The sequence below is a fragment of the Onychomys torridus genome, chromosome 3 (assembly GCF_903995425.1).
Source record: "Onychomys torridus chromosome 3, mOncTor1.1, whole genome shotgun sequence".
Lineage (NCBI taxonomy): Eukaryota > Metazoa > Chordata > Mammalia > Rodentia > Cricetidae > Onychomys > Onychomys torridus.
In genome coordinates, this window is record NC_050445.1 from 23,535,454 (window position 1) to 23,823,811 (window position 288,358).

At 42.9% G+C, this 288,358-nt stretch overlaps 3 protein-coding genes across 9 annotated transcripts; 1 reads left to right on the top strand and 2 right to left on the bottom strand.

Moving 5' to 3' along the window:
• Positions 1–14,804: 14,804 nt before the first annotated feature.
• Positions 14,805–26,626, bottom strand: LOC118579539. Its single transcript, XM_036180857.1, has 5 exons — positions 26,358–26,626; positions 25,715–26,239; positions 24,819–24,839; positions 18,651–18,769; positions 14,805–14,893 (listed from the first exon to the last, which is right to left on the bottom strand). The coding sequence occupies exons 1-5, from the start codon at positions 26,624–26,626 to the stop codon at positions 14,865–14,867; spliced, it is 963 nt and encodes a 320-aa protein (XP_036036750.1). The 3' UTR covers positions 14,805–14,864.
• Positions 26,627–26,700: 74 nt separating this feature from the next.
• Ezh2 (enhancer of zeste 2 polycomb repressive complex 2 subunit) lies at positions 26,701–91,908 on the top strand. Of its 5 annotated transcripts, none has more exons than XM_036182756.1 (20): positions 26,701–26,842; positions 47,645–47,768; positions 49,003–49,131; positions 65,838–65,954; positions 70,485–70,605; positions 71,377–71,517; positions 72,911–73,013; positions 73,589–73,752; positions 77,839–77,930; positions 79,374–79,614; positions 80,651–80,820; positions 81,207–81,301; positions 82,336–82,376; positions 82,798–82,923; positions 83,810–83,988; positions 88,473–88,568; positions 89,220–89,301; positions 89,941–90,021; positions 90,184–90,268; positions 91,588–91,908. In XM_036182756.1, the coding sequence occupies exons 2-20, from the start codon at positions 47,652–47,654 to the stop codon at positions 91,646–91,648; spliced, it is 2,241 nt and encodes a 746-aa protein (XP_036038649.1). In that variant the 5' UTR covers positions 26,701–26,842; positions 47,645–47,651; the 3' UTR covers positions 91,649–91,908. The 5 variants fall into 5 exon arrangements, with proteins under 5 accessions (XP_036038649.1, XP_036038650.1, XP_036038651.1 ...); XM_036182757.1 differs by having other exon boundaries at positions 26,703–26,842; positions 49,003–49,104; positions 91,588–91,906; XM_036182758.1 differs by lacking the exon at positions 65,838–65,954 and having other exon boundaries at positions 26,703–26,842; positions 91,588–91,906.
• Positions 91,909–97,732: 5,824 nt separating this feature from the next.
• Positions 97,733–166,644, bottom strand: Cul1 (cullin 1). 3 transcript variants are annotated; one of them, XM_036180736.1, is made up of 22 exons: positions 166,391–166,644; positions 138,341–138,640; positions 126,260–126,434; positions 124,151–124,318; positions 120,197–120,247; positions 119,582–119,672; positions 118,784–118,947; positions 113,900–114,062; positions 113,184–113,314; positions 111,852–111,959; positions 111,667–111,773; positions 108,809–108,857; positions 108,093–108,224; positions 106,801–106,918; positions 105,792–105,868; positions 105,229–105,360; positions 104,020–104,112; positions 100,692–100,739; positions 100,530–100,612; positions 100,015–100,120; positions 99,189–99,302; positions 97,733–98,302 (listed from the first exon to the last, which is right to left on the bottom strand). In XM_036180736.1, exons 2-22 carry the CDS (start codon positions 138,478–138,480, stop codon positions 98,222–98,224), a joined length of 2,331 nt encoding a protein of 776 aa, XP_036036629.1. In that variant the 5' UTR covers positions 138,481–138,640; positions 166,391–166,644; the 3' UTR covers positions 97,733–98,221. The 3 variants fall into 3 exon arrangements, with proteins under 3 accessions (XP_036036629.1, XP_036036628.1, XP_036036627.1); XM_036180735.1 differs by lacking the exon at positions 166,391–166,644 and adding an exon at positions 166,243–166,348; XM_036180734.1 differs by lacking the exon at positions 166,391–166,644 and adding an exon at positions 165,916–166,084.
• Between the last annotated feature and the right edge of the window lie 121,714 nt (positions 166,645–288,358).

The following is a 288,358-nucleotide window of genomic DNA, read 5'->3' on the forward strand; positions in this document are numbered from 1 at the left end:
AGATAAAAACTGTAAGAAAAAAAAATTCCCACAGATGGGGCCAAGTGCTATGAAAAACCTTTTATCAAGGATGTGGGAACAGAGAATGAAGTTGCTGCTTCTTTCTGCCTGGGAACAAAGACATGGTCCTTAGTCTCCTGTGGGCTCCTGGTACTGATCAGGTAGCAGACACATACATTGCCAGCTTTTGTCTTTCTCTACACCTTCATTCATATTATCTGGTTGCTACTGTGTCAGACTGTATGGTCTTAACCAGGAGTGTTGAGCTCTGCTAAGTTTCCTCACAATACACTATGAAAATACCTTTTTGCCCTGTGAGTGCCTTGTGCCATTACCTAACCTGTATCTTATACAATGTGCCTTTCATTTCTAGAAGTAATTCATTCACATAAATGTCCCTATGATCATTAAAGCTTCATACTAGTTGTATTTGGAGGAAGAATCTAGCGTACAAATCCAGTTTCAAACAAAACCCTAACACTTCTCTGTGACAACATATGAGATTTCTTCCACTGTCCAAAGAAAATTATGTATGAACACTTCCCCTCCCCCTCTCTTTTTTACCCGAGACAGGGTTTCTCTGTGTAGCTTTGCACCTTTCCTGGGACTCACTTGATAGCCCAGGCTGGCCTCGAACTCACAGAGATCCGCCTGGCTCTGCCTCCCAAGTGCTGGCTCTGCCTCCCAAGTGCTGGCATTAATGGCATGCGCCACCACCGCCTTGCCTACACTGTCTCTCTCTGAGCACTTCTCTCCACCTCCACATTAGTTGTACTTTTTTTTCCCCTTGTTAAATCTGGCTACAAGCTAGGAATGCATGCCTGTAATCCCAGCTACCTGGGAAGGCTAAAACAGGAGAATGACAAGTTCAAGACCAGCCTGGTTGACTGAAGTGAGTTCTTATCTCAAAATATGAAATAAGAGGGGGGTGGGAGTGGATCTCAGTCAGTGGTAGTTTACTTGCCTAGTATGTTCAAGCCTTGGGTTTAAGATCCATGGGGGGGGGGGCATGACTCTGTTTCTAGAGTTGGATTCTTTGCAAATGAGCCCTGTGACTCAGATTAGCTTGACTCTGTATTTTAGGGGACTTAAAAAATAAGACATTAATAAAAGCTAGTCAAAACAGGATCTTTAAAGTCACGCAACTGAAAGTACAAAAGGCACAATTTAGCCTTTGATGGTTGGATGAGACTTTCTAGTCACTGGCTTCATCATCCATAAGCATCAAAGTGAAGGACACGGTGGTGAAGTGATTTTTGCAGGCGACATTTCTGGGTCTCAGAAATGCATTAAGCTTAATGGAATGTAGCATTCTCTTTAATTCAGAATGGGAAAATATAAAGCATAGCTTTTGCATGAGAATCAGTTTAATTCTCTGAAAGAAGCCCTGGGAAAAAGTATTCTAAATGCATTGCATCATTTTATAGATGAATGGGATAGAGTGAAACTGGTGTGTGACAGGGCAGGCCCCTTAACCACCCAGGCTCAGCTACCTTAGCCACAAAAAGATCGACGAGGGGGTGTGGACCTGTGAGTCCTTTCCCACCCCAAACACACTGTAGGAGTCTAATAAGTGTTTTAAATGAGTAAAGGCTCTGCCCAGAAAGACTGGTTTGTTAGAAATTCCACAGATGATCAGCTACTGCTCTTCATAGACAATAGGTTTAGATAAAAATTCTGAGCGTATTGTAAAACATGGGAAGTGAACTTCCGCCCTCCGGGGTTCTCCCATTGTGCTGTAAGCCTGTATTTAAGACCTCCTCCCTCCTTCAATAAAAGGCGTTCAGAATTCAAAAGAAAGGGAAAGAAAGAAATTGAAGACAAAGATGTTCTAAAACAGGAAGTGGTGATGGTGTCATGGGCCTATGAGGATGCTGGACTAAAGTCTATCAAATTGTGCAAACAGGAAAATTGTATACTATGTGAATTATCTGTCAGTAAAGATCTTATTAAAAAAATTCTGAATTTAAAAAAACAAACAAAGGGGTTAGGGATTTAGCTCAGTGGTAGAGAGCTTGCAGGCCCTGGGTTCAATCCTCAGCTCCACCAAAAAAACAAACAAAAAAACAAGAAAACAAAACAAAAAAAAAAAAACAAACCCAGAGGTTAATTAACAAAACACCTTAAAAAAACAAAACAAGACAAAACAAAACAAAACCTCCATATTAAAACCAAGCCAAACTTCTTCTTCTTTTTTTTTTTTTTTTTTGGTTTTTCGAGACAAGGTTTCCCTGTGTAGCTTTGGCACCTTTCCTGGAACTCCCTCTGTAAACCAGGCTGGCCTCGAACTCACAGAGATCCGCATACCTCTGCCTCTCAAGTGCTGGGGTTAAAAGCGTGCGCCACCACTGCCCAGCCCAATCCCCAATTTTTATTACTACACAGACTTTTCTTTTTCCGAAACGAAGAGTTATTCATAGCAGGGTGTGGTTGGCATCCCACACTTATTCCAGTGTTCCGGAGGCCAACACAGGAGGATTGCTGAAGGTTTGAGGACATTCTGAGCAACACAGTGAGTGACAGTTCAAGGAGGATTACGTAGTTAGAACCTGTCTCAAAACAAACACCCCCCCCCCAACTAAACAACAGTAACCAACAAAACAGCAACCACTCATTACTACCCCGTTTTATGGATGGAACTGTCTTCTCTAGATGGCATGTTTGAGGTCCTAACGTCCAGTGTCTGTGAATGTGATAGTGTTTTTAAGGGAATAATGATTAGGTTGGACACTAATATGACTGGTGTCCTCATTAAAAAGAGGAATAAAAACAGAGAGAAGAATGCCACCTGAAGACAGATTGAAGTAAGTTATCACAAGCCAAGGACCAGTTGAGGTGACCAGTCACTGAAAGGGCAGGAAAGGTATCCCCCTTAGAGGCTTCAGGGAGATCATGGGCCTCACATGACTTTGGCTTAGACTTCTATACTCCAGAACTGTGAGAGAATAAACTTTTGTGTCAATCCACATAGTACTTTTCTTTGCTGTTCTTGGTTTATTTGTTTGTTTTTTGCTTTCGTTTTTGAGACAGGGTCTCAAAATCATGTAGGCCTGAATGACCTGGAATATGCTGTGTAGACCAGGCTGATGCTGAACTAGCTGCAATCTTTCCTGCCTCTGCCTCTTGTGTGCTGGCGTTATAGGCATACACTACAATTCTTAGCCAAAATGTGGTTCTTTATTACAGCAAAATTAAACCACTACTCATGTTCCTGTGGTTGACTGGGCTTCACTGGGTCAGTTTCACTCAGAATATCTCAGGTGATGGGTGGGGCTGATTTGTCTCAAGTCTGGACTTCACGTTGAAGACATTGCCCTATGGCTGCCATTCAGTGCTAGTTGGCTGGGATAGCATCTGGAGGTGCAGACTAGAACATGGCCTCTCCATTAGAGTGCATTTTTCTTTCTTTTGTTTTTTGTTTTTTATTTTTTTCAAGACAGGGTTTCTCTGTGTAGTTTTGGTGCCTGTCCTAGATCTCACTCTGTAGCCCAGATTGGCTTTGAACTCACAGAAATCGGTCTGCCTCCCGAGTGCTGGGATTAAAGGCCACCACTGCCCAGCTAGAGTGCATTTTTCAAAGCTTAAAAATGCTGGAAGATCCTAGACATGGTGGTGCACACCTTTAATCTTAGTACTTCAGAGGCAGAGGCAGGTAGATCTCTGGGTGTTCAAGGCCAGCCTGGTCTACATAATGAGTTCAGGACAATCAGGGCTACACAGTGAGACCCATGTCTCAACAAATGCTGGAAGAATGAGTATTGACCATTATCAAGAGGCAGGGAGGAGAGATTGCAGAGCCGGAAGCCCTAGGTGGAAACTACACCACACAGCTACATTATTAGCTCTGTTGTATTCTATTCAGTTAAGTCTACAGGGAGGTCTTAATGCAGAAAAGGATGTGGTTTGGGATTATGACTGGAGTACACATTCTAGCACTGTGGTTCTCAACCTGTGGGTCACAATCCCTTTGGGGAGTCAAATGACCCTTTCACAGGGGTCACCTAAGACCATCAGAAAACACAGATGTTTACATTAAGATTCATAAGAGTAACAAAATTACAGTTATGAGGTTGTAACACAAATAATTGTATGGTTGGGGGTCACCACCACATGAGGAACTGTATTAAAGCGTCACAGCATTAGGAAGGTTGAGAACCACTGATCTAGTACAATGATTCCCTATGGATCTACTAGAAGCAATGTAGCTCACTTAAAACCCAAATATTAGCACCTTAGGGACACAGAGATATTCTTCCCTCTGATAGTAACAAGGTTAAGTTATAGAAAACATTATTCTTTAGAATAGTTAGTGATATGTTGGGAGCTAGGAAAGCTACTGAAGCCCCCCAAAGTTTCTAATTTTTAAATTAAAATTGAATTTTATTTTATTTGTGTGTGTGTGTGTGTGTGTCTGTCTGTCTGTCTGTGTCTGTATGATGGGGAAGGTGCCATGGTGAGAATGTGGAGCTCACAGAAGAACTTCCTGGAGTTGCTTCTTCTACCTGTATGTACATTTCAGCGATCCCATTCAGATCACCAGGCTTTCACGGCAAGTACCTTTAGCTACTGTGCCATCTCACTGCCCCCCCCCCCCCAATTTTTTTTCCGAAACAGGGTTTCTCTGTGAAGCCTTTCCTGGATCTCGCTCTGTAGACAAGGCTGGCCTCGAACTCACAAAGATCCACTTGGCTCTGCCTTCTGAGTGCTGGGATTAAAGGTGTGTGCCACCACTGCCTGGCTGGCCCCAAAATTTCTAGACCACAGGGCAGCTCTTCATTGGTCTGGGGTTGTAAGATGAACTGCTAAACGGTCTTATTAATAAAAACCCAGAGCCAGATATTGGGGTGAAACCTGAGAGATCAGAGGAATGGGACAAGCCACAGCCAACCTCACTTTACTGACTCCTCAGCCTCCAAAGAGACCTACTTCCTGTGCAACCACGCCTGTATGCCTTTCTGTCCCTGCCATCTCACATCCTCTCTCTGCCCAGCTACATCACTTCCTCTCTCTGCCCAGTTATGTCACTTCCTGTCTGTCTGTACAGACCTCCAGTCCTCCATGGTTAGTGTTGGATAAAGGCGTGTGCCACCACACCTGGCTCTGTTCCCAGTGTGGCCTTGAACTCACAGAGATCTGGATGGATCTCTGCCTCCTAAATGCTAGGATTAAAGTGTATACTACCATTGCCTGACTTGTATGTTTACTATAGTGATTGGCTTTTTCCTCTGATCCTCAGATAAGCTTTATTGGGGTACACAGATAAAATATCACCACATGGGTTATAACTCAGGAGACTGAGGGAGACATTGCCTCTCTTCTTGGTTTGGAGCCATTTATTTCAAATGCTGCACTGTGTCTGATGATGCCCAGGTGTTGGTAGGTTTCCTAGTGAGGCTCTCTGAGACCTTCTCCTATATTTTTTTAAAAGATTTATTTATCATGTATACAGAAGAGGGCGTGAGATCTCATTACAGATGGTTGTGAGCCATTATGTGGGTGCTGGGAATTGAACTCAGGTCCTCTGGAAGAGCGGTCGGTGCTCTTAACCTCTGAGCCATCTCTCCAGCCCTCTCTCCTATATTTTGACACTTTGCCAGAGGACATATAGGTGATACCTCTGGATCCATGGGGATTTTGTCATAGCGGCAGTGCTGCTGTTGCTGATGGTGGGTGGGCTGCCCTCTTAAAGTCTTGCCCCCCGAAGCTTTCCAAGCATATGCACCAAGCTATCAATAACACTTGCTAGCACTAATCTCATGGATGCGATGCACTAGGAAACAATCACAAGGGCAGGCATGTGGGAGACTGGCTGTGCAGCTTCCTGGAAGAGGGCTTCTTAACTGTTCATCTTTGGGAGCCTTTGGACCTTCACTGTGTCTCTTGCGGTCTTCTTTTTAGATCTTCTGAGTGCTCTGCAGCCCCTCATCTTGGGTGAGCAGAGTTTGTGGACTGATAAAAAGGTGAAGGTGAAAGACAACTCACGAAGGAGCACTGAATCCCAGATGTGGCAGCAGTGTCGCCACGTGGATCAGAGGGCGAGCAGATGCTAGCCCGGAAGAAGATCGACCTAGAGACCTCTGAAACTGTAAGCAAGCCCCGAGCGAAGTGTTTTCTTGCATAAGAGCTGCCTTGGTTGTGGCATCTCTCCAGAGCAATAGGACAGTGACTGGGACACTGCTCTTCCAGAGTTCAGTTCCCAGCACCAGCTCACAACCGACTAACTCCAGATCCAAGGTATTCAAAACACTCTTCTGGCTCCTACAGGCACTTGTGCACATTAGTGCACATACACAAAGAGATGCACATGTATACATAAATACAAATAAAATAAATAAAAAGTGAGTAAAATCGGTTTTTAATGAAGTAAGAATACTCAAGGGATGGAGAGATTTCAGCACTTAAGGGCAGTGGTGGCGCACGCCTTTAATCTCAGCACTCGGGAGGCAGAGGCAGACGGATCTCTGTGAGTTCGAGGCCAGCCTGGTTTACGGAGTGAGTTCCAGAACAGGCTCCAAAGCTACACAGAGAAACCCCATCTCAAAAACCACACTCCTAAAAATGCACTTGTTCAGCATCTAGAGTTCTCAGCATGTAGAGTTCTCAGCACCCACATGGTGGCCCACAACTGCCTGCCTGCAACCCTGTTCCAGGGACCTTCAACCCTTGGGTAGCTTCCTTAGCAGCAGGCAAGCATATGGTATACATATACACATGCAGGCACTCTCGAGAACACATAAAAATTTAGAAAAATTGTTTTTAGATTTTATGTATATGGGTGTTTTGCCTGCATGTGTGTGTGTGTGTGTGTGTGTGTGTGTGTGTGTGTGTGTGTGTGTGTACTACATGAAGCCCAGTGCCTATGGAGACCAGAAGAGGGCACTGGATTCCTTGGGACTTAAGTTAAAGACTGGGAGCCACCCTGTGGTTCTGGGAATTGAACTCTGGGCCCCCTGGAAGAGCAAGGAGGGTCCTTAATTGCTAAACTATTTCTCTAGGTCCCAATAAATGAGTGAGTGAGAGGGAGAGAGAGACAGAGAGACAGACAGAGGCAGAGAGAGAGAGACAGAGACAGAGAGAGACAGAGAGATCTTCTTAAAACTATGGGAAGAAAACACAATCATAGTTGCCTCTTTTTTGTTGTTGTTGTTTTGTTTTTTTGAGACAAGGTTTCTCTGTAGCTTTGGAGCCTGTCCTGGACTAGCTTTGTAGACCAGGCTGGCCTCGAACTCACAGAGATCCACCTGCCTCTGCCTCCCGAGTGCTGGGATTACAGGCGTGCACCACCACCTCCTGGCATTGCCTCTATTTTTTAAAAAGTGAAATTGGGGCTGAAGAAATGACTCAGTGGTTAAGAGCACTGTGCCATAGTCTATGCCCAACATTCACATGGCAGCTCACAACCATCTGTAATTCCAGTTCCAGGGGATTAGATGAGTTCTTCTGGCCTCCCTGGGTACCAGGCATCAAAGTGGTGCACAGACATGCGCACAGGCAAAATGTTCCAACATGAAATAACATAGAAATGGAAAGGGTGAGTCCAGATCTAGGTGTGGTGACATGCATTATGCCAGTGACTGGAAGACAAGGACAGGAGGATTGCTCTGAGTTCTCCACCAGTCTGGATGCATGATTACACAGCAAGTACCAGGCTGCCTGGGGCTATTCAGCAAGACCCTTCCTTAAAATAAAATAAAAATAAAAGCGAAGTCAGTTCGGCAACATGAATTTTGTCGCATGAGCAATAGTATTCTATTAGTTATGTCAATTTTAAATTCCTGGTGTTGGTAGTTGTATTGTTCAACTGTAAGGGAAAAGTATGAGGCAGTCGAATTTATCCCAGACTGGCCTTAAACTTGCTGTGTAGCACAGGTTGGTCTTGAACTCCTAATCCTCCTGCTTCTATCTTCTGAATGCTGAATGTGTCATCATGCCCATCTGGGAATAGTCTTTTTTAAAGGAAAAACCATACTGAGTTATTTAAAGGGCAAGAAGTTTATAAACATTTGTTAGCAAATGTTTACTTTCACTGTTCCTAGAGAAAATGTTCATCTATCTATCTATCTATCTCCTATCTATTTATCTATCTGTTTATATGTCTATCTATTGTAAACAGGGAGAGACAGAGAAAGAAGAACAATGAAGTCGCTAGTGTGGTTAAATATTAATACTGGGGAGTCTGAGAATTCTTTTTTTTTTTTTTTTTGAGCTGAAGATCGAACCCAGGGCCTTGTGCTTGCTAGGCAAATGCTGTACCTCTGAGCTAAGTCCCCAACCCGAGAATTCTTATTACTAGTTTGTTCATTTTTTTCTCAGTCAACATTTTCCCAAAACACAAACAAAAACAAAACAGAAAGTTTAATACATGGTATATAAGACTTGGAGCAATGGGGAGGGTTGGAAGGGTAGAGGAGTATCTGAATGTGTATATTGACGTGGGTAAGGAGCAATAAAAACTCAATTGTATTAATTCCAAAGAAATTGTTAATCATGTACTCTAATTCTGTAGTTGCCTCAACTTCTCAGATGTTTTGAGAAGCGATCTCTTTGCTAGTTCAAAGACATGTAATTAACTAAATCAGAACAGAAAATGAAAATACTGTTTTTTTGTTATAGCAATTGTAAAATATATGTAAATCTGAGCTCAGAAGGAATTAATTTGACTAATGTAGATGCAAAATCAAAACTAATAATATTATAATCCTCTTAAGGACCTGCATTTGTTCCAAATGCTCTTATCACGTGTTTGTGGGACGTAGGACACAATATTATCATTAAGATACTTGGTAGGGGGGGATAGTAAGTCAGATGAAGGAAAGACACTGGCTGTATTATGATTGTCTTATTTAGAGAAAATTTATGAGGAAAGACATCCATGCCAATTGTAGGGCTTGGACTGCAGATCTGGGCACCAGACCCCCAGAGCAACTATCTCAGATGAATGCAAAGATATGGACAGAGTATGTGTTCCTGATTTGTATCAGGGAACTAGAGGCTTATAGATGATCCCCTGCCTCAAAGGAGACAGAGCACCCCTAATTAGTTAACATCTTATTAACGTCTGGCACCATCTGCTGAGTGGACCTCATCAGGAAAACAGACAGGGCAGGTTGTTTATGTAACACATATTAATTAAATGTGTTCTATGCATAGGGCACACATAGTGCAACATCACAGAACTGCAATGGAGAATAAAATAAATGGTCTATTGTACCAGGCCACTCACAGGCACTCCTGTGAGGCAGTTTCTCCACCTTTAAGAGGGGAGCCTCCTCTCCTCATATAGTAAACATGAGGTTTAAGGAACTGATAGACATGAAGGAAGCATATCTCAGGTATTCCATAGTTGTTGAGTCCCCCACTCCCACCTCTGCCTCTCCTGCAGGGGCTTCTCCTGTTCCCCCCACCTTTGATTACTTTAAATCTTGCCCACTGTTATTTGTCAGGATAGTTAAACGGACCCCAACCTTTGATGTTTTGCTGTTATCTTAATACAGGGGACTTAGGAACATCTGAACTTGTTCTTTACACTGGTACTAAAGCCACTCACCACAGGACAAATGTTTATTTGGTTAGGAAATCCACTATGTAGCTCTGGGTGTCCTGGAACTCACTATGTAGACCAGGCATTGGCATTGAGCTGACAGAGATCCACCTGCCTTTGCTTCTGAGTGCCGGGATTAAAGGCGTGAGCCACCATATACTGCCCATATGGTTTTAATATGTAAAAGATGATTGGGCTGCACCAGGGCTTTCAATTTGTAGATTTTACCATTGTTGTGCTACTAAACCATGTTCAGGTTTATTAATTTTATATGCATTTGAGTCTTTGAAATGGTTAATTCACATGCCTGGGAAAAATTCATGAAATGAAGTACATATTTATTACTACAGTAAAGTAACTTTTAGATTACTAGAATGTCAGGGTTCTGATCTAAATCTTTTTTTTTTTTGTTGTTGTTGTTTTTTTTTTTTTTTTTTCTGTTTTTTCGAGACAGTGTTTCTCTGTGTAGCTTTTGCACCTTTCCTGGGACTCACTTGACAGCCCAGGCTGGCCTCGAACTCACAGAGATCCGCCTGGCTCTGCCTCCCAAATTCTGGGATTAAAGGCGTGTGCAAAAGAAAAGAACTCCAAGAAAGCATGCATAGAAGAAAAAGAAATAAAGGGGGGAAAAAAAGGAAAATAGAGGTAAAGTCACTATACTTTACAGAGTTCAAGGGGAAATATCTACTGTTTTCACTGGGATCAAGGCCTTTATGCATCCTGTGAAGCCCTGGAAAGGTTGGAGACATGTCAGGTCAGGAGCAGGTCAGGAAACTATACATGAGCTGGAGGGGCAGCCAGAAGGCAGCGATCAGGTGCCAATGGGAGGCAATCGCAGGCAGCCAACAAGCTTTAGCTGACTGGGTCAGACAGGGAGGAAATCAGATCTTACAGCCTTCCACTGAAACCTTAACCCAACAGAATCCAGGCTCTGCTTACTATGGCTCCGCTGATCTGCTAACCATATTGATGTTTTCTGTGCAAGAGCTTTTCCTGAAATCATGTTGATGGGATGGCCACTGCCTAACAGAAGGCTGATTAAGGCTCTTCTGTCTTTTGAGTTAATTCCTCCATCTGCCCTAGGCTGAAACTCTATGCGAAATGTTTCATAATTGCTTCAGGATGATTCAGGTCTTCATGAAATCAGAACTAGTGCAAAGAGCTGAGACCCTGCAGAGACCAAGCAAAGACATGCTGGAGAAGAATGTGATGATTTGAACCACAAACTTAGATTTGTTTTGGTTTTGGTTTTGGTTTTGGAGACAGCATTTCTCTGTGTAACAGCTCTGGCTGTCTTGGAACTCGTTTTGTAGACCAGGCTATCCTTAAACTCACAGAGATCCACTTGCCTCTGCCTCCTGAGTGCTGGAATTAAAAATGTGTGCCACCACCTGGTTTAGTTTACTTTTTTAAACATAAGGTTGCATATAATACTGCTACATTGTTCTTTCACAATCAAAGCAGACATAGTATTTTTTCAGGTTTTTTTTAATTACATTTATTTATTAAGGGTTGGGGACACAGCCTAGTGTTAGAGCACTTGCCTAGTATGTGAGAGGCTCTCAGTTCTACCCTAACACCACAAACCAAAACAAAGCTATTACTTAAGTGTGTGTGTAAGGGTTGAGGGAGTGTCTCACCAGGCCAGATACAGTATTCCATTTAACAGATGTAACTTCCATTACCAGCAAGATCTATCTGTCAGAAAGCATAGAGTTTGAACTCGACTTCAGAATTTTGCATTTTCAAAACAGGTTATATTTCTGAAACTCATCATAAATTAACAACATTATCCCTATGTACACTATTTCGCAATAGATGCTTGCCATTGATAATGCTTTAAAACAGGAATTGGGGGCCAGTGGAAAGGCTCAGCTGGCAAAGGTGCTGGCCACAAAACCTGACACCCGAGTTCAGTCCTTAGGGCCCACACGGTGGATGGAGAAAACAGACTCCTTCATACTGACATATGCACTGTGGCATGGGCACCCCCGTCCTTCACAAATATAAGTGAATCAATAGTAATGAATAGTCGCTGGAGAGATGGGTCACTGTTAAGAGTGCTTGCTGCTCGTCTCAGGGACCTGCGCTCAGTTCCCAGAACCTACACTTGAACAGTCAAAACTGCCGTCACTTCCAGCACTGTCTTCTGACTTCCATGACTACACGCTCACACGAAGTCTTCTTTGGGGATAGGGTGCAGAGAGCTTTAGAAGAGGGCATTAGACCCCCTGGATTACTGAAGAATGTGAGCCTGGGTCCTCTAGGAAGGCAACAAGTACTTTAAACCATGGGACCATCTCTCCATCCCATGCAGTGGACTTTATTAATGGTATGTGGCTGAGTAGGGCTTCCTAAGTCCCTCTCTTTCTTATAGAAGTCTGGCCTGGAAACTGTGGGGAGATGCTCAGTGTGTTAGAGTGGAATAGGGGCAGGGAGTCCCCAGCTGCTGAGAGCCTCTCTGTTCCTCTCCTGGTCTTGCTGGGGTGGGTGGCCCAAGGTCTCTTACTTCTTAGAGACCTTAGAGTCTGTGGACTCTCTGTTGCTGTAGCCAATTTTGTTGTCAAATTTTGTAGCCAAATTTGTTGTCATACCAGGAAATTAGCTTGACAAAGTGGTCATTGAGGGCAATGGCCAGTCCCTGTATCAAAGGTATCACTTAAAGGTTAAAAGTCACAGGAGATAACCTGGTCCCCAGCATAGCAGTCCAGGGTGCCTTTTAGGGAGCCCTCTGATGCATGCTCCATTACTTCTTGATGTAATTGTATTTGATGGCTTTCTCTAGGTGGTGAGTCAGATCCAGACAGACACAGTGGAGGTAGGAGTATGGTAGGCCATGACAGTGAACGTCACATTCAGCTCTGGGGTGACCTTACAGCCAGTAGACATAGGGATGATGTTCTGGACAGCCCCATAGCCACCACACCAGTTTCCCAGAGGGGCCTTTTGGATGGTGTTGTGTTGTTTAGTAGCTTTCTCTAAGATTAAAACCTTCATGTTGGAAAGGAAGCTCGTTAAAACACAGGATGTTAGAAATGCAACAACAGGACATTCTAAACAGAGGTGCACCGGTCTATCCTGAAAGGAAGTTAAGCTCAGGGGCTGCAGTCTCTGAAACTGACCAGATGCACTAGTCCCCCAACCCCGCAAGCATATATACATTTTTAAGGACTGTTGATAGACACTTCCAGATAAGCTGAGCTGCCAGGAAGAAGCAGAAACCAACTGAGTTACCTGAAAAGCACACTCTCCAACCTGTTGAGCTACCTGCAGGCTGTGCACTGTACTCCAGGTTTGCAATCTGTCCTTCATGCAAGCTGTCTTGAGTTACTTCTGCTCCTGTAGGTGACCCCTCACCCCTATTTCTGTAAATAACCCCAAGAAAATTCATTGGTTTGCAAAGTTAGACTTTGCCAGTATTTGTACCTTGGTCTGTTATCAGTTTCCTATCTGGGGTGAACAGACATTTATTCATGTCTCCCCCAAAACAGTGCCACACAGCTTGCGCCATGGTCATGTCTCATTTGATGATACTCGAAGTTGTCATAGATGATGTTGGCCAGGGAAGCTAAGCAGTTGCTGGTACAGGAGGCATTGCTGATATTCTGGAGGGAGCTGTCATATACTTCTCATGAATCACACGCATCACAAACATGGGGGCATCAGTAGAAGGGAGAGAGATGACCCTTTGGGTTCTACCCTTCCACTAGGTCTTGGCCTTCTCCACAATAGTGAAGATACCAGTAGACTCCATGTGTACTTGACACCCACATCATCCCATCTGATGTTGTGGGATTTTTGTAAGCACTAGTGCTCGGATAGAAAGGCATCCTGGCAGGCCAGGGCCATGGAATACCACAAAGTCACTGGAAGCGCAGTGGTTTACAACTCTGCTCCAGGGAAAGGTTTCCCCAGTGCAAGTGTAACAGCTCTGCTCTGACAGGGGAGGGTTTCCCCAGAAAAATTGTTACAGCTCTGCTCGACTCCTGTCTGGCTCTGATGAAAGTTGTTACAGCTTAGCTCTGCTCTGGCAAAATGTTACACCTACACAACAACCCTCACTCAAGAGGTTATTTATTGGGAAGAAAGAGTCCAGGAGGGTGGCTGCCTCTAGCGCGAGAAGCAGCAACAGACTGAGCAGGGTACAGAGCTTATATAGGATTTTTGTGGGGGAGAGAGGGTAGGCAGAGCTTTCCAGGGGGGTTTGGGATTAGTGGGTTTTTGTGGCCTGATTCTGGTGGGATTTTGTGCTCAGGAACTTTGGGGAATTGGTGGGATTCTGCAGCCTGGCTCTGGGGCAAGCTTGGGGATTGGTGGGATTTCAAGCCCTGGTCCTGGAGTGAATGAAGTCAGGGACAGGGTGTTTTTCCTTGGCCCAGGTCTCTGGTCTATCTAGGGGCAGGGTGTTTTCCCTTGGTCCTTTTCACTCTACAATTTTAACCCTGGAATGTGAAGATAGCCTTCCTGTTGAGGATAAGTTTCTCCTTCTTAGCCTTGACTGTGTTGTGGAACTTGCCATGCTCAGAGTCATACTGGAACAAGTAGACTGTGTAGTTGATGTAAAAAATGTGGTCATTGATGACAACAGTATCCACTTTGCTAGAACTGAAGGCAGTCCTGGTGACCAGGTGCCCAATATAGCAAAATCCATTCACTTAGACCTCCACTGTCATGTCTCAGGGATGAGGCTGGCACTGCATGTATCTGTCTCTTCGATGGGAAAGGGCAGAGAACCTAAAAATAAAATTTTTAAAAAGTTTAAGGGTTGGAGATATGGCCCAGCCATAAAGAGCACTTATTGCTTTTGCAGAGGACCTAGGTCCAGAGGATACAATGCCCTCTTCAGAATTCCATGGGCACTAGGTACACATGTGGTACACATACATATGTGCTGGCAAAACACTCATGCACATAAAATAAGTAAATCTTAAAAAAATTAGATGTTAAACCCACAAAGTATATTAAACAATACCTCCCCCACCCCTGGGGAAAAAAAACCATAACTAAGTAACTAAATAAATAGAATTTGGTTTTTACATTTTTAAAAAATTTTCACTTAAAAATTATGAGAATAGTAAAAAAAATCTCCATTTTTCTTTTTCTTTCTTTTTTTTTGGTTTTTTTTTTTTTTTTTTGTGGCTTTTTTTTTTTTTTTTTTTTGAGACAGGGTTTCTCTGTGTAGCTTTGCGCCTTTCCTGGATCTTGTTTTGTAGACCGGGCTGGCTTCGAACTCACAGAGATCAGCCTGCCTCTGCCTCCTGAGTGCTGGGATTACAGGCGTGCGCCACCACCGCCCGGCAAAATCTCCATTTTTCACGTAATCTCATTTTAGATCTTGCCAATGTTCTTTAGCTGTAGAGAGAAGAAAATTAGTAATCAGCAGACACACCATATCACTAAAACTGGAAAGGCAGAATAGAGTGGGGAAGCCATGAGGTTGAGGGCTGAGCTGAGTTTCAGCAGGCCTTCTTTGGATATGGGTAGGTTACAAGGGCTTTGGGCACTCCTTGAAATAGCCTGGCGGGGTAGGGCATTGTGATGGTTGCTCTTTGTTGTCAACTTGAAAGGATTATAAGAAGTGGGGAGACACATCTCTGAGGAACTTCCGACTCTCCCTGGAATGATACTCATAAACCCTGAAGCAAAATAAGCTCTACCTGATAGGTAAAGAGAAACTGTTATGGAATATTAGTTGAAGATATGTTACATTTGTTTATACTGTGGAACATTGGTTTACTTATGTGAAGATGTGTTGCATCCTTTTGTGCTGCATTTTTTTTAACTCTGTGGACCTGTGTTACTTTGCCTGTCTAGAACACCTGATGGTCCAATAAAGAGTCGAATAGTCAAAAAAAAAAAAAAAAAAAAAAAAAAAAGCCCTAAAGCTCTACCTGGTTCTGGTATTTTGTTGCAGCAAGAGAAAAGTCAGATACAGAAGGCATCTAATACTTCCTCAGCTGCTCAAGTTCAGGCCACCTCTCAAATGATAAAAGTCACAATTTCATGTTTTCGATTTCCCTGTTCTGTAGAAAAGGTATTTAAAGTCAGCTCAGGGGATGCATATAGATATTTGGATTCCCCGGACTCATCTCTCTTTAAAAATGATCATATTTTAAGTTAGCACACAAGGTAATAGTTTGTATTATGTTGTTTTTGGATCTTCTTTTGAGCCATTATGTGGGTGCTAGGAATTGAACCTAGGTTGTCTGGAAAAGCAGCCAATGTTCTTAACCATTGAGCCATCTTGCCCACCCCATTACATTGTTTTCATACACTTGTCATGCTGTTTACTCTGGCTGGCTCCTAACTATGTAGACCACCACGCTGGCCTTGAACTCACAGAGATGCACCTGGGATTAAAGGTGTGTGCCACCACACCTAGTTTCTCATACTTTTCTTATAGAATTCTGATTTTGTTAAGGATAACAATGTCCCCCATGATATTAGGTTAATTCTGACAACTTTATTCTCTTTTGCCGAGTACTCCAATTTTCCGGCCACCCATTTAGCTAGCAGTGTCTATTCATGTGTTCTTACCAAAGTGATGCTGGATATTTGTAGGGAAGATGTTGAGGAATTTTTAATTTCTTTTCTTTTTGATTTTCCTGGAACTCACTCTGTACCCCAGACTGGCCTTGAACTCACAGAGATCCGCCTGCCTCTCAAGTGCTGGGATTAAAGGCCTGTGCCACCACCACCTGGAGACTTTTACCTTAATACCCAACAAAAAGCAGACTAACTCAGCCCCTTCCTCTTTTGTCTTAAATTCACATATGCTTAACTATAGCATCTGTCTTGCAACCATGAATTGACATGCATGGGAATGATAAACTGATATGCAAAATGAAAAGGAGTAAAGAGTAATCCAACATATCATGTCACTAAAGTGGGGAAGGCAGAATAGGATCCTGAATCTAAATGCCATAGAGGATCAGTATGAAAGTCGTCTAGTCCTCAATGGAATTATTTAGCTGGCAACAAATCTCAATATGGGCTAGCCCTGAGTTTTTTATTAATAGTGAATGTTTCATCAGTGCAAGAGGGGTGAGTCAAGTCAAATGCACAGATGTGTTTTAGTCTTTGCTTGTATTATAGTCAGTGTGGCAGTTTGAATGAGAATTGCCCCTAAAAGGTCATATATTTGAATACTTGGTCCAAAGTTGGTGGGACTGTTTGGGAAGGATTGGGAGGTGTGGCCTTATTGGAAGAGGTGTGTTTGGAGATGATGGCTTTGAGGTTTCAAACGCCTGCCATTCCCAGTGTCTCTGCCTCTTACTTGTGGCTCAAGATATGAGCTCTGAGTTCTTCCTGCCACTGAAATTGTAAGCCCAAATGTAAACATTTTCTTGTATAAGCTGCCTTGATCATGGAGTCTTATCACAGCAATAGAAAATAAGACAGCCATCACCAGGCCATTGGCCATCCTGAGTTATATGGTCAAGTGGGGCATCCTATAGTGTGAGGAAATACATTTTATTGTGGGGTGAGATTTTAAGATCACACTGCCAAGTTGACAGGAGGAGAGAGGGGAGCTGTGAAGGCAACAATGCAATGTAAGTGACAAGTACTTGGTACCAGAGGCTCGGCTTGAGATGGCAGATTCTGTTCTCATCACCTGACTAAACCAAAGATGAAAGGTACTGTCTCAGATAGAAGAGGTGGTGGTTCTCTTCTGCCATGAAAAAACTCATACTGAGCATATTTAGAGGATTCTTACAGTATCTTGGCAATGCTTTTAAAAGATCATCACTCACCTCTGTTGTGTTTGCCTTTAAAGAGGGAGTCTCGTAGTCTCTCTCTCTCTCTCTCTCTCTCTCTCTCTCTCTCTCTCTCTCAGCAGAGGTATGTACCAGTGTTTCCTTCTTTGGTTGCTCTTAATATTCATTTACTTATTTACTTACTTGCTTTAGGCAGGGTCTCACTGAACCTGAAGTTTATCCATTCCGCTTGGCTGGGTGATCAATAACCTTCTGGGATGTCGTTCTCCATCCCAGTGCTGGGGATACAGGTATCTGTGCCATGGTGCCCAGCTTTCTATGTTGGTTCTGGGGAATCCAAACCCAGGTCCTTACACTTGTGCTGCAGGGGTTTTACCTGTGGAGCCTCGTCCCCAGCATGGAGTCTGTTTGTCAGTGTTCTGACCCTTCACTGTATGTTTTAACAGTAGTGAAATGATTTGGGGCAAAGATAATGGGAATGGAAAGATAGTCAAGTCCTGGAGGAGGGATGGAATTCTGAATGAAAAGAAGGACTACATAAAAAATGTTCATGTGTCTTAGGTTTTCGTGCTGTGCTGTGCTGTGACACTAGGACCAAAGCAGCTCTTATACAAACTGGGGCACTGCTTCCAGTTTTAGAGGGTGAGAAGCACGTGAGCATGGTGCTGGAGCAGTAGCTCAGAGTTTTATATCCTGAACCGCAGGCAGCATGGAGAGAGAGAGAGAGAGAGGAGGGAGGGAGGGAGGGAGGGAGGGAGGGAGGGAGGGAGGGAGGAAGAGAGAGACAGACAGACAGACTGGGCCTGGTGTGGGTGTTTGAAACTCCCACTCCCAGTGGAACACCTCTTCCAACAAGGCCACAACTACTCCATCAAGGCCATAACTACTCCAACAAATAGTTCCACTAACTGGGGACCAAGCATTCAAGCATATGAGCCTATGGGGGCATGCTCATTCAAACCACATGTGGATGAATGTGTGGGTGTATGCACACACCAATGCCATGCATATAATCAGAAGAGAACTTGCAGAAGTTGGTTCTTTCCTATCGTGTGGTTTCTAAAGATCAAACTGGTGTAGTAAGTCTTGGGGGCAGGTGCCTTTACCCACCAAGCCATCTTGCTGGTCATGCATTTTATTTTTTATTTATAACTTTACTATTGAGCTATATTCCTATACCCCTTTTCATACTTTTTGAGACAGGGTTTCACTAAGCTGCCTAGGTTGGCTTTGAACTCACATATATACTCCGTACTGCCTTGAGCTTTCTGTCCTCTTGCCTCGGCCTCCTGACTCAGTTTCTTTTTATTTTTATACCCCACAGGGCACAAGCACTGAACAAGGGACTGGGTACAAGTGCTCAGCATGGACAGTGGTCACAAGTAACTTACATAGCTGCATTGATGTCCCTTTAACTGTAGATGTCCCTATGGTGCCAACATTTGTCCTTAGCTCTAGCATCTGAGCTTTTTTGGCTCCAACTTCTCTTAGGTGCTTTGGTAAAGAAAATCTGTTAAAAGAAGAAAGTCTGTCATTATGTAGGAGATAAAATTGCTGAAAGCAATTTCAAAAGAAGGCTTTAAAGAGAGTTTTAGCACTTAACGATGTGAGCCTTTTAAAAGTGTGCTGTTGCCAGGTGGTGGTGGTGAACACATTTAATCCCAGCACTAAGGAGGCAGAGAAAGGTGGATCTCTATGAGTTCAAGGCCAGCCTGGTCTACAGAGTGAGTTTCAGGATAGCCAGGGTGGTTACACAGAGAAAACCTGTCTCAAAAGACCAAAAAAATTTTTTTTAAAAAGTGCTGTTGATTGATTCTGGTCTGTTTGTTCATGAACAGGCATTGTCATTTTGTCATACTTCCTGGTAACTGGTATACTTAGTACTAGCTTCCATGAAGTGACTGTCATTTCAATGAAATGTCAGGTCAGGTGATAGATGTTTGATTTAGTTGGAGAACCTTAAGCCTAGAGAGAGAAAGAGGTTATTGTTAGATTAGCATAGTCGGTAGAGAAGTTTCACATTGTGAAGGAAAGCAAATTAGATTTAGCGACCAGACATCCCAGTGTGACAAGCAGTGGGTGTGTGCTCTTTGCTTCACAGTACAGTTCATAACTCGTCCCTAGGACGGCAAGTGGCCCGCACCATGCTGTAATGCTCTCTTATGTCCCTGTGCTTCTTGGAATTTCTATGCTTTGTTTTGTTTTTCATATCAGATTTGCAAATTAGAAGTTCTCTCGAAATGAAGCCAAGTAACAAGAACATGGGAAAGTGGGTTTTGTTCTGGGGTCTGAGAGCGACAGACTAGTTCTACCGGGAGAGAGGAGGCTCTTGGTGATGTTTTTCTTAATTATACCTTCTTGTATTCTGTGTTTTAGAATGAATATATCTTTTGTAATCTAAAGGGTATTATTTTAAACCAGGCAGGGTGGTACACTAGGGAGACAGAGGAAGGAGGATCAGGACTTCAGCGACATTCTCAGTTACATAGTGAGTTTGAGGTCAACCTTGGCTATAAGATCCATGTCTTATTAGGGTTTCTACTGCTGTGCTGAAAAATGGTGACCAACAGTAACTTGGGGAGGAAAGGGTTTATTTCACTCACTTCCATATAACAGTTCATCATCGAAAACAGGGCAGGAACTCAAACAGGGCAAGAACCTGGAGGCAGCAGCTGATGCAGAGACCATGGCAGGCCGAGTGCTGCTTACTGGCCTGACCTTCCTGGCTTGCTCAGTCTGCTTTTTTAGAGCACCCAAGACCATCAGCCCAGGCCCCACCCACAGTGGGCTGGGCCTTCCCACATCCATCACTAATTATGAAAATGCCCGCCAGATTTGCCTACAGATATTACAGTATATTACAAATATTACAGAAGCATTTTCTCAATTGAAGTTCCTTCCTCACAGAGGACTCTAGTTGTGTCCAACTGGCATCAAATCTAGCCACAGCAACAACGCATCTTAAACTAACAACAAAAGACCTACAAACTGGTGAGATAACTCGGGAGCTAAAAATGCTTACATGCAAACCTGACGACCAAAGTTCAATCCCTGGGACCCACGGTAGAAGGACAGAACCACCCTCACACCTGTGGCATGGGCCCACACTTACACACACACACACACACACACACACACACACACACACACACACGCATGCGCGCGGGAGGTGGTGGTGGTATTTAAAATATTAGTCTATAACAATTAATGAATTATAGTTTTAATTTTCAAAATTATGGGAATACACGAATATTGCTTTTTTGTTGTTTTTAATTTCAAGACAACATTTCTCGGTGTAGCCCTGGCTGCCCTGGAACTCACTCTGCAGACCAGGCTGGCCTGCACTCACAGAAATCCACCTGCCTCTGCTGAGTGCTGGGATTGGAGGCGTACACCACCATGGCCCAGCAAATACAGCTTTCTTGTAAAGAAGTTAGGGTAAGCCAGAAGGCACAGAGCTGAACCTCCCTTCTTGTCCCTTCCCCTTCTCTAGAGGGGACACTGTTTTGCATGCATACATTCACTTCTCTATGTGTAAGTGGGACCCCCTAACTCAGCGATGCTACAAACTGACCTTAGGATGTTACACATGCAGGGCAGATGTATTAACAGTGTTATACTCTCACTTCCTTCATACAGTTTTGTAACTTACCTTTTCCATTTCATAGCACTCCTTGGAGCTCTCTTACTAGTACATAATTTACCTGAGGTTTAATTAAGAAACTTAAAAAATTTAACCTTATTCACTTAATTGCATCCACTTTAATAATGGCATCACATTTAGTAATATAAATGTGTAATAGCTGTCATACTTCACATAACTAAAACCTGGATAATGAAGCCATTTCCTATTAACTATAAACAATCAGTTGCAAATTTATATGGCTTTCTATTTCATCTAACTCCTCTTAGAAGCTAGCATTCACATACACACTCACACGTTTGGTGTTCTTTACATACTCTAAAAGAACCCAAAAAACCAAACAAACAAAAAAAACCCCACCATCCTCCCATTGAAGTGATTGTAAAAGTTTGTACATCATAAGAAGCCTGCCACGGCCATACAGTTTGTAAGCAATATATGTTTCTGTGTGTTTACTTGGTTGGTTCTGAGCGTCTATGGGCCTGGCAGGTGAGAGAGATTTGTCCTGTGGGCCAGGCAGGAAAACTCTTAACTACAAATGGCACCCAATGTGTTGGCAAGAGTTTCCACCTAAAACCTGAGAAAAAAGATCCTAAAATGGAGCTAAAAACAGCTTCCTAGTTGTCTTTCTTAAGTTAGCGGCAGACTGCACGTTTGAGCTACTATGGCATGTTCCTGGTGTGTGTGTGTCTGACCTGCAGTGTGACGGGAATGAGGAGTCTACAAGCGGCACTTTACTCTGCTGCATGGTGGATTTAGCCTTTGCTAGTTAAAAAAACAAGTTTCTGGGCTATGCACTGCTTTGATAGAACTGCTTCTGATAGTTGATGGTACACATGGCTCCAGACCCAGAGCTGGCGGTAAACTGTACCACTGCCATGTTGGGAAGCTGAGGTGGGTGGAGCCAGCAGACACAGTGGCATTTCAGTCTTACAAAGATGGATATTACACAGAGAATCTGGTTTGTCTTGTCTTTGGGATTTTTAACTGCAGAAAAAGATTTGATTGTAAAAGCTGTTGAGTTAAACAAATATGTAAATTTTAAAGGTAACTTGACTTCAAAATTTGGACATAAGGATATGTTGCTTTGGAAAAGAGTCTCTGCTTTTGTTTCCACAGAAAGCCAGAGGCTGTGGATTTGTTCCAGATTAAGATACATCAGGTTTGATCAGCCAAGACCACCTGAAAAGTCTCCGATGACACCATGGCCCAGATGATTCAACATCCAGAATGGTTTCAAGGCAACTGGCTCAGAGGTTTACCCTCATGGACTACTCCATAATCCTAAAATTTTCTTTGTGTCCCCATAAAATACAGCGCCCCCCTCCAGCAGGTAGTAAGAGAAACTACGCCCAAATTCCCAGCTGGCTTTGGAGATGGAATTGGCTCACTCCTTCTCTAAACCCAGGCATATTGTTAAAAGAAAAGGTTAAGAGATTTTTGTGTCCCAAATCATAATAGCCCTCTGGTGTGGGACAGAAAAAAAAAACCAATATTTTTATTTAAAGCAGGTTGATTATAAATGCGATCTCTTTCAATAGAAGAAAAGGGGATATGATATAGGTATAATAGGCTGAAAGGGTAGATTAAGGAACTTACTTTTATTTATTTATTTATTTATTTATTTATTTATTTATTTATTTATTTATTTTTTTCCGAGACAGGATTTCTTTGTGTAGCTTTGCACCTTTCCTGGAACTCGCTTTGGAGACCAGGCTGGCCTCAAACTCACAGAGATTCGCCTGCCTCTGCCTCCCGAGTGCTGGGATTAAAGGCGTGCGTCACCAGCTAGGAATTTACTTCTAAAGAGCAACAACTTGTTTAAAATGTTTTACACTGGTATAGATTTTAGTTTATCGATACAAACTTAAAGTTAATTTTGTTATACTGTGTATATATTTCTACTGTTGTTTAAGGTATTATGTTGATGCAACTCATTCAGATTGTAATGGATAATTAAGAAATACAGATCAATTAGTCTTCTATGATAGTTAAACTTATAGTCATGTTAAATTTTCTAGGTATACATAGATATATTTCAGATAGACTGGTAATCTTCAAACACTTCAAAGGTCTACAGAATATGGCATTTAAAATATTTTTAAAATTTAGACTTTCTGGACAGTGAGACATGTCTGCTCCTGGCAGCACCAATTTTCTTCAGAGAGGAGGATGGGCATTAAAGACACTTCATATGGAGTTTATCTTCACCTTGGCAAAAATAGCTATTTGGACAAGAAACTGTTCTTGCCTGGACTGCTTATCAACTGGACATGCAGGACCCATAGAAAGGTGACCCCTGAACTTTGCTTGACAAAATGGTCCTTCAGGTTCCTGCTTTGCAGACGAAACTGCCAGACATTCTACAGGACACTGAAAAAAGTGACCAAGAGACTCTAGCCCTGTGGACTGAAGACAAATGCCCCAACTTTACAAAGGAACATTAGGTGACTGTCCAGGTAGCTGCCAGCTATCTCTATCTACCCTACAAGACTCCCGAAAGTTGCTTGCATCCTTCTCCTGGTTCTCAGGTAATATTATATCCTTCTGAGGTCTTTGATGTGGTTGAAGACTAGATAGTTATAATTTCCTCAGTTATAATAAAAAATAAGTTAGTTATAAAACCTTAGACTCACAAATATAAGATAGGATATGTTCTTTAATATTGTAACTGTAATTCTTGCTTGGTAATTGTTTTGTTGTCTATAATTTTACTATATGAAAGTTAAAACCTTGCTTTTTGAAAAAAAAAAGAAAAGGGGAAGTGCTGTGGGATGTTCTGTATGTTAGATGTGTTTCTCTGATTGGTTAAAATAAATAAAGTGCTGATTGGCCAGTAGCCAGGCAGGAAGGATAGGGTAGGCGGGACAAGGAAGAGGAGAAGGCAGGGAAGTGAAGGCTGAGGGGAGATGCTGGCAGCCACCGCCATGACAAGGAAAATGTGAGGTACAGGTAAGCCACAAGCCACGTGGCAAAGTATAGACTAATAGAAATGGATTAATTTAAGATAGAAGAACTAGACAACAAAACGCCTGCCACAGCCATACAGTTTGTAAGCAATATAAGTTTCTGTGTGTTTACTTGGTTGGGTCTGAGCGTCTATGGGCCTGGCGGGTGAGAAAGATTTGTCCTGACTCTGGGCCAGGCAGGAAAACTCCAACTACACATACACACAAGTTTGGTGTTCTTTACATACACTAAAAAACCCCAAAAAATCAACCAACCAAACAAACAACAACAACAAAAAAACCCCACCATCCTCCCATTGAAGTGATTGTAAAAGTTTGTACATCATACTTCTATAGTATTTTCTTTAGGAATCCTTAGAAAAGCCAAAATATTTTTTCTAACGTTCCATGCCTTCACAAACACTGCTGCAAGGCACCATATGCTCTCTAATATAATTAAGTCCAGTTATTCCTTTTTATCCGCCCATCACTATAGCCTAAACTATCTTGCTTAATTGGTTAATGTCATCATGGAATAAGGCTATGCTGATGCACTAGTATTCACTCAGCCTTTCTGTCCCACCTTGCCTCTATATTTAAGTATGAGTAAGCAAACAACATAGAAGCATTTCGCTCTGCTCGTTCTGTCAAATGACGACTTTCAGCTCCAACTCTATTTTCTATGTGGATGTACACGTCTATTTCAAGTACTTTGGTTGCCTTACTCATTCTAGGTCTAGTGCTTTTCTGGAGCTGGCTAAAATGTCCTTTTTTAAAAGTTTTGTATAAATATTTAACATTTTTTACTTCCAAACCCCTAACAATTTTCATTACAACCCTTGAATTTAGAAGCTCCATCTATATATCAATGGCCCCTAATGTAATTTCCTTGATTCCTCTGCTAAGAAATGCTATCACACCTAAAGGACAGATAAAATAGTAACACAAACTTAGGGATAAGCAGTTACCTCTTGAGTTTAAATTGTTTGCTGAAAAAAAAAAAAAAGAAGCAAGTGTAAGTTGCTGATGTAGTTGGATAGAAGCATTTTTACCATGACATGTTAATATATTGATAATTGGTATGACTGCTAGGTTTTGTCACGTTTTAGAGCACTTTGGGTAGACAGTGTTTTTATTTGCACATGATTCCATTTTCTCTCAATCTTATAGATTCTAGGTATACTTCTCAGCATTGAATTGTTTCAGTATACAGGAAGGGCTATATGCTTTGCTGGCTATTGCTGGTCAACTTGGCTATATCTGTAACTAACTAAAACCTAAGAGGCTGGGTACACCTGGGAGGGATTTTTTTTCTTGTCTTTTTTTTTTTTTCTTTTGTGTTTTTGAGACAGGGTTTCTGTGTAGCTTTGGAGCTTGTTCTGGAACTTGCTCTGTAGACCTGCCTGACTGGCCTCGAACTCAAGAGATCTGCCATTTTTTTCTTAATTCAATCATTTGACTTTTAATCTGGATCTTTTGAAGTGGAAGATATACCTACTTGTCTTCGCTCTAGCTAGTAAATCCACTCCCTCAGTGGTAGTAGAGCCACTTCTTCAGGTTTCCTGTGTATATTAAAGACCAGCCAAAGCCATCCAGGCTTGTTTGACAGCAATCGTTGGGCTAGTGGAACTACAGGCTGTTAAGCCAGTCTTATAAATCTCGTGTGTGTGTGTGTGTGTGTGTGTGTGTGTGTGTGTGTGTGTGTCAGTTCTGATCCTCTAGAGACCCATGATTAATACAGATATATAACTCAATTTCCAGTGTTACAAATTCTCATTCTGAACTCTTCATTATTCAATGTTTTTACGGGTCTGTGGGAGTTTGCCATACAGATGCATCTTATTAAAAAGTAAATTCGAAATACCTTTCACTCCGCTGCCAGAAACCCAAGGGGGAAGAGTGTATACTCAACACATTGCTAATTCCTCTGGGTCGAGATAGGTTGTCTCCCAAGATGGTTTCTAACCATTCACAAATGTTGCAATCTCCCTTACACTTCCCCGAGACAACATGGGATAAGCGATCCGAACTCGAAAAGTTGTTAATAAATAACTTGAAACCCGACAAGTGCTGAGAACCATAAACATATAAACATGGCTTGGAAGGCCTTTCAGAGAAATCTGAAATCATCCGGCTTTCTCTCGTCGCCGGGGCAGCAGGCGCCAGGTTTGCTCGCCAAAGCCGCCGAGGGGCCGACAGGAACCGTACTAACTTAGTCTGCCCGGTGCCAGCCGGGAGGAGCGCGGCCCGCCGGGCAGAAAGAACATCGCCCGTGGGGCCCGCCACGCGCCTTCCCCTCCGGAGCGCCAACCCGAGCGTGGGACCCCAGGCCCAGGACGTGCACGCCAGAAGACGGCGGTTAAAACAGTTACCACCCCCGAGTTTTGAACTATTTCAAACTCGGCCCTGGCGCCCGCTCCCTCCCCCTCCCGAGAACGGCTCGGCGCCTATTCCCGCCAAGAGCTGGCCCGCCCTCCGGCCGCCTCCCGCCACCCCGACCTCCCCGCCTCCCGCTCACAGCGGGCTTCGGTCCCGCCAAGCGCCCGGTCCCCGCCTGCCTGCCCGCCCACGGCTTTCCTGAGAGGTACCCCACGTTGGCAAAAGAACAAAGACGGCGAGCGGGGCGCTTCCACCCAGCCAGCCGTGTCCCTCGGAGCGAGCCCTGACACTCGCGCACGCGCTGCCGCTGGCGAGCCTCGCGCTCGCCGGGCCGGGGCTCGCCCGAAAGGCTCCCAGCCCCGACGGGCTCTCTGATTGGACGGGCGCCCTCTTGCATCCGCCAATCGGGGCGGCGCTTGATTGTGCAGGGGGGGGCCAAATAAAAGCGATGGCGATTGGGCTGCCGCGTTTGGCGCTCGGTCCGGTCGCGTCTGACACCCAGTGGGACATCGAAGGCAGTGGAGTCCCGGCGGCGGCGGTGGTGGCGGCGGCGGCGGCGGCGGCGCGTGGGGGCGGCGCGCGGGAGAGGCGCGGGCTGGCGCGCGGGGCGAAGGTAGCGCTGGCGATCGGCGGTCGGCAGTCCGGGAGCTGGAACGCGCCCCGGGGCGGCGGCGGCGGCGGCCGCGGGACCTCCGCGCGGGTCCCCGGCCAGTCTCCGGCATCGCCCAAGCGGGGCTCACCCGGGCGCCGCTTTTGTAGGCGCGGAGGGGGGGGGGGCGACGGGAGACCTTTCTGGGGGGGGGGGGTCGCGAGGTGCGGGTCGGTCCGCGCGGTCCCACGAGTGGGCTGTGTGGATCCCCGGAGGTGCGGGCGGGTGGGGGCCGGTGGGGGGGGCTTCTGTCCGGGAGCCTGATCCCGCCGGGCTGGGGCTGGGGGCGTTCCTGTGGCCGATCGGGGCCGGCAGCTCCGAGCCTCAAGCCTCCTTTGTGTGGCGGGGCGGCGCGAGCGCCCGGGTGGGACGGGACCTACACACAAGTTGGTGGGACCGAGCCGAGAGTCCGTACTCAGACAAAGGACAGACTGTGTCTCGGAAGGGGAGGGGAGGACGCGACACTCGGGGCTCCCGCCGCGCGGGTGGGGGCGTGGGGAGGCGCGAGCGCGAGTGGGCAGGGCTCGTCCCTGCCTGGCCCTGGCTGCGGGGCGACCGACTAGCGCCCGGCCCTGCTGCTTCGGGACTGCGTGCGCCAGGAGGGAACTCCCTTAGCCCCGTGGCTGACATTTCCCCGAGAGCCGGGAGTGTCCCACCGCCTGGGGCAGCCGGTGTCCTCGCCGGGCTTTGTGCTAAGTTGGATGGAAAAGTCGAGCTGTGCTCCGGTCTCCCGCTTGTGTTGGCGTGGAGGGCTTTCTGCCGACTTCTCACTTCATTGTACATCCTCCCCCCACCCCCCTGCACGCACCAGATCTATGCCGCAGGGCTACTTTTTGAAAACGGGAGGAATTGAGAAAGCACGGGCTTTCGGAAAACTTGGTGAAAGCCTTGTGAGTTCCACTTTCTAAAGAATCGTAATCTTAAAAAAAAACCAAACGGGCTGTTTTGGCCAACTTGTGTTCGTCTGAGAATGGCGACAGGTGCTAACGAAATCAACTGTCATTTACTCAGCGATTATTCCCCAAATCTCCAGGGGTTGCATGTGGGAGAGATGATTGAACGAGATGGTCGAAATAAAATGCTCACGAGAAATGTGGGTTTAGACTGTAGAGTTGACAGTTTCTTCTTAGTGGGTCATGTTTTCCTTGAACAATAGCTGTGGTGAGTCAGAAAAGACGTTTGTTGCCTAAGAAATTCGAATGTATTCTGGTCACAATTCAATGAAACTTCCTTTGTTTATCACATAGGAGCTGGTAGAATCTAAATTCATTTGACATAAAAGTCTGTCTTTGATATTTAAAATACTTTACAACAACACTTTCTCAGTTTCAAGAAAATCGTTATCAATTTAATTTATGAATTTATGGAGTTTAATGTCACATAAAACATTTGAAAAATATCTTAAAATACTAATGCTGTCACAGTTGAATGTAGTTTTATTTCTGGCGATTTTAAAATTTATTTTTTTTATTACCTTTCACTAATGAACATTAGCAGTGAATTCCTATTTAGAAATAAAATACAAAGCAGTATGATTCTAAGTAATTATTCATACTTTTATTGGCAAGAACATGGAAATATTTAGGTTATAATTTAATTTCCTGTTCTTGTTCTCGCAAGTTGGAAAAGGATTGGATTCTGGTCTTAAATGAAAAGAATCCTTCCTTTTCTCTTTCGAGTTGTGTTAGAGGATGAGATATTTAAAGTCCTAGAAACACTTAGGAAAATTGCATCCTAAATTCTTATTTTGATGGGACTTGAATGTATTTCTTTATTAAAAAACAAAGAAAAAAAAAAGCACAGGCTCTTCTTATTGCGTGGTTTTATCTGATGAAAACCTAGTGTGTCTGCTAACTTACAGCTTCATACAAATGGAGACAAAGAAATGCAGTGCCGAATCTCCATTGCTTCTGCTTTGTAGAGCGGAGCATCCCAGAACAGACATACCAGGTGCTGCTTTAAGTGTTGAAACTGTAAAATAATGTTTCTATTTACATTAAAATCCTACTGATAATCTCATTCATTATGGTGTGAGCTGGTTGTGTAGAATTTTGGTAGAAACTTGTGTGTTTGAATTAAAATTTCCACTTTGCCTGAACATTGATTTGTTCTGTAGTTGACATTTGCTGTCTTGTACTTGCCACAGATATTTCTTAAAAACTCATTGAGAAATTGGTTAGGATTTTTGCCTTTATGTTTTGGTAGGATTGAGAGTGTGTTTAGGCAGTCTACATAGTTATAGAAAAGAAAGCCACTTGTTGATTTCATGTAGTTAGAAGGGTTCTTTTTGATACTGATTTTTCTCTTGCATGGATACATGTAACCATTATCTTAGTGTTTGCCATTTAAAGGTTTTAGGTAGATTTCCCAAATCACAAAATTTTCCCAAACCCCAAATTCTTTCATACTTTGAGGTTGTGTGCTCAAGAAGTTTAAATTTCATTATTAGCCCTTAAATAATAAAGAAGAAAGTTGATTTGCTTTTTTAAAAACCAACAAGGAAAATTCCTCTGCTGATACAATGAAATATGGGCTAATTAGAAATGGTTTATAGATTAGCTTTGAAGTCTTTGTCAGTATAGACAGTGAAGAGTTTTTCTGTGAATCACATTGCAGTTATGGGTTGTTGAAATCGTTATAGTGGAGCATGGGTAGAAAGGAACAATACATTATTACATCAGGGGAAAGGTCCATCAGATTGTGTGCTTTATTTTGGAGAGGCCATCCCAGAGTTCCTAGCCTCCCCCCCCCCCCTTTTTTTTTTTTTTTTTTTTCCTCCATATAACAGTCCTGGCTGTCCTGGAGCTCTTTGTAGACTAGAGATCTGCCTGCCTCTGCCTCCCAAGTGCTGGGATGAAAGGCATGCACCACCACTGCCCGGCTTCCCAGGCACACTGATGTCGTTCTCTCAGGGTTTTATTCATGCTTTTATTATAACATGTATCAAATTGTTCGCTTGTTTATGCGTCACACTGTGTAAGTGCCTTAGGACAGAGGTTCTCTCCTAGTGTTGTTGTATGCCTAATACCTAGGTTAGTAGTTTCCAAAGACTAGGGATTTTAATAATCAAATGAATTAAGGAGATAGGAAAGATAGAGTGAAATAATTTGGCCTTTGAGTGTTGGGGTTATAGGCACATGCCACCATGCCTCACTTTTCTTTCTTTGAGATCAGGTCTTGATTTGTAGCTGTGGCTAACCTAGAATTTGAGGTCCTCCTGCTTCAGCCTCTTGAGTGCCGAGTTGATAAATGTGTACCACCGTGCTCTGCTTTTCTTTTTTTCTTTTTTTCTTTTTTTGAGATGGATCTTGCTGTGTTGTTCAGAATGGCCTCAAACTATTGCTTGTCAATGATCTTCCTGCCTTAGCCTCCTGAGTAGCTAAGCTTATATGTGTCACTGTGCTGTGCTTGAAGGTGGCAGGTCTTTTAATTGAAAGATATCGTTGGAATTAATACGTTCTTTACTGTGATAGTTTCAGGTAGCTTTTGAAGCTAAAACTGAAGGAAGCAGTGCCCGTGTGATTATGTCACTGATTGGATTATTCTTCCCATTCTTTTATGCTCCTATATACTGCTGGGCAGCTCTGCAACCTGCTCTTCATTCCTTCTCAGGAGTTACAGAAGTTAGAACTCATACATGTGTTTTCTTTTTAAAAATTTTGTTGGGCTGTCAAGATAGCTCATTGCCTGCAGCTGAGTCTGATGATCTGAGTTTGCTTCATCCTGGACCAACATGGTGGATAGAACTGTTTTGTTAGTTGTCCTTTGACCATCACACCATAACACACACACACACACACACACACACACACACACCCCTAAACATTTAAAAATTAATTTCTTTGCTTGTGTGAGTACATGAGTGTGTGTGTGTGTGTGTGTGTGTGTGTGTGTGTGTGTGTGTGTGTGTGTGTGTGTGCCAGAATTGAATTTCCAATCCATTGGTGCTGGAGTCACAGAGATGCCTGGCTTTTATCTGGGTGGTGATGGATCAGAATGCAGGTCCTCATGATTGTGTAGCAAGCACTCAGAACTGATGAGCCATCTCTTCAACTCAAGTAGCTAATAAATTTCTAAAATGGTTACATAGTTCCATACTATAGCAGGATATACCTCTGTGACACAAAAGTATGCCAGAAATGAAGTGAAAAGAGGAATTTCTGCATAATGAACTCAGGTACTGTGTAATGAAGTTTTGGTCAGTGATACCATGTATATGAGCATAGTACTATAAGATTATTGTTTACCATGTATATGAGTATAATACTACAAGAATATTGTTTACCATTATATGAGCAAAACACTACAAGATTGTTTAATGACATTGTAGCTATTTAGTTTATATAAGTACACTCCAAGTGTTACAAATGTATCTCTGTCATTAAGGCATTTGTGACTGTGATATTAAAGGGTTTACTATTGCCGTATTTCTTAAAAATAGTAGTGACGTGTTACTTTATTTTTAACTCATTTATCAGCAGATGACCAGACAAAATACAGTGAAAGCATACATACAGTAAGATATTCTGACATAAAAGGAATGAAATTCTGATACATGCTATAAAACCTTACATGGACTTTGAGGACCTTCTGCTAAGTGAAATAAGCCAGAAACAACTTTTTGTTTACTTTTAAGATGTATTTATTTTTATTTTATGTGCTTGAGTGTTTATTTGCATGTATATATGTGTACCATGCTTCTGCCTGGAACCCATGGAGGCTAGAAGAGGGCCTTCCTCCTGGCCCTGGAGTTAGAGATGGCTTTACGAGTTGCCATGTGGGTATTGGAAACAGACTCAGGTCCTCTGGAACAGCAGAAAGCTCTCTTAATTGCTAAGCCATCTCTTCGGCTCATATTTATTTATTTATTTATTTATTTATTTATTTATTTTTAATTCTTAAAAATATAAGCTGGGTGTGTTGGCACATGTCTTTAATCCCATCACTTGGAGGCAGAGGCAGGTGGATCTCTGAGTTAAAGGCCATCCTGGTTTACAAACTGAATTCCAGGGTAGCTAGGTCTGTTACACAGAGAAACCCTGTCTGGAAAAAACAAAAAACAAAACCAAAAAAAAAAAAAAAAAAAAAAGATTTAAAAATAAACAAGTAATTACATCATTTTCCCTTTCCTCTTTCCCCCTCTAGTTCCTCCCATGTACGCCTCCTTGCTCTTGCTCATGGTCACTTTCTTTGTCATTAGGGTGTGTGTGTGTGTGCGTGTTTGTGTGTGTATTTACATTTACCTGAACATACAACTACAGCCCGCTCAGTCCATTGAGTGTTATTTGTGTGATTTCATTTGGTTTTGGATAACCAATTAGGGTGCTCTTCCCTGGGGAAGACTTTCTCCTATCCAGCATTCTCCAGTTGCCTGTAGTAATTTAGAACTCTTCAGGGGTGGGGCCCCATAAGATTTCCTCTTCTATGTTAATATGTCTATTGGTGGTGTACTTCTTCAGGTCTCATTTAGGCAGTTGTACTGTTGAGATATCACAGGTGAAGATGCTTCCTCGTCACTTCTAGGAGACAGTCTCACAGCAGACTTCCTGGTCTTCTAGCTCTTAGAGTCTTCCTGCCCCCTCTTCTGAAGCATCCCTGTCCCCTGGGTGCAGAAGCTGTACTGTCAATGTGTCATCTGAGGCTGGGCACCATAGGATTGCTTCATTTCTGTACTTTGACGTGGTGTGGTTTTTCTGTAATATTTTCTGTCTGTTGCCAAGAGAAGCTCCTTCAGTGAATGCTGAGACCTGTGCTTATCCCACTAGGCCCTGGTGCAAGAGGTGCAGGACCTAGATGAGCTGCAAGGGTGACTGCGAGCTGCAAGGGTGACTGCATGTCTGGATGAGGCGTGAGAAGGATCTTTTTGAGACAGGATTTCACACTAGAGACCTTGCTGGCCTGAAACTTGGCTATATCAGCCAGACTGGTCTCAAACTTTGGATGATCTTCATGCTTCTTCCTCCTGAATGCTAGGATTTGTAGGCATGTACCACTATACCAGCCTTGAGACAACTTTCTATGTGTGGGTGTATTGTAATTGTGGATATTTGTAGAGCCCAGAGGTTGACATCAGATGTCTTTCTCGGTTATTTTTTCATCTTATTTTTGGATAAGATATCTTACTTGAAAGAGACAGTCTTTTTTAGGCCAGGCTGGCCTAAAACTCACAGAGATCTGCCTGCCTCTGCCTCCCAAGTGCTGGGATTAAAGGCATGGGCCACCACCGCCTGACTCAAGAGACAAGTCTTTTAAACATTACATTATATGGAGTTCACTGATTGAGCTAGACTGTCTTTTAGTGTAGGGGTCACAGTCATTTATTGCCAAATCCAAGCTTTTTTGTTTTATTTTGTTTTGTTTAGTGTGGGTGCTGGGGATCTGGACCTAGGTCCTTATGCTTGCATGGCAAGCATTTTATTGACTGAGCGACCTTTATAACCCTCTTGAATTAACTTTTTTACAAGGCTGAATATGTACTCATTAGGTAGAATGCTTGCCTAGCATGCATGGAACTGGGTTGGACCCTAGCACTACATAAAACCAGCTGTATAGTTCTTGCCTTTAATTTTAGAAAATGAGGGCAGGTGGATCATAAATTCAAGGCAATTCTCAACTTTAGCTGTGTAAGAACTCGTTTTCAAAACAGAATAGGGCTTATGGTAAGATGGCTTAATGGCTGTACAGGCTCTACAGCCATCTCAGGGACCCATGTGGCAGAAGGAGAGAATCAGCTCCCCTAAGCTGTTCTATGACCTTTACGTATGTACTGTGTGAATGCAGATGCCTATACACATAATATGTACACACACACACACACACACACACACACACACACACACACACACATCTAAAAACTGTAATTAAAGGAAAATAAAAAAACCCTCAAAAACTTTTAAAAGCCCTTTCAAAAAGGATTTATTTTTGTTATTTTTAATTATGTGTTTGTGTGGGTATGTGATGTGCACGTGAATGCAGGTGACCCCAGTAGCCAGAGATGTTGGATTCCCCTGGAACTGGAGCTCAGGCAGTTGTGAGCTGCCTGATGTTGGTGTTGGGAATTGAACTTGGGTACAGAACTTGGGTTGTTCATGCTCTTTCTTAACTGCTGAATCCCTTTAACAACTTTTATAGAAAACAAAACCCAAATGATCCCATTTATAGGAGGTAGCTAGACTAGGCCACTTCTTAGAGACTGAGGAGAGGTCATCAGTGCTGAGAAGATAGGTAAATGAGCTACTGGTTAGTGGGTAGAGTGTTTGTTCCGAACTATGGAAGGGTCAAAGCTAGTTTAACAGTATATTGAATATATTTAGTCAGCCTTCTGGATCTAGATTCAATTATCTGCTTGAAAATACTACCAGAAGTAATTTGTGTTGAATATGTCACAGCCATGTTTTCTTGCTACTTTTCTCTAAGTAACACAGTGTAACAGCTGTATACGTAGTGTTTGTATTATATTGGGTATCATAAGTAATGCAGAGATGATCAGAAGAATATGGGATAGCTAGGCTTTGTGGTATGTATGGAAAGCTGAGGTAAGAGAATCTCTTGTTCTTGATTTTAAGACCAGCCTGGGCAAAATAGTGAGACCCTATCTCAAAACAATAGCAGTGTCAGTGAAGTGACTCAGTGGGTAAAGGTGCTTGCTGTCAAGTGTGACAACCTGAGTTTGATTCCTGGAGCCCACATGATGTTTCAGGTGGTTGGGAGCTGCCAGACTTGATTGCTGGGAACTGAATTCAGGCCTTTGCAAGATCAGGATACATTCATTCTTCATCTCTGAGCCTTTCCAGCCTCCAAACATCTTCTAAATATAAACAGCAATCGCTATTTTATTTGTTTAAATTTTTTTTATTATTTTTAGTTGTGCGTGTAATTGTGTGTGGATATGTGCACATGAGTGCTGGAGGAGACCAGAGGTGAATTCTCCTGGGCTGGAGTTTTAGGCTGCTAGGAACCAGACTCAGGTCCTTCCAGTCCTCTGCAGGAATTGTTCATGCTCTGAGCCACTGAGCCATCTCTCTAGCCCCTCATCTATTTTTAAAGGTATTTTATTATTTGACAATAACACACACACACACACACACACACACACACACACACACACACACACACGGGATTTACTGGAGCATGGACAACTTAACCAGTATCTACACAACTGAAGAAACCTTTCTTTAGTAACCATTAATTTCCAATAGCTCCTCAGCTAGGGATGGAGCCTCTCATGAGCTCCATTTTCATTGTTTTGAGAGAGAGAGTCTCATGTAGCTCAGGCTAGCCACCTTTGAACTCAGATCCAAGTGCTGGGACTAGAGTTATTTGCCAACATGCCCAGCTACTTTATTTTATGTAGAAAATAATGACAAGAGCTGGAAAGAGCTAGTGAGGCTAGAGAAAGATGAACTTGGGCATTTGGACATTGGATTTTGATTTAAAGTTCTGATCTCCCTCCACTACTGTTTGCTTAGGGCAGCATAGGGAATCCAACCTGATAACTTCCTGTTTGCTGCTGCTGTCTACACCCCACAGCTACACCCCAGTCTCACGTTGTTTTATGTCAGGTCTGCAAACTAAGAACAGTAACATTTAAAAAGCTGTAAACATTGCTGCCCCTCAAGAAAAAGTATGTGAGGGAGACTGCCGTGTCCTCTGCCAACCCCAAAAGAATTACCAGTGTAGCTCTGAGGAGGAAAAATAGTTGCCCTTATTAGCACATACTGTCTTTGTAAAGTGGGGTGGGCTTATAAATGTGACTCACTAATCCTGTCCTCTTTTTCTCTGATGAACTCCAAATGAAGTGATCACCCTTATATATCTTTTATTGGTGAAATTATTAAAGTCACTCCACATAGTTAAAAGGGAGGTTTATTTTGTGGGATAACTCACAAGTGAAGGGGTAGGTTGCAGGGTCTGGGAAAGGTGTGGCGCAGTCTGGCGGTGTTCTCTGGAGAACTCTGCTCAGTCTACTGCCAGTGTCCAGGGTCCAGGAACCAAGAGAGCGCGCCCATCTGGATCCTGGGTCTTCAGCGTCCTCTCTCAGTCCCGCCTAGGCGTGACAGTTACCAAAGCCTCAGTGGGGGGTTGGAACTTCCAGATCAAAGCTGGAATGGCTACCCACTACAATCTTTTGTCTTTATTTAAAAAAAAACAAACCTGTGTATGTCATGGTGTGTGTGTGTGTGTGTGTAGCTCAGAGAATAACTTAAACCGCCAGTTTTCTCCATCCACCTTTGTGTGGGTTTTGGACTCAGGTTGCCAGGTGTATGCAGCAGGAGCCTTACTGGATGAGCCGTCTTGGCGCCCCTCCCCCCAGGTGTCTTTTGAACACTTGAAGGAGAGCTTCCTTTTTGAGGTGGTGCACATTCCAAGCTTTTAGCATTGTCACATGGCTTCCTAGAAAGGCATTCAGTTTTCAGTTAACAGCAACAATTTACTGAACTGTGATTTAGATTCCAGGCCTGGGTGTGGAAGGTATAGTTTGAGGGGTTTGGGCAAATGCATACCCCGGCACTACCACCTCATTCACAGTGCAACACTGCCGCCACCTATCTCATAACCCTCAACTGCTGATCAGATTTCTCCTGCCCAGGAATTCACATGAGTAGAATAGATAGGCTGTGCTCTTTTGTGACTGGCTGCTTTCATCCAGCATGTTTTGATGTATATAGTTATTAAAACTTAGAGCGTTCCATTATATGGATTTTCTAGTTTTTTTTTTTCCCCCTGGTTTATTGATGGATAAATGGGACTCTTTAGTTTTTGGCTATTAAGTAAAGTATCATGTGGTAAATACTGATTTCACTTCGTAAGAGACTGCCAAGCTTTCCCAGGGTGCTTGAGCCATTTATGTTGGCAGTTTCAGTTCCAGGGGAAACTGCACAGGGGCTACAGTGGCCCCAGGCCTCACTGACTTTGCTGTTGGTAGTCTTTAAATGATGGTTGTCGGGCTGGGTTAGAGATGCTTCAACAGTTGAGGGCACTGGCTGCCCCTCCCGAGGACCTGGTTCAATTCCCAGCACCCACATGGCAGCTAAGAGCAATCAGTAAGTCCAGTCCTAGGGGATCCAATACACTCTCTGGTCTCTGCAGGCATTTCACACACAAAGTGCACATACATACATGTTTAAATTTCATTCTCAAATATTTGATTGTGTTATACTGTTTTTGTTCTGTAAAATATCAGCCTGTTCTTTGCAACACCTAATTATGTCCCACCAAAATATTTAGCTTTCTGTAAGAAATGCATTGCCCGCTGGGCAGTGGTGGCACATGCCTTTAATCCTAGCACCTGGGAGGCAGAGGCAGGTGGATCTCTGTGAGTTTGAGGCCAGCCTGGTCTACAGAGCAAGATCCAGGACAGTCACCAAAACTACTCTGAGAAACCCTGTCTCAAAAAAGAAAAGAAAAGAAAAGAAAAAAAAATGTATTGCCCCTTCCTTCTTGTGTAATGGAGCTACCTCTGTAGGTGGTCACACCGTTGTTGAGCTTAATTTTGCCATGGCTGCAGGTTCAAGTAAGAAACTTGTAAAGCTAGCATTCTGGGTAATGTACAGAATAAACATTATTTATCTCCATCAGTCAGTCAGTCATTCAGCATGTCAAGTCTTCATACTTGTTTATAGGAAATACAGCTCCTATGAGGATACCCGAGGAAGCCAAGCACACACCTAATCCCAGCACTGCCTCCAGGGAGGCAGACGCTGGCAGATCTCTGAGTCTGAGGCCAGTCTGGTCTATTCTATAGAGGGAGTTCCAGGACACAAGAGAAACCCTGTCTGGAAAAAACAAACAAACAAACAAACAAAAAGATAAGGAATGGAAAGATTGCCATGAGATAATCATTTGCTTTTTTTCTGGATTATCTTACTATTTTAACATGTCAAGATGCTGTATAGCCTGTGGTTCAAAATACTTCCCATATCTCAGGGGCATTAGAAGGCTCTTCACTTCAGAGACATGTGTTGCTCCATTTTTCTCACTTGCAGGCCTCTCACTTAAAAAGTTCCTCTTTGGGTTGGGGATTTAGCTCAGTGGTAGAGCACTTGCCTAGCAAGCGGAAGGCCCTGGCTGGGGTCGGTCCTCAGCTCAAAAAAAAAAAAAAGTTCATCTTTATGGCAATACGTGGAAAGGGGCTTTGTACATGGAGGTACTAAGGAGAGATAGGACAGGTTTATATTGGCCAGAACCCTGCAAACTTGTGAGCTCTTTTCCGTAGCAGAAACTCAAATCGTTGTACATTTATTTTTTTCATTTAAAAAGTTCTTTAATCAATTGTAAAACATCGGAAGCTAACTTCTGCCCTCCGGGGTTCTCCCATTGTGCTGTAAGCCTGTATTTAAGGCCTTCTCCCTCCTTCAATAAACAGCATTCGGCATTCAAAAAAAAAGGGAAAGAAAGAAATTGAAGACAGTGAACAGGAAGTGGTGATGGTGTCATGGGCCTATGAGGATGCTGGACTAAAGTCTATCAAATTGTGCAAACAGGAAAATTGTATACTATGTGAATTATCTGTCAATAAAGATCATATGTGTATATATATATATATGTGTGTGTGTGTGTGTGTGTGTGTGTGTGTGTGTGTATATATAATAAAATAAGATTAAAAAAAAAAAAAGAAGCGTGTGGCCTCATCTTAAGGTCACAGTGCTAAATCCTGACTGGTCTGTGGCCCTAGCTAGCTAGAAGTTTTGGTACCCTGTGGTGATAGAATAAAGTTTGCTTTGGATTAACAGACCAAAAAAAAAAAAAAGTTCTTTAATCCATATCCAACATCTTTTAAAAATTGAGAAATGGTGCTTCACTGAAAAAAAATCTAGTCCCCTGGCCCAGCACCATGATGCATCCACAGCTGGCTAGAAGAGTCCCTCATCTGGGTCTGTGCTCTCCTGTGGGCCACTGGGCATCTATGCTTAAAAACCCAGAGCAGTGTGATCCCTGGGTAACACACACCCACGAGGCCCAAAGGCCCGCCGACTCCCAAATTCCCCAGGAGCAAGTATTTCCCACCATCCCACTGGGGAGACTATAAAAGGTTAATCCGTCTTTACTGAAGGCCAGCCCATACTTCCTTTGTTGGATTAGCCATGTCCACCCGCCCTGGCCAAGGCTCAGACAATCATCTCCAGCTGCTGGGCATACTCCATGATCTGTTTGGCCTTCTCAGTGGAGAGGATGATAGTGTCTTCTGGCTTCTGCCGACTGGCAAAGCTGTAGTAGTTGTTAGGGCCCAGGACCCAACCTCACTTCTTGGCATAGTGTGTCATCTTTTTGGGTGTGTTGAAAAAGAGGATCTGGACAGCTTCAGCAAAAAGGATCAAATCATTATTTAAATATTGCCCTTCTTCCTGAATGTAGAGTCTGTAAGGGGGATCCAGCAAATGGGATTTACTTGGCCATTCTCTACCACATAGTGAATTTTGCTAACTTGTTTTTTTATTATTACAAGAATTTCATTTAAGTACTCATTAGACTGTTGATTAAAGCCAGAATGTTTTAGAAATCCCAGCCAAGAAAAAAAAAAGGGGGGGGAGTGGCAAGGGATGGATGGATAAAGAACCTAACCGACAATTCTGCAAGTTTACCTAGTGGTCAAGTGTATTCATAGGGACCGAACTTATTATGCAAAGCGTTTCAAGTTATCTTCAGTGAGTTAACAAGTGTCAACAAGACTAAACGGTTTATCTGTTTTAAATTACAAAAACCCTGGGAATGAAACAAACAAACGAAAACTAAGTGAGGTCGTTGGTGTTCTTTAAGGAGTGGGAGAGCTGCCATCAATCATCACTGAGGTCCTCCTAGTGTTTGAGGTTAGAGTCTGTAGCGAAGTTCAAATGTATTTAGTTTGTAGACATGTGAGTATAACCATGTGCTTGTAAACACTAGAACTAATTCTTTGTTGAACCTGTACAGTGCCTACTGTAGATGAAATCCCTAAGTGAAGCACTACTCTTTAATGTGCTAAAAAACAGCACAGAGCAGTGCTGCGGATATAGTTTGGTGATTAAATATGTGCTTAGTATACACGGATCCTGGGTTTAATCCACAGTACCACAAACAAAACAAAAACAAAACCATGTTTATAGTTTTGGTTTTTAGAGAGAAATGTATTTTAAAACATTTACATAATTCTGCGTGCCTGTGTTGTGCCTGGCAGTATGTACTGCATCCCATTGATGCAGGAGCCTGCAGAGGTCAGAAGAAGCATATGGTTCTCTGGAACTGGAGTTACAGATGATTGTGAGCTGCCATGTGTGTGCTGGGAACTGAACTTCTGTCTTCTGCAACAGCAGTGAGCATTCTTAAACGATGAGCCATCTCTCTAGCCCTTATTTGTTTTGTTTGTCTGTCTTTTGAGATAGGGTCTTACTGTATAACCCCTGGCTGGCAGGCTTGGAACTCACTGTGTAGGCCAGGTATCCTCAGATTGACTGATTCTCCTACCTCCCTGCCTACTGAGTGCTGGGAATATAGACATGTTTACCATTTTTTAAAAAGATTATTTTTGATTAGATATATGTGCCTGTCTGTGTGAGGAATATATACATAAGTGATGGTGCTTGCAGAGACCAGAGGCATCATAGCCCCGGTGCTTACTTATGTGCCAGGCAGTTGTGAGCCATCTGACTTGCGTGTTGGGAACTGAACTTGGGCCCTTTGTAAGAACAGTAAGTACTGTTAACAGTTGAGCTGTCTGTCCAGCCCATATGTTTACTATTTTAAAGTGTATGATTCTTTAATGTTAAATGTGGAACATATCTTTAGAACTTTTATCTTTCGGGTTTCTCTGTAGCTTTGCACCTTTCCTGGAACTCTCTTTATAGACCAGGCTGGCCTTGAACTCACAGAGATCCACCTGCCTCTGTCCTGAGTGCTGGGATTAAAGGCATGCGCCACCACCGCCCCAGCTAGAACTTTTATCTTTTGTCCACAACCTTTGGAAAGTACTTTTTTACTTTTTGTTTCTGTGGATTTTTTGATTCTTAAGTTGGTATGAAAAGAATTGTGTTTTGGGCTGAATTTCAAATCATTATAACTAGGCTCAAACCGATCAAAATTAATTACCATTATAGTCAATACATTGTTGTAAGCAATTTGTTTGTTTGTTTTGAGACAGGGTCTAGCTATATAAGGCTGGCCTGAAACTCAGAGATATCCCTCTGCCTCTGCCTTCTGAATGTTGAGATTAAAGGTATGTACTACCATGCCTGGAATAGAAATAAATTTCATTCTTTCTATAGTGTATAAAACAAAACAAAAACCCCGTGCTCCACTGTATGGATTATAATGCATCAGGATTAAGTCTTGAGTTGTCAATAATGTATTGATGTCTCATTAAGGAAAGAAATAAAGGCACTTCCTCTTCGAGTTGGTTAACCAAGAGAGTGGTTATTCTACTTCATGTTGTCTTCTGTCTTCTGTCTCTTGCATAAATCTGAATCTGTACCTGCCCGAAGGGCTGTCTTGTGAATCTCTCCCTGTGTCTGTTGTATGAGCTGTGTGTCTGTCCTATCAGCTGTATAGATCTGTCCTAACGAAAAGCTTCACTCTCTATTTATTGAAATGCACAGAAAGCATCACATGGTGAAGGAATAGGATACTTTAAAGAAATCTTTAACAGAGTTTTACAAGGGATTAAGCCACTGACTCCAACTGACCCAGATAACAAACATCATTGCTTATCAACCAGTAACTGCAAGTAGTAGCTTTCAACCTTTATGGCAGAGTTTAGGAAGCTGCTTTCAACTTCTGTATTTGCCGCCCTCAGGAAATGACATACATGTATAACTCTGGGTCAGGGGCACGGAAGAGGACATAACTTAAGATTCCAGCCATGTATTAGCTTAGGTTGTAAAATTGATTGCATGGGAAATCCAAGGTAAGTAAGGCTGGGTGTTACCTTGTTCTCTTAAAGGCAGGTAAACAGTTTGAGTACACAGTAGGCTAGCAGTCTTAAGTGACCTCAAAGTGTATTATTAACTTGGGTGTGAGGTCCAGCAGACGTTCCAGCAGTCTCTTAGAACGGAAGAGATATTTTCAGAATTGCTACACTCTGTGATTTGACAAATGTTTGGAAAGTATTTCTTGCATCCTGGCTGTGGAAGTGTTTCCCTCCAAGAAGTTGTCGAGGTACTTGAAGTGGTAGTTGATGAGTGAAAGGTCAGGGAGTAAGGTGGATGAGGTAGAAGTTCATAGCTCCACTTATTCAACTTCTGAAGTTTGGGTTGTGTGATGGGCAGTCGGGTGTTGCTGTGGAGGAAAACTGGGCCCTTTCTGTTGGCCAGTGCTGACTGCAAGTGTTGCAGGTTTTGGTGTATGTTGTTGATTTGCTGAGCACACACATCCTGGACATAAAGATTTTTTTTCAGGATTCAGAAAACTGTAGTGGATTGCACCATGACCATAACCTTTTGGGGCAAGATTGGCTTTGGGCATTACTTTGGAGCTTCTTGGTCTAACCATTGAGCTGACTGTCATGGTTGTTGTGTATAATCTATTTTTTTTTTTTTTTTTTTTTTTTTGCATATCACAGTCAGATGGGGAAATAGATCAGTAAGAGAGGAGAGCAGTGTTGACTTTTCCTCAGCTCATGAGGTACCCATTTACTGAATGTTTTCTTTCACCTTTCCAGTTTGTCTCAAATGCAGATGACCTTTGGACGGTCCACACTTAGTTCTGTGGCAGCAGCATCTTGTGTGTTTGTAGGAAGTGCTTCAGTAATTGTTCTCGGTTGGCTTTATCAGCTTCCCACACCAGTCACTTCATTCCTCATCTTCCAGGCTGCATCTCCTTTGCAAAACTTGTTGGCCCTCGACTTCCGATGACACTCTTGAGCAGTTCCTAGGTGAAATATATGTTGATATTTCAAGCTGTCTTTGTTGCTTTATGACTCATTTGAACTTGAGTAAGAAAATCTCTTGAATTTACTTTTTGTGTAACATCATTTCAAGTAGCACAAAATAAATCTAAATAGTAAGTCATTGAAAAAGACTTAAAGCAAGAAATATACATTACATTAAAATGATGTATAACAGAACCACATTTATTTAACAATGCATTACAGGAACACAGGACAGATTTCAGCAAGTTAAAAACTGAAATTACCTTTGCATTAACCTAATACTTTAGATACTTTGTGTGAATGGAAATAAACTGTCTGTTTTCCTGTGGACTGGCTTGTTTTGCTTAGTATAATGTCCTTGAGGTTCATCTGTGTTCTAGGGTGTGTCACAGTTTCCTTTTTTTTAACTGAAAAAAAAAATGTGATATTCTAATCATAATTGCTCTTTTCTACCCATCTTACTCCACACCTTTCTCTCTGTGTCTTTAGAAAGCAAACAGGCAAAAAACAACATAAAAAACAAAACCAAAAACCCAAAAAACACCAAAACAAAAAACCCAGAATTTGTCTTTTTTAAGACAATTTACTATTCCATGATATATGTAAACTGTATTTTAAAATCTATTATATCATGTGCATATGGACATATGGGTAGTTTGTACCTTTTGGCTATTTTTTTTAAAAGATTTATTTATTTATTATGTATACAGTGTTCTGTCTGCACACCAGAAGAGGGCATTAGATCTCGTTTTAGATGGTTGTGAGCCACCATGTGGTTGCTGGGAATTGAACTCAGGACCTCTGGAAGAGCAGCCAGTGCTCTTAACCTCTGAGCCATCTCTCCTGCCCATTTTGGCTATTTTTAGTAGTGCTGCAAAGAATGTTGGACAAATTCTTCCCCTGCTCTGAATTTCTTCCCTCCTAACCCTTCTGCCTGGAACTCTGGATCCTCCTGCTTTTACCTCCCACATGCTGAGATTCCAGGCCTTTGGACTGTACCTGTGTATAGCAGGAATTCTTTTGTTTATATATTCATATGTGAGACTGTTGGGTCACAAAGTAATTCTCTCTTTAATTTTTGAGGAACTTTTCAGCACTATTTTCTATAATGAGTACACTATTTTATACCCCCACCTTGACACACCTCCACCTACACAAAGGTTCCAGTTATGTAGTCCAGACTGGCCTTGAACTCAATATGTAACCTAGGCTGACCTTAAATTTATGGTTACCCTCTTGTCTCAGCCTCCTAACTATTGGGATTACATATGTGCACCACTATACCTGCTAAGTATTTTGAAACGGATTTTCCCTACTTCTCCCGTGCCAGTCAGCCTTGAACTCATGATCTTTTTGCCCCCATCATCTCCAGGGTACTAGGTTTGCTGGTGTGTGTTGTCATTTCCAGTTTATTTTCTGTTGAATGGTGGTCCTCCAAATGAGTATGTAAGTTTTGTTGTTTTTAGATAGGGTCTCACTGTGTAGCTCTGGAACTGAATATATATTCAGACTGACCCGGAACTGGAGGAGATCTGCCTGCTTCTGCCTTCCAAGTGCTGGTAGAGTACCACTGTGCCGGACTTGTTTATTTTGATTAGCACTAGAGCTTTTCAACATCTCTTCACATGCTTTTGCTCTGCAATATTTAACTTGTTGAGAAAATCATCCATTTTAGTGTAAAAGTAAATCTAAACTTATGTGGGGAAATGTAGTTGGAAGCTTTCCTGTGTCCCACCTGGTCCCGCAGCTGCCCAGTCCTAAGTAAACACACAGAGGCTTATGTAGTACGAATCTTAAAGGTACTTACTAATAAAATCAAATGGGAATTGAGGGCAGGAACTCAAGTCAGGACCCAGAGGCAGGACCTGAGAAGAGACCATGGAGTGCTGCAGTGAACGGCTTGCCTCTCTCAGCTTGCCCAGCTTGCTTTCTCCCACAGTGGCCGAGCCCTCTCACCTCAAGCGTTAATCAAGAAAATGACCCACAGACTTGCCTATAGGCCATCTGCTGGAGGCAATAGTTTAAGGTTCCTTCATTGTCAGGTCCATCTCGCTGATTCCTGAACTAGTGTTTGAAACAAGTCACAATTTGTTTAACTATAGCAGTGTAGTTCAATGGTAATGTGCTTGCTTAGCATATAGCATACACGAAGAAGGCTTGCTTTAGTCTTTAGCACCATTAAAAAAGATCACAGTTAAGAGGGTGTAGTGAGGTCTTAATGGTTCATACCTGTAACCCTAACAGTGGGGGCTGAGGCAGGACTGCATTCAGTTTGAGGTTAACCTTGAGCTACATAGCAGTTATTAAAATTGATTTTGCTCTTTTCTTGGTGGTGGGCCAAGTGACACAGAGACAGTCACTGAGATTTTATAAATGAGTAAAACCCTGTTCTTGATAGTGACAAGTTTATTTACAGTGGGGGTGGTGTACAGAGGAAATTGTGATTCTAAGTGTAGATATGACAGTGGTGGAATTTGGGAATTGTGGAAGAGTCAGTTCTTCACCTTCTGATGGACAAGAAGCTGAGAGACTAGGACTGCACCTGAAAAGGAAGTGTTACTTTCAAAGGCGTGTTGCCCAGGACTCCCTCCCAGCTCTTCCTTCTCTGTTGCCAGGCAGCTGGGGACCAAGTGATCACTTACTTTTCTTTCTCGTCTCCAGTGTGGTCTAAACTATTCTCCTGCTTCAGAGATGGCTCGGTGGAGTACTAGCCTGGCCACACGGTTACTCCTTGAGTTCCTCCATCTCCACTCCTGTTTCCACATAGCTGCCAGCCTAGTCTTTTCAGAATGTGAACCCCCCACCTCTCCTTTTACGCTCCTAAGATACATTTGAAAATCATAACATCTTATACAGCTAGACAGAAATGTTCTTGTAATCTCTTGAAGACACAGTGTGGTTCTAATACTTGTATAAGAGGACCTTCTAGAAAAGGACACTGGTTTAGACTTCAGGGCCAGGCTCTAGTATGTGTTATATGTCTGAACTGGAGCTAGTTTCCACAGTCACATATGACTGGCCCAGAGTCTGCAGCTAAAGATCAAGTAGGAGCATTCCCTTTGCATTTGCTGCACTTTTCTTTCCTCTTGCTCACAAAGCCCTACGTGTGAATGAAAGTAGCACATGAGGCAAAGACACCATCACAGTATTTGGATGGAGAAGTGTGGTCTGGTGTGTGGGGGGAGAGTGATTTATTCTTATTTAACCAGGCTGGCCTGTCTCTGCCCCAGGTGTTAGGAGTGGGGCATGCACCACACCTGACCCTCACTTGTCCTTCTTATCCTGTACGTTTTCTGCTCTTAGTGCTTGTGAAATGTACTTTCACTTTCACCTTTTGCGGCTACAGTGGTCCCTTTACATCTGAGGGGACCGATGGAGTAGCCCTTTGGGTACTGAAATCCATATGTGCATTGGCGAGATGATTGACATAGTTTGTGCATATCTTCTATAAACATCAGTCATCTGTGGTATACTCACAGTAACTAATACAACACAGATGCTATGTAAATAGTTGCTGTGCTGTTTGTTTGTTTAGTCCTGTTTAGGGAAAGTGACCAGAAGTTCGTACATGTTCACCTACAGGGGCGTGTCTTAGGCCTGGCCCTGTAGTGAGAGTGAGCTGTGGGGGACAATGCTCTTAAATGTTGGAGACTGGCTGGGAATCTGTGGAGTGGCCGGGACTGGAGCAGACTTATACTTTTTTTTTTTTTTAATCGAGCGCATAGTGCTTGGTGTGTAGCAAATTCAAGTTTTGCTTTGTTTCCTATTTTCTGGAAATATTTTTTCCTTGAATGTTTTTAATCAGAGATTTGTTAAGCCCATAAATATGAAGCCTGGATGTGAGTAATGTATCAGTTATACATTGCTTCTATAACAGCTTTTAAAAAATGTATTTTATTTTGTATGTGCGGGTGTTTTGCCTACATATTATATCTGGGCACCATTTGTGTGCCTGAAACCTGAGGAGGCCTGAACATAGTGTCAAATCCCTAGAAATGGAATTAAAGGTGGGGGTGAGCTGACATGTGGGTGCTGGGAATTGGACTTGGATCCTCAGAGAGCAGCTGGTACTCTTAATAACTGAGTCATCTCTCTAGCCCCTATAATAGCTTTTTAATAACTAAAAACTTAATGTTTTTGAGTTGTTATATTGCGTACCATAATAAACTTGTCTGAGGATCAGAGGACAGAGCCAGCCACTAGATAGACTTAGAGGCCAGACAGTGGTGGCACACACCCTTAATCCTATCACTGGGAGGCTGAGATCTGTCTGGATTTCTGAGTTGAAGGCCACACTGGAACAAAGCCAGGCAGTGGTGGCACACACCTTTAATCCCAGTACTGGGAAGCACACTTGCCTTTAGGGTGGAGAAAGGTGTGTAAGGTGTGAGGAAACAGGAACTAAAGCAGTGCAGCTGAGAACCTTTCTGGTGGAAACTTAGGATTTCAGTCAGAGGATTTGTGGAGTTGGTGAGGCGATAGGTGGTGGCTGTGGCTTGCTCTGCCTCTCTGACCTTTCAGCTTTTACCCCAATATCTGGTTCTGGTTTGTTTGTTTTTTTTTTTTTTTAAAGACCATCTAAGATTCGAACAATATGTTTTACATTTTTCCCCTCTAAAAATGTGAGCCTAATGGAGTAAAAATTAGCTTGTGATATAGCATATATAATTTCCGTAATGAGATCACAATTCTATAAGCCCACTACTATTTAGAACTGTAGACTGTTTATAAATAAAAATATGCTTTAAAAGATGTCCTTAAATGAGTGACATTCAGTGACACATTTCCAGGGTTTACCGTACAGAACATACAGGCATTTCTCGAAATACCAACAGTTAAAATATTTGGTTGTATCAATTTGCTTGAGATTAAAAGATCATATTCAACTGATGAGATAAGCGATTTTAATATGAAATCGTTGCTTTTAGAGTAATCATGGGCCAGACTGGGAAGAAATCTGAGAAGGGACCGGTTTGTTGGCGGAAGCGTGTAAAATCCGAGTACATGAGACTGAGACAGCTCAAGAGGTTCCGAAGAGCTGATGAAGTAAAGGTAATTTTAATCTTTTACCAAGTTGCATGTAGAATTGAAAGTTCCCTCCATCCCCCAAGTGAAATGGTTTTACTTCGAAATGATACATTTTCGGTTAAGTTCATATTTGACAGTGAAAGCGGTGAAGACTTGAAAGCTGTGGTCCTTGATCTCTAATTGAAATTACATCATGGTTGCTTGGTATAGTGGTATGTGCCTTTAACCCCAGCACTTGGGAGGTAGCGGCAGGAGGATCAGAGTTCAAGATTGGGCTGATGAGATGCTCATCAGGTAAAGGCACTTGCTGCCAAGCCTGATGACCTGATTTTGATCCTTGGGACCTTCATGGTGAAAGGAGAGAACCAATTCACACAAATCCTCTGACCTCCATCAAAGTGCTGTGTAGTTAGAGTTTTCTTGCCTGGCCCAATCAGGACAAATCTCTCTTACCCGCCAGTCCCACAGTCGCTTAGACCCAACAAAGAAAGCACACAGAAACTTACATTGTTTAGAAACTGTATGGCCGTGGCAGGCTTCTTGTTATCTGCTTCTTCTATCTTAAATTAACCCATTTCTGGGTTAATACTTTTTACTTTGCCACATGGCTTGTGGCTTACCAGTGTCTTTACATGTTGCTTTTCATGGCGGCGGCTGGCGGTGTCTCCCTCCAGCCTTCTACTTCCCAGCATTTTCTTCTCTCTTGTCCCGCCTATACTTCCTGCCTGACCACTGGCCAATCAGAACTTTATTTACACAGAGCGATATCCACAGCAGTGTTGTGCCATGAACACATCTTGGGATGACCTTTCAGTGAATTTGAGGTCAGCATGAGCTACATGAGATCCTCAAAAATGAAAAAAGAAAAATGTGTATCATGCTCATTAATGGTAACAGAGATATTTTAGTCTAAGGATTATTTAGCCCGATTGGAAATTAGTCTTTTCAGTATACCTTTGCACTGCTTGTGTAGACTCAGGGCCCAAAACACAAAGACATTTGTTTGTTTCTAAAGTCATTGTGATTTCTGAAATACAAAGTTAAACAAAGAGAGGATGGAAATAATTTCCTGTTCCCTCTCACTTACAGTGAAGTATTAGGAGTGATGTTTTTGTGTTTATTAGAGTGTGGGAAACTAGTGTATAATAAAGTCTGTGTACACTTGACATGGTCATGGTATTGGAGGATTCACTAGATTTTAACCTACTTTAGAGATGCTACATATTCTAACATTGGTCAATTTGTTTGTTTTTAAAAGACTATGTTTAGCTCCAATCGTCAGAAAATTTTGGAAAGAACAGAAACCTTAAACCAGGAATGGAAGCAGCGAAGGATCCAGCCTGTGCACATCATGACTTCTGTGAGCTCATTGCGCGGGACTAGGGAGGTTGGTTAACACAGTGTTGTAATAACTATCCACACATTTGGTTTTTTCTCATTGGACTGTTTATTGCTTATTGGGAGGAAGTCCCTCACTTCAGGATGTCTGCCTCACTGCTGTTTGTTTCAGTGTGTATGAGTGGCAGCCGTCTGTCACACTGCTAGCAATGCCTTTGACAGTTCATTCAGAGTGTTGAAGCATATTAAACTTAGAAATAACTTTGAAATCAAATCTCTAAGATGCTCATCAGTTCAGTATTATTTAGAGCAAGGCTTTTTAACTCACAATTGTTCTCCCCTGTCTCCTTAATATAAATTAGCCACACGGTAAGAAATACTTCTTTTCATATTTATGAGCTCAGAAAGCTTTTTATTATGTGTTTTGTTTAAAGGCTAAGGCTTGTATGAAGATTAAAAAAATTCAGTGTTGAGATTGGTATTTTCCACTGCATTTTCTGAGTGAGATAGATCTTAATCACCTTCAGACTATTTCCTATTTTCAAAGAAAAGCAAAAAATCCTATGCTAAGGAAAGGGGAAATGCAATTATATTATAGTTTCAAATGAAAGTCCTACGGTAGAGTCCATAATTAAATATTTCACCAAAGCATGCTGCTAGCAAGATGAGGGGAGTGGCAGAAGTCTAAACAGAAGAGAGTCATTGTTAGGATTCAGGTGAGAGCATTTTTGTTTAGGTGCCTGTTTGATGTAGAAAGACATAGTGTAGGGTATTACATGGAAACTGAAGGAAAAACAAGTAATTTGAACAAGATTATAACATTGTAGTCTTATGAGTGTGTAAACATCTATTTGTCCTAAAATAATTATTCAATGAGAATTTTTAAAATATGCCAGTATTATAATAAATAAGCCAAAATTGCTGTCATATGAGGCTTGTGGAGGTGGGGTGACACACAGGCCTCAAAGACTTGTGTGATAGATAATACAGTAGCTACACACATGATCCTAATGGTGACTTTGATTATGTTAATGGTGTTGTGGTCTTGGTGAGAAGACATGATTTGGGAAGGCTTCTAGTTATTCATAGTTTGTTAGGTGATAACTCTTTAAAATCTGACTTGGAATTTTATAAGTACATGTTTTATACTACCTTCCCTGTTATCTCATGCAAATCAAAGAGTAGACATTGGAGGTAATAGCTTTCATCATCATTTGGAGGGTAAAGGGGTACTCTTCTATGCCTATGAACATTCTAAGACAGGGCTTTCAGGTAATCTTTTGCTAGGTTTGTTTATTTAAGATTTATTTTTGAATGGGGTATGGTAGCCCACATCTGATGCAGGCGGATATCTGTGAGTTCAAGTTTAGTCAGGGCTACATACATAGTAAGACCCACGTCTGAAAAATAATTATTTTATGTGTATGTGTTGCTTGAATTGCTAAATGGTCTTTTAATAAAAAATCCGGAGCCAGATACTGGTGTAAATGCTGAAAGATCAGAGAGACAAAGGAACAAGCCACTGCCACGTGTCACCTCACCAGCTCCCGGAATCCTCTGACTGAACCCCTCTGAGTCCAGCTGAAAAGCTTCTAGTTTCGTGTCCTCACGCCTTATATACCTTTCTCCACCCAGTCATATTACTTCCTTTCTAGTGCTGAGATTAAATGCGTGTGTGTGTGTGTGTGTGTGTGTGTGTAGGGGATTTCACCTCATACACCCATATCACATTTGCTTCCCAGTCCTCCCCTGCCCACTCTCATCCTTGTGACCTCCATCCCCCCCCCCCCCCCCCCCATATGTACTCACTGGAGCATGGTCAAATTCTCAGTGGCCTGCCCCTTAAATAGAACTGAGTCCTTCCCTTCCTGCACCCCGGCTCCTGCACCCCCGCTCCAAACCATCTGGTGTGGAGAGTGACACTTCAGCATCCTATTTCAGTTTTGTTTTTTTTTCCCAGCTGAGGATCGAACCCAGGGCGCTCTACCACTGAGCTAAATCCCCAACCCCCTATCTCAGTTTCTAAGAGTTCCCTTCCATGGCTGTTACTGTTTTTGTGGGGATGGTTGGGGTGGTGTAGTTGGAGTTTTTCTGCCTGGCCCACAGTCAGGACAAATCTCTCTTACCTGCCAGTCCCACAGTTGCTCAGACCCAACCAAAAAAGCACACAGAAACTTACATTGTTTACAAACTGTATGGCTGTGGCAGGCTTCTTGTTATCTACTATTTCTATCTGAAATTAACCCATTTCTGTTAGTTCCTGCCTGGCCACTGGCCAATCAGAACTTTATTTACACAGAGCAATATCCACAGCACTTCCCCTTTTCTTTTTTTTAAAGGAAGGTTTTAACTTTTACATAGTACAATTACATATAACAAAACAATTATCAAGCAAGAATTACAGTTACAATATTAAAGAAGATATCCTATCTATCTTATATTTATGAGTCTGAGGTTTTATATCTAACGTATCTTTTATCATAACTGAGGAAATTATAACTATCTAGTCTTCAACCACATCAAAGACCTCAGAAGGATATAATATTATCTGAGAACTGGGAGAAGGATGCAAGCAACTTTCAGGAGTCTTGCAGGGTAGACAGAGACAGCTGGCAGCCTGGACAGTCACCTAATGCTCCTTTGTAAAGTTGGGGTATTTGTCTTCAGCCCACAGGGCTAGAGTCTCTCGGTCACTTCTTTCAGTGTCCTGTAGAATGTCTGGCAGTTTCCTCTGCGAAGCAGGAACTGAAAGGACCATTTTGTCAAGCCAAGTTCAGTGGTCACCTTTCTATGGGTCCTGTATGTCCAGTTGATCGAGCAGTCCAGGCAAGAACAGTTTCTTGCCCAAATGGCTATTTTTTGCCAAGGTGAAGATAAACTCCATATGAAGTGTCTCCAATGCCCATCCTCCTCTCTGAAGTAAATCAGTGTTGCCAGGAGCAGACATGTCTCACTGTCCGGAAAGTCTAAATTTTAAAAATATTTTAAATGCCATATTCTGTAGACCTTTGAAATGTTTGAAGATTACCTGTCTATCTGAAATATATCTATGTATACCTAGAAAACTTAACATGACTATAAGTTTGACTATCATAGAAGACTTATTGATCTGTATTTCTTAACTATCCTTTACAATCTAAATGAGTTGCATAAACATAATACCTCAAACGAGAGAATATATATACAGTATAACAAAATTAACTTTAAGTTTGTATCAATAGACTAAAATCTATACTAATGTAAAACATTTTAAACAAGTTGTTGCTCTTTAGAAGTATGTTCCCTAATCTACCCTTTCATCCTATTATATCTATATCATATTCCCCTTTCTTCTCTCATTTATAATCAACCTGCTTTAAAGAAAAATATTGGTTTTTCTCTGTCCCATACCAGAGGGCTCTTCTGATTTGGGACACAAGAATCTCTTAACCTTTTCTTTTAGCAATATGTCTGGGTTTAGAGAAGGAGTGAACCAATTCCATCTCCAAAGCCAGCTTGATAATTTTGGGAAATTGGACGTAGTTTCTCTTACTACTTCCTGCTGGAGGGGGGCACTGTATCTTATGGGGATACAAAGAAAATTTTAGGATTATAGAGTAGTCCATTAGGGTGAACCTCTGAGCCAGTTGCCTTGAAACCATTTTGGATGTCAGATCATCTGGGCCATGGTGTCATCGGAGACCTTTCAGGTGGTCTTGGCTGATCAAACCTGATATATCTTAGTCTGGAACAAATCCATAGCCTCTGGCTTTCTGTGGAAACAAAAGTAGACACTCTTTTCCAAAGCAACATATCCTTATATCCAAATTTTGAAGTCAAGGTACCTTTAAAATTTACATATTTGTTTAACTCAACAGCTTTTACAATCAAATTTTTTTCTGCAGTTAAAAATCCCAAAGACAACATAAACCAGATTCTCTGTGTAATATCCATCTTTGTAAGACTGAAACACCGCTGTGGCTGCTGGCTCCGCCCACCTCAGCTTCCCAATATGGCGGTGGTACAGTTTAACGCCAGCTCTGGGTCTGGAGCCATGTGTACCATCAACTATCAGAAGCAGTTCTATCAAAGCAGCACATAACCCAGAAACTTTTTTTTTTAAACTAGCAAAGGCTAAATCTACCATGCAGCAGAGTAAAGCGCCGCTTGTAGACTCCCCATTCCTGCCATACTACAGGTCAGATGCACACGCCAGAAACCCGCCATAGTAGCTCAAACCGGCAGGCTGCCGCTAACTTGAGAGAGACAATTAGGAAGCTGTTTTTTAGCTCTGTCTTAGAATCTTTTTTCTCAGGTTTTAGGTGGAAACTCTTGCCAACACGTTGGGCGCCATTTGTAGTTGGAGTTTTTCTGCCTGGCCCACAGTCAGGACAAATCTTTCTTACCCGCCAGTCCCACAGTCGCTCAGACCCAACCAAAAAAGCACACAGAAACTTACATTGTTTACAAACTGTATGGCTGCGGCAGGCTTCTTGTTATCTACTATTTCTATCTGAAATTAACCCATTTCTGTTAGTCTATACTTTGCCACATGGCTTGTGGCTTACCAGTGTCTTTACATGTTGCTTCTCATGGCAGTGGCTTGCAGTGTCTCCCCAGCCTTCTACTTCCCAGAATTCTCTTCTCTCTTGTCCCGCCTATACTTCCTGCCTGGCCATTGGCCAATCAGAACTTTATTTACACAGAGCAATATCCACAGCAGGGTGGAGGTAGGGTTGTCACAGAAGTCTTCCATGTCCTTTCTCAGCTGTGCATCTGTAGTCATCAATATCCCTGCCAAAGTAGCTTATTTGTTCTTTAGATCACAAACAGGGCTCAAGGTTGTAGAAAGGCCATTGACTCAGACAAGGCCCTCAATGCAGCTGGGATTGTTTATGGACGTCAGCATGGTTTCAGGCCACAGCGCAGACCACGGACACCCGCCTGGTCTTTGGTGGCAACACAGCTACAGACATTAACACAGACCTGGCCACAGTAAGACCACAGATCCAGACATGGCCGTCAACAGCAGCATGGACCCAGACATCACCATGGCCTTAGGTGGCAGGCAGCACAGGCTATTCTGATCAGTATGCACCTCCCTTGCAGCAGCGTGGCCCATGAATATCAACATGGTTTTAGGCAGTAGTGCAGGCCAGGAACCTCCACTTGGCCTTTGTGGTAACATGGGCTACAGACATCAACTTAGACCTGGCTTTAGCAGGACTTCAGACCCAGACTTGGCCCTCAGTGACAGCGTCATCAGATCCGCTGGAGCTGGAGTTACAGGCTGTTGTGAGCCACCAGACACGGATCCTGAGAACTGAGCTCAGTTCCGCTGCAAGAATCATAAAGGTTTTCCATGGTTGAGCCATCTCTTTAATTCCTTTCTTCATTTAAAAAAAAATATTTCTGACTTGAAGACAGTGACAATGTGTTTTGCATTCATTTTCTTTGGTCTTCAGATAATCTTTTAGAGAAATATCCAGCATTAAGATGTCATTAAGTAATACCAAAGGATATTGCTATTATGTAGCTGTTTGTCAAAATAATTTCCAAGTTACTAGCTTTGTCTTAACAACTAGAGAAACTTGAGTCTTCATTTTCTTTGGTTGTTTTTTTCCTAGGTTTAGTAAACAAATTGGCATTACTCTTGATGTTCTTAGTGTAGTGTTCTCGTATATGTTATTTTTCCCCTCACTAAAAACTATAAAGTATTTTTCCTTCAGTGATTTTGTTGTTTGTTTTTGCGATAGGGTCTCACTGTATAGCTCTAGCTGGCCTGGAACTCACTGTTGTTGACTAGACTGGCTTCCAACATAGAGCTCCATCTGCCCCTGCTTTTTAAGTGCTGGGCATTAAAGGTGCATGCCACCAAGCATGTCCTTCATTACTTTGAATGTAAATTGTTTTTTCTACTGTGAATGCCTTGCTTAGATAATGCCTGTCTGCTTGGTAAATGACATAAGTAATTTCATAAAATAGTATGCTATGTATATTTATTTCTAGGAGAATATGTGTTTGTAAACATCTGTGTCTCATGAGAAGAGTGAGAATTTTGGTATGCAGTTAAATGTGGGGTTGTTAGCAATAGAAATAGCATCAGGTAGATATAATAGTTTTTATTTTCATGAATAATTTAAAAACTTTTGGCCTTTTAAATATATGTAGGTTTGCTCTTTCTAGTAATTGAGGTGATTAAAATTATTTGCTTATTTTTACATATAATAAAAAATAGAGTTCTATTAAAATAATAGAACATGTAAGTGCAATTTAAACTTATTTTTATTGAAGGAAAACTGGGTCTAGTTTACAGGTATTAAAGTACTTGATTGCATGGCTTATTGCCTTGCAATGTACTTTACTCAGGTGATTTTAAAGGTTAGTTATAAGCTGTTAGTATTCCTCACTCCCCTACCTAACACTGCCATTCAGCAGCATTCCATTCCTCAGATACATTCTTAAGTTTCAATGTAGTACATGTTTCTTGTAAATCTTGATTATAAGAACTCACGATTTTAAAGCTGGTGTGGTGGTACATGTCCTGAATCCCAGCAGAGGTAGGTTGCCTAGGGCCCACAGCTCAGCCAAGTGACTGGTGCAGTCTCTGCCAGCGGGCTTCACTGCTCTGCTTTTGGCTGCTTCTCTCTCCATGTTTCCAGCCTAGCTTGCTTGCACCACTGAAACTAGGCAAGGAAGGGGCATTTGAGAGATGCCTTTATTGTGCTTGATATTACAACGTCAGGGAAGACAGCACAGGAGAGTGTCTCCAAGCCAATTCACTAGCCTGCTTTTATAGCCGAAGAAAGGGTGTTTGGATCATTCTCAGGCATTTGTTTTGGATCAATCAGCCTGCCTCTTAGCACCAATCCCTGTCATGGAGGTTTTCATATTGTACCAGTAGTGTGTAGTCTGGTCTTTAGCTTTAGTTCAAGTAGTCCCTTGTTTAGATGACTTGGGGAAAGTGATTTCTCTCTGGCCGAGATGAAATTGGTTGCAGTTCAGTTCATCTGGGGTTCATCCAGGCTTGTGATGGCAAAAAGTCTGGTACTATCTCAAACAGCCCTGGCTAAGGCTGCCTTTGGGAATGAGGGTTGCCGAAATCAGCTGAGTTCCATTCGGATGAGGCCTTAGAGGCTTCCAGTTTGAGGAAATAGGATCAGCTGAAGAGGTGACGAGGTGAGGTTAGTTGTGGCTTATTCTGCTTCTCTGATCTTTCAGCGTTCACCCCAATATCTGGCTCTGGGTTTGTTTTTATTAATAAGACTTTCTAATAATTTGTGCTACAGAAGGCCATCAGCTATGATCATGCTGTTGTTATTTCAAGATGTCCTAGGTATGACCTAGATAGCTGGTACTGGCATTAAAGGTAATTCATTATTAGGTTTTCTACTCAGTCCTTTTTGTTTAAGACAGTCAAGGCAGCAAAGGATTCTTCAACAGCTCACATTTAGGGAGTCAAATTGTCTCATTCCCAGCTGTCTGTTCTTTTAGGAAACACAATTTATTGGCATTTTTTAAAAGAATGCACTTTATTTTTTTAAATTTTATTTACATATTCATCCATTTATTTTTGTGTGTGTGTATGTGTGTGCATTTGTGAAGGTCAGAGTTGGCTGTCCACAATGTAGATTCTGGGGATTGAACTTTGTCAGGCTTGATGGCAGTACTTTCAGAACTACTTTATAGGCCCACTACTAGTGATTTTCGACAGATTTTAACCAGCGCTTACCACTTGCTTAATGCGACAGGGAGAAATAGTTCCCTCTCATTTGTCTCGTTCATACTAGCTTTTTATGAAGTGTCTCTTTTCCTTTATTCTCAACACAGGATATTGCTAGTCTGATAGATACATGTTATGTTACAGTTTGCCTTAATTCAGTGAAGCCGAATGTTTGTATGTGCATCATGTGCTTGCCTGTTGCTTTAGGAATCCAGAGAGGATGTGGGATTCCCTGGAACTGGAGTTACAGAGAGTTGTGAGACACCATGTGGTTGCTGGGAATTGAAGTCAGGTCTTCTGCAAGAGCAGTCAGTGCTCTTAACCACTGAGACATCTCTTTAGGCCCCATTTTCTATTTTTATTTAAAAGTTTTTTCCCCCCATTTTACATACCAACCACAGCTCCCCCTCCCTCCCCTTGCTACCCCCCCCCCACTTCTTCCCCACCCTATCCCCCATCCACTCCTCAAAAAGGGTAAGGCCTCCCATGGGGAGTCAAAGTCTGTAGGCCCCATTTTTTAAACTAACTTTTTCCCCCCTCCCTCCCTCCCTCTCTCCCTCTCTTCTACCCTCCATGTGTGTATGTATGTGTCTTTGTTATAAGGTATTTTTAAAATTCTATTCTATGTGTATGAGTGGTTTTTTTGGTTTTTGCTTGCATGCATGTCTGTTCACCACTTGTGTGCCTGGTGCCCATGGAGGCCAGAAGAGGGTGTTGGATTCTCTGGTCTAGAGTTATGGATAGTTGTGAGCCACCATGCAAGTTCTGGGAATTAAACCTGGGTCTGCTTAAAGAGCAGCCAGTGCTCTTAACCACTGAGCCATCGTCTCCCAGCTCCTCTGTTACTTTACTAATTGGCTATTTTGGCATCTGGCCTGAGTTAGATCGAGATCTTCATACAACTCAGATTAGAAATAGTAGTTTTTTAATCTTCACATCTTTCACCTTTTTTTCCATCTTGATATCGTCTCTGGTAAATTTAGTTGTATTTTACGATTTTGATTTTTGTGTTTCTCAAGGGCTTAGAAGTCTTCAGGATTATAAATTACCCATCTTTTGGTTTTCTGTTTTTGGTTTTGTATGCTAATAGCCATCTAACCCATGAGGAGTTTTCGTGGCATATACAGTGAGTGGAGGTGGGGTGTACTCTTTTGTTTCACTCTCTAGTTGCTTCAGCACTATTTTGACTATTATTTTGTCAGTCAACAGTAGAGAACACGTATTATCTGTTGGCAAAGTCGGCAGAAGTGCCGGTCCTACAGGTCTCCGTACTGGCACCCAAGTGTAGCTCACCCCTCAGTTGTGACTGCCTTGGCTGGTCATGTTTAGCGGAGCTGCTCTGCTCTGCTCTGTTTAGTTTGGAAACAGGTTTGCTGCTACAGCTTGTAGATAGCCTGACTCACATAATGCTCTGTTCGGGTTTCAGTGTCTTTCTTTTCGGGAACAGTGATGGTTTAGTTTTTCTGTCCACAGTGCCATTATTGAAGTAGCTACTTGAGACTGCATGCACACATGCTTTGTCTCATCTGTCCTTCGCCCTCCACTCCTGCTTTCCTCTGCTTTGAGTGTCTTAATTTCCCCCTGTGGTTTTGATTTTTGTTTTGAGACAGGGTTCCATAGCCCAGGCTGACCTTGAACCCTTGAACTCCTTATTTTCCTGTCTATCAAGTGCTGGGACTATAGGCATACACCAAGCCACCTAGATTTGAGTGTTTTGTAGTTTATGTCTTAGGACTATGCTCTGTTTGTGATCCTCAGTGTTTTAACAAAACTGGTTTTACCAGAGCAGCATGTAATGAAGGATATGTTTTAACCTCATGGCCTCAGCCAAATAGACTGTCTTGGATTTTATGGTAGGATTAGGTTACGATCCTTCATTTAGGGTCAAGCTTTTGAAGAAGGGGATGAAAGAAAGAGCATTAAGGAGCCCAGTTGTACTAGTCAGGGTTCTTTAGGAACAGAACTTATATAGTAATCTTTCGTCTGTCTGTCTATATAGAGGGGGATTTATTAGACTGGCTTACAGATGTTGGCCACCTAGTCCAAAAGTGACTATCATCCACCAATGGTGAGTCCTAGAATCCAGTAATTGTTCAGTCCATGAGGTTGGGTGTCTCAGCTGCTCTTCAATATACACCAGAATCCCAAAGAAGTAGGCTCTAATGTCAATGAATGGACTTGCCAACGAGAGTGAGAGCAAGCAGGCAGAGAGCAAACTTCCTTCTTCCACTGCTTTATATAGGCTGCCAACAGAAGGTGTGTCCCAGATTAAAGGTGGAACTTCCCACCTTAAAAGATCCAGATTAGAAGTGGGTCTCCCCAGTTCAAATGATTTAATTAAGAAAGAAATCCCTCATAGGTATGCCCAGCTATTTGGGTTTTTGTTGTATAATTTCAAGTGTAGTCCAGTTGACACCAAGAATAGCCGTCACAAGGCCAACCTTGTCGATGTGACACACAATCATATTTCATTATGTCATCCTTAATTTCCAAGTGAAAGCAATAACTAGGCCATAATTACACCTGACATGATATAACTATCCCTCATACAAACACATTATAAATTTAGAATAGGTGGCAATGTCCCTTGAGGGACATTCTTTTAGCATCTCAAACTTAAAATATCATGGCCACTGATATTCTCTTAATTGATGTTACAGTAAGTACATGATATAAAGGAGGAGAGAAAACACAAGTATCTTTACAAACACATTCTAAATAAATACATCAGAACTACTTGTGCAAATTATAATCCTCGTCTCTGCATCTGGTTGTGTGGCCTTAGCTGGTATTTATAACTACCTTCCTCTACTCCCCATTCTGTATTTCCTCCACCCTCAGCAAGCACCTCAGCAGGTCTTGGCTCTTTTCCTGGAGGAGTGACCCACACCTGAATTCATCAAACCTGAAGCCATGTGTTGGGGTTTGAATGTTGGAAGATCAGAGAAGCAGAACAAGCCACAGCCACCTCACCTTGCCAGTTCCTCAGCTGATCCTGTTTCCTCAGACTGGAAGCCTCTGTGTCCTCATCCAAATGGATCACAGCTGAACTATTGCTCAAAGCCTAAAAGCTTAGCCAGGCTAAAAGCTTCTAGTTTCTGGTCTTCACACCTTATATACCTTTCTGCTTTCTGCCATCACTTCCTGGGATTAAAGGCATGAGTCACCATGCCTGGCTGTTTCCAGTGTGGCCTTGAACTCACAGAGATCCAGGCGGATTTCTGCCTCTGGAATGCTAGGATTAAAGGCGTGTGCTACCACTGCCTAGCCTCTGCCTAACCTCTATGTTTAATATTGTGGCTGTTCTGTCTCTCACCCCAGATAAGTTTATTAGGGTGCACAATATTTTGAGGAACACAATGCCACCACATCCTTGTACTTCTGTTGCTCTAGAACCACTTCTGGTACTAAAATCTATATTCGTCAGGGTTCTTTAGTGGCACAGAACTGATATGAATGAATGAATGAATGAATGAATGAATGAATGAGTCAGTCAGTCAGTCAATCTATCATCTGTCTGTTTGTCTGTCTGTCTATCTAGAAAGGGGATTAATTAGAATGGCTTACAGGCTGAGATCCAGCTAGTCCAAGAATCCAGTAGTTGTGTGATCCATGAGGCTGGATGTTTAAGCTGGTCTTCAGTGTACACTGGAATCCCAATGCTCTAATGCCAGTGAAGGACTTGAGAGCAAGCAGGTAAAGAATAAGTTTCCTTCTTCTATGTCCTTATATATAGATTGCCAGCAGAAGGTGTGGCCCAGATTAAAGGTGGATCTTCCTAGTCAAAAGATCTGGATTAAAGGTGTATTTCCACATCTCAAAGATCAGGATTAGAAGTGGGTCTTCCCACTTCAAAAGATTTAATATAAAAAAAAATCCCTCACAGGTGTGCCCGGCCATTTGGATTTTAGTTAATTCCAGATGTGGTCAAGTTGACAACCAAGAATAGCATCACTCTGATCCTCCTGAAAAGCTGCATATAATCTTATCACTCAGGAAGCAGAGACAGGAGGATTACTGTAAGTTTGAAGCCAGCCTGGTCTAGAGAATTCCATGCTGGCCAGGACTATACAAAAACTGTCTCAAAACACCCCCCCACCCCCACACACACCCTGAAATACTGGGTGTGTTCCTACAAGGAAGGAGTGTAAGAGAGACATAGGATGAAAGTAACATTCGAGATAAATAGCCTTTTGTTACTCGAGTGTCTCCAGTCTGTAAAGGCTCTTCGACATAAATGTATAACATCAAAAATGGAAGCAGTTTGCAATCTGGAATTTATTTCTTAGCTTAAATACTTGCATGATGTTAGGACCATTCTTGTTTTTATTTCTGACCCTCTTCTGTCAGAGGTACTTGTTTTTCTTAAGACTGTCTCCTCCATTTCTCCTCCTCTTTTGTCCTTAAAACTGCTTAATACATGTTGCTAACTCACTCTGGTTTTTCTTCCTTTCTGTCTCACCTAAAAGTAGTCTTGAATTTAAATTATGTATACTGCCCTTGCCAGAATGCCTAGCTAATTAAAAACTGGCATTTGCCAGATATGGTGCTGTATGGCTTTAATCCCAGCCCTCAAGGGCCAGAGGCAGGAAGATCTCTGAGTTCAAGGCTAGCCTGGTCTACAAAGCAAGCTCTAGGCCAGTTAGGGCCACAGTGAGATCTTATCTCAAACAAACTAACAAACAACAACAAACACATCACAAAAACTTGAATTTGCTCCCTTTCTTTCCTTAAGTCCTGAAGAAAAATGAAGGTAGATTCAGAAATAATCTCCAGCTTCTCTTTGGGTTGATGGAAGCTGATGTCTGCTCCTTGCTCTTCTGGGATGATGGCCTTCCTAGAGTTGATAGTAGCTCACATTCTCTTTTGGGGAGATGGCTTTCCTGTGCCTTCTTTGTTCTCACCTGGAGAAATAGAAGTGTGTTCGAAAATATTGACAGTTCCTGTGTCTTGGCATGAACTAACTAACTGAGCCATCGAGTATCCAAGAATTACACACTAGGTAGCTGGAGGTAGAGCTCCCACGTACTGTTTGAAGCTGGGCTCAACTGGCCTCAGGCTAAGGAGCACTCAGGGGTGGCATGGCTGTAGCTGTTCTTTTGGGGTGTCCTGCCTAAAACAGGGTAGTGGTGAATTTTAAAGTCAACTTTGGTAATGTCTCTACCACAGTGCTTGGCACAGATCACACAGGGTGTGTGATCTTTCTTCCCTGCAGGCCATTCACCTGCTCTCCCTCTATGATTTTTCCATAACACAGTTTTTACTTGGAACCAGCCTTCTGCCAAGAGTCTCAGTTTGGTTGTGTACTCCTACAACTACTGTTTTTGGCTTGACTTCCCTCTCCAGCCACACAGTCACCTGTTGTACAGCTGGCTGATGTAAGTCTCCGACCTCAGAAGAACTTAGCAGTTACTTGTTACTTAGCAGTAAGCTGTGTTTCTCTGAAAATGTGGCATTCTTCACAACCAGTTTTCTCTCTTTACCATTGTTGATGAATCATTTGGAACTAGAATTAGAAATTTAAATTGCTAAAGTAGGCCTCCTAGAGCACAACTGAACAGGTAAAAATGCTATGGAGACTTGCAACAGTTTTGGCCTGCTCTGAGCATATGAGTATTTAAAGTATTGATGGTGAGACACATTCAAAGAATGTGTCCTGTAAGTCAACACACAAACATTTCCTTACTTGTTTTATTTACTTGCACATGCTCTGGCATTTCAGTATCATTCATAAGGAAGAAGTATAACCATGGTTATAGCAGGTTAGTGGCTAAGGGTGGGTAGGCTCCAGAGGTGTGCAGAGCTCAGATCCGTGTTCCACACAGGTGTTCTGGGAGCTCTGGCTGAACTTTCTGTCACAGAGAATCAGCAAACGCAGTCTGTTGATTCTGTAACCTTGTTTTGAGATACTGCGCTGAGTATTATTTTGAGGTGGGAAGGGAAAACCATACCTTTTCCCTCAGGTGCTTTCCCCTTACAGAGCTTATGTTTCACCCCTTGAGGACTTTGGATGACTCAGAATTGAAGTGATGGGTCCCTGGAATGGGTACCTGACAGAGATACGGGACTGGAGGTGTGGTACTGTGTGCTATAGCCCATGCCTTTCTGTTTTCTGTGCTTCTGTGAGTTCTGTTTATGGTCAACCCAGCTTTCATTTAGTATGCCCAGAGTTTTCTGCAAAGCCATCATCCCCCATCTAGTGGTTGAAAAGAATATTTAACTGTCTAACTTTATGTGTAATCTTGGAATCACATGCTGAAACAGGTAAGTCAGAGCTGGAGAGATAACCTGTCTCTTTAAGCTTTAAAGGGAGCTTCTGTGTAGAATTAAAGCCTCAGAATTAGGTTATCACCACCAACTATAAAACAAAAGTCAATAAGAATTGTTTTATATTTAGGACCACTGGATAGTACGGGATGCTTTATCAAGTAATTCTAACCACCTCCATGCCACATTTACCTAATCAGGGTTAACCTGGGGAGCTGTGCTAGGAGGGAGTAGTGGCGTGAGAGGAGAGAGGTTGGAGAGAGGCTGCTCTGATCTTGGGGTGTCTGTTCTGCAGCAGGTACTGTAGCCTGCTGTCACGAATTTTCCCTGTGAGCTTCTAACGTAAGAACTCTAAAGAAGTTCGTGGATGTTGCAGTTAGACTTAGCTTTGTAGCCTGCCTTCTAAATTTACATTCTGACTAGGAAGATTTAGCTTCCGACCCCTGGCCTCATTTGTGGATTGTGATGCCAAAATTATATTGTAAAGTCATAACGAAAACTTTATGATCGTATGTATAAGCAGTTACTTAGCACAGTGACTGAAACATGGTATGTGCTCAATAAACATTAGTTCCTGTTGTTTTTTAATTAGTGAATGGAGGGATGAGGCTCTGTGTATGAGGCCAGTTAGCAGGACGAGCACATTAACAAGCCATTCAGACCTTATTCACTTAACTCTGAACTTTTGGCATTATTTTACTTTTGCCTTTTTGGAAAGCACATTAGTAGACATCACTGTTTAGTTCTTTGGAACTGCGCAGTCCTTCTCTTTTGCTTCTTTGGCAATGAGCACTCTGATGGTCAGAGGACCCCAGCAGCTGTGTAGAGCTGAAGGCTTGGATGGCCTGTCTGCCACTGCCCTCTCCTTATCTAGTCCTAGTCTTGCTGACTTGGAAACATACTATAGAAAACTCAGACACTGATGTATATGTGTGTGCACATGTGACTGATATGGGTTCCTTTTATTCTCTTCTATTCTTCTTATTATAGATCATCAATACACATACAGGGTATTTTTGAGATGGCCATGGAGGCTTGACATTTGAGAACAGAACTCTAAGAAAAGCTGGGCTCCTCACTAGGAAAGAAAGTAATGTGGTTATCAGAGCACAGACTTACACCATGTTTTCAGAATCAAAGTTGCAAAAATTTTAACAGTTTTAAACCAACATATTTATTGAAGTCACCGTGATAAGAAAGCATCACAATTTAACGGGCAGTTTTTTTCCTGTGTAATACAGGAGAAATAGTATGCTGTGGAGTCTGATAGAGTACCTCAGTTCTGTAACAGGATTCCAATGAGCTTACAGGTGGATAGTCTGTCTTGCCTTGGACAAACAGTTTCAGGAAGGAGAGACTGGCTACAACCATTTCCTCACTCAAGCCCCTCACTCCACACCTGTAAAGGGTCATAGTTAGCTTTGCCCCTGGCAGACCCCTAAGTTTCTTCCTCTCGAGAAGCTGTCCTTCACCATGTACACTAATAAACAGTTCTATCTTCTGGGGGCAGATCCTGTCTCTTTCTGCCTTCTGTCTCTTTATGCAGCTTCAGAAATCTACCATGAAATCAATATCACCATAGATGATAGAAATGGCATTTTAGTGGACTAGAAGGTGTAAGCAATATACAGGTGAAGTATCATGACACCGTTTTAGTGGGTCAGAGCAGTGTTAAGACAGTCAGACTTGTGCTTATGTACAGCTCTATGTATGATCTTGAGCAAAGTACTTGCTATTTCTTTACCTTAGTTTTCTCACTGCAAAGCGGGTCTTAGAATGTTGTAGTAAGAACTATGGTGAGACATTTATTGTGTTTCATGTAGTGCCTTACATACAAACACTTAGAGATTATAGAATTGATTAGAATATTTTGCAATTGAAACTCAAATCTATTACTCTCTCTTAATGCAGTATTTGATAATATACTATAAAGTATGACATTCTTAAACAAGGAAGATGAAGATAGGAAAGGTTAGACACTCATAGTGATGTCTGCCTATGATCTTAGCATCCTCAGCACCTTGTAGGCCGAGGAAGGAGGACTGTGAATTCGAGGACACAAACAAACACAAAAAAGATATAATATGCAAATCAAAAAGAAAAGGTTAATGTGTCTGGGTCTAGTTGCACATGCATTAATCCCACTATTCTGGAGGCAAAGGCAGGTGGATCTTTGTGAGTTCCAGGCCCGCTTGCCTGGTCTACAGATTGAGTTCAATAACAAGAACCTGTCCTAAAAAACAAAAAGATAACATTCTTAATCTTATGATTTAAGTGCATAGTTAGTATATATATATGGTTGAATGGTCAGAATTTAATATAAGCTCCAAACTTAACAGCAGCAGATCAGATTTCTGAGGCTAATAGGAATGGTTTTGGTTTTTCGAAACAGGGTTTCTCTGTGTAGCTTTGCGCCTTTTCTGGAACTCGCTCTGTAGCCCAGGCTGGCCTCGAACTCACAGAGATCTGCCTGGCTCTGCCTCCCAAGTGCTGGGATAAAGGCGTGCGCCACCAATGCCTGGCCAGGAATGTTGTTTTTGATTCTAACTGTTAATGGTAAGTATGAGAAAGGCTGGAGGGATTTAAAACTTGCAAAATCTGGAGAAGTTTTTTTTCACCCTTAGTGAAAAGAGGATTCTTTTTGGATTTTATGAGCCTTTCCATCTTAGGTAAAAATTCTACTCCAAATTACTTAAGAATTTAGCATCTATTCACAGTATGGTGATCATAGTTTGAGGTTGATCTTTTTATTTTTAAGAGGAAGTTTTATTTATGTTCTATTTTAGTGTTCAGTGACCAGTGACTTGGATTTTCCAGCACAAGTCATCCCATTAAAGACCCTGAATGCAGTTGCGTCGGTGCCCATAATGTATTCTTGGTCTCCCTTACAGCAGAATTTTATGGTATGTAAGTAATGTTGCTTTTGTTTGTTTGATAATGGATTTGAATAAGAAACATGATATTTTTTTTGTTATGGTGCTAAAGATAAAATATAAAGATAAAATAATTTTTAAAATTCACCAAAATGATAATCACTTGAAGTGTTTTTTTTAAAAAAATTAAGTTTAAAACCATTTAATGTTCTTTTCCTGCATTCTGCACAAGAAAAGTAGAAGTAAACACATTAATAGATGAAGTTTATAGTTCTTATTCTTTAAAAGTACAATCAGTGGCCTGTGACCTCAGCCTGACTTTTCATTTTATTAACTGAGAGCTTGTCATCAAACAGTTTTAAGGAAAAGTTAAGAGATAGTGGCATACCTTTATGTTAGTTTGAGGCTATCCTGGTCTGCATAGCAAGTTCTAGGACAGCCAGAGCTACATAATAGAGAGACTTTGTCTCAAAATAAAACAGAACAACAATGTGTGATTACGTACACTGGGAACTACTTGCAGGATTTATAAAGCACAACCAAGTTAGGTCATGTCTATCCAGAGAACACTGGTTAAACTCTGGTAATACAATGCTGATATGTAATTCTTTATGGAAATAGAATGAAGGAAGGTAGAACAAGAGAAATTGAAGAGTGTATTCTTGACTTGTATTGTTAAATAAAAATTACGCAGCTTGGGGCTAGGGAGATGGTTCTATGTATGCGCAAGATAGTCAGGCATGGTAGTATAGGCTTGAATTGTAATACCAACACTGGGGATGTGGAGACAGGCTCCTTGCTGGCCAGCCAAGCCTAATCAGTAATCTGCAGTCCAAAATCCTAAATAACTCAAGGTGGATGGCTCCTGAGAACAATACCTAAAGCTGGCTGTTGGCCTCTCTCTCTCTCTCTCTCTCTCTCTCTCTCTCTCTCTCTCTCTCTCTCTCACACACACACACACACACACACACACACACACACACACACACGTGCACGCACACACATACACACGAAAAAAACCACACACAAAATAAACCACTATAGTTTTACTTATGTGATGTATATAATAAAATGTTGAGAGAATTTCTTGAGGAAGTTAGAGAATTGCTGTATAGAATTGCTGCTAGAAGTTTCTGTCTTTCTTTTTTTAAAAATAGTAGACATTTGTAATGAGTGACTTTTCTTACACTTCTGACAGTGGCAGCTAAAGGTAAATTTCAGTTACTCTTGTGAAGCTATGTTTACATTTAAGGCTTTACTAAGAAATACTGTGTTTTAGTATCATTTTGGTATCTTAAATGAGGCTTCATGTTTTCAGATTGGAATTGTGGAAGAATCTAATGCTTAAAGTTGCCAGAGAGTAGTTTGGATCATTTTGGGGCTTTGTTGGCCACTAACCAAAGCAAATTAGATGGCTGTTATGGGTAACATGTTTTAGGGAGCAAAGTTAGATGACTACCACTGAGAAGACAGAGTAGACAAATATTTAATTTTGGCTTACTTTAAAAGAAATGGACTCGCTTAATTTAGATGAGAATTGTGCATGCAAAATGGAATGAAAGTTGAGATGAGTGTGCAGATATGCTTGGACCTGAGAGAGTGTGTGTGGATATGCTTGGACCTGAGAGAGTGTGTGTGGATATGCTTGGACCTGAGAGAGAGTGTGCAGATATACTTGGACCTGAGAGAGAGAGAGTGTGGATATACTTGGACCTGAGAGAGAGAGTGTGTGGATATGCTTGGACCTGAGAGAGAGTGTGTGTGGATATGCTTGGACCTGAGAGAGTGTGTGTGGATATGCTTGGACCTGAGAGAGAGTGTGTGTGGATATGCTTGGACCTGAGAGAGAGTGTGTGGATATGCTTGGACCTGAGAGAGAGTGTGTGGATATGCTTGGACCTGAGAGAGTGTGTGTGGATATACTTGGACCTGAGAGAGAGTGTGTGGATATACTTGGACCTGAGAGAGAGAGTGTATGGATATACTTGGACCTGAGAGAGAGTGTGTGGATATACTTGGACCTGAGAGAGAGTGTGTAGATATGCTTGGACCCGAGAGAGAGAGTGTGTGGATATGCTTGGACCTGAGAGAGAGAGTGTGTGGATATGCTTGGACCTGAGAGAGTGTGTGGATATGCTTGGACCTGAGAGAGTGTGTGGATATGCTTGGACCTGAGAGAGAGTGTGCGGATATGCTTGGACCTGAGAGAGTGTGTGTGGATATGCTTGGACCTGAGAGAGAGAGTGTGTGGATATGCTTGGACCTGAGAGAGTGTGTGGATATGCTTGGACCTGAGAGAGAGTGTGTGGATATGCTTGGACCTGAGAGAGAGAGTGTGTGGATATACTTGGACCTGAGAGAGAGTGTGTGGATATACTTGGACCTGAGAGAGAGTGTGTGGATATGCTTGGACCTGAGAGAGAGTGTGCAGATATGCTTGGACCTGAGAGAGAGTGTGTGGATATGCTTGGACCTGAGAGAGAGTGTGTGGATATGCTTGGACCTGAACAAAAACATTAAGTTCTACATTTTCCTTTTATACCTCAGACTTTGTTTTGTCTCAATTTTCATTTCCTTCTTTATCTAAACTTTTGATAAACTCAAAATTTGTTATCTGCTGATCATTTGAAAAAAAAAAATGTATCTTCTTGTTTCTTAGTTGCCTGATGGTCACCTGTGTATCTCATGGTCTTTACCAGTATGCTCTTTCCTGTTGATGGTTGTTGTAGTCTAGTCCTAGGCTTCTAACATTTTAGTACTTGAAATATTCCCTCTGTCCTCCAGTGAATCTTAGCCAGTCAGTATTTTTCAGAGTTAAATTTCTAAAACTCAAAATTTAACCAATACCTTGTTTAAGGGCTCTCACAGACTTAACGTAACTTAGTTCCTTATATCTGCTTCAGAACCATCCAGTCTTGTATGGTTGCTGTCATTTTTATCCTTCTGAAACTTCTCTTCTTTCTATGATTGTTGGTTTTTTGTCCTTTGTATTCTCAAGAATTCTGGTCTCTACACTTTCCTTTGGTCCTTCCCAGCTATCTGTTACACTTTGATGTAGACTTAACCCGTCTTGTTTACTACCATAATCATCTTTGATGTATGACTTGTTCATCAAAGTATTGAAATATTTTCTGTTGCTATAGAATATTATGATTTGACAAGCATAAATCCTTTGGCATAAACTTTAGCAGGACCATATCTGTATCTTTTTTTTTTTTTTTTTTTTTTGCTGTGATAAATCACCAAGATCTAAGGCAACTTATAGAAGGAAGAAGTTATCTGGGCTCATCCCCAGAGGGATAAGAATCTATCACGGCAGCCAGAGGTGTGGTGGCTGGAGGAAGAAGCTGAGAGATCACATCCTCAGCTGAATCACAAAACAGAGAGAGAGAGAGAGAGTTGAGGGGAGAGGGAGAAGGAAAGGGAGAGAAAGAACTAGAAGTGAAGTGAGGCTATGGAATCTTAAAAGTCTGTATCTAGTGACATGCTTCTTCAAGCAAGGCTGCACCTCCTTAACCTTCTAAAGATCACTCCCAGCTGGGGACCAAGTCTTCAAATACATGAGCCTGCGGAGGAGATTTCTCATCCAGACCACATAGTATTGCATAGAATTTTATTGTATTGAATGTCTTACTTCCTACATCATCAAATGGAGTCAATAAAATAACTTTTCTTTTTTTGATGAGTATAGTTTATTTTGATAAGTCACATTCATCAGTTAGTTCTATTACAGATGCCTCAAATTTCATTATCTGCAATAGGAATGTCTTAAACTTGCTGTCTAATGTAACCTGTTGCAGTTTTCTTTCTTAGAGGTTCTTAGGGAGGATTGCATGTGAGATTAAATACAGTTACAGGCCGGGCAGTGGTGGCGCACGCCTGTAATCTCAGCACTCGGGAGGCAGAGGCAGGCGGATCTCTGTGAGTTCGAGGCCAGCCTGGTCTACAAAATGAGTTTCAGGACAGCCTCCAAAGCTACAGAGAAACCCTGTCTCCCTCCCCCCCCAAATATATATATACACACACACAATATATATATATATATATATATATATATATATATATATATATATATATACACACACACAGTAGTTAAGAGTCTGCTCTAGATATCTGGGGAAAGACAAACGCTCATGGAAAATACTGTTCTTAGTTATCTCGTTGACTTCTGCATGGTACTGGGAATTGAGCTCAGTCTTCAGCATGCTGAACAAGTGTCTCCCATTTAATGAACTATATTTGCAGTATTTCTCACATTGAGGGCTTAGACGTGTGTGTGCGCGTGCGTGCGTGTGTGTGTGTGTGTGTGTGTGTGTGTGTGTGTGTGTGTGTGTACACATGTATCTGTATTTGTAGCATGGCAAATATATGGAGGTCAGAGGACAGCTTGTGGGGAGTTAGTTCTTTTTATCACCTGAGTCTCAGGGAGTGAAATCTGGTTGTCAGGCTTGGCAGCCAGTGTCTTTACCGTCTGAGCCATCTCTCTGGCCCACACAATGAGTTTTAAAAAAACATTTCAATAATTAGAACACATATGGTTTTCATTTCTTTAACTTTTAGGTTGAAGATGAAACTGTCTTACACAACATTCCTTATATGGGGGATGAAGTGCTAGATCAGGATGGCACTTTCATCGAAGAACTAATAAAAAATTACGATGGGAAAGTGCATGGAGACAGAGGTGAGCCATGTGTATTCTCTCTTGGGGGCTTTGCTAAAGACTCTATGCTTGGTATCTTAAGCATAGGGTTTGTAACAAAATTTTTTTGTAATAAAATGAAATTTTGTGCTTGACTCTGAAGGACTAGCCTGGGCTTACAGGCCTACATTTTTAGTGTTTCTTTAGACTTCCATTGGAGATCTTATTTCCCACTCGGTAACCATCAGTAACTGGTTATGAGCTGTAGCAGCAACAACATGTAGATTTATAGGATGGAGTGTGTGTATTTGGTAAGCGTTAAATAGTAAAATTAACTAGGTTTAAGGTTCTATTTATGGGATGTGTGCTTCAGACACCCTGCTCAAAAATGCCTTTCTTCAGGGCTGCCGTAGCTCCTGCAATGGAGTCAGCAGAATCCTGGATTCAGGTTTCTGTGTACAGGAGGCTCTCTGGATGGTTGAGAGAAGGGAGATGTGGTCGTATTACAGTGGAAAACGAGGTTTGAAGTGGCCGGTCAGTGACAGACTGGGAGAAGGCTAAAGCCACAGGTCCTTGAAGATTAGGCGAGGAGTGGGCCCTGGACCATTTGGGAGGGAGTGATTCCTGAGAAAGCAACAGGTACTAAAGATAAATGCTGTTTTCTTTGCTGGCTGTGAAATGATCTTACTGGCCTCATTTGCCTCTCGTGTTACCATGCTGTGCTGATAGGCCGTGGCTCCTCTTCCAGATTAGGAGACACATACACAAACTTTTGTCTTTACACTTTCCCCTCTGTTTCTGACTGACTTTTAGAATGTGGATTTATAAATGATGAAATTTTTGTGGAGTTGGTAAATGCTCTTGGTCAATATAACGATGATGACGATGATGATGATGGCGACGATCCTGATGAAAGAGAAGAAAAACAGAAAGATTTAGAGGACAGTCAAGATGGTATGTTTAAAACTAGTTTTTATATGGGCCTTACATTATTCTTTGAAAAAAAAAAAAAGGTGTGGAGCTAGTGATGGCTCAGTGGGTACCAGTGCTTACCATCAGGCCTGATGACTTCAGTTTGATCCCTGGGACCTACACTGAGGAAGAGAGGAACTGACTCTCCTAAGTCACTCTCTTACCCTCACATGAGTACACACTGTGGCATCTATACACCCGTACACATACATGTAAATAAATGTAAAAAACACCCCATGTATGGGTGGAATGTAATCCCCCCTTTCTTTTGTTAAATGTTATATCTTAGTAGTATGATCAAATATATTCTCTGCAGCATTTCATTCTCCACTGGAACTTCTTGGTTTTCTTTGCCCAGCAGAGGAACATAATCCTTTTTGGGCTTTGCTGATCAATTGTCATAATCATCTTTATAATAACATCATATATTATGTATATTGTACACTAACTTCATATGCACCAGCTCACCTCTCCTTCCACAGCTCTATAATGTAGGGGTTGCTGTCAGATCCATTCTAGATTGGAAATGGCTTTAAGGAGGCTGAAGGCTAAGGAACTTACTGAAAGTGCAATATTGGGAAGAAGTAGAGGCCCAGGCTCCAAGATCATGACCTAGGCCTGACTTCAGAGCTGTAGTATTATTGTTTCTGTACTTGTTAAGGGTTATTAGAAACTAGTCCATCCTGTGGCAGAGCCCATAATGCTGCTGTCCCCTCTCAACAAGCCTAGTATTAAGGCAGCATAGTGGAATTTAGGGGAGAATTGCAATTTCAAAAGGCATGTATTCTTTTTAACTTACCTTAGGGGTCAACTGGATAATTGCAAAGTTCTGCCATGCTACTGGCAGATCTGAAAATGGGTTAGTGATCATCTCTGACACAAAGCTATTAGTTGCAAATAATCAAAATCTGGGGGTTCAGTCTTCCAGTGCTCTTAAAACATCTCATATCTGAATTTCATGTTTGTCCTTCAAATGTTGCACAGGCTTTTCCATTAGAAGTAGGTGATATAGGGCTTGTTGGCACATGCCTGTAATCTCAGCACTTGAGTGAAGGCAGGGGAGTCAGAAGTTCAAGGTCATCCTCAGCTACATAGTGAGTTTTATGCCATCTTGGAGATACTAGGCAAACCTCTCCCACAAAACAAAACAAAAGCCCCAAGTCAGTCATAGTCAGAGACAGTCGAATAGAAAAGTGGGCTGGCGAGATGGCTCACTGGGTAAGAGTGCTTGCTGAGCGAATCTCGAGGACTTGTCCCAAAACAACAACAACAACAACAACAAAGCAAGAAAAAGAAAACAGCTTTCTTGAGATACTGTGAAACAGAGAGAATGAGATTGAAACTTGTTTCTCCCTTGTCACAATTCACTATTTAGATAAAGAAAGTTGCCCACCTCGGAAATTTCCTGCTGATAAAATTTTTGAAGCTATTTCCTCAATGTTTCCAGATAAGGGCACAGCAGAAGAGCTAAAAGAGAAGTAAGTAAGATTTTTATTTTTTTAAATATAAGGAAGTCTTGCATGTAATTCATCATCTGGGCTTATTCTGAATGGAGTTGTTGTATCCGATGAGCCATTCCGTAGTTTATAGCTCACATGATATTTCAAGCACGATCTCTCCCTTCCCTTTCTCTCTCTTGTCCACACCCCCATTCTTGTACTATGTGTTATAAAATGTTTATTGCATATAGAATAAGTACCCGTATGAGTATTCATGCGTATAATAGACCCATGTACAATTTACACTGATAAATTGTAGGAAACCTTTTTTGGGCACTGGTAGAGATTTTTATATTTAATTCAAACTATGTAATGACCTATTCTGTGATGTACCTGAATTGTATTAATGAGCATGATTCTTGCGTTGCCATGCACAATACATGATTGGTTCTTTGTATAAGTGAAGATTGCTGTGGGTTAGATCTTTCTATGGTGTTTTAGGTAAAGTAAACATTAAAAAAAAAATCAAAGCCACGGAAACTTTTTAGAAACTTTATTTTTTAAAAAATGATTTTTCCTTTCTGCTTTACTGACATGTTTTCTTTGTTCACCAGATATAAAGAACTCACTGAGCAGCAGCTCCCGGGCGCTCTGCCTCCTGAATGCACCCCAAACATAGACGGACCAAATGCTAAATCTGTTCAGAGGGAGCAGAGCTTGCATTCATTTCATACGCTTTTCTGTCGGCGGTGTTTTAAGTATGACTGCTTCCTACATCGTAAGTGCAATTATTGTACGTTTTCATTTTCTATCTTTGTTGTTGAAATGTGTATTGAAGCAACTTGAAAGAGTTGCCATTTATCACAACTAGAATGTACTGGTCAGTCTTGTAGAAAAGGTTGAACAATATGCTAGATCCCTGTCCTGTTATTTTTACCTTGCTTGAGGATTCCCCTGACGTCCTTTATCCACATCTAATTCCAATAATTGCTTCCCACTAACTTGGAGTATAGGTCAGTGACTCTTCACGAGGCTACTTTATAATGAAGTTATTATTGTGAAGGAACTCAGAGCTCAGAGCAATATTGCTGATATTTCTGAACAAGTTTTATTAAGTAACAGATTGGCTGAAAAGGCATTTATATAAACAAGTTCTTGCATAGTCTTAAAAATATTTATTTCTTTTTGATCCTCAGAGTAATTGCTTCATAAGTACTTGCATTTCAACACAAGCAAGGCATAAAATAGTCTTAGTATCAGTATGAAAACTTACTTTTCCCTTGACATTTCTAGGGAGTGAGGTTTCTTAGTAAAACTTCTAGGTAACTAGAATTTATTTTATGTTTTTTGAGACTGGGTCTCATACTCAGTATGTAGCTAAGGCGAACCTTGAACTGCTGATTATCCTGATCCACCTGCCTCTGCCTCCAGAGTGCTAAGATTAAAGGTATATGTCACCATGCTTGGCCAGTGGTGATACTCACAGCTATATCTTCCCACCTATTTTTAAATTTTTGTTTTATCTGTTTATACTTGTTGCTCTTTTCCACTTATAATTTGTTGTAATAACATGTGTTTTGACCTGGAAATATTCGAGTGAGTGAGTGTGTGTGTGTGTGTGAGAGAGAGAGAGAGAGAGAGAGAGAGAGAGAGAGAGAGGAGAGGAGAGAGAGATTATAGTAGTATAGTTTAATGATAGTAAATTAGAAATACTTGAAGTGGGTTTCTAGACTTCTAGCTCCATCTCCCCATCTGAAGTGATGCTTTGGTAGTTTTACTAGCTTGTAAGTTGTCTTAATTTCCTCCTATCCATTAGACAGCGAGTGAATGCCTTATTTAGACTTGTCAGTGTTATCTTCAGTAAACTTAAAGTTACATTTAAAAAATAAAATAACCGCATGTTGGAGTGGAGTCATCCACTGCCTCTGGCTCTAAGTCTGTGTTCTCTTCCTCCACTACCCCTGAGCCTTGGAGCAGGGGTGTGATAGAGATTTCCCTTTTAGGTCTGGAAGCGTGCTTCAGTCTGAGTCTGCATCTTGACCAGTTGTGGGTCTCTATGTTAATCACATGTACTGCAAATAGAAGCTTCTCTGGTGACGGTTAAGAAATGCATTAACTTATGGTTATAATCATGTTATTAGGAGTTGATTTAATATTATCTCCATTTGATAAAATAATAGTATTAGGCTCTCTTCTTCCCTAGGGTCCAAGACTAGTCTAGCCACAGATTCTTGGCCTAACTAACAATGGTGCCAGATATAGGTATCATCTTGTGAAGTGGGACTTACATCCAATCAGAAAGTGGTTGGCTACTCTCATGATGTTCATGACACTGCAGCAACAATGGCATGCCTTGCCATGCCAGTCCTAATAGCATCTTGCAGCATTCACAGCTGGGAAGATGGGTGATTACTTTCCCCCTTCATTAGTGTGCATAGCCCCTTCCTGTACTCTGCATCCTAGCCAGTAGGGATGAAGCTTCCAGGATAGTGCCAGCTTAATAACTTCATGTTCTATGACTCAAGTATGTGATCTCTTCAGCAATAAGGTCTTCTCAATAGCATTGGCAATAGCCTGTAATGTTTGGGGACCCATGGGACCTCACTGCTCAACAACTCCAAAGGAGGTAACCTGTTTCTGGCACTTGCCTTTTTATTAGTTAGCCTGTGTTGTCTAGAAGAGGCATTGTTGCCCCCATTATAGAGTAACTCTAGTTTACCTTATTTTTTTTTTGAGACAAGGTCTCACAGTCAACCTAGAGTTCACCTTTTTGTGTTTGTTGACTGCACATCAAGCCCGAGAGCCTCCTTATCTCTGCTTCCCCAGTGCTGGGCTTTCAGATACATCTGACCTTTGTAGAGGGGCTAAGGATCCACGCTCAGGTCCTCATGCCTGCATAGGATGCAGTTTACCTACTGAAGCCTTCCCCAGCCCTGAGTCAGTTCTCTTGAAATGAATTGTTTAAAGTTTGTTTAATAAAAGGTCCACAAGTAAGGTTAAATTAAAAAAAAAAAAAAGAATTTGTATCATCTGGCTTTCTCTACTTTAAGATTATAAGGCTCCCCCCTTCACGTTTTAAACTTTACTTTTTTTCTTTATTCTTTCTTTTTCTTTTTGCATTTGTTCATTTATTTTGGGGGTTGGGTGGTATGTGTGCTGTGGTGCTCCTGTGAAGGTTAGGACAGTTTAAAAAGTTATCTTCTTCCATGTGCGTTCTGAGGATTGAGTTCAGGTTGTCAGGCTTGACGGCAAGCACATTTACCCAGTACACAGAGCCATCCACCTGCCCACTTCTCCTTTGTAAAAAAGGTACACTTGTGTATCTTTCTGTGCAGAACTTATTGGGAATATGGATCCAGTTCCTTTTTCTCATCTACGAAATTATCTAACTATTTAGATCATTTGTGGAGAAGTTCAAGTCATTTGCTATATAGTATTTCTCTCATTGCTTATTATCAGTGTGTATTTATTTGTTCATTGAGCCAGCTCCCTAGTCCCTGGCTTGTTTCTCAGTTTTAGGTACCTTTAATGTGCCCATGAGCCTCTGTTAACAGCACTGGCTCAGTGATTTTGCATGTGAGCACACATGTTGGCCATGGTGTGAGCATGGAAGTCAACGTGTTGGAGTTAGTTCTCTCCTTCCACCATGTGGGTTCTAGGGATTGACCTTGGGTCATCTGACTTAGTGATAAGTGCCCTTATCTTGCTGATCCTTGTAAGTCTATTTTAAGAATAATTTATTTTGAGCTAAAACAAATCCAAAACACCAGAACATGTGGTGTTACTGTCTATAATCTCAACATTATTGAGACAGAGGCAAGATTGCTAGCCTAGGCTATATATCAAAACTTTGGTCAAAACTAAACGAAAACAATCAAAACCCAACTACCATTAAAAAGGTGTGTTTGTGGGGGGAAACTTGGGAATTGAGCTCAATGGCTGAGCCTTGCCTAACGGTGACCTGGATTGGATCCCTAATATTTGAGGGGAGAAGATAGAGAGGAGCCTTTATGGGAAAAGGTCTTTACAAACAAAACCACCAAAAAACTCCAGTCCCAAATCCCACACAGTTCTGTTAATATCACTTACTTTTAGCTAAATTAAGGTCAGTTTCATCTTGTGTAATTTTCACTGGCCCTTTACATTACATGAGAAAACAACCGGTGAACACACCCTAGAAAAGAACCCTAGCCATTGGGAGCTTCTCTCTAGAGTTTTTATTTTTTTTTTTATTTTAATTTTTTTTATAGCTGCCACTGAGCTAACTCCCCAACCCTTCTCTCTAGAGTTATAACAAGTAGAACCATTTTCAACTTCATGCTTAATAAATTGACCTTCTGCTAGAAGCCAAGAAATTATGTCAGAGCTGAGCATGGTGATATACATTTATAATTCTAGTACTGGGGAGGTGAGGCAGGAAGTGTGCCCTGAGTTTAAAGCCAGCCTGGGAAAGATACAATCCTCCTATCCCACTCCTCCCCCACAAAAACCCCTCCCTACACAGAGAAATTGTAGATGCCAGAATATTTTATAAAATTAGGAAGTCTGGTTTCTTTTTGCAATATGTTTTACCTGTTGGAGATACTAAACACTCAAGTTAAATGTTTATCGTTAACACTTTATGCCCATCAATCATACTTACAAGGGGAAAATAAGGATTATGAATCATTCCAGAGTTCACCATGTTTCTAACTTCCTTGGAGGTTGGAAGAAGAGTGGAGAATACCCTGTGATAGATGGAGAAGAAGTTGTATAAAGTAGATTAAGTACTTGAAAGGTATTAGTGGGTTTTGCAGTGGACCTGGGGAAATGAAAAAGAACACTTTGTAGAGCCGTATTCAGATACTTTGTGCTTATTCTGCAGCCTTCCATGCAACACCCAACACTTACAAGCGCAAGAACACGGAAACAGCTCTGGACAACAAGCCTTGCGGAGCACAGTGTTACCAGCACCTGGTGAGGTTTAGAGCTTTGTTTCTCTGGAGGGCTCGTGAGGACTTTGGTGGAGGTGGTGAAGCAGCTAATGCTGTCTGCACCCGTACTTACATATGGCAGGCAGTCTTCTCACCCGTGGTCCTCAATAGCTCTGTGCTGCACAGTGTAGTCTCTTAACCTCGGTGACTCTTTGTGGATCTGTGTTATTTCTGCAGCAATGTCTCTCGGTCTTGAGGATCAAGGACTCTCTACAAAGTTGATGAGAGGATGAGGCATAGAGAGCCCACTTAGACACCAGAAACCCAGTTAATTGTGTGCAGACGTCCCTAAGCCTTCGGCATGGACGTGTCCCTTCTCGGAATGTTTTAGGCCACTTGTACTTTGAGCTATATCATAGATCCCACAGATTTTCTTTTTTTAAGTGATAGAGATTAGGAGTAAGGGACTAGGAAAGTATGAGGCAGGAAAGTTGTTTTTTTACGGGTACTATCTTATTTTTTACCATTTCCCCTCTTTGAACCAAGCCACTCCTACCTAGGAACTAAGTGGGTATAGATTGCCTGTTGGATTTTGGACAGAAGATTCAATCAATGGCACCTACAGAAGGTATCCTATTTTTAAGCAATTTGGTTTTTGTAGAGTGAAGTATAAAACTGTTGGCTCCTTTCAAACTTTTCCCTTCTATTTCCACTAAAAAAAAAACAAAAAAATAAAAATAACAAAAAGGAATTCCTGAGCACTGTTTTATATTCTTTATAAGGCAGAACTTCATTGGCTCATCTAAAATGTTTCTGTGGTCTCTTACAAGCCATGCTCTTACCATTGTTTTATACTTTCTGAGATTGGATTGTGATACTTCAAAATGTAACCCTTATCTTGTTCCTAAAAGTTCTTTCATGTCTTCCTGTGGCTTTGCATCCTTCACAGGAAAAAAATATTGGATGTTTTAATAGTAAGACCGGAAGTGACTAAGTCATGCATGTATATGTTTTGTGTTCTTGTATACTTTACATAGTACCTTTAAAGAGATATGTATTATTTTAAGCTTTGAAATAGGAAGTCTGAATTGACACACTTTAGTATGTTAGAGTCTTATGATAGAGATTCTCCTTTAAGTGTACTGTATGTATAAGTAGAGAACAATACCTTTATTATGCAAAATACTCTTACATTTTAACTGTGTTTTAATTTAACATATTTTACAAATTCATCATGTAGAACTGTCTTGCCTGATTTTTGCATCATTAGAACAAAATATTGGACCTATTGTTATGTTTCTGAAATCTTGAAACTATCAAAAGCAGACAGGAAGTAGTTGGGTGTGTTGACATACAAATGACTGTGCTGATGGGTGCTGGGATGGACATATTCTTGAGCAACACTGTTGTGCAATGTCTTCTTATACTAGTCCACCAAAAGAAGGTTTAGAACTTTACCCTGATGCCTCCATTTTTCATTTTGCAGGAGGGAGCTAAGGAGTTTGCTGCTGCCCTCACTGCTGAGAGGATCAAGACACCACCCAAGCGCCCAGGGGGCCGCAGAAGAGGCCGACTTCCGAATAACAGTAGCAGACCCAGCACCCCCACCATCAGTGTGCTGGAGGCAAAGGATACGGACAGTGACAGGGAAGCCGGGACGGAAACTGGGGGCGAGAACAACGACAAAGAAGAGGAGGAGAAGAAAGATGAAACTTCCAGCTCCTCTGGTAAGACACAGCGGTGACTGGCTTGCTGTCGCTTCACGGGCTGAACTCTCTGACAGTTCAGATCATCTGATGCGTGTTGGGAACCAAACTGGGGTCCCCTCTGCTAGAGCAGTACGCTCTCCTAACCACAGAGCCTCTCCTAACCACAGAGCCGTCTCCAGGGCCCTTACCTCTCTGCCCTCCCCCTGCTGAGATCGGAGAGTTCTCTCAGCAGCACGTAGCTGAATTGCTTGTGCCCTCTCCCCACCACCCTGCCAGCCCGTCATCCTCCTCTGTCTGGGTTCCTGGAAGGTCTGATGCAATTGTTCTTGCCGTTGTACCGTTCCCTGTCCATCTTTGATGGAGCGTGATGAAACTGAGATTCTTGGTGTTAATCTTGAGGACCTCTGGGTAGTTTCAGTCAGGGAGAAAACAAGCACTACTGCTGGGTGTGTCTTTCACTGACTGACTTTTAGCTCTTTCAGCTCTGTGAACAGTGTCATAAATGGTGATAGACCCCGTTTGTGTTTACTTGCTAGTCTGTATTGAAAGAAGTAGAATTTTATGCGTCCTGTGGGGGAGGATGAATCTTTTTGATATTGTTTCTAGCTTTACTTAATTCCTAAATGCAATGTTTTTACTTAGTTCTAAAGTATAGTTAAGTGCCTTCTGTTTTTCTTTAGCATACCCTGGATTTTGCTTGTTCATATTGTTTAGTTGTGTCTGTGTGTGTGTGTGTGTATGTGTGTGTGTGTGTGTGTGTGTGTGTGTGTACTGCTATGCCACAGTGTAGGTGTGAATGGCAGAGCACAACCTCTGGGGTGGGTGCTCACCTCCATCTTATCTGAGGTAAGGTCTTGTGGTTGTTTCTCACTGCTGGAGACTCTCCCATCTCTGACTCATTTCCTTGTAGGAGCACATGTGCTGTGTGTCTGACTTGGATGTGGTTGAGAGGATTTGAACTCTGGTCCTTGCGATAAGAGCTTTTACCCACTGAGTCATGTCCCCAGCCCCTTAGTCGCCATTTCTTGACGAGTGCTAACATTTGGTTTTGTAGAAGCAAATTCTCGCTGTCAAACACCCATAAAGATGAAGCCCAATATTGAACCTCCTGAGAACGTGGAGTGGAGCGGTGCAGAAGCCTCCATGTTTCGAGTCCTCATCGGGACTTACTACGATAATTTCTGCGCCATCGCTAGGCTGATTGGGACCAAAACATGCAGACAGGTAAGCTGTGTATTCCAAGAGATTTAAACACAGGGCTAATAGGTGCTCGTTGTCCAGACTTGGAGTGTCTTGATTTCATTCTGTTGACCTTCTGAGGGGAATTTATTTCTCTCCCTCCCTTAAGAAAATTAAATCAGTAGTATTCTTTAGCTATGTTTCAGAAGTCCCTAGTTTAGAATTCAGTTTGGATGTGGTAGCTTTAACTACATAGAATTGAAACTGGGCAGACTCTTAATTTAGCTATGTTCCCAATGTGATGCGACCACAGTGATTTCTCCTGTGCCTTTCCTGTACCCTGTAGACCTGGCACTCACCAGAGAAACAAACATTTCCCCAGTATGCAAAAGTGTACAATGGCTGTTCATGTTACTCTGCCCTTCACCTAGGTGTATGAGTTCAGAGTCAAAGAGTCCAGTGTCATAGCACCTGTCCCCACTGAGGATGTGGACACTCCTCCGAGAAAGAAGAAAAGGAAGCACAGGTAAGCCTGGTGAGGAGCCGCTGCTGTGTGGGGCAGGGCTTCTCCCACAAGCAGGAGTCAGTTTTCACTTGATGATGATAAGAAAAAGCTTTAAACTGCTTTCAGAAGTAGACCTACAGAAGTCTCCTTGTCCCTGATGGTTGCTGTTACTTTTGTGTATAGTCACTTCAGGATATTTGGCATATCAAGTCATACAAATTTTGGTTACCACATCCATTGGATTTTGGTTGAGAAAAACATATTGCAGTACAGACTACATAAACAGTTCCTTTACTATTTGTTATGGAATGGTGTAAGACATGTTCCTACTGTGCTCTCTGGGCCAGTGTTTAGAAGTGTTTCTTATTCTAGGAGCCTGCATTTTCTAAGTGTGTGCCATTACATTTTGGTATTTAAAGTGAGCCTCATCTAAGTCTGTGGCCCTTACCTCTCACGAAGGCTTACCATGAATAAGTGTACAGAATGCTTTTGTAAATGTAGAGCCGGGGAAACCATGATTGGATCCCCCCATCCCAAACCTGCTGTTTTTTAAAATGAAAAGGGCAGTTGAGTAGGTAAGGAAGCAGTTAAATTATGCTTCACAAATTCAGTATAGGCCCATAGTGTACGTGTTGCATTGCTTTTATAAATCATTTAAACCTTACAGAAATTTTCCCATGGGAACATGAATTTAGGCTTTCATAGATGCTTCTGACTTTTTGGTTGAACAGTTTCTTACCATGCAGTTTAATTGGGTGGTTATGATGCCTGAAATTACAGGGAGTATCAGTGTCCATATAATTCAGACAAGACTAAATCGGTAGGTATGCACAAGGCCTCCTTAGTCTTAACCAGGCAGTGTGGACAGACACTTTGTTGCAGACTTCTGGGCGAGGCACCGCCACCTGTGTGAGCGGACAGGTGGGTAAGGCTCCCCGTGGCTTTCAGCACTGCTATGCTAATTGCACAGACAGGTCCACTTCACCAGGTCTGGGGGATTTGTGGCTGCTTGGCCTTGCACCTTCACACTGAAGTTTGTTTTTCTTTTTTTGCAGGTTGTGGGCTGCGCACTGCAGAAAGATCCAGCTGAAGAAGGGTCAGCATCCCCCATTTACCCTCACTATTAGCTAAAGCTTCTTTTGTCTTCATTTGTTTTAGAATAGGAACTGGATGGAAGTTTTGGTTATTCTGATTTAATTGACTTCTACTTAGCAGACCAGTTGAAATGAAATGTGTCTGTTGCCCTCTAGTTATTGCGTTCCGAAAGTGAAAATGAGCTGGATGGAGTGAGCTAGTGAGAAGCGGTGCAGCCACACTTTGGCAGGGGGGCTGAAATGTGAAGCCAAGTCTTTAAGCACTTGGGGGTGGGAGGTGATTTTTTCCCCCAGGAGTGTGTATTTCAGTAAAGGCAGCCAGTGAAGGATGTTCCAGAGGCAGTGGGGAAGAATGTCTTGTTAATGTGATGACCATTTCCCGTCTCCCGGATTCATTGGCTGCGTGCTGTTGTCTTTACTCAGACGGCTCCTCTAACCATGTTTACAACTATCAACCCTGTGACCATCCACGGCAGCCTTGTGACAGTTCGTGCCCTTGTGTGATAGCACAAAATTTTTGTGAAAAGTTTTGTCAATGTAGTTCAGAGTGTAAGTATTTGTTGCTTTGGTGCAATTGCATGAGAACTGAATAGGCCTGTGGTCAGCAGCTGAACATGGTGGTTTAAATGAAGCCATAAGGACTGGGAGCGCTCTGGCTTGCTTCAGGAGAGCTACTTAGTCACAAGTAGTCCTCGAGTGCTTACGTGCTCACGTCCTGTCAGCCTCTTGGGCACTTTGTGTGTGCACACACACGCCAGGCAGAGCTGTAGTAATGGATCGGATTTGTCTGTTTTTCTTTGGTCATTTGAATTACAGTCAGAGTGCAAGGACAGTGTGCCCAAGTCCTCTGTGGGCATCAGAGGGGAGAGTTAAGAGGGGCTTAGGGTCGAGGAAAGGGAAGCAGCGGAAGGGTAGCAGGTCTCTAGAATGACTTAACGAAGCTGTACATAGCGTTTGGATACCAGGGGGTGGATGAGAAATAAATACGGCTTATTACAGTGGTTCTCAGCCTTCCTAATGCTGCGACCTTTTAATACAGTCCCTCATATTGTGGTCACCCCCAACCATAATGTAAATATTCGTGGAGATGAAAGTTTGCCGAAGGGGTTTCGACCCACAGTTTGAGAACTGCTGGCTTATTGGCATGGTCAAGGGCCATGAATACCATTCATTTCAAGACCTTCCTTCCCCTGTTTAATTTATCGTAGAACTTAAAACAAGTATGAGGCAGACAGCAGGCGCCCAGCTCTCTCTCAGTCCTAGCAGCTTCTTGTGTGTGTCTGCTCGTCTCTGCAGTGGAGTAGCAAGGGAGAGGCTGTGAGGATTGGAATGTCGTTCATGTGCTCAGCGAGACATTGCTACATTCCTGTAAAGGATTGTGATAGCACGATGACTGCTAGGTATGATGGTGACGGTGATGAAATTTTCCCTGAAGGTCAAAACCGATTTCCTGGATGCCGGTGCAAAGCACAGTGCAACACCAAGCAGTGTCCATGCTACCTGGCTGTCCGAGAGTGTGACCCTGACCTCTGTCTCACGTGTGGAGCTGCTGACCACTGGGACAGTAAGAACGTGTCCTGCAAGAACTGCAGTATTCAGCGGGGCTCTAAAAAGGTAAATAAGTCATGTCTGGAAACTTGTTGTTGTTGACAGCATCTTATGTAACCTATGCTCTCCTCAAACTCACTATGTAGCTGAGAATGAACTTGAATTTCTGATCCTCCGGCCTCTGTCTTCTGAGTGCTGGACCTATGTCTGTTCTACCATGACTGATTTTATGTGATGCTGTGGATTGAACCCAGGGCTTTGTGCATGATAGATAAGTACCAACAACTAACTGAACTTTATCCCCATCCTTCGGAAGATGGAGATTTTATCTGGGAACAATAGGAATAAAAGGGTCCTTAAAGGTGCAGCTGAGAGAGGAGAGAGATGCTCAGGTGTTGTTGGATGATGCAGGTGTCATCCACTCCCCGACCCAGATTTTAAGGTGGGATCATTTGTTTGTTCCTCTTAAACACTCATTTTTGACTGGACTCTGACTTCTTTTTTCTTTTTTTCTTTTTTTGGCTTTTCAAGACAGGGTTTCTCTGTAGCTTTGCACCTTTCCTGGAACTCGCTTTGTAGACTAGGCTGGCCTCGAACTCACAGAGATCCACCTGCCTCTGCCTCCCGAGTGCTGGACTTACAGTGGACTCTGACTTCTAAGTAGCAGCTTTCAACAAGGACAGCTTACATCTTTTGGCCATCAGTTCCTGGCATTTTCTTTGATTTCATTCTCTTGGCCATAAGTTTAGTACGCTCTGCAGCTTCCTCCTTGTCTTTCTTAGTGTGTTGTTTCTTCAGAATAGTATGTTGGTGTTGTGTTGCAGGATACATGGAGGAACAAGGTGCTGGATCTTGGGTGCTTTAGTCCTCAACTTCTTACCTTTTTGTTTAAGGACTTTCCAGCAATGTGTTGGCAGGCATCACCTTCTTTAGAGAGATTGAAAAGCATTCAGATCCTACTAACTCTTTTGGGCTCCAACCACTGAGACACAGTATCTGTCAGTCCACGAGTATCCTCTCATTTTTAAACAAAATAACCAAGTTGAGATCACTCAGAGTGGCATCCACAGACAGATTTGAACTCCTCCTTTCCAGTTCTCCTTTGTAACAAGAAGGTCCGGGTCAGCAGCAGGTGCACACTGGGCTGGGGTCAGGATACCTTGTTCCATTGGAAAACATTCAGACCACAGAACCCTTCCATTCTCACTGAAAGCATCAGCAGCTACTCCATGAACTTCTCATAGAATGAACAAAGTTTGTGTTCATGGTCTGCTTCAGTTAGTGTCTGGCAGCTGCTGGTGGCTGGAGAGCAGATGCCCAGCTTCATTTTGACACAGCTGACCACCTAAAAGAGCCAATGCACCCTCATATTTCCCATAAAATAAATGCTTTACTGGGTGGTAAGATAAACCTGAAGTTCTGAGTAGTCAGTAACGCTATCAGAATCGAAATAGGAATTATCTAGTATTTTAATAGTTGATTCAAACTTTCTTGTTTTATTACCACAAAGACATTGTGTCTCCTTAATGGAAACAGATGGTGCCTTCTATCAAGAGTGTACAGGCCCATTCTTGTTGTGTTTGTGTGTTTGTTTGTGTGTTTGCTTGCTTAGGATCCTTTCTGTGCATAGTAAAAGATGGAATTTCCTCAGCAAAGTTCTGGCGGCTTCGTTCTTGATCTCTAGTGTCCTTGAACAGAGCCAGGCATGTGGTGCATGCTTGCAATCCCAGCCCTCTAGAGAGTGCGTGAGGTGGAAGCACTATGTGAGCTGTATCGTAATACTGTCTCAATGCACAATCACCCTTAAAGTCTCCAAAATGCCCGATCCAGCAGTTAGGTATTAGAAGCCTGGGACTTGCACATAGGTGATCTTAAATGAGTAGCCGGGGAGTAATTATTGAGCAAAGGAAGCCTGAATGATCTGTTACACTAGGAAGCCTCAATATCTTTCTTTAATTAGTCCTTTCCATCATATGAGCTGATATTATTAGCTGTTTAGTATGTATCAGGCACTGTTTGAATACTTACCCCATTTTACAGGTAAGGAAACCCAGATTCATAAGACTTGCTATCTGTTGAGATGCCTCAGTAGTTATAACCCCGTACTCATATGGTGGGAGTAGAGAACTGAGTTCTTAAGGTGGCCAGCACACCTGCACCATAGCTTGCCATGAATTAAACAAAGACTTATAAGTAATGGAGCAAGAAACACACTCTGGTGTCCTTTGTCCCCACTGTCACCACTCTGCCACTCCCCCTGCCATGTGTGGTGATGGCACATCTCAGGAGCCATCACATGGTTGATAGCACCCTAATATTTCCACTTTTAAAGCTATATTTATATGTATGCATGTACATATGTGCACCACATGCATGTCTGGTACCCACACAGTTCAGAAGAGGGTGTTGAATCTCTTGGAACTAGAGTTAGGTTGTGAGTTAGGGAACTGAACCCAGGTCCTTAGCAGAAATAGCTAGTGATCTTAATTGCTGGGCCAGCCGTCTTTCCAGCCCCAGATCACCCCACTCTTAGGGATCCTCTTTGAAATCCTGCCATTTGGCTTCTCTTAGCTTTTTTTTTTCTTCCTTGGGTTTTTAAACCAACACTGTTCATGGAAGATCTGATCTGTGCAGTGATTTTTCTCTTTGAGGTTTTGGATAATTTTACTTTAGGTGGCTACATATCCATTTAGGTGATCAGATCATAATGATGCTGTCTCAGTTTGGTCTGGCACATCTGTTCAGAATGATCTCTCTCTCCCTTAGTGTCCTGGCCCCAGATTTGCCATTGCAGGCTAGATCTACCCTTCCTTCAGCTTGTTGGTAGAGTGGACATGATGTTCATGCTGCCGTGTCTCCTTGGTGACATCTTTGCCTTAGAATAGAACTCTGTGGCTGTAGCTTTTACCACCTGGGTTCGCTTGGTTGTCTGCACTAATTAGTTAGCTAATTTTGTTCCTGGTCAGGAAGGTGATTGGGAAATTCACCTGACAAGGGTGGATCAGAATAGGAAAAAAGAATTTTGAATGATCCCTTAAAGGTCACAAGAAGGTTCTCAGTGAAGCATGCTAAAGAGCTGTGATGAATAGTTATCACGTCAGCCAGGCAGTGGTGGTGCACTCAGGAGGCAGAAGCAGGCGGATCTCCCAAGTTCCAGAACAGGCAGAGCAACACAGAGAAACCATGTCTTGAAAAGCAGAAAACAGTGGTCATCTTGGCCTTCTCTGTGGGATTGATGAATCATGATATTCTTCATGTTAATTTTCTCATAATGAGAAATTGCTAGAAGGAAGCTTCTATGGAGGAAAATGGCAGGGTCTCCAGAAAATAAATAAAGACCAGTAAAGAACCTGAATGTGCTGAGGACTTGAGCAGGCAACAGGATGCACTTTGGGAAATAGAGGGGAAGGTCGAGAGGAGAGTGGTTGGTGTATTCACATAAAATACGTTTCATCAACCAGCTGTGGTGGTATACCCAATTCTGGGGCAGCCACCCTTAGTGACAGCATGTCTCAAAACCAAAAACCAAAACCAAGGTTTGGAGAAATGGTGCCCATGGGTAAGGAACTTGCCTGCAGCCAGGAGGACATAAATTCATATCCCCAGCATCCATATTAAAAACCAGGCATAGCCATGCACTAGTAACCCCAGTGCTGGTGGACCTGGGGTCTAACTGAAACAGCTCCAGGTTCAGTGAGAGAAATCCTGTCTCCAAAGAAGTAAGGTGGAGAGCAAGAGATCCAATACCTGAAGGTGCTCCTGACCTGCACATGTGCCCACACAGGCAAACAAACACATGTGTACGCACATGCATACACTACACATACACACAGTAAACAGATAAATAAAAATAAAATTTTGTGTTTCTCAGTTTTGCCACAGTGACAAATAGCTGAAAAAACACTTAAAGGAGATAAAGTTTTGGGTGCTAACATTTTGGCACATGGGCACCGGCCTTTCTTGCTCTTGACCCACATGTGCATAGTGAGGCAGAGCATCGTGAGCTGGGTAGCAATTCATGGCACACAAGATGCACATTTAAAAGACATGCTCCCAGTGACCACTTCCTCCAACCAGAACTCACCTAGTCTGCACCCTCCAATAATTAGTCTATCAAGAGAGCAATCTCTTAATTAGTTCAGAGCCCTCACAATTCAGTCACCTCGAGGTGATTAGTCCACAGGCTGGGGCCCAAGCTGCTGGCACATGAACCTTCTGGATTGTGTTGGTTGAGAGTGAGTTAATAGGGGACTGGAGGGAAGTAAAAGGGCAGCGATCTCTCACACTGCCTCACTGAGTGCCCGCGACACCAGAGGCCCGGCTTGGTTTGGTTTTCCTGGAAGAGGGTATTTATACTGATTTTTATTTAGAAACATTAATAGTTTTCCAGACATACTTGGCAACTTCATCCCTATCAAATCCACTTGGGCATTGAGTATTCCCCTCAGATGGGCCTGAGGTTTGACTGGTAATCTGTTTTCACTGTGCAGCCTGCTAGTCTCAGTCAGCCTTTGCTCTGGTCTCAGTATGTGATTGTGCTTCTTCTCTAGCACTTACTGCTGGCACCGTCTGATGTGGCAGGCTGGGGAATCTTTATCAAAGATCCTGTGCAGAAAAATGAATTCATCTCAGAGTACTGTGGAGAGGTAAGGAACTCCTGTGTAATCCAGTGGTCTTGTGTATAGTAGCAGCTTACATTACTTTGGACAACTCCAAGTTAGCATGAATTAATACTAAACACCCCGTAGCCTGGACTTCTTTGTATCTGTAGATTTTGGTTTGTTTGTTTGTTTGTTTGCTTGTTTATTTATTATATATGCAACATGTATGACTGCAGGCCAGAAGAGGGAGCCAGATCTCATTACAGATGATTGTGAGCCACCATGTGGTTGCTGGGAATTGAACTCAGGTCCTCTGGAAGAGCAGTCGGTGCTCTTAACCACTGAGCCTTCTCTCCAGCCCCCTGGAATTCTTAAAAATGTCTATTTTGGGGGCTGGTGCAACAGTTCTGAAGGGTAAAGGCACCTGCTGCCAGGTTGATGACCTGAGTTCGGTCCCCAGGACCCACGCGGTGGAAGGAGAGAACTGACTCCCACAAGTGGTCTTTTGACCCGCATACACGGGGCCCTGAGTGCACAAGCGTCCTGTCTCTCCCCCTCGCCCCTAAATTATTAGATGACTGTGGTACGTTGCTAACTAGAGAAGACCCCTTGATCCCCTCAAGAGCGACCAGCATTCTGTTCATTGGCTCTTTCATGTCCTAACTCTAAAACCATTTCCCTGTGTCTTCCTTTCAGATCATCTCTCAGGACGAAGCCGACAGAAGAGGGAAAGTCTACGACAAGTACATGTGCAGCTTCCTGTTCAACTTGAACAATGGTGTGTCTGAGCCGGAAGCTCTCGGCTCCTTGGGGTGGAATTGGGATCTCATTGCAGGCTGAGGTTTTCAAGATTGGAGGTCAGCAAGATGCCGGGAAGGAGGCACCTGCCCACAGGAGCAGCTCCTGGGGTTTCTTATCACCGGGCCTAGGCTCAGGGATGTGTGAGGAACGGGGAGTAGAAAGCTGTGTGCAGGAGACTGTGAGCACCAGGCACTGCCACAGACTCTGGCTGTGGGGACGTTGTATCTCCCACTGCTTCTTGGACTTGAGCTGAGCAGTTACAGCGTCCTCTTCAGCCCGTGCCTCTGACCCGGGACGATGTTGCCCACAGGCTGTGAGGAAAGCAGGCACTGCCATGCCTGCTTTGTGAAAATGTGTCTGCTCAGTAAATATTCAGAGAAACTTTCAGAACACTTTTGTTTTGTTTTGAATGAAAATGTTCCACAGCCATATTTAGCAATCAAAGATTCATTTTAATCTAGAATAGCATTTTCTTCCAAATGTCATTTCATATTGAATGAAATTGAATGTTTTATTTGCTTTTGAAGTCAAATTCTGAAGAACTACTTCAAAACTATAATAACTTTGCTCCATGATTGAAATTAGTCACTGGACTGTTTGTTTTTTTTCTTTTTAGATTTTGTGGTGGATGCAACCCGCAAGGGCAACAAAATTCGTTTTGCTAATCATTCAGTAAATCCAAACTGCTATGCAAAAGGTAGGCTTTTAAGTTGGAATTGCTAGTTTGGTGCAAAAATTCCTTTTTTTTTAAACCAGCCAAGTGCTAACAGACTTCAGTATCTCCGGCGCACTTGCTGTGTGAACTGTCAGCCTCCCATGGCTGTGCGCATGCTCACTAGCCCCGTGTCTCTCTTTCCAGTTATGATGGTTAATGGTGACCACAGGATAGGGATCTTTGCTAAGCGAGCCATCCAGACTGGCGAAGAGCTGTTCTTTGATTACAGGTTGGTAAAATACACTTTTAGTATCTACAAGCTTTCTTTTTCTGTTCTGTGGACTGGGGGTGGGTGAAGGGCTGTTAGTAAGGTCTTTGCAGATCTGCCATCATTGGAGGGGCGTTCTTCTGACTGGCCAGTCACTGTTTGCTGTGGCCTCCAGTAGAGAGTTACATGTTCCCACAGTGTGTGTTCTTGTGTGTTAATTATACAATGCTTATTTGAAAAAAATAACAACCCCCATGCAGAAAGCTGCATTTAGCACCTTGCTGTTGATAACTGGCTGTGACCCCTGGGGCTTATTATGTCTGGAGTCCCATCTGTATCCTACAGCACCCTTTCTCGTTGGTACAGTATGTGTGTCTTTATTGGTAGCACATTGTATCTTCATTGTTTTCATTGTTAGAATTACTCTGTGGTCACAACCACAGACAGACAGTGTCATGCTCCACTGTCAGGAGGCAGGCTGGCAGTGTATTCCACCTGGCTGTGGGACAAACCTAACCAGTTACTTAAGTATGATCCGGTAAAGATTTCTAGTCAGAGAATTCTTTTTTTTTTTTTTTTTTTTAAGATTTATTTATTTTTATTTTACGTGCATTGGTGTTTTGCTTACATGTATGTCTGTATCTTCTACAGACAGTTGTGAGCTACCATGTGAGTGCTGGGAATTGAAGCTGGGTCCATTCTGAGGAGCAGCCAATGTGCTTAACCCCTAAGCCATCTCTCCAGCCCCTACTTAGAGAATTCTTGTGGCCGAATATCCATCCCACTCAGAAACTTAAGTTGTGCAAATGGGGGCCTGTGTGTGCCTAGTTCTAGTACATTGTGGTGTACGGCTGGAGAAAATTAAGTGACACCTGGGGATTGGAATAGGGTCCTCATGGGGAGGTCACAAGTGGCTTTGTCTCATGCTTGCTCTAAGTGGGTCAGGGTTAGAGGCAAAGCTGTCCAGCTTCCTTAGTGTGGGACTCTCAAGTGCCCCTCTCGGCACCTACTTTCTGAGTCAGCACAGCCAATGGGGGTTGCTCTTTGGCACTAGCCATTCTTTCCAAATGATGGTTTTGCTTTCTCAGTATTAGACCCAGACCTCACAATGTGGAGTTGCCTCAGGGCAGAGTGCTGCAGAGGCATAGAGAGGGCTGGGGGGATGCTTCTAGCACAAGTACTTCTCATCTAGTAGGTGATCAGTGACAGATGCATGCTTCCCCTTCATGCATGCAGCTCTGTAATGGGGGTGGGAGGTGTGTTTTAGTGACATAATTCTCTACATCTGCAGGCTTGGTTTTCCTAATATTAGTGATCATTTCTTGTTTGTCTTGTTTCAGATACAGCCAGGCTGATGCCCTGAAGTATGTGGGCATCGAAAGAGAAATGGAAATCCCCTGACATCACTACCTCTCCCTCCTCTCGGAAACAGCTGCCTTAGCTTCAGGAACCTGAGTACTGTGGGCGATTTAGAAAAAGAAAATGCAGTTTGAAATTCTGAATTTGCAAAGTACTGTAACAGTAATTTATAGTAATGAGTTTTAAAATCAACTTTTTATTGCCTTCTCACCAGCTGCAAAGTGTTTTGTACCAGTGGATTTTTGCAATAATGCAGTATGGTACGTTTTTCAACTTTGAATAAAGAATACTTGAACTTGTTGACTCTCTTGTCATTGAGCGGCACCAGCTGATTCTAGAAAGACTTCGTTCAGTGAGAAAACACTAACTTAGCTTTGCATTTCCAGTTGTCTGTGAATCTTTAGTAAGTAATAAACATACTGGCATGTGGTTGCCTAGGTACAGTGTTGCCATTGCCTGTTGGTCTTGAGTGAACCTCACTGACGTGGGTTCTGGGCATTCAGTGAGTAAAGTAAGTCTCGGGAGGTGGGTGGAGCACATTGCAGCCGGCTTGGACCCCAGGGAGAGCTGTTCAGCTTCCAAACCTGCTGTCCGTATGAATAGTGGCTGTGGTCGGACTAGGTTATTTCTAAGAACCTATACATCTTCAATTCTATATTTCAGACACAGTTATGGATGCTGGCAGGCAGGCAAGTATGATGATTTATCCCAGTACTTGGAGAGCTAAGGCAGGAAGGTTGTGAATTATGGATACCTAAACCCAGCCTGGGTTGCCTGGTTAAATGATCCCAGAAAAACAGAAGACACACATAAATAAGCTGAGTATAGTTTAAGTCTCCAAGGGGCTTACAGCAGCCCCTCCAAACCCCCACTGAGCTGGGGACCTGTACTTCCTTGGCAGCACTGGAACTGCTCAGCACCTCCAAGGCATGCTCACAGCATCAGTGTGGAGATGTTCACAACAGCCCCAAATCAATCCTCTGTGGTTTGTAATTTTAATACCAAGTTACATTTTCTAGAGTTAGATATGATTTGTATTTACAAAGGTATTTTAAAAACCTTCACTTTTACCTTATATACTAAAACTCACTGTTAATTTCTAAGATCATATCAATTCACAAGGCTTAGCAACTTGGATCTTTGACTGATGTAGATCAGGAGGGGTTCTAGTGACCACGACTGCTCTTCATTATCCCCTTGGTACTTGCATGAATTGCCCCAGACAAAATGGGTAGTCATGTTTAGCTGCTAAGATGGAGAACACTTTCTTTTAGACAATTTCTTAAGATAACCCAATAGCCTTCCTTGCTCAAACAGGCAAGTGGAGCACATCTGTTCAGTATAATGTGAAACTGTTCAGGACACCCCACAGAGTATGTGGCATCAATGGTATCTACTGACATAGCTCATCTGGCATGGTTCTCATCTCCAGATATCAACAGCTGGAAGGAAGCGTTCAGATGGAAGTTACTGATGTGTCAGAACCAGGTCATGTTGGTAGAGCGGTAAATTGGAGAACTTGTGTTATAGTCTAGATTGGCTTGAAACTTGCTATGGAGCTGAGAATAACTGAACTCCTGAGCCTGCCACTACTACCTCTCAAGTGCCAGGACCACTTACAGGCACTCTCTTTTGGTTTTAAAAATCATGGTTGAAAGTCTACTTTTTAAAAAACTTGTGGGTGCCTGTACCTGTGTGCCACTGTGCATGCAGAAGTCAGAGGACTGTTTACAAGAGTCAGTTTTCCCCTTTCACATTGTGGGTCCCTGAGCTCAAACAGGGTATCAGGCCTGGCAGTGAGTGCCTTTACCCACTGAAAACTCTCACTGGCTCCATTTGATAGCTAGGCTTCAATTCTAGATAGAGCCAGTGTGCTTGAAGGGCATGTGGGATATGGCACAAAGCCTGATGCATGGGTGAACCAGTCTGCAACACCTCATCCATCCAGACTGTGACCGGGAAAAGTACCATGTCATTGCTTGCCAAACTCAAGATACTTTATAGTTTGTGTTAAAAAGTAGTTATTTACCTAGAAGCACTGCTTGTTTTTCAATACTGAAATCACCTGCCTCTGACCTTTACATGTCCACTAAAAGGTCTGACTTCCGCCCAAGTATTTGACCACTGCTGTGAAGACAAGGAAATTATGTGATTACAGTTGTTGACAGGTCATCAAGACAGTCTGGATGTGAACGTTTTGAAAGAACTTAAGCATTCTGTTACTTAATTCTGACTGGAATTAATGGGGGGGGGGGGGTTGTTTCTTTTCTTTTTTCTTTTTTCTTTTTTTTGGAGACAGGGTTTCTCTGTAGCTTTGGAGGCTGTTCTGGAACTCACATTTTAGACCAGGCTGGCCTCGAACTCACAGAGATCCACCTGCCTCTGCTTCCCGAGTGCTGGGATTACAGGCATGAGCTACCACCGCCCTGCGGAAGCTTGTTTTTACACTTTGCCTTTTGTTATAAATGGTTCCAGTGAGACCATATATAGTTCTATGTGGGTAGGAATGATTAGAAACAATTCCACGCTCCCCTGGTTAGACAGACGTTATTTGGTCTGGATAGCTGCATGAACCGAAACCATTAACCATTAGTCTCAGTTACCCTGATAGCCATGTCGGTGGACTTGATTTTTTTTTTTTATTGTTTATTTATTAACATTTTTTTCCATTTTACATACCAACCCCAGTTGCCCCTCCCTCCCCTTCTCCCACCTCCTCACCTCCCTCCCACTCTGCCTCCATCCACTCGTCAGAGTGGGTAAGGCCTCCCATGGTAGTCAACAAAGTCTGACATACCAAGTTGAAGGAGAACCTAGCCCCTCCCCATTGTATCAAGGCTGAGCAAGGTATCCCACCACAGGGAATGGGCTCCAAAAAGCCAGTTCATGCACCTGGGATAAGTCCTGGTCCTGCTGCCAGGGACCCCACAGACAGATCAAGTCACATAGCTGTCACCCACATTCAGTGGGCCTAGTTCAGTCCCATGTAGGTTCCTGAGCTGTTAGTCCAGAGTCAGTGAGCTCCAACTAGCACTGGTCAGCTGTCTCTGTGGGTTTCCCCATCATGTTCTTGACCCCCTCTTTTTTTTTTTTTTAACCCCAAATCTATGTTTCTAAAAAAGTGAAGCACTGATGTTCAGTAAAGAATGGACACTGTAAGATGCTTGATGGTTCAATTTCAGGAGCCTGCTGGTTCAGTAGCCTCTGTTCTCATCTTCTCTGGAGCAGGTCTTCAAGTTCCCTCAAAGGCAGTGACCTGCTGTGCTGTGACCCCTTGCCTGGTGGTCTCAGGTAAGAGCAAGCCTTCCCTCAGCCCTGTTAGCTGGTTTCAGTTAAAAGCTCAGCTCTTTAGACCATCGGGTTCATGTGTTAGTACGGCAGAAGGGTGTGGAGGGTGCAGATCTTGGCTTTTTATTCAGCAAGCCAAAATAGTAGTTTTGCATCCTGACCACCCTCATCCTCACTCTGACTCCCCATCCCATAAAGATCTCTTCTTCGTTCATGTCTAGCCCTCCAGTTTTTGATCCACCACAATTAACCTGGGCCATCTGTGCGACTGGGTTTGGAGCCGTGGTCCTTGAGCTCAGTAGTAGGTCACACAACTGAAGAGCGATTCCCATTCCTGAGAATCTACTCAGAGCCAACAGTTCACACGTGGAGGGCGGCCCTGATGACCCTTCTGTCTCTGGCCCCCACAGCACCGGGATTATAGGTACAAGTGAGACCATATCTGCTTTGTGTGTACAGAGCTGGGGTCCTGTGGCTGCACAGGACCGAAGTAGGCACATCTCTGAGCTCCAGGCCAGCCAGGGCTACACACAGTGAGACCCTGGAGAGGGAGGAACAGCAGGGTTATAAGAATGGATAGCTGCAGGAGCGAAGCCTGTGAGCTGGAAGGAGTTTAGGTTAGGGGAGGAGGTGAGAAGGGCTGGGATGCTAGTGTGGACTCTGACATGTGCAACAGGTCCTTATGATCCTGAGGGAGCCTGGAGGCCACCATGAGCTCTGTCCCTTCCACTGGAAGGGAAATGACTCATGCTGATAGAGGGGAACTAGTTTCACAAGTTCCTGAGGAGTGCTGCCTTTTACCTAACTGCCAGAAAAACCCTCCTATAAGTCAGGCTGAGCTCATTTCTGGATATTCTGGATATTTGGACTGCCTTTTGGAGTTTGGGACCTAACAGGGTTTTTTGTTTTTGTTTTAGACAGGGTCTCATATATATATATAAAAAATCTCCTTGGCTGACCTAAAACTTGCTATGTAGACCAGACTGACCTTGGATTTAGAGATCTGCCTGCCTACTCCCTATAGCCTCAAAAGAAAGTATATGTTCTAAGCCGGCGGTGGTGGTGCACGCCTGTAATCCCAGCACTCGGGAGGCAGAGGCAGGTGGATCTCTGTGAGTTCAAGGCCAGCCTGGGCTACAGAGTGAGATCCAGGAAAGGCTCCAAAGCTACAGAGAAACCCTGTCTGGAAAAACAAAACAAAACAAAACAAAAACACACACACACACACACAAAAAAGTATCTATTATCTGTCTGTTCCTTTTCCCTTACTGTGATAAAACACCACAACCAAAAGTTGACTTAGAACAAAGAGCTTATTTGGGCTTGTGGTTGTAGAAGAGTGAGTGTCCACCAGGGTGGGAAGAACGGTGGCAGAGCAGGAAGGTAAGTGAGCGCATTCCGATCACCACTGTGCACTTCCCAGCAATCTAAAGTGAGGTTAAGCCCCGCCCTAGCCCAGCCCACAGTCCAGTTCCAGGTACTTAAAGGCACATTTCATCCTGGTCCAATCCTAGCCAAACTGCTTAACTTCACAAGGTTTCTCTGTGTAGCCCTGGCTGTCCTGGAACTCACTTAGAGGCAGACCAGGCTGGCCTCGAACTCAGAGATCCACCCACCTCTGCCTCCTGAGTGCTGGGAGTAAAGGTGTGTGCCACCACACCTGGGCTCAAGACAAATTCTTAAAATGGACCCATGGTGTTTGCAGTGTGTTTGTCTCAAGCCATAAAAAATGAACTGTTAGAAGAATAAACAAGCTGTGAGCATCATTCAGTTTGAAATTAGTAGGGGAGTTTTCAAGTCATGTCTGTGGAGCTCTGGGGCCCTTTAGGGTACAGGAAGGCAGTGAGGTGGCTGGTTCGCTTGCTTTTACCTGGTTTATATACTGAGTCTTAGGAAGACTGTTTAAAGGGAGACACACTAAAAGGCATGGAGTGATGGAGTGTGACAGAGCTTGCCTGTAATCCCCAGCACTAGGGAAGCAGAGGTAGGATCATGAGTTCGAGGCCAGCCTGGGATGCCCAATGAGACACTATTTCAAAGTGAAGGGCTAAAGACGTGGCTCAGTGGTACAGAACCTGCCTAACATAGCAAGACTGGGATTGATAGCTACAGCTGTGCCTCCCACCCCAGAACGAAACCTGGGAACTATTCTGAGCTACTTGCTTAGAATTTAGCATAGGAATGGGTCAAGGGTGGCTAAGCATTACTGCTCGAGGGCCCTGAAGACATCCTTAGCATGAGAATGAAACCGTGGTGACAGTGACAAGGCAGGACTCAGAAGGTCCCATCCTCTGCAATCACCCTTCAGCAGGAAATGGAGACTGGGGACAAAGGTCACTGCAGTGCCTTGTGCAGAGTCCCTGGAGGTCTGAGGATGCCCCTGGGCTGGACTGGACCTGAGGAGGATGAGAGCCTTGAACCCTGGCCTGCGCCCTCCTGGGGTGAATATGGCAGCCACCTTGGGAAAGGGGACAAGTGGGAAGGGCCGAGCACCCTACCTGCTGACCCAGGGAGTTACCAATACTTCAGATGCGACTGTAACCAGGGGGGCAAGTGCCACCTCCTGCCGCTAACAAACCTCAGTGCTGTGGAGGCCACAGGCCCGTGTTGGCTCCACTTCTGTACTCGTTCATCTCTTTCTAGTGGTAACACAGCCCAGTTTCTGCCCGGTCTTAGTCCCTGCAGGTCGGCAGCAGCAACCTGGATTCACGGCACGAGGAAGTCTCAGGAACAAGGGTCAGTGCCCAAAGTAACAGGGGCCTTAAAAATTAAGATCTTAATCTTCAATCCAAAGAATGCAGCTCTTTTGGATTCCAGGAAGACAATGGGAATATACACTTGCACAATCATTAAATCTTTTATTTACATATAGAAATTGGTAAAACTTAAAACGAAACCAAATGCAACTTGTACAGAAATCCTTTACTTTTCTTTATTTTCACACATTAAAAAATGAAACACACTATACAAATGGTTTTCATAGCAGATGACACATGGGTCCGTTCAGACTCGCCCTCAGTGCTGTCTCAGAAGGCAGCTGTTACCCAGGGGCCAACGTATCGATTGAAGTGCAGTAGCATGCAGCCTCCGCATGGAAGGTTCGGTTCCCCTCGGTCCATAAGTTATGGTGAATGGCATTGGCGTCTGTTGACTGACTGAGATGTGTCAGTCCTGAGCAGTCCGGCTGTAGCCTGAGATCAGCTGGTGGGAACTGTGGTCTCAGCTTTAAAAAGGGAGGTCCAAATGGCGGCAGGCTGGCTGCTATGAGCGGAGCTGCTTCCTTCTAGTCAGTGGACTATGCTGTGGTCACAGACCCTTTTAGAAGGGTTAGGCCAAGTAACTGTAGGTATCCTTCTCACCATCAACTCGTTCCAAATATTCTTTCTCGATGAGAATATCAATGCATTTCTGGACATTATTTTAGGAGGAAGGGGGAGCAAAAGGGAAAAAGAAATACAAATAACCATCAGGTCAGAGGTCTGTCACCTTCACGAGGTCACATTCCACTCAGAGCTCAGCAAGGAGCAAATTCACCTGTCCGCTTAGCTGGAACTTGTTTTCCTGAACGCAGTCCTTCAGGAAGGCCTGCTAAGGTGGCTGAGTACCCCGCCTTCCAAATCTGCCCCAGACAGGAAGGTGCAAGGGCTGCAGCATATCTAGGCCACAATCTGCTTTTCTAACGAAGCAGGACCTGAGGACATGCTAGGACTGTCTGTGTTCCTAGGTCCCTCAGATGTTGTGGGCCTCTTGACTGCTGAGGACTCACCGCCCACTTCCCCCTCTGAGGCTCTCCAACGCTGGAGGCTTACCCAAGTAGTTTTAGAAAAGGGAAGACCTGCTGAGAAACTAGGCAAATGAGGTCATTGTACCCTAGACACAGGGTAGTATGCTCATACAACACAATCCCTGCACAGCAGCAGGAAGGAACAGTGTAACCCAGGGTGGTCCCTCATAATGCCATGCAGGTTCTCACGGGCACAGAGAGCACCCACTACCCACTACTTACTTCGTAGCAAGCCAAACCAGCCAAGGCTACAGTATGGTTTACAGCTAACTGCCACAGCAATGTAGGCATAGGGGAGGACATGGGACGACTTATTCCTTCTCAGGTGTCCACTACAAAGGTTTATGACACTCATTCCTCTCTATAGAATTATTTCAAGAAGGAAGATAGGCTGACTTTCCTTTGCTGAAGTTTCTCGTTGAGTAAGCCAGTTCTGGTTCTCATCAAACAGTGATTAATCCTTTTGCTGCATCTTTCCTACCATGAGAAGGACTGCTCTAATTCCTGTACCTTGATCACTGGGACCCGAGGTTTGAACCTGGAAGACAGCTGAGTGAGGACTTCACCAAGTAACTGCTGGTGTTTCAGGACCTTCCTCATTTTCATGATTCTCACGATGGCCGCCTGTGCAATAGAGGGAAAACCATGTGCTTAGAGCTTTAACAGCTGGGCAGGAATGTTAAAGGCAGCCTGGACACAGGCCACTTCAGCTCCGCTTCCATGCATCCTACAGAGCAGAGGGTGCAGGCAATCGGCTGCCTCCATGTTTCAACCCCAACAGAACAAACATTACAATGTTTTCAGCCAAGGGGCTGGAGCATGGCTCAGGGGTTAAGAGCACTGGCTGCTCTTTCAGAAAACCTGGGTTTGGTTCCCAGCACCACCACGAAGAGCTCACAATGCTCTAACTCCAGTTCCTGGAGATCCCACCGTCCTCTGACCTCTGGGGACACTGTCATGCACATGCCCTTATACACATATAGACAAACATGCATTTAGAATAAACCTAAGTCTTTAAAAATGCTTTGCCAACTGTAAAGCAAAAAGAATGAAGGAAAGTTTGCTCACTAAGGCCACAGCAGCTCCCCATCCTGCCCAACTCTACTTGTCTCTTTCAATCCGCTGGTATTTATCTGTTCCCCAATATTCAGGCAAGAAGGTTAAGACTATTTTCTCTGGGTACACAAAACATTTCATGCTCAGACATCAACGTCCTGATTTCAGGCATTGTCTGTCATCTTTGGCCATCTCTGAGCTCTGTGTCTCCAGCAGCACCTGCCATTCAGCACAGACGAGAGCAACACTTTCTCTAAGTGTACAGTGCAGATTCAGTCACCTGAATCAGTAGTTTGCGGTCTTCCTCTATATTTTTGTGTGTCGTTTCTTGTTCCTGCTTCTGTTCAGTTTTCATTGGTACGTTGATATTAACCCTTAACTTCTTACTGTCAAGACAATAGAGGAAACAGGTCACTGAAAAGTCTATTTCCTCTCTTTCAATACTGGAGGTTTTGTTGCCCTGGCCCGGGGTAGAGGGCAGTTTACACCCATCTCTTCTGCACCATTTCTACCAGCCACTTGGGAATTGCCCCTCCACCAAAGCTATGCATGTTATTACCATAGGGCTGTGACTGAAGTGACATTTGATTCCTCACTTTTGTCAAGTGTAATAATGGTCTAAACATTCTATATGAGTCACTCAAAGACTTAGTCTCAAAATAAAGAGAAAACCAAAACAGCATCAAACAAAGCAACATGGAGGACCAGCAGCGGGTGGGCGGGCACCAAGCCCTCCAAGTCCAGTCCCCCTGGCTTGGAGATAAGACCAACAGCTGTGTATTCCATTTTCCTTACTTTTTATAACCAAGATATAACTTTATTAAGGTGTCCGGCTTCAATTCCACCTCATCAACATTTGCATTTTCATCTTCCAAGACCTATAAGAAAATGACTTGTTACTAGGCACATCCCGGGGAAAGGCTTTCTTCTAGCTTAACACAAAGTACACAGACATACCAGCAACTTTGACTTCAGTAAAATCTGTAGGACTTGTGCCAAAATGTCCTGCAACATTAGAGAGAAAAAGGGTGAGCAAGAAAGAAGACACTTCTTCCCAGCAGCTGTCCCAGACAGTCAGCCCATCCCAAAGCAGAGGACACCCAGAGAAAGTGACATGGCTTGTCCTCAGAGCTTCTTTATGGCTCAGAGCACCCAATCAAAGGCAATAACACAGTTTCTCACCAACACTGGACACCATGTGCCTGCTTCTTCAATGAAACCTACATGAAATTACTTCTTCAATATCTGAAGGTTCACAAGAAATTTCTGTGGTGCTGGGGGATCAAACCCAAGGCTTTGTGTAAGCCAGGCAAGTGTTCTACTACTCCAGAACATGCAAATGAAGCATTAAGGAGCTCCAGCAGAACCAAAGCTATACTGCATTCATGAGCATGCTGGGGCTCAGTGGCTTTAGTGAACTCAATGTGTCCTGTGACATCTCATCTGTAGGCAGCAGCTGGTCTGGTGATTCCAGCACCATCAGCTTCATGGGCACTTATTACCTTACCTGGACTCTTTTTTTTTTTTTTTTTTCCTTCTTCCAGAGCTGAGGACCGAACCCAGGGCCTTGCACTTGCTAGCAAGCGCTCTACCACTGAGCTAAATCCCCAACCCTCACCTGGACTCTAACCCAACACTAGGCAGAAGTTCTGCCCTATTCACAATGGCACCTGTGCTGGTCTGAGGCTACACAAGTCGCTTTGCCAGAGAAGTGGCAGCTAGGAGTTGAGCCTGAAGGGGGGCGGCCCAAGTCCCGTAAGGGACTTCTAATATTACAGAAGAGTAGAAACACTGGTATGGCCTTGAGGAGAAGACCATGTAGAGAGAGAGCTAGACCTGTCAGCCCTTCCAATCAGCAACAAAAATAAAAGCAGGGCTTCATCAAGATCAAAAGTGTGTGCACAGCAGTGTGGATCCTGTAGTCACCAATAAGCACATGTGCCACTCAATAAAATGAGGGCTGGGACGACAGCCTAGTTGGTGGAGTGCTTGCCTAGCATGCACAGGCCCTGGGTTCAATCCCCAGCATTACATACAAACATGTATGGTAGAGCATGCCAGTAATCTGATCCTCGTTCAAGGCCATTCTCTACCTACTTAGTGAGTTTGACTATAGGAGACCCTGTCTCAAAAGACCAAACCAAGCCAAACCAAAGCTAAAGTGATGGAGGAAATGTTCTAGATCACATATCTGCTCTGCAGCACTCATGTGGGAGCTTGCCTTGTGATGCTGCAGGGATAGATAGCTGAGTCCCCGAAGCTTACTGCCATGTAGCCTAGCTGAGTGAAAAATGTACACAGAATGTAAACAATTCTCACAACCTGACAACGAAGACAACCAGATTAAAAAAACAGGTAAAAGTTATGAACACATAATTCTCCCAAGAAACACAAATAAGCACCTGAACAAATTCTCTACTCTACTACTGATTAGAAAAATGCAAAATAAAACCATATTGGGATACTGCATGCTCATGAGGATTACTATAAAGAAAAAAGGAAAATTAACTTTGATAAGGATGAGGAGAGCCTAAAAGCTCCCTGTACAGGAAGAATAACATGCCAAACAAAATCCATGGAATAGCTTGGCTATGTCCCTCCAAAGCTGATACAAAGTAAGCATGTGACTGAGCAATTTCACATCTGTGCACAGCCCCAACACGAATACTAATATTACGAGTATTCATAATGACTAAAATATCTACCAATGGATGAACGGGCAAGGCAAAAATGGTCCCATCCATATACAGGAATTTTATTCAACTAAACAAGGAAAAAGTTAGCAGGCAAGATGGCTCACAGTGTAAAAGCACTTATGCAAACCTGACTACCTGGATTTGATCCCTAGATTCCATGACAGAAAGATAAAAACCAACTCCTAAAAGTTGTACCTTTGATCTTCACAGGCAAGCAATGACATGCACGTATGCCTCCTTCCAAATATTAAAAAACTTAAAATAAAAATGAAAAAAGTAGAGCTGAACAGATGGCTCAGTGCCACACAGACATCAGAACCCATGTTTGGCTCCCAGCACCCATGTGAAAGCGTAGCATTGTCTGCAGTGCTGTGAGCATTAAGTGAGGCCCTGAAGCTTACTGCCATGCAGCCTAGCTGAGTGAAGCAGCTCCAGATTCAATGACAGGCACTGCTGCCTCAAAGAGACAGGATGGGAAGTGCTCCACAGTGACACCTGGCTTCCAGTCTCCAACACACGTGCAGACAAGTGCATGTGTGCACACACATGCAAATGGATAAAGTACTGACACTTAACAAAACCTTGAAGACAGAATATACTAAGTGAATAAGGCAAGTACAAAAAACACATACAGCTTAGTTCCACTTCTACGCCACTTCCAGAGAAGAGTCTACAGGGGTTAATGGGTGTCAGGGACACAGGGCAAGTGGGAAGGTAGAGCTGTCACCGCTAATGGTTATGGTTCTACTCTCAAGAGATGGAAATGTTCTGGAATTGGATGGAGTGGAGGCTATATACAATTGTTTACTGACTAAACAGACACTTTATGTTCCATGGAATTTCATGCTATTTGAACTGCAGGAGAATACAACTAATCGGAAGAAAAGTACAAAAATAAGTAAAATTTAATCTCAGAAAAATCTAGTTGGGAAAAAAGATAAGAGATGGTAAAAGGAGAGAGAACCAGGTGTGGTGGACATCTGTCCTCTAGCACCAGTGATGCTGGGGAGGAGGGTGCTGAGTTTCAGGTCCTCCTTGGCTACAGATGAGACCTTGTCTTAAAGAACTGGTTACAGGAGTGAAAGGGATACACACACACACACACACACACACACACACACACACACACGCACACGCATTTTGTAAGGTCCTTACAATGCCGGCATAAAAGCTTGTAGGGATTCAGCTGGGACTGGCTGCCACAAGTGCTAGCCGCCACGTCTGCCTGAGCACCCATCTGTTTTCTCCAGTTTCCTCCCAAACTGTAAGTAGTTGAAAAGTCACTACGGTGGCACATGGGGTTTACAAGCCAGGTCTTAGTACCACCAGCACCACACTCGCGTGAAATAAGTCACACAACCTTTGCTGACACCCAAGGTCTATCCAGAGGTCCCAATGAAGAGCCCTCTGTGGATCTGGCCTGGTCTCTGGTGCCCTGTGCTCAGATTTACTGTTTGGGGAGTTTTGTTTTCTTTTTCATGCAGCAGACATCTGCTAAGTCAAAGACACTTGTCCTCCCCTCTCTCCGTAGCACCCTTTGACTAAAGCGACGGCGACTTGAGCAGAGGAGTGAGGAAGGACAGGAGTACCATCTTAATCTGCGTGCTGTCCGTCAGCTGCTGCACAGTGTAGGCATCTTCTGTGTTGTACTGAAGCAGGATTGCCATCTGGAATGTGGATGCCTTCAAGGCCCCCCAAAAAAGAGAAATGTGAAACATGGAGAAAGGTCTTCACAGGTACAACCAACTTTCACAAAACAGTCTTCAAACAGATGCAACACAGAAAAGGGAATACAAAACGTCACAAGGCCAGGGTAATGTACAATTTCCTTAATGTCACCTTCCAAACATTGAAAAGACTCAGTTTTCTTCTGAAAAGTGTCCTCTATCAAAGATAACTATATAAGCATCTCCATTTAAATACATACCAGGTGTAAGACATTAATCATGGATTTTTATGCATAGAAGAAGAAAAATGATTTTTTGGTACACACCATGTATGTCTTATGTATGTGTGTTCAAGTTGATAGAGACCTCCAGAGCAAGTATGATGGTTATAATGTTAAGTACCTCATCGGTGTAGGGGTTGAAAAGTTCAACTAGTGAGTCGTTTGAGTCAGCCATTCTAATGTTTAACAGTAAAAGAAGAGAATGTATTGTTACCAGCTCACCACCGAGACCATCTCACGTATGAAGTAAGCACTACTGGGAAAACACACCACATACAGACGCTAGCGTACAGGAAGTTAGACGGAAGGAAAACGTCTTAACAGAAAACTTGGCTCCTACAAATATAAGCTATGGCGCAGTGTCAGTTAAGCGGACCTCAGCCTTCTCGTCTCCAAGTGCAATCAGCCCCACAGCTAGTGTTATTCAGCACTCCACACTAAGGTATCTCACCAGTGTGAGGCTGCAGAGAGCTGTGACTACAAGTTGGTAAGTGAAATGTCAGCTTTGAAATCTGTCACCCAAGTGTGTCATTGTCAGGCAAGGAGCATGCCAAATACCTACCAAAGACCACTTCTGTGGCATAAGTCAAACACTCTTAACTCAAAATGGAGAAGAAAATTGAGGCTCAGAGTAAGGAGGTGACTTGCCCCTGGCAGAAGAGTATGAGTTCAGCTCACCTGAACATGGCAAACATACTTTACTCCCTACCCAGTTTTGTCAGAAGATGAACTCCATTCCACTGCATGAGCTATCTACCTGGATTCCTATAATTTGTCTTATTGTCATTTAGTCTATTACATTTACATAATAAAGTAATCCCACCCCCCAAATTTAAAAAGATGATTTTACCTGCAAAGTATATCTGTTTTTGAAGCAATTAGTGACTAGTTCCCCTTTGGACAGTTGATACAACCACGTCAGTTTTCTGCCACTGTGGCGGCTGGCGTAGAAAGCTGTGAACCGCTGATAACTGCGCTCCAACTGGATGAAAGAACAGTGCTATGTGGCATCCACGGCTCTACATTTTACAGTCAGCATTTCTAAAGATGGCTCCCCACCCCAAGTGCTGAGAACAAAACCAGTCTTTACAGAGACGCGAACTACAGATGTCAGGGGTGACTGGTGAGCACTGGCAGACACTGGACACTAGAACCAAAGTAGGTTCTACTTCAAGCCCAGGAGGTACCAGAGAGCTCACCATTCAACCAACAAAGGAGATTCTCCTCTTTATCAAGTAAATCAACACTGTGCCCAACGGCTGACAGCCTTTCGCTCTCCAACCCAGTCCCATCTCACATTCTCCAGGAACACTGCTCTGGCCACTTAGCACAGCACTGTGGTCAGCACACTAATGACCAGGACCCCCTGCCCCCCACTCCACACAGCCGCAGAGACCAGGCCCCGACTCTTACCTCTGACGGCAAGGCAAAGGTGCAAGACTGCTGGAAGGGCCACGACCCGGAACTGAGGACCTGAATGCTGAAGTCCACTGGGAGGGGACACACTGAATTACTCTCACAAATGTGAGAATTCTATTGTTTACACACACAGGCAATGGTCAAAATTAAAGAAACTACATTAAAAGTCTTGCTTAAATATAAAATTAAGATTTTAACATAAAGAGTTTCAACTTATCCAATTAAAATTAGTAAAAGTTGGAAGCCTAACATGGTGGTGCACACTTATGAGCCCAGCATCAGACACAGGAGGACCGCGAGTTCCAGGCTAGCAGGCTACACAGCCAAACGCTCTCTACCAGAAACTCAAACTAAAAGCTGAAGAACAGGAAACTGCTTTCCTCTGGGGCAACAGTTTCCTACTTTACTGTCTCATGCAGAGTTCCAGGCTGGTCTGCCTTGTTCATTTTTCTTTTTTTGGATATGAAGTTCAGCCTGCTCAGGCAGTGTGTGGTGACCAGGAATGGTTTAACAGCCCCAAATACAAGGCTGTGGAAAGCTCAGGAGCAACAACTCCTGCCATCCAGCTTGTGGAGCATTCACTACCGTGAGGACAGACAGACAGACATGTATGACCTATGAATTGGGACAATTCCATCTTCACAGACAGCTCAGATGTCGACTAGCAAAACTGTTAAGCTTAATGATGATAGATAGACGTTCTGATAGGGGAAGAGAAAGATTCTCCAACTTTCGTCAAAAACACGAGAGAAAATATTCAGAAGTGTATCCAAACAAGCCCACACATCAGCAAAGCTCAAGTCAGAACACGTGACTTGGCATCATCTGGTCCCGACCAAGGCTGCCATCATACCATCCTGGGAGTCAGGAGGAGAAGCCACTTGGGAGAAAACTTAGATTTGGAATGCTGACGCCATCTACCACCCTCACTCCATGTTCTGACACTTGTCTCATCCACAATGAAGAACCCCCACAAGTCCTTCTAGGCACACTCAATACTCACAGTCCAGGGGCTCTGAATTCGTTAGGTGCTTTTTGAACTGTTCATTCAGATCTTTGCTTACACCAATGTCTTGAAACATTCGCTGAAGTTTGGAGGTATACTCAAAACCACAAGCTTGCTGAAATGAACCCAGGCAACTGTCTCATTAATTTGTACAGAAATACAAACATATAATACAATGCATATAAGGGAATTTTAGAGAAACCAAAATATAATATATCTTTAGTTGTAGGAAACTACTACTAGTAACACTTAGGCACATCTTTGTTTTTGTTTTGGTTTTTTCGATACAGGGTTTCTCTGTGTAGCTTTGCACCTTTCCTGGAACTCACTAAGGAGACCAGGCTGGCCTCGAACTCAAAGAGATCCGCCTGCCTCTGCCTCCCGAGTGCTGCAATTAAAGGTGTGCGCCTCCAACGCCCGGCTTAACACTGAGTCATATCTTATGTCATAAATATATACTGATTAAAATTAGTATGTTATAAAAAGATCGTTAAAAATTGAACAAGAAGTTTTCAATTTGCAATAAGCATATTGCAGCATTTAAAGCAGTGTTCTACCACTGTAGTAGATTACAACCTAGGAAACGATTAGAACCAGCTGTAGTGAGGCACCTGAGAGCCAAGTATTCAGGAGTAGAGGCAACAGGACCACACATTTGAGGCTAGCCTAGGCTGTCTCAAACGCCCCTCAAACCACACCCTTCCATGTCCCTTATCCTACTACCGAACTAACTCCTTCAGAATGGGACTGAAGCTTAAACCTCCGGGCTGGAGGTATTAGGAGATGGGCCTTTGTGAGCTCGTGCATGTGGGGCTCTTATCATGGGCTTGGTACTTCTTTAAGAGGATGCTCCCTGTGAGTACTCTGCCAAGTGTGGTGGTTGTGAGCCAGGAGGAGGGCCCTCTTCAGGAACAACTAATACCGGCATCTTAGACTTCTTAGCCCCCCGAATGGAGACTTTATTTCTGTGCCTTAAGTTACCTGGTCCATGGTATTTTGTTTTGACAGCTTGAGCTAAGACAGCCACTAAATGTCCACTCAAAGCCCACAGGTTGAGTGTGTGGGAGGCAGGCGAGGATAAGGAAATGGTAAGCAGAGCCCAGCCGAGGAGGGCTCCACAGATCAGAAGGCCCCAGACGGGGTGGTAAAGGAAGGCAAGCACTCATGGGGTCATAAGTATGGCTGGGAAGCAGGGCTCACACACAAACTCCTCTGCCCGCTGACAGCAGAGACTAGTAAGCACACCACTAAAGCCTCAGGAAGCTGGTTCTCCAGGAAAAGAACAGCACCTTCAACTTGGAGATCATGCTTGCTTCGGCATCATCACTAGCGCTGTTCTGATGCACCAGTCTCTTGGCAAGCATCTTTGCATAGAACTTCTGAAACACATCTTTGTCCTCGATGTACTTGAAGACCACCATCTGGCAATGCCAGGGAGAGAGAGAGCACATTAGTGAAGTGAACTCACAGCCGACTATCTCTGGCTACTGCCAGGAGCCAAGGATTGCTTGGTTCTGGGTGGGCCTATGTACCGACCTGTACAGACAGCATAAATTCCCCCCAGAATGTGTATAAGTACTACCACCCATTCCTTAAATCCCAGTTGGTTAAACCAGACTTAGCAAGAAGCAAAGTACTAGGGCTGGAGGGATGGCTCAGTGGATTAGAGTACTTGCTGTTCTTACAGAGGACCCGAGATCCATTCCCAGCACATGGTGCCTTACAACCATCTGTAACTTCAGTTCTGGGGGACAGAACACCCTTCTGATTTCCTCAGACACCAGGCATACATGTGGTGCATATACACACACATATGCAGGCAAAATACTCATGCATATAATAAAATACATCAATTTTTGACAAATTAAACAAAACAAAAAAGGAAGCAAAGTACCAACACCAAAAGTAGTAACTCAATTTTAGGAGTAAAACTGTAAATTCAAAATCTCAGACCCTATGTAAAAGCCTTGCAGAGGGCAATGGGTGTGCCCAAGAAGCACCTTACCACTTGATTGAGGGTGTCTTCTAGCTCTGCCTCTTCCGGGTTCTTGGAACTGAAATATCAAAGAGCAGTATGTTTACAAACAGGCCAGCAATGTGTACACAGACCACCCTGGCACACTGGCAGGGCTACGTGTGCTTTCAAGTATTAAGTGATGAGTTGTCAGACCAGCTGTCGAGTAAGGGAGGTCACTTTCCTTTCCTATGGCAACTGTAGTCTCACACTGTACCCAATCATGGAAGAGAATAAAAATTGTCACAATATCTAAGATGAAAATCAACATAAAGTTTTCCTTTAAGATAGCCCATTTAAATAACAGTAAATGAGCTTCATTCTTACAATTCCTTTCTACAATCTGTCTACTTTTACTTTTAAAAATAAAAAAGCACACAGTTTCTGTTTAATGGCCTAATAATTAAAGATAATGAAAAGGTACAAGCCATGGGTGAAGTGTGCTTTTATCTGTGGTCATATCTTTAAAACAACTGATTAATTTACTCCATGGATATAATTAAGCAAAGGAGAACTAAGGGTAAGTTGGTTTTTAAAAATATTTGTAGAAGGATCCTGTGTAAAATGATCTGGTTTGTCTCAACCCTAGAGAAAGAACTACAGACAACTGAGGAATGCATAGGGCAGGAGAAATAGTCTTGCTCAAGAACAGACTACCAGTTGGTTATTTAATACCAAATGATCGGCCCTAAAATTATATACATATTCCTAACATTATACAGACTGAATAGGTTGTATCTATGTATTTAGGAACACACCACCACCACCACCAATAAAAAAAAGAAGCCATGAATTTGAAATTCGGTGGGTGGGGGTGTAACATGACAGGGGGTTTGGAGGAGGAAAAGGTAATGTTATCATAATCTCAAAAAACAGAACAACAGCCACAAAAAAACAAAACAAACAAAAAACAAAAAACAAAACAAAACAAAAACTGAATTCAAACATAAAATGAGCTGGTCACCAAACAATCTCTAAAACAATGTTATGATTTGTTTTTGTTTTGAGATAGCTCATGCTACCATCCAACTCATGGAAATCCTCTTGTCTGAGCCTGAGTGCTGGGATTATAGGTCTGCACCATCACATCCACTATGAAAAAGAGAGTTGGCTTAGACAGCCTGGTACCTCCTGCCTTGGCAGGTCAGGTTGATTCTCTCTCCTCACTGCTCAATGCCAACTAGACTCTGTTCACCAACACACACTTGTTAAAGGCACACCTGGAGTGTCTACCATTCAGTTTTAATAGCCGGAACTAACTGGTTGCAGACTATTATGGGCACACAACTGTTGCATTATTGTCCTGTCACAGACTGAAGGCCTTGTGGAGTGGCTCTGTATTTAAGTCACTTAATTACCTACAATGGCCTGAGAAGCAGCATCAAGTCCTAAGAAACACCAAGGGTAAACTCCTTTGTCCAAACCAGCAAGATGGCTGAGTGAAAGGCGCTTGTCACCAAGCCTGATGACCTGAGTTTGGTGCCAGTATTTCACATGGCAGATGGAGAGAACTGATCGGGCAAAGTTGTCCTCTGACCTCCACACACGCACCATGTAGCACTACCCCCAAAATAAATAAATAAAACCTAACACAAAAATTAAAGCCCTGATCAGAATAATAATGTGACTAGAACAGATAAATTGTGTAGCAGGGCAGCATGACGATACACAGAAAGATTTCAAGAACTCAGGTTCCCATTGGCTTTGGGAGGATGGCTTTCTGGCAAAGCTAAGAGAAACAGCTATTTAAAAGTAATTAACTTTTAAAAACAGAGAGAGCAAGTGACCTTTCCTCAATGTTTCCCCACCAGGTACCAAGCAGACAGCACAGTTCTCTAAGCACAGCGAGCTGGGTCAGGTGTGTTACTGCTGAGCCACAGTCTGCGGGGTGCTGCACGGCCTACATTTCGTACAATTATTCCTGGTCAGTCATGAAGGTGATTTCACTTAAAAAATGTGTGTATGTGTGTGTAGCTGCTTGTCTGTATGAGCATTACACGCACACAGGAGCCTACGGAGGACAAAAGAGGGCATCACATTCCCCGGAACTAGTATCATAAGTGTTTGTGAGCTGCCCAATGTGGACACTAAGAACTTAATTCAGGTCCTCTGCAGGAGCAGCAAGTGTCCTGAACAACGGAGCCAGCTCTCTGGCCCTGATATAGTGAGACTGACTGTCAGTGTTCACACTGGCGTTTGTGGGTGTTCTCTTTGCTTTAGAGAGCTTTTAAAAACATAAACATTGATCCCAGAACCAGTACAGTTTGGGGTCTGTGTCCCTTGCATAGCATGTGGTGATATAGCATGTGGGACACTGAGGCAAACCTTCAACATGTTTGGACCAAAAGAAACTGACACGGAGAGAGGCTGGGGGCCTAAGACATTCTGTACAATAATGGGAACACACCACAGAGGAGGAAGCCATCCTGACCACACCTCCTCCATCTCTGAAGACAGGTAAGAAGATAGGAAAGTGTCAGCGAATATATAAGGTGACTGAATAGGAAGAATGCACAGCACCAACACATGACCAGATGCAAAGCAAACTTTAAAGTACACAGATGGCTGAACACAGTAGTACACTCTGTAAACACACTGGAGGACTGGCGGGAGTTTGGAGGCTAGCCTGTGCTATGCAGCAGCTCTGTCAAAAGCAAAGTTTGTAGACCAACACATAAGCCAGATCATAGTATTCAGTCTTCTGCTGTTCAGAAAGCCAGTGGGAGTTAATGCAGGTTTCAACAAATGTGATGCATTATTGGCTGGTAAATGTTAGGCAAATACCGACTCCTTATATAAAAACTGAGGTTTAAATCAGAGTACGGGAAAAGACAAAACCAGGCCAGTACCTTTTCTTCAGCAAGGAGTCACAGTATCGAGCCAGCAGCTCAGGGGATTTACTGGACGACTGGGCCATTCTGGTAACCGCATTGTTGTTTATGAAGCGACCGCAAGCCTGTGTCATATAAAAGACAGTCAGAGAAAAGGTGTCCTGTTCATACACATTCAACAGGCATCACAGTGACATGCTCACCTTATCGAGTGCAGCCACGAAGCCGGCGTCATTGTTGAAGGCTGACATTACCAGGGCGTTGTATTTTTTATGAACATCCAGAACTGTCTGCACATACATCTTGGGGTCCTTAGGTGGAGGGAAAACCAGAAACAAACAGGAATTAAAGAATATATTCTTGTGCAACTATAAAACACTCTACAGGTTTAATTACATCTTCAAAGAAGTTAATACGATCAGAAACACAGGACATTGTGTTTATGTGTAAAACAAAATAATTCTCCAGATTAAAAATTAAATACCTTAAAAAAAAAAAAAAGAACTGGGAAAGATCATGAAAATCTTTTCTTTTTCAAAACGACAGCAGGTCTGAACACAGGTAGGGATGCACAATGGCAACTGTGTGGCCAAGGCCAGGGACAAGCACTGGGAACTTCGAGGTGGGCAACAGGAACTCTTCAGACAAAAAAACAGTGGAGGATTAGTCCCTGGGGAGAGCGTGCTGCATGCTAAAGGAGACAGGCAGTACTGGTGGAAGATAAAGGAGATGGATGGACGGACGGTCAGATAGACCACACAATATCAAGTGGTTTTCAGCAGTCACTGTTTGCCAGCCAAGGACCCATAACATGAGGCAGGTACCGTTTTTAGTGTCCATTTTAGATGATTAAGCTAAGTTACACTTCTTACTAAAGGGGCAGCACAGCCAGGCAAGGACTCAGGTGGATGACTCGAGTCTGACATAGTCTCTTCAGCTTTAAGAAAGGTCCAGCTGATGAACATACAGCAGAAAAGCTCTTGACTAGCCCTTTAAAACTCAGAGCTATAGGTGCACTGAAGTGAGATATTCTGGCAGTGCCTCTAAATTCCTGAAGTGTGATTTCACTGTTGATACTGGCATTTTTGATAAAATTTGTTTTAAATTAATAATGGGTAAAAACAGAACCTTATTATGCAATTATTCTCTATAAGTTGCAAGTGTGTATGTTTAAAAATATAATAAATGCAAAATTATCATGATGATATAATTTCCCTGAGATGGAAACATGGTCTTTATCTGATCTAATCTGATAATCTGGCCCCTGTCTCATGACAACTGATTCCTGTATGTTGCACAGACAGCACAATTCTAAAGAAAGCATCCAAGAGCACCTTACAAGTTAAGCATGCACACACCTTACTTCATATGAGTTTTCTTTTTTAAGCAATGCATTTTTTTTCCTTTGCCTGATTTAATTTTGGTTTGTCATTAAAGCCAATATTACTTGGGTAGATTCAGGTTTTACACTGCTTTCTGATCTTACATCATGTGACAATAATGGGCTCAACTGCTTTCAGCCAGGCACTACTTACATTTAAAGCAGCTTCTCCACACTTCTCAATTGCTGCAAGCCCCTGATTATGAATATGTGTTTCTAGGAGTTTTTTCAATTCTCCTAGGCCATCCTGAATTCTAGATACAAGATTATACATACGGCCCAAATCTGAAAAGAAAAAAGGAGCCCATTTTATGCATGGAAACCAACTGTGCATACCTATTCTGCTCATTACATACTTATATCAAGTGAAAGATACTGTGAAACAAGAAACCCTCTAGTTCTGGTGTGTTTTGTTAAAATCAATAATTGAGTTAGACTATTAGAAATTTATTTCTCCTTTACCATGAGAATCCACTAATGTAACAATAGAGAAAAAGTAATCAAATTTTGCCTTCTAAAATCCTGATAAGATACTATGTATGTCCCAAAAGGTACTAAAATATTTGAAAAACAAATAAACTTAATATAGATACCCACTTCAACCATAAGTCATGGAGGGATCCCCAAACTATTCACGTCATATATGTGTTCAATCTATGATGGTTAAAGATGGAAAATCCTAATCCCAACAGCAATGTGACTGAACCACTAAGTTCCCACTAGCACAGAGGAGCAATTAAGGGAAGAGAAAACAAAACAAAAACATCTTTTCACCTTTTCAAAGGAAGAATACTCAAAAGAAAAAAAAAAAAAACAAAAAAAATCTGCCCACCATTGCCAACAAAAGTATATGGAGCAAATTATACTCACCTTCATTCTTGTCAGCATCCAACAAATTCTGAAACTCTGTGTGGAAAATTTCCAGGTGTTTTTCAATGAGGACCTGCTCACATTTCCGTGCCAGCTCGTCTTGTGTGCTCTCATGGAGGTAAACCTGCACTCTCCGCTGCTCCTCCAGCAAACGAGCCTCAGCCTGCAGGAAATTCAATCAAACCATGCATGGTTTGATTCACTTTTAAAGAACTATTACGTGAACAATGACAAATTCGCTTCACAAATAAGCTCTGGCAAAGTATGATGAAGACAGGGAAAGGACTTCACATAAAGCCTCTGCTGTGCTCTCCTCTCCTTGAAGTGCACTAGAACATTGCTATAATTAACAGTTCAAATGTCTTCATGTCATTTTTCTTTGGGTAAATGGTATTTCATATTTTGGAGGGAATGCCCCACATCCCTGTGACCATGAGAGAAACCTACAGGTCCTTTCCAGTTAGGTGGACACTGAATTAAGAAACATTACTTTGGTCTGAAAGTGTCTGAAGTAAAGGGTCACACCAATATAATCCTAGAAAGGACCACTCAGAAATAATAATCAGCAATGAGGCAAAAAGAAAAAAGAATGAACAAACGAATAAACACAGTGGCCTTCTCTTCCAATCACTGAACATGCACTTTCCCACTCTTGGGAATCTCAATGTCTTAGATTTCTCTCCAAGGAAGAGAGGTTAACAGGCAACATAACATAACAGAAACCCACGTAAAAGACAGTATATTCTAGAATCTGTCATTGAGGAACTGATACATTATAGAGTAATTGGAGTAATGATTCATGTGATCGGAATAAAAAAAGACAAAAGCTGTATTTTACTCTCCAGAGACCTCTCAGATTTGGTATAACTGCGGATAAATCTGGAGAATTACCATTGGAACGGAAGAAACACTCAATACTGAGAGAACAACTGACTAGGCAAAGCTTGGACCATCAAATGGTAGTTATTACACTACAGGAAGCAGTCAGAGCCATAACATACACTTAGACACACTCGGCAGACAGCTAAACATGCAGAGTAAACTTGACTGCATATGCATCACACAGCCTTAACACAGAATGACCTCTATCCAACCAGTAAGTCTATCCAAAAAGCCAGAACGAGGGAAAAGTCACAAAGAAACATGAAAGGTTTGAAGTTAGAAATTTTTAATTCTTTTTGTTTTGGGGGGGGGGGGTTGAGACAGGGTTTCTCTGTGTAGTTTTGGGCTTGTCCTGGATCTCACTCTGTAGCCCAGGCTGGCCTAAAACTCAGAGATCTGCCTGCCTCTGCCTCCCGAGTGCTGGCTGGGATCAAAGGCATGTGCCACCACTGTCTGGCTAATTATTAATTAAAATTCAAAATATGCTAAGAATAACTTACAGTACACTTGATAAATATTATCCACTAAAATACACTAAATCATTAACTGCTTAAATTCAAACAAAAGAGCCATCCCAGTCCCAAAGCCCACAGCAGCACTACAGTCTGTAAGTGTCCCTGGCTTGTGGGTCTGTCACTTGTGTTTCAGTCTTTAATTTGTACTTTTGTTCCTTGGTCCACAAAGTTCTTCTAGAACAGAGATTCCAAGTTTAGGCTCTGTTCCAGGCTTTAATTCCTCCTGACACTGAGGAGCAGAAGCAGATCTACTTAAGTACCACTCTTCCTATGTTATGTTGTGCCCGGTTCTTGGAGGGACACAGGTCACCCTGGTCTAAGGCTAGGCTTTGATGTCCTTGTGGATTCTCTCTGGGGACACCGACGATGGTGGCAGTTGACAGAGCTTCCTGCAGGGCCAAGTGGCAGAAATAGGAAGCAGGTCCCTAACTGGGACTAATTTGTGGCAGCAGGCATCTCTACTATCAACCACCTCAGGAACTGACCATGGAACACCATGATCATATTCAAATACTAAGTACCCTAGAGTTCTGGAAAACGATGGGGACCAATTCCACTAGAAGCGATTCTCAGCAGAAACAAAGGGGCAGAAAACGCACAACCGAAAGGTTGGTGAGCAAACTAATGAAGTGAGTTGTTTTATGTGAAAGAATGTTTTGGCTACATGTATGCATATACACTATGTACCCACAGAGGCCAGAAGAAGTGGCTGGAATCCTCAGAACTGTGGTTACAGACGGCCGTGAGCAGCCGTGTTGGTGCTAGAAACCAACACAGGTCCTCTGCACGAGCAGCACCTACTCTTTTAATTGTTGAGCCATCTCTCCAGCCCTGCTAATATGTTTTTTAAGATTTATTTATCATGTGTACAGAAGAGGGCGCCAGATCTCATTACAGATGGCTGTGAGCCACCATGTGGTTGCTGGGAATTGAACTCAAGACCTCTGGAAGAGCCGCCAGTGCTCTTAACCTCTGAGCCACCTCTCCAGCCCTGTTATTTTTAAATAATAAAAATATTAGGAATTTAGACTATTCAAACAAGTGCATTGTTCTTTTAAATAGGACAGATCAGTCTCAATCACGAGATAGATTTTAAAGTATTAATATGGCTTGTTTAGCTATTAAAGCCATCCTTGGATGGACCAGCAATTATCAGATGTTTGCACTAAAATACTCCTGACGACAGCAAACTGAACAGAGACTCCCTGGGGACTGTGAACACCTAGCCCAAATAGGCTGTTGAAAGCAGGGTATTTCCTGACGGCTAACCTTTACTTCAGTATTATTCTCCTGAGATGTATTCTCCTTGATTGTTTTAATATAAATGTAATTTCTCTTCAAGTTATTGAAGTTGCCAACCTTTGTCTAGTGGCTCCTGACCTGCCCAGGCACACGCTGGAGACTCAGAGGTACATGTGTAAGGCCAGAGCTTTCCATCGGGTTTGCTTTGCCGCCTTTTTCTAGAGATCCTTTCAATACAGACAGCTAGTACATACATAGTTTCAAATCTCCTCACATTATTTTTAAAGTAAAGCTTGCCAAGTCCCCAATATTGCCTACTGTTATTATTCCTGTTTTACAGGAGAGGAAACTAAGGAACAGAATGGTCACGATCACACTTAAACCTTTAGAATTAGAGTGGCCCAGTTCGAGACACAAGGATAGAAGATTTCTACTCTATGAGATAAAGTATTCATGGGGCTAAATTTATACATTGTTTATGTTTTTAGAGTCTAAACTATGGATTTCTAGAACAAGACAGATCATGTTTAGTATGACTTCTAAGTGGGTCAGGACCAAATCTTCCTAGAAGCTGGGCATAGGCTGGGTTGCAAACACCCTATACAGCACACATTGTTATTCCTGAAGTGGCTAAAGTTTAAAAAAGATGTCCTTGTTTAGAGTGTGCATGAAGCACTATCTTAAAACTTGTTTTCTTTGTGCAAAAGACATCACCACAAAGCATGAAGAAGTCTACGAAAGATAGGCTGGCACCACAGTGCCACGCAACATGGAGGAAGGTTCCATTTTAAAGACATAGTTTTAAAAAAAAAAAAATCACTACTGGGCTGGCAAGAAGGCTAGGTGGGATAAGGGCTGTTGTTGCTAATCTTGATGACCTGAACTAGATCCCTGGTACCCATAGGGTAGAAGGAAAGACCCACTCTACATGTATGCTACCAAGACAGACATGCACCTGTCTACGTATGTACATGCACACGCAGGCATATATGTGTACACAAATACACACAAAATAAACGCAAGACATTGAAAACAGGTCTCTTCAGTAAGAAATCTGTTTATAAAAACTACACTGTCACACTACAAAATTAAATAATGGCCAATACCACAATTCAAAACATGTTATGTTTCAAATACTCTTAGGGAACAAGCCAGGTAGGTTTCAGTCACATACAAAATACAAAGAACTGCTACTATCCCGCATATACAACTGCACAGTCCCACTTCAGTTGGATTTGGAGTTATCAGAAATGTGTAATTGAGCTTCAATTTCAAACTCAGAAAGCCCTCTTATATCCGCGGTGTAAGTATACCATATGAAAATGCACTTAGAACATCACAAACCAGGCATGACTTTTCCTGTAAGTCAGAAGCAGGGTGGTTGGACTTCTATTTCCTTTCTTTGAACAAAGAAGAAATGACTTTGCAGTCCATTTCCTGCCCAAGAGAGGGCAAAGCAGGTTTTAGAATGGGTATGAACCAGACTCTTGGAATTTAGTACATGCAGGAGAGGGGGCACCAAACTCTACAGCCTGATGGCAAAATCCTCCTGCATGTTTCCTGTTTACTTGCCAGTGCCATGACTGCTTTTGTGTTCTAACAGCAGAGCTGAACAGTGGCGGAGGAGATCATACACAGCACAGGAAGCCTAAAGATATTTACTGCCTGGCACTACACAACAGAAAGCTCGTCACTCCTGACATCAAGAGTACCTGAATTTCCAAGACAGAGCAAAGAAAAATCCTATCAGGAGTTCATGGAAGCATCAAGTAGTAAAATACTGCATGTAGGGTATATGGCTCTACCAAGTCAGAATTTAGATCCTCCTTTCTAATTTAATCTTGAAGACTAGGCTATAGATTCTCAGGGAGTATTTAAGAGAAAAGCAGCAAAAATAAATATTTAATCAAATATCGAATCTGGGAATATCAGCTTAATACTTTCTTATTGACAAAATTTTGAAGTCCAATAGCCAGACACACTTGAGGAAGGGGATGGACAGACCGATTCAAAGCATGGAAGGCATGCAGCTTTCAAAGCACCTCCTCAGATGTGCAAAAGGAACACTCATTCATGACTGTCAATCTGTGAAGTCCCTTGGAGAGTTCCAGGAGCTGGACCTGCTGGACACGGTGTGTCAGCAGTGCCAAGCCTCACTTGGGAGGAGCACCGCACTGCCAAGAACTCACTGAGGAGCAATGACTACTTAACTTACATCTACTTTACATACTATGTTTAAGCTTACCTTTTTCATATATTCAGTAACTGGGTTCTGCTGCAAGAATTCAGTACTTTCTCTGGTATAAAATCTCTCTGTGTCAGCCAAAAATTGAGATTCAAAGGATTCTTTATACACTGTTAACGTAGGGCCCTTTGCAAATGCATCATCTTCATTCAGCCCCAATTCCACTAGAAATAAATATGAGCTACATTTCAATTACCCTATTTTTGTTATATTTCACAGATAATACTTTGGTGTAGCATTCAGTTTAAGTTGCACTTGAAAGATCAATGTAAAATGGAAAATTGTATGGTGACTGGTATTCACTAGTACTGAAATACGCTTGTTTCAATAAAAGGAAAACAAAACAATAAACTCCAAGATATATAGCAGCAATCACTCCTACCGGGGCCACATTACCCCAGTTCAGTTAGAGAAAGTTTGTATTTCCAAAAGTGACCTAAGCGCTGCATTACCAACATCCACAGAAATGCAAACCCACCGGAGCTTCAACACATCTCTTCGTCAGTGTCTCGATCTCAATTTTTCAAGCTGATAGCTGTTTAGTTATCATTTAGCTCAAAAACAATCACACTATATATAAGCATTTCCTCATGAAAGCAGCAAAGGAAATAATTCAATTTTTTCAATCAAAATTTCCTTAAAGTACAAAGATTAAAATAACTTACAACTTAAAAAATTACTAAAGGTACCTTAACATGGAATAATATTCTTGATAATATTTAAATGCTTTTAATGAATGTTGGAGAATTATCATAATTGCCATGTGATATGAAAACTGAATAAAGACAGATTATTTACCGTAAGATTGTACAACTCCACTAATCAGTCTCGTGTTGATGGTTTCGCCATTTCTTTCCTTTTCAATCAGTTTTAAAACAGCATTTGTTACCTTCAGAATAGAGAAAAATATTAGGTAGACATACTGCAGGTCACAATGTATCTGACATAGCCTTTAAACATTTAAGGCCATTAAATAATACAAGGCAGCAAACATTTTAGGGGTGGGTACGTGCATGTGCGTACATGCATGTGTGTACGTGCATGTGTGTACGTGCATGTGGAGCCCAGAGGACAGTGTCAAGTCCTGCTCCCCAGGAGTAACCCACCGTGTTTTTGAGAGTCTCTCACTGCCCTGGGGCTCATTTGGGAGGCTAGGGTGGCAGTAGCAGGGAGCCCCAGGGAACAGCTTGACCTTCCTCTCCAGTGCTGGGATCACTAGTGGGCATCACCACACCTGCCTTCTCCTGTGGGTGAGGCTCTACTCCAGGCCCTCATGCTTCCACCACAAGCATCTGACCTACTGAGCCACATCCCCAGCCCAACAAATACTCTTGAGATAGTCCAAAGGCTTGAGAAGACAAGATAAAAGTAGGAATTTTAAAAGGAAAACCACACACATTCCATAGTAGATACCTGTTTATTCAATGGCCTGAACAAACAATCTCTCCATGTCACCAATGCAAGCTGGATGAAAAAGGAGAAAAGATGTATTAAACAACTGTATTTCACTATGGTTCCCCCAAAACTGGTCAGACAATTTGAATTCTTAATTTTACCAAAATTCTTGATTACAACTTAGTAAAAAAATCTACTATCACAATGAAATCAGAGCCACCCCCTCAAGTTAATCACTTTGCACAGATGTTTACCAGCTCACATTTTAACAGTGAAGTTGAAAAAGAACATTGCACTTGCATCAGCTCAAAAACCAGTAGCAGATTCAACCTATCAATGTATTCCCTGTATCCAACAGTTTTCGATCAGATACACCTGATAAAAAGTAATTCCAGTCACTACCATAGTTTCCTAAAACCTCAAGATAAATTACAGAGAACATAAAAATCTCCCATCTTTTCTAAGAGTGTGTATTTTAAATGCAGTTTCTTGTACATAAATTAAAACCTCCCATTGTACTTATGTCTTCATGTGACTATGTGGGAGACATATATTTTTGTGTGTACATGCTCACATGTGTATCTGAGGAGGTACACACATGGATAGACTCAGGTGTTCCTGAGCCATCCAACTCCACAGCCCCTGATGTATGCATTTTAACATGAATGTATAAAAACCATGGTTCATTTTCCATTCTTAATCTTCCTATAAGTGTTATACTAAGATTAATTACTGTAAAAATGGTCTCTGAAAGAAGAAAATTAGAATTCATACATGATTTTTAAACTGTTGGGAGAGGTATTAGAAAGTTCAAACAGAATTGAAATTCACAACACTTTATGTAACACATAAACTGTCAAGAAATTAAACATAAATGCCATTATCTCCCCCAATTTAGCTAGAGATAAAATTAAGTTTGTAAGAATATGTATTTTTGAAAATATTATATATACATTTAATCTATGAAAAGTATTTTCCAAGTAGTGTCTCCAATAAAATATATACCATAAAAGCAATATTTAAGTTTTTTGTTTGTCTGTTGTCTCATCGTCCTGCCCCCATGAAGTGCTGGCTATGTGTGTAGACCAGGCTGGCCTCATAGAGATCCCCCTGCCTCTGCATCCCAGAGCTGAGATTAAAGACGCATACCACCAGGCCCAGCATTATTAGGAATTCTTGACTGTGGTATGCAAAAGCTGCTGGAAGACTGGCTTCCCTGTCTAGGAGAGAAGCAACTTTTCTCCCTGCCCCTTCAGACAGAAGTATGGCAGCAACTAAAACACGAGGCGACGGTTATCAGCTTCTAACAGAGTCCTACACTTTAAAAACCTATTTGTTCCAGCCATTTTCTAAATCACCAACCACATCTTTAGCAGACGTAATGCAGCTCTGGATGATTTACCACTTCAAAGGAATAGAGTCCAAGAGCAAGAGAAGGCCAAGAGGTAAACCAAAGAAAGTTCAGAACAGCTTAGCACAACCAGTCTTGGGGTCAGAACTTCAACACATTAACAATGAAATCCACTTAGATTCTCTGCGTGACCTGGAAGGAAGCCAACAACCTTCTCTAATTAAAAAGAGGGGAAAGGACGTAGGAAGGAATCAAAGCCTTGTAATTTGTCCTAAGTCACGGCATGACAAAGCAGGCACGTTTGCTAGAGGCTTCAGGCCTAAGACAAAACCATAGGCTGCAACTGTCCCATTGAGCTTTGTTACAAACTAGCAAATGACTGGAGCAGGCTCTTGAGGTAGCACCCTTGGGACACAGATGGGAAGACTGTTTCTAGGTGGGGGCAGTAACTCTCCTCCCCTAGAATTTATGGCTGTACACTGCATTTCCAAACAGTAGCTACACTATTTGGTGAAACAGAAAGTGAGGGTTTTGAAAGAAGATTTAGAAACTAACTAAAGTAGCTGATTCTTGTCTAACACAGTATCATTATTTAGGGCTGGCTGGCCTGTAACTCCAGAGATATCTGCCTGCCTCTGCCTCCCTAGTACTGGGATTAAAAGTATGTGCCACCATGTCTGGCTGAGTCTTGAGAAACATTATTTATCTTGGTAATTTTTATTTACACTGTTTTAAATGCTGAAAAAGCAGGAGTGACCTTCAGTAGTCTGTGATGCTGCTGTAGAACATACATGTGGAACTTTAGGTCAAGCAGTTTCCAAAACAAAATCAACCAGAACCACGTTGAGTCCGACTCTGCAATTCTGAGACAAGGGAAGCACACCAGCCATTCCTTGATGGACAGGGTTCAAAACATGTTCAATGGGATAAATGTAATTTTTGAAATATATTAACATAAAGAAAAATACAAAAACCTTGATTCAAAAAACTGAACCTAGAAAATGTGGTTAAAACCATATAACAAACCAGGTGTGGTTTAATCCCAGAATTTGGGAGGCAGAGACAGGCATCTGAGCTTGAGGCCAGTCTGGTCTATGTAGTGAAGTCCCAGGCCAGCCAAGGCTACAATGATACCTTGTTTCAAAGAACCCAACAGAAAAGCAAACAAACAGAACCTCCAACAAAAGCCTATGTAACTACACAATAAAGTGTCACTATGAAGGAAATCTGGGACACAGAAACCCAGCTCTGTAAGTGCTTAAAAGTCCTGCATCTGAGCTGTTTTCCTGGTTTTGGGGTTTTTGTTTTGTTTTTGTCTAATTAAATTTGTCAAAAGCAAAGCAACAAAATACTGCTATTATAACATAGCATCAGAATTTGACATTTTTTAAAAAGATTTATTTATTTATTATGTATACAGTGTTCTGCCTGCATGTATGTCTGTAGGCCAGAAGAGGGCACCAGATCTCATTACAGGTGGTTGTGAACCACCATGTGGTTGCTGGGAAGTGAACTCAGGACCTCTGAGCCATCTCTCCAGGCAAGAATTCGATATTTTATTAAAACTGACCCCAAAAGGTTTCCATCTTATAGACATCCATGAGCAGACTAATGTTTTCAATGAATTCCCCCCAACCATTCTAGAACAATGATTCTCCTTCACTCTGCTTACCTGGAGAAATATTTATCTGTTTGTCTATTTATTTATTGTGTGTAAGCATGCATGTAGAAACCAGAGAACAACCTCTGTCATTGTTCCTCAGGAGTCATCCACCTTGTTTTTTGAGACAAGGTCTCTTACTGGCTTGTTCTTGTCCAGAATGATAAGCTGGCTGGCCAGTGAGCTCCAGGGATCTGCCTATGCCCGCCTCCTCGGCAAGGGATTACAAGCGTCAGTAACATGTTTTGTTTTTGTTTTTGTTTTTTTACACAGGATCTGGGGGATTATCATAGGTCCTTGTGTTTACAAGGCCAATACTTTATTGACTGAGCTATCACTCCAACTCTGTGGAACTTTTTATCTTTTTATTCTTTTTTAGACAGGGTCTCACTTAGCACAAGTTGGCCAGGAACATGTTATGACTCAAATTTATGATTCTCTTGCCTCTTATTTCCCAAGTGCTGGGATTACAGGTGTGCGCAGTACAGCAAGCTGAACCCAGGACTTCATACATACTAAGCAAGCACTTTGCTACCTGAACTCCCTGCCCCTACCTGTGGCCCATCTCAACTTTACGAGGAGGTCTGAGAGTCTGCATCTCTATCATGTTTTTGGGTGATATTGATGGGGGTCAGACTCTGAGAAACCAGAGGGCCTAAAACAAAAAAACTTGAATTCAGGGTCCTCTTATCAACCAGAACTCTTAGCCCAAGAAAGTGTATGAGGGCTCAGTTAAGAGCTTTATCCTCAGATTACCTGGTTTGGGGCTAACTGCCAGCATCTAGGATTCTAGTGCTAAACTCAAGTAGTTCCAGGCAAAGCATGATAACTAGCCAATTAACTGAAGAGACTTTAAAAGTAAACACAGAACTGTTCAACTGTTAGTTACCGCTGCAATTTCCCACCTCTCTCCTTTCTTGCCACAACATATTTAAATGTTATTCTTTAAAAAAGATCTTACTGAATAGATTTCATATATTCCTTTCCGTCCTTCATCACATTCGCGGCGAACCCAATGTCTATTGAGGTAGGCACAGATTCCATTCAGCACTTTGCTGGAGAACCGGTAATCTTCCCACTGCTGAGTGTAGAACTTCAGTACACTCTCGTCCATTAAGTCCTCTCCATCCTAAAAACAAGTACACTAAGGCTTTACTATGACGTGGCTTGTCACATAATCAAGACAAGCTTATTGAAAAGCTACTGCATCACAATACATAAATACACATGGTTACAGATGGGTTCTTATAAGTGCTGTGTATGAAAATATGCTAATATAAATTCTCACAAGAAGACTAAAATGTTCTTTCATTATCAAATTAAATTGGAACTTTCACAGGTTGAATATACACATGTAGTTACAGACTGCATCCTAAGCTTTCAGAATGCAAGTATAATTTTTCTTTTTTTCATGCTTTTTTTTTTTTTTTTTAGTACTGGTGACTGAACTTAGGGTTGGTCTAGTGCTAGGCAACTGTTCTCCTTTTAATTAAAGCAGGGTCTTGATAAGTTGTCCAGGCTGCCCTTAAACTCAAGGATGCAGCCCAAGTACACTCCTAGAACCTGTGACCCTCTTGAGTTGCTGGGTTATGGGTGTCCACCATACCCAGTGGCAGTTTCTTTACCCTGTCTCCCTTTGTCCTCCTATTTTCCAAGGCTGGCCTTGAACTCACAATCTGGCTGAGGACGACCTTGAATTTCTGTTCCTCTGCCTCCACCCCCCCCCCAAAAGCTAGGATTATAGGCTAGTGCTGGAATTACAGATATGCACCTCCATATCCTGCTTAGTTTAGTTTTTAAGCAATTTCTTCTTATTAAGGAATCTACCTCCAAAGCATATCTATGTTTGACATCTTTTCAGTTGAAAAAAAAAAAATCAACCTATCCTATTAACAAATTATAATGGAAGCTAGTATACTCATTAAAAAAATATGGAAAGCTTTAGCAATTTGTAAACTTACAAAAATATTCATCTTAAATGTGGTATTTGTTGCATTTTTGTAACAAAAACATAAAAATACAGTATTTCTTCTCTAACAAAACCTCAGGAGGAAGATAGGAAGTTATCAAAATCATTTTTACTTTAAACTCACAAATTTCTATTTGGGCAAAATGAACCTCAAAGATTCTTAATGACATCTCCAATGTCCTCCCTTTCAAACACTGCACTACCATTTACAGATGCTGTGCTGAGTGTGCCAAGAGGTCCAGTGAAGGCCAGTGGCAGCCTATTCTAGCTGCAGCTCAGTGTCTTCACGTGGGAAGCCACAGCCCGGCAGACCTGGAGTTCTACATGTAACAACATTCAAGTGACCCAAGCATCTATGCAAATACCTGGCCACACCCAGACATAACCAAAGGTCTTCTTTATTTAAATGAAGTGAATTTTAAAATGTAAAGCTGACTTATTCTAGGTGGAAATGCAAATATGTTGCTGATGGGTAGCTACCGAAAAAAAGAACATACTTTGCTTACAAGGCTTTATTTGCAAAGTGCTGTGAATACAAAGGAGCAAGACACTTCATGTCTAAGAACATGAAAGTGGAACATCAATTATAACTTGTCAGGCAACTACAGTCTGTTAGAATAATATGTTTCCACTAAGCTTGTAAAATAATTAAGAAAAAACATTTTTTGCAGCATGCAGAAAATGCTATATATCCTCAACATAAACAAAAAAGATAAACTGTACACACAGAAGAGAACAGAGAGTAGAAACACCTTCATTAATTGAAGACATCATGTACAACACCAGATGAGGGAGCCCTGCCCACCCAATGGCTGAGAGTAGGACAACCTACTTCCTTTGTTACAGAACAGACTACTGAAGACCAAAGACAGAAGGCTAAGGGGAAAGATTCATCATTGCCCAATCAATGGCTTGAGCTAGCTAATGAGCTTTTAAATCACAGGCTTGTAGGTAGTCGTATCAACAGCCAACCCAAGTCTAGGCATAGTGCCAATCTAAAGCAGTGACCATGACAGAGATGACAGCCATGGCAAAATCATTGCATTTTAAGAAAAAAACAAAACAAAGCCTTTTTACATGCTTATCAGTGAGACATCTTACCTTGAGAAGATTTGTCAAGTAATTCTTCAAAAACTCTTTCAGTCGCTTGTATAACTCCAAACCGACAAACTGAGCTCCCCCAGGAGTCTGCCCCTTTTTTGACTTGGAAGGAGGGACTCCAGCTCCCCGGGCTTGGTTAGACTGATGCACACTAGTACAGTAGTTATAAACATGTCTTGGAGAAAGTTAAGGAGATTAACACATACCATAGATGCTAACAGTGACCAACATGAATGTATTTCCTTCTGTTTACATATATTTCCAATATATTGATCAAAACCTGCTGAAAAGCTAGCGTAGAAGAAGCCATTCACAGTAATGACAAAGCCCATTCATGAGATTGTTGGCAAGCCTAGAAAGCATATGGACATTCTTGAAACACTGTCAAGAAAAACCCCAGACCTCTAAAGTTGCTTGTCATGACTATTTTGTGGAAACTGTCCTGAAAACTTCCAACAGGTTGGAAAGGTTGCAAATGACAAGGAAAAAATAATAATTGCATTATTTAGTTTAAGAAAACAAAATCCAATACTAATTAAAGACAATGATGCTTGCTATGAATAACTTCCAGAAGCATACATCACAAAACTATTTATACTATACTGTGTATAAATAACCAGAAGTACATTCTAAGAAGGAAAGCAGAGGGCATGCAATAGAGCCACACCTTCATACAACCATAGAGTATCAATGTCTAAAACTGGACAACAGCAGCAGGTCCACACCACTGTGAACTAGAGGCATGGAAATGATAGAAACAGAAGTGAAAGGTTGAACCAGCTGCCTCTAGACATAAGCATCCCAGGATGTGGGGATGGGGAGGAGGAAGCCAGAACTACCTTTGTGACATCTAGTACTGTCAGACAGGGGAGCATTCAACAGGATACACAGTCACAAAACACACTATTCTGTTGTAGTTAAGAATTTACGCCAGGTGGTGGCAGCGCACACCTTTAATCCCAGCACTCAGGAGGCAGAGGATCTCTGTGAGTTCGAGGCCAACCTGGTCTACAGAGCGAGATGCAGGACAGGTACCAAAACTACACAGAGAAACCCTGTCTTGAAATACAAATAAACAAACAAACAAAAAATTACTATATAAAGATACTTTAAAAATAAGTTGATAAAAGATTATTTAATAAATGACATTAACTTCCATGCCTGACTGGACTACATAGTGGGATAACCATAGGAAAGAGAGTCTGCTGTGCAAACCTGAGTCCCATATCAGCATCCCCACAAAAAGGCCAGGAATGATGGTACTGTGCTGGGGTAGACAGGATCACCTCTGCGGCTTGCTAGATGGCCACTCTAGCCAAATAATAGAGTTTGATACATGGTCTCAAAAACCAAGGTGGACAGTGACTGGGGGAAACAATCATATCTCCAGAGACTGGAGAGTCGGGAAAAAGACAAAATGGGGAGACATATATGTATGTGCACCTATGAATGTACATGCATGTACACACAGATACCATATACATATATAAAATTTAACGATAGATATTTAATAAAATAAGTTGAACTTCAGAAAACAAACCTAACTGAGGGATTGGAAACACACCCCAGTGGTTAAGAAGAGTGCTTGTTGTTCTTCTAGAGGACCCCAAGTTCAATTCCTAGAACCCTAGTCAGGAGGTTCACAACTGCCTATAATTCCAGTTCCAGGGAATCCTGAACTTCACAGGCACCTGCAATGTGGCATACACGCACACAATCATAAATAAAAATTAAAACAAACCAAGAAACAAAAACCTGTGGGCTGAAGAGATGGTTCAGCCATTACTTGATTAAAAGCACTGGCAGCTTCCAAAAGACCCAGGTTTGATTCCTAGCACCCACACAGTGACTCAACCACATGTTAAGTCCAGTTCCATGGCACAGACACACTCTTCTGACTTGTATAGGCTCCTGCATGCCACATGGTACACATATACTCACTCAGGCTCATGCACATACATATAATAAGACAGTATCTTTTACAAAGAATGCAGATTGGGCTGGAGAGATGGCTCAGTGGTAAAGAGCACCGACTGCTCCTCCAGAGGTCCTGAGTTCAATTCCCAGCAACCACATGGTGGCTCACAACTACTTGTAATGAGATCTGGTGCCCTCTTCTGGCCTGCAGGGACACATGCAGGCAGAATACTGTATACATAATAAATAAATAAACCTTAAAAAAAAAAAAAAAAGAATGCACATTACCCACAAAGTAGAAAATATTGTAAACCATAATCTGAGAAAGGACCATAAGTAGAATAAAGAATTCTTAAAATACAGTAACAAGACAAGTAATTCAGTTGAACAAAAAAGAACTAAAAGATATATTTATGGCCAATAAACGTATGAAAAGATGCTTACTGACATTAACCTCCAGGGGAGTGCAAATCAAACCACAATGAGTTACTACTTCATGTTCATTAAGACGACTAAAACTAAAAATAAACTAAGGACTGGCCTGAATGGGAAGAAACAGGAGCTGCCATATATTGTTAATGGGTGAGCAAAATGATGCAGCTACTTTTTTTTTTTTTTTTTATTATGAGGTACATTTTTTTAAAGATTTATTTATTTATCATGTATACAGAAGAGGGCACCAGATCTCATTACAGATGGTTGTGAGCCACCATGTGGTTGCTGGGAACTGAACTCAGGATCTCTGGAAGAGCAGTCAGTGCTCTTAACCTCTGAGCCATCTCTCCAGCCCGATGCAGCTACTTTATCAGTTTTGCAACTGTATCAACAGACACAGACACACACACACACATAGAACTGCATTATTCATAATAGCCAAAAAACAGAACAACCCAAATGCCCACCAACCCATGTAAAGAAAAATGTGACATATATTGGAATAATTCTACTATAAAAACAAATGGAATGTTGATATATGGTATAAAATGGAAGATATCTAAAAATACACTAAGTAGAACACAGCTAGCTATAAGTTATTTTTAAATCAAAAATAAAGTACAATGTGACAAAAAAATGAAATATAAGAATAAGGAGGAAGCCTAACATTTAGCAGTAGAAATTAAAAAAAAAAAATCTAACAGGCAGTAAAACAGAAAGCTTTATGTTGCTGACAATGGGTTGATTGTACAATACTAAGTCAGCCACAGACCATAACAAATCTACATGCTGACTTTCTAAACATACGGTTCTTTTCCAAAGACCCCCTCAAAGTTTCTTTGGCAAAGCAGCTGACAGGAACCTAAGCAGTGATCTAGGATTTTCTCTCAGAGGTCTGTTGGGGTTGCCTACTAGCACTGGGTGGGAAACATGAGACAGTGTAGTTATGTTACAGAGCCAAGTTGGGTTCAGGCTCTGAAAATGACCCTACAACTCTCCCTATATCAGAGAAATGACTAATTTTCTATGGTTCTTTGGGCTTAACAGGAATGAAAGTCTGTAACAGGATCCTGTTGGTGGCCTCTGGCAACAGGTACTCCCCAAGGCACCTGCCTTATGCCAGGCCTGGTGAAGGATGGCCATAGGAGAAACCGCCTCCTCAAAGTTCATCTCCAACTACCCACACTTCACCATTACCTGAAGGGAGGAGGAGGGGTGCAGTGTTTTCCCCACGTTCACCAGTGCTGAAGGGCCCAGGCTACCTCAAATGGCTGCTACCCACAGCAGCTGCATCTTACTACTCCTCACGTGTACACATGGGGCATCAGCTCTTTACTTCCAATAATTACAAAACTCAAATCATTTCTATTTTCTAAAGGGAAAATCCAAATAAAGCAACAAAACTAAACAGAGCCACTTTCCATCCACTTCTTCCCCAACTACAAATTAAAAATGGAAACCTGAACTATTCTATGGACATCCACTTCAAAGACTGCACTGGACGTTGCATTAAACAAACTTCCTGTTGGGCTAGCAATAAAGCACAGTAGCAGAGGCTTTCCTACATGCATGAAACCCTGGGTTCAATTGCTAGCACCACAAACCAAACCGAACCAACTTCCTGACTTCATCAGCATACAATCAGACTGATGAGTCATAAAACAGCTCTTCAAGAGGTCTGCAATTACATTCAGTTCTGAAAAGAAACAGCCCACCAAAGCAAGTAATACATCTCATGGCATATTTCAAAAGCAAAGGTTAATTGCAATTGAGTGTGATAAAGTACAGAATTTTTCTTATAATTTTTAAAGAATTCATCTATTTTTTATTTTATGAGTATGTATGAGTGCCAGAATGTATGTCTGTGTACCAAGTCTATGTATGCCTGGTGCTTACAGAAGACAGAAGAAGATACTGGATCCCCAGAACTAGACCTCCAGGTAGTTGTGAGCCACCATGTGGTACCGGGAACCAAATCCAAATTCTCAGAAGACCAGCCAGTGCTCTTAACCACTGAGTCATCATTCCAGAAGCCCGTTTTATAATGTTTAATCTCAATATGTACACACACACACCATGCATCAAGTTTGGAAGGAAGGTAGTGAACATACCAAATCTACACTAATAAAAAACAAAACAAAAACAAAATCACACATTGACCACTTACATGGCAATAATTTCTGTGGAGTGAGTATATCTACATCAAGAGTTATACAAGAAATATAAAAACCTATTTTTAAATGCATCTTTATACTGAAAACATACAAAGAAAGGAACAGAACTTAAAAACCATCTCCACCCCAACTCACAAGCAGAGCCACTTTCCACAGAGTACAACATGTGTATTACCTGCTTCAAAAGTAGGAGAGTTCATGCAAGGTATCATATGAACATTATTCCATGTCCACTGACAATCTTCAGGGCATCTTTTCAGTGGTGCTAGGAATTGAAACTAGCACTCTGGGTAGCTGGGTACAGGCTCTACTACTGAGGTACACATCTTTACCCATTTGTTACACATCTGATGACTAATATAATAGATAAGACTGAGGCTGTTTTCTGTTGTTTCTTATTATCAAAATATGAAGAGCCCTGACCACATAATTTAAATACAACTATTTCTTTAAGGTAGAATTAAAAGTTAAAAAGCAAATAAATTGATGAGCCATCATGTATATTTATCTCTTGAGATGTGTTTCTAAATTTCTCTCCAAAAAGATCACAATACAGCCATCTGTACTGTGGGAGCTTAGCCTACCTCTCCTCTAATAGCTCCAATACTGGTTATGAACAGTTCTTTACAACTATTTTCCACCTGACTAGATTTTCTAAACATCTCACTTTACCCCTTATTTCTTTAGAAGTCACAAGGTTGAGCATTTTCCCATATGTTTACTAGTCACACTTCTTTACATGAAATGTAAAAGTTACTAGTTACTCCCTCCAGAGCCTTAATTTCTGTTTGCAGCACTGGATTGAACCCAAGACCTCACATGCTAGGCAGTGCCATATCATTCACAGTGCTGTATCTTCAGCTCTTTCTGTTTACTTCACTTATCTGCCAAGGCTGGCTTTTAACCTGCCTCTGTAGTCCAAGCAGGACTTAAACCTGTAAGGACCCTTGCCTCAGCTTCCTGAGCAACTAGAATCAGACATTCGTGGTATAGACTTGGCTGAGTCATATTCTAAACGTTGGACAACGATAGACCAAGCAAAACAGCAGATCACATTTGATAGAGTTCTAAAAACGTTTCTGTTTCGGTTCATTTGATGAAAGCCATGCTAGCAGGTGAGGCAAGACGCCTAAAGTACAAGATGAAACATCCAAATATATCTGTTGGTCAAAAGAGATCATTAACAGTCGTTGTGAAAACAATCTGCTATTTACTCTGTTTGATCTGCTTTTCTATAATTATTTCTCCAAAGGAAAACAGAAATCTACAGTAGGAAGGCAGAAACAGGAAGCTGTCACCACCCACAACACTCCTTCCTACCCCAATGCCTACAGAAGAGAATGGAAAGAAAACTGCAGATCTGAGTAGCAACAGTAGCCAGCAGTGAGGAGACAACTGCCAGGTTCTGTGGCATTAGGGACAAGCATGTGCTGCAGTCACAAGAGCTAAGCACACTGGGTAAGGAAGCATTCCAGCCCAAGTGGTACAAATTCTGCCATCACGAAACAGGTACATGTGCTGCTTATGTTAGGACTCGCTGAGGTGAACAGTCAGGGCCAAATATGGGTGAGACCCTTATAGGATCCTCTGCTGGGAAAAAGAAGACTTTAGGAAAACTGGCTGAGAAAACTATTCAGTTTACAACCCTGAGCGGAAATAGAAAGGGCGGAGCTTTGAGAATTCATTCACCAGGAAAAGGAAAGACATCAGCGTAGTGCTACCTCAAGGGATGCAGCTCAGTAAGTCTGAATGCCATATCACGAGGCTTTCTTCCCCAAGTGCTGAATGAAGGATAGGAAGTAGAAACAGCAAAATCCTGGGCAAAAGTTTTGATTGCTCTACCTAATGAAAAAAGATTGTGTAAACATAGTCTTTTTCTTTCTTTCTTTCTTTCTTTGTCATGCCTAGGATCAAACTCAGAGACTTGTACACCTAGGGAGGCAAGCACTCTACACTGAGCCCCTTTCTACTTTATGACCTATGAAAGGGCTAGTTTGAAACCTATGAGTTCCTGTGCTGGTAAAAAAACAGCCGGGCAGTTGAGATGTTCTCTTGATTCCTTTATTTTAGTGACCTTTTATACATGTAATATTAAGCAGACGATGAAATGCTGCTGAGGGTCTCATGAAGAAAGGCCCAATTTATGAGTAAGGGATTTTTCTCCTATGTCAAAGGCTGTTCTTGAAATGCGGCTCTGTTACTCAAGTTTTGTTTCTTGGTTGTTCCACCTGACTCTAGCACTCAAAATGATTTTTACTGAGCTGATCTCATGCTTCTGGAATGGAGATTGAACACAGCAGTAGCTGTCCACACTGAAGCAGCCAAGTCCAGAGCAGGCTTCCTCTGTGAATGTGCTCTACGGATGAGTACCTCTAGTTCTTCCACTGCCTGCTCAAGTTCTCGGTTGGAAAATAAATATACACTGAATGCTTTTTCATCTTTTTTACATTAGAATTTTTTAGAAACTAAAGTTTCCTAAGCCCAGCATAGGGCATTATATGTAATAACCCTAAGAAGTGAATATGAAATTTCATCACTTAATTCAAGTTCAAAAGGAAAGGAATCTATTATTATTCATCTATCTAGAAAATACTTCATATTTTTTTAAGCATAGAAAGTTTCTACTTCCTCACAGCCCTACAAAAGCAAAAATAATCTATCAGAAAAAGAATTGATCTAATTTAGTGACAAATTACATAATAAGTTTTGGGCTGTTGAAGTTTACACAAAAGCTTGTCAACCTGAATCTGACCTTAGAACTCACAAAAAGATAGATGGGGAGAAGTACTTCCAAGAAGTTTCCTTCGGACCTCCACATGCACACCATGGAAAGCACCCCTTCCCATATTATGCAGGCTCACTCACACAAACTAAACAATCAATTTAAAAAATTTCCCAGGGCCAGGCACTAGCACTTGGTAGACTGAGGTAGGAGGACCAAGTTTAAGGCTAGTCTGGGCAGCAATGGGGAGTCCATCTTAAAAAAAGGAATATATTTATTCTCCACAAATGAATCAGCAATGGCGTTTCCAACCAGTCATCCTGCCTTACCACTGAAATCAGCCGTTTAGTCTATTACAAGCAAGTCAGCCACAATTCAGACCTAGCAAGCCAAATCCCAGGAGACATGCTAGTCTCACTTGGCAAAGTCTGTATTGTCCTTAAACATACCCAGCATATCTATGACTCAGCAATTTCTCTCACCGGCATCTACCCAAGAGAATGGGAGAACACACAGTCACTCAACAACTAGTGCATGATGTTCATACAGTGTGCCTAACAGCAAACACGTGGAAACAACAAAGTTATCACTGAAAATGAATGGATATGTACAATGTGAAACATCCATACAGTCATGAAGGAAATGAAGCTCTTATTAATGCTGGAAGGATGAAGCTTATGATCATTCTGCTAAGTGAAAGACACCAGACCCAAAAGCTATATACTGTACAACTGTTTACAGAAAAAGTCTAGAATAGACAAATTCACAGAAACTAGAAGTGGCTGCCAGAGACGTGTATGCACGCGCACATTCAACTGCTAATGAGAACAAGGAGTCTTTCTGGAGTGATGAAAATATTCCAAGAGAGCTGGAAAGTTAGCTCTGTGGTTAAGTGTACCAGCTGTGCTTCCAAAGGACCTGGGTTCAATTCCTAACACCCATATGGCTGCTCACAGCTATCTGTAAGTCCAGTTCCAGAGGATCTGAGACACATACATGGATATAAAACATCCATACACATAAAGCAAAGTAAAAATTTAAAATTTATATATATATCCTAAAAGTATACACTGATAATTGCATAACTAAATATACTGAACACTGCACTGCGTATTTCTAAAATAAGTTAATTTTAAGTGTATGAATACTTTAATTAAGCTGTTACTACTTTAAAATTTTCCTTTAAAGATGATATTATTTGTATGCGTGTGCCCAAGGAAGTCAGAGGAAGACACTGGGACCCTCTGGAGCTGAAGGTACAGGCTGCCGTGAGAGCGCCCAATATGGATGCTGGGAACTGCACTCAGGTTCTCTGAGGAGCAGAAAGTGCTCTTAACCAACCACTAAGGCATCTCTCTAGTTCCAAGCTTTAATTTTATTTTTTGAAGTATGGTCTCACTCTGTGGCCCTGGCTGGCTTGGAACTTGCTAAGTAGACCTAGCTGGCCTCAAACTCAGAATTGAAAACTGTGAATGCTGGGATTAAAGTGTGCATACCACATCTAACAGCCCCATACTTTAACTAATTATTTTGTTTATTTTATTGTAGGGTGGGATGGGGTAGCACACATGCCCCAGTGTACCTGTAGAGGTCAGAAGGCATACAGGAGTTGGTTCTTAACTTCTACCATGTAGGATCCAGGGACTGAACTCAGGTTGTGGAGCTTAGCAGCAAGGGCCTTTATTAACTGAACCATCTTATCAGCCCCCAATTTTTTTTCTTTACCTATTTTATTTTTAATTATGGTGTACACCTCTGTCTGTGTGAGTGGGATTGCCTGAGAAGGCCAGAGAAGTCCAATTCTCTGAAGCTTGTTACAGGTAGTTGAGAGCCACCCAACATGGGTGCTGGGAACTGAACTCAGATTCTCTATAAGAAGGGTATGTACTCTTAACTCTGAGGCATCTCTCCAGCACCTTAAGATGCTATAAAAATATATTTAAGTATAAAAACACATATATACTATACATATACATACAATTTAATTTGGATAGTTTCATTTATCTATGTTAATTTTTTTAGTATTCTAAAATTAAAATATTTGAAATATTTCATAATCTATTTTGGTAAGTACAGCATCTCTGGACTGAAGGGACCGAGGAGCAAATGGAGCACAAGCATGCATGCCCTGCTTGCTGTGGACACTGCTGCCAGCAGCTGCACACTCCTGCCACCACCACGAGCTCCCTACCACGTCTCTCCTGCTGTGATGAACTGTGCCTGTGAACTATAAACACCCTTAAGTTGTTCAGTCAGAGCAGTCAGAAAAGGAGCTACTGTACTCTTAGTGCTCCCGAATATTACTAAGGACCAGCCTTAATAATCTTCTTCCCAAGGGCTCAGAGGAGAGGCTACGAACAGCAAGAACTGTTTTCAGGAAGGCTCTCAGCATACCGAGCTCTTAGTCCATCGGTTTCTTCTTCTGAGTCAGTTCTCTCTCTACACAGCTTCTATTCTGCTCTCATGCCTAGCTCCTTTCTTGCCTGACTTCTCTCTACATATCTGTTGTGCCCTCTAAGTTCTAACTTAATTCTCTCATCTTAGCTCTGCCCCATCTAGGCTCTCATCCATCTAGTTCTTTCCCATATCAGCTCCTCTCCCATCTTGTTCTTCCCCATCTGGCTCTTCCTCGTCTTCCATCTCGTTCCTCTAGTCCTCTCTTCTAGCCCTTCAATCTAGTTCTTCCCCATCTTAGTTCATTCCTCTCCAGTTCTTACCATCTAGTTCTTCCGTTCTCTTTTCTCTTCTCCATCTTGTCCTTGCTCCGAAAATAAAATTGCTTTTTATCCTTTTGGCTCTTATCTCTCCAAGCTATCTCTGCTCCCACAGTTCCTGGCAGGGACGGGGGTGGGGATGGGATGGGGAGTGTGCTCAGTCACTAGGCAATTAGCTAAGCAACTTCCGTCACAGCTAGATGTACCTGTAAGTAGGAACCCTACTTTCTCAAACAGATCTGGATGCTTAAGTCTGTTCTTATAGAGTACAGAGGTATCTCTGATAAAATAATTTCATCCATCCAGGGATGGTCCCATCTGGGGATGGTCCTGGCCGGATGCTGCTAATGACGACAATGACAGAGAGGCATGAAATTAGGGATCCTGACTGCAATCCTGCACAGAAGGTTATCTAAATATTCCTTTAGTAGAGGGGAAATGGTGCCCAACAAATGATGGAAAAGCTACAATAGCACATGAGAAATTCATAGCAGGAAACAGCTAATAATCAAAAGCCAAATATCAACAAGACTCCTTGAGCCTCAGCTTGACCTCTGAAAGGCCCTTGGCTTCTTCCAGGTATTAGCTTGTCATAATCAGATGAAATCCCACTTCATATATTTTTGTAGCTTGCAGCAAGTACTGCATTTGTAAAACAGAACCATAATAGGCAAATTTTTGTTCCATGTGTGCCCTTCAGAACTGTAAATGGTTTTTACCTGGTAAAGGACAAATAGGAAAGTTTACGACTTTGTGCATCAGACTGTTTCTGATACAACCACCCTACTCTCCTGTAACATGAAGGCAGTCACAATGAGCATTTAAACATGCTTAGGCCAATACTGCCCACAGAACTTTCTACAATATCATCTATTGGGCATCTCAAAATATGGCTATTATTACTAAGGACCTGAATTTTAAAATTATAGTTACTTCTCAGTGTTTACAGGTGTGGTTCTCATTAATTTCAACGTTTGTTCTACAGTTGATGGAACTGTTTCTAAAGGATTGGGAGGTGTTGCCTTGTTGGAGGTAAGTTTGAGGTTTCACAAAAGCTCATACCTTGCTCCCCCACCCCCCCCCCCCTCTGCCTCCAACTTGTGGGTAAGATGTAAGCTCTCAGTTACTGACTCAGCATCATGTCTGCCTGCCACTATGCTCAGCAACATGATGGTCATGAACTCACCCTCTGAAACTTTAAGAAAGTCCCCATTAAATGTTTTCTTTTTTTTTTAAATTTTTTAATTTTTTCGGAGCTGAAGACTGAACCCAGGGCCTCGTACTTGCTAGGCAATTGCTCTACTACTGAGCTAAATCCCCAACCCCATTGTTTTCTTTTATATGTTGCTTTGGTCAGAGCATCATGGCAGTGGAAAAGTGAAAAGCAACTAATATAACAGGGCACCTGTTATAGGACCACCCTCAATGGAAAAACCTGAATTATTAGATTATAAATTATGACAATGTACTTGCATATAATTCACCTGCATCCTCACATTATGCTTTAAATCATCTCTGGATTACTATACAACACAAATGCTACATAACAGTTGTTATACTGTTCAGAGAATAATGACAAAAAAGGTCCACGTTTAATTAATAGAGAGCTTTTTTTCCCCCCCAAATATTTTCAATCAGTAGTTGGTTGAATCTATCGATGTGGAACCTGTTGATATAAAGGGAGGCTATAAAGCTGGTAAGAGGCTCAGCAGGTGGAAGTGTTTGCTGCCAAGCCTAAAAACATTAAGTTTGATCTCCAGACCTAGACTGTGCTGGCAGGAGAGAACTGACTCTTTCAAGTTGCCCTATGTGCCCTGTACACACTCCAGTGCACACACGCATTCATATGCACAGTCTCTACTAAAAAGCAGGGCTGGGGGAGGGGGCAGGTATGTTTCATATCTGCAGGCACTAGCAGCACCATCTTAAATAACTAACCAAACTACCTCTACTGAAAACAGAAAGGTTAAAAAACAAAACAAAACAAAAGAACAAAAAAAAAAAAACTTGTGATCACAAGGAAGGAAATATGATATAACATTACTAATAATTAAAAGCACATACCACTACATAATCACAACTCTAGACACACCAAACCACAGCTCAAACAAGAGGATACGTGTAGAGCTCCATGTATCTGGACTTTGCCATGCTTTGTCTGGTGTATACTTGCTGAATCCCAGCTCTGAGGTCATCCCAGATCTGGTCAAGACCAATCTGCTTCAGTCCATGGGGATTCTGACTCCTGTTTGATGACATTATGAGGGATGTTCTGAAGTTGTCCAGTACAGCAACCCTTGTAAAGACACAGCTAATTCTCCATTAGTTGAAAAAAGACAGTATCATTCCAAACGTATTCACAGCAGCTCAGAAAGAACGTTCTTTAGGTGTAGAGAGAAAAATCTCATTGCAGGCAAACCTGAAAAGGAAATAAAGGAGAACTGATCAATTCTAACTTTCTGGAGTGGCTAACAGGGTAACCCAATCGACAAACAATCTGTGGGTGTCTGCAGGTACTGCAGACCTTCCCACTTTCTACATGGAAATAAATGCATTATAGGTCTGTGTGTGAAACATATTTAGACATTTCATCCAAAATCATTTAACTATTAGTGCTCTTAAAAAAAGTTGAGAAAAACAAGCAGAGACTGTTGTCATTCTTTCTCTTCAAGGTCAAAGGTTCAAACACAGCACTAGACCTTTTTAACAGTTAGACAAACTCTAACGGAGACACGGCAGAGGACATTGAGAAAATTCCCAGGAACCCACAGGAAGAGCGACGTGACCTTGCCAGTGGCCGGTGAGTTAACACTGTGAGAGTGAAGGCGGAAGGGACACAGGGCTTTCTTTCAACAAGGGAATCTGGGAGGAATTATCAAAATTTACAATGTTCCTTGGAGTCAGGAGTACTGGCTTTGATGCTTAGCTCACATTTTCCTAAGCTTGAACTTCCTAGCCTACAAATGGGGGCAAATTACTTTCCTCACATGGCTATGGTAAAATTTAAGGATGATAATATATATAAAATATCTGATAGTAAATACTTACCAAGTGGTTATGGTATTTTAATATGGTAATATTATAATAATATGGTTATTATTTCTAAGTGTATGGTGCTACCTCACAACACAATCTGTTATGTTTCTGATGTTGTACTTAGCTGGTAATTCACAATGTGCATATACTTTAGAATTCTTTATGCACAGCACAATAAAATGTAGAGGTTTTAAATAAGTATTTCTACATGCAAATAAAAAGAAAACATTGAGTTCTTTGAATGGCTTCACAATAACTGTCAATGAAGTAAAATGGGATGAGCGATGTCAGTACGGGCTGCTCCTCTCTAAAAGGAAGCCTGAGATACCTCAAGTCGTCCAGCACACTGTATCTCCTGATCAACACTATGAGGTCCCACACAATCCAAGGCCCGAGTAAGGCCCTTGTAGGTCGTGCATATAGATTAAGTTTTGACTATTTTGACTTCAATTATCTCTAACATTTATAATGTGAGCTATAGGACTGAACATTTTATAAAACCAAATCATCCTTCCAATCCTCAAAGTATTTTATTTCATACATTCCAATGTTCAAATGTGAAATATAATCAATACAACACAAGACTCCTTAAAACATAAAGAAAGCAACAATTCAGCAAATGTTTCGCACAGTTTCAATCTTTTGTTCACTTGGGGGAATCCAGTAACATCCCACTTGATGATAATCAGCATTCGGACTGCTGTTGCCACCTCCTAGCATCAACGTCTACACTTACCTCCCCATCACTTCGTTGCTAGTTCCCCATGGGGAACTTAAATTCGCTCAAACTAGAATCAACAATGCAGTTACTTCTAATTGCTCCCAGCAATGGAGGAAACTATGTTCTACCACTTGAATTAGTTATCCATAAGTAACCCAACTCAAAGTGGGAAAAGCACTGTATCCATCTTCCAGACTCTTGGAAAGACTGATACAGAGTGCTACATGCCCTCAAGGATACATCCCATTGATTTGTTGTTTCCTCCTCCAGTGATCACCACCATATCTCTAAACTGGACTCTCACACATCTGTCCATCTGTACAGGCCCTTGTCCCTTTTTAAAGCAGCAGAGCCTGAAACTGTTCTCCTAATTCTTAATAAATGGTCAATCCCAGGGCCACATGTTCCACAGCTGTCCTCTGACGTCTACACACTTGCATATACAACACACTTCCATCCCAGCATAAACAATATGCTTGACACATACACACTCTGTGCAGTGCTTCCTATTGCCCCCTTCTGTATTCTGTGCTAATTTCTAGTCATTCTAGTAGTATTTACTTCTAACTACCTCTAGTTATCCACACTGTGAGTATCTAACATTCCTAACAATCAATCAGAGGTCCCCAAAGATTTCCAAGTCAGTATCTATATAATAAGTGGGCAAGTATAAAGAACAACCTTATCTTACATTTTTTTAATAACCCCCAGAGAGCCTCACACCAGTATGTTGTAACTATATGGCAGAGAAATCCAAATCTAAGTCTGAAAGGAACTGTTAAACACAAGCACACTGCAGAAATGTCTGAAGGGCAGATCGAAAGCTGGTCCAGTCCACAGTGTAGTGGACAGTTTTCTTAAGTTTTTCTTAAGGTGGCATTGTGAAATAAAGAGCAGAAAGCCAACTGGGCTTAGATGGTATTTGTGATTCAGGCCACAAAACCCAAGGCCAGCTAAGCAGTGAACTCTGTCCTGGCTTCACTGGGCCTCCAGACTGGCAGGGAAGAGGAGGGCAGGCAGGACGGGCAGCTTGTAGCTAGAGCTGACCCCATATTTACTTACCTCTGAGCAGTCTCTCCACACAGGACACCTCAGCAAGTTAGGGTTGTCCACCAGACCACTCCAATAGCTAGAAGAGGCTGAGGCTTTAGTTTGCCAGCCTGGGTCACGTGTGTGCAAATGTAGGTGTGTGTGCTTAATCTGCCTTTACAACACTCAGTGCTGGTGTGATGACTTGACTGTAAAACTGGAGCAGTAAAGCAAAATACTGGTATCCACAAATGACTGGCTTATTGCCACTGTTGATTTTTCTGAAATATACTATTTTACCAACTACACATCCTCTATCTTGTAACTAAGTCATCAAAAAACCTGAAAAATTTCAGATTTCCTAAATCAGAACTCAGGTAGCTTTAACTAAGAAATAAAAAAGTTTCTTATCACAATCCAGAAGGCTTGAAAACTCTCCAAAACTCAGTTACTTTCAACAAACTCTTAACAAGACACACTTAGGAAATTGGGCTGTTGCAAGCACTATTGGCACTGCAGGATTAGCAACCCGGTGACTACGTTCCCCAAATTGTGGAGAGCACATAACCTGCAGATCTGCAGGTCAGGTTGCCAAGGAGGGAAGTAATGCCGGCCAAGGCAGCCAAGGGTCCCTTACCATTGCAAGTGTTCTCTAGGAAGCCCAGCCATACAGGCTCCTTCCAATTCCTGGAAGATGCACAGGCAACCAAGGCACAAAAGATCACCAAGCAAGGACAGAGACAGATGGCAGAACCAGTTGTACCTTCCTACACGGGCCACTAGTTCATGGAGCCTATGTGAATTACAACAGCTTCCAGTCTTCACCTTTGTCTTGAGAAACTAAGAAAAGGGAATGGAACCCAGCAGTAAAAAGAAACAGGTCTAAGAGAAGAGGCTGTATACTCAAGGAGCAGGACAGTCTTCACTATGCTAGACCGGGCTATCAAGGAGCCATCAATGGCACTAACTAAAGGTCAGAAAGCTGTATGTGTTTCTTCAGACATCACTGCCCTGAAAACAGACCACCAAAGAGTATAAATTCTTAAGATTTTTAAGTGCATCTCTACTCAAAGGCAGAATCCATAAACCTTAAGGAGGTAGCAACGATGTCCTCATCTCAGTGTCCCCTCAAGCACTCCAGAATGACATTTCTGCCTTCATTTCTATAAACTGAGACTAAATATCTTTAGCAGATGCTTTTGCTGAAGCCAAAGCTGAGAAGTGTTAAAGTGAGATGATTCAAATCAGAGTTGTAGCAGGAACACAAGAATTAGGGATTTTCAAGAAAAGGCCGTAACTACTTTGGTTAGGTTGATTGTTGCTGAAAAACAGAGGAAAAAAACTAGCAAGACAAAACGTTATGGCACGTTCTAAAAATAAAGCCACCAGTTAATGAAAAGCACATCAAAAATTTGCATTTAAATTAAAATAAGACTAAATTTAGCTGTTCTGGTTTGGTCACTTACTGTGCATTTGTGGGTGTGGTGTGCACACGAGTGTGGGTGAAGGCCAGAAGTCGATGTGGATGTCTTCCTTAACTGCTCTCCACCATGCACACTGAGGCAGGCAGTGTCTGTTTGCCAGTATGGCTAGTCTAGCTAGTCAGCTTGCTCTGAGGATCATGACTCTGTCTTCCGAGTGCTGGAAATATAGGTGGACCACAGGGTCCTCCCTCCGGCGTTTACCTGGGAGTGAGACTCCTTACGTCTGTGTGATAAGTGATTTACCCAGTGAACCAGCTCCCCAGCCTTAGTATGTTAACATTTTAATATGTTACAAATTTAAATGATCCTGGGCATTACTCAATACAATTATTATTTTCTATTTCTTGGTCAAAAGTATGCAGTGTGACTTATACTCATGAAATGTACAGTAAAATTACTCAGACCTAAAGAAACTCCTAATGTGTACTACAGACTTTGTGTAGAAGAATGAGGACAGCCAACACGTCTACCAGCAGAATTCACAAATAAGTTATGTGACAGCTTACTCATTTCATTCCTAGCACAAAATACCTGACATAATTTAAAAGAATAATTCATGCTAGTCACGGTTTCAGTGGTCTATCAGGAATCATGGCTGGTAGGTGTGGCTGAGTGCTAATCACCTTCAGGAGTGGTCTTCTCCCCTTGGTTAACCCTTCCTGGAAAAGCCCTCACAGATACACTCAGAGGTGTGCTTTACTAATATCTCAGGTACCTCAATACAATTAATTAAGCTGATAATCAAGAGTAGTCATCACATGACTACTCCTTATCAACACGAGACCCAAACTGATCTCCCTAAACTAGAACAGTCCATCCCTGGCACTCAAATGCTCATAATGCACAATGCATTCAGTCCTCCAAGATTTTTCCCAGTTCCAACACTGCTCAAAGTCCAAGTTCAAAGATTATTCTGACCCTCAAGACAAACTTAACCATGAGTGCCTAAAAACCTAAACATCAATTCTAGGATACAATGGCACAGAACACTTCTGCTCTAAAATGTAGGAAATGGAGATACAGAGAAGAAGGGCAGGACCAGACAGAGGAACAAATCTGAGTCATGCCCACCAGTATCTAGAAAATGCCCTGTGTCAAAGGGCTTCAGCAGCTGTATCTGGAGGATCTTCCTACTGCAGGCCACTTGGCCTCTCTGTTAGTCTGGTTTTGATCTGACTGTGGCCTACAGGTTTCCTTGGAAATGTTCCATGTCCCTGGCATCTTCAACAGGTTCAGATTTCACCTTCAAGTTTTATGCACTGCAGAGACTAACTGAAGGGTCTTCTCATTCCGTCCCTGGTTGCCTGGCCTTCCAAGCTGTCCTGTGAAGTCTGGGTAAATCCCCTATGATCTCATACCAGAGCATTTCCCATGCCTGAAAAGTCTGCACTGTGCAGTGAAAGTCTGTCAGCTCAAGCAATAGACTGAGGCCTTTAGGATAAAAGTCACATTGGCCTTTTGAGTACTAGACAGTTAAACATGGTGAGATAAGTCTTAGGGAAATTCTAAGGTGTCCCTGTGGGAGCAGGGTACCCCATAAGTATTCTTCTCAAGTAAAAGCCAACCAAATTCACTCCTTCACACCCCTGAGCCTGTGATGGGTGGTATCTGGCTAATTCTTACGCCTTCAAAGTATTTTTCCTACTGTGCCATGTGACGTTCTTAGCTTACTTTTAATACTCCAATCTCTTCAACAGCAACATTTCCTCTTGGCCTCTACTTTATCTTCATTTCTTTTCTGACAAAAACTACAAAAATTCCCAACATTTGCACTCTATTGCTGTGGGATAATGCTTTTGTACACTGGTTTAATAAAACACTGACTGGCCAGTAGCCAGGCAGGAACTATAGGCAAGATCAGAGATGAGGAGAATTCTGGGAAGAGGAAGGGGTGAGTCAGGAGTTGCCAGCCAGATACAGAAGAAGCAAGATGTCAACGCAGAACTGAGAAAAGGTTAAACCAAGCCACATGGTTAAACATAGATAAGAATTACGGGTTAATTTAAATGTAAGAGCTAGTCAGTAATAAGCCTGAGCTAATGGCCAAGCAGTTATAATATAAGCCTCTGTGTGTTTACTTGGGGGAAGAGAGTGGGAGAGCTTTGTCCCGACTGCTGGCTGGCCGGGACCCAGGAAAAGTTCCAACTACAATCTACTTTTTACTGACAGTTCCCTGTATACTTGGGCTCAAAGCAACCAGCAATACTCCAGCCAGAGCTTGAATGCTGGCCTGCCTTGAAACTCCTCTGCCAATTAGTTGGTTACCATTATACTTCAGTCTCTCAGTCTCAGGCCACAAACAAAAACACAGGCAACTTCATTGTAAAAATCCCACCTGAAACCTCCTAAGCAGCCTTTCCTTCCTTCTTTCTGATGGGCCTTCTACCTGACTTTCCCCCTTAGTTAAAGGAAGGATCTGTTATCCAACTCAAAATGGGGAGAGCACCAATTTCTCCTTAAACTACTTACACATCCCACCCTTCTTCATTTTCTCCCTGGGCCCTCTGAAGACGGTTTCTCTTATAGTCCAAGTCTAGTCTCATGACTCATCTCTCCACCTTCAAACAAATATCATTTATTTCCCACTCTGATAAGTGACTTTGATTCCTCTTGTTTTTATCCTAACATAAAGTCAGTTTTATTAATTTTACTTTGCCATTATCTCTTAAATCCAGTAAGTCTCTTTATACCCAGGGCTACTAGAGGCTGGACATTATCTCCACCTGGGTCATTAAGGATCCTCACTGCTCTCACTGTCACCAACCTTGTCCTTCTAATCAATTTTCCACACTGCTGCTCCAGGAAATCTCTATGGGACAACATACACATTTTGTTAAATGACTTTATCCCAATGATTTTCTACAGCCTGCTTTTGATGACCCCTCTCCCTAGCCACTCAGACCATTCCTATCATGTAGAACTGTCCCATGTCTGTTTATCAAGCACAGAAGGAAAGGAACTAATATTCACTAAAGGGTAATGTGGTGATATTGTGTTCCCCAATATATTGTGCACCTTAATAAACTTATCTGGGGTCAGAGAACAGAACACATAATAGACACAGAGGCCAGAAAATAGTGATGCGTGCGCACGTGCACACGTACACACACACACACACACACACGCACGCACGCACGCACGCACGCACGCACACACACATTTTAATCCTAGCATTCTGGAGGCAGAGATCCATCTGGATCTTTGTGTTCAAAGCCACACTGGAAACAGGCATGGTGACACACGCCTTTAATCCCAGGAAGTGATGGCAGGAAGCAGAAAGGTATATAAGGCATGAAAACCAGGAACTAGAGTCTATTAAGCTTTTAGACTTTTGAGCAACAGTTCAGCTGAGATCCATTCAGATGAGGACACAGAGGCTTCCAGTTTGAGGAAACAGGATCGGCTGAGAAATGGTGAGGTAAGGTTAGCTGTGGCTGGTTCTGTTCCTCTGATCTTTCAGCATTCACCCCAATACCTGGCTCCAGGTTTGTTTTCACTAATAAGACCTTTTAAGATTCCTGCTACAGGATATTCTACTAGACTGACCAAACAGCACTGTTTGTTTTGTTTCAGAGGCTTTCCATGCTGCCCAAAACTCAAGAGCCTCCTCAGTGGCAGGTGTGCATCACCATACCTGTTCTGATAGAAGCTGCTTCCGTTAATGTAATCCTTACAAAAACTATACTCTCTGCATGGCACTATCTACATCTTACAAACATGGAAACTCAGTCTCAGAGGCATTAAATATTTGCCCAAATCAGTATTTCTGAATGGCAAGAATTTCTTTCTTTCTTTTTCTTTTTCTTTTTTTTTTTTTTTTTGAGCTGAGGATTGAACCCAGGGCCTTGTGCTTGCTAGGCAAGTGCTCTACCACTGAGCTAAATCCCCAACCCTAAGAATTTCAACCTAAGACTTGAAATTCTAGAATCTACTTTTCTATCCCTCCACATGTTGTTTCCCTAGGAAGGTAGGACCTCTTACTCCACTTCTCAAGGAGCCCATTTCCAAGAGTTACTCTTAATTTGCCAGCAGCAGGTGCTCCCAAAAGAACCATGCAGAAAGACAGCTAAAAGACTTCATGGTGCAGGTGAGATGACAAGTCTACTTGCTGCTGCCAAGTGCAAGGTCAGAAAGCTGTAACTGCACAACCTTGTCTTTCGCTGTACTTCTAAAACTACACAAAACTTTTGTTTGAATAGTCATTAACTAGTTATTTTTAATTTAATTTAGTTATTTACCATTTTTGTAAGGTAAATAACTAAACTTAAGGACACCAGAAAAGGAACTGAAATGTTGTAAATACAACTTGCGTATTCAAAAATTAGCATTCTTTTTGTACATCTATTGAAGACAGTATTTATTATTTTACACAAGGCTACATAATTTCAGTACTGAAATTCAAGGTTCATAAAGCTCACTTAAAGTTGGTCTCCTTTAAACACAAAGTGGAAGGAACTTTTATTCAAACAACGACGATCTGACAAGAAGCACATAAAAATTAAATCAGGATTGACACTGTGGTTGAATGGAAGAATGCTAGGTTTTATCCCAGCACAACCTATTTTTAATAAACCCTAATAAAGATTATTAATTAAAAGATATTAGTCATGCCTTATCTATAACTCTTTGGGCTATTTTTCAAGGTTTTAAGTCAATGGCTCTGAGAGAAGAAACATAAATGTGTTCAAAGGAGAACAAATAAATTCTGCTTTGAAATAAAGTCTGCTTCTTGAACAACCAAAATCAAATCAAGTCCCAGAGATCTCAGAAATACTTGCAATGCCCTATTTTATCTCTTTCCAAATTTATGGAATTTAAGGAAATACTTAAAGCAAATTTAGCATGTAGTTCATCAATTCCAACAAGTCATCTACCCCCAAATTAAAAAAAAAAATGTCTACACAAAAATGTTTATATCAATGTCTGTGGCACATTGTTTATAATACTTAAAAAGTCAAAAAAGTGTAACAACTCAAATAACCATTGGTCAACAAGTGAATGATAAGCAAAATAAATATAAGGCAGCTCTACTATTAAATATTACTAATAATTTAAAAACATTAAATACTGGGGGGGGGGCGTGGAGAGATGGTTCAGTGGTTAACAGTCCTTGCTGCTCTTGCAATGACTCATGTTTCTCGGCACCCATAGGGCACTCACAACCACCTGGATTCCAATTCCAGGTGATCCAATGCCCTCTTTTGGCCTCCAGGGACACTGGAACATATGCAGTACACATACATAAATACAGGCAAAACACCCATACACATAAAATGAACTTAAAGAAAATGAAGTACTGATATAACATGGATGAACTCTAAAAATAAATCAATCAAGTGGATGTCAGGTACAAAACACCATACACAAGTAAATTTTTGTGCTGTGTGAAATGTCCAGAAGAAGAATCTCTAGACAGAAAAGTGGGAGTGCCACAAACAGGCACAGGTAATCTTTTAGGCTATAGAGACATTCTGAACTGGACGTAGCCTTGGCTGCAGAACTCTTAGCTTTCCTAGAGATAATTTAATTGTAAATTTAAACAAGTGTAGTTTAAGGGATATAACACCTAAACAAAGCTATTGGAGGGGTGTGCAAGGGGGGACTAGAGAGAGAGCTCAGCAGTTAAGAGCACTGGCTGCTCATCCACAGGACCTGAGTTTGGTTCTCAGCACCCACGTGACTCTCATAACCATCTTAACTCCAGTTCCAAGGGATCTGATGCCCTCTTCTAGCACCCCTGGGCACTAGATACACATGCAGGCAAAATATTCATACATTAAAATAAAATACAGTAAAATACATCCACCCCCTGGGAGTGGAACAAACAGATGGGGGAACAACCAAACTTAAACATGCTAGTTTTAAATTTTTCAGTTGAGTTTCGTTCATTCACAGAAATGAAAACATAACCACAAAATGACTTGAGTTCTTCATACATATGTGCTTTAAAAGTCAGATTACTTAAAAAAAAAAAAAAAAAAAGATTACTGAGCACACCAACTTAAAGCTTATCCTTACCAGCAGAGGTGTTGATTATGCCCTGCAACAATAGGTAAACAGGAAAAGTACAATTTCACAGATCTGCCTAAATGTACAGGTCATGTGACATATATAGTTTATCACCCTACTGAAGACATAGAGAACAATGGCAACACAAGTTCAGAAGGGAAGGAAGGCTTGTCTGGCCACAATGATCAAGAAAGAAGGCTTTCCAACTAAATGCTTTGTACCTTTTAGCAAGGGTGCCTAGTATCTCCACAGCAGAAGTACAAACAGGGAAGTACAGTGAACTGGGGTAAATCATCCAAGGCTGAGGAAAGAATTGCAAAAAGCTGCGGGAGGCAGGAAGAAGGCACATTTGTGCTAAGTGTACACAAGGCCTTTAGTCTGTAGCTGGGAACAGAAAAGGGTTCCACTAACTTGAATTTATAAACTTTAGTCTGACAACTTGTGAAGTCCACCCTGGAGAGGCCACAGGCAGTGAAAGTAACAGAGACCTGAACGAGAGAATTGAGATAATGGCTCGACCCCCACAACGGCACTGGAAGACAAAGGCCAGATGAGGAAGACCATGTTCTGAAGAACTGCAGTAGCAAGTGACTGGCTGGGTAGAGTGTACAAGCAGGGAAGGGGTGGGAAATGGCAGCGGCTGGCTGCCTCAGTCTCGGCTTGCAAACCTCCAACCATTTCTCCTTCCATTTCAGGACAGACACTAACACTATTAACATGCAAGGGCTGGAGAGGAGGTTTGAGGCTCTCGCAGAAGACCAGAGTTCCCAGCACAAGTGTCAGGCAGCTCACAACTACCTGTAACTTGAAGTTCAGACCTGACGATGTCTCCTTCTGGATTTGGAGGGAACCTGTATGCACTCATGTGCATATACCTCTCCCTATATACACAAGGTTTGAAAGAAATAAAAATAAACCTTAAAAAAAAGTCAACCTAGCTAAAACTCATAGACCAAAATCACAAGAAGTTGTAAATTCAAGTTTAGTCACTGCAAAAGACTAGCAATTAGTCAAAAAAAAAAAAAAAAAAAAAAAAAATCCACCAACAGGGGACAAGAAGACCTCACTTGGTTATGTCCACCATGTGGCCTGTGCAATTATGCAAAGGAATGAGGGGGGCTTCTGGGTACTGGCCACACAAGGATTTCTTAGCAGACCTTAGCTGATCAAAGCAGGAGACCTTTTATGTACGGAGGAGAGCAAACACCAACATACAGGTACAAGTGTATTTGTTTTTAGGAAGACAAATAAAAAATAAAAAAATAGCCACCTTCAGAGGAAGAAGGGCACTGGCTGGGGAGCTGACCTGAGAGACCTCAGTGGATCCATGGTAGAACTCAGGGGCCTCAGGCTGACGGAGGAGCTCAGTGTCAACGTACTTCTATGAAAGCCTGATGTGAGCCCCGGGAAAGAGAACAGACTCCTGAAAGCTATCTTTTGACTTCCATCTGCACATGCCTGCACCCTCTCACACTCATACACTGATGAATTCAGGGACACTGTGAATGAAGAGAGAAAATGACATCTTTATTTTCACTAACCTGTCTGCAATGTGACAATCCCCTGACCATGAATGCTGGCAACAGACCACAGCATTTTGCAGTGTTGTTCTTTAGTAAGAAACTGAAGTAAAAGCTAGGCAGTAGTGGCACATACCTTTAAACCCAGAACTTAGGAGGGAGGGAAGAAGAGAAGGAGGGAGGGAAGAAGAGAGGGGAGGGAAGGAGAGAGGGAAGGAAGGAAGAAGGGAGGGAGGGAGGGAAGGAAGGAAGGAAGGAAGAAAAAAAAAGAAACTGCAGTGATTTTCACTGTCCTGTGACAGTTATTGCCAGTATCATTTATACCCAGCAGTACTGAGATTATAGTAGTTAAGAATCCACTTATTAGCTTTTAAGTGGGAAGTAAATGTTAAGCCCCCGATGGACAGGTCTGTTACATATGAACATTTCTCATGGTCCAAAAACAAAATAAAAGAAGTAACAAAAAGAAACACAAAAATTGGGCTCGAGAGATAGACTGCTCAGCAGTTAAGAGCATGGACTGTTCTTTCAGAGGACCTGGGTTCTATTCCTGACACCCATATGGTGGCTCATAATCATCTGGAACTTCAGTCCCAGGGGACCCAACACCCTCTTCTGACCTCCTCGGGCACCGGGCACAACTGTGGTGCACATACATACATGCAGGCAAAACACCTATACATGTAACTCTTAAAAATTAAACAAAAAATGTATAGTGTAAGAGTTATAAAAAAAAAAAAATAGCTGCCTGTAATGGTCTCAACCAATTGTGCCCTGTTTAGGCAATCACTTAACAACATATTAAAACAAACATGGAGCTCGAAAGTGTGTTATTTCACAACATTTCTAGACCAGCTAAATGATCAGTTAGACTCCTATAAACGGGTTTCCATGAAACTTTCTGAGGTACTACATCGAACACTTATGCTGGAAGACCTCAAAAGTAAAGAAGCCCACATAACCTCATATGGGCAGTAAGTTATGTGAAAAAGCATGACTTGACATGGCTCAGTGGGTAAAGGTCTTTGCACTAAGCCTGACAACCTGGGTCTGACCACCTGTGCTCCAAGGATGAAAGGAGAGACCCAATTCCTGAAAGCTGTCCTCTGACCTCCACAGGGTGTCATGGTGTGCATGCCTGCCCCTGATAAATGTCAATATAAGTAAGCATAAAAGAATAAAATATGAGTGAAGTAACCCAGACTCAGAAGGACAATTATGATAATTACTCACTCATAAGTGGATATTAGATGTAAAGCAAAGGGTAACCAGACCACAACCCACATCTCCAGAGAAGCTAGCTAACAAGGACGACCCTAAGAGGGATACATGGGAAGAGGAAATGGATGAGACCTCCATGAGCAGACTCGGGGTGGGGGAGACAAAAGAGGGTAGGGGATAGGGATGAAAACCTAAGAGAATGGGATGGTCAAACTGGAACAGAGACGGAGTGGGAGAGCAATGAGAGAGATTCCATGATAGAGGGAGACATCCTGGAGATAGACAGAAACCTGGTGCTAGGGAAGTTCCCAGGAACCCACAAGGATGACCCCAGATTAGACTACTAGCAATAGTGGAGAGGGTGCCTGAGCTGGCCTACCCCGGTAATCAGATTGGGCGAATACCCTAACTGTCATCACAGAGCCTTCCTCCAGTAATTGATGGAAGCAGATGCAGAGATCCACAGCCAAGCACCAGGCCGAGCTCCAGGAGTCCAGCTGAAGAGAGGGAATAGGGATTCTATGAGCAAGAGGCATCAAGATCACGATGGGGAAACCTACAGAGAGAACCAAACCAAACTAGTGGGAACTCATGAACTTTAGACCCACAGCTGTGGAGCCTTCATGGGACTGGGCTAGGCCCTCTGCATAAGCAAGACAGCTGTGTAGCTTGGCCTGCTTAAGGGGCCCCCTGGCAGTAGGATCAGGATCCATCCCTGGTGCATGAACTGGCTTTTTGGAGCCCACTACCTATGGTGGGACACCTTGCACAGCCTTGATGCAGGGAGATGGGCTAGGACCTGCCTCAGCTGAATGTACCAGGCTTTGCTGACTCCTCGTGGGAGGCCTTACCTTGTTGGAGACGGAGAAGGGAGGGGAGTGAGAGGAGAGATGAGAGGGGGATCTGTGACTGGTATGTAAAATGAATATATTTTAAACAAAATAAAAGAATAAAACATAAAACTGAAGCTCAAAGGAAACCATACTTCAAGAAATAAGCAGAAATGTACAAGTACAGGCATGAGCCTAGATAATATCTCCAAAATGTAAAAGAAGAACAGAGATGAGGACTGGCACTTAAATGGATACCAGAGACGCAGGCTTTTCTATGTCACACTGGACACAGAAAGCCAGAGACACAAACCAAAGGAGAAGAGCTAACGTAATGAGTGCAGCAGCAAACGGTGAAAACACCTATCGATGACAAGATCTATTTTGAAAGTCTTGACTATAGTAAGAGTCTGGGCACTGGTGACCTTAAAAAATGTTGCTCCAGATGAATAGCCAGTGGTAGAGTACTTTGTACAGGGCCCTGGGTACAATCCCCAACACTCATGGGGCAGGCAAGGGGCTCTACTAGAGTGAAGCGAGAAAACCAGCAGCCCACTCAAACCATTGTGAGAGGATGGTGGACTCCTTCATTGGTAACAGAAACAGACACTGCCTTTTCTGATACTGCTGTCACAGCTGTATCCCCAGAATACCTCTGGTGTGAGAGCTTATTCTCGCTCCCCATTACACTATGACACTAGAACGAGATCTGAGTTAAGTTCTGAAGCTAGAATGCAAGTATAACTTACAAATATGGGTAGATACGACAACTATCACGCCTCAATTACCAAAAACAAATCACATACCTTATTCAAAAACATAATCGACCTCTTCTGTATGTCTCACGGCTGAATTTATGTGACCATGAATTCACAGCCAGATACAAAACAGACTATTCTGCCACAGCGTGTTTGTGTTTCTGCCTTCCACTGCCTTCCACTGCCTTAAACAAGTCCTTTTGGTAACCCTCAACACTGTGACCCCCCACTTGGCTCACCACAGGTGGCATGGAATAAACACACCAATTGCTGCCTACAAGAAACAAACATGGCAAAACGTTAACTGTGACTAGCAGATTCACCTAGAAGTTAACAGTTGGGTACTTCCACACTGACAGTGTTCACTCATGTTAAAGTTAGCCTTAAAAATTAAACATGGGGCATGGAAGGATGGGGGCACTGTCCAATGGATTCAGCTAGTTTTATCAGATGAATACGCTCTGGAGAGCTACTGTACAGCATTGTGACTGTAGTTAATAACATCCTGCACACTGAATACACGCTGAAAAGAGAAATGCTAAGGGGCATCTTGAAGGTTCTCGCAAAAGGAGAAATATATGAGGGTATTGATATCATTTAGAGTTTGACCTCATCATTTAACAGCATTTAGGGGATCAGAAGTATACTATCTCAGTAGTAAGGGCTAGGATCTAGCATGCATAAGGCACTGGGTTCCAACCCTACTACCACAAAGCAAAGAACAGTTATGCTGTATGTCATAAATACAAACAAGTTTCACCTTCAGAAGGTCAGGAAGGGAAATGAAACATCAAATTCTCAGAACTGATGTAAAGATTAAATAAGACACTGTAGGCAAAAATATAGCTAGGACATTGTAGGAACCCTCCCTACAAATGATTGCTTTCTTCCTTCTAAAACCGAGTGGTAGGAGATGTTACAACTCATGAGCTTCTGATTCAGATGCATTTAGTAGAAAATAATTACAGGGGGCTAGAGAGATGGCTCAGAGGTTACGAGCACTGGCTGTTCTTCCAGAGGACCTGAAGTTCAATTCCCAGAAACTACATGGTGGCTCACAACCATCTATAATGAGATCTGGTGCCTTCTTCTGGCCTGCAGACATACATGCAGGCAGACCACTGTATACATAATGAATAAATAAGTCTTTAAAAAGAAGAAAGAAAATTATTACAATCCATTAAACACAAGGGCAATCCTAAAATGATGATTCATGTAGTATTTGTAAAACTTTCCTTAAAAAGGAAACTAGAAGTTCATTGACTTGCATACTGCACTTGTGAAACACACTTGTATTTACAGAAAACATTAGTAAACAAAAGCTACTATTTAATATTAAGTGTTTCCTTTACTTAATTTGAAATTAGGCTTTAATAATTATTGCTATTTGGGTAATCAATGTTTTATTAAGCAAGTTTTACATTTATACCTGTTATTATAAAAATGGAAAATATATTTATTTTTTCTATTGCTGCAATAAAATACCCCGACAAAGCAACTCAAGGAAGGCAGGTTTTGTTTTCTATCATTTCAAGGGTGTAGTCCACCGTGGAGGGGAGGCACAGCAGCAGGAGTATTGAGCCAGCTAGTCACACTGCATCCACAGTCAGGAAGCAGAAGCTGATGAAAGTCTATGCTCAGGGAGCTTTCTCTTTTTTTATTGAGTTCAGGATTCTAGCTGGAGGAATGGTACTGCCTATCCCAACCTACTCTAGATAATTCCTTATAGATGTGCCCAGAGATTTGTTTCTATAGTGACTCTAAATCCCATCAATTTGACACATGTATGTATAATGATTGTCTGTAAACAGAAAAATCTCACTCCCTTAGAGGTTTCATGAAAGCAAAACCACTGATCCACAGGCCCATGGTTCTATGGCTGAAGTAGGTGCCTAGTTGACAGTTCAATCTTCAACACCCAACAGTACCCGGCACAATAGAGAGAGATGTTCTAGGAATACTGGTTAGTTAAGTACTCTAAATACTGTGAGAACACAATTAACTCTGAGGATACTCTGCAGAAGACCATGGGTCAGCACCCACATGTTGACTCACAACCATTTTTAACTCCAGTTCCAGGGGATTCAACACTTTCTTCTGGCCACTGCCTCCTAGCACACACGATACACATATACACATGTGGGCAAATACTCATACACAGAAAATAAAAATAAATCATTTAAAAATTGGGAGAAATACAGTTATTCAAACAAGCTGTACAAACTATGAAACTAATGGTATTAGAAAATTAAGAGAGGGCGTTGGGGATTTAGCTCAGTGGTAGAGCGCTTGCCTAGCAAGCGCAAGGCCCTGGGTTCAATCTTCAGCTCCAAAAAACAAAACAAAACAAAACAAATTAAGAAAGAAGACCATGGCCCACAGTCCTGAGGGAGGTCAAGAGCAAATAAATATGTATTCTGGGCTTCCCGTTCTGTCCTGCTCTTAGCACTCTGAAAGCTAGCTGAGCGCTGAAATCAGATCCTCAAATGTTTACAAAAAGAATCCAGCAGCCTTCTACTTTTGATTGTTCTTCTGACTGTAGATCATTTACACAATCATTCTCTCAAACATACATTTTTCAACTACGGAAAATCTCAGATATCACAAAGTATGAAATTTGCTCATAGGAACATCTAGCAATTAGTAAATAATATTTGTTCTCTTAGAATTGGTAGTAGAATGATTATTAGAAGATCTCTATTAAACCTAAATATCTATAAAGCATTAAAAATACTGAAGTTATTTAATTCATATTGAATTTAGTTCAGCCATCCTCTATACCCTCCCTACTAATTACTATGATTCCATGAGGACACCATGAGCATTTAGAAAACTTGAAAATTTGCCAAGAAATATAAGCACATTGCAGGCATTTTTACCTGCGCTAAGCCATTCATTTCATCAGCCCCCAAATATGTCTAGTTTTAATTGCTAAGAACTAAATTTCAATTTTCAGTTTCAAGGCAATACTTTCCCTCAATAATCTAGTTAAATCATATTTCTCCGATGATATAGACCCGTAGTGTTATGTATTTTATTGATAAGCATTTTCCTTTAAAATAAGGAGAAATGAAATGGTCCTCAAAACGTTTCTGATTTTAAGCATTTTAGATGCCTGCTGCACTACAGAAACACTACAAGAGTATTTTGAGCCAAACACAGAAGTGTTTATGGTACTTGAAATCCTGACCCCACAATTCACTTGCAGATCTCTTCACTGCTGAGCCTCTTTCATTGTCTGTAGGGGACAGTACTAGTTTTCCAGTCCAAATGAAGTAAATCAGTGCTGTCTGTCGATTTCACCTCTGATATGATGCTATTGCGCCAGTCAGTAGTGCCCCCAAATTCACACCAAAATGTTCCCAGCAGGTGTATGATCACGGTCCCTTGTTCCTTTCCCTTTCCAAGGCTTGTGCATGAGAACTGCTTTGGCTAAGATTTGTCTGCCATGACTGAGGCAATGAACTCTACTTCAACTCAGAGTCTCCACAGTCCTACTTAGTCAATGTCACTGTTCCATGTGCACAGTGACCACCTGGTCCTGTGGCCAGTGAGTACTAAGGCCTGAAAAACTACCTGCTCAACAAGAAGAATCTGAGAGATACATCAGGAGAACATGAAGCTATTCATTATCTCATCAGGGTTTTCAATTAAAACACAACAACAACAACAACAGCCTCCCTCTCCTGTATGCTGTTCTGCTAGAATATGTCATCACGGCTCTCCTTAGTTAAGCCAACATTTAAACACACCTCCTCCTATTCCACTACAAATTAGCTGAAGAGAATATTTCTTTGATTTCAATGCTTTCATTTATTTGTGTTTGGGGGGGGGGGGTGGGCATGAACACTAGGCAAGCACTCTATCACATGGCTACATCCTTGCTAACCTGACCTGTGATCTTCCTGCATTGGCCTGCTGATAGCCCAAGTATTAGATCTTCACACCAGACCCAACTTGGAGTTTTACAGTATTTGTTTTGAAGACAATTTACTACTGTACTGACCCCAAACAAAAAAAAAATGAAGGGTTAAGTGCACTCCCCATTCTTGTGAGATCCTCAGACATGGATAGTAATCCTGGAAGCACCCAAGAGTTCATAGTAAGTTTGACGTCACCTCCTGCTGCCACCTGTTCTAGGTATGTGGTCATGCTTTTATTTACAAAAAGACATCCCATCTGTGTGTATGTGTGTGTGAGCATGCATGTGTGTGTGCATGCCAGAGGGCAACCTTAAATCGCCCAGATGGCATCCACCAGCTTTGGGTTTTGTTTGTCTTTGAGACAACCCCTCACATTCTGCAATACCAACTTCCCCTTAGAAGATGCTTTTCAAATAGATAAGCCTCCAGCACTGTGTACATGCGGGAGATCTTTCTTGAACTGCCTGCTCTCAATCAAGATGTGTGGCTTTCTTTTCAATTACAAAATCTTCTTCACAGCTTGTATAACTTGCATTTATCTGTCAAAATACATGAGTGCTAACTAGGGTTTCTAGCTTTTGTCTTCATAACTAGACCCAGACTGACCTACCCTCCTGGGCTCCAATGGCCCTCCCACCTCAGGCTCTCCAGAAGTTGCAAGGAGTGTTGAGGGGCAGAAGAGACATACTAGCAGCTCATCTGCAATAACTGAGTCTGGCCCTAGATTCAATCTCCAGAATCAAAACCAAACTAAAGAAATGTGATGTCGGCATTTAAATAAGCATAAAGCACACCTTCCACATGGAGGTGTTCGTGCCGTCTCTCCTTACACCAGTTGTAACTGGTGTTGCAGGGTCACACATTGTCCTTCCTGCTGCACTTGTTTAGTGTAAGGAGCCTCAAAACTAAAACAACATTGATGACTGCAACTAATCACATAGACCTATAATCCCAGCTACCAAGGAGGCCAGGGAGCTGCCCAAATCCAAGGCCATCCTAAGCTGCAGAGAGTTCAAGGTCAACCAGACAACTTCTACAAACCTTGTCAAAATGGGGGGAAAATCCAAAAGGGCCGGAGATAAATTACAGCTCAGCAGTCATTTGCCCGCCATCCCCAAGGCCCTAGTGCACTTAATAACAAAACTACCATGGAGTCAGTAATTTTGCTCTCACGGAACTTGCTTCACTTGTTTTGGTATTGCTCAAGAAAGGCTTTCATTTTATCTTCAAGTAGCTCATTCTGAAAACCATTATTTATGTTTCCAAGTGAAAATATACTTAAAAAGAAAGAACACTGAGAATACAGAACCCAGCTTTCCTCCTATAGTCTTAGCAGCACTAAAATTTTTTTATGAGGGCCTGGTGGGATGTCTCATCAGATGAAGGTGCTTGCCTAATGAGCTGAGTTAGATCTTCAAGTCCGTATGGTGGAAAGAGAAAAACAACTCCTCAAAGTTGTCCTCTAACCATTTTGTGTATGCTATGTCCTTGTGCGTGCAGACACATATAGACACAAGATTTTTTTTTTTTTTAATTTTAATTCTGAAAAAGCAGTTAACAGGTAGAATGAGTCTATTCATTTAGCCAAAGTGATCTAATACATTAAAGACAAAACAAAGGGGGCTGGAGAGATGGCTCAGTAGTTAAGAGCACTTGTTGATCTTCCAGAGGACTGAGGCTTGGTCGCCAGCACCCACATGGAGTAAACATCACAGGCAGATGTTAACTCCAGTTCCAGGGCAACACCTTCTCCTGGCCTCCTCCTCTAACACCAGGCATACACATGGTACACATAGAGTGTCTTAGTCACTGTTGTACTGCTGGGAAGAGACTCCATGACCAAGCAACTTTTATACAAGAGAGCATTTAACTGGGGACTTGCTTACAGCTTCAGAGCCTTAATCCACTTAGCATTATGGCAGGGAGCATGGCAGCAGGCAAGAATGATGCTAGAGAAGTACCTGAGAGTTACATTCTGATCCACAAGCAGATGGGTGGAGGGAGGGAGGGAGAGGCAGAGACAGGGGGAGAGGGAGAGGGAGACAGAGAGACAGAGACAGAGAAAGACACACACACACACACACACACACACACACACACACACACACACACACACACACTGCATGCCTGGTCCTGGTATGGGCTTTCGAAACTCCAAAGTCGAACCCCTAGTAGCAACACACTCCTCCAAGGCCACACCTACTCCAACAAAGCCATACCTCTAATCCTTCTCAAATAGTGCAAATAGCAAAGTAATTATACCCAAAACATGTACAAAGCTACCACTGAAGAGCTAACAATAGGCAAAATTGCTCACTGAGCTACATGAGTCTTCAACATCCCTATACTTTCTCTTCTTTCTGTATCTTTTGGGTCCCCTAGCAGTAGCGACCTACCTCTCTCTGCATAATTTTCTGAGGTGATCTTTCATCACTGTACCAAATAAGCAGCACTCAAGTTGAATTTCAGTAGACAACTAGCATTATACATTTCTATGACATGTGTCAAAGTCTACTTTCAACCAGGACAGCAAAGATGGACTTCTTCCAATGTAAGGCATTTGCAAGAAGGAGAAAGCTGAGAAACAGCAGCCAGTAAGTCAGCAAGCCTTTGGCACAAACTCAGTGCTGAACACCAGTGTTCCTGAAACATTAACTTGTAAGCAAGGCGTTTAAAGACTTTTAATCTTGAAGATGGGAGAGTCAGTACCCTGTACTCTCTTGGGTCTCTCTCCCAAACCAGCAGTACACTTCCCAAAGGTAAGCCTGGCATCTGCACCCATTCCCAGGGTTCCATTCAGGACGTAGGAGTCTGTTCCATGCAGGATTCCAAACCATTCCTTCTAGTCTGACCAGAGCAGCCCTCTTCCCAACACCCAGGAAGAAAGGCCTAAGTTCTCTCACCTTTTCGCCGAGTCGGGAGTTTAAGATGTCCACCAGGCACAGAGAACTATTTTAGTGTGTGTATAATTCGTGTCTTTACTATGTAGTAAAGGCATTTCCCCCTTGACATCTGATGACAGTTGCTGTGCATTTTCTGCACATCTCTGTGTACCTATCTTCTCTAACTCCCACTGTATTTCTAATTTAGAGTTATCTTTCCTAGAAAACTGGTTAAAACCAGAACTTTGAGGTTTCCAAAGCATAAACTGTGTCAAGTAATTAATTTTTCCTAATTTTTAGTAAGTTTTACTATTATACAAGAAGGCATTAGGGCTTAAACATTCAACTTAAAATGTATCTCCTATTATTAGGAGTTATGAACTAAGAAAAAAAGGATTGTATGTTCGGTTATCACCAAGGAAAGGAAAACTCAGCTCGCTGCCCAGATGGCTCAGCAGGGAAAGGCGCCTGCCCCCAGGCCTGGTGACCTGGGTTTTATCGCAAGAACCCACATGGTAGAAGAAGAACACTGAGTGTTACAAGTTTGTCCTCTGTCTTCCACAACTGTGCGGTAGCATGCCCGTGTACATACTTGTGTACACACACACACACACACACACACACACACACACTTTTTTTAAAGGAAAAAGAAAGAAAGCTCTACTATGAAGGTTATTTTAAATAATAAAATATCAAAACATAGTGAGCTTCATGAGATTAAGACAGTTAATGGAAGGGATCTGAAGTATGTGAAGGATGATACAGGGGAATGAATGAAAACAAAACACAGAGAACCTGACCAAAGAATCAGGCTACCAAGTCAGACATTTAACCCTACACATTAACACATGAAAAGGAGAGGCAGGTCAATCAAATACCAAGTCATTTCTGTACTGAAGAAGCAGAATGATCTTCCTTAGCAGTGGTTCTTCTATTACTGTTTTCTCAGGATTAACAAAAAACTTGAAAATTATCTCACTGTGCTGGGAATGGTGCTCAGTGGGGAGGGCTTGCCTAGCATACAAAGAGTTTGAGGCTCCCCTGGGTTCCATCCCCAGCACTTTCCCCAAAGTTCCCAAAGAACCAATCCACTATATTGTATTTTCAGTTGTCTATACATACATGTGCACTATAAAAAAACTCGCAAAATATATAAAACTAAAATGAACTACTACTTCTTAAAGATAGTCACTAACATGTAGTTATCTTCCAAACATGAATACACTCACAATACATACTAATTTTTAGTAGTTTTGCACTTTAATACATAATACAGTATTATAGAAATGCAAAGACCTATCTAAACAATGCTGAACTAGTCATCCACAATAAGCCCAAACTGAAAATGAATGGACAAGAAGGCAACAAATAAGGCGGTGGCAGCGGCGGCGATGGTTGTGCACTCCTTTCATCCCCAGCATTTGGGAGGCAGAGGTAGACAGATCTCTGTGAGTTCGAGGCCAGTCTGGTCTACAGAGTGAGTTCCAGGACAGCCAAAGGCTATATGGAGAAACCCTTTCGCAGGGGGAGAAGGCATTAAATCACATGGGGGGGGGGGGAGATCACTAATCTATGATCACTTTTTACATTGTTAACAAAAAAACTTAAAATCAGGCTACCTATTTCAAATTATACATAATTTTGAAAGTTTTTGTTACACAGTTTGCTCTTGAAAAATTATATTTAGTTGGGGCTGAAGAGATGATGGTTCAACAGTTAAGAACATTACCTGAGAACTCAGGTTCAGGTCTGAACACCAACATGGTGGTTTGTAACTCCAGTTCCAGGAGATCTAATTTTCTCTTTTAGCCTCTCTGGGCACTTGGCACACATATAGTACATACACACATATATGTAAACACCTATACATGAAAAGAACTCTTTTAAAATGATATTTACTTATATTTTTAGGCATACTTCTCTATCTTCTCAACAGAGTGGTATTAAAAACATCACAGATGTCCCCTTCTAGGAAGACTGCTAGTGACGCTGAAGTTTCCCATGTTTCCTACTCCACTTGCCCATTTTGATTTTTGCCATGTGAAGAAATTTTTCTTTTCCATTAGATTATAAGCCCTCTTTGATAGTCTAAAAAATAAATCTGTTTGTAAAAACACTTTCTTAGTTTGTCATTTGCCTTTAATTCTGTCTGTAAGATTTTTGAGGAAGTTCTATAATTTTGAAGTAATTGGAGAATCTTCTTTAAAGTCTGTATTTTTTAAATTATGCTTAAGTTTCTCCATCCTGAGCCTTGAAATTGTTATTTTTTGGTTATTTTTTTTTCTAAAAAATACTTCAAAGGCACACAAGTCCACCTAAAATCACTACCATTTTACAACTTTAATTACTTATACCAGTGCACACTTTATACAGATTCAAATTGACAGCCTGTTTTCTAAAAGTATTTTCTAAAACAGGCCTTTAAAAATTAGCTTATTAACTGGTTTCAAGACTTTCTGCAAGGCCAATGAGTCATGACATTACACCCAATTTAACAATAGCCCCAAAGTTCCACAACTATTCATGTCTACACCATCAGTGCCTAAGTACTCTTCAGTGTTTTCTGAAGGATCAGGAAGAATAAACTCATTCTTGGGAGCCAACCAGTTGTGTATGATGCATTCTGTTGTAATGATCAGACAGCAATCCTTAGGGCACTATCACTTTAAGCTCTACTAATCTTCCTCTACTTTCATAGAAATCAGACTCTCAGGGCGAGCCCTTGGTTAAAAGTTTAGCTCTGGGCTCTCACCTCCCCACTGGGGCTTTACAGCTTCTTAGCCTTGCTGGAAACTACATGAAGTCCAGGACCCTTCTATTTTCTACAAGGAGGGCTAAACATCAGTACTTACACTTCCAGAGCTCTGCAAAGATTTGAAATGGAAGGATGTACATGAATGCTGACCTGAGCATTGTGCTAGGGTCAGATTTGTTCCACCCTGTCCCTGGGTAAAGGTCAGTTTAGTGGAAGAAACCACCAAGTATCATCAGAAGGTTAAGCACTGAGATGGTACATACGGGACATCATGAGGACCCAGGGAAAGCTCCTAGACAGGATGGCAGGGCCAGCTTTCCTGAGATGGAGATGCCTGAGCTGACAAGTGGTAAGAAGGAAAGACAGAGACATGAAATTCACCCAGAACACAAGTGCAATCAAGCTGAAGCATGGGGAGAAGCTGGAGAGCAGAATATCTCTGTCCAGGCTTCCCAAGGGAAACATTAAAAATCATCAAACTTGGGCTTTTTATATAACTCTGGTGGTCAAACATGAATGGTATGTTATGTTCTATAAGGTACTTCTCCAATGTCCACTGCTTGTGTTTAAAAGTTATGATATTCCCATGGAATCCATATACTTTAAGGGCTTAAAGAAAACTTAGATGGTATCACTTAAAAACCACCTTAGGGCCAGGTGGTGGTAGCACACGCCTTTAATCCTAGCGCTTGGGAGGCAGAGCCTGGTGGATCTCTGTGAGTTCGAGGCCAGCCAGCCTGGTCTACAGAGCTAGTCCAGGACAGGCTCTAAAGCTACACAGAGAAACCCTGTCTCAAAACAAAAACAAAACAAAACAAAAACAAAAAACAACCACCATAGGATCTTGCTGCCAAGACTATAGAATTGAGTTTGGTCCGTCTCAAAACAAAAACAAAAAACAACCACCATAGGATCTTGCTGCCAAGACTATAGAATTGAGTTTGGTCCTTGGGACCCACAAAATAGAGACTAGACTACTGAAGTTTGCCTTCTGGCTTCCACATGTGTGCTGTGGTGCATGCACATGCAAGCGTGCGTGCTTACACATATTTAAAAAATGAATTTGGAGCTGTCCCTTAAAATAGATGGTTAACAGCTTTTTCTCCAGGCATATCTAAAAGATAATTTCAAAATAAAACCACTGATCCTCAAAGACTATCCTATGATTTCATTGCTAAGGGTAGAAAGCATATGTGTTGGGACTTACAAGAGGGCTCAAACTGTAAGGAATTCATAACTTTGGGGGGGGGGGGCTACCAAATTAAACCTGAAGGCTGCCAAGTAACTACTGCTTGACTTCAAGTGTGCTCACTTTAACTCCATTTTCCACATGCTTACTTTCCCACAGAAACTTCTGGTACAGCTGGACTGGTCTATCATCCCAGTAGGAAACAGTCTTAAATACTAACCTGCTTTACTTCAAAGGCAGAGGGGTAAAAGAATTTTGCTTAAATAAATAAATAACACAGAAAGTCTAAATACTGACCCCTTAAACTACAACTACTTATTTCATACTGTTTGGATTTCCACAACTAAAGAAACCGTCAATGTTTCCCCCTAGGACACAGTAACTAGTTAGGGGGATGCAGGGGGAGATACAAGATGAAGACTACAAATTTCACTCTAGAGGAGCATGCAACTTAGTAATAGTTTGCACTCTTAACCAGCCCAACAGCAGCCATGACTATGTTTTCTGCAGCCAAAATTAGGGAGAGTAGTAAAACCCTAGGATTAATTTAGTTAGTCCAAAAAATTCATTCAAGGAACCACCAAGATCATGTTCTGTGTTATTTGAGGGGTACAAAGTAAAGGACTTATTCTGTCTTCAATGATTTCATAGTCAAAATGTATGGGAACTACGCCTGCACTGGCAGATTAATTAGAGCAAGAAAGTGGAGTTCCTAGACAACAGGGTCTACGTAGTGTCTAAAAACACCAAATCATCGCAGCCCTCAGAGGTAAGTGGCATAGTAGGAATTCAGACCACACCTACCAGGGCCTGACCATAAGGCTCAGAAAAGATGTATTTTACAAACTAATGACACATGCTAGGATACCTAAAGTTGGTTGGCTTTCTTAGTTTTTAAATATGATGCCAATGCAGGGGTGGGGAGGAAAAGGAGACTAACATTTATAAAAAGCACTTCAGCCTTTCCTCCCAGGCTTAGTAAGTGCTCCCCCATAACCTCCAAAAATGGGCATAACAGAAGATAAAACCGGCCAGTCTTGCATACTCAGAATTTAAAATGAGATATAACTGTTTCAACTTACTATGGGAAGGAACAAATACACGCGTTAAGTAAAAATAAAATCTGACATCCTGAAACCTTTTCAAACAAAGAAAAGCCTCATATCCTTACTATCTTAAGCTACACTGGCTTCTTCAGCGTGGCAGGTTTAGGTCCTAGAAACTTAAAGTAAGCAGGAACTCAGTTCCTCTTCTGTCACCCCCGTAAGTGCTTTTCAAATCAGTGATCCACACTCCAGCTTTCGGCTGTTTTAATGTTACTCCAGCAAAGAGCAAGTACACAGAGAGCAACCAAAAAACACTTGAACAACCTGACTGCATTTCAGTATGTGTGACCTTACCGCAAACCCCCCAAGACTGCGAACTAACTACAAGCACCAACAGTGACCTCGTCGGAAAGGGGAATCTTCTTTTTGGCAGACCTAGCTCCCTTAACTTTGGAGATTAGGCTCAAGGAATGAGTGTGTGCGTGCGTGCGTGCGTGCGTCCCTTGCTTTCTTAATGCGCTCCAGTGTGTCACAGTGCACAGGTGACAGGAAGAGGGGGCTTTCTGGGCCACGCGGGATTTAAGACTAGAGGAGCGCGAGCCCCGGGCCACCGACTCGGTCCGTCTGGCCCGGCGCCCCGTTACCTTTGGGGGTCAGAGCGCGCGCTCCCGCCGGGCCCGGGGGCGCGCCGAGGCCGCCGCGCTGGGCCCAGCCCGACTCGTGAGCGCTGGCGGACGCCCCGGGGCTCCGTGCGTTTGGAAAAGCACAGCGCATCTCTGCGCGCTTGCCCGGCCACACTCCCGGAGAGAACGGAGCCCGGGCCACCACTGTTACCCAATAACCATGTCCCGCACCGTCGCAACAATGCGAGCCCCGGGTTCCCCGAGAGCACGAGTCCCTCGGCTCAGAGCCGCCCTGGGCCGAGCGGAACCCGCAGGGCCGAGGGGGAGGGAGGGGCGGCGCGAGGTACGGAGGCCGGCGCCACAGGCCGCGGTGAGGCCGGCTTTTTCCCAGTGCGTAGCCGGGGCCTGGCTCCGCAAGTCCCGGCCCAGGCCAAGCTCAGCCGGCCGGGTGACTCAGGCCGGGCCTGCCGGCTCCGCTCCGCCCTCGGCGTCCTACACCCACGACTTCCCCGGGCCGGCCGCCATTCCGCCTGGCCGCGGCGCGGCGCGGCGCCTCAGGCCTCGCCGGCAGCCCGGGCTCGGCCGCCGCGGCCCGAATCACTGCGACACCGCGGCTCCGCCGGGGCCTGCGCTGCCTCCCCGCCGCCGCGGCCCGAGCCGCTACTCACCCGCATCTCCCGGCGCCCCCCGACGCTCGGGCGACGGCGTGTAGTGCTCGCGGGGCCCGCCGAGGTCTGGCCGCGTCCCTCAGCGCCCGGGCTGCCCCGCCTGGAGCTGCGTGCGACACGGCGCCCGCTCCTCCGGCCTCCTCCTCCCCTGCCCGCCTGCCGGCCCTCCTCCTCCTCCTCCTCCTCCTCCCGCCGCCGCCGCCGCCGCCGCCTGCACCACGCAACCTCCGCCCTCTCGCCGTCCCTCCGCCGCTCCCCGCCCTCCCGGCTTCACCGGCTCTGGCGACCGCGGGGCGAAGCTGTGGGGGAGGGAGGGCCGGAACGCACCGCCATCGGCGTCCGGGGCGGGGGAGCCGAGAAACCGTCGCCGCCATGGCCCGGCCAGCGGCGGCGCGGGAGGGGCACCGAAACCGCCCTCCCGCAGGCCCTGGCCGACCCTCCGTGGCGAGGCCCCGCTTGGCGCGGGCAGTTCTACCTGCAAACCATGGCCCCTGCTTCCCGAACGCCGAGCCGGGCACCGCCGGACGCGCCGGATCCTCCGCCAGGTTTTCCCGCCGCCCTCGCGTCGGGGCGGCCTCTCAAGTCTCGGCTTCCCGCCACTTCGGACTTCTCGTGGGGGCCGAGCTGAGGTTGGGGGCTCTGGCCTCTGAAGAAACTTCCGGAAGCAGCTGTGCGAGAGGGGCTTCGACCTCCCCTGCCCCTCGCCTGCGCGCACACCCCCGGAGCTGACATGGACCACGGCAGCAGCCCCGGGAAGCCTGCCTCTCCGACCCCTTCCTACTTGCGGGCCTCGGGGATCCCCCTGCCGAAAGCGCCAGCTTGCCCACATAGCACACGTGTGTGTGTGCGTGTGTGTGTGTGTGTGTGTGTATCTCCCTCTTGAACACTTTCTCCATAGTGTGTGTGTGTGTGTGTGTGTGTGTTCTCCAAACTTAGTGTGTGTATCTCCCTCTTGAACACTTTCTCCATAGTGTGTGTGTGTGTGTGTGTGTTCTCCAAACTTTGTGTGTGTGTATCTCCCTCTTGAACACTTTCTCCATAGTGTGTGTGTGTGTGAGCGCCAGCTTGCCCACATAGCACGTGTGTGTGTGTGTGTGTGTGTGTTCTCCAAACTTTGTGTGTGTGTATCTCCCTCTTGAACACTTTCTCCATTGTGTGTGTGTGTGTGTTCTCCAAACTTTGTGTATCTCCCTCTTGAACACTTTCTCCATAGTGTGTGTGTGTGTGTATTCTCCAAACTTTGTGTGTGTGTGTGTATCTCCCTCTTGAACACTTTCTCCATTGTGTGTGTGTGTGTTCTCCAAACTTAAAGTAGGCTTCCTTCCCTCTTTAGATCCTTTTCGCTCTTAGCCTCCCTAAGGTTCAATTTGGGGTATAGTGGGAGTCTGCGATGCCAACCTGGGATGGCATGAAGCAGTATTGGTTTTACATCTGAATAGTCTCACCCGTTGGAAATCAGCTTTCGCCGTCCTGTGTTTGTGAAGTTCGGTTGTAAGTTTGGTAACTCCCCACTACCACCACCACCACCACCCATAGCCACAGGTGAGAGGCTAGAGAAAGTAGATTTACCCCACGCCTACTTAGAGGCAGCTGTTTCTAAACCCCGGTTCAGATCTGCCGTCTAGTTCCCTGAACAAGTGAGGGAAGATTTTCAGTTAGCCCATCGTGTGGGCAAAAGCCGTGTTTGGTGTTAACTTCCTGTTTTCCGCAAACTTGGAACACACACGGCAGATTCCAATGGACCACTTCGGGGCAGGAATCCTCAGGCGACCTGGCAGTCCCACGGCCACAGCAGGGAAAGGAACGTCCCGCGGTGTGTCTAGTCCCTTCTGTTGAACTGGAGCTTTTGGTCAACATCTATTAAATATTTGTGTGTTGTTTTATAGATGTATCCCAAATTATGCTATCTTTTCCTGTCTTGGGCAACAGCTCAATAACTCAGTCAATAGAATGTATTTAGTAACTTTTTTTTTGGTTAAGGGTGGAGATAAAAAATTGGAAGGTTTGTCCCTTGTATTTTTTGGCTTTCATTTTAAACTGGACTCCCGCATGTTCAAAGACAACAGTTTACCTCCTCTTCATATTCCCTTTATTCTATATGGTCTCCTGGTTTGGGAGTTTCTCACTTCAGGATCTTTGCATCATCTTTGAGGGCTTCCTCCAACCGGTTTGGCCTTAAATACAAGTACTTAGTGTACGGAACCCACTCCCTTCTCACCGTGTCCATTCCTTGTTTAAGCCTCCATTATCTCCTGTCAGCATGGTCATCTTCAGTGGCTGGACTTGTTCACTCACCTATGTCCACTTAGCAAGCAGATTGCATCTGTTCTGAGCAGATAGCCCTCCCAAACAGGACCAAAAGATATAATAGTAACTTTGCTGCTCAAAACACCCTTCATCTTCTCTGTCTCAGCAAAACTGGGTCTTTCAGGATGGAAAGATAGTGATACCAGAGTCCAAGTTCAAAACAGTCTCAGAAGGCTTTAGCAGGCCAAAGTCAATGAGATTAAAATAGAGCTTTGTAAAGTAGAAACAACAGCCGGGCGGTGACGGAGCACGCCTTTAATCCCAGCACTCAGGAGGCAGAGGCGGGCGGATCTCTGTGAGTTCAAGGCCAGCCTGGGCTACAGAGTGAGTTCCAGGAAAGGCTCCAAAGCTGCACAAAGAAACCCTGTCTTGAAAAACAAAACAAAAAACAATAGAGTTGGAAAAGCTCAAGTTTAGGTTTAAGCAGCTGTTTTTTAAATACCTCATTGCCAGCTTCCCATGCTTGTCCTCAGGTGTACCTGGGAGACAGGGATTATTTCTTAGTTTGCTGGTTCCTTCAGCATTGTACTGAAGAGCACTGAAGCCTGCCCAAAGCATGGCGACTACCACTCAAAGGGAAGAGCACTGAGTCACTTGAACAGCCATAGGAACTATTATTTCTAACACTTGGGTAAGGCACTAGCCATCTGTGCAGAGTAAGTGGATTTCACAGGCTGGTTTCCGAACTGACTTGACTTTGGATTTACCCAGAGATATAATTACTAATTCGGGGGCCCCTTCCAGATCCAAGAACCAAACTTGGGAGGAAAAGAGCAAGACCAGAATCTGATACTAGCAGAGTTTACGTTTTGTGTTAACCATTGTTAGCTGGGTAAGTTTGAACAACTTCTCAGAGTTTTATCTCCATCTGATATGAGGATGGTAATAACAGTAACATATGGAATTATAAGCTAAACATTGACAGATATTTGCTGATGCTGAAAATTCTCTATAAAGCCCCAGAGCCTGAGTGGGAACCACAGGTTTAACGAACCATTCCTGTTCTGCTGTCCAAGCCCCAAATGTTACAACTCTGAAATTGTCACTATTAAGCTTTACAGTATATTCTAGTAAAGCTCTATTGTTTTGAGGCAGTGTGATTTTTAATTTATGTGTATGAGTATGTTACCTGCACATATGTGTAGGCAAGATATGTACCTGTATTGTCTGTGCATTCCTGGTGCTGAGGGAGGCCAGAAGAGGTTCCAGTTCCTCTGGAACTGGAGTTACAGACAGTTGTGAGCTACCACATGGGTGCTAGGAATTGAACCCAGGTCTTCTGCAAAAGTAAACGCTCTTAATCTCCTGAGCCATCTCTCCAACCTTCAAAATAATTGTTAAAAAGGGAATAGGTTGGACATAGTGGTAAATGCCCTTAATTCTAGCACTCGGAAGGCAGAGTTTAAGGCCAGCCTGGTCTGCATAGTTCCAGGCCAGCAAGGGCTACAAACTGAAACCTTCTTTAAAAAAACAAAAACAAAAACAAACAAAAAAAGAGATCAGTCAGGTAAATCAGATTTTTTTTTAAAAAGTGTTTTGTGTGTACAATTTTGAAGACTTTTTTGATTACATATATATGTGCATGTGAGTGCCGGTATCTGTGGAGGTCAGAGGTATCTAATCCCCTGGGGCTAAAGTTACAACCCAATGTGGGTGCTGAGGACTAAACCTGGGGCCTCTTCAAAAGTAGTACATGCCCAGGGGGCTGGAGAGAAGGCTCAGTGGTTAAGAGCACTGGCTGGTCTTCCAAGGGACCTGGGTTCGATTCCCAGTACCTACGTGGTAGCTTATAACTGTAACTCTAGTTCTGCGGGATCTTACACCCTTACATGCAGACACCAATGCTACTCTCCTACTCCTATACTCTTTAGTGAATCTACTGTCTCAGTCTTCCAAGTAGTAGCATACCATTCACAGGTACTTACCACTGATTACCTCAGATTTTTAAAGCTTACATAATCCTATCACAAAAATTTAAAAAAAAACCACAAATGCCACATTCTAAAAAATTCAAAATGTAACTGGTGCTAATCTGTAGAGTGCTGTGCTATCATATACTTCAAGAAATAGAAAAAAAGAAGCCCCCAAGCAGGACCATCCAATGACAGAAGCTGCAGTCTCTGAAGCCCCCAGACTACAGCCTCAATTTTCTTAGATATTTTCAAAGAGTCTTATCAGCTCTGCAAAAATCTGTACAGGTTTTTATTTATTATTATTATTATTATTATTATTATTATTATTTTATACCAAAGTTGTTGAGCTGTGCTTGAATTCCTGTTCTTAACTAGACAATCACCCAAACCCCACACATTTGCCTCACACATCATCACAAGATAGCCATTGATTCATCTCTTGCTCCTTTTCTTCATTCCCCCTTTCCCTCCTCCTTGATGCGTCTGTCCTTGGCACCCTTTCCATATTTCTCTTTTAGCTTAGCTGTGTTCTGTTCATCTGGTTATTTTTGGCTAACTATTCAGGCTGCATTTCACCCCCTTTGTGGAGTATTCCCAATGGAGATGCCTAAATGTTTGCTTTTTATCTTTGGATAATGTTCAGAGAAAAACAGGAAGACTAGGATGGTAGTCCTTTAAGAAAATTAGGAATCTTTTTTTTTCCTTCTCATTACCTTCAGGAGGTGTATAACTTTTCTCTCTGGCATAATGTCATAGTTACTTTTCTATTGCTGTGAAGAGACATCAGGACCAAGGTGGCTTATAAAAGAAAGCAAAAAACTGGGAGCTTGCTTATAGTTTTTGAGGGTGAGTCCATGACGATCATGGCAGGTAACATGGCAGGCAGGCAGACATGATGCTGAAGCTAACAGGTCCCATCTAATCCACAAGCCGAAGGCATAGAGAGAGCTAACTATAATGGCCAGGCTTTTGAAACCTCCAAGACCACCCCAGTACTATACCTCCCCCAACAAGGCCACACCTCCTAACCCTTCCTAAACAGTTCCACCAACTGGGGCCCAAACATTCAAAAACATGAGCCTGTGTGGTACTCTCAATCAGAGTACCATGCATAGTAAGTTTTGTCGTTTTACTTATTGTTATGTCTTCAACCTTTAGATTCTCCTTTAAGGACAGTCATTTGTTCTTTTTATATTTCTTTGTGTGGTACATGAGCACACTTTTCCCTCTTAGCTTGTTGGGCTCTCCTTTCCCATGATGACAGCACTCTCTGGTGTAAGCTTTTCCTCAGAATCCCAAAAAGGGACCAGGTCCAAAAGAAAAGTGCTGCCTTTGGAGGGATACAGCATGGACTAGTTTGTACATTTTTTTTCAATATTCTTTTGCTGTGTGTGTGTGTGTGTGTGTGTGTGTGTGTGTGTGTGTGTGCGCGCGCGCGCGCGCGCTTGCCATATGCATGCAGAGGTCATAGAGAGCATTAAATCCACTGTAACTGGAGTTACAGGCAGTTGTGAGCTGGCATGTTGGTACTAGGAATTGAATCCAGGTCCTCTGCAAGAGCACTAGGTGCTCTTAACTGCTGAGTTACTCTCTTTAAAACCAGCCCTTGCAGATTTTAAAATAAAGTTTATTTATTTAATCCAAATTGTGAAAGATACATTATTCATGTTGTTTTAAGAAAAACCAGTTCCTCTTAGAAAAAAAAAAATGCTATATATATGTTGTATCTATACAGAACAATTCAGCCAGAGAAGTATCCGAAGGAAGCAGCAAAGTGATAGAATAATATCAAGATTTCTTACCCTTCAAGCAGCCTTAAGCTCTTTGAGGAAGCAGGTTTTTCAATCTCCTACATTAATTAGAAAAAAATCCATAACTCATTTTGGTTCATCCAACGTCAGCGAAGAAAGATTTCTCATGATGTTTAAAGGTAACAAAGTAAAATACAATGTCAATGTTATCCTAACAGAGTCACAAACTGCTCCAATTTGAGGAACAGAATTAATTTTTCTCTTCCTCCTTCTCCAGGTCTTTCTCTTTCCCAGGTGAGTTCCTGCTTCAGCTCCCTGAGTAGCTGACACTAGCTGTGTGTACACCCGGCTTTCAGCTCCACATCTGAGCCACCCAGTGCATTCAACTCCTGATTACTAAATCCCTCATTCAAACAAATACAAATTCTAAATTCAAATTTAGAATTGCACTAAAGATTCCAAAGTACCATTTCTCAAAGACTCAACAGTTAGTCACAGGTTCATATTAACTAACTGAATCAGGTTACCTGGCTTCTCTCTCATGTAGATTGGTAGCAACTGAAAACGAAATGTTTTGGGCAAATCTGGTTTGGCAGAAACACCAAGTGCTTCAGGCAGGCTGAAGGCCTTGTCAAAAGATTCTGGAAAGAGGATACAAGCAAAAAGGGAATGAAGCTGGGCATAATAACTCACACCTAAAATCCCAGCTCTGAGGAGGCTGAGACAGAAGCCTTGGCTGTGACTTGGAGGCCATCCTGGGCCACAGAGTGAGACCCTGTCTCTTAAGACAAAGAATGTAGGAAAGGAAAAGATTCAAAACATTACTGTGTGCGGTTTGGGGTTTTGTGTATTGCCAGTCTTAGGCCCCTGTTTTCAGACCCAGAAAAATGCTGCTGTAAACTAGTCATTTTGAAATCCACCATTTTGGGGAAGGCCGCTAGCTATTGTCATAACATTATTTGGCTGGATTTATGAAACTTCATTTTCAAGTGATTCAGCCTAGTCTCGATGAGAAACTGAGTTCTGGGACAATGTTCTAATTCGGGATGCTGTATGGCCCTTTATGCAGCAGACTTGCTTTAGGGCCACCAACCATCTCCCAAATCATGACACAGGGGCTTGTTATTAGTTATGAATGCTTGGCCTTATCTTAGCTCTTGTTTTAATCTGTTTATCTATGTTTTGCCTCTCTTTCTCTCTCGTTCTTCCCTTCTTTTCTTCCCCTCTCTCTTCTCTCCTCCTATTTGTTCTTTCTACCCACCAGCCCTGCCTATCCCTATGCTGCCTAGCTATTGGCCATTCAGCTTTTTATTAGACCAATCAGGTGCCTTAGGCAGGCAAGGTGAAACACTAACACATCTTTACATAGTTAAACAAATATTCCACAACACCTCTGTGTTTCAACTACTGTTCTTCACGTTAGACACCATTATCCTATGGTTTCTTGTATTGGGTTCATTGGAATAGTAATCATCTTTGTTCAGACTCTGCTGGTAAGTGTTAATCTTACCCAACAAATAAGCAAACAGAAACCACCCTCATGGAAATGTGAAGTCATGTTTGACCAAATATTAAGACACAATCATGAAAGATTAATCATCATAAGGACTGAGCAGAATGCTCTGGACATAGCAAATAGAATTTGATTTCTCTATAAAAAGATGTGTTAGAGCTGGGCAGTGGTGGTGAATGCCTTTAATCCCCAGTACTTAAGAGGCAGAGGCAGGTGGGTCTCTGAGTTCAAGGCCAGCCTAGTCTACAGAGCAAGATCCAGGACAGCCAAGGCTATCACACAGAGAAATCCTGTCTTGAAAATGAAAAAAAAAAAAAGATGGGTTGTGGGTATAATTCATTTGATAGTGTGCTTGCCTGCCTAATGTGTGAATCCCTGAGTAGATCCTAGGCACTGAATAAAACCCAGCATGGTATCTTACTCCTCTAATCCCAGTATTCAGGAGATGGAGGCAAGAGGGTCAGAAGTTCAAAGACACCCTGGGCTAGAGGTTGCAGCCAATCTGGGCTACATGAGACCCTGTCTCCAAGAAACAAAAACAACAGCAAAAAAGAATATATACTAAAAGCCTCAAATTTCTTGCCTTCTAGTGGCCCCAGCCCAGGCCTATGTACCTATTGGGTTTGATAGTTTCTCAACTGATAGGATGTGATAGTCCCAAATCACCTTGTAACTACTTATTCTTTGGTGGCCAAATTACTGCACTCTTGTGGCTACTCTAGCTGATGAGATTTTCTTCCTCTGGATTCCCTCCACCTATACTTAAATCTCAGTTTCTTATTATCTTTTTGTATTCTAGTCCCTTATCATGTGACATTATTGACGTCAATTGTCTATACTGACCTGTCACCTCCAACTCTGTCCACAGACATGTGTAGGACTTGTGGTACTTGGATTTTGTGCGGTTTAGGGGTGGGTTCTCTCTCAAATAAAATGTCTGCATTCAAATGGCTAGCAATATTTTACTTATGCATAGAAACGTAGATACAGCATATGAAACTCAAACTATATTGTATTCTTAGCTCAGGCCAAACAGGTCACCTAAACATGCCCTGCCAAATACCTAGAGTATTCCAGTGCTCCACCCCAGAAAGGAAGAGAAAGTTGGGGTGGAGTCTGGCACTGTGGCATGAGCCTGTCATCCAGCATGAGATGGGGTTACATGACTTGAGATGCTTAGGATGCTGCAAGTTCAAGGCCAGCCTGGTCTGCCTGGCAAATTCCAGGCCAATTCCGGCTATAGAGGGAGATCTTGTCTCAAGAAAGCAAAAGTAAAACAAGAACAGCAACAACAAACAAAAACCAAACAACTTGTGGTGGGAAAAGGTAACATGTTAAGTTTTAATCAATTACAGTTAAGATGACCTCCTTTTCACAATTTCATCCAAACCTAAAAATGACCTTGCAGTGTATGGCCAAGGTCCCTGCCAAAGGCTTGCATGTGCAGGAGCAAATGCTGTGCTCCCCCGTGTTCATTCAGGTCTGCTCTCTAGGCCCCTCTCCTTGAATGGTCTTTCTATTTCAGAGTCTTGAAGACCACGATTCCTCTTCCTCATCCCATCCCTGCTCCTTCATTTTTAGCTTCATTACTGGTCTCAGCACCCTCTTTGGCAGGAAGGTGGAAGCCCTGGTTGTTCTTACTCTGCTCACTTCTTGTTCCCATCCACACCTTCTCTGAGCACGGAAGAGCAAACTTAAGACTTGCACATGCTATGGAAGCGCACTACCATTGAGTGACATCTGGAGTCCCCTTTCCCCCACATCTCCTGTAACATCCTGGCCAGTTCAGACCTGTTTAGCATTCACTTGGATGGCTTCACAGTCTCCCTGCTTCTGGTCTGTGCTCTGATCCACCATCAAAAAAAAAACAACAAAAAAAAAACCCACAATATTTTCTGCAACATGATCACTTCTGAGAAAATCAGGGGCTCTGTGCTGGATGGCCTGGGCTCAATGTGTCTATCACTACTCACATTTGACCTTGGGGGACCTTAGCTCATCTTCCTGTACCTCAGTCATCTATAAAATGGAAATAGTACACACTTCATAGGATAGTATTAAGAAAGAAGTCCTAGCAATGCATTCACTGTGTCCTGGGATTTTCTCTAAATATTGGATGCAAGACCTCTGAGAAACTCCCTCACTCTGAGCTTTCTCTGTCAAACTCCACTCTGCCAGAAGTGGAGTTTCAGTTTGGAACCACTAATGTCCTGTGCATGCATGTAACACTTGTATAGTACATCCTGAAATATTGAGTTGTTATTGGGGGATAGTAGAAAGAACATTCTAGTCACAAGTAATATTTTTTCATGTCATAGCACATTGAGCAAGGAAAAACTTGATAGCCCATTGTAGGGGTTTGAAAGAGACATCTCCCATATTCTTGGGGATTTGATACTTGGTCTGAAGTTGGTGACACTGTTTTAGAACAGGGTAGGAGGCCTGGCTTTGCTGGCAGAAATGCATCACTGGGGGTGGGCTTTGAGGTTTCAAAGCCTCCTTCCACCCCTAAATCCCTTGCTCTATTTCCTGCTTAAGGTTAAGATGTGAGCCGTCAGCTGTTCCCGCCACTGTGCCTGGTACTTGCTGCCTGCTGGGATGGTGATGGTCTTGTCCCTCTCAACGATAAGTACCCAATACACTCTTCCTTCTCTAAGTTGCCTTGGTTGCAACGTTTTATCACAGCAGTAGAAATTGCCACTGTTTGCTTGTATGTTTTAAAGAACAGCTTTACTATTTAGAGAATATGCACAGAGAATTCAAGAAATTTTCATGACCTAAGGGCTTGGATTTCTTGGACTGTATGGCCAGTTGCTTTTAATGTTATAGTTACTTTAGGGCTAGAAAAATAAGGCACAAGGAGCCTGAAGACTGGGGTCATCAATAATCAGAGACTAAACAAAACAAATATAATGGGCAAAATTAAATTTTTCTGTTCTTGGCAATAAAGAGACTTCTTTGGAATTTGTAAGTTTTCTCTGACCATTTTTTTTAAAGAATGTGTATCTAATTCAGAGTTATTAATATATAGAATATATAATATAAAGACGGTGTATTCTATCAGCTAGTTCTGTTGAGTGAGCTCAGAAGTCAAACCATCCTTGTTCCACGAGTGCCACATACTATTTGGCTGAAAATGTCACAGAAATTTAGAGGCCTGTCATTCACTTCTCTCCATCTCAGCAGCAGCAAGGTTGTCGGTAGGGGTTGATTTTCCTGAGCATGAAGATGCAATCAGTCTCTAGTCTGCCACTGTGTACATCAAGAATTAAACACCCAAGGGAAATGAGAGATAGGAACAAGCATTGCAGATGTTCCCCATGAATAACTTGGTAAGTGGAGCAGGAGATCAGAGGTAGGTAGAAGCTGGCCATGGTGGCACACACCTTAAATGCACCTGAGAAGCAGAGGCAAGCAATCTCTGTGAGTTCAAGGCCAGTCTGGCCTTTAGATCGAGTTCCAGGGATATACAGAGAAATCTTGTCTCAAAAACAAAACAAAACAAAACAAAACAAAACACCACCAACAACAAAACAGAGAGAGAGAGAGAGAGAGAGAGAGAGAGAGAGAGAGAGAGAGAGAGAGAGAGAGACAGAGAGAGAGAGAGAGAGAGAGAGGAGGTAGAAAGTCAGCAACTCAATACCCAGAGCACCCAAACTTGGCTCCTAGTTGTAAACCTTCCCATTGTTTTCTGTTGCATTTCCCCAGCCCCTCTGTGCCAGGTACTTTTCTCATTTTTGTGATGAAACATTTGGCAAGAAGCAACTTAAGGAAGGATTTATTTAGTCCTATGGTTCAAGGATGTACAGTCCAACACGGTGAAGAAGGAGTTTGAGGGAGCTGGCCCCATGGGGCACCCACAACCAGGAAGTAGGAAGTTCTGAATTCTGATGCTCACCTAAGTCTCCTTTTTATTCTGTATAGGATCCTAGCTCATGGAATGGCACTGTGCATAATCAAAGTGGATCTTCCCATCTCAATGAGCCTCATCTACATATTCCCTCACAGGCATGCCCAGAGACTCTTAATCCAGGTCATCTCTCACCGGCTTGTCCAGAGGCTTGTCTCCTAGGTGGTTTAAATCCATACATATTGAAAACCATAGTAACCATCACACTCCTTTTACCTATTTTTTTTAGTGCTAGTGTTCAAACCCAGGGCCTTATACATGCTAGGTAAGTGCTCTACCACTGTGCAATCCCCTCCAACCTTTAACTTTGGTTAAAAGATCAGCACTAGGTAATCATCCAGACCCTTGTCCCTAGCTACTAAAAGATTACTGGCTTGGTTTTCTTACATTGTTAATGAGCACTGCACAATGTTGTATTATGAAGGTACTATAAGAGGGAAATGGCAACTGGTTCAAGTTTACTCTGAGTCACAGATGCCTAGGACACAAGCCCTCCTGACCAAATTGAGGGAGTATGTGTAGAGAGTAAATGTAAAACTGTCAAGATGTTTTTTCTTTTTAAATCCCAGGATGTAGCTGAAGTTTTCTCTGGTCCTGCCCAGCCCCTGGACCCTACAGCCGCTTATAAAATAATCACTCAGTAGCTTATATTAATTAAAACTGCTTGGCCATTAGCCCAAGCCTACCACTGACAAGCCCTTACATTTAAACTCAGCCCATTTCTGTTAATCTATATGCTACCACATTTTCCGTGGTTTTACCTGTGTGCCATTTCATGCTGCTCCTGGGATAGCGGGCTGGCATCTTCTTGCTCAGCCTTCCACTTCCCAGAATTCTCCTTGTCTGTTTATCCCACCTATACTTCCTGCCTGGCTACTGGCCAATTAGCATTTTATTTATCAACCAATCAGAGCACCACATTCACAGCATACAGAGCGACATTCTCCCATCACCAGGATGTTCAAGTATTGCTAGGAGCAGACAAAAAGTAACACCTACCCCTCTGTGGTTGTTTTAATGTAATTGGTCCCCATAATCTCATAGGGAGTGGCACTATTAGGAGGTGTGTTGTTGGTTGTTTTTTTACTCTTAGCTCTTTGGGGTCCCACCACACAGCTCCCAAATAAATGTCACATGGAGACTTATTCTTAGTTATATAAATGCCTGGCCTTAGCTTGTCTTGTTTCTAGCCAGCCTCTCTTAACTATTTCTGTATACATTTTCTTTCCTTCTTACTCTGTGTCTGGCTGGGTGTCTGGGTGTCTGGGTGGCTAGGTGGCTGGGTGGCTGGGTGTTTGGGTGGCTGGTCCCTGGAGTCCTCATCTCCTTGTTCTCTTGCTCTTTCTTCTTTCTTCCCAGATTCTTCCTTCTATTTGTTCTCTCTGCCTGCCAGCCCCACCTATCCTTTCACCTGCCTCACTATTGGCCATTCAGGCCTTTATTAGACCAACCAGATGTTTTACACAGGCACAGTGACACAGCTTCACAGAGTTAAACAAATGCGACATAAAAGAATGCAACACTGGGCTGGAGGGATGGCTTAGCCATTAAAGGCGAGACTCACAACCCAAAATATAAGAATGCAACACATCTTTGCACCATTTAACAAATATTTCACAGCATAAACAAATGTAACACACTTTGAAATAATATTCTACAACAGGGGTGTGGCTTTGTTGAAATGGGTATGGTCTTTTTGGAGGAAATATGTCATTGTAGGGGCAGGGTTTGAGGTTTCCTATGCTCAGGGTACCACCCAGTGTCTTAATCAACTTCCTCTTGCCTACAAGATATAGTGCTCTCAGCTCCAGCACCACATTTGCCTACATGCCTTCATGCTCCCCATCATGAAGATAATGGACTGACCCTCTGAAACTGTAAGCCACCGCCCCAATGAAATGTTTTCCTTTACAAGGATTGCCGGAGTCATGGTGTCTCTTCACAGCAATAGAAACTCTAAGATACCCTCCTCTCAAGCTTCTGATGATAAACTGAAGCACAGTTCTACCAAAATCCACTCAGGGGAGCCAATGAGTTTATTGGTTCTCCTCACAGAGCCTAGGTGAGGGGTTACTTGCAAGAATATGAGCACTCCTCCCACAGCTCACAGCACCTGGAAAGCCTTTCCCAGGAGAGGGGAGGTCTTCCCCATAGCTGCACAGATGGAGCCCCACCACAGTCTTCCCAGGCTAAGGGTAGAGTTGCCAGATGATAGGGAGCTACTAGATACTTTCCTCTGTGTGCATGGGGGCAGGGTGTATGTGTGCAGGGGGTACTGTTAACAAGTGAGGGCACAGCCGAATGCCCCAAGATGGCAATTGCTTGGCTCAGTAAGAGTCACTTATGACACAATGGATTGGAGAACGGAGTAAAGCCTTTGCTAAGATGTATTTCTTGAATGAACCCCTTGCCGACTGCTCTAATTTCCCCTTTTTCTCCTCCCCAAAGACTAAGAGTATAGTGCAAAGTGAGATGTAACCCCACCAAGGTTGTGCTACTTATCAGCCTTTCAAGCTGTGTACCTAGTATGAGATGGAAGAGGCTCCATGGGACAAAGTCAGGTTTTGGGGTACCCTCACTTACACCCTACACAGAAGACAGTACAGCATCCCTTCTGCCCTCCCCACACTCAGGCTCTGTATGGAGCGAATGGGCATCTTTCAGCATGGCCCCTAACCAAACAACCCCACTCTTCTGAAGGCCCAGAGTTCACACTGTCAGCAATGTCTGTGCCTCTTACTGTAGTAAATGTTTTCTAACAGCCAATTGTTTTGGAGCAGGGCTATGGCCCCAGCGTCAGTTATGTAATTTTCCCCTGGTCTCCTTTCCTTGACTCTTTCCCACACACTGTTACCTGTACCGGGCAGGGCACCTTAACAACAGCGCGCCCTGCACTTTCCTCCTTCGGAGGTTTGCTCATTCTGTCTTGCATGCTCCTTACTTGCCTGAGTCTGTCCAACTGTTGCACCTTCTTATCCTTCAAACCCTAGGTCATTTCTCATCTGGTCAGATTTGGAAGAGTCCCTGGGTAGATGAGACTTGCTTTGGGATGACATGCTTGGGATACTTTGTCTGAGTTTCCTTCTTGCTGTTCACTAGGTTTCTCGTCTGTTCATCTCATATGGTCTTCCACAGTACGAAGAGTTTTAATTTTGATAATGTCCGTTTTGTCCTCTTTTTATATTTTATTATAAATTTATTATAAATTATATATTTTATTATAAATGTTTGTTTATCCTCTTATTCTGTCAAGTCTCAGAACTGTTCTCACCCTAGACTTTGAAGATGTTCTGTAGCATGGATTGTTAGAAGGTCTTATTAATAAAAACAAACCCAGAGCAGGTATTGGGGTGAATGCTGAATGATCAGAGAAACAGAACAAGCCACATCCAACCTCACTTTGCCAATTCCTCAGCTGATCTTGTTTCCTCAGACTGACAGCCTCTAAATCCTCACCCGAATGGATCTCAGCTAAAAATTTTCCTAAATATGCTTTACTTTTTCACTTATTTGTGTGTGTGTGTGTGTGTGTGTGTGTGTGTGTGTGTGTGTGCGCGTGCGTGCGTGCGCGCACACACATAAATTTGCATACACCACAGCACGCCTGTGAAGGTCAGAGAAAGACTTGCAGAGTCAGTTCCCCCCTTCTACTATGTGTGTCTTGGGGATCGAACTTAGGTCATCCAGCTTGGCAACAAGCGTCTTTATCTGCTGAACTTTCTTTCCAGCCCTATAGTTTTATGTTTTACACTTGACTGTGGGATCCATTTTGGGTTAATTCTTTATTGTAGGATGTGGGGTATAGGCCAAAGTTTGCTTGATTGTGGAGATCTGATTGCTACATCAGTATTTCTTGAAAAATCAGTCTCTCTGTTCCACTAAACTGTGTATAAGGGCTTTCAGGACCAGTTCTCTGCTTCTATTTCATAACAATTTTGTTATATTGCCTTGCATCTAACTGAATGCCTGCCACATAGTGCTTCATCATTTCTTGTTGTTGCTGAAAGACAATATTCAATGACTTTTGACACTGTATGATTACTGGGTTAACTTTTAAGATTCTGAAAAGCAGACTTGGATGTCTTTACATCATCAACTTGGGAATAACCTTTCCTGGGGCCTCCAGATGCAGAAACTAGAGCCCACACAAGTCCTGCATGTAACCTGATGATTAGAATAAATGACAGAGAAGAACTTTTTAAAAAGGAAGGAGAAGGTAGACAATAAGAAAACAAGAAAGTTAGAGAAGATTTCTCAGGAATTTACAAGTTTATCATGAAGCTTTTTCCTAGCCTTTAACTTTCCAATACTTGCACCTTTACATACAAATTTAATAGGCCGTCATTCACGTTGCTAATAGGTAATGCAAAAGGGAAGTTCCAAGTGACAATACGATAGTCAGTGTTTGGAGGGTTTTTTTTTTTTCAAATCATTACATAAGGTATATAAAAATCATTTTTGTCGTGCTCTCTGAAAACAGCACTTAGCTAAGAAACGGATGTTATGAACATGTCTACTTCTCACTTAGACGTTTTGCTTGTGTCTTCGTTGCTGTTCTATTGCCCGAGACACCATGACCAAAGCAGTTTGTAAGAGAGCATTTAATTGGTGGCTTGCTTACAGTTTCAGAGTGTTAGTCTATCATCATTATGGTAGGCTGCACAGTGGTAGGCGAGCAGATATGGTGCTGGAGAAGTAGTTGAGAGTTCACATCTATTTCAAATGTTGCAGGTGGTGGAGGATTGGGGAGACTGGACTGGACTTGGCATGGGCTTTTTAAGCCTCAATGCCCACCCCCAGTGACACACCTCCTCCAACAAGGCCACACCTCCAACCTTCCCAAACAGTTCTACCAATTGGGGACCAAGCATTTAAATACATGAGCCTATGGGGCCGTTCTCATTCAGACCTCCACAGCTTATTTGTCTAATTTTAAAGTCTGAAGCAATATGGGGAGGCAAACAATCTCGGGGAAAAGCCACACTGCCTTTTGTGAACGTAATGCCCACTTCGTTGTTGACTAGAAAGTCACCAAGCACATAATCAGAGGAAAAGGAAAAAAAGGGAAAAAAGGAAAAATTGGACCTCACTTAACAAAAAGGTGTCCATGTACTAAAGCCACCATAAAGAATGATACACCTGGACTGCTGCCATAGTTTAGAGGTGGGGCTTCTGTCAGCATGCCACTGACAGATGGGATAATTTTATCTATACAAATCATGTTTTTAAAGGATGACGGCCAACTTTAACATAACTCATGCCCATGCATGGTCGGTCACATAGTCTCAAGTTCCAGAGACCAGCTTGTGGACATCTTTGGGCATCCATTATTCTGCCTACCACACCCACAGTTATTCACAGTCCAAAGTGCAGTCTAGATGGCTCACTGGCCTTACCTACTTGCAGAACACCACTAGTACTTTCTCCCTCTATCCAAGGGACTTTTTTCTTTAATATTTTTATTACATTTATTATTTGTGTGTGTATGTGCGTGTGTGTGTGTGTGTGTGTGTGTGTGTGTGTTTAAAAGTTCAACTTGAGAAAGGCTTGGGGCTATACTGGGATACCAAACACATAGTGCAGCCAGCTAATAAAGACTTTGTATTGGTTTAAACCCATGTCTTAGCAGTCTTCTCTGGTGGATACCCCACAATATAGTGAGGTTCAAAATTACAGAAGCCAAATTAAACCAAAAAGCAAAGTTATTACACCTTGGGACTTTTCAGGATCCTGGAACTGAGAACTAGGTCTCTGACAGATTAAGTGTTTGTTCCTGTTTGGCAGGTGTTGGGGCCTACATGCTAGATTCTAAGGTCAGAATGGTGCCTTTTACACATTTCCCATTGGTTTTATGGGTTTATAGTCAAGTTGTGGACACATCTTGGGGCAGGGGTATATCTTCCCTCCGCATTAACAATGTAACAGAATTTACTCTCTGTTTCACATAGTTAAACAGACAGTTGAGAAAGCAGGGTCCTATAGTGAGGGCTAAGAGCAAAAGGATTAATGGCCCAGTAAATGGTCGCAAGTATAGTTAACCAGGGGGACCAGAAGAACAGGGATCAGTACCAGCTATTAGATTCTTACCATCTCTTTTCTCTTTTTAAGGTTATTTCTGAGCATGGCTAATCTTTTTGTCCATTGCCATACAGAGAACTTGTTTCACAAAGAGGAGGTCCAGACTTCTTCAATTCTGAAGAGCAACCTTTGCTAGGCTTCTAAGACATAGAGTTTTCCCAATGGCCTAGGTCTTTGTTTACTTGAACACTGAGTTACTTGAAACTTTTATTCCCCACAATTAGGGCTGAAGTTCCAACTGCAGTGGAGCCTATGATGCCTGCCCCCACCAACAGGGGAATGAGAATGGGGACAGCTTACCTTGTACAGGGAGCCCATTATCTAGACTTAGGGAGGGTCTACATTACAGATGAACACATGTGGTATAATATGGGGATGCAAAGCAGGAGGTTTTCCTCCACTGCAAACAACTCAGAAGACGAGCACTTGGTTAAACCATTAGTGCAAACAAGCCAGGTAGTTTCTGGGGTCTGGAAATCCACTTGACCGCCATCCCTGGTGTTAACCTTCTGTACATGGGTACAGGAATATGCGTAGGGGGAACTATGTAGGGAGTATCTTGGGGCATTAAATAGGCACCCTTTCTTTAGAGGGCCCCAGGGTGAGCTTAGTTGGTCCCATTCATAGTTGCCAATATTAGAAGTGGAGCTCATTGTTTGATTAGTTCCAATCCCAACATAATATGGAGGTTGGGGTCCAGGCATAGCCAGCAGTCTTACCTAAATTTGGTTGAGGATGTTCTGGAACAGATATACTCCCTCTAGCATCCCAAACACTGAGGGGCTGGTTTCTGCTGCCACCTCTTTACCCCCACAGTTACCAAAGGATTTCCTGGGGGAAATTGGAGTTTGGGGGTGTTTCCCACCTTAAGGGGACTTGTATTCCAGGGATACCAAGATGGAATGATTTGGGCCGATGGCCTAGACGACCCTATGAGGTATCCTTTTGATAGTAAATAAACTATTTACTATTGCCTATTCTCAACTATTCACATATAACCTGGTTCCTAAGGTTCTGCCAATTCCCCAATAAGAACTTTCAGTTTCCTACCAGGCCTAACCTTTATAGATAGGGGATTGCATTGCTCAAGACTAGTATAATAACAGATAGATTGTGATGGCTTTCTCTCTAGACTATGAAGGGGTCATTATGCCTCCAGGAGGAATTGTTTTTGCAACCCCACTGAGCACAGTGGTATTCACCTGGCTCTTGGCAGTTCAGAGGGCAGCAAGGCAGATACAGTATTGGGTAGATCAGAGCCTTGTTTTATTAGTGAAATTATTAAGGCCACTCCACGTGGTTAAAAGGGAGGTTTATTTTGTGGGGTAACTTACAAGAGAAGGGATAGGTAACAGGGTCTGGGAAAGGTGTAGCACAGTCCAGTGGTGTTCTCTGGAGAACTCTGCTCAGTCTACCTCCAGAGTCCAGGGTCCAGGAACCAAGAGAGCTGGCGCATCTGGATCTCAGGTCTTCAGGGTCTTCTCTTGGCCCCACCTTGTAGGTGTGACAGTTACTGAAGCCTCAATGGGGGTTGGAACTTCCAGGTCACAGCTGGAAAGGCTACCCACTACACTGTTTCTTCAACAGTGCACCCACAACTCCAAGAACATGCTCTTTGCATCCTCTTCTCCCAGTAGACTCTGGATGTAATATTTTACAGAAGTCCACCTGGAAGGTAGGCTGGGTCTCAGTTAATAGATTAGCTATAAACTCCCCAGATTTTAGTCTTTCTTAATTCCCATACCCAGTGTGGTAGTTTGAATAAGAATGACCCCCATAGGCTCATGCATTTGAACGCTTAGTCACCAGGGAGTGGAACTCTGAAAGGATTAGAAAGATTAGGAGGAGTGGCCTTGGAGTAAGTGTGGTCTTGTTGGAGGAAGTGTGTTACTAGGGGTGGGCTTTGAGGTTTCTGTGGGAGTCTGAGTGCAGTTTGCCCCCATAATCTCATAGGGAGTGGCACTATTAGGAGGTGTGGCTTTGTCTGAGTGGGTTATAGCCTTATTGGAGGAAGTGTGTCACTGTGGGGGCAGGCTTTGAGGTTTCTTTCACTCAGAATACTGTCTAGTGTCTTCCTTTGACTTCCTGTTTCCTGCAAGATGTAGGACTCTCAGCTACTACTCCAGCACACATCTGCCTGCATGCCACTATGTTTCCCAGCATGATGGTAATGGACTGAACCTCTGAAACTGTAAGTGAGCCACTCCAATTAAATGTTTCCTTTATAAGAATTGCCATGGTCATGGTATCTTTTCATAGCAATAGAAACCCTTAATAAGACAGTTTCAAAAGCCCATTTCAGGCCTAGGCTCCCTCTCAGCCTATGGATCAAGATGTAGCTCTCAGCTACTGTTCCAGTGCCTGCCTGCATGCTACCATGCTCCCTGCCATGATGATAATGGACTAAACCTCTGAAACTATAAATGACTCTCCAATTGTCCTGGATAGTTTTATGTCAACTTGACATAAGCTAGAGTCATCTGAAAGGAGGGAACCTCAATTGAGTAAATGCCTTCATAAGATTGGACTGTAGGCAAACCTGTAAAACATTTTGTTAATTAGTATTTGATATGGGCGGGCCTAACCCACTATGGGTGGGTAGTAGTAGTATCCATGGGCTGTGGGTCCTAGGTTCTATAAGAAAGCAGGCTGAGCAAGCCATGATGAGCAAGACAGCAAACACTACCACTCCATTGCCTCTGCATCAGCTCCTGCCTCCAGGCTCCTTCTCTGTTGAGTTCCTGTCCTGGATTCCTTTGGTGATGAACTACAATGTGGAAATGTGAGCCAAATGAACCCTTTCCTCCCCAACTTGATTTTTGGTCACAGTGTTTTATAGCAGCAACAGAAACCCTAACTAAGACACCAATTAAATGCTTTCATTCATAAGTGCTACCTTGGTCATGGTGTCTCTTTATAGTAATAGAACAGTGACTAAGACACCCAAAGTCTTGGCTTACAAGGGTTTTGGACCTTTTTAATGGGGGAGACAAAGAAGGCAAAGTAGGAAACCACATTCATAGGGCCCATGTCCGTTTTATCTTTAGTGGTTTGGATGACCTGGTGACCACCTGTGTCATTGTCCTTAGTAGCGTCCTTCAGCTGAATATGGTGGAACCACAGGGGGACACTAGTGACCTTCACCACTGAGAAGGTGGTTAGGACTGCAGAACATGGGTCTTTCCACATTGGTACCAGGTTCCAGGTTGGAATCTTCTTTACCCACACAAGGTCACCAGGCTGGAACTTGTGGGAAGTCTCAGACACAGGTAAAGGCATAGCTTCTTGAATCATCTGATGAATAAATCTCTGAGCTTGTTACAGGGTCTGTCAGGACTTGAGGAGAGAATGGTTAGTAATTTCACTGCCTCATGAACATCTCATAGTTGGGGTGGGGGAGTACTCCCAAATATAATTTCAAATGGGGTAAAAACTCTTGATACAGTGTGTACCTGGCCTTTAGAAGGGCAAATGGTAGGAGGTTGGCCCAAAATTTCCACTGTTTTCAGGGACATTTTAAAGTTTCCTTCAAGGTCCTATTCATCCTGTCTATCCATCCTGAGGTTTTGTGGCCTCTAGGCAGAATGTAGTTTTCAATCAACATTTAGGACTTTTGCCAGATTTGGGGGAAACTTTAGCCATGAAGGTCATTGTCAGATCCCAGTAAGAAGAGCAATCTAAACCTAGGAATAAACTTTTGGAGGAGTTCTTGGTGACCACTGAGGCTGTCTCTGTTCAGATGGGGTAGGTTTGCACCCATCCAGAAAAGGTATCTATGAAAACTAACAAGTGGAACACTTGGACACAATGTCTTTGACAAGATTGTTTAATTGAAGGATGTAATATCTGTTCCTGAGTAATTTAGAAGTTTTAGATGTCCCCAAGTGAGCAGCCTGGTGGAGTTTGACAACCGTTTGTCTTCTGAGAGCAGCTGGAAATAAATGTCTCCCATCTGGCAAGAACCACTACCCATTTTGTCCTGCTTGGCTTCTTCCTTTTCTGCACTTTTGGTTTCTTCCTGTGTGTAGCTAGGGATTTGGAGCAATTTGGGTTTAGGCAGGGTGACCAGGATTTGTAGATGTCCCTCTGGTTCTAGGACTGCCTTTGGGGTGGTTGAATATTCTGTCCTGCTTCCTTGGGCCTCTGGGGATTCCCTTTTTTGATTCACTTTGCAATGGACAATGGATGATTCGTTTGGCAGCCATATGACCTCTAGTAGGCCAAGATTTTTTCTTTGTTTTTAATTTTCTTTCCAGCTGAGGTGAAGAGTCCCCTCTCCTTGTAGAGGACCCCATGGACATTGGCTGTGGTAAACACATACAGACCATCTGTGTACACAGTGATGATTTTTCCACCCACACCCCTACACACATACAAAGTGCCTGGATTAATGCCAGAAGGTCAGTGCTTTGTGCTGACATCCCTCAGCTGAGAGACTGGGACTGAACTGTGCTGTCCAAGGTAACAACTGTAGCCCCAGCATACCTGATTCCATTCTGAAAAAACAAACAAACAAACCGGCTCCCATCAGTGTACAGTAACCCTACCACTTTATGCAGCAAGACAGTTGTTAGGTCAGGTCTGATGGATTGTACTGCATCACTGACTTCCAGGTAATTGGGGAGGGGCTCTGCCGGGTTATTGCCTGGCAGAGTGCTGGCTGAAGTTTTACAGAATCAGTTACAGGGTTGGTCTCAGCTTGATAATGCGTTATTCAGGCATAAGGACATCCATCTCTCTGGAGTACCCCCCTCAGGAGGACTTCTACAGAGTGCAGGGTGGTTAGGAACAGTTCCTGGTCCAAAATCAGTTTGTCAGCTTCTTTACTAGCATGGATATAGTAGAAACTACCCCCAAACAAGCCAGCCAGCTGGCAGAAACAGGATCAAATCTTTCAGGTAGGCCATTGGCCTCTTCCAGAGCCCCAGTGTCTGGGCAAGGACCTTTTTGTGATACTCTGGGACTCACTCACATATGAGTAGAAAGGCTCAGAGACATCTGGAAGGGCTAGGACTGGTGCAGAAATGAGGGCCTTCTTCAAAGTTTCAAAAGCTCTCTGTTCAGAATCAGTCCACTGGAGTGACCGCGTGCCACTGGTACTAGCACACAATGACTTAGCTAGCTCTGCAATACTGGACATCCATAAGTGGCGACACTCAACCACCCCAGAAATTTCTGTGCCTATTTCTTTGTCTCAGGCATTCAGATCTATAGGACTGCTGAGATTCAGCCCTGGGACAGTGTCCAGTTTGCCTCCTTTCAAGTTGTACCCAAGGTAGGAGATACAAGGTATACACAGTTGGGCCTTCTTGACTGAGATCCATGCCCTAGGGCCTGTAATGCCTCTAACAGGCCCTCAGTGGCCTTCTTACATCCCTCCTCTGTTTCTGAAGCTATAGGAAGTCATTCACATACTATAACAGGGTGCCCTCTGGATACTTTTGCTGGAAAGTCAGGCGGTCAGCACCCCAGGCAGCATGAAAGAGGGCGGGAAAGCTCTTGAATCCTTGTGGCAGCCTCATTCAGGCCAGTTGGCTCATAAATCATTCCTTGGGGTCTGTCCAAAGACAAAAATGGGTTGGCTTGTAGGTGCCAACAGGAGGCAAAAGAAGGCATCCTTTACGCCCAGAACTGTGTATACTTGTTTCTCTGGTGGCAGAAGACTCAGGAAAATTTAGGAATTAGGAGCTGGAGATGGATGGTTTCTACCCTTTTGTTGTCCTCTCTGAGATCCTATACTGGTTGGTAGTCCTTGGTGCCAAGTTTTAGGACCTGGAGCATGGGGTCTTTCAAAGAGGAATGGCAAGGAATTAGGACCTCTGCTTTCTGCAGCCTATTAATGTGTTTACCAATCCCCTGCTTGGCTTCCCAGCTCATAGGATTCTGTTTGACCTGAACTGGGGTAGCAGTACTTAGTTACTGGATGGCAACTGGCACTTGATGGCAACCCACAATTCTAGTGGGTTGGTCTTAGCCTAGACCCCAGTGTACAAATTCTGCAGGTATCCTGAAGTTTCAGTGCCGTTTTCAGGTGCCAGACTTGGTTGGAGGAAGTATTCCTCCAACTGGGGGCAGTTCACAAAATACTGGTTGAGGGCTGAGTAGGATTCAAAGTATGATGGGTAGTGGCCTCCCCAAAGGATATGGCTCCCTGTAGTTTTTCTAATAAATCTCTTCAAATTATGGGATGGGGCAATCTAGAATGACTAAGAAGGACTGAGTCATAGTACCTTGTCCCAAACCCACCATCTAGGAGGTTGTCCAGGGCAAGAGGACAGTCTGTCCAGTAGCCCATTGGACAGTTGTCTATTGAGATATCATCACTGCTTCAAGTGGTTCTGACTGAGTGGGTCACTCTTGTGTTGACCAGAAATTTAACAGATTTCCCCCCTACCTTTAATGATACCCTGGGTTCTTGGGGTCTCAGTGGAATGGTGCTCATCCCTGTCAGTTTTCACCCAAATGAAGAATAAGGCATCCTTCTTCCCTCTTCTAATTTGGGCATCCATTCTTCCAGTGATCTTGCTTACAATAAGCACATTGGTTCTTTTCTAGCCTCTTCTTTTCTTGGCTTCTCTGGCTTCCCCCTCTGGGATCTCCCACTATTCTCACTGAGAGCTGCCACTATTGCTTGGGTAATCTTTTATTCTGTTTTTCTTCTATAGAGTCATGGTTATTACAAAACTTCCTGAGAAATCTCCAATAATTGGAACCTATTCATACCCTCAAACCCTTCTAACTTCTATAGTTACTTTGTAATATCTGGGGCTGACTACATAACAAAAGCAATATTGGCTACTCATTGGTTTTTTGGTACATCTGGATCTATGGCAATGAACAGCCAGTAAGCTTTGCAGAAGTTTTCCAAGAGCCTGCTCCAAGCAGGTAATTTGTGGGGCTCTTATATTTTTTTCCTGCTTGCTGTGAGATACAGAAATATGTAGTAGGAATTCAGCTGACTATGACAAAACTCTACCTGGAAGAGGCCAAGGGCCCTTCCAGAGGATAAAGCCAAGGCTTAAAGAGTCTTGGTGATATTGGCTTTTGAATATTAGCGGTTTCCTGCTATGAATTTCATGTGTGCTATTATAGCTTTCCCATTTGATTCTTTTCCTAAGGACTTCTAACAGTGTGGTTGATCATTCATTGGGCACAATTTTTCCCTATATATTAAAGTATTTGGATAACTTGCCTCAATTGTGTTGACAACAGTCACACAGGCAAGACTTCTTTTTTTCCAGGCTTTTGTCTCCCCTTTTAGCATTAGAATCAGGTATCTTCTTTAGCAAGTATCCAGGGCCAGGGCCATCTCCAGACAAAAGCATTTTATCTGAGATACCTCTCAAACAACCAAGGACAGACTGCAGATAGATAAGCATCCAGACCCCCTGCTAGTCTCCTAAAAATAAGATAAATATCCATACGGAGACAACCTCCAAGGCTGGGCAGATGTTTGATACAAAGCCTTGTTTCTTGTGCAAATTCAGCTTAGACCCTCCTTTCTCCCATAGCTCTAGTGGTATCTCTAGACTTCCCCTTTAACAATTAACCCAGAACAAAAGGGCTTTTACACACCAGGTACATCAAGCTGTGACACAGGCTGCCTAGCTACCCCAACCCTGCCAGAAAATGGCACAGCTGAGATTAGGCTAAGACAGATATGACTCCAAAGGAAAATGAGACAGTTTTATTTTCATCTGTGACTTAGTGAATTATAGGCTCTTAACATTTTAACTAACTACTTCTAAGAATATAGTTTGAGCACATAAATTCCCTTTTTTAGATCCACTAGCTGAATTTAGCCCTCAATTGATTCTATTCACTATTAGTCACTTCCCTTCTGAGTTGTAAATGATAGCTGATGATTGCTGTTTTTTTTTGTGTGGATCTTACCACCTCTCTGTTTGACCCTGGAAGAATTCAAGCCCTGTGACCTTGCTTTGGCCAGAGCATTGCTGATTGTATGGGTATATAACTGTAAATCTCAGAGACCTGGAGGCACTAGATTGGAGAATTAAGTTAGGAAAAACTAGATGGGAAAAAATGAGATAGAAAGAACTAAGATGGAAAGAATTCAGATGGGGCAGAACTAAGATGGGAAGTGCTAAGAAGAGAAACTGAAAATAGAAATATCAGGCAGAAAAGGCGCTGTGTAGAGAGAGAACTGACTCAGAAGAACGAAGTGAATGGACTAAAGAGTTTTGTGTACATAGATTCATTCAAGACTCCCTCAGATTAATTAATCCGCTGCTGGTAGCCTCTTGTCTGGAACTCTGAGAAAAGACTATAGAGGGGCTGGATCCCAGTAGTCTTTGATATTTTCTGAGTCAGGGTTTCTCTGTGTAGCCTTGGCTGTCCTGGAACTGACTCTGTAGACCAGGCTGGCCTTGGGCTCACAGAGATCCACCTGTCTCTGCTTTCTGAATGTTGGAATTAAAGGCAGGTTAAAAAGAAGAAGAATAAGGAGGAGGAGGAGGAGGAGGAGGAGGAGGAGGAGGAGGAGGAGAAGAAGAAGAAGAAGAAGAAGAAGAAGAAGAAGAAGAAGAAGAACAAGAACAACAACAACAACAACAACAACAACAACAAGAACAGAAGAAGAACCTGGCCTGGGGTTCTTGTGTTATCTCACTCACCTTGGACAGATTGGTGATTTTCTAGTCGCTGCCTTCAATCCTCCTAGAAGGGCCTGGCAGAAATTGTCTAGAGTTGTATTAGAGTCCCTGTCAAGTTGGGCAGAGGGGAAAGCAGATGCATTCAGGCTGCGCCGTCTGGCAGTGATCTCCTGCCTGCCTGAGCTGCAGATTTTCTGCTCTCTAGATAGATTCTGTCCTGCTCTTCCTCTTCCATGAAGAGGGCGGCCATAATTTTGCTGTTGTTATGAATCGTAATGTAAATATCTGTGTTTTCTGGTGGTCTTAGGTGGCACTGTGAAAGGGCTTTTTGACTCCTAAAGGGTTGCAACCCACAGGTTGAGAAATACTAAGCTAGTGGGATGCAAAACTACAAAAGCCAAAAAGCAATGTTAGTCTGTTTAGGGACTTTGCTGGATCCTGGAACAACAGACTAGTAGGTCTCGGATGCGTTCTGTCTTTGTTCCTGTTTTGACAAATGTCAGGGCCTACATCCTGAATACTAAGGACAGAATGATGCTTCTAACTGGGGATGTGGGGGTCTGTTGTGGTACATTCTTAAGGGTCTGTTACAACTGAAACTTCAATCTTTTCAAGGTTGCTTCCACCAAGATTTTCAGTTTTCTGTCGAGGTCACAGCACAGGAAAAAAGATCTCTCTGCACTGTCTGGCTTTGAGTTGTTATTTCTAAGCTCTTTGTCTCTGGGCTGCTTAGTGTCTATCATCTTGACCCAAATCTAATGTATCTGGGAAGAAGGGCTCTCAGCTGAGGAACTGGCTCCGTTATATTGACCCATAGGCAAGTCTGTGGGGGCATTTTCTTGATTAGTGGTCAATATAGGAGGCCTCAGTTCCCTGAGGGTGGTGCTGTCCCTGCACAGATGGTACTGGGTGGTGTAAGGAAGCAGGCTAAGCAAGCTATGAATAAGAAAGAGGTAACACTGTACCGTGGCTTCTGCTTCAGTTCATGCCTCCGGGTTCCTGCCTTGGCTTCTGTTGGTAGACTGTGACTTGAGAGATGTGTGTCAAATGAACCCTCTCTTCCCCATAGACTGTGGCTTGGGAGATGTGTGTCAAATGAACCCTTTCTTCCCCGAGGTGCTTTTGGTCATGCTTGTTTAGTATAGCAATAGAAATCTAACAAGACAATCTCTTTGCTCATCATCATCTTCTCTAGAGATACATGATACAACCCCCTTGTTTAGTCCTGAGGTTTATCACTCAAGTCTGTTATTCTCCATTTCTTCCCCCAAACTCAGCATTTCTATTCTACACTTCTTGGGGACCTCTGAGAGCATGGAGGTGAGTTTCCCCATGCAGTGTCCTGAGTTCCTCTCAGCTTCAGCTCCAGTGACGGCACCTCTACTGGCTCTGGCAGTAGAGGTGACTCTGCAACTGTCTTCATCAAATTACTTAGAATTATCCCTAGGAAAGTTGAAAGGACAGTACTCGATGCTCCCATCGTAATTCCCGTTTCATACCTCATTCCTACTATACCACATCACCATCACCGAATCAACAGTAATACTTACTATAACTCCAATTGCTTAAAACACTTTCCTTCTCCCCCAAAGGGTAAACCAAGAACCATCCAGCAATTCAGCAGTTCTGTGTACATACTCTAAGGAACTGAAAGCCAGGCCTCAGACAGATGTTTGGCCCTCCATGTCTATAGTAACATTATTCATTTTAGCCAACAAAAGTTTCGACCCAGGTGTTGACTGACACATGAGTGGATAAATAAAATGTGGCCAGTCTGTAGAGTAAGGCACAAAGCCACTATGACACAGGGTACAGCATGGATGAGCCCTGAAGAGATTGTGCTAAGTGAAACAAGCCAGGCATAAAATGACAAAAGGCACATGATTCCACGTACGTGAGATAGCTAAAGGGTCAAGTTCATAGAAATAGAAAGTAAACGGGGGGATTGCCAGAAGATATAGGAACAAGAAACAGGAAGTTATTAGTGAATATAGTTTCAGTTTGGAAAAATGCAAGGCTCTGACAGTGGGTGGTAGCAATGCTGAAACAACATTAATGTGTTTTGTGCTACTAAACTACGCATCTAAAATGGTCAAAGTGGTAAATTCACACATCTCCCTATTTCTAGGCACATGTCTGGAGCTTGTATTTTCTTTCTTTCTTTTTTTTTTCTTATTAGTTTGTCTTTTTGTTAATGAGTTGTAAGAGAGATTTATGTTCTGCTCTGATTCTGAGACAGAATTTCACTATGCAGCCATGGCTGGCCTGAAATTTTCTGTTACCCATATGCTGACCTTGAATGCACCAAGATTTGCCTGCCTCTCCCTCCTGCATGTTGGGATTAAAGGTAGAGACTATCATAACCAGTTTATATTCTGAATATAAAACCCAGGTATATTTATTGTAAACATTTCCTCCCACTCTGCAACTTGTATTTTGGTAATTTAATTAAATCACTCTAATAATCAACCTATCTAGGTGAAATCTCTCTGTGCTGCCCAGGCTGGTTTTAAACTTCAGATTTCAAACAGTCCTCCCACTAAGGCAGCCTTAGCCCCGCAAGCCAGAAGGAGCACAGGTCCACATCACCAAACCTAGCTTCCTTTTACTGTTTTAAACTTTTTGTTCTTGCTTTTTTTTTAGTGCAGAAAACTTTCATTAAAATATACCTGACAAAATGAGGTTTTTAATGCTCAGAAAGCATTAAACAGAAAGCACAAAACAGAATGTTTCAACTGCAAGAATATGATGCATGTATAACTTACATTAAGTTTGTATTTTGTACTTGTCACTATTTTAAAACATAAATCATAAATTATTATCATAAATGTTAAATAATAAATATTTATCATAAATAATTTAGCACTGAGGACATAAATTAATTTTGCTTAGATTCATCATAGGGTGTCTGCCTCCATGCTGCCATGTCCCACCATGATAATAATGAACTGACCCTCTGAACTGTAAGCCAGCCACCCCAATCAAATGTTTTCTTTATAAGAGTTGCCGTGGTTGACGGGTGGTGGTGGTACATATCTTTAATCCCAGTACTCAGGAGGCAGAGGCAGGTGGATCTCTGCAAGTTCAAGGCCAGCATGGGCTACAGAGTGAGTTCTAGGAAAGGCACAAAGCTACTCAGAGAAATCGTGTCTCAAAAAACCTAAATAAATAAATAAATACATAAATAGATAGATAGATAGATAGATAGATAAAAGAGTTGCTGTGGTCATGGTGTCTCTTCATAGCAATAGAACACTAAGTCAGCATCTTTCTGCCTTAGCCTTAAGTTAAGCATATCATTACCCCCACTACAAAGTGGTTTGTTTTGTTTTGTTTTTTGGGAGGACAGAGTCTCACAATGTAGCCCTTGCCTAGAATTTAATATAGACCAGGGTAGCCTTAAACTTCCTATGTAGTTGAGGATGTCCTTGAACTCTTGATTTTCTTGATTCTGCTTCCGGAGAGCTGGGATTATAGGCATGATCTACCATACTTGGCTCTAAAATGCCTTTTTGAAGAACAACCAAAAAAAAAAAAAAAAAAAGTGACAACATCTAGTTTGTCGTTTCATGTATTCAAACTGTTGCCTAAACAGAGATCACAAAGATATTGTTATGGTTATCTTTCTTCAGTACAGGAGAAATGCACAAAGCTCAGGACAAAGAACACGAACACATTGTAGAGCAACGTGCCTGCCAGGAGACTGTCTTTATCCAGGAGAATGTCTTTATGAGAAGCTTTTCATGTTGGTTTCTTCACACATCATGACACACATTCAATTTTTCTCCCAGTCTTCATGTGGTTTTATCATTTACCTTTATCACAGAATAATATTTTACTCTCTGGATATATATAACTTATTTATCCAGTAACCTAAAGTCTTGATTGCTTTTGATCGAGAAGTGGAGGATCTGGGAGGAGTTGGAGGGGCGAGTAGAGACAGTGAATATAATGAAGGACATTGGATTTATTTAAGACATCCTTAAAAATAGAAGTATTATATTAAAACAATTAGTAAATGTTTCTTTGATGTTGTTTCTCTCTCTCTCTCTCTCTCTCTCTCTGTGTGTGTGTGTGTGTGTGTGTGTGTGTATGGAATCCAGAAGAAGACTTGGGGTGTTCTGCTCTATGCTCTCTGTCTGATTCCCTGGACACAGGGTCTCTCACTGAATCCAGAGCTACACTAGTGGCTAGCAAGCTCCAGTGATACTCCTGTCTCTGCCTCCTACACTGCTGAGGTTACCGGCATGCTCTTGGCTACACCAACTTTTTACATGGATGCTGCACATGGCACTCTTACCCACTGGACCATCTTCCCAGTCCAAGACATTACAACCACAATTAAAGTTGCCATAAATGGTCTTGTGCAGGTTTCCTGTATGATTAAGTTTTCAGTTCTTTTTGGCAAATACCAAGGGGGGTGACAGCTGGATTGTCTGGTGTCCTACTTAGTTTCAACTGTCAATTTGACACAGCTCAGAGTCGTCTGAGGGAGTCTCAATTGGGAGGTTGCTCAGATCTGATTGGCCTATTGCCCTGTCTGTGAGGAACTGTCTTGATTGATGACTGATGTGAGAGGGCCCAGCCCACAGTGGGCAGTACCACCCTTAGGTAGGTTATCCAGGCTGTAGAGAAAGCCAGCTGCATGAGCCAGAGAGCCAGCCAGCAAGCCGTGTTCCTTCTAACATGGTTTCTGCTTCAAGCTCCTGCTCTGAGTTCTGGCCCTGACTTCCTTCCATGATGGGTCGTTCTAGAAGTGTAAGCTGAAATAAACCCTTTCCTCCTCTAAGAGGCTTTTTAGTCTTTGCAGTTTTTACAGCAACAGTCAGAAAACCAGGATTATCAGATACACGTCTGAATGAATTCTCCAAGTAACTTCTAAAGTGGCTATTGGAAATTCCTTTTGAAAGTGATTGAAAAATTTCTATTTATGAAACTGTTGCCTAACCAAGGTTACAAAGATATTGTTATGGTTATTTTTCTTCAGTGAGTCATTCTGACTATTCATTTTGATAGTTTTGGATTGTGGTGTGAGGCTAGAATCCACGTTTGTTTGTGTCCATAGATATATCCAACTTTTGTGAACACCATTTATAAGCAACCATCCTCCATTGACTTGCTTTAAGGCCTTTGTCAAAAATCAGCCAGCCAGCATGGAATTTATCATCAGGCTGCAAGTGTTCTTCAGTGCTAAAAGGAATTAGGATTGGTATGGTGAGATGGCTCAGAGGGTGTGCACTTGCTGCCAAATCTAGCCACTGAGTTTGACCCCTGGGACTTACATGAGAGAAGGAGAAAATTGATTTCTGCCAGGTATCCTCTGACTGCAAATGAGTGCTACAGCAGGCACATGCCGGCCCCCACCAGATGAATAAATGAATAAATGTATGTGAAAACTAACAAGTCAGTTAATATAATATCCTCTATTAGCAGAACAACAAAAACACACACACGTGCACACACACACACACACACACACACACACACACACACACACACACACCATTTCCATTAATGCAGGAAAAACACCTCACAGAATTCCTATCTTTCATGAGAACATCCAAGCAATGGAAACCACTGGGACCACCCTCCACACGAGGCAGGCTAGATGTGAGAAACACAGCTGACATCAGGCCCATGGTGAAAAGCTGACAGCTTTGCTGCCAGGACAGGAGTGAGACAAGGAAGCCTGCTTTTCACCTTTCATTTGTCACGGTAGTGGAAGGTCTAGCCAGAGCAATCAGACAAAAGAGCCATCTGATCTGGAAATGAAGTAAAAGTATTTCTATATATCTGTATATATTTTATATACAGATGATGTGATTTTATAAGTAGAAACCCTAACGAGTTTACAAAAAAAATTGCTTTAGAGACAATAATAAACTTAACCTAGTTGCAGGACACAAACCCAAGACTTAGAAATCAGTTGTGTTCCCGCCAACAACCAACAACCCAGAGGGAATTAAGAAAGAAACACCAGGGGCCTGGGGAGATGGCTCACTCAGTAAAAGTCTTGTAAACAGGAAGGTCTAAGTTTGATCCCCAGAACCCACATAAAACGTGAGGCATAGGGGATGCATTGTGATCTCAGCACTAGGGAGACAGAAGCAGGCAGATCCCTGAGGATCACTGGCCAGCCAGTCTAGTCTATGCAGAGAGTTCCAGGCCAGTGGGAGGCTATGTCTGAAAACAAAAACAAACAAACACAAACAAACAAACAAACAAACAAAAAATGGATTGTTCCTGAAGAACAACACTTGAAGTCGGCCTCTGGCTTCCATGACCATCTACGTACATGTGACCACACATACACACACACACACACACACACACACACACACACACACACACACACTATATTCCATTTACAATGTCTTGTTTATCCTTACCCTATAAGGCACCATCCTGAACACTGTGCCTCTTCTATTAGTTCTTGCAATCAGGGAGTGTCGTCTTGGAACTCTGTTTTTCTTTTAGATAGTCTAGCCTTTGACTAGCCAAAACTTTTTGTATCTCCTCAAACACTTACAGCCAAACTGTTGATTTCTTTAATGCTGACTACTGGGATTTGAATTTTTTATTCCATTTTAATTATTTGTTTGTTTGGGCATGCCATGGAGCATATGTGGAGGTCAGAGAATGACTTGGGGGAGTTGGTTCTTTTCTTCTGCCATGCAGGTCCCAGGGGTCAAACTCAGATCATCAGGCTTGTTGGCAAGGGCCACCTTACTGCCCTAAGAGTTAGGATTTTGATATGAATTTCTTCTCTATGTTTTCAATCTGTTTGTTTCTCTACATCTTTGCCACAGTCAGCACCCTTAACAGAAGCCAGTAGGAATCAGTTACCAGCTGGTCCATCTACCTTCTCCTTGACTAGCACCTGGAGTGCTAGTCTCAAAACAGGTATCTGATCATTTCACCTACTTCAAAGGTGTCTCATTGTTCTTGTCAACATATTTAATGACTATTAGAGCACAGGTACCGAGACTCATCAGAACAGGTCAGCATCTTGGAGAAGCATTTTTTTTTTTAATCCCTCCCACTATTACACTAGGCATCACTATTTTGGGCTGCTAACTCCCTGGGAAGTCCAGAACGGGGATGGACACCTATGGTGACAGCTGTCCGTCAACTGTCGTTTTAGTTACTTTTCCTGTTGCAATGACCAAACACCTAACAGGGAGCAACTCAACAGACAAAGTTGATTTTGGCTTATGAGTTAAAGAGATACAGTTTATTACCATAGGGCAGGGCGCAGGGAGGAGCATGAGGCAGCTGGCCACGTTGCCTCCACCGCCAGGAAGTACACAACAAACAGAAGGTGGGATCTAGTTATTAAACCTCAAGGCCCATCCTCAATGGCTCACTTTCACTAGTGAGACTCCATCTCTTAAAGGTTCTATAACCTTCCAACAAGTGCCACCAACTGAGGACCAACTATTCAAACACATGAGTCTATGGAGGGACATGTCACATTCCGAACACAAGAACTGGTGTGGAAATGGGCAAAGCCCATCAACAACATCATTGCCACACTGGTACATATCGGCAGTCCTTCAGTATGCTTCCATGGCCTCTTGTGACCTGACGTCTGTCCACGTTTCTGGTTTCATCTTCCATCCCCTCTGCTCCAGTCACACCGGTTTTCTGTGAGTTCCTCGAAAATATTTCACTTCCACTACACAGCTTTGTATTTTCTGTTTCCACTTTCCTTCTTCTGACTCTCACTCATCCTTCCTATCTCTTACCCAAGACTGATTGTTCAGGAAGCTCCTTTGACTCCCTCAGGAATGAAAACTTCTCGGGGGTTTTAATTAAAAGCCCTCAGAGCCCCATACCTTCCTTCTTTCTAGCAATCTTCTCAGCTGATGTGTTTATGAGACAGTATTTAGCAAATCCTATTTTGTTTGCCTTTTTTTTTTTTTTTTTTTGAGCTGAGGATCGAACCCAGGGCCTTGCGCTTGCTAGGCAAGCGCTCTACCACTGAACTAAATCCCCAACCTGTTTGTTTGTTTTTTGAGACAGGGTTTCTCTGTGCAGCTTGGGAGCCTGCCCTGGAACTTAGTCTGTAGACCAGGCTGGCCTCGAATTCAGAGATCCACTTGCCTCTGAGTGCTGGGATTAAAGGACAAATCCTATTTTGTAACCTCAGGTGTTAAGGAATTTTGTCTCTTTGCTTACCACTGTATCCCTAGTGCCAACAGAGTGACTGACATATCCTATGTGGCTAATAAGTACTGAAAGAATGATTTAATAAAAAACCGAATTCAGAGTGTAGGGTGCAGTAACATACTTTTATAATTTCAATATTTTGGAGGCTGAGGCAAGGGGCATATGAATTTGAGGTCAGCCTGGGCTACATAGTGAGACCTTGTCTCAAAAATAAAAACAAAACTCCAAGCAAATTTCCCCTCTCCCCGCCTCTCAAAAAAATCAAAAACCCAAAAGACTTCAGTACTTTCCCTGGCAAGTCCACTCTTTCCAAATTCCCCGTCTTGATCCATGACATCATCTACCCAGTTATTCTAGCAAGAGACTCAGAAATCTTCCCAGATTGTTCCTTCCTCACTGCACCATTCAGATGGACACCAGGTCAGTTCTTCCTGCTGTCCATTTCCACCTTAGCTTGAGCTGCATGTTTCTCCTTCAGGCTAGAGTAACTTCTCCAACCTCCTCCTCCTGGATTTGAGTTTGCCTTCACCGGCCAGGTGCACTCATACTGCCCTTTGGGTAGTCTCTGGAGTCTAATCTCCATGTGAAATACCTCAGAGTCAAGTCCAAAGTCTCTTATGATTGATTCTTGTTCACCTGTTGTAGGCCAGTTGTCTTGGACTTCTTACGGTGCATTTCCTGTATTCTTATATGATTTCTTTGAGAATGACCAACCCTGGACACAGGACCCATGTTTCACTCATTTCTATTCTTAGAACCCAGCATCATGGCTGGCAATGAGAGCAAATGTTTGTGGTACTGAAAGGAAATGACCAAGTTTTATTTTTGTCTCATTGTGCTATCTGTAACAAATATGTAACGCAAGGGACACTGCCTATAAGGATGACTACCATGAAGAAGTGGATTAAATATTCAAAAATTTAATAGAATATGTCTACAAAAGTATTCAAGTAAGAATGATTACAATTGTTTTTTGTTTTTTTGTTTGTTTGTTTGTTTTTTGTTTTCAAGACAGGGTTTTTCTGTGTAGCTCTGCGCCTTTCCTGGATCTCGCTCTGTAGACCAGGCCGGCCTCAGACTCACAGAGATCCACCTGGCTCTGCCTCCCCAGTGCTGGGATTACAGGTGTGCGCCACCACCACCCAGCTTTGATTAGTTTTTAAAATTTATTTATTTTTATTAATGTGCATGAATGTTTTGTCTGTGTGTGTACCCTGTGTGTGCCTTGTGCTCGCCGAAATCAAAAGAGGGTGTCTGATCCCCTGAAACTGGAATTTATGAATGTTTGTAAGCCATGTGGATTCTGAGAGGTGAACCCAAACTCTCTTCGAGAGTAACAAGTGCTCCAAACCCTTGGATCATCTCTCTCCAGCTACAAAGGTTTGATTCTTAAAGTTGTTTAGTTGTGTGAGAAAGTTGCCTATGCAAAATCACTTCATGTGAATCCTTGGGATAACAGGACAATTTAGTGATGGTTTAAAAATATTCTATTTCTGGAGGTGAAGAAATGGCTTGGAAGTTAAGAACACTGGCTACTCTGGAGGCTCACAACTGCCTGTACCCACAGTTCCAGGGAACCCGAGGCCGCTGCAGACACTACATGCATGTGGTTCACGTACATATGTGCAAGCAAACACACACACACACACACACACACACACACACACACACATGCACAAACTACACAGAATATTTAAAAAATAACTATTTTAAAACAAAACATTACAGTTCTCTCTGTATTGGTGAGTATGGCATAGTCTTTCTATTTACTTATTTCTGAGAGGTGGGACAGGGAGAATGTGTGGACATGCAGGTGCCCTGGTGTGTAGCTAGGTCACCTTGTAGAGGTTGATGTCAGTCCTCTCCTTCGGCCGTATGGGTCCTGGGAACCCACTGCCTGTCACTAGGCTTCATGAAACATGCCTTTACTGGCAGAACCACCTTGCCAGCCTAGGCTTATCTTTTTCTAAATTCTATATTTATACATTTTTTTCCTGTTCTCCATATATTGTTATACTAGGAATTTACAGAGTTCTAATTAGGTGTTTTTATTTGCTGTTCCAAGAGACTGTGTTTGGAATGGAAATTAAATTTAGGTATAATTTAGGGTGTGGCCGGAGAAGCCTGCAGGCAAAAGTATCTGCAGAGCAACCCAAATGGGAAGAAATGGTGTCAGCAGGTACACAACAGACGCAGACTATTTAAGGGACCCAATTCCCATCTGCTGAAGGCAGCTGGTCCAACAAGACGGACGTAAAAATCGAAAGGAAAGGGCTGCAGATACGGTATAAATCTCCTTTCAACTGGGGGAACTCTAGCCAGGAGCTATTTTAGCAGGGTGTCTAGGGAACAGCTGTAGTACACAGGCTGTATAAGACGCCATAATTATAGCATTAGAGAATCTGACTTTTCCTAATGTGTGGTATGAACAATTAGGATGATTAAGTGATAATTGTTTTAGCTTTCTAACCAGAAAGATGACTTTGCATCTGAAGGTAGGTAGAATGGTTACTGGCTTGGTGCTGATTTTCATGTTCAACTTGGAAAGCCCTGCTGGAATCAGCGTCTAACCTCAGGCTGTGTCCTCAGAAACAGGTCACCTGTCTTCCAACAGTCAGCAGAAGGCACTAGCGCATCAGGGCCCCTCCCTTTCTCTCTCTCTCTCTCTCTCTCTCTCTCTCTCTCTCTCTCTCTCTGTCTCTCTGTCTTTCTCCTTTCCACCTTTTTATTTCCCTCCCTTCTTTTCTTCCTTCCTTTCTTTTTTTTGAGACAGGGTTTCACTATATAGGGCCCTGGTTGGCCTAGAACTCTCTCTATAGATCAGGCTGACTTTGAACTCACAGAGATCCACCTGAGTCTGCCTCATGAGTTCTGGAATTTAAGGCCTGTACCACCATAGTAGGCTGATTTTTCTTTTTCCTTCCTTTTTTCTTTTTCCTTCCTTCCTTCCTTCCTTCCTTCCTTCCTTCCTTCCTTCCTTCCGTGTGTGTGTGTGTGTGTGTGTGTGGTGTGTGTGTGTGTGTGTGTGTGTGAGAGAGAGAGAGAGAGAGAGAGAGAGAGAGAGAGAGAGAGAGAGAGTCTTACTAGTTAACCCAGGACAACAATGAGCTTGAGATCCTCCTGCCTCATCCTCCTAAGGGCTCAGTTATAGATGTATGCCTTCTTACTTGGTAATGGACAGATTTCTTATTATATGTGGTGGCCATAACAGGCTGACAGAGCTGTCACTATTAATTTTTACTCTCAATGAAATCTCATATATTGGACCCGATGAATATGATTTTGATTTAATTTGGGCATAACATAGTTAATTGTGGTGGTGGTGTGTTCCCCAAAATATTGTGCACCCTAATAAACTTATCTGGGGTCAAAGAACAGAACAGCCACTAGATACAGAGGCTAGAAAATGATGGCTCTCACACTTTTAATCCTAGCATTCCAGAGACAGAAATCCCTCTGGATCTGTGAGTTCAAGGCCACATTGGAAACAGCCAGGCTTGGTGACACACGCCTTTAATCCCAAGAAGTGAGCCTTTAATCCCAGGGAGTGATGGCAGAAAGCAGAAAGATATATAAGGCGTGAAGACCAGAAATTAGAAGCTTTTAGCTGGTTAAGCTTTTTGGCTTTTGAGCAACAGTTCAGCAACATTCAAATGGTTGAATGAGGACTCAGAGGCTTCCAGTCAGAGGAAACAGGATCATCTGAGGAACTAGCAAGATGAGGTAGCTGTGCCTTGTTCTGCTTCTCTGATCTTCCAGCGTTCACCCCAATACCTGGCTCCAGGTTTGATTTTATTAATAAGACATTTAAGATTCCTGCTACAGTTGATAGTTGCCTTAGTTACTGTTCTATTGCTGTGACAAGATGTCATGACCAAGGCAACTTTTAAAAGAATTTATTTTGATCTGACAGTTTCAAAATGTTAGAGTCCACGACCGCCATAGCCTGAAGCATGGCAGCAGGCAGGCAGAAACGGTGCTGGCAGGAGCTAGGAGCTCACATCTTGATCCACAAGCATGACACAGAGAGGAATAAGAGGAAGAACCTCGAAATCCCAAATCCCACCTCCAGTGACTCACCTCCTCCAACAAAGCCACACTTGCTAATCCTTCCCAAACTGTTCTACCAACTGGGGGCCAAGCCTTAGCATAGGAGCCAATGGGGGTCAATCTCATTTAAACCACCACAGCATATACCATCTTTGTAAAAAGCATTTAAGAACTAAATTTGCATTACCAATAAAATTTCAAAGGGAGTAAATTATTTTTGGCCACCCGATAGTATTTAGATGTGTTATGTAAATGACATTGACTGTCTTGCTTACCAAATCACTATTGCCTTTCATGACGTAACTTGTAGGAGATAGAAAATTGCCATGCAATGTCCATTTTTCATGTCAAAATACTTTTAATGAGTTAGGCAGTGGTGGCGCACGCCTTTAATGCCAACACTCCAGAAGCAGAGGCAGGCAGATCTCTATGATTTTGAGACCAGCCAGGTCTACAGAGCAAATTCCAGGACATCCAGGGCTATACAGAGAAACCCTGTTGAAAAACCAAATCAAATAAAACCAAATAGAACAAAATAAAACAAAACAAACAAACAAACAAAAACCAAATATGCTTTTAATGGAACCCATTGTATATGCTTAATAAAAATGCTCATTACTATTAGGAATAAAAATAAATACTAAAAAAACAATCATCTGATTAGCGGCCTAAAACTATGTATATCCCTGGTGCTAGTAGAGGTCAGAAGAGGGTGTCAAAATCCTGTAGAACTTGAGTAACAGACTGTCATGAGCCTCCATGTGGGTGCTGGGGATGGTATCAGGGTCCTCTGGACACAGAGCCAGTGCTTTTACCAAAGATGGCTTTTACTAGTATAAACTGTCCCATGATTAAGAATTGTGGGGTTGGGGATTTCGCTCAGTGGTAGAGCGCTTGCCTGGCAAGCACAAGGCCCTGGGTTTGATCCCCAGCTCAAAAAAAAAAAAAAAAAAATTGTGGAGCTTCAGAGAGTAAGAAATAATGCACTGTGAGTTAGTAGGGTAGGCTTAGAGGATGTCTGTCCCATGGGTAATGTAGTTTGGAGTGTGAAATGTCACCTGAAGCTTAGTGTGTAGAAGGCCTTGCCAGTAATGCAAAGACTAAGTTGGCGCTTTGTGGAAGTAATTGGATCATGAATGATCTGGCCTAATCAATAAGCAAATCCACTAATGGGTTCATAATTTAGTGGCATTATTGGGAGGTGGTGGAAGCTAGGAGGTGGGTCCTGGTTGGAGGAAGTAGGTCATAGTTTTGAAGGTTATATCTTGTTTCAAGCCTTCTTATGGCCCTTTGCTTTCTGACCACCATGCAGTGACCCACCTTCCTCCAACAGTGCTTCTTGCCATGATGTTCTGTCTTATCATGCATAGCCCTAAAAGCAATGAAGCCAGGCTCCTACAGACTGAAACCAGAAACAGAAATAAGCCCTTCTCCTTATGAGTTGCTTTCTTTGATTATTCTGTCACAGTGACTAATAACTTTCTCACACCCACCTGTAACTCCTGTTCCAGGAGATCTGATGTCTTTTCTGACCTTTGAGGGCTGCTGCATATACCCATGCACATACATAAAAGGCAATGCAGGCTTCCAGGAGTTTCTAAAGAACTTTTCTGAATTAATTTTCAGTTACTAATTCTGATTTTGTTGTGGGCACACTATGTCAGAAACATGTGTTTGTGTCATTTTAGAATTTATTTAATAATAACAACTTCACAAGTGACATTGAACTTGTTGGCAATAAATCACTAAGTAACCCTGATTTCACTTGATAGTTTAACTGTTAGCAATTGTATCCTCCTTGGTTCCAGTCTCTATGGCTGACATTAGCTCTCAGCTCACTCAGTGTGTATCACACAATTTTATGTATTAAAATGGCTAAGAATGGGTTCAGGGAGCTACTGCATTCAAAGAGACTGTACTGAGGCAGAGGCAGAGAGCTGACAGAAGCAGAGTATCAGAAGTACCAGTAGGTGGTTGGATGAGGAAGCCAGGCCGGCAGTTGTTGAAAGGTGAAGATCTGCTTTAAAACTCAAGGTAAAGTCAGGCAAGGCAGCGAGACACAGGGCTACAGGCTACCTGGGTATGGGGACATGGCGATGTGAATGGGCTATATCAGTCAGGGGCACCATGCTGAATTGTCGCCCTGTGGACAGAGGTCAGAGCTCTGGTCACTCTTCAGTCTGATGACACATATTCTACTTGATGGTCTGTTGTAATCATACCCTAGTTTAAGGGGTCATTCGTTTTATATGGTCCAAATGTTTGTTGTTCTGATATGTTTGATAAATTCATTAGCCTATTTTTTTCTGATTCTGTGTGTTGTGTGTGTATGTGTGTGTGTGCATGTGTGAAATTGTGCATTTATTTATTTCAAACACATAAATGATGCCTGCTAAAAACACAGTTGGTTTTGAAAGTTGTCAATGAACAAAATGTGTGACGAGGAAGCAAGAATGTCTGTTAACAAGTGCTGTTCGACCTATGCCTGTCTCCAAGATACTGGTTTTCCTGAAAATGTAGTAGAAAATAAGGAATGTTGACTTACAACTTCAAAGATTTACTTATGTATCTCTTAATTATGTGTATGTGTGTGTCTATGTGTGGGTATGTACCTGTGAGCACAGGTACCCTCAAAGACCAGAGGTGTCAGATCCTCTGGAGCTGGAGTTACAGGAAGTTGTGACCTGGACGCTGGGATGAGAATGTTGGGAACTAAACTCAGGTCCTCAGCAGCAAGAGCACCACACATTCTGAACCACTGAGCCATCTCTCCACCCATCTCTTTAAAACACTACATCTTTGGTGATGGTGAGATAGATAGCTTAGCAGGGGAAGGTGCTCACAAGTCATCCTCTACACACATAGTGTGGTATGCACATACCACCCAATCAAACAGAAAAAATGTTTTAAAAAATTAAAATTTTACACCGTTGGCTTTCTTTCTGAGAAATTACAGAGATTCAATTTAATTGATACTGATTTTTCTAATGTACAGACGTCTAACTGCTTTGTGAAGCAGACAGAATAATAATATAGCATCATTCCAGTAATCACACGCCTAAAAACTGGCATCGGTACCAAGATGTAAGCCCATCTCAAGGAGGCAGATGGGTATCCAGAATATCTTACAAGATTTTATTTTAGCAAGAACAACACAGGTAAAAGAAATGGCATACCATGTTACATTAAATATTGGACTACATGACCATAATTTTATAAATTCTACAATTTCATAAGTGATTTCCTTTGTTTAGTTTTAGTTTTTTGTTTTTGTTTTTTTATTTTTGTTTTGTTTTAAGACAGGGTCTCATGCAGCCCAGGCTTGTTTCAAACTCACAATGTAGCTGAGGATGCCCTTGAATTCCTGGTTCTTTTGCATCCACCTCCTTGTGCTGGCATTACATGAGTGCACTGCCACATCTGTTTTATTCAGTGCTGGGGATCAGCTTTGTGCTTGCTAGGCAAGTGCTCTACCAACTGAGCTACATGCCTAGACCAGCTAGTTGCTTTGGAATCATCAAATTTTAGCCTCACTTTAAAAACAAAGGCCTACTTAGTAAGATTATTAAATGAACAATGTACCAGAATTTACATCCTAGAATACCAGGTTAAATAGGAAACATTATTCTAAGATGAGTCAGAAAGTTCTGTTCCTTTTTGGCATCTGTGATGGGCTTTCAGTCGACATACTTTTCTCTCAGGTTATTCTAAGCCACTGCCCACCTCCCCCAACGCCCCCTCCTTCAGAAGTCTTAATTTATGTTATGTGTATGAGTGCTAGCCTGCATGTATGTTTGTGTACCATGTGCATATCTGGTACTCTTGGAGGCCAGAAGAGAATGTCAGACCCTCTGAAACTGGGACCACAGATGGTTAGCTGTCTTGTGTGTGCTGGGAACGAAACCCAGGTCCACTGCAAGATGGCTCTACAGCTCTTAACTGTGGAGCCTTTGGTCTAGCCATCTATATTCCATTTTGCTACTTGAGAGTTGGGCATGGGCAGACTGGATTACCCCTTGCATACTTACTTTCAGCTTTCCTTGATGGAAGCAATAAAGAATTAGTGATGGAAGTGGAGGAACACAAACACCTTCCTGGGACTTGAGAAGCCATCTTTTTTTATTTTTAATTTTTATAGATATCTGGACCACTGCATTAGTCCTCACCATGTTCAAATGAGAGGCAACATCAGAATATATTGACTTTCCCATGGAGAGAGCCTCACTGGGTAAGTCCCCTCTAGTATGGGTGTGACGTGCCAGTGTTTTCCTGTGCTTCTGACTTACTTTCATAGGTTCACAGGTAAGAATATTTTACTTCAGTGAGCAAGTTAGGCATCACTCTGTGCCACGGTTGGTGCTAGGCACATGGTGGCTGTTTACTTGCATACACAAGGGACAGAGTCATTCTTCCTCAGCATTTGTAATTAAAATGGAGTCAATGCTGCTTATAAAGATCAGTCACTCAGGACAAAGCAGGTTGAAAGCTACTCTTTGCACAATGGGAATGACTTAGAGCAGGGCCCGGCCTGGTCCCCACTCAGAGGTTATAATGGACAGTACATTTGAAGGCCACTGTTCAGGGTCACAGGTGTGGTCACCAACACTTCAGATCTGAAGTATCCAAGAGCTGTTACCTCTTGACACCTTAAGAGGTGAGCATATACAAGGTCTTTGTCTCTCCAATTCTTACAGTTTTTCTCTGGAAATAATTTCTGGCAAGAATAAAAGTTTTATTTTGAATGTCCTCAAGCTATGATATAGCCAATTTCTAACACTCATTGAAATCTTACCTCTGATTTATAAGGGACGTCTATCTCTTTTGCCTGCTTAGCTCTCAGTCTCCCTTTACTAACAGCAGAAACCCCCTTTGCACTATCTGTCAGTCAATAGAGTAAGCAGGGACTAGCTCATGAGGGCCAGTGTTTAAGGTATCTTCTCGTGAATTTGGATAGCCCACTGCCACACATAGTCGTTTTCAACATTGCATTGCATCTAAACTCATTACTTAAGACGGGCATGGTGCCACACACCTGTGATCTCAGCTCTTGGGATGTAAGGTGATAAAACTGCAGCAAGTTCAATATACTGTGTTAAAATCAGAAGTTATAGGGGCTGGAGATGTGGCTGGTGGGTAAGATATTTGCCTGGCCCGCACAAAGTTTGATCCTCAGCGGGGCATAAACTGCACATGAAAGCACATGCCTGCAATCTCATTTGAGAGAATCAGGAGTTCAAAGTCATCTTCAGCTACATAGAGAGTTTGAGGCCAACCTGGGCTACATGAGACCCTGTCCAAAAAAAAAAAAAAGGTTAATCTGTACTCAGAAACCATCACTCTGTAATTATTTTACTGCATTTTCTCCTGCTTTATATCAGTAAGATAGAGCTATAGTGGGGTGCACCCCCCCCCCAGCTCAGAAACTACATTGGTAACTTGAAACCTGACACTTTGCTCAGCCTGGGAGGAGGGGACTGGACCTGCCTGGACTGAATCTACCAGGTTGAGCTGAATCCCCAAGGCAGTCTTTTCCCTGGAGGAGATGGGAATGGAGGGGGGACTGGGGGGAAGGCGAGGGTGGGGGCGGGACAGGGGAGGACAGGGGAGCCCATGGCTGATATGTAAAATTAAATTAAATTTAAAAAAAAAAGGAAATTGGAAAAAGAAAAGTGTAGTTAGAGTTTTCCTGCCTGGCCCAGAGCCAGGACAAATCTCTCTTACCCGCCAGTCCCACAGTCGCTCAGACCCAACCAAGAAAGCACACAGAAACTTACATTGTTTACAAACTGTATGGCCGTGGCAGGCTTCTTGTTATCTACTTCTTCTATCTTAAATTAACCCATTTCTGTTAGTCTATACTTTGCCACATGCCTTGTAGCTTACCAGTGTCTTTACATGTTGCTTTTCATGGCAGCGGTAGGCGGTGTCTCCCAACCTTCTACTTCCCAGAATTCTCTACTCTCTTGTCCCGCCTATACTTCCTGCCTGGCCACTGGCCAATCAGAACTTTATTTACACAGAGCAATATCCACAGCAGAAAAGGTTTACAAGGAAGCCGAGAAGCTTTACAAATGAGGATCTTGTCCGACCCTTGTCCCAAAAGTATTCCAACAGGCGTTCCCCAGCACACACTACTCTGTTCACATGGTTCCAATAGTTTGACCACATGTAACAACTCCAGGGTACACTTGTGACCCCTCTGAGGTCACTAAGTGAGTTAATGGAAGCACGAAGCTGTCAATAGTCTTTATCATCACAAATCCAGAGCTGGCTCAAGATGGAAGCAATGTGGACAGTAAAAATGGACTCTTCATGATGTCATTCAACATCTGGATCCAAGCTTGTCTGAAGTGATAACACTCCAAATTCTTCTGTTACATGAATCAATCAGCTGTCCTCTATTTTCAGCCTCTTACTGAAAGCTAATGAGCAATTTTCTACAATTGAAAGAAAATTGGGATCGTTAGTAAGTTACAAAGAAAACAACACAGTCCTGGTATAGCTAAGCGTGCTAGTGAATACATGCCTGTCATCCCAGAGGTCTAGAGGCAGGCAGATCTCTACGAGTACAAGGCCATACTGTCTGTATAGTGGGTTGCAGGCCAGCCAAGGCTACCCAGTGAGACCCTATCTCAAGTGAACAGAACAAAAAACAATGGCATGATACTTGGAGTGATGGTTACATCCCATAGTTTTCCTGGGGGAGCCAAATCCATACACTAAGAAGACTGCTGAATTTGTAGGTTTTCTGATTGTCCTGGATGGCAGAATATTTGGTTAGATTTGTTTATTGAGATCCATGCTTTCATCATCCTAACCCTGTAGGTACCCTGTGAGAAGTCCAAGCTCCCAGGGAAACACCCCCTGTGAGAACATCAGCTGTCACACAAGCTTGGTGTCGCATGTGCGTGAAAAATGATAAAGCTGGAGGCTGAAAGTACACACTGTTTGTGGAAGGAGCCTGGAGTACAAGATCAAAGATTGGATCACTAACCCAGATTTTCCCATGATTTGAAACCAAATGCCTCACATCCACAGGGGCCAGTATTCTGGGAAGTGAGGAGGTGATGCCCAGGGAAGCCAAGACTGTTCATTACCACCTCAAAGTCTGGGATTCTGCTCTAAGCATTTGAGTTACACTCATTCTCCAATGTTCAAACCATTTCTCTCAAAGCTAAATGAAATGGTTGGGTAAATCACATTTCTGGAAAAAAAGGCTCATTTTCACACCCCACCTCTACACCGAGACAGAGTAGATATGTATGTAGCACTGGTGGTCCTGGAACTCACTATGTAGACCAGGCTGGCCTCTAAACTTGCAGAGATCCTCTTGCCTCCGCCTCCCCAGTGCTGGGAATAAAGGTGTGCACCACTATGCCGACTCCATTTTCACCTTTCTAATCCCAGGGAGGGGAGTAAACATGACAAATGTCTTCAGGATGGGGATTGTGGGGGAGGAGGAGATTTTGTAGTCTGTGTTCTGGCTTCTCATGTGTCTGGGATCACAGACACTAATTAAATTAATAAAAAGGCATTTTGTTAAAACATGTGCCTCACACCTGCTGTGTCACAGGGGCAGGTTTCTCCTGGTGTGATAGGACAGTTTCACTACCTGACAAAGAAGGCAGACAGAAAGTCACAGCTAGAGGAACACAGACAATATGTCCCTGATTTACTTTCCCCAACAAATGTCGACTAATTTGTGATGACATGTTTAGGAAAGCAGACATTTTGGATTTGACATTCTCAATTACTTGGGGCATGACAACTTTGCTTAATAGTTATTATCAGGACAAGAAATTACATCCTGTCCTCATCCAATTAAGGACGGGGATGATAAACGGCGAAGTAGTAGCTTTAGACAACATGAGGAAGATACTACCTCCCCGTGAGAATGCTTTTGCTGAATGGACTTCTGGAATTATCTTATTATTTAATTTATTTTTAAAAATTTTGTGCATAGCTGAAAATAACTTGATTTCACTTTTATTCTTCAGAATATTTTTACTTATTCCTTGACATTTTCATACATGTATACAAAGTATCTTGATCATATCCACCCCAACTCCCCCTCACTCCCTGTACCCACCCATATCCTCTGGAACAGTGGCCTCTTCTATTTTCAATTTTTTTTTTTAATGGCTCACTGAGTCCAGGTGTTGCCTATATGAGCACGAACAACTTACCAGTGACCACATACTCACTTATGCTTTATTATCAACCTTTAGCCACAGGACATATCTTCAGGAAAGCTAGAGAACTCTCTTTCCTATGCACTTGAAGTCATGACTTCTATTATAGAATGAGGGTCAATAAGCTTTTTCTGAAAAGGACCAGCTGGCAATATTTCATGCTTTGTGAATTTTTTTGCTCTGTCTGAATGAGCTCATTCTGCTATTGTGGTAGAGAAAATATCTATGGACAGCACATAGATTAATGTATGCAGCTATGTTTCAATAACATTTTATTAATTAAAAGCAGATATCAGTCTGGTAAAACATCTTTCTTTACCTATTCATTTGTGTGTGCGGTGTGTGGGGGGGTGTAGATTGGTCCTGTATCTTAGCTGTTGTGACTAGAGCATCAGTAAATACTATACCTGGTAAATATGCACAATCAGAAAGTTTTCAATGTTTAAGCAGATGGAAATGTTAATTACCTGGTTTGATCATTCTGCATTGCACATATGTATTTATTATCACATTATAGCCCATACATTTGTACCATTGAAGTAATAATAAAAAAGGGAAGATACTGAGGATAACTGGTAGCTTCTGCCTCAGTGGGCAATGCAAAGGGGTCTGGGAGCTGCCTCAGCAGGGGAAGATGCTGGCTGTGAAAGCCTGGTGACTGAGGTAATCTCCAGATCCCACCAACAAAACCAGATGTGGTATACACCTGTGGCCCTGGCACCCCTACAGCAAGATGAGGGGGCAGAGACAGGAGAATTGCTCAGAGGCTCAGGGCCAGCTAGACTAGCATGTGCACACACACACACACACACACACACACACACACACACACACACTCGCACCTTTCAAAAATGAAATACTTCACTGGTAGTATTAATTCTCCCCTTTATTATAAAATTATTATCAATAGGAGATGCCAGTAAGATGATGTAGCAGAAGACATATTTGTCCAGGCTCCTTGGAAGGAGAGTGAGTGACTTCCAGTTGGGGGATATGTTTGTCATGCTGACTCTTATTTTGCTCAAGTAAAAATCTCAGGTCTTGCCTGACCTTGGCAAGACATTGCTAGATTCAAAGTTCCACGAAGTAAGCATTCATTCTGAAGAGAAGAAACAGTAGCAGGCTCTTCTCTCTCTCATTGCTAGCCTGCTGCAGGGCTCTAATATGTTACTTAATTAAACTGTAAGGCTCCCCCTTTCTTCTGGTGGGCAGGGAGAAGGGAAAGAGGGTCACACCAGAGAGCAGCCACGAGCAAAAGAAACCCTGTGGGATCATAAAAAATATGCTGTGGGAATTTTATGTGTCACTAATTGTATGTACCTTTTTCTTTTGAGTGTGAAGGTAACATGTGGTTTTCACACATCAAATGCAACTATACAAGTAAAGAATTGAGTTCCATAATCCATCTTGCCCAGTTGCTCCTAGATTTTATCTTCCTGTCCCAACAAAGTCTGGGCCAGGAGGATTTCTATCATATTTTCTGTTGCGTCCAGACTTCTTAAGTGAGATATGCTAGTCTACAAACTGCTTCTCCATTCCATTTCCTCTATTAAGATTCAGTTAGTAGATGGGATATTACCTACAAGATCCCCTTTCAAAGTACTGACTACCGTCAGATCTATTTTCTATTACCCAGACTCCTAATTACGTATGTACCAGGAAAGGTATTTAATTAAACTCTCAAACATTTTTACTGCATGGAACAGACTGGAATGACAGTGACCTTTTGATGTCCACACCTGTGAAAGGAAACTAAGAAAGTTAGAAAGCGGCCGTGGAACTGACGGAAGCTTAGCGATCACTTCCCTCCAATCCCTGAGTTGACAGAGAGCAGCCCAGGCTCCGAGGAAGAAAGTGATATGCACAGCTAGTTAATAATACAGCGTGGTAGAAATCCAGGCCTTCTGGTCCATAGAAACACCGCACCCCGCACTCCACCAGAGGACTGGTTCAGCCGGGTGCTTGTAGGAAATGGGAGCAGGCCTGCAGGCAGCAGGGAGGCCTTGGCTTCTTCCGGGAAGGTCCCCTGTTCTCTGAGACAAGAACACAGCACAGCTGCCACATAGAGACCTCCCTGGGACATGCAGGGAGTGTGCCGTGAAAGGAGTACAAGCTGGCCTTCAGCAGCATTTGTGGGCCTGTGGCTGTCACATTCTGGGGTGCCTCATGGGTTTTCCAGTGGTCAAATCTATGAGGCGTTGGACTTAAGTGGCCTATTGTATGACAGTTCGGGGAAGAAAGGACATTTAGACCACATGAAGAGTTTAGCAATATTTCTTCCCAAATGGTTGGAGATTACTAACAACAACAACAACTGTAGTTAGAGTTTTCCTGCCTGGTCCAGTCAGGACAAATCTCTCTTACCCGCCAGTCCCACAGTCGCTCAGACCCAACCAAGAAAGCACACAGAAACTTACATTGTTTACAAGCTGTATGGCCGTGGCAGGCTTCTTGTTCTCTACTTCTTCTATCTTAAATTAACCCATTTCTGTTAGCCTATACTTTGCTACATGGCTTGTGGCTTACCAGTGTCTTTCCATGTTGCTTGTCATGGCGGCGGCTGGCAGTGTCTCCCCAGCCTTCTACTTCCCAGAATTCTCTTCTCTCTTGCCCCACCTATACTTCCTGCCTGGCCACTGGCCAATCAGAACTTTATTTACACAGAGCGATATCCACAGCAAACAACAACAACAACAACAACAACAACAACAACAAAACATATTAAACAACTATGTGTGCTACCATAGTTTTGTAAGATCCATAAATATTTAGTGTCTTCGTCTCTTCTCTAGTTGTTGTGATCAAGAGCAGTTTAAGGGAGGAAGGGCTTATAGTTCTTGAAGTGAGGCAGCAGGAGTTTGAAGCAGCTGATCGCATGTTGCTCACTGTTGGATGCAGAAAGCAGTGGATGGATGCTGTTACCGCTCATCACTTTTCCTTACTAGGACCTATCCAGGGAATGGTGCTACCCACAGTGGGCAATTTTTCCTACCTCCATAAAAGCAATCAGCAGTGATGGTGCAGTTTAATCCTAGCACTTGGGAGGCAGAGGCAGAGGCAGAGGCAGGAGGATTTCTGTGAGTTCCAGGACAGCCAGGACTACTGAAACCCTGTATCAAAAAAAAAAAAAAAAAAAGATTTCCCTCCTCAGGCATGCCCAAAGTCTCATAGATGCATATAAATATGTGGGCATTCACATAACATAGATATAAAGTACACGTGTCTTACATGTAGATATTATGTATATATCTATAGTATGAGTATAATGGTAATGCATGTATAGTGTTTTTATGTATATATGTCTAGGTATGCACATATAAATAGTACACCTGTTATTTGTATATATTATATTTATAGAAGACAGGTATACATCTATATGTATATTATATGCATATATATTTATTTATGTGTGCTCACATGTATCTATAAAAATTTTATCCACTTATGAAGACAACCTTGGAAGTTAATAATTAAGATGTTGGAACTTATCATAAATATGTTTATATATATACACATATATATGAATATATGCAAATCTTTCTTTCTCCATATATGAAGATACTGTGAGGCCCCTCTTTCTCTCTGTGTGTATATATCTGTGTATAATGTACACTCTTCTCTCCCTTTTTCTTCCTTTTCTTTACCATTGAGAAGTTTGGGAGGAAAGAGAAAGGGGAAGGAAGAAAGAACATAACCTGATGGTCCAAAAGATATGCAAAGAAGGGATGAAGATGTAGCTCACAGCTGGAGTGCTACCTTAGCATGGGTGAAGCTCTGGATTTGATTCACGGCACCACCCAAACAAGAATGCCAGAGCATTGGTATGAAAAAAATAAATGCTTAATCATAGTGATGCTCTTTTGGAATCACAGGTGTTTTGGATAAAATCAAGTCACTTGGAAAGATCACTGTAATATGGAGGAAGTGCTTTTTCTTTTAAATTTTTATTTTATGTGCATGGTTTTCTTTTTCGAACCTATGTTTGTGTATCACTTGCATGACATATCCATGGTGGTCAGAAGAGGGCATTAGATACCCTAGGCCTGGAGTTACAGGGCGTTGTGAGCTGCTAGGTGGGTGCTGGGATTCAAACCCAGGGCCTCTGCAAAATCATCAAGTGTTCTTAACTGTTGACCCATTTCTCCAGCCCTCTTATTTTGTTACTTTCTAAAACCAATAGTATCTACTTCACATTGAACGCCATTAGAGCAAAAGCATTAGGAAGGAAGGGCCATTTAATGAGAGTTGTCATTGACCTCCTAACTGCTTACTTGAAGCATATAAATAATTTTAAGTGGAGAGAGTTGTCAGATGTGATTAAGATCAGAGTCTCATATTTATGCAGCACACAGGTTATCTGATGACCACAAAAAGAAGTCAGGGTTCTATGTAGGGAAGGCTCTTAGGAGCCTGTTCCATGAGGGTGTACTGCAGTAGGGACTCTGGATTGTGAAGTCATCTGAGAAGAGCATGCATGGCTTTCAAGATGAGAGTCCCTGAGCAAAGACAAGAGATGTGATTTTAAGTTTAAGATTCGCTAGATGTTCAGTTTCTGAAATGAAATGTGTTATTTCCTGCTACCTAAAAACCCTGACATGTATTCTGAGAACAGAATAGCCTGGTATCATTTAATTCAGTCATGAAACATCACTGAGAACCTCCCATAGGCCAGAAGCTCTTCAATGTTCTTGGGATATAGTGGGGAACCAGAAGTTCCTTCTCCAAAGACCCACCTTCTCTGGTGTGGAGATAGGCAATAATGAACAAAGCAAAATGATTCTGAAGGAAGAAGAACTCACCCCTGCAGCAGCAGGGAACAGTGAAGCATAGATGGAGCCATGTGGGGTGCACCACAGAGGATGGACATTCTCCACAGGGGGACAAAGCCCATCATCCTAGAGCAAAGGAGCCTGAGCTGAGGACTGAAGGAGGAGGAGAGGCACTTCTGGCAGAGTGACCAGCAATGGAGAAGGCACAGAAGAGAAACATCAGGGTGCATACTAGGAACAAAAACAGAAATGACTAGTGTGGTTGGAGAAGAGATTTAGGAGAGAGGGGAGAGCAGTATGGGAAGGGGAGAGGGATTGGGGGAGAGCATGAAGCTGATTATGTTAGATTTTTTAATAATCAGAAATTTACTTTAAGAGCAATGGGAGACCACTATTACAATTTTCAAAAGGAAGTGACATGATAAAATTTCACTTAATAAGGACTTCTTGATGTTAGTGTGAAAACTAGGTTAGAATTGGGGCAAGTTCACATGCAGAGACCATCCTGGAGTTCTGTAGGACAGTTGAGGGAGAGATGGTGGGTGGCATGGTGGTAGGAAGGGTAATGAAGGCTTCAATGAGAGCCAACATCTTCTATGTGCAAAATGTCCTTTGAATGCCTTTTTTGATTGTTTGGTTTTCTGAGACAGGGTCATGCTAAGTAACCCAGCCTGATCATTAACCTGATACCTTCTTGTCTTAGCTTCCCAAGCACTGGAATCACAGACCTGTGCTTCTATGCCTGGTGCTTTTGACATGCATGAACTCAGAGAATACTAGTGTCCACACGAGGAAGGTTCCATTATCATCTCTTATGTTGTATCAGTGAAGAAACTAGAGAGATGCTAAGCTACTTTGTTATGGAATATTAGTTGGGAATGTGTTACATTTGTTTATGCTATAGAACATTTGTTTAATGATGCAAAGATGTGTTGCATTCTTTTATGTTGCATTTGTTTAACTCTGTGAAACTGTGTTACTTTGCCTGTCTAAAATACCTGATTGGTCTAATAAAGAACTGAATGGCCAATAGCGAGACAGGAGAAAGGATAGGTGGGGCTGGCAGGCAGAGAGAATAAATAGAAGGAGAAAAAGAGAAGAGGAGGAGTGAGAAAAGGAGGAGAGAAGACACCACGGGCCAGCCACCCAGCTATCCAGCAAGCCAAGGTGTAAGAGGTAAAGAAAGGTATATAGAATAGAGAAAGATAAAAGCCCAGAGGCAAAAGGTAGATGGGATAAGATAAATCACACATGGAGGCTTATTCTTAATTATGAATGCCTGGCTTTAGCTTGGCTTATTTCTAGCCAGCTTTTCTTAACTTACCCCATCTACCTTTTGCCTCTGGGCTTTTCATTTTCTATTCCTGTATACCTTCCTTTGTTTCTTACTCTGTGGCTTGCTGTGTAGCTGGGTGGCTGGCCCCTGGAGTCCTCCTCCTCTCAGATTTCTCCCTCCATAGATTCTCTCTGCCTGCTAGACACGCCGATCCTTTCTCCTGCCTTGCTATTGGCCAGTTCTTTATTAGACCATCAGCTGTCTTAGACAGGCACAGTAACACAGCTTCACAGAGTTAAACAAATGCAACATAAACAAAAGTAACACACCTTAAAATAATATTCTACTACACATGTGATATGTGGGAGCTGGGTGGCAGCTCCCTCAAAGAGCAAAGAGGAAAAAACAACCAACTACACGACTCGCTGTGCCCAAAGATTTACCTGGGATTGAAACCCTAGTGTCTGACTCTAGGTTTACATTGAGGATCTTGAGGTAAAGGAAGAGGTCTGGATAATGATTGGTTAACAGTGCCATCTTTCCCTGGGAGAAGAAGGAGGTTTGTTTTTGTTTGTAAGAGATTGTTGAATTAGAGATGTCACATGGAGATACCCAAAAGGGTTACAGATCTACTGCTCCAAAGCCAGGTCAAGACTTGCAAAGGCACATTTGGAGACATCAATGCAGATTATAACCAGAGCCAAGAATAGATGAAATTGCCCAGAGAAAGCATTTAAGATGATTAGGGAAGCTAGCCCCACACCCCCAAGGGACATTGACATTTTAAGAGTGGGTATGAGAAAAGTTGCTTGAAAATGAGACTGACAGGATGTGGCGAGAGAAGTCTAAAGGGATCAGAGGAATTTAAAGTCATAGAACTCAAGGGAGGAAATGCTTCCACCAAGAGAAGGTCTGCAGGCCAGGTCAAGGGCTGCCCAGCAGGTCAGGGCTGAGATGCTCATGTTAGGCTTGGCAGCAGCCCTGCTGGATAAGCAGATGGGCATGGGAAATGTGCACAGGGAGGGTCCATTGGCTCAAGAGGGGACAAGAATGGGGGTGGTTATGGGAAGCAAGTTTGTTTGACTTTAAAACTACAAGAACCATCTGTCTGTGTGCTGAGGGGATGGCTTGGCTCATAAAGTCGTTTTGGCACAAGCATGAGGACCTGAGTTTGGAAGCCCAGGACTCAGGTAGAAAATCAAATGTGGTGTCCTGCACCTATAATCCCAGAGCTGGAGAGGCAGACAGGAGAATCCCTGAAATTTGCTGGCCAGCCAGTCTTGAGGAATTAGTGGGTTCCACATTCACTGAGAGACACTAATCTCAAAAAAATAAGGTAGAAAATGATACAGGAAGGTATCTGACATTGACCTCTATCTGGTGTCTACCCCATGAAAATGTACATATGCATACCCTACTATACCCCCCTACACACAGATAAAGAACCATGTATATGCATCCACTTCAGTACTGCCACTGACCAAGTCCTTCAGAAGAAGATATGTAAGAGGGAGCAGAGAAAAGGGAAGAACAAAGCAAATATTCTTTGGAGAGAAGATGGGACTCAGGGCATAGATAGAGGAGAATGCTTTACAGGGAAAGTGTGTCCACTGTGAGTGGACGAAGGTTTTCTTTAGGTCTGATGGTGTGAATCTGTACATTTCTCATCAAAGGACATCACTTCAAGGGAGAGGCTGTGGGGCTGAGTTTGAAGAAAGAGGATAAAAATGTGAAATAACTGAAGTGGGTATTCAGAGAGTAGAGTACAGAGAAGTCATGGCTGGCTGGCTGCACCGAGGGTCCACGCAAAGGGCAGCACCAATCTCTGAGGTTATCATTTGTTCCCAAATGGAGCTTGCAGCCTAGGTGGACAAAAAGATCAGAAACCTTGGCTTGATACCAGTTGAGTTTTGCTAGGTGTCTGGGAAAGTGGACTGTGGAGACGATAGAACAAGAGAGTCGAGGGTCTGCAAGGGATGAGGTGAAAGGGTGAGCCACAGACCTCTGCAGGATGGGGAAGTGGGAGAGGGTGGATTCATACTCAGCTTCTATGATGGCCTCCTTCTCTCTGGGCAGACTGCCCTGGGCTTTGTGCTTTCATCTGTAAGTAAGCATGCTGGCTAGATTCTGATTAACATCCTTTCCAGTTCTCAAATTCCATGATTCAGTTTGGCAAAAGTTTAAGTACTCTCTGGATATAAGGGAGGGACATTGCCAACTTCCTCTAGTCTCTGGGACTAAACAACCTTCATTCTGCTGAGGAAGCAAATTCCATTGATCTTCCCAGACCATTGATGAAATTCTTTAATTTTTCCTACAACGATATGCAAAATGTTCAAAGCTCTGCCCAAAATAAGCTTGTTGTAGCTGCCAGCACTCCAACCCTGCGGGAAGTTTCCCAATCTGAACTTGGTTCAATCCAACTCAAAACCAAATTACATTTCTGAGCATCTGCTTTGCATAAGTTACTGGGATGGCAGTTGAAAGAAATACAGAGACAAGAGAATGGCCATCTCTGTTCTCTTTAGAGCTTAGCAGGAAGCTGGTAAGTATGTGTGCAAGGGGTAGAAATCTTTGCATTCAAGCCAGGTAAGAAAGAATAATTTCTTTTTCTATTTCCTTTAATAAGTTAATGTCTATTTTGAGCCCTACATTTTATCAAATGGAAATAAACTCCCGAGGGGTCCTCATCACTTTTGGGGTTGTGCCTAATTCTCGGGGCTTGCATAATCTGAAAGCACCAGGAGTTGCCTTTCTGGTCCTGACAAACATGGTCAGCATTGCCTGCCACACACTCTGTGGTTTTTCTTTATCAGCACATGCGCACAGCCATGACAGTGCACTCTTCAGTTAGAAGGTCCCTTCAAGGTCTACCCTTCGAGTTTTCTTGCTACTTTTAGCCTTTTGGGGGTTGCATGTTAATCAGTGTGCCTCTTCCTCTTATGCTTAAACACACCACATACTGATTTTTTTTTTTTTTTAAATGAGGTCTTGCTCCCACCCTGTGGTTGTCCTTGGAGCACAGGGCAAAATGCATTTTAGCTTTCTGCATTTGCTTCCATCTTTCCTTCTTATGTCTCATTTAGAGACTCTGGTTTGGGAAGTATGGACATGTGAGATAGAGTCCTGTTACAAATGATGTCTGATTCCCTGCCCTTTTGCCTTGCCGTGAGCCGTTTCTGTCAATAGGAAGATCCTCTCTGTCTCTTTTCCACCCTCCCACATCCTTCTTATGAAACACGCGTGAGTGAAGAACTGGTTGAACGTGGTGGAGGGGTCAATGCAGGGGGTGATTCCCTTGTGAAAGAGTGTGGAAGGGAAACATGGAAGCTGTGGCATCCAGGCAGAAACAGGGCGTTAAGAGATGGACAAGCTTGGTGCTCTGCAGGTTCTAAGTGCATCCGTAGAGATCATTGTGTATACATAAAAAGCCACTTCCCTTTAAGTCATCTGAGAGGCAATGGGCCTACTGGAAGGATTCTAGGCAGCCCACTTGAGAACGAGAGAAACCAGAGCAGCAAAGGTCTACTTCCGGGAGGAACTCAAGAGCCTACTTCCGGGCGGAAGTAGCTACATCAGTTCTCACTATAATCTCGTCCGGTGTGTTCACACTCAGAAGTGAGTTCACAGAAGGCAGGACCAGATTATGTGGATGGGGGTCACACTACTTTCCTGGTGAGCAGCTCATGTAACTGTACCAGTGGGCAGGCTTTCTCTCCCTAAAAAACTCAACAAATCCATGTAGAATGGAAAGAAGCTGTTCTCCCAAGGCAATGGAGAGGAGGGATGAGGACGTGAGCTCCATCGAGGAAACGAGGCAGGCTCAGAGCAGAGGGCAGGCCTGAGAGGCTTAACATGGTTCTGATAGACAGAGAAAGGACATAAAGACAGGAAAAGGAATGGATGCTCCAGGCAGGAGGACTTGAGCAATGGCTCAGCCTTGGGTAATATGGCCCTGGTTCAGAAACTGTGTGAGAAGAGCTTCTTCTGGAGCCTGGGACAGGAGAAGAGGTGAGAGGTAAGGTTGGTTGATGACAGGGCTGACACTATTGTAGCCATAGTGGGAAATTAGAGAGTGCTGTGGCATAAATTGTATTCTTCCTCAACTTATAACTGAATTGGTAACTCCTAACAACCTCAGAACGTGACTATACGTAGGCCTAGGTGCATATGCATCCAACTATTCAACATTGTGACATGACGTTGTTGTCTACAAGGTTCATGTCTGAGAACTGTGCATTCAAGTTACAAAAAAAATTACAAGAAAAGTTTCATCGTATTTTAAATAAGTTTATGATTTTGTGCTCATTCATAGCTACCCTGGGGTGGGTGTGGCCGGCCTGTGGACAGCAGGTTGGACATGCCTGTGGGGAGCTATATAAAGGGGTAATTAAGTTAAATTGATCAGGGTGGACACAATCCAATTATTATCAGAAGGGGAAACTGGGACACAGATAGGGAGTGAGGGCCAGATGTAGATCCAGTGAGAAAAAAGTCATCTACAAGGGAAGGCCAGAGTCCTGAAAGAAACCAGCCCCTCTGACACATTTGAACTCAGACCAGGATCACGAGGAAAGAAATTTCTGTTTTTAATGATCATCCAGAGTGTGGCACCTGGGTTATGGCAGCCCCTAAAAGGGAATAGTGGTGCTTCTCTTATTTTGCAAATAATGGCTACCTGTGGAAACTCAGATGACTCAAAACATTTTTTTACATGTATATAGATACTTCACTTGTATGCATGTCTGTGTACCATGCATACGCCTGGTGCCTTTGGAAGCCAGAAGAGGGGGTTGGATCCCCTGGAACTGGAGGCACAGATAGTTGTGAGTCACGATGAGGGTGTGGGAACCTGAACCTGGGTCTTCTGGAACAGCAAGTGCTCTCAACTCCTGAGCCATCTTTCTTTCTAAAGAACCTTTTCTTTTTTTTCCAGCCATGGAAACTTTTTAAAGAGGGAAATTGCATAGTTAGATTAATGCTTCAAGAACATGGGTCTAACAACGGTGTGGGGAAGGGTTTAGGGAGGCCAGGGAGTAGCTACTGCAGAAATCATCTTTGGATGATAGTAATGATGGGAAGGGAAAGGGAAGAGGGAGGGGTCGGTCAGCTATTTCAGAAACGGAATTTACAACCCTGGATGTCAAATTAATGTTGGAGGAGAGATTTTCCTAACCTGTTCATGGCGCAAGAAGGGTAATAAAAGAGGATTCTTGATAAGTAACAAAAATCCAATTCAAGTCACTTAAGGACAAATGGAATTTATTGGCTGATGATTATAAAATTCAAGGGATTGCAGTTGGCTCCACACAGTCTTGGCACCAGGTGCTCCATCACTGTCTTTTTCTCAGGTCTTAGCAAGGCTTTCCTTCTTGGGCTTTGCCTCAGTGCCTCAGATGTGGTCAGGAAAATGGTGGTGTCATCTTTAAAGGTCATAATCCAAGAAGAAAGACACCTTTTTACTCCTAGTGTCTCTACGTTAATTCCTAGTCAGGTACTTGCCTCTTTGGAGGCCCCGTTACTATGGTCAGGGGGATGAGGGCCAATGACTGACAAAGCTTTGGCTCCTAGTAGCTCCATTTGGGTCATACTGGAAACTTTTGATAGTCCTGGTTGATATCCAGGGAAAAGAAGAAGAGGAGGAGGGGGAGAGGAGGAGGAGGAGGAGGAGGAGGAGGAGGAGGAGGAGGAGGAGGAGGGGAAACTGATGTGATGACCAAGTTCTTGTCACCTCAGCCCTGAGGAGGAAAAGACAGGAGGATCTTTGGCACTTGGGGAGTTCCAGGTCAACAAGAGATCCTGGCCAGGTACCTTTAATCCCAGCACTCGGGAGGCAGAGCCAGGCAGATCTCTATGAGTTGGAGGCCAGCCTGGTCTACAAAGTGAGTTCCAGGAAAGTCGCAAAGTTACACAGAGAAACCCTGTCTTGAAAAAACAAACAAGCAAACAAACAAAAACAACAAAACAAAACAAAAACAAGAGATCCTGTCTCAAATAAAAAAGGTGAAGGAATGGTATCTAAGACTGCCCTCTGGCACACAAACAACGACGCTCATACACACATGCACACACATACATGAAAAAAAACAACAACAGAGAAGAGGGTCAGGTAACCACAGATATGTGTTTAATGAGTTAGACATGTTGTTTTTGAAAGTGCCAATACTGAGTCAGGAACTCCTTCATGGCAGGCTTGGGGGAGTAGAAGGGGGTAGGGATGGCAGAGAGACAGACTGAGGTTGAGATTTACCCAGAGACCAATGGGTGGGTTTTCTAAGAAAGACAGTAGTGAGGCTGGAGAGATGGCACAGAGGTTGAGAGCACCGACTGCTCTTCCAGAGGACCTGGGTTCAATTCCCAGCACCCTCATGGCAGCTCACTACCTTCTGTAACTCCAGTTCTAGGGGATCCAGTACTCCCTTCTGGCCTCTGCAGGCATGTGGTCACACAGACATGTGCTACACAGACAGACACGCAGGCAAAACACCCATTTACATAAATAAATACAATTGTTAAGAAAGACGGTAGCAGTAGGAAAAGTGGTCTCTGGGCTGGCTGCCTACCATTATGGAATTTCTGTATTTGGACAAAGAGAGAAGGATGAAAGTACTGGAGTGTTTAGATGGGAGAAGGCCACTTAGGATCAGAAGTTTGTCACATCCCAGCAATTGAAGGATTCTAGAAAGCTGCGGGAATTGTTTTCAAAAGCAAAAGAGTAGGAGGACTGAAGGCAGGCAGGAAAAGGCAGGAGTCATTGGATGCTTGAGGTACCACTGGTGAACGCCTAATGCTCTTTAGGCAGGGAGTAGCGTCATTAAAGAAGGAACTTTGTGGCTCTGAAGAGATGGCTTATTGGGTAAATGCACTTGCTAACAAGTTGGAGGACCTGAATCCAACCCCCAGGATCCACATGGTACAACTGACAGCTGCAATTTGTCCTCTGATTTTATTATGGCATGTATACACACACACACACACACACACACACACACACACACACACACACACAAACACACACACACAATTTAAAAAATAAATAAATAAAATGGAAAGGAAGAATGTTTTTGTGCTTGTTCATTGGGTGGTTTCACTGCATAACCAGACTGGCCTAGGACTCACCATCCTCTTGCTTCTAGCATCCCTGTTAGCATTGCAGGGTAAGCTGCTTGCCTGGTAAATGATTACATTTTTCAAAGCATACATTTTAAAGAGCAATCATCAGTCATAAAGGTCATGACAAGGTGAGGCATCATAATAGACTCAGAGATTTTGACTTTATTGGCATTGTATGACATAACTTATTAACTCCTGGGTATCTTCATTGGTTTGAGGAGGAAGGTGCTGAGGCCCTAAAGGGGTCAGTGACATGACATGTAGCAGGAATCTTAAGGTACTTATTAATAAAATCAAACCCGAGGCCAGTTATTGGGGTAAATGCTGGAAGATCAGAGAGACAGAACAGGCCACAGCTACCTCACCTTGCCAGTTTCTCAGCTGGTCTTGTTTCCTCAGACTGCAAGCTGCTGAGTCCTCATCCAAATGAATCTCAGTTGAACTGTGCTGCTCAAAACCCAAAGCTTAACCAGCCAAATGTTTCTAGTTTCTGGTCCTCACGCCTTATATCTCTTTCTATTTTCTACCATCACTCCCTGGGATTAAAGGCGTGTGTCACCATACTTGACTGTTTCCAATATGGCCTTGAACTCACAGAGATCCAGAGGGATTTCTATCTCTGGAATGCTAGGATTAAAGGCATGTGCTACACTGCCTATCCTCATGTTTAATATTGTGGCCGTCCTGTTCTCTGACCCCAGATAAGTTTATTAGCCTGCACAATATTTCGGGGAACACAATATCACCACAGTGACATGCAGGTTTTCTGTTGGATCTGGCTGAAGAGGAGGATGGTGAGCCAACCCCCGTATCTGGTCATCCACAACCCTAGGTCCACCATGTTGTGTGCCTGAGGCTTCCTGTATCTGGAGGTTCATGGTAGATGCTTCTGGCAGGTCAGGAGAGGAAAGCAAATGAGGAAGTAAGGCATCATGCCTGGAGAGGCCTTGTTCCACTGAGCGAGGACAGCTGTGGGTCAGTTGGTCATTGTGGTATGGAAACAGGTCTAACATCGTCCAGATATGACTTGAACAGAAGTTGATACTATTTACTTTCACATTTCAAAAAATATTTATCTTATTTTAAATGATGTGTTTGTGAGTATATGCATGTGAGTGCAGATGCCGGTGGAGACCAGAGGTGTTAGATCCCAAGGAACTGTGATGGTTATGAGCTACCCAGTATGGATGCTGGGGATCAAACTCAGGTCCTTTTTAAGAGCAGTAAGTGATTTTAATCACTGAACCATCTGTCTAGCGAACCCCCATGATTTTTTTTTTTTTGAAACATGAAGCAGCTGATTATCAGAAAAACAGGTTAAAGCATATGACAGCTAGATTAAAAAAAGACAGGAACGAACCTACTACAATTAGTTTGCTAAGTGGACATATTATCAAACTTCCCTCTAAATTCATGTCTTTATACCCAAACCTTAGTGGATCTCTGAGATTTCATCAGAGAAGATTCTTTTTGCAATTAGTGTAGACACTCACAACTGGTGAAAGTGGAGAAGAAGTGTCCGTGGAATGATCGTCACAAATGGGACATCTATGTCATACCCTGCTTCCCAAAGCTCAGGGAGCACTGTGGAAGAGGGGGTGCATACTAATTACTGCTCTGTTGCTGTGACGAGATACCCTGACCAAGGCAACTTATGAAAGAACACATTTGACTGGGGGCTTGCTGACAGTTTCAGTGGTTAGTCCTTGCTCAGCATGATGGCAAACATGGCAGCAGCAAGCAGGCATGGCACTGGAGTGGTAAATGAGAGCCTGTATCTTATCCATAAGGTGGAGGTAGAGAGAGGGGGGCTGAGCCTTTGAAACCCAAAACCCACCTCCAGTGACACACCTCCTCAGACAAGGCCACGCCTCTTAGTCCTTCCCCAAAGTCCAACCAACTATGGACCAAGCATTCAAATATATGAGCCCATGGGAGCGGGGTGGGGGTGTGGGGGTGTAGGGAGTGGGGAGGGGGCAAGACACCTTCTCACTCAAACAACCACAGGGTGGGAAGATTGTGAAAGGCTGGAGTGAAGCTGTCTTCTGGACATGACCGGATCACTGCACTGATGCAGGCATAGCAGCTATGGTTGTCTGCACCTGAGCAAGCCAGGAACTATTCCAGCATGGAGAGGAACTCATGAACCCTCACCCTTACCCAAGGAACTACTGACAGACGTGGGAACGAGAGACAGTTATTTTCAAGGGTAGGGCCCCTGGTAGGTTGACCATGCTTTTGTGGGTAGCTCCGTACTCTTGAGTATGTGAACGGCACAATTTGGATTCAGTGAGTTATAAACACCACCAATAGGGGATAGGAAATTGGGAGGGGGTAGGGAGGTGGGTGGTTCTGGGAGGGGGAAGAGGAGGAGTGGGAAAGAATATGATCAAAATACATTGTGTAAATGAATGGAATTCTCAAAGAGCAAATAAAAATAATATATCGAACACACACACAGACATTGTTAGGCAAAGCAGACTTTTGTGTTAGGTTGCTAGTTGGTGACTTGAGCTGTGTATCTGGTGCTGGGCATAGGAGAGTTCAGTGCTCAAATCCTTGGTGGAGAAAGTGTTCCTGTGGTACTGGAGCTGAGTCCTTAGGTCCAGAAATGATAGAGACACGATTCAAGGGATTCCAGGCAAAGTGTATAATTAAAAAAAAATTATTATTTATTTTATGTCGTTTCCTGCATATGTATCTGTCTGTGTACCACACATATGCCTGGTGCCTTCAGAGGCCAGAAGAGAGCATTAGATCCCCTGGAACTGGAGTTATGGGCAGTTGTGAGCCACCATTTGGGTGCTGGGAATTGAACCTGGATCCTCTGAAAGAGCAGCCGGCGAAAAGGTTTTAAGACATCTAATTGGTCTGAATGAAGATGCAACTCTGACAGAGAGCATCAGGCCAAGGAAAGGGGGTGCTGCTAATACAGGAAGGATTTCTGCCTGAAGGTTCCCATCTGGGTCTTTCACACAAAAATAGGATTCAAGTTCGCAGAGAGTGCCCTGAGCTAGCAGGTCAGCTCTGGCTACTAGGGTAAGGTAGGTTTTCAGGAGGTGGACTGTGGCTTGCACTGATATAAGCAGGAGATACTTGAAGCTTTTTGGCTTTTCTTTTTTTGGGCAGGGACTCACCAAGTAACTGGGGATGACCTTGAACTTTTGATCCTCCTTGCCTTCACCTTCCAAGTGCTAGGGATTACAGCTGTGTACTACCACACCTGGTTTATGCAGTGCCAGGGATTGAACTCAGGACTTTCTCCTATCCTAGACATGCATTCTATCAACTGAGCTACATGCCCAGCAGCTGTTGTTTGTAGCTCTGAGGCTGTTTGTGAGCCCCACGCTTCCATTTATATCCATTTTTTGGCTTTGCCTTGAAAGCACAAACAGGTATGGTTTCCTTCAGGGCCTCACCCTAGCATCTGATTGTTGTATCTGCTTTAGGTGGTTCCAACTCTCTCAGGCCAAAAACTCGAGGTGGCTCCGGTGTGCTGGCACAGGGTGACTTCTAGCCATCTGTAGCTTGCATTTTCGTTTCCTGTCATCTTTTGTGTAAATCTGGAAAACTCTAGTGATTGCCATTCTGTCCTTTTCAGAATGAGAAATACTATGCAGTCAGGATTAAAATAGCACAGAACTGGAAACAAGGCATTGCCATCTTGGCACATGTGGCTGATACCACAGCATCTCATTCCCCTAACTATCTTTGCCCTACTTGCTGTCTAGTGTGTATGTCAACTTGACATACAATAGAGTCAGCAGAGAGGAGGGAACCTCAGCTGAGAAACTGTCTCCATAAGATTGGGCTGCGGACACTCCTGCAGGGCCTTTTCTTAATTAGTGGTTGATGTGGGAGGGCTGGTGGTTGTGGGTGCTCTAAGAGAGCAGGCTGAGCAAGCCAAGAGGTAAAAGCCAGCAAGCAGCACCTCTCCATGGCCTCTGCATCAGCTCCTGCCTACAGGTTCCTGCCCTGCTTGAGTTCCTGTCCTGACTTCCTTCAGTGAAGAAATGTGCTGCGGAAGTGTAAGTTTTTCCTCCCCAACTTCCTTTTGGTCTTGGTGTTTCATCACAGCAGCAGTAACCCTAATTAAGACATCCACTATGTGCAATACAATGCTGCCAGACCTCGTTGGGTGGGAACTTAGCAAGAACAATGTGTATCCGCACTCTTCAAATTTAGAATTGTGGAATCAGAGAAAAGGACCAACAGAAGCTAATGATCAAGTCTCCCCACTGTCGTGTCTACTGTGCGCATTCCCAGACTCACGGTACCACGTAGAGTAACAGGCAAACAGCTAACACTGCAACATTGTCCTGGAATAAAACGCCAAGGGAGCAGAAAAGAAAGTGGCCACATCTGGCATGCTATGAAATGATTGCTGAGAGACATAGTGTGGGGCAAATCTATAGAGATGGCTGAAGGTTTGCAGTTCAGGGGAGAAGTTTTTGTTTGACTTTTCCTAGGGAGTTTACTTCTGTTTAGTCCAGATAGAGATCAAACAGAACGTTCCATCTGGGGTCAACTTGGTGAACCACGGGTGAGAGGTCACTGATAAGGGCAGGAATAACTTGGGCAGCTGCATCGTGGAAAAGCCCTACCCTAATGTGGATGTCAAATCGTGAAAACCGCATCACCTGGAATCCACGACCATCATGGTGGGGAGCATGGCAGCAGGTAGACAGGTGTGCCCTCGCAGGTAGACAGGTGTGCCCTCGGAACAGGAGTGGAGAGCTTACCTCTTGATCCACAAGTGCCCTATGGAAGAGTGTCCTAGCAATTGTGACCTCTTATGTATCCTGGAGGTGGGCAAGCCCTTCTGACCCTTCCCCATCTCTGCCCGGCAATGTTCACTGGTCCAGTCTCTGAGGGCTTTTTTCTGGTGACCACAGCTGCTTCAAGAGAGCATAATCATGTCTGTTCCTCAGGAAACATCCCATGACCAGTGTGAATAGGTTTTCTAGGCAAAAGGCATAGCATGTGCAAAATCGGAGGCAGAAAGAACCGCTGAGTGTGCCAGGTACCTGGAATGAGAAACCAGATGTGGCAAATTCCTCAGAGGAGCTACAGAAAAGTGTTCCATGGCTCTCTTTTTCATCATGTCCTGCTGTGCCTTGAGCCAGACGGGTGAGCATCTCAGGCGGGGCAGACATTCCAGTAGCAAGGAGGTAAGTACCTCGCCCTATATACACAGCTCTTTCTTTGCACTCAGACTGGAAAGAAACTGTCACTGTTACACAGGCTTAGGGAGAAAATAGCAAAACCTAAAGGCTTCTAAGTATTTATTTCACAGTCCATATTAAAATCTTGATTATATCGTTGAAATGTATTTGTTTACATGTATGTTTACACCTGTGGCATTTGCACGCCCACAAGGGCCACAGACACCTGAGGTCAGAGGATACCTTGCTGAATTGATTGTCTCCTACAACATGGGTTCAGGGGGTGGAACTCCGGTCATCAGGCTTGGCAGCAAGCATCCTTACCCACTGCTCTCTCACTGGACCAGGAGAAGAGAGGTTTTGAGGTATTACTTATAGTCAGCACTGTGATCATCCATCCACAGAGGAGTGACAGCTGATAGAGTGGAGCTGGTGAGTTTTCTTCATCGGAGGGTAGGCTGTGTTTTAACGAGAGTGGCTGTGAGCTCCCTCATCTGTTCACATTGCATTCTGTCATCCATGCAATCTGCGGCTACTTACAGTACACACAGCCAATTGTTTGAGTTTGTCAGGAAGAGATAATGCATTTTACACTTGGCTCAGAGGAATTCATGTCCCTTAAGGTACCTTAATCTATGTACTCTGTTCCAAAGAAAGCTCTGCTTTCTTTCTTAGCAGACACATGCAGGAAGACAGCAACATTATGCTTTGACCTGTCCCAGGTGGGTGCCCAGGGCCTCCTTGTGTGAAGATCATGGGCCATAGGCCAGATGACATTTTTCTTAATTGATGTTAGTGTGGCTTCCATTAATTATATCGTTAAGTAGGGGATTTTGTGTTTCAAGGAATTTTAGACAGGGTCTCACTTTGTAGTTCTGATTGGCCTGGAACTTGCAATATAGACAAGGCTGGCCTCCAACTCACAAAGGTCCACCTGCCATGGCCTCCTGAGTGCTGAGATGCACAGAAAATTGTTTATTTTTATTTTATATGTGCAAGTATTTTGTCTGCACATACATATGTATACTATGTTTGCCTGGTACCTGTGTTCAGGCCAGTAGAGGGTGTTAGGTTACCTGGAACTGGAGTTATGCCAGGCTATAAACCACCATATGGGTGCTGTGAGCTGAACTGGGTCCTCTGCAAGAACAGTAAGTGCTCTTAACCCCTCAGCAATCTCTCTAGCCCCTCATGGCATTTTTTTTTTTAAATCAGAAGAATTGATTTAAACGTTATCTTATCTATAAAGATAAAAAAATGTTATGTTGAATGAAACATGAAATCTATTTAGCTGATTCCCTTGGACTGTCGTGACCCTGAGATGCCCGGGGTGGGGTGGTATCAAGGTGACTGACAGCTGTGGTCTGTGTGCTTGGATTATGAATCCCAAGGGTCTTTGTGTTGAGGTCTAATCCTTGTAGTGAGGTATTAAGTAGGTGGAAACTTAACCTAACTATGGTGTTTAGAGGTGGGGCTTCTTGGGGGTAATTAATTAGATATGTCACCAGGGTGGAGATGCCATAATTGAAGTTAGTAGCTTTGTAAGAAGAGGGAGAGAGACCAGAGGACACATATATGGTCTTCTATGTGTTGCCAATGGGATGTTCTGCAGCCCCTAGGCCTCTACCAGAAGAAAGCCATTACCATAAGACTTCGTTTCCAGAACTATGCACTAAAATAATCTTTTTCTGGGCTAGAGAGATGATTCAGTGGCTAATAGCCCTGGTTGCTCTTGAAGAGGACCCAGATTCGATTCCCAGCACCTGCATATTGGTTCATAAACATTTGTAACTTCAGTTCCAGGATATCTGCTGCCCACTTCTGCCTCTTTGGCCAGCAGGCAGGCATGTGGTACCCTGACATACATGAAGGCAAAGCACTCAGACACATTAAAAAAAAATCATGGGTTGGGGATTTAGCTCAGTGGTAGAGCGTTTGCCTAGCAAGTGCAAGGCCCTGGGTTCGATCCTCAGCTCAGAAAAAAAATTGTAAAAAAAACCAAAACCCACCAAACCAAGCCAAACAAAAAACCCCATACAATCTTTCTCTCTATGAAATATTCTGCTTCTAGTATTTTCTTACAGTAATAAAAAAGGACTGAGGCTTTGATTCATCCCAGTTTTAGTACTGAAAGCCTTGTGCTGCAGGGCTCTAAATACAAAGTAATTCTGCCTGTCAAACCTCCACACTGATCATCTTGGGTTGCCATCTGCACACTGAGTTAATCCTACACTAGTCTATGAACTCGGGATCTGACTGCAGCAGAGGTTGATGGAACTCGTGTGTCATTTGAAAAAGTCACTAATGCATGAATATGACAATTGACTAACGAAACAAGAAAAACTGAGGTTGAACTACTCACACATGAGGCTATATGTGAGAGAGGCAGACAGGAAGGAAGAAGGAAATAATCCAAAACCACGGAGGAAGCCCTTGCAGGCTGGGCACACTGGTTGGCATTTCCTCTGGACAGTGCTTGTGTGTTTGTAAAAGACTTACAGTGAAGACAGTGTGCAACAAAACCTAGCACAGAGATGTGACATTCCAATGTCCCACCCCTCCCTGTCCTCGATGATCCCCCACCCACCCCTTGAAGGGGACTCTTCTAGCTACAGATTCTCCTGCACTGAGTTTCAATCTTCTTTCTGTATGCCATGCCCTTTAGTGACTTTTTCTTTAAGAACTTTGAATGAAACATTTCAAACATACAGAAAACTTGAGAATATTACTGTGATCGCCCTTATGCCCACCACCTAGCCTGGGTCGGTTGGAGATTCCTATCTTGGCTTCATTGCATGTCATTTGTCTCTTCATCTTATATTTTGATGTTTTGGACACCTGTCAAAGCAAGTTGCATAGGCTCTAAACATCTGAGTCTATCTCCCCTCTCTCCAGTTTGAGCTAAAATTTAGAGACAATGAAATGTTAGTGATCTTAATGATATTTTTCTAAATAATTCTGACAAACTCATGAGTGTGACAAGCCCTCATCGTGCCCTTGAACATTGGCACCCTCTGAAAAGTCTCCCTTCTACCTCCCCCACTTAGTCTCTGTACTTCCAGCAGCTCCCTCTGGCCATTTACTCAGGCAGTGACTGATGTCGATGCCCCCCTCCCCCCCAACAACAGATCGGTTTAATTGGTCTTCCTCTGTTGCCTACTACCTTCTTTCTTGAGATATAGTCTTGATTAACCTGGAATTTGGCTAGGCTGGCTGGCCAGCAAATGCCTGGGTCTGCCTCTCTCTGTACACTGCCACAAACTCCAGGTTTATAGAGAACACCGTCACTTCTGACTTTTCCATAAGTTATGGGGATTTGAACTCAGGTCCTCATTCTTGCCCAGCAAGCTCTTTGTGCACTGAGCCTTGTTCCCAGCCCACAGTAGACTCTTTACATCTGTTTTCCCCCACTCAGCATAATGTCTGTGAGGTTCCTCTATGTTCATAGGTTTGATGTATTGCTGACTGGTCTTTCATGGGACTGAGAAGTCATACTTTATTCAGCCTTTCTCCTTTGGAAGTATATCTGGTCTGTTTCCAACTTTTAAATCTACACAAAAAGTTTTTCTGGGTGTAATTGTTTTGAGTCTTTTGTGGATGAATTTCTCCGGGGTAAATGGAATCACAAAGGCTTTGTTTCACAGACCTTATAGGATGGTGGTATCCCCACAGATCAGACATTCCCTGCCTCACCCCCTCTGCCCATCTCATGTTCTCCCTTTTTCTCCATTTTCTCTCCCTCACCCTCATCTTTCTTCCGTGAGCCATTTGTTTCTTTTCCTCTCCCGACAGGGCACAAAGTCATCTTAGCATTGTCTTCCTCCCCAAAGCTCCTTCTTGTGAGAGGCAGAATGAAGGGGTGATATTCCAGGTGCAAGGCAAGCCACCGTGCCCTCCAGACACGGTGCTGCCGCTCAGCGGGACGGAATGCCTCTGGGGTCCCCTTTCCAGCCCTGTCATTCCGCGGCCCATGCCTTCCTTTGAGAAGACACAAACCTGTCAGGAAGCAAAGAGACACAGAGGGCAGGAGGTGGTGACCTGAGGTGGAGATGGAGAGGGCAAAACAGAAGCAAACGAAGAAGTGAACTTCTGTCCAGCTGCTTGGACTGCTACAGTGTCTGAGTTCTCCGAGAGTCGGCCGGTTCCACGGTGGCTCTGGGTCTTTCCTCACGTGTGCACTCACAATCAGGCTTCCCACGTGGCCTAGCCTTAGCCTCTGCTGCTGCTAACACCTGTGTGAAATCTCTCCATGATATTTTCTGCCTCCAATTTATGTATAGTAGTTTCATGCTTTAAAGTCTTTCAAGACAGGATGAGAAAACCTCAAGAGGCCCCTTTCTTGCCATTGACAAGGGCTTTATGGATCCCACCTCATCTTTCTAGTGTGACCCAGAGGAAGGGCGGTAATGGTAAGAGCAAGTGATGAAACATCTGGGCTAACGCCATTCAAACTTTTGTCCCGAATCAAACCTTAAAAGCCAACCATAGCCTGGTGCCATAGCGCCCCCTGGCATACCTCATTGCAACTGCACCATTCATCCTGCAACCTCCAATGTGTTTTGATGTACTCAAAATGCACTCACATTTCACAACAAATTAATCGTAGCTCAAAAGGAGCAGAGTTAGGCTTTCAACTCAGGTTCTAAGCAATCATATAAGTGATTATTTTGTGTCTCTACTATACCAATTAAGCTTATTAGATTCCAGCTAATTAAATTACTTAACTCAAAGATAAGGGAATTGTAACAGACTCCAAAGATGGCATGGGCTCTAGCTTTCAAATGATTGTCTTTCTGAGGTTAGAGCATTTAGTTCCCTACGCTATGTCAGTAGGTTGACTCTCTTGAGTTGAGTAAGCTGTTAAGCCATTCTGAGAATGTCAAGCTCTGTAACTTTAGGACCTCAGGGCATGCACCTGTGGGACTGGAGCACACAAAGGCTTTGGAGAGAGGCCCACCACAGCTGGTAGGTTATCTATGCCTCTTATCTCTGTCATCTGAAATCCTCTCTGCCAGCAAGGGAGGGAGGACCTCTACTTTAAACCTGATGTTTAACTCCAGAGAAGAAAGGCTTTGGTAGACTCAGCAAGAAGGCAAGTTTGCCAACTTCAGAAACTGAAGTTCAAGATCAAATAAGTAAGATCAGGGTCAAACTCTTAAATACTGATTTGTGCATGAGGAGGGGAAGGGAGAGGTGGGCAAACATTTTGGCTTGAGGTCAAGATGAAGTGAGCTGCAGAGATGTATTAAAAAGTTAACAAGGGGCTACAGAGGTGGCTCAGCTGTGAAAAGCACTCACTGTTCTTCCCAAGCGCAGGGCCTTGATACTCAGCACCTAGATACTCAGCACCTACAGAGCAGCTCACAATGGTTTGTAACTCCAGTTCCTAGTGGATCCAACACCCTCTTCTGGCCACCCGAGGTACTGCACACACATGGTGTACAAACATACATGCAAGCAAAACACCCTTACATATAATTTTTTAAAACTCAAAACAACAACAAAAAATCTAACAATTGCCCATTTAGCTTTTTAATTCAAGCCTGGGTCACTACTCCCAGCATAACCAACCATAGTTAGTATCCTCAGTTCATTGATAATTTTGAGAAGTCTATTCAGAAATACAGTTGAAAGGGGGCTCTTTTAGTTTATTGGAATGATGGGCTTTTAGATTTTAAAGGTGTTTTTTTCCTTTGGCTGACAGTAATTTCCATAGAGGAGCATGGTTCTAAGCACTCTGTAGCTGGTATTTCCAGTAGTTAGAGGGATAGAGATATCTGTCAGGAAGAGAGAACCAAGAATACCATGATACATTAGTCAGCCCTTTGAGTCACTCAACTCCAGTTATTTCTTAAAGTAAGTTTGTAGGATTCTGGTTGGTGGTGTTTGGGAGAAGTACATAGGATAGCCTCTTGCTAGTATAACTGATCTTAAGGTTATTTCTAGCAGTTGATTTTATTCTGTACTATTCATGCTGGATTTCTTCCCCTGGATAGCATTCCTGCTGACCTGTGAGCCTTCACTAATTCAGTAATTCGACCCCCACTCACCTGAAGGATATAAACTTCCAGATACTTTTTGATCTCAGCCCCAGTCTATTCTTGTCCATTCATTTCTAAAATGGCATGGGGTAAGGGATATATCAGTTGGTCATCTGACCATCAAGCAGGCCACATATCTTTAGCACCAGACCTACCCACTTACTCTTACTTCCTACTGGTGATCAGAGACAATGGAGTTTGCTGCCTTCCTTATCTGCTGGCCTCTTAGTGAGCTCACTGGCAGCAGTGATGGCTTAGAGCTCCATGGGGAGGGGGCGCGGCCCATTGTGTCTTTAGAAGGAAGTGCCTCCAGGTCTGAAGTAGGGACCTGGGCATTGATAGTGAGGAAGTTGTGGAGATAGAAGTACACATTCCCCTGCTGTGTGACTGGAAGTGACAGCAAGTGGAGTTTTTCCATTCCTTGACCCCAGGAACCACCAACTCAGAAGACAGTGACAGAACAGCTTGTGTTTGAGGTATTCTACTGCACAGACTTCACTCACTCCTTGTGGTGAGCCCCATGGAGAGCTGAGCCATGTCTTTAACAGGCCTCCATTGCTCCTCAAGGAAATGGCTTTTTGGTGCAATTGGTATGCATCCATTGGTACAGTATCTTTCTATGAAGTGTGTCCTTTGGCTTTGGTTCTGCTTTGTTGTCTGAGATTGTACTGTGGTGGGTAAAACCCCTTAGATCATAGATTTTTTAACCCGTGGGACTTGACCCCCAACAGGGGTCCCATATCAGATATTCTGAATATCAGATAATTATGTTATAATTCATAGCAGTAGCAAACATACAGTTATGAAGTAGCAACAAAATAATTGTATGACTGTGGGTCACCACAACATGAACTGTGTTAAAGGGTGACAGCATTAGGAAGAAGCACCGCCTTGGACCCTTCTTAAGGGCACTGAGGGAACTGGGCAGACGCAAGCTTTGCCATTCTCACTATGGTTGTGATGTGACCAGATCCTTCAAGCCCCTTCAGCAGTGACTTCCTTGCCGTGAGGGACTATACCTTGAACTGTCTGCTGAAATAAGCCCTTTCTCTCTTCAGTTGCTTTTCTCAGGGTATTTATCACAGCAACATGAGAGGACACTAAGACAGGAACTGCTGTCAGAGGGGAAGTTGTTGCTGTGATAAACCCAATCCTGTTGTGCTCAGGCCGTTGGAATTGGTTTGTGGGAGGAAATAAAGAGGACGGGAATGTGGCTTGGTGGTGTGAGAGTCCATGCAATCCCAGTGCCACCAAAGGCAAATGAAAAGCTCCCCCAGCACTTTGATGCAAAGCATGCATGTAAATGTTCTTTAGAAGCCTGTTTTGAAGATACTTAGTGGTGCATCAGTAGTTTGTGCCTTATTCTTTTAAAACCAGGCTACTGGTTTTATCCTTGCAGTGTGGATATTTTGGGGCCTCAGCTCTCAGCCTAGAGTTCATCTTCTTTGAAGGTTTTCCACCATCTTATCTTAACACACCATGATTTCTCCATCTAGTGTTCATATGACAGTGAACCAGAATTCTTTTTTCTTGTGAATTCTGTAAGAACATTGACTGGATTTCTTTTACTTTTTTTTTGTTTGTTTGTTTTTGAAATTTTAAAATTTTATTTTATGTATGTGGGTGTTTTGCCTGTAAGTATGTCTATGTGCCATGGGTGTACAGTATCTGAGGCCAGAAGAAGGCACTGGATCCTTTAGAACTGGAGTTGCAGATAGTTGTAAATCACTATATGAATGCTGGGAACTGAACCAGGGGCCTCTGCAAGAGCAGCCAGTGCTCTTAACTGCTGAGCCATCTCTCCAGCCCCATTTCGTTTAACTTTAAAAATTTTTGTTTGTATTTGTTTAACGTTTTATCCCCACCTTTCAGTATAGTGTTCATTACTAGTTTTTTGTTATTGTTGTTTATTTTTTGTTTTTTTTAAAAGACAGGATCCTGCTCTGTAGCTCAGGCTGTACTAAAAACCTCTTGTCTCTGCCATCTAAGTGATAGTATTATAGGTATACACCATTACACCTGGCTCAACACATACATATTATTATATTTGAACTCCATGCGCACCCAAAGATGACCTTGAACTTCTGACCTTCTTGCCTTCAGTGCTGGTATTACAGGTATGTACCACTGTGCCCAATTTCATATAGTTCAGGGGATTGAATTCACAGGCTTGTGCGTGTAGGCAAGTATTCTGTTGGCTATGCTACATGCCCAGCCCTCAAGAGAGAGTTGAGCGAATGAACTGGGACATGAGTACTACACCACATTTACTTTGTGTTTCAAGAGTGCTATGGTTCTAATCAATGGAATTTGCTGTTTAAACAATAGTGATGGCATTCTTTAGCGTGGATGTTTCTTGCAGCTCCTGCTTTTGGAGACTGTAGTGATAGTACCTCTTCGTGCATGACTGGCTCTCCTTGTATTAGCTACTTTGAGTCCCTTTGCTCATATTTTCGAAGTCATATTCCCTTAAAATCACCAGGAACCTGTTGCAGAAAAGGTTCTGAGCGATGCAGAATGTCTGGGCAGATTTGGCCACACCTACTTCATATGCTTCTTAGCTACGGTATGAGTCAGGGTTCTCCAGAGAAACAGAACTTGGAGAATGATTCGCTCACTGTATGTATAGAAAGGGGATTTATTGGAATGGCTTACAGGCTCTGATCCAGCTAATCCAGCAATGGCTGACTGTGAACAGAAAGCCCAAGAATCCAGAAGTTGTTCAGTCTACAAGGCTAGATGTCTTCACTGGTCTTCAGTATATGCTGTAGTCCTAAAGAAGCAGACTCTAATATAGTGTTTCTCATCCTTCCTAATGCTGCGGCCCTTTTATACAGTGTTGTGACCCCCCAAGCATAAAATTCTTGTTGTTGCCACTTTGTAGTTGTAATTTGTTTCTGTTATGAATCGTAATGTAAATATTTTTGGAGGTAGAGGTTTGCCAAAGGGGTAGGGACCCCCAGGTTGAGACCTGCTGGTCTTTTGCCAGTGAAGGAATGGACTAGCTAGCAAGGTGAGAGCTTGCAGGCAAAGAGCAAAAGGTCTCATCTTTCATGTCCTTATATGGGCTTCCGGAAGAAGGTGTGTCTTTTAGAGATCTGGATCAAAGGCGATGTCTTCCTACCTCAGAAGTCCAGGCTGGAAGTAGATCCAACCACTTCAAACCAAGCAAAAAAACCCCCCGACAGGTGTGCCCTCCATTTCTAGATTCCAGTTAATTCTGGACATAGTCACGTTGACAGGAATAGCCATCACAGCCACCTTTGAAGCGCCCATTCAGGAATTCCCTGCCTAATTTTCTTAGATTGGCCTGGTTTGGGGGTTTGTCCTGGTTTGAACTTGGTGTATCTGGCTTTCATTTTCAGACCTCCACCCATCCTTGAATCTGCTTTTCTGACTTTTTGCCTGGCTTTGGCAACTTTAAGCGAATGACCTCAGCTCAACCTGCCTTTGGCTTTGTTTCCCTGCCTGACAGGATGTGAAGGAACTGAGTTCTTCTGAGGAGAGACTTGCTCAGTGCAGTTCGCCTGAGGGGAAGCTGGCATCATGGCAGGGAACAGACAGGTGTACTGTATTTTACAAATGAATGTTTTAACTTTACACAGGCATTGCTGTGATACGATTGTCAACTTTGTCAACTTTTATTGTAAAACATTCCCGTTGCCAATATTGAGTGGATTGTTCCAGAAGTAAGACAAAAAAAGTGGTTGTCTGTTAGTAATTAAGATTTGCTTTACTTGTGTGTGCGTGTGCGTGTGCGTGTGCGTGTGCGTGTGCGTGTGTGTGTGTGTGTGTGTGTGTGTGCTTCAACTTCCTGTTCAAAGAGGAGAACGTTTTTCAATCTGGAAAACTTTGTACAGAATGTGCTGTGCTCATATGGTGAAGTCCGCTACCTGTTCACTCTACTGCCCAGAACCCTACTACACTTTCCTTACATCATTCCACAGTATTTTAACAAATACTGTCTGTAGATATTTGCATAAATTACAGCAATCCTGGCTCTAGATCATTGGAAAATAGCCATCTTTTAAACAACCAAAGCTAATGTCTAGCTTGTTAATAATGTGATTTGAGACCAGTGATTTCTTAGAAAGCCTTCAGGGAATATGTTTCACCAAACAAAACTAGCTGTCCACACAGGGCAGTCTCTTCAGGACTGTCTAGTGATGCTTTTTCAGAATATTAAATTTTCTTCTTTTTCCAGTGGTGCTGAAACCCCATACACTCAGACAGCCCGCAGGACACCCAGCCTTACAAGGGTGAGCTGGCTGGCACAGGACCAGATGTACAGATTCCTCATGCTCAGGGTGGCTGATGTGAGAAGCGCTGGCGAAGAGAAGCTGGCCTGGCCCAAATAACCACAGAGAAAGAACAGATTTCAGACAGGCGGTTTTACAGTTTCCCTTTTGTTACTTTTGCCAACTCTCAGCCACTGCTTTCTCTAGAGCTGAGCAAACTAGACAAAGGAGCATTCTTAAACGCACTGAATATACAGGCCAGGGGTTTCGCTCCATGATCTTTAATCTTCTGCATATCAGTCTACCTTTCCACATCCATCCACCCAATTTACATTTAAATAAAGCTTTCAAATTAATTGCAAACTTAAAAAACAGCTACTTAGGGAAAGAAGGCTATTAAAAAAAAAATAGGTTGTCTTAAAAAAAAACATTTCTTCATCTTTACGAGATTGAAATGACCAGTTTTTACAGGCAAACAGCCTGCAAAATGTTTTTCGTTCTAGCCACAGCCAGGTCTGATATTTTCTTAGAACCACTCCAAGGCAACACATTGGCTGTAATATTTTGTTTTATGTGATTTTTTTTTTTTTTAATGAGAAAATTCTGAATCTCATTTGCTCAACTGAAAAAGAACCTGCTTGGAGAGTGTGAGCATTCTTTTTCACTGATTTCATTTCTCTCCACGTGTCTCTGTTTTCCTGGCTGCCCATTTGTCAATATAGCAGGGGCCTCACATGCACAGTGAGGACAAGTGAGTATCTCTGTGTGGGGACCAGCTTACTTGTCAAGGCAGTGGAGGGCAGAGAGAGGAGGCTATTTTAGCCCCCACCCAGCATTTGGAGGACCTAATTTAACAGCTCTGTGGACTCACATGGAGAGAGGGCTAGAGTTACTATGTTACACACTTTGGAGGTTTCACTCCTGGAGTCTTTGGGGTTTTGCTAAGAATTTGTTTCCTGCACACACACACACACACACACACACACACACACACACACACACACCCCGCCCGCCCAAGAAAGGGTTTCTCTGTGTAACTTTGTGCCTTTCCTGGAACTCACTCTGTAGCCCAGGCTGGCCTCGAACTCACAGAGATCCACCTGACTCTGCCTCCCGAGTGCTGGGATTACAGGCGTGTGCCACTTTTTTTTTTTTTTTTTTTTTTTTTGGTTTTTTTGTTTATTTTGTGTGTGTGTGTTATTTACTTTTCTCATTATTGTGACAAAATACTTAACAGAAGCAACGTAAGGAAAGGAGACATGTGTTGGGATTATGGTGTGAGGATTTAGTCTGTCCTGGCAGGGAAGGTATGGGGGGTGATGAGAGAGGCCTTAGCCAGGGTGTCACAAGGCAGCTGGTCACATTGTGACCACAGTCAGGAAGCAGAGAGACAACTGCTGGTGCCCGGCAGGCTTCTTCCTTTCTTTTTTTTAATGGGATGGTGCTGGCTATGTTCCCTGCTCAGTTAAATCTTTCTGGAAATGTTCTCAAAGATACACCCAGAATTGTATCTCGTAGGTGATTTCAAACCCATTCAAGTTGACAAGGTAGATGAACCATCATAGTCAAGATGCCCTTCTCCACTCCAAAGAATCTCCATTTTTCTCACTACTTTTACAGTATGCCCCCCCCTCTCTCCTTTTCCACCTCTGCTTCTCTCTTCCTTCTCTTTCTACTTTGGAATTTTTGTGTTTTTTTAATTGTGGGGATTTAACTTTTAAAAATATAAAATTGGGTCGGGGAGGCATCTCAGTGAATAAGAACTCTTACTGTGCAAACATAAAGATCTGAGTGAATCTCTAGCACCCACCTAAAAATCTGAGCATGGCCACTGGAGTCTACAGCCCCAGCATTGGGGCATGGAGATAGCTTGCTCTTGGGAGCTAACTGGCCAACCAGCCTAGCTATGGCTGCTTCAGATTCAGCAAGAGACTGTTTAAAAAATAAGATGAAGGGCAATAGTGAACGACATCAGATATCCTTCTCTGGCCTTTGCCTGAGTCCAGGGCCCATGCCCCTGTGCACACCTGTGCACTTCCCTACGCAGTAGACAATTGTCATGGCTGTGATTTCATCTAAGAGTTTTAGTTTTATCCTTCGTTTGAATCTCTCTAGTGAGGCTGGAGTGCATTATCATGAATGTTACCCAGTGGTTCTGGTGTACTTGACTAAAGTGGTAACCAACATCACTGAAGCCAGATTTGAAGATTTTTACTAAGGAACTAGTGGAGAGCATTAAGTTTGAACACCACAGGAAGGATAAGAACTCATGTCTGAGAAGCAGCTACACAAGATATAAGCTGAGTGAGGGGCAAAGTGAGGATGAGAGGTGAGATGAAGAACTGAATCTGAAACCCAGAGCGCTGGCACATCTTTAATCCCAGCACTTGGGAGGCAGAGGTCCAGGTAGATATGTCTCCCTGAATTTGAGGTTATCCTGGTCTACATAGTGAGTGCCAGGTCAGCCAGGGATACGTAGTGAGGACTTGTTTCAAAACAAAAGCAAAAAGCCAATTCGAGTGCTGAGTATATTCAAAAGCCCAGTGACTGTGGTATACACAGTGTTAGCTTCCAAAAGCTGACAGGGAGGGGCAGTTCTTATTTACGCATTTTTGGTGCTGAAAATTGAACCTAGGGCCTCACTCATGAGAGGTACGTGCTCTACCTCTCAAGTACACTCCCAGCCACTGACAACAGCTCAGAAGTTGAGAGTGGCTGGTTGTGTATGACTTGGGAAGTTCTGAGAGTCGGGTGGACCTTTTCAAAGTCTTTCTAGTACATTCACTTCCTGAGCTTCCAGGACACAAGTTCTCAAGCCCATTGGACTGAGGAAGCCAACTGGCATCTAAGACCCGGAGGCTTACTAAGCATGTGGTTTGGTTTTGTTCAGTTTTGTTGGAGGCAGGATCTTGCTCTGGCTAGTTGGCTAGTCTTGAACTCATGATCATCTTTCTGCAGCCTCCTGAAGGATGGTTCTGTCGGAGCAAAGTGGGTTGGATTTCAGAGGTCAGACAAGCCTCCACAAGGGAAGGAAGATTGCTGTTGAATGTGGTGAGAGCTGGTGATGGTCTTCCCAGCAATGCCCCTTTAGACAACCCAGGCCCTGGCTGCCCCAGCAACCACAATGCCTCCCTTTCGGCTGGTGACTTTGCCTGCTACTTTACAGAGAAATCGGGGGCTGTCAGAGAGATAGTAGCAAAAACTCTAAGCAAATCCACATTTATATTCAACGAAAATGGGAGAACTGTAGTTTTTCCTCCATAAGGCTCCAGGTACCTCCCTGTCTGCCTTGCCAGGGCATCTGTTCCTAGTACAGTACCTAAAATAGCATTGTCAGTAACCTGCTATTACATGCAACATATATAGTAGGTGAGTTAATAACCTAACATTTTAATTGTTATGGCTAAAACGTGTCTCCCCTAGGTTCATATGTTGAAGTTCTTCTCCCCCAGTACCTCAGATTTTGACTCTTGTCTGAATGAGGGGCTACAAAGAGGTAGTTAGGTTAAAATGAGTTCACTGAGGGGAACCGAAATCTGATGTGATTGATGTCCTTAAGGGAAGAGGTGGTTGGGACACAGACACACACAAAGACCCTGTAAAGACAGATGAGAGCATGCCTATCTATAAACCAAGGAGAGAGTCCCCAGAAAGAGCCACCAGCCCTGCTGACACACTCATCTTGGACTTCAGCCTCCAGAACCATGCAGAAATAAATGTTTGTAGGTGAAGCCTTGCAGTCGGGGAACTTTAGTGTTATTTCTCCTCGTCCTCCCCCTCCCCTTCCTCCTCCTCCTCCTTATTTGCATATGTATATTTCTTCCAGTATGTCTGTGCACCACATGCATGCACATAACAGGGCATTGGAGCCCTTGGAACTGGAGTTACAGACAGTTGTGAGTTGCCATGTGAGTTTTGAGACATCATTCCAGCTCCAGGGAACTTTAAAAAATATTTTACTTTTAGTTATATGTGTAATATGGGGTGGGGGAGGGTCTGTGGATGTGAGTGATGGTACCCTTGGAGGTCAGAGGCATTTGATTCCCTGAAATTGGAGTTGTAGGCAATTGTGAGCTACCTAGCATGGGTGCTGGGAATTGAGATTAGGTCCTTTACAAGAACAGTATACACTCTTAACCACTGAAGCACCTCTCTAGCCCCAACAGTTGGGGAACTGGGACACAGCAAGCGTAAGCAAGCTGATTCAATATAGTAAAGGAACAGATACAATGGCCAACCTGATATGGGACTGATTCAACAAACTAGGCATTTATCTGTATACTCGACATGATTCTAATGGAGGGAAGGGGTCTGTGCAGCAAGCCCCAAGATATTTGCCCTCACAACCACGCTGAAAAATCCATAGTCCCCAGCACGATGGCCTCTTGGGCAAGCTTTGGGATTAGTGTTGATTTTGAGTTTATCTCATTGAACACTTGCCAGTGGGGTATTTTTAAAGGGCAAACCTGGCAAGCCCGTTTTCAGGGTCCTTCTTTGTACTCTGGACACTCAGACTTGCATTGCTGGGGAATTCTCACAAGGTTACAGCCCTTCCGGAAGCTTTAGGAGAGATTTTGTTTCTTTGCCTCCTTCCTATGTGGCTTAGCTTGTGGTCCCCTTGCCACTACAAAATCTTTTCATTTTCTTTAACATTTAAAAAATTACATTTATGTATTAGTGTATGTAAGGAGGTAGCCCACATGCCACAGTCCAAGTGCAGAGGCCAAAGGACAATATGAAGATTTAACTTTATTTTTTTTTTTTGAAGACAAGGTCTCTTGTAGCCCAGGCTGGCCTCAAAGTCACTAGGTAGCTAAAGATAATGAGAATGACTTTGAATTCCTGATCTTCCTGCCTCAGCCTCCCAAGTATTGAGATTAGAAGCAAAATGAACTATTTTTTAGTGAACTATCTGGTGGTGTTTAATATAGTCATCATGTTATCCAACCACTCAGTTTAGCTTTGAACTTTTCCTTTAGTTTTCCTTTAGGCAGTTGCTCCCCACTTCTTCCCCCTTGGTCCCCTGTAACCATCAGTCTGTGTTCTGTCTCTATGGATTTACCTACTCCATGTATTTCATATGAGTGGGATCATACAACACAACAGTTTTTAAAAATAAGCATGTGTGGTTAATGTTGTCAGCTTGACAAGGTCTAGAATCACCTAGGAGAGATTATCACACTAGGTTCACTGAAGTGGCATTATCCCAAGCTAAGGTCCTAGACTGAATAAGAGGAAGCAAGCAGGGCTCAAGCATCCCTCACTTTCTGCTTCCTGACTACAGCTAAGACCAGTTGCCCTATGCTCAGGCCACCAGGACTTCCCTGCTGTGATGGCCTGAACCTCAGACTGTGGGCCACAAACAAACCCTTCCCTTCCTTAAATTGCATTCCATCTGATATTTTGTCACAGCAAGGAGAAAAGGAACTCGTTCAGCTTGTGCTTGGAATAACATTCTCAGGGGTTGCTTCTACAGCTAACAGTCCGCTCCAGGGCTCTACCACATCTTGTTTATCTGTGGGTAAACATGTGCGTTGTTTCTCTCATAGTGAATCACACTGTCATCAACATGCATAGACAAGCATTTGAGTTCTTGGTTTTAATTCTTCTGAGCATATGTTGTTATATGCTGCACAAGGACATTCAGACTACATGTGTCATGGTAGTCCCATAAGACTGTAATGGAGCTGAAAAATTGCTGTCATCTTGTGACATCGTAGCTGATACAGAGGCATAGTACGGCACATTACTCTGTGGTGATGCTGTCAGTCATATAAAGGCAGAGCATACACAACCTTGCACAGTACATGATGCAATAAAGGACTGTGCTTCCAGCTCTTGTGTTTGGCATTGTTACTTTAGAGCATGCGTCTACTCACAAAGAAAAGTTTACTGTCAAAGACTACACTGTGTGGAGTCGGCAGCAGCTCCAGCCGTCTTGTTACTGTACTTCTTAATTGCCTCTACAGGCTGTGTGGAGTGATGGACTCAGGGCTGCTGGGATTCTGCAACACACTCTGTGATGTAATACACTCAAAGATGAAGTCACCCATTACACATTTCTCAGAACCTGCCTCATTGCTAAGAACATCTAAAAGAATCCCTACCAGGACATGTAAGGATTCCCTTCTAAACTTAATATTTAGGAATCTGTTAAAATTATGAATTCTTATAATTTTTTCTTATTCATCTTTCTTTTCAGTTTTACCAAAGTATAGTTGCCAAGTAAAAGGTATATGCTTTGGAGTTGTAGATCAGTGGTAGAGTGTCTACCATATGGAAGGCCCTGTATTTGACTCCCAGACCTATAGTAACAAAATAACAATTTCATGTGCAATTAGATGTTTTGAAATAGTATCCATGGTTGAAATGGTTATCTCAATCAATCTCATTAACATATTTTCTTTATTTGAAGAAATGATTTTTGTTTTCTTTAATTGAAGAAATGATATATACTTATATTAAGAATCCAAATGAAATGAAAGAGGCCACAGGAAAAGGATCTCTCTCTCTCTCTCTCTCTGTGTGCATGTGTGTCTCTTTGTCTCTGTCTCTCTCTCATTTTGGTGGCCAGCTTCTCTCTCAGAAGCAGCTATTGGCTCCTAGAAGTGAGTAGGTCCATCCATGCACTTTTCTATTTCACTCTTCCTAGTTTCCATAAACTAGAATGAGGACACTGTTGGTTGTACATTCTGTTCTGCTTGGGGACAGTCATCTGTGGCAGGGTCTGCAGCTAAGGGATTATCTTAGTCACTTTCCTCTCTGCTCTAACCACATATTAGACAAAAGGCATGGTTTATTTTGCCCTATGGTTTAAGAAGGGACGTGGTCCCTTGTGGAGATATTTTGTTCATGCTTTAACAAATAAAGCTTGCCTGAAGATCAGAGTGCAGAGCCAGCCACTAGTTAACCATAGAGGCCAGGCAGTGGTGGCTCACACCTTTAATCCCAGCACTTGGGAGGAGGAAGCAGGAAGATAAGGAGTTCAAGGCCACTCTGGGCTACACAGGGTTGATCCAGTCTAAAAGAGAAACAGAGCCAGGCAGTGGTGTTACACACCTTTGATCCCAGCCCTTGGGATCTCATGCCTTTAATCCCAGCACTAGGGAGGTGGAGACAGGAAGTGATATGGCAGGGGTGGAGAGAGGAATATAAGGCTGGAGGAGACAGGAGCTCAGCTCCCTTTCAGGCTGAGGATTTGTTAAGAGGTAAGGAGTCTCTCTAGTGGTTGGCTGCTTTGCTTTTCTGATATTTCAGCATTTACCCAGATATCTGACTCCAAGGCTTTTATTCCTAAGACCAGTTAGGGTTCATGCTACAGCCCTCATGTCAGGGAAAGCATGGTGGCAGGGGCTTGGGGCAGTTGGTCGTATTGCGTTTGTAATCAAGAAGCAGAGTTTGGACAGAATGTTTAAAACCTCAACACTAGCCTCCACGGATCCACTTCCTCCAGCAAGGTGCCACTTCCTAACAGGTACGTCGGACCTGTGGCTGGTAGGCCACATGGGGTCATGGAGAGTGCTGATCGTGGCTCACAAACAAATCACAAACTTCCTTAAAACATGAGATTTTTTTCAATTATCAACAAAAACAAAAACCCAAACCCCAAAAACTTCATTGTGTGGTTCATGAGAGTGAACTTTGTAGGGATAATATAACGCCACCATGTTACATGGTTCAGCATACCTGAATCTGTAGAAGGTATTACAGCCTTTCAAAATGGTGCCATCCATCGTGGAGATCATTCCACATTTCAGAGATGTCGGGGACTGGACATGGAACAGCTGGCGAGCATGTGGCTGGGGCTGTGCTCCATTTTCCCATCCCTCTCTTTACCGATTTCTTTTTTGTTGTTTTCGAGACAGGCTTTCTCTATGAAAATGTCCTGGCTGTTAGACTAGGCTGGCCTTGAACTCACAGAGATATGCCTGCCTCTGCCTCCCAAGTGCTGAGGTTAAAAGCATGCACCAGCACCTCGCAGAAGTCTTTACCTGTTTTTTTAGTCCCAGTCGGATGACAGTTTGCTCTGCACATTGGTCCTTGTGGCCTTCTATCCTGCCCTCTGGGTGTGTTGAGTGCGGTTGAGCCATACACAATTATACTTTGGAATGCCACAATCCAGGAAGCGCTGCACTCATCCACAGCCAAGCTTGCCTTTTAAGGCAGCACATTGTAGTTGAAGAGCTACCATGGAATTACAGAGGTCATTTAGGGTTAGAAAAGCCACCTTTCTCCAGGAATCTTGAGCCTTTGCCCAACATACCTATCACCATTAACCCTTCAAAGGCAGGACTGTTTTATTCCTGTGCATCTCCTGAAACTACTTTGGCATTTAGGTGACCCACATATTTATGGATGGTTAAAATGCTGTTTACTTTAGCAACATCTCTCCAGAGGACACATTGAGGTTTAAAGTATATAAGTCTGTAAAGGAAGTTCCACATAGAGTCTAGTCCTGAGGGGCAGAAGAGCTTAGCTGTCGGGTACTGCAGAGGAAACTTCCCATATTAAATATGACAGCATTTTTATTTGAGAATGGCCAACACTAAGCCAGGTGTGGTGGCACATACATGGATTCCCAGAACTGAGACAGGAGATTACTGAGTTCAAGGACCTTATCTCAGGAAAACCCAAACCAAGAGAAAAGGCAGAACTCATGCACTTTGTATGATGTGAGTTGGGTGGAAGAAACCAATTGGCTACAAGTGTTGTTAGCCAACATGTTAAAATGGGCTTGAGTCTTGCCTCCTGCAAACCAGTCACCTATCTTGAAAAGGCACCAGCATCCTCCTCATGTGAGGAGCCAGGTATCTTGTTAGGGACTCGAGATTGGTGTGCTGTCTATGTTCAAGTTGCATACCATCAAGGTCTTTAAACTCACCTTCTCCTTACAATTGTTCCTGCTCTAGCTTATGATAGTACTGAATCTTTTCTTTTAACTGTGGATTAATGTTTAGACATGACCCTGCCCTGTGGTCCTCTTGCTTATCCAGGGCCAATGAGGATCTCATGCAGGAGGAACTTTCAGACAGTGTCTTTCCCTCCCTGGCAGCATTAAGCCTGTGCTAATAGAGGAGTTTCCTGTTTGACAATGGGTCTTGTTGCGCTGGCCAGGCTCAGGGCTTTTCTGTGCCTACGCAGCACCCATGTATTTAATCACAGTCAGCTATGGAGAAATGCTCCTCATGCCAGATGGTGAGGTCACAGGACACAGAAACAGCAGAAATAAGACCAAGCTTCATATTATGAACAAGAGAAGCAAGACTGAAGTGAGTTGGCATTGGCCAGAGGTGACCAGGCTCTCACCTAATAAAGGGAACAGCAGGGGTTTATTGATTTTTCTAGGGTGGACTATCTGGTAATTTTCAGTTAGTGATTTCCGTGGTTTTAAGGCCTCTTGGAGGGAGGCATGAGCATACTGGACTTGTATTTGGTGGATTCAAGCACCTGGATCGGTATATTGACAACCTACTATTTTCAACTTGATGCTAACTGGGAAGAAGGATCCTCAATTGAGGAATTGCCTTTATTGGGCCTATTTCCATAGGTGATTAGGAAGGTAGAGAGAGAGAGACACAGAGACGGAGGGAGAGAGAGAGAGAGAGAGAGAGAGAGAGAGAGAGAGAGAGAGGAGAGAGGACACGGACATGAATCAGTAGGCAGAGAGAGAACATGAATCAATAGACAGCGATCCTCATGGTCTTTGCTTCATGGCTTCTTAGTGATGGATTGCTACCTGGAAGTGTAAGATGAAATCAGCTCTGTCCTCTACAGGTTGCTTTTGGTCATGGTGTTTAAGCAATTGACAACAGACCAGGTCAACTAGGAACTGCTGAGTTTCTTCTGTTGATGTCGTCATCTTACATAACCACCCTCACCCCAAGGTTGGGTCTGGTCCTGATGATGAGGTTGAGGAACTGTAGGTGCTTGTGCTGCTGAGAAAGCACAAAGTACTGTGGTCGTTGTGCTCACCTAGAGCAAACCCGAGGACTTGCTGAGTCTTGGTTGCTCCCACTTGACTGTTCTTTCTCAGCCAGGTCTCTGCTGCCTCCATTTTTTTTGGCTCACTGACCCCTTTCTGTGGCTACCCATGGAGACCTTTGTAGGCCTGAGACATCACACAGGAGGTGTCTTTCCAAAATACATTACATCTCATTTCTCACACACCTCAAAACAATGACTTTCTAATGTCTAAATCCTTAGTCTGCCTTTTGCCAATCCTGGTGAACCTCATTTTCACGCTTTGTCCCCTCTGTCCCCAGAAGGCTGCTCCTGGCTATTCCCCCCAGATCCATAACCCATCCTCCTTTCCATGGTCCATCGTCAGGCCTCATCCATCAGGCCTCATCCATCAGGTGCTCTTGTTTCTGGCCTCAGCAGCCTCAGCTGAAAGAAGGACAGGCAGGACCCGACAGAGCAGGGGGGAAGCCTGCTGGTGTCAATATGAGTTTTTCAAATCTTCTCTCTTATTGAATCTAGATACAGAACCATGTTTTTAAAAACATTGCCTTTACTTCTTAGAGAAGATTTAGATTTGCTGTAAAACTGAACATAAGAATGTGGGATAATCCTTAACCATATGCCATTCAATTTTTTTTTAATGTGCATGTGTTTTAACAGCATTTATGTCTATACAGCACATATGTGCCAAGTTAGAAAAGGGAGTCAGATCCGGTTGGACTGGAATTATAGACTAGATGGTTGTGAGCTGTCATATGGGTGCTGGGGACAGAGCCCAGGTGTCTTAGTTAGGGTCTTATTCCTGTAAATAGACGCCATGACCACAGCAACTCTTATAAAGAAAACATTTAATTGGGGCTGGCTTACAGCTCAGAGGTTCAGTGCATTATCATCATGGCAGGAAGCATGGCAGCGTGCAGGCAGACGTGGTGCTGGAGAAGGAGCAGAGAGTTCTACAGGCAGCAGGAAGGGAGAGTGCCACACCAGGCCTGGCTTGAGTATCTGAAATCCCAGAGCCTGCCCCCAGTGACACACTTCCTCCAAGGCCACACTTGTCTAATAAGTGTCACTCCTTATGGGTATCTGGGGACGACTTTCATTCAAACTACCATACCATGTCCTCTGCAAAAGTAGTAAATGCTCTCTAAATCACTGAGCCATCTCTCCAGCTACGCGTACCATTTCTAAGATGTGATGGCTGTTCTTGGTTGTCAACTTGACTAAATCTGGAATGAATGCCAATCCAGAAATGGAGAGTCTTTTTGCTTCTTTTGAAGTGGGTGGATCTACTTCTAGTCCAGATCTTTGAGGGAGGAAGACACACTTTTAATCTGAGCCACACCTTCTGTTGGAGCCCACATAAGGACATGTAAGAAGGAAGCGTTTGTTATTTGCCTGCTTGCCCTAGCCTTGTTAGTAAGTCCATTCCTTCACTGGCATTGGAGACGACTTCAAGATTCCAGCATATACAGAAGACCAGCTGAGACATCCAGCTCATGGAGTGGATTCTTCGACTTTCCGTTCACAGACAGCCACTGTTGGGTTTGCTGGATTGCAGCCTATAAATCATACACACACACACACACACACACACACACACACACACACATGCACACATAGTATATTATGTATGTATAGATATGTGTGTATAGATATAGATATAGATATTCATTCTCTAAGTTCTGTTACTCGGGAGAACCCTGACAAATACATGGGGTTTTAGAAAAATGTGGAAGAATTGATTGAAAACAATTAAATCTACAGGATGGAGTAAGTCCCTGTCTTAGTTAGGGTTTTTATTGCTGTGAAGAGACACCATAACCACAGCAACTCTTATAAAGAAAACATTTAATTGAGGGTGACTCACTACAGTTTCAGAGGTTCAGTCCACTAGCATCATGATGGGGAATATGGTGGTGTGCAGGCAGATGTGGTGCTGGAGCTGAGAGCGCTATATCTTGCAGGCAAGAGGAAGTTGACTAAGACACTGGGTGGAATCCTGAGCATAGGAAACCTCAAAGCCTTCCTTCCCCTGTTGTTGTTTTTTACTCTTTTTGGTGGACCTTCCATCCAGCTCCCAAATAAATCACACATGGAGGTTTATTCTTAATTATGAAGAATGCCTGGCATTAGCCGGGCTTAGTTTCTTGCCAGCTTTCCTTAACTTAGACTACCTTTTTTCTCTGGGCTTTTCTGGTTCTGTTACTTCTGTTAATCTTACTCTTACTCTGTGGTTTGCTGTGTAGCTGGGTGGTTGGTCCCTGGAGTCTTTCTCCTTCTCTGGCTACTAGATCTCCCTTTCCAGATTTCTCCCTCTATATATTTATTCTCTCTGCCTGCTAGCCCCGCCTATCCTTCCTCCTGCCTTGCTACTGGCCAGTTCTTTATTAGACAGGCACAGTAACACAGCTTTACAGAGTTAAACAAATGCAACATAAACAAAAGTAACATACCTTAAAATAATATTCTCCAACATGCCCCCACCCAACAAGGCCACACCCACTCCAACGAAGCCACACCTCCTAATAGTGCCATTCCCTATGAGATTATGGGGGCCAATTACATTCAAACTACCACAGTCCCATAACCTGTCTCAATGGGTAAAGGAAGACAGACAAGAGTCGGCAAACTGCAGGTAAATTACAGTGTAGTTCAGATGTAAACTCGTGTGTTACTGGGGATGCACACAGCAAAGGAAGGCCAGGGGAACATTTCTCCTAGCCCTAGAGTGACAGTCCTCTCCCGTGTAGTCTGTGTCTTTCCACTCTGTGGTTCGAGGCCCTAAACAGGTAGAGTTCTGCCATACTTTCCCTTGGGTTCATGTAGAACTGGGTTCACCTTGGAAGAAGTCACCATGCAACTCTTTTCTCATATTTTGAACCATATACCTGTAGGTGAGGGGCACAATAAAGAAACCACTGCATGACCGCTCCATGATATGGTTAAGATTTTTATTGTAGATGTGAGAGAGAGAATAGCGAGAGGCATCTGGAAGAGTCCAGAGCAGAGAGAAAGAAGTAGAAAGGCATGGCAGGGCTGTCTGTGAGAGGGGGGAGGACAGCAGAGGACAGAGACTGGAGGGGGCACGGTGAGAAAAGCAAGGGCAGAGAACAGTGAGAACAGCCAGGTTATAAGAAGGGTGTGTAGCTGCGGGGAGGGAAGCTCGCGAGCTGGAAGGAGTTTAGGGCAGAGGAGGAGGTGAGGAGTGCAGAATGGACTGAGGGAAGGATGGACTTGCAAATGTGTAACAGGTACTTGTCATACTGAGGGAGCCTGGTGTATAAGGGAAATGACTCCTTTTGGCATATGGGAATGGGTTTCACAAGTTCCTGAGGGATGCTATCTTTCATCTAACTGCCAGAAATCATTGTATAGCCTAGGTTGAGCTCATTTCTGGATATTTGGATTGACTTTTGGAATTTGGGAAATTAGAGTTTCCTTTAGACCTGACAATAGTCAGCTTAAAACAAACAAGCAAACAAACGATTTGTTTTGTGCTGTGGAATAATCCTTTTGTACACTGTAAAAATGTGTCACTGGAATTGGTTTAATAAAATGCTGATTGGCCAGTAGCCAGGCAGGAAGTATAGGCAGGGCTGTCAGACTGGGATCACATCCTGGAAGGAAGAAGGGTGGAGTCAGAGGAGTTGCCAGCATATGTAGAGAGAGCAAGATGGGCATGTTGTACTGAGAAAAGATAACAAACCATACAGCAAAGCATAGATAAGAAATATGGGTTAATTTAAGTGTAAGAGTTAGCTAATAACAAGCCTGAGCTATTACAAGCATTTATAAGTAGTACTAAGTCTCTGTGTTGGTACTTTGGGAGCTGGTGGGTAGGACAGGAAAACTCTGCCTACAGTTTTGCATGTGGGTGTTTTGCCTGTATGTATGTCAATGCACCATGTGTGTACAGTGCCTTCGGAGGCCCAAAGAGGGTATAGGATTCTCCCTGGAACTAGAGTAACAGACAGTTGCTAGCTACCACATAGATACTGGGAATTGAACCCAGGTCCTCTGGAAGAGCAGCCAGTGCTCTTAACTGCTGAGCCATCTCTATACCCTTTTTAGCCGGCTTTTCAGGGTAAAGGTAAAGAGTTACAGCTTATATGTCTGATGGGAAGTTGTTTGCTTTCTATCTTTGCTTATGAAATGTGCCAAATATTTAAGGAAGAAATAATGTTGACTGTATCCCGAAAGATTTCTAGAAAATTGAAAATGAAAGAGAAGACTCTCCAACATTCTTTGAGAGCAGTATTTACTTTGATACCAAAGCAGACAGAGGCATTAGAAAAGAAAACTACAGGTCAGCATGGGAGGTTTATTACGAATGTAACTCTTAGATGAAGAAGTAAGACATTTAGGGCCAAGAAATAAAATAGTAAGAGAGGTTGGGAAGAAGTCCTGAGCTAACTTCAGTTGACTACAGAGTCTCTGTCAGTCATGGGTCTAGGAAGCAGATGAGATGCTCAAATGGTCTAACGAGGAAAGAATTTAGCCAGGGGATGTCTACACAAAGGTGTCAACAGTGAGAGGAGACTAGGGAGTGATGGGTTTGGGATGTGCTTCCATGGGGGAGGGCAGGGGAGTTCCTGGGACCTGGTTATGGGGAAGGGCTGCTCAAGAGGAGCTGTGGCCTTGAAGGGAGGAAGGTGGTCACTGCTTCGAGCTATAGTCTGGTAAGGAGGACACTGCAGGATAATGCTTCCAGCAGCCTTTCCTTCTGCCCTGTGAGGTCCTACCTGAGGCTAGCTGAAGCTGGGGATGGGACGTGGAGGGGGTGCGGTCTAAGATTGATACTTGCTCTAGGTCTTAAGAATGTGGGGGATGGTTTATCCAGAGAGACCCACTAAGCCTGAAATACTAGGCTTCCTTTCCCTAGAAGCCAGGACTCTGGAGCCTGGGAGAGTGCTCAGTCAAGTACGGGATTCTGCTCTTGTGGGTCCTGTCCTTGTTGGTGACATTGCCTCCCATGCCTCCCACCCCTTTTCTTCTCCTTCTCCTTCTCCTCCTACTCCTTCTCCTTCTCCTTCTCCTTCTCCTTCTCCTCCTTCTCCTTCTCCTTCTCCTTCTCCTTCTTCTTCTTTTTTGAGCTGAGGATCGAACCCAGGGCCTTGTGCTCTACCACTGAGCTAAATCCCCAACCCCCTCCTTTACTTCTTTAAGAATGAAGCCTTGTGCTCAGACTCCAGGATGGATCAATATTTGTTAAAGCTAAGTCATGTTTTCTGAAGGGGCTCATCTACCCACAACTCTCAGAAGGCCCATTCACCACAATCGGAGGAATTAACCTTGCTTCTGTAGTCAGCAGGCTAGCCCCCTTCTCTGCCATTTTTCCTTTTCTCTTGCAGTTAAGATGGGCAGTGAGAACCAGTTCTTGCATAAATGAAAGGCCACATATAGGAGTGATGATTGGGAGGATCGTCAGTGGAAAAAGGGCCAGGCTAGCGAGTGACAGGATTTCTAGTCACTTTATTTGGCCTTGTCACTTTACTTCTCTCTCACGCCAAGCAGCCAAGGATGGGAACTTTTCAACCCGAGTTAGAGTAGGTAACACACGTCAGAAGTAAAAGCAAGGGCTGAAGAGTGGGAAAAAGTCATTCACAGTTTATGAGCAAAGGGAGAGAATGAAGAGGTCTGGAGCCAGAGGAGGAGAAAGGGAAGCAGTGAGGATGCAGGGGTACGAGGGCAGAAGAGAGGGGGATCAGTCACTGGGGTCCAGTCAGTGAGGGCAGAAGAGGGGGATCAGTGTCCAGTCAGCGAGCCTCACTCAAATACTGCAGGCATTATCTAGCGAGTCAATTTTTTTTTTTTTTTAACTGGTGGTTCTTAAGTGGAGATATCTTGCAGAGTTTTTAAGAAAGCTTGCAAATGCTGAATGATTCAGAAGTCACAGAAAGCAGGTTTCTCTGGTTTTATTTGTCTGCAGGCTGTAGTGTTCAGGTTAGCTGGACAATGCATGTTTCTTGTTTAAAAAATCAAGCAGGAAAGATTTATTTGAAGTCCTACAGTTTCATAAAACTGAACTCCTAAGCAGCTCTTTTGTGTCTCTGTATCCTCAAAAAACCCAGTAAATTTACATCCTGGAGAAGAAAAATGACATTTCTTCCAGGCCTGTGTGGGGAGCAGAATGTACCCTGTGAGCGGAAAGGACACTGAGCTGAGGGCAGTTAAGACAATACAAAAGTTCCTATGCTCCCCCAACTTGCTCCAAAGTGGGATACAGATTGACAAGGACACAGGGGACCTGCCACTGAGTCAGGAGAGCACAGGCTATCCAGTGGCCCTTCATGGCCTAGAGATGACACCTGAGGGACCTGAATGCCCCGGAATAACACCTCACTTGTTTGTGGACCACTCATTTACCTCCCTCTCAACCTTGTTGCCTGAACTTTGGATTTTATCCTGTGATTCCTGCCTGCCCGCCTTGTTACTTGGGCCTTTCCAACTAAGACCCTGGGAGGGTGGAGAAACACCAATTTTTGACTATCTTTCATGCTGATTTGTTTATATGTTTCTCAATGTGGTACAGGGGCTATCAGAACTATTAAATGTTTATTTAGATGTATAAACACTGAGGCTCCATGCCTGCTGGAATGGCCCAGACTTTCTGGCACAAAGTGTTTTAGATGTTTTAAACACTATCCAGATTAAAAAAAAAATTCTAATGTTGAGAAACATTGATATAGATTTTAGTTTTCTTTCTTTCCTTTTTTACATACTCAAAAAAATTTATATATTTAATGTGTAAGAGTGTTTGCCTGCATGTATGTACATCATGTGCATGTCATGCCCGCAGAAGCCAGAAGAGGGCATCAGATCCCCTGGAACTGGAGTTACAGGCAGCTGTGAGCTGCTGTGTGGGGGTGCTGGGAACCAAACTGGGGTCCTCTGCAAGATCAGTCAGGATTCTCAATCACTGAGCTGTCTCTTCTGTCCCAACTTTAGGTTTCTAAAGTTGAAATAGGATTCACATGTCATGCAGTTTTGTTCTTTACTAATATGTGGCATATAAATGATACTTGGTAAACAGCTTCTAGAGAAAAGAGTTGAAGAAAAGCAAAAAGTGTCTAAACTCTGGGTTTCAAAGCCCCTTCTAGGCCTGCCCCTGCCCTCACAGAGTAACTCTTCCCTGTCTACCCATGACCTCTGTGGGGTAGTCACAGTAGGGTAGTTGCATGGGTGCTGGAGGTGTCTGATGATCAACTAGGCAGGCTGGACAGGGAGTCACCTGTCTCACTTGTGATTGGACTGCAGCTGTGCCACCATGCCTGGTTTTTTTTGTTTTTGTTTTTGTTTTTTTCATATGAGTGGAAGGAGCCAGACTCAGGCCCTCACTCTTACACAGCAAGCTCTTTACTGAGTAGGTTGTCTTCCTAGCCAAATGGGTGAGTTTTATTACTTAGTATTGGGAGTGGGGAGAGACAGTAGTAGATTAGTAAAGAGTGTGTGTATAATACTACTAATATGAAGTTGAAAACATGCAAAACTACTGTTGTTTAGAAATGTGTAAGAAGAGCTCCCATCAGGCCCAGAGCTCCCATCCGGACCAGAGACCCCCCCCAGCAGACCCTGCAATCTACACGCCCTGCCCCCACACCCATCCGCCGAGACCCCCCCCTCCTGAGAATTGGAGATCAGCCCCCAGCTCCCATCTGGCCCAGAGCTCCCATCTGGACCAGAGGTGAGTGTCTGGGGTCATACCCAGGGAGGCCTGGCCCTAGGTCCCATCCCTGGGCACCAGCCATTCTGAAGAAGAACCTCCAAACTCGGCCCCAGTTGCTGGCCAGGGGCAGGGCCCCTGCAGGAAGGTTCCCCTTCTCCAAGACCTCCCCCAGTGGACCCTGCTATCTACACGCCCTGCCCCACACACAACTGCCCAAGACCCCCACCACTTCCTGAGACTTAGAGACCACCCCACAGCTCCCATCTGGCTCAGAGAGCTCCCATCCAGCCCAGAGATCAAGAGAGAGCTCTCATTTGGACCAAGAGTAAAATCAGGAGACAGGGAATCTGCCAGCCCTGATTAGACCAAGAGTGGCTTTCTGAGAGGTAGAATCTGCCACCTCTCATTGGACCAAGAGAGGCTTCCTGAAACACCGAATCTGTCAGCTCTGACTGGACCAAGAGCCCTTATAAGACCAAGAACAAATCCATGAGGAGATGGGCAGACTTCAAGGCAGAAGTACATACAACAACATAAAGAACAATACAGCATCACCAGAAACTAGCCCTCCAACAGCAAGACTTGAACATCACAAAGAGGAAGAAGCAGAAGAAAGCAACCTTAAGAATAGCATCATGAAAATGCTAGAGGCTTTTAAAGAAAAAACCAAAAATGAAATTGAGGAAAAGATTAAAAAAAAAAAAAGTGGAGGAAATCAATAAAGAAAATGAGAAGTCAAACAAAAAATGGGAAGAACTCTATAAAAAACTAGAGGTAAAGACAAAGCAGAAGAAAACAATAAATCCCTTAAAGCAAACCATGAAAAAGCAATGAAACACGTGAGGGAAATAGTCCAAGACCTGAAAAGGGAAATAGAAACAATGAAGAAGACACAAACAGAGGGAATGCTGGAAATAGAAAATCTGAGTAAACGATCAGGAAACACAGATGCAAGCATAACCAACAGAATACAAGAGATGGAAGAGCAGATCTCTGGTGTAGAGGATACAATAGAGGAAATGGATTCATTAGTCAAAGAAAATACCAATGCCAAAAAAAAAAATTATAACTCAAAATGTCCAAGAAATCTGGGAGACCATGAAAAGACCAAACCTAAGAAAAATAGGGATAGAGGAAGGAGAACAATACCAATCAAAGGCACAGAAAATATATTTAACAAGATCATAGAAGAAAACTTTCCCAACTTAAAGAAGGAAATGCCTATGAAGATACAAGAAGCCTATAGAACACCAAACAGACTAGACCCCCCAAAAAAGTCCCCTCGCCACATAATAATTAAACTAAACATACAGAATAAAGGAAGAATATTAAGGGCAGCAAAGGAAAAAGGCCAAGTGACTTATAAAGGCAAACCCATCAGAATAACACCCAATTTCTCAATGGGTACTTTGAAAGTCAGAAGGACCTGGGCAGATGTAATGCAGACACTAAGGGACCATGAATGCCAGCCTAGATTAATATACCCAGCAAAACTTTCAATCATCATAGATGGAGTGAACAAGACCTTCCAAGACAAAACCAGATTTAAACAATACTTATCCACAAACCTAGCCCTACAGAAAGCACTAGAAGGAAAATTCCAACCTAAGGAAGTCAGATACACCCATGAAAACACAGGCAATAGATAACACCACAGCAGTAAACCCCAAAGCAAAGAAGTACACACACACTACCACCAAAAAAAAAAAAAAAAAAATAACAACAGGAATGAACAATCACTGGTCATTAATATCCCTTAATATCAATGGAATGAATTCATCTATAAAAAGACACAGGCTAACAGAATGGATACGAAAGCAGGACCCATCTTTCTGCTGCATACAAGAAACACACCTCAAATTCAAAGATAGACACTAGCTAAGAATAAAAGGCTGGGAAAAGTCTTTCTAATCAAATGGTCTTAAGAAGCAAGCGGGTGTAGTCATCCTAATAACCAACAAAATAGACTTCAAACCAAAATCAATCAGAAGAGATCAAGAAGGGCATTACATACTCATCACAGGAAAGATCCACCAAGAGGAAATTTCAATTCTAAACATTTATGCCCCAAACACAAGGGCACCCACATATGTGAAAGAAACATTACTAAAGCTTAAATCACATATAAAACGCCACACATTAATAGTGGGAGACTTCAACACCCCACTTTTACCACTGGACAGATCTGCCAAATTGAAACTTAACAGAGAAATGAGGGACTTAACTGATGTTATGACTCAAATGGACTTAATCGATATCTACAGAACATTCCATCCTAACAAAAAATAATATACCTTCTTCTCAGCACCCCATGGAATCTTCTCTAAAATCAACCACATACTTGGCCACAAAGCAAATCTCAACAGATACAAAACAACTGGAATAACCTCCTGTGTTCTATCAGACCACCATGGCTTAAAGTTAGATTTCAACAACAACAACAACAACAACAACAAAAACCTACAGAAATCCTACAATCTCATGGAAACTGAACAATGCTCAACTGAATCACCAATGGGTTAAGGAAGAAATAAAGAAATTAAAGACTTCCTAGAGATCAATGAAAATGAGTATACCACATACCCAAACTTATGGGACACTAGGAAAGTAGTGCTAAAAGGGAAATTCATAGCACTAAATGCCCACATAAAGAAGTTGGAGAAATCTCACACTAGTGACTTAACAGCACACCTGAAAGCTCTAGAACAAGAAGAAGTAAAGTCTCCCAGGAAGAATAGATGCCAGGAAATAATCAAATTGAGAGCTGAAATCAATAAAATAGAAACAAAGAGAACCATACAAAAAATTAATGAAACAAAGAGTTGGTTCTTTGAGAAAATCAACAAGATAGACAAGCCCATTGCCTAACTAACCAAAAGACACACAGAGAGAGCATCCAAATTAACAAAATCAGAAATGAAAAGGGGACATAACAACAGACAATGAGGAAATCCAGGGAGTCATCAGGTCATACTTCAAAAACTTCTACTCCACAAAACTGGAAAATCTAAAAGAAATGGATAATTTTCTGGATAGGTACCACATACTTAAGTTAAATCAAGACCAGATAAACTATTTAAATAGTCCAATAACTCCTAAGGAAATAGAATCAGTCATTAAAAGTTTCCCAACCAAAAAAAAGCCCAGGACCAGAAGGTTTCAGTGCAGAATTCTACCAGGTCTTCAAAGAAGAGTTAATACCAATACTCTTTTTCTTTTTTTTCTTTTCTTTTCTTTCTTTTTTTTTTTTTTTTTGAGACAGGGTTTCTCTGTGGCTGTGGAGCCTTTCCTGGACTAGCTCTGTAGACCAGGCTGGCCTTGAACTCAGAGATCCACCTGCCTCTGCCTCCTGAGTGCTGGGATTACAGGTTTGTGCCACCACCACCCAGCACCAATACTCTTTAAATTGTTCCACACGATAGAAACAGAAGGAACATTAACAAACTCCTTCTATGAGGCTACAATTACCCTGATTCCTAAGCCAAACAAAGATGCAACAAAGAAAGAGACTTACAGACCAATCTCCCTCATGAACACTGAAGAAAAAATACTCAATAAAATACTGGCAAACAGACTCGAAGAACACATCAAAACCATTATCTACCATGATCAAGTAGGCTTCATCCCAGGGATGCAAGGGTGGTTCAACATACATAAGTCTGTCAATGTAATACACCATATAAACAGAAAGAAAAAACCACACGATCATCTCACTAGATGCTTTGAAAAGGCATTTGAAAAAATCCAACACCCCTTTATGATAAAGGTCTTGGAGAGATCAGGAATACAGGGAACATACTTAAACATCATAAAGGCAATTTACAGCAAGCCAACCACTAACATCAAATTAAATGGAGAGAAACTCAAAGTGATTCCACTAAAATCAGGAACAAGGCAAGGCTGTCCACTCTCCCCATACTTATTCAATATAGTACTTGAAGTTCTAGCCAGAGAAATAAGACAACATAAGGAGATCAAGGGGATACAAATTGGAAAGGAAGATGTCAAGCTTTCGCTATTTGCAGATGATATGATAGTATACACAAGTGACCCCAAAATTTTGACAGCTTATAAACACCTTCAGCAACATAGCAGGATACAAGATTAACTAAAAAAAAAATCAGTAGCCCTCCTATATACAATTGACAAACAGGCTGAGAAGGAAATCAGAGATACATCACCCTTTACAATAGCTACAAATAATATAAAATACCTTGGGGTAACTCTAACTAGGCAAGTGAAGGACCTATATGACAAGAACTTTAAGTCTCTGAAAAAAGAAATTGAAGATGTCAGAAAATGGAAAGACCTCCCATGATCATGAATAGGCAGGATTAACATAGTAAAAATGGCAATCTTACCAAAAGCAATCTACAGATTTAATGCAATCCCCATCAAAATACCAACACAATTCTTCACAGACCTGGAAAGAACAATAGTCAACTTCATATGGAAAAACAAAAAACCCAGGATAGCCAAAAGAATCCTTTACAATAAAACCTGGAGGCATCACAATCCCTGACCTCAAGCTCTATTATAGAGCTATAGTAATAAAAACAGCTTGGTACTGACATAAAAACCAACATGTGGACCAATGGAATCAAATTGAAGACCCTGACATTAATCCACACACCTATGAACATACAATTTTTGACAAAGAAGCCAAAACTCTACAATGGAGAAAAGAAAGCATCTTCAACAAATGGTGCTGGCATAACTGGATGTCCACATGTAGAAGGCTGAAAATAGAACCATACCTGTCACCATGCACAAAACTTAAGTCTAAGTGGATCAAAGACCTCAACATAAATTCAGTTACTCTGAACCGGATAGAAGAGAAAGTAGGAAGTAGTCTTGAATGCATTGGCACTGGATAGCACTTCCTAAATATTACACCAGTAGCACAGACACTGAGAGAAACAGTCAATGGGACCTCTTAAAACTGAGAAGCTTTTGTAGAACAAAGGACATGGTCAACAAGACAAAGCGACAGCCTACAGAATGGTAAAAGGTCTTCACCAACCCCACATCTGACAGAGGGCTGGTATCCAGAATATATAAAGAACTCAAGAAATTAGACATCAAAATGCCCAACAATCCAATTAAGAAATGGGCTATAGAACTAAACAGAGAATTCGCTACAGAGGAAATTCAAATGGCTGAAGACATTTAAGGAATTGCTCAACATCCCTAATTATCCAGGAAATGCAAATCAAAATGACTCTGAGATACCACCTTACACCTGTCAGAATGGCTAAGATCAAAAACACAGAAGATAGCTTATGCTGGAGAGGATGTGGAGCAAGGGGAACTCTCCTCCACTGCTGGTGGGAATGCAAGCTTGTACAGCCACTTTGGAAATTAATATGGCGCTTCCTTAGAAAATTGGGAATCCATCTCCCCCAAGACCCAGCTGTAGCATTCTTGGGCATATACCCAAGGAATGCTCAATCATACCACAAAGGGCACTTGCTCAGCTATGCTCATATCAGCATTATTTGTAATAGCCAGAACCTGGAAACAACTCAGATGCCCTTCAACTGAAGAATGGATAAAGAAAATATGGTACATATACACAATGGAGTACTACTCAGCAGAGAAAAACAATGACATCATGAGGTTTGCAGGCAAATGGATAGATCTAGAAAAAATCATCCTGAGTGAGGTAACCCAGACTCAGAAGGACGAACATGGTATGTACTCACTCATAGTAGGATACTATATGTAAAACAAAGATGACTAGACTGCTACACAACTCCAGAGAGGCTACCTAGAAAACAGGACCCTAGGAAAGCCACAGGGATCACCCAATGACAGAGAAATGGATGAGATCTACATGAACAACCTGGACGACAGTGGGAGTAATGAAGGGAAAGAAAGCTTAGGGGAGCAGGAGATCTCAGCTGGATCAAGAACAGAAAGGGAGAACAAGGAATAACAGACCATGATAAATGATGACTATATGAGAACAGGAATAGCAGAGTGCTGGAGAGGTCCCCAGAAATCCACAATGATATATCCTCTGTAGACTGCTGGCAATGGTCGAGAGAAAGCCTGATCTGACCTAATCTGGTGATCAGATGGCCAAACACCCTAACAGTCATGCTGGAACTCTCATCCAATAACTGATGGAAGTAGATGCAGAGATCCTCAGCCAGGCTCCAGGTGGAGCTCTAGGAGTCTAATTGTCGAGAAAGAGGAGGGACTGTAAGAGTGTGAATTGAGACCAAGATTGGAAAAGCACACAGACAAATAGCCAAACAAATGGAAGCACATGAATTATGAACCAAAGGCTGTGGAGCCCCCAGCTGGATCAGGCCCTCTGGATAAGTGAGACAATTGAATAGCTTGAACTGTTTGGGAGGCACCAAGTCTGTGGGACCAGGACCTGTCCTTAGTGCATGAGCTGGCTGTTTGGAACCTGGGGCTTATACAGGGACACTTTGCTCAGTCTGGAAGGAGGGGACTGGACCTGCCTGTACTGAATCCACCAGGTTTAAATGAATCCCCAGGGGAGTCTTGGCCCTGGAGGACATGGGAATGGAGGGGAGGGGAAGGGGGACAGTGGGGGTGGGGGCGGGAGGGGGGAGGACCAGGGAACCCATGGCTGATGTGTAAAATTAAAACACAAATATAATAAATTTTTAAAAAGGAGAAAAAATCCAAACAAAGGGAAGAACTGGATGTGACCAGATGAACACTGAAGAGCTATTGAGAACTCGGTGCTTATTGCCATGTAGTTGGGACTTCTTGTTCCTCAGATTCCTGCATGCTCGGCCCTGGGGTGGACAGATGAGGAAGCTTCCCTGCCTCTTTAGTTGTCTCATGTGAACAGGTATGACCACAATGGAGGCTGCCCTTGCCATTCAGGTTCCTGAACCACAGTGGTCCACAGCTGTCATCCGTGTTTTGAATACGGGATGAGGGGGTCTTCAGCAGTCACGTGCTATCTCTTGACTGCCATGGTGGGTTATGCTTTGCTCCCTCAAGGTTTATGTGCTGGAATCTTGGACCCTAAAGCCTCTGAGGTAGGGCCTAGTGGATGATAGTAAGGTTCTGAGATCTCGTCCTCATAAGTGGATGCATGCAGGTCTTGCAGTGAGGGGTTTGAGTCTGGTAGAATAGGCTCATTCCTGGGACAGCGGGCTCTTCTAAAATGAGGGAGTCTTGCTCCTTCCCCTTCCCAGCTACCACTACTTCCGTCTCACCAGGTGCTCTCATCTGTAGGCGCTCTTGTCATTGTGATACCACCTTTCTTTTCCGTGTTTCCTGGTCAGTGAATCAGAGACTGAGCTGGAAAAGAAACACTCTGGTTTTAAGTTAACATTTTAAATAAAAATAACTTAAAATGTTTATTACAAAGGCAATGTATTTTCTATTTTTAAAAGGCCCAGAATGTTCTAGATTGGAGAACTCATATTGCCACCTAGAATCAAGGACTGAAGATTGATCTAAATGGCAGCGCAGGCTGCAGTCATTGATGTGAGTCATTCCAGCACATGCTTACCCACCTACCATTAAAGGTGGGGTTGGGCAGTGATAATCTCTTCTCATTTCTTTTAAACACAGATGGGTCATGAATCATCATTGGTATCTCTATATCAAAATTCTCATGCATAGGAGCTGTTTTCTTCTTTTTAGTCTTTGCAAGATAAGCAGGCTGCCCCTGACCCAGGGAGTGGATTAGAGTTTGTCTGAGCCAAGCTCTGGCCAGCAGGCAGATCTTGCCTTCTTGCTAACTGAAGACTAGATGTGGAATTACATGGTTCCAGGGGAAACACATACTGGAGACCAGAGACAAAAAGGACTCCAGGGGGAAGTATGGGCAGTTAGGTTGGCTGAGGGTGTGTCAAAGATCCAAGGTAAGCAATGAGTGGAAGATAGGGGTTTTAGTCGGAGGGAATGAGGAACCAGGCAGGACTTAGGGCAGGGCCTAGGGCCTACAAAAGAGAAGGATGACCAGAGGAGACCACTTACTGACTTATTTCCTAGTCTGGGAGCCATGTGTAAGGTGCTGCCTGGAGGGGAGCATCGAACAAGATAACATCTACTTTGGTGCATAAAAATAGACGATTTTGAGTATGTATGTGTTCACATGTATTGATGTGTGTGTGTGTGTGTGTGTGTTCACATGTTTGTGGGTGTGTATACATGTGTAGATGTAACAGGCTCTCAGACAGTTAGGACAACTGACATCATGATGAAAATTCCATTCAGACCTTGTAACCCAGCACATGGGGAGCACCCTCTGCCAAAACAAGAACCAAGACCTAATCCATCAAAGTCCGTAGTACATTCAGGAAAGTCCCTGAATGTGCTACCCTTGCTTCTTGGTTTCTGTTCTTCCTACTTGTGATTTTTCTGCTTAGAAGCTCACCCTGAGAAAGGCCCAGGGTGGCACTTGGGTCGTGAATACTCAGTGTAGTTGCTGGCCAGCTAATCAAGACTTTCTACTGGCTTGAACCCATGTCAGAGTGGTCTTGGGTGGATACCTCACAACACAGAGACCAGAGGTCAAACTTGGGTGTCATTCTGCAGGAGCCACACACTTGGTTTTAGAGACAACTTCTCACTGGGGTCTGTGGCTCTCTGATTGGGGTAGGTTGGCTGGCCAGTGAGCTCTAGGGATCCCCTGTCTCTGCCTTCCCGGAATTGGGTTCACAAGTGTATGCTACCAAATGTCTCTTTTTAGGTTAAGTGTTGGGAACAGAAGTCAGGTCCTCATGCTTGCTGGGCAAGCATTTTACCCAATGAGCTCTCTCTTCAGTTCCTCAAATATACTAATTTTTATGTTGGAAAATTCCACCTCAGCGTGACTCAGCTTGAGCACAAGCATACTGAGGAGGCTTCCTATAAGGACTCGTCTCTCAAAGGAGACTGCCAGTCTCTTTTGGGGCCCATTTCCATCTGTCCCCTCTGCTTTTAAATGTCCCCAAGCCCAGGGCTCTGGCATTTACTGGACAGTCAAAAACATGGTGAGCGAGGGACTAGATTCTCAAGAGACGCTGGTGCCTAAGATGACAGTTGGTCTGTTTTCAAATTCTTAACTTACCTTGTCTTCTGTGGCATGTGATAAACTAAATTTACCTCACTGCCCTGAGATGGACCCAAATATCACTGCTCTCCCACCCAGGCGAAGCTTGCTGGACACTATCAAGCAGGAGGGCCTTCCGTTCCCATTTAGATTCTGAATATTTCTGGGGATGCTCTTCTGGGCTGAGGTTTGGGAGAACCCCCGTGCATGCTGGAAAGTCAATTACCTTTCCTGGACGCTGACAAAGGAGAGCAACAACTCACTAGCAATCAGCAAAACCAAGTCATACAAATCCCCAGAGGCGGCAGCAGGATTCAGAACTGGGAAGGAGCCTTGCTGCAGACCACCAGATTGGCATGCCTACCAGTGAGGTCATAGCTAAGTATAAAATGCCTGGAGCAAACTGGAGGTGAGAGAGGGGCCAGACAGCAGAGTAATAAGCAGCTCCCCTCAGCTGGCTCATTATCCCCACCTGCTGTGGTCCATCCAGGATGAAATGCTATTGACTACAGGGTTTCAGGGGGGGATTGTCTCCTTTGCAATTCTGGTCACGTTGCTTGCAGCTCCTAGGAACTCAAATAAACAGAAGGACTGATATTGGTACTAAAAATGCAATTAAGGCATCCATTGTAAAGTAAAAATGAATTACCTCACCCTCACCATATGGCTACAACTGATTAACACCTAGAAGAAATCATCTAAAGCCTGTGAAGGCAGAATTACCATCTTAGATCATTTCGACAGACTCTCTGGGGGGAAGAAGGGGAAGGAAAGTGCCTGGGAGTTTACTAGATGTCCAAAAAAATCTCCTTCAGATTAGGTGAGAGAGACCATCAACATAAGCACAGGGGTGGCTGAGTTGGGCGATTGTCTGCATTGGTTTTTCTCGTAATTATAAGGAGTTAACAGTCTCCCCCAAGACTGGCAATTTCAGCCATTCTTGGGAATGGACTTAGCCCGTCCATTGAAAAATCTTTTTTCCGTAAGTTATTTATTCTTTGGCTGAAGATCATTTTGTGTGACCTACTCCCTTAGGGCTAGTTAAAATGGTAGGGGTCTAAGACTTTCTGGGCTGGGCCAAACAGGTTATCAGTAGAAAGATGCAGACCCAAGGGGAAACAGGTGCTGTTAAAGCTGCCTTCCTGACGCACACCCATGGGGAGCCATGGGATCCCTAGGGCTGTTTCTGACATTTGATTAGCGTGTGTGTCCTGGGGCCGTGTACAGAAGCATACAGAAGTGAATTGGGGTCACCTGCCCCCTCAGAATCCTATAGACGACTTTATCTGTATTGGGCTGTGGAAAGTTTAATGAGTTCTCAAGGCCACCCTGGATTCTTCCCTTGTTTTCCCTGTAACAGCTTCTATGTTGGATGGGATGATGGCTACTTGCTAATGGGAGAAGTAGCCACTTCAGGTGGGAAGCTTGAACCTGCAGCCCTTTGCTTCTGCCTTTTTTTTTTTTTTTTTTTTTTTTTTTTTAAAGAATGGCTGAACTCCAGAGCCTCACTTCTTTAGCTGCTTCTCAGGAAGACTTAGACGTTAAGTTGGGGATGCCCTGCTGTCTGGGTCAAGACTGGATGAGAATAAAATAGAATTCCCAGGGTGGACATTCAGTTCTAGGCAAGGAAGGCTGGATTGGGCTGAGGAGCCAGCTGGCCACCCCGAGGGCCAACAGTAAGCCGTGTGTAAGGTCAACTGTAGGTTTTGTAACTCAAGCTGGATTCAGAGAGCATACACAGCTGTTGTCAGTATGGGGACCCAGAATCTCTCATGGCAGAGCTGAGAGAGGGGCTGCTTCGTGGATGGCCCCTGAGGGGAACATGACATGCCTGCCTCTGGAAGAGAAGACTCTGGATTGCTCTTCTGAGTTCCTGATTCTGAACTCAGGGATCTTCTACCCCTTACTCCCTGGACAATTGCTATAAGGTTGTCCTAATTGATGTGACACGTGGTCTCATCAGTGAGGACCCCATCTGGGGACAGTATTTATTAGTCTCAAACTTGTTTCAGCCACGGAGCCGTATTAGAGGACCTATCTTGAAATTTATGAACAAAGAGAGGGGGTCCCCCTACTCTGTCATTTAAAGTGCCTGGCAGTGACAGTTTTGTGTTCGACAGATGGCCGTACTTTGAGTGTGATGAGACCCTCAGCAGGCCACTGCCTCTATCGGCAAAATGTAAATATCTAAAGAATGAGGAAGGGCAGAGTGAAAGCACACTTTTAATCCCGAGTTAATCAGAGTGTAGTTGTCCTGGGTCAGACAGAGCAGTAAATGGTTTTATTTATGGAACATGTTTGGGGTCTCCTAGGTCCTTTAGCGACAGAATGCATGGGGCTGAGGGGGTGGGGGCAGGGTGGAAACCTCGCAGCCGCTACCAGGAAGTGATGTGCTCCTTGTGCACAAGAGATGGAAGTGAGGGCCAGAGACCTGACTGCCATGAGAGGGACTGAGAAGGGGGAACGCTGGGAGAGAGAAGCCCCACTTCCGGTTGTCGGTTCTTAGTACTGAAGCCCGTCGTCAGCTGCTGGGGTTGCCTGGTGTCCAAAATCCATATAAGCACAGTGCTGAGGACTCCCCAGATAGCTACTTCTGCAAACCTGAACCTTTATGGAAGGAGCAGGACCACAGGATGAGTGCCTGGTCATGGTGAGAAGGGTCTGAATTTGAAGATGCTGATCCATTTGAGATCAGCTGTGCTTCAAACATTTACACAGACAAAGTCAGAGTAATGTAACAGCTATTTAAAAAAATCAAATAAGAATCAAGACATGCTTAGAAACAACTTCTAGTTTTTCTCACTTGAAACAATTTTGCTATCAATTATACATGCTTCCGACCTTTCCCTTGTGCTAAAAGTGTTTGTGCCTGTTCTGATAGACTTAAAAGCTCTGGGGAATAACTTCAGAGGCAAGCTTTTGGAGGTCCCCAAGATGTGAATACCTGACCAAGAAACACCCAGATCCACAGGCAGAGCTGTAAGAGACCTTTGGCCCTTTCCTCTGTGTGACTGGCGCTGGGCAGATGGCGTTAGTGCACACGGCCCGGCAGCATTAAGGCTAAAGCTCTGTGGGATTAGGTGGCCGGTAGCAGCCCAGCCTGTTCTGGACTCCAGCCCTGCAAGCCTCCCAGTGCCGATGACAGCTGCCTTCAGGCTTTCAGGGTGGGGTCCTCCAAGGGACAGCTGGGCACCTGTTGTTCTCCATCCTTCTCTTACCCATCCCCATCTTCAGAGGGCCTTGTCCTCCCCGCTCCTGTATGTCTATTCTGGCTAAGAGACCATTATGCTGACTACAAATTTTCTGTTTCTACCCTCCACACTACATCTAGAGCAGCAGCACCCCTGCCTAGAACATTTGTATTGTAATTAAAAATTGATATCTAGGGTTCCTTGAACTCTTTGGTATTCAGCGCTTCAAATAAATAATCTCTGAACCACTTCATCTGGACTGTTCAGCCGTTAATTTGATTTTAGAGGGATGTGGTTTCTTTCTTTCTTTTTTTTTTTTTTCAAGTAGCTGCTAATGAATGGAGAAGTTTCTAAGAGTACATGAGGGGCGTCATCTGCATCTAAAGAGGGATGAGACTTGGCTCAGCTAAGCCCCGTATGGCCCAAGATGCTGGTGCCCCATGATGGTGTTATTTCAGATGGACTGAGCCAGATGTGGGGAAATCTAATACATGCGGACTTACTGTGTTTTCACATGAATGGCTGTTGGAACTGTGTGGCTGACCACACTGTTGGCAGGGACTGACTTTTTCCCAAAGGGAGTAGATATTCCCACCATCTCTAATTCTGGAAAGATGTTCAGGGAATTAGTTCCTGACTTGAAAGAGAGCTCTGAGAAAATGCCATGTCTCTGGTCTCATGGGGGAGCAGACACTCAGGAGCAGGGCCTTGCTGTGAAGACAGTCATGCCTAGAACTAGTTTGAAAAGATTTCTGTGTATGATTCTTTTCTCCTCAGTGGCAGCAGACACCTGTTGTTTGTTTGTTTGCTTGTTTTGCTGTCCTGATATTTAGGTGTCCTTTTTGCACCTGTAATTTTTGTCTAGGCTGTAGATTCCCCACACAGTACATCCAGACTGTCCAGTTCAGAAAGAGAGATGCTCTGTCCATGATGTCACAGACCTGGCTAATGAGCATAGATATATTCCTCCCATAACGAGTTTTTATGGCCTAGCATATCACCCCATCTGGGCCAGTAAGATGGTCTGAGGACTTACTAAGTGGGAAAGAGTCATCCTTAGCTTGAACACACCCAGGGCGGCTGCTGGGAAGGGTGACCACTTGGAGAGTAAAGTACACAGAGATCTACAGAATAAAAAAAAAGGAGGTTTGAATCCCTAGGATATTCTTGACAACAGCAACAACATATCACACACACACACACCACACACACACACACACACACACGCACACACACACACACATACACACACACACACACACACACCCTTATGGGCTCAATGAATTTTGATGGTGGTTTCTGTCATTTGCTCCTAAAGGTATCTTGTGAAGTTAAAAATCATGCCTCAACTATGTGGTGTGGAATCTAGGAAAGCGCTATGCTCTTGTTTGGTGAAAAGTGTGAGGACAGCCACAGCTTCAGGAGCTGACCTTCACCCCACAGGAAGTAATCTTCAGAGCAGGAAGTAGGTATCAGCAGGTTACTGGTGACAGCAACAACCTTGCAGATATGGCACATGCTACTGTTCTTGATAGGTTCCCATGTATGTCCAGGAAAGACACACAGTAAAGAGTTCTATACGTTAGAATAATTCGGTTACTATTAATGTTTATTTTCCTATTCATATCAGCAGTTTTCATAATAGCCAAAAAGATGGAAACAACCCAAATGTCAATTAACAGATGACTACATAAACAAAATATCATCCGTATATACAGTAGGATATTATACAACTTAAAAATGGAGGCTGGGGTGGAGAGATGGCTCAATGGTTAAGCACATGTATTTCTCATCCAGAGGACCTGAGTTTGATTCCTAGAGCCAAAATCAGGCAGCTCACAACTCCAGCTGCAGGGGATCCAATTCCTCCGGCTTCCTGGGACACCAGCACATACATGGAATATACCCACACAGACACACACAGTTAGGAATAAAATAAACTTAAAAACATAAAATGAATGAAGGCTGTTCTGATACATGCCACAGTGAATGAACCTTAAGGATATATGATAAATGAAATTAGGTAACTACAAAAATAAAATTCTGTATGACTCTGCTTATATGAGGTATGTAAAAGTGTCGAATTTATAGAAGCAGGAAGCAGAATGGTGGCTTGTAGGGTCTCGGGGGAAGGATAAATGAGTTATTGAATGGGTATGGAGATTCAATTCTGCAAGATAAAAAAGTGTCAATGTTCCGATTGCTGTGACCTGTCATCTCATGAGTGAGAGTTCACACTGAGATTCCCTTAATGGAGTTTTCCCGAGATGGTATCTTTACCACTCAGGACTACCTCACCCAGATGGGCTCTGCTGAGCTTGGACTCTAGTTGCAGGGCCCCTTGTTTCATAGCCTGGATTTACTGCAGAACCCTCTTTTGCTCCAGAATCCATCCAAATGTGACTGCCCTCCACAAGCAGAGACCTTCTGGCTTTTAGAGTAAAAATCAGTGAACCCCGTGTCCCCGTAGATGCTGAAGGATGGCCTGGTGGTATTGGCTGCAGAAGGAAAAGACTCCTATGCTCATCAATCATTTTTGTAACCATAACAAGTCATGATTTCTAATGTTGTGCCTTAGATTTCCTTAGATGCTTCAGTCGTCACTAAAAGTCTGAGAATATTAAGAGGAAGTTTGAGATTACAAGCAGCACCTTATCTATATTAACATGTCTAAAAAGTGTGACAATTTTTTTCAGCACCTCTCTGCTTAGGAAAGGAAAACATTTTCCCAGGAGAATGATGAATGTGAGCAGCTTTGGGTAATCGATTGAAAACACAGGACTAGGAACTGGGGAGATGGTTCAGCAGTTAAGAGAGCTTACTGCTCTTGCAGAGGACCAGGATCCAATTTCCAGCACCCACATGGTGGCTCAAAACTGCTTCAACTCTAGTTCTAGAGGACCCAATACCCCCTTCTGATCTCCATGGGCTCTTGCATGCACATGCTACACATACATACACTCATATGCATGCACATATATGCATAAAAATAAAGTAAAAATTCTAAAATATACAGTACTAAAACTCCAGACAACACACCAGGAATGTTGTCATTTATTTGCTACATCATCAGGTGTCCTAGTTTAATTTTAACGATGCCACCGCAGTGGACTGGGTCTTCCCACATCCATTAACACAAACAAGATGATCCCCCACCGACATGCTCACAGACCAACCTGATCTAGACAATCCTTGATTGAGACTCCCCCCAAGTAATTCTAGATTGTGGTAAATCAGCAATTAAAACTAACCACCACAATGGATTTTTTTTTTTTCCATTTCATGTTTGTGAGCAGGGCTTTAAGCAAGCACACAAGCTTTAGTTTCTTGAAACTCAAGTCCTTTCTCCAGTGACCTATTTATTAAAATAATGACAGTTTAAGTCCTTGGCTTTTTACTTCAGCTTGTTGATAAAAGCTTGTGTAAACTTGTGATCAGAGTAGCAGTCAGGGGCTGGAAGCTATCAAATGTCCTCAGAGTTAAGTGAGCCCAGGAGGAGTCTGTGATCCGATGGAAATGGTTCATCCAAGACTTGAGTATGAGTACAAGGAACTAATACAGAAGGTGGCAAAGAACCATGTCCCTTACCACTCTTGTTCTCCCTTCAAGTTCATACCCGTGGTCCTGGGGGTGGGGGGGCAGCACATGACCATCCCATAGAGGAGTTCAGCCCAACTTATGAAAGATTATCTTAACATCTTGAGGCAAGCCAACAATGAATTCTTATTGCAATGTAACTTAGAAATGGTCCTGCCATTAGCTATTGGGGATCACACCTCTTGCCATCATGGAGCTACTGCTGCCTGTAGAGCAGAGGGTCCTAGGTAAAGATGTAGGCTCTTTAGCAGTAGCTAAGATAGTCAGGCTTGTCAGGACTCTGGAGGAAGTGGCTTGCAAAGAGGTCTGGGCACAAGGCGTGTGCGTGGGTCTTGGGGAGCCAGCCGAAGTGTGAGGCTTTGTATCCTGTGTCGAGATTCAAGCACTCTAAAGGAGACTCTAAGAACTGAGCAGATAATATGACTCCTCTTACAAGAGTCACATGCCTGACTTGCCATGCCATTGTTTGTGCAGTGGACAGCTGAGTGAGATGGCTGTGGTGGGCAGGAGTGACAGAGGCCAAATGACTTCCATTTCTCCCATAAGGCTAATCAATGAGAAGCGCTGTCAGCAGAGAGACTGGTGCTGGCTTTCCAGGCAGTCACATGGTGGCAAGTTGATTATATGAGATAAACTCTCCACCTTGGAAATACATGGCAGTGATTCCTGTAGGGCACGTCTAGTGTGTCTTTCATGCACGGGTCCTGCCACCACTATCCAAGGGCTCACACAAAGCCCACTTAGGGTAAGAGATCTTTCAAAAGGTGCCTCCAATCCAGAGGCCCACTTTAAAGCTAAACATGTGCCTAAGAAGACACAGATCAGCATCGCCCTGTTTTGTGAAGGTCCCTTCCCCAGTCATTGAACCCGGGTCCCTCTGTGGTCCTGCCCACCTCAAATCTTTGAGGTATTTATTTTCCTTACTTCTCTTCCCTGGTTAGAGGTGGCATTTCCTCTTCTCACAGCTTCTCAAAGTCATTGCTGAATTGCGTTAATAAGATAGTCAACATACATCTTCAGTAAACCCATTCATGAGCAAGGACTGGTTTCTGACTGTAAGAACATTAGAATGTCCTCTTAAAGACATAACGTGGCCCCAGTATCACCCTGTATTTAACAGTCATTCTGTGTGTGTGTGTGTGTGTGTGTGTGTGTGTGTGTGTGTGTGTACTGTCCGTGAGAAGTAGCACACACGATATACAGAAGTCTGGGAACAAAGGTGAGGGAGGCCTTTGTCTCTTCTTAGTTTCTGTCTTCCAGGTTGGTGAGGGTCCCATGGAGGCTACTTTAATTATGGTAAAGGACAAAGTTCCCTGATCGGGTCATTTTGGTGTCTTCCTGTAAAATGGTCAGCAGGCTGCGGTGATACTGCTGACTATTGAGAGAAGTATTCACAGACTGACCCGCACATCTTTTAGTGCTCTGATTTTTTAACCGTGAATAGGCCATTACAGCAACTATCATTTGATAAGGGCTTGGAAGCTAGGGGTACAGGCACCTCAGAGATGACTGGCTGGCTGGGTCCCTCCCTCCCTGCTGCCCCTTCCCCCCACATCAGACAAGTAATGTCTAGGATGAAGGAAATTTAGAATGGAGTAGAGTAGCCTGAAAATCAATGACAGCCCAAGGACTAGGCAGCAGGAACGGGTTGCTTAATTTTCATCTCGGATCTTTGTGCTGTTTTGGGGCCCAAGGATTTCCTGTGTTGTGTTCTTTCCCAAGACCCAAAATGTGTCCTTTTGTTGGAGGACTGCCCCCAGGTGGTCACAACTGGAAGTGCTTGGGAATTTTCTTTTCTTTTTTTTAGGCCAGCTGGTGGCCAGCTGGAAGATTACTGGGGCATTAATTCTCCCAGCTTCGCCCCCCTGCTGATAATTTGGGTGATTCTAAAACATGACCTACATTGTTTTTAGAACCCCATTGTAGGAATGAGTCAAAGTCACTGGAAGTGGGAGTTTGATGTCTGGTTCTTATTAAGCTTCTTCCTGATTTGATGAGCCTCTGTTTAGTCAACATTTTCTTCCCTAATGAATTCTGGTTTCCAAGTGAGCTGTGGATCCAACATAAGACAAGGTATCTGAAATGTGACAAGCAGACGAATTGCCTTCATAATTAGAGTTTAAATGTCTGAGGGAATTGAATTAATTTTCTAAGTAATGGTCAATGTTGAAAGATGGTTTGATCAGACAACAGATTATTGGAAAATTAATGAGGGAAATTAAGTAGTTGTTTTTATATAAAATTATATATACTAAAAACAAAAGTAGTTTTTATATAAAATTTGTTGGGTTTTCAAATTGAGTAGAAGGGTTCATTAGACTTCTAACATAACTTTAATACATTTGACTTGATGAAAACAAAAATATATTTTTAGAAATTCCTTTCCAGACTAGTTTTTTTTTGGTGGCAGTGGAAGTTCATTAGACTTTGAAGAAAGTAAATATTGAATGAACTAACTCAAGGCATACCTGTGTGTTTATAAATTCCTGTAGCTATATTCCTCATTGTGAATGTGAGTTATCAAGATACATTCAGTAAGATATGTAAAATACTCAAGTCAATATCAAAATGTCAAGCCTGCACAAAAAATTAGAGACGCTCATAAATTATCCCCGAATCTCATTTGCCAAACTAGACAACTAATTACAGTTACGCTCATCAATGCATATAAAATAGGCAGTTCAACATAAAAATAAATCTATAAAAAGGCACATCAATAATCATAAATGCAAGATATCATTGAGCCCCATCCTGCTAATCATTTGAGGTAACTCCAATTTGGAACCCTGAAGGTGCACCTTGAAACTCCAAGGTGGGACAAAGGCAGCCAAATGTATTTCCAGTCGTGTTTCCTTTTCTCAGGCTGCATGCATCCAGTCTTAGCAAAGAAATGCAGACAGAGTTCCAAAAATGAAATGTGGCAGTCTTTAAAAATATTCTACTAACAAGTGATAGAAGACGATTTTTTTTTTCTGTATTCCCTTAAACTGTACACTATAGAGCCTTAAGAGACACAATGTTGGTAAGAATTTAGGGCTTAAATACTTACCTTTGGAAACTCACTTTTAATGTGTGATTATGATGACAGGCAGAGTGAGCTTATTTACCAGCTTTCTGATTTTTATAATGAAGCAGGTGCTGGATGGCAGCAGGCTTCCATGCCCACTTTCTCTGGAGGAGGCAAAGGCAAATGAATCGTAGGGGAGAAACATTCTGATCCACTTGATGATTTTACACTATTGAATGGTTTTTGAAAAGCCTCACAATAATTTAAATGTTAAAGTTTGTTCCTCAGAACATGAGTTTTGAAGTAAGGTTTGCAAACAGTTTAACCCGTACCCCCCACTCAGAATTGTACTGTCTGAATAGTATCTTTAAAATTCTTTTTTTTTTTTTTTTCTTTTGAGACAGTCTCACTGTGTAGCTCTGGCTGTCCTGGAGCTCACTGCATAGACCATGCTGGCCCCAAACTCATAGAGATCCACCTGCCTCTGCCACCTGAGTGCTGGGATTAAAGGTGTGTACTACAACTGGTCCCATGATGTTTTTAAATACACACATTTATGTATACTTTCTGAAATATTTTCACCACTCTCCTCTCCCCTCCCCTTCCATCCCCTTTTCTCCCTCCCATATTCTCCCTTCTCCTCTCTGCCTACCCTTCACTCTTTCTCTTATGTTTTGAATATCAGATGTCCACCACAGGTGCATGTGCTCGATTAGCTGATCCTAGCTGGTGGCAGGGTTTGTGGGGGCATCATAGGGCTTGGCTAATGGAGGCAGGTCACTGGGGAAGGGGAGGGGGTGGCTTTGAGGATTATAGCCTGGTCCTGCTCCAGACTTACTGGCATCCCTGGTCCTGCTCCAGACTTGCTGGCATCCCTGTGGTGCTGGTTTCTCACAAATGCAGACTGCAAGACTCAAAGGACCTTTGAGGTTTGCAGCAAAGCTCCAGAAGAAGGCCAGTGAGGATGTGTGGCAGTGAGAAACCATGAAGGTGAAGGCTAAATTGCAGGAGAAATCCTGGGGATTTAGATATGCCAGCAACATGGGGAATGTGCTGCTGAAAGCATCAGGTACTGGGCTGAGTCACCTCCAGACACAAGCCTTATCTACTGCCAGAGGCAGTAACTTGGGGGTGGGGCTACTCAGACCCATTGGAGCCAACATGATGGCAAGCTCCAGATGCTGGACATGTGACTACAGGATTTAGTGTTTACCTGCTGGGTTTCAGTCTTACTTTGGTCTGTCTGGTTTGTGCCAGTGTGTATGAGAAGTGCATAACTTGCTTTTGGGTTTCCAGGGGTCTATAACTGACAGTTTTCCTGGAATCTCAGAAAAGACTGAGGACTTTTCAATAGTGTTGGAAAAATTGAGACTGCAGGAAGATTCAATACTGGATTGAATGCACTTTTTATTACTAATAGCCATAAGTTGATGGGGTAGAGAGAGAAAGGCTATAATTTAGGTGTGAATTGTCCCCATATCTATAAATATGTGAGTGTTTATTAGTTTTATTTATTCTTTGAAAATTTCATACATGTAAACAATGTATTTTGATCCCCACCCCCACTCCCACCAATGTGTTTGAGCTCTTGGTCCTCATGGTGACAATGTTTTTGATGCTGTGGAATGTTTAAGAGGTGAGGCATGGTAGGGAGAAAGAAATCAGTTCCTGGGGGAAGGTCTTAAGTATTAAGGTCCAGACCTTCTCTGGTCTTGTTTCCTCCAAAAGGGAGGAGAGAAACTAAGAGTCAGGAAGCAAATGAAACTTGCTAGGTTCAGGAAACTCCTGAAACTTAAAAGACTCATAAGGTCTTATTATATAAACAACAGCTGGAAAGAGAGACTCTGTTTACCTTCTTGACACCTACAAGGCATGCTGGGAGCTCCAGGACTGCAGCCTTCCTAAGTCATTACTCATGCTGGGGTGGACTTTTATGTGATTCACCTGCCTCTGAGTCATCCATGCTGGAAGCAACCCTTCACTCATACTCCTGTAAATAACCAATAAACTCATTGGTTCATGAGGTTGGATCATGGTATGATTGCTACTCCATTCTCTCATGGTCCCCTGGGGTGTGTAGCTGTTTGTTCTTGTTTCCTAGGGAAAGTCACTCAGTAGAAATCATGCCGAGGGCTCCTGCAGTCATGGACTTAGCTCCTTTAGCTACTCCAGCTGCCAAGCCTTTTCTGTCATAAAGGTCTATATTCCTCTGAACTGTGAGCCAAAATAAGTCCTTTCTCCCTTAAGTTGCCTCTGTCAGGTGCCTTGGTCACAGTGATAAAAATGTAACTAATATACTGAGTTGGCTGTTCTTTGGCTCACTGCAACCAGGTTCTGAGTGCTCACAAGTCATTTGGTCTTAATGCTGCTTTCTGAGATGTGTTTTATTTTGCAGAATATTATATCTATTCAAGTTCTGCTTTCAGCATAGATCAATGGTCTAGCATAGTTTTGGTTACTCTCACTAAAAAGAAGAAGTGCTCCAAATTACACCTGAGTGGGTGGGTGGGTGGGGAAAAAAAACAAAGGAAAATTTATTTTATCCAAAATGACCAGGAAAATTTCTGACTAGTGTGTAGGATCAAGACATGAAACAACAAGAATCAAATGTCAGCTGGAACCCGTTTATCAGTAAGTACCTGGAGGGAAACTGCAGAGTTTTTGAATTATGTCAGGATGAACAATAGGGGGTCATTCAAGTCCATGCCGGAGGAAGGTCAGGAGCACAGAGTCTGTTTGTGGCTTCTTCGTCTCTGGAAGAGCAGAAACCCAGGCACTGGAAGCTGCCAAGCTGTCTCATTGTCTTCCCGAAGCATCCTACCCTGGAATTCTCTGTGACATTTGGAACCGCTCATTTCACAGCAAACCAGGCAGAGAACAGTGTTCACACAGAGCACATGAACGTGTTGGTGTTGCATTTAGGGGGAAAAAAAATGTTTGCTAAAGTCACGATGTATTGTCATGCTTCTTTTCACAGAGCATTGGAATAGAAAAGTCTCAGACAAATAATGTCTAGCCACTTGGTATACGGGATCTGTTTGTGCTATAGTTATTTGCTGTACTAGGTTATTTATTGGTTATCTGAATTCAAATTAAACTGGAAACCCTACTTTAATGCCTTCTTTCCAGGTACCAGCAAGCTTTCACTATGTTACTGTTAGAAAATCTGCTTATTTGTTATTATAGAATCTTTAAATAGATCCAGAAGGGAAACTCTACATTCAGAATGTGCAGAGGAGGAGGACACAACTTTTCAAAGTCATTTTAGAACACTTTTTAACTAGTCCCAGATTATTTAAATCCTTCAGAAAACGTGTTCGCTTGTCTTGTGATCTGTCCCTCTCATCCTCTCATCAGAGGGCCAGAGTCTGTGGTGTCACATGCTCTCATGAGGTATTTGCTTGGAAGAGACACACAGATAAAGACAACATGGAAGGCTATCACTGCTTTCTTGCTTTGCAGGGCATCGACTCATTTTGTATAACTACAATTAATTATATTATTAGGTTCCATTAAAAATCCTTTTTGCTTGACATTTACGGAATTATTGCAAGCATAGCTCAGAACTTCATGCCTCATGTCCATCCCTTTTCTGCCTCCATCAGTACATGTATACACACTGTAATTAATGACACAGACACACTGTTATTAGCTGAAAGCCATACTGAAGGACTAGGAGTTAAACAGATCCCCGTTGCTACCCATTGTGCCGAGACTTTTTCCTGCCTTTTAATTCTTTAACTGACAGAGAAGACAAACCTGATTGAGACCCCTAGACAGTGACAATCCTTTATTCAGATTTCTTTTTTTTTCTCTTTTCAGTTTTTACTTCAAATTTGATTTTCAGTTGTTCGTATGTGTGTGTCTGTGGTGGTGGCAGAGCAGGGACAGGGTATGTGCATGTGAGGTGTCAGACTCCCTGGAGCTGGAGATCAGGTGGTTGTGAGACACCTAATGTGGGTGCTGGGAAGCAAACTCAGGTCTGCTGAATACATGCTTTTTTGGGGGGAGGGGGGCTTCAAAACAGGGTTTCTTTTTGTGTAGTTTTGGCTGTCCTGGAATTCACTCTGTAGACCAGGCTGGCCTTGAACTCATAGAAACCCACCTGCCTCTGCTTCTGCCTCCCAAGTGCTGGGATTAAAATTGTGCTGCACCACCACCACCACCACCTGTTTTTTTTTTTTTTTTCCTTGTTTTTTTGTTTTGTTTTGTTTTTCAAGCAATACATGCTTTTAACAGATGAGACATCTCTCTGGCTCTGTTCTGCTTTTGTTTTGGTTTGACAGGGCCTCCTTATGTAAGCACTGGATGGCCTGAATTCGTGGTCTCAGCTTGCCTCTCTCTTTGCCTCCAGAGGGGTAAGATTGAAGGTGTGCATGCCACATGCAGCCTTATGTTATTTTTCTGTCTCAGAGTCCCATCTTGGAAAGCACGCTACAATCAGCAGTCAGTTCCATTCTCTTCCCAAGGCTTTTATCATCAGCGCACATCCTTGGCATCCTTCAGTCTCTATGCATGACTTTGTATTTTAGATTTTGGAAAAGTCACCTTTGGTGGCTCCTTTTGCGACAGGGCAGTTAAGAGTGCAAGGGTGACCCTTGGGAAGAGATCGTGTGTGACGTTTCCAGCGTTTGCTGCTCTAATGGAGAAGGACTGTGTCGATGGAATCCTGTTTTTCTGGTAGAAAAATGCAGCTGAGCAGGCAGAGTGGGGAGGAAGCACACATACCTGAGCGGGCAGGCCTGACTCTAAATGGCAATGTGGTGGGAGTGACGCCCCATTCAATCTATGTTACATTTTTCCAATTTATACAGGGGGCACACTTACCTTTATGACAGAAAATACACAGTTGAAAATTAATAGCTGTAGAAAGCCTTTCAGCAATAGTGTCCAAGCCAGATTTTCCAAACAACAAAACACCAGTAACTAAGAGAAAATGCTCCAAGCGTGTCTTTCTAATAGTAAGGGAAGCCAGGTGATGAGTTGAGGGTTTGTTAGAAAGTACTAGATATAGCTGTGCATTCACATATCTTTAAAGTTTTATATCAATAATGGCTGCTTCTTATTGGTAAAATAACATTAGTTAATTTGGGACTGTGTTTTATTTTTGGAAAAAAAATCGAATGCAATCATGACACCTTCTATATTATTTCCATCTCTGAGAAAGATTAACGATTTAAATCACAGAATCTGTAGGAAGAGAATGTTGTTTCATGGTAACACATCTCACAAATGGTTCGAGGCATGAAGGAAAAGTAGCCTTGGAAGGGACAGCTGGAGAGAAGCAGTCAGGGTCTAGAGCTAAAAGAATCTTCAAGTTTTGTTTTTGTTTTATTTTATGTGTATGTGTGTATGTTAGAGTGTATGGATGTGCACCCCAGAAGACAGAAGAGGGCATTGGTCCCCAGGAACTTAAGTTCCAGGGGGTTGTGAGTTGCTTGTTGTGGGTGCTAAGAACTGAACTTAGGTCCTCTGCAATGGTAGCAGGTTCCCTTAACCTCAGGGCCATCTCTCCAGCCCCCAGAGTCAGATGCGAAGCCATTGGATGTTGACATCTGCAGTCAGTTCTGCCCACAACTGGCTGTAGAAGTTGACTGGCTCTCCTCTTTGGCCCTGTCTATGACTTAGGCAATGAGAAAGATGACAGTCACAGTTCACAGTCCCTTTAAATGTGGACTATGTTGTATAGATGTTGGATATTATTTTCATACCACTTCAGCCATATGCTTCTCAAAACGCTCAGGCAATTCTCTAACTTCCACTGGCAGAAAAGCAGAAGCTGATTCAATAGCTGCCTAAGTTCACACAGCTCTTAGAACTGGGCCCCCAGAGCCCACTGTTATTTGCTGTACCCCAAGGCCTCGCACCCAGACTGTTGAGAGGTTCCTTTCACAAGAGGTGATACATCTGCGTGTTATTCTAAATTCTTAGTGTGAGGCTTACAAAATTGTAGCCCTACCTGACTGTGCCTCTCAGCCCACTTTGTCTTTCGTGTTCTGTTTCCTGTGGGTTCACATTCCTTCATTCCTTCCACAAATGACAGATGTGTTTCTGTGATGATCAGATACATTGCACTGGGCAAAAGGAACCAAACTAAACTGGGTGTTAGCACAGGTTTTACGAGATTTTTGAGAAAACTCTGACTAGAAGTTGGGCTGTGTTTGTTGAAGCCAGAGGTTTATATTGGCTAAAATGTTCCTGGATGCTCTTCTTTTGGTCTCTCATCTTCTTGTTGTTGTTTTCTAAAAACAAGTAGGGTTTGTGACTTGCAACCCTTTTAGCTGGAGCCTTCACACAGGAACCTGCAGCCAGGCTGGTAAGGGCTCTGTCTGGTAAGGGGTGAGGGTTGTTTGTGGTCCTGATGCTGAGCCCCGTAACCATCGCATATTCTGAACTCCAGTTCTCCTCTCTCTCCCCTTTAGGTGAGGTAGGAATGTTAGAAGAGCCCAGGGTTGGATACAGTGGTTCTCTGTGTCCTGGATTTCACATTTTGCAGCCTCAGTTACCCCACAATCGGCTAAAACACTCAGGTGTTTTAAACTGTCCTGAGTAGCATGGTGAAAACTCAAAGGCCATGATGCACATGGCATAAGATCTGCTGTAAAACCACAGGTGGTTTCTCTGTGGCAAGTCAGCATGCAAGCCAGGCGGTTAAGCAGGAAGGGCCAGGTCTCCTGGCCATAGCTCAGGGACCCTCTCTTTCAGTTAGAGCTAGGAGTGTGCAGGTCAGCTTGGTTTGTTTTGTTATTGATGCTGGTATCACTCACTTGCTGAATCCAGTATTTGCACCACAAAGAGAGCCCAGGAGAGGCTACCGGCGAATGTGCAGTCCAGTTACAGCAGAAGACCCAGCATTTTGGAGATGCCAGTACCGTGGGATGACTGCTGGGAACAGCTATAGCCGTGGAGTGGAGCCAGCCCAAGCTTGGAAAACAAGCTGTGTGTGCTGCAGAGAGTGGAGCTGGAGAAGTGACCCAAGCTCCTTGTAAGAGCCCAAAAGATCACAAGTGAATCCCAGATATTAGACACTGAATTAGTTATACTGTCGGAGTGTGGTTTTGCTTTGTGCAGATTGTGACTGTGTCCTGGTTCTTTGCTCTTGATGTAGGAAAGTATTTAATGTATTTTTTATTTTATTAGAGCCCACAGTTGAAAGGCTTTGAATTTTTAAAAGAGATTTTGGGATTCTAAAGAGACTGGATTTTTAAAAGACTTCACTTTCAAAGTGTTTGAATTGGTAAAGACTGGGATTTTTAAGTTTGTCATATGTTGCTGTAAGTTTCTCCAGTCCCACCCGGCCAGCAGTCCCACAGCCGCTTATAAAATAATTACATAGAGGCTTATATTAATTACCAATTCTATAGCCTATTAGCTCAGGCTTCTCGCTAGCTAGCTCTTACAACTTAACTCAGCCCATTTCTATTACTCTGTGCATTGCCATTGGCTTATTGGTACTCTCACACCCTGCTTCTCCTTGTGGCGGCTCACAGTGTCTGTCCCACTCTCACTTCTTCTCCTCCCTCTCCAGCTGGAATGTAGCACTTAACCTCATTCTGTCTTACCATTGGCCAAACAGCTTTATCTTTTAACCAATCAGAGCAACACATATTTACAGCATACAGAAAGACATCCCAGAGCACTCTCCTTTTCTGTCTAATTTAATAATTAAACAGTTATCAAGCAAGAATGACAGTTATAGCATCTAGTCTATCTATATTTGGCAAAATTAAAGAAAACATTTTATCATCTATTCTATATTTGTGGGTCCAAAGTTTCATATCTAATCTATCTTTTATCATAACTAAGGAAAATTATAACTATTTAATCTTCAACTACATCAAAGATGCAAGAAAATATAATATTACCCAAGTAAGCAGGAAGTGCATTGTAAGCAACTTCCAAAATTCTAGAAATGACAGAGACATTTGTCTGCCTGGACAGTCATCCAAAGTTCTTCTGTAATGTTGGGACAGCTATCTTCAGCCTACAGGCCTAGAATCTCTGGCACAGCTTTCAGTGAAGCCAGATATTTTAAGGACTGTTCCACCCATTCTGGCAAAGTTTGTCAGTCGCTTCTCCCCATGTCCTGTAGAATGTCTGGCAGTTTCTTCTGTGAAGCAGGAACCTGAGGGACCACCTTGCCATGTTTTAGCAAAATTCAGTGGCCATTCTTCTAGGGTCCTGTATGTCCAGTTTATACAACATCCTGTCAAGCAGTTGAGACTAGGGCACTTTTTTGCCCAGTGGCTAACTTTTGCCATAAAGAGAGCAAACTCCATTAATGGGTTTCTACAATGCCCACCATCTCCTCTGAAGTAGATTTGTGCTGCCAGGAGCAAACATGTCTCAATGCCGGAAAAGTCAAAGTTCTAAAAACATTTAAAATGTCATATTCTGTAGATCTTTGAAGTATTTGAAGATTACCTACCTAATTGAAATATATTTATGTATATCTAGAAAATTTAACTAACATGACTGACTATAAGTTTATCATAGATGACTAATTATTCATCTGTATTTTTTAATTATACATTTACAATTTTAAATGAGTTGCATAACATAGTACCTTAAACAAGAGTAGAAATATATATACAGTATAGTAAAATTAACTTTAAATTTATATCAATAAATTAAAATCCATAGCAATGTAAAACATTTCAAGCAAGATGTTGCCTTTTAAAAGTAGACTCAATAATCTACCCTTTTATCCTATCACATCTATTTCTCCTTCTCTTTTTTTAGAAAACGATTATATGTATAATCAATCCCTCTTAAATAAAAATAAACATTTGTGAACAATATTTTGGGAATTTGGGCATAGCTTCTCATACTATTTCCTGCTAGTTGGGGGTGCTGGCAATCTTATGAGGATCCTGAGAAAACTAAGAATTATAATTAAATCTTGGCTGTAGTAGTCTGTGAGGCTGTATCAACCTTTCAGGGGGTCTTGGTTGATCAAACCATATTAGCCTGGAGGCAATCCATAGGTTCTCATTTTCTGTGGAAACAAAAGCAGAACCTCTTTTCCAAAACAATGTATCCTTAGACATAAATTTTAAAGTCAAGATACCCTTAAAATATACATAGTAGTTTAATTCAGCAGCCTTTACAATCAAATGTCTCTCTCTAGTTAAAAATCCCAAAGACAATATAATAATCTGCAATATCCAGATGCTTTGTGCTGTGGGATGTTCTGTGTGTTAAATGTGTTGCTCTGATTGGTTAATAAATAAAACACTGATTGGCCAGTAGCCAGGCAAGAAGTATAGGTGGGACAAGCAGAGAGGAGAATTCTGGGAAGTGGAAGGCTGAGGCAGAGAGACACTGCCAGCCACTGCCATGAGAAGATGTTAAGATACTGGTAAGCCATGAGCCACATGGCAACTTATAGATTAATAGAAATGTGTTAATTTAAGATGGCAAGAAGCCTTCCATGTCCATACAGTTTGTAAGCAATATAAGTCTCTGTGTGTTTACTTGGTGTGACTGTGGGCCAGGCAGGTCTGGAGAACACTCCAGCTACAGCTTTGTATAATTTTCATCTTTACATGGCTTAACTTTCATATTATTCTTATTGTATCTTTAAAGACTTTATTTTTTAAATTATTTATTTCTTTATATAACTGTCTATATTACTTTCATCCCTTTTCCAAGACTACATACATTTTTACACACAATATATACCATTTAGAGTTTTATTCCATCTGAATCTGTCTTATTGTGAATCTGTAATTATTTTTTGACTATTAGTTTAAACTACAGTTTGGCTAGGACTGAAGCTCATCTCAGCTTCCCAACATGGTGGTGGTACATTTACTGCTAGCTCTGGGGGTGTCATGATCATGATGACTCTGGGAAGCAGTGGGTCTATGCTTCTATCCAGCAGCATGTCGCCCAGAAGCCTTTAAAAAAAGTTTTTTATTAGCAAAAGCTAAATCCATCATGCAGTGCACTACACAGCTTGGAGACACCTCTGTGTAATGTGGCAGGAATCCACCATGCTGTAGGTCAATGCCATAATGCTGCAAACCTGCCATACTATAGCTCAAGCCCACAGGCCATGGCATCTCTGTATCATGGCTTGCCTGAGAGACATAACTAGGAAGCTGTTTTTAGCTCTGTTTTACAATCTTTTTTTAAAGCTTTCTCAGGTTTTGGGTAGAAATTCTTTCCCCATGTTGGGTGCCAAAATGTAGCCATAAGTACCTCCAGTCCTACCTGGCCCTGCTGTCATGTATTTCTCTGGTCCCACCTGGCCCCATGGTTCCACAGCCACTTATAAAGTAATTACATAGAGGCTTATATTAATTACCAATTATCTGGCCTATTGGCTCAGGCTTCTCACTAGCTAGCTCTTACAACTTAACACATTCCATTTCTATTAATCTATGCATTAGCATATGGCTTCGTGGCTTATCAGTATTTTCACATCTTGCTTCTTCTAGTGGTAGCTCATGGTATCTGTCCCACTCTCCTTTCTTCTCTTCTCTCTCCAGTTGGAATGTACCGCCTAACTTATTCTGCCTCACCATTGACCAAACAGCTTTATTTATCAATCAGTCAGAGCAACACATATTCACAGTATACAGAAAGATATCCCATAGCAGTAATATGTTTTATATTTGTGATATTTATTAATCTTAGATCTTGGGGATGAACCAACAAAGGAAAGTTATGTCTTAAAAAATGTTGTATGTCAAATTGACAGGAGGTCAATTGTGCTTGCTAATTATGTCAACTTGACATAGGCTAGAGTCATATGAAAGGAGGGAACCCCCATAGAGGAAATGGAGCTCTAAGATTGCGCTGTGGGTAAACCTATAGGGCAATTTCTTAATTAATGATTGATGTGGGAGGGTCCAGGCCACTGTGAGCTTGGGCTGGTGGT

Excerpts from the sequence above, each read along its gene's own strand:
- Cul1 (XM_036180736.1), bottom strand. The coding sequence starts at position 138,480 with ATGTCATCAAACAGGAGTCAGAATCCCCATGGACTGAAGCAGATTGGT. Across the intron at positions 119,673-120,196 it reads TCAGGCCATTGAATAAACAG|GTAACAAATGCTGTTTTAAA; the intron begins GTATCTACTATG and ends TCTATTCTGAAG. Across the intron at positions 105,869-106,800 it reads GAATTCAGAGCCCCTGGACT|TGGACTTCAGCATTCAGGTC; the intron begins GTGAGTATTGAG and ends GTCCCCTCCCAG.
- LOC118579539 (XM_036180857.1), bottom strand. The coding sequence starts at position 26,626 with ATGCAAGAGGGCGCCCGTCCAATCAGAGAGCCCGTCGGGGCTGGGAGC. Across the intron at positions 18,770-24,818 it reads AAACAATTTAAACTCAAGAG|ATTTTCTTTACCAAAGCACC; the intron begins GTAACTGCTTAT and ends TTCTTTTAACAG. Across the intron at positions 14,894-18,650 it reads AGGGACATCAATGCAGCTAT|CTAAAGAACATTGGCAAGAT; the intron begins GTAAGTTACTTG and ends TTCTCTCTACAG.
- Ezh2 (XM_036182756.1), top strand. The coding sequence starts at position 47,652 with ATGGGCCAGACTGGGAAGAAATCTGAGAAGGGACCGGTTTGTTGGCGG. Across the intron at positions 73,014-73,588 it reads GCAGAAGAGCTAAAAGAGAA|ATATAAAGAACTCACTGAGC; the intron begins GTAAGTAAGATT and ends TTTGTTCACCAG. Across the intron at positions 79,615-80,650 it reads TGAAACTTCCAGCTCCTCTG|AAGCAAATTCTCGCTGTCAA; the intron begins GTAAGACACAGC and ends TTGGTTTTGTAG.